The 288,358-nt window shown below is 37.6% G+C and overlaps 1 protein-coding gene and 1 long non-coding RNA gene across 3 annotated transcripts; both read left to right on the forward strand.

Moving 5' to 3' along the window:
- The first annotated feature begins 15,417 nt into the window (after nt 1-15,417).
- On the forward strand, nt 15,418-180,824 carry SEMA3A (semaphorin 3A). Its single transcript, XM_059471669.1, has 17 exons — nt 15,418-15,706; nt 63,277-63,434; nt 66,060-66,122; nt 82,555-82,674; nt 113,571-113,664; nt 120,423-120,542; nt 143,145-143,287; nt 144,413-144,527; nt 144,625-144,694; nt 145,746-145,890; nt 151,285-151,504; nt 156,565-156,656; nt 159,374-159,415; nt 164,914-165,071; nt 169,163-169,230; nt 174,864-175,006; nt 176,522-180,824. The coding sequence occupies exons 1-17, from the start codon at nt 15,595-15,597 to the stop codon at nt 176,975-176,977; spliced, it is 2,319 nt and encodes a 772-aa protein (XP_059327652.1). The 5' UTR covers nt 15,418-15,594; the 3' UTR covers nt 176,978-180,824.
- Nucleotides 180,825-255,502: 74,678 nt separating this feature from the next.
- On the forward strand, nt 255,503-276,475 carry LOC132073593 (uncharacterized). 2 transcript variants are annotated; one of them, XR_009418508.1, is made up of 7 exons: nt 255,503-255,647; nt 263,479-263,663; nt 264,142-264,231; nt 264,931-265,030; nt 270,515-270,556; nt 273,291-273,561; nt 274,102-276,475. It is a non-coding gene; the product is annotated as an uncharacterized LOC132073593 (long non-coding RNA). The 2 variants fall into 2 exon arrangements; XR_009418509.1 differs by lacking the exons at nt 264,142-264,231; nt 264,931-265,030.
- Nucleotides 276,476-288,358: the final 11,883 nt, after the last annotated feature.

A 288,358-nucleotide genomic window follows, 5' to 3' on the forward strand; every position in this document is an offset into this window, starting at 1 on the left:
TCAGAGCCATCTCCACATACAAATGAACAGAGTATCCATATGTTTTTCAAAGTAAAACTGTTAGACAGCTTTTACTTAAGCAATCAGCTTTCCCTGATATACATTATTAATTACTACTTTTCCTTGCATTAAGGTGATACATAGAAATGCCACTTGACAGTAGCATTCTTTTTTTGTTACATTTCATAGATCACAGCAAATACTTCACACAGCATTTTTCTCTGCTGCTAAAAGATATTACAAAGAATATATCATATGCATTCTAAACACAGATAACTAAAGGCTGAAACTCATACAAAACTCTTTAAAAATAGTGATTAAATTCTTATTAGTACTTAAAGAACTTCATTGTGAAACAGCCCAGGTTCCAATGGGTGTTGGAAGAAGACAGAGATTGCTCTTTATTGTGGATTTTTAAACTATCTGCCTCCCCAGAGCTGAAGGCTGTTTATTTCTGGCCAGTAGAAAAACAGAGCAGAAACAGAGAAGCTGTGGCAACAGTAGAGAGAATCTAGACGTGATTTTCTTTTCTCCGAACTGATTCTTCATGCTCCTGAGATATTGGGGAAACACTTATACTTTTGAATAATAGGTGAAATGGAGTGTGTGAAATGTTCTTCCTAAAAGAAAAATTCAGTGAACCTAGGGTAGTTTTTGAAAGGAAATTTATTACTCACTGAAGAATAACATCCTTTTAAGTACATAGTAAGAAGCATCAGAAATACGGATAGCAATGTAAACACTAAATCTTGTCCTGTTCACTAAGTGTGCTGTGGATACAGCATAAGATAGTGTTTAAGCTTGTGCAGTTTTTGTTTCTCCTTTGAGAATCAGTGTTATACAGATTTTTTTGTAGTGAATTGTTGTCACAGTAAAAGCAGAGTAAAGCCCTTTAAATTATAAACTCCATCTGCCTTGGCCACACTCTTTAGCTGACTGATGATCTGTAACTCAAACTATTGGCTGTTCTGAGGTGAAGTTTGTGTTACTCTTTATCAGTACATTAACCTGTCTTGTTCCAGACACTGCTGATATTCTGTTTTACATGTGTATAACAAAGGCTGCCTTCTGGAATGAGAGGCGTCCCAACATAAATTGCTGAAATTAAATGGCAGCATGTCCACTAACTCCCAACTGCTGTGAAGGAGGAAAAACCCTCCTTTTCTCTCTAAGACAATTTCCTTGGTTCCTGAAATCAGCTTTTATCTGATGCTAACTGTGGTAGTAAAAATCTCAAGCCAGAAGTGCATAACAGCCAACTCTTCCGCTTGTGTACAAGATAAGTATGCCATTAACTATGTCTCCTAAAGTTATTTATCTCATACAAGCGAATGAGTTCAAAGCCTTCCATTTACTGTTACATGATCGTAGATATCTGCTGTCAGGTCTTCACTGGCTAAAGCTGGGCTCTTGACAGGGACAGAAGCAGAGTATGGCCCACAAATATAGATATTTTTGCAAAAAAATATGGCAGCTGGTAAAATATGTATGCACAATTTTTCTCTTTTTCTCCTTTACTCTCTAGGTGTATACAAAGCACATTATCAGCAGCAGCCCTCTCCTTGACAGGTATGTGCTCGACATTGCGCTTTCCTCCATCAACTTGAGAGTTCTCAGAGACACAAGATGGACCAATGTATACAATATTCACATTGGTTTGAGTTTATAGCATCTCATGGGAGAATTTCTTCATCTCTGTTTTTCCCATCATCTGTCTCTTTCAGACTTTTTTCTCTTGGAGAATGTACAGGATATAGTACAAGTATCAGCTCAATGCCAGTACGAACCACAACATTCTCCAGAAAGAGCTTCAATTTCTTTTCCCACCACTTGGTCTCTGAACTTACAATGCCAGGTTTTGAGGATTTTTATCAATTCCTTTCTGCATCATCTTCCCTTCTGCTTCTGATGAGATTTCCAACTAGACTCCTGAGTGATGGGTAAATTGCTTCTGCACTGTGCTGCATTGACAAGAGCAAGGCTTCAGCAGTGCATAGTTACTGTGCAGTGGAGGCAAAAGTAGAACCAGAGGTGTTTTTTGCATTGGTGGCAGAGGTACGATCTCACACATTTTTACCATGAACTAAGCACAGGCTGTGTTCACATAATCAGATGTTGCATAACAACTCACAGTCACACAACACTGTACCTCAGCCCTACAGCCTAAGTCTCAAAACATGCAACCTGCTGAGTAGCCTTAAGATGTTCCACATGGCAGAAAAATCCCCTATATATAACTGTCCATGTACTAAGCTATCTGTTCTGCTCCCCAGGCTGTTTCCATACACCCAGAGCTGTTCCTAGGCAGGTCATATTAATCCCATTAAAGCTTGGTGTTCAAGGGAGCTTGCTACGCCCCACTTAGGGTGAAAAAATACTCCTAATGGCCTTGAATGTAACTCTGTGCCCTAAATCTTTCCATGTCTTGCTTCAACCTGAAATTAGCTTGAATAGGCCTTTGGTGCTATAGCTTGCATGAATGATAAAATCATAGAATGGTTTGGGTTGGGAGGGACCTAAAAGATCATCTAGTCCCAACCCACCAGCTGTGGGCAGGGACCCCTTCCACCAGGTTGCTCAAAGCACTATCCAACCTTACCTTGAAGGGATCTGAAAAACTCTGAGGGCAACAGGTTCCAGTGCCTGACCACTGCCATTGTAAAGAATTTCTTTCTAATATCCAACCTAAATCTACCCTCTTTCAGTTTGAAGCCATTCCCCCTTGTCCTATCACGACATCCTGTGACAAAGTCCCTCTCCAGGTCCCTGGCAGCCCCTTCAGGTACCAGAAGGCTGCAATAATTTCTCCCTGGAGCCTTCACTTTTCCAGACTGAACAATCCCGATTCTCCCAGCCTTTCCACATAGGAGGGGTGCTCCATCACCCTAATCATCTTTACGGCCTTCCTCTGTACCTGCTCCAACAAATCTGTGTCCTTCTTGTGCTGAAAACTCCAGTGCTGGATGTAGAACTACAGGTGGGGTCTCACAAACCCCACACAAGGAAACTTATGAATGCAAAGGAAAGGTTTCCACAGAAGGTACCAAAATTCCATAGAGAAATGTGTTCATTTTAATTTCAGATATTGAAAAGAAGACCCTTCCTTATTTATCTGCTTTCATACAGAGACCCCATAGGACAGAATTTTAAACAGCTTAATTCCCCAAATTTAAACCCACAATTAATGCTTTCCAAGAGATTTCCAGAAATGGTAGCTAACTTTATTTGGCTCCAAATGTAACATTCTATGAAAAACAGTTTTTAGGACACCCGTTACTGCAAATTCAAAATCTTTTAATTGGGTTCAGATGGAGGCACTCAGAATTAATACATACTTTTGAAGATGATGGTACATATTGCACAAGAGCAGATGTGTCAAGGGGGCCTATGTAATACATTTCTCAACTGCCAGCAAGAGGATGTTAATGATGTGATAGTCAGCAACTACATTGTTTTAATGTAGCTGCTCAGGGATTTTTACCTGTAACGTGGTAGGTACAACCATTATAATGCTAAGCAAGAAAAATACTTGAAATAACAGTAACAGTAACAATAATAGTGTCACTTTAGGTATCTTTATTCCAAATGTTAGAAAAAAATAAGATCTTTTCTAGATCATACACACATAAAAGACCTAGAATGGTTTATAACGCAAATCAGCACAAGATAAAATTGAGGTCAAATGTGTGAGGAAGAAATAGCGTGCACAGAAACTTGCAAACTATTTCCTCGTTTCCAGACTTGAAAATGGCAGAGAAGAACATGTGGCAATTACAGAACCACTTTTATTGCTTTAAAGCAACACAGTTTAATTGGTTTGATATAAACATAGGAGCATATCTCAACTATGAGCAAAGCAGTGCACTCAATCATGTTACTTTTAATGGAAATAGTCTTGGAAATAGATTGCGTAAGGAACATTTGTCATAATGGCTGGTCTAGCAAATCATGCAAGCACAACTAGATAAATAAGGTAATGTGTCCTGCCACTTGTAACTTAATCCTCCAGTATATTTCATTAGAAGGATCTTAATTTTCATCTGAATGTCTCCGCCTTAATGAGAATGAGACTAGAGTTTGGCTGGAGCTCAGATCAATTTTATGCAATAACAACAGTAACCATCTCAAACTTCACCTTTCCAGTAATTGAACTATATAATATGCTAAAAAAAGAAAAGGGGGAAAACACACAAACAAGTGAACAACTTAATCTCTATCCTAAACTGTACTTTGAAACCTTCATTTCAGGAATCTGGAAAACACAATCAGTGGAGAAATACAGCTTTTGAGGCAGTGGCTGTTTCAGATACAAAATGCTGGAAGAGATTAGTGAAATAGCTTTTGCATTTTTCACGCTGATTCCACTGGAGATGTGCTGAAAGCCATAAAGATATACTTCTTTCTCCAACTCATTTATTTCACATATACAATAATTTGCGGTCAATAAATCTAGGATGGATTTGCATGGTGAGGCATTGGTGTGGCAAACAGAACGGATAATAACTTTATCCATAATGTGGTTGCGGTATTTTTATAATCAGTTTCGTAATGTGATATTACTGGAGAGTATCATCAACCAGTATTCAATATGAAACAAAGTTTTCCAAAGCAACACATGCTATGTACTAATTCATGTCATCAGAGATCCATCTTCTGCTCTGTGAGACTCATGTTGTGTGCACATGGCTTTCATGGAGATGACAGCACAGGGAAATTTACTTTAACAATTCTATAACTGGGCACTCCAGATGGATCATTTTACCATAGCAGGACATCTTACCAAGAAGAAAATAACTCCTTCACAGGCCAGAGTTCTCTTGATTTTGCAAGATAAAACTTATGGAAGAGTGGAAATTTCTGAGATTTTTAATGAGAAATAACAAGTTTAAAATAACAATCACACTAGAAACTATTAACAGAGTATTAGTTTACTCCTTTCATGTGTTCATTTGTGTGTTCATTTGTACCTTCAGTGTCTTACAAAAATCAGAATATTTAAATGAAGGAAGTAATTTCCTTAGAAATATCTGTTACAGAGGAAAACATCGAAATCCAATCCTTTAATCAAACTAGAGTTTAATATTTGTTAAAAATAATTTACAGTTCAAATCTTGGTATAATGGCTTACTTACGCATGGAAGTTTGAGATTCTAGAAATCTTGGCCCTGCATCTAGCTGAGTTAGTCAGTAGGGTTAAGTTTAAGCAGTCTTCAGTTTTCAAGTGCTATCAGTTATCAAAAAGACAAGGTTTAGCTTATGCAGCATCTGATAACCTGCTTCCCTAGATATCTATTTTTCCCAGAGGTCCTTCCTTGAAGTTTCAAGTGTGCTAGAGAAGAAAACTTGGCTCTCCCTGATTCTGGATTGTGCTGTCTGTCCTACTCTTTACAAAATTTCAACACACACAGGCACAGATCCAGCAAACCATGTGCATAATTTGAAACCCATGAATAACTCCAGTTAAAGCTGCCAAAGATGGTAGGATGAACAGAGAAACCACTGAATTTCAGAGCAAAAATACAGGATGAAACTGTATCCTCAAACGTAAGACTGCAAAACTTTAGAAGGGTACTCACTCAGCACTTGTCAAGAAGGATGTTGCTTTTCAAGTTATTCACATAAATCACTATGGTATCCAAAATTCATTGAACAATTCATGAGAAATATATTTGCATTTGATTTTCCTTTCCTTAAGCTTCTGTTTGTTGCAAATTTTAACTCCTGTGGGAGACTGGACTGAACTGTATATGTAATGTTTTTGTCTTCATCAGAATCATTAGACCTTTATCACCAAGCATTGGGCAGAAAGTGGAAATATTTTTAAAGGTCAAATCATAAAACTGTGAAGTCTGCAGGAATTTATCTCTAGGGAGTTATACCAAGTGTACCACTCCCTTGTATGAAAACTTAATTGATGTCACTTGCTTGAAATTATTATCTCCTGAGACAAAATTTGATATGACGTTATGTAAGATAGCAGAGTAAAAGGCATTTTTTGGATCAGATTTTAAGCCCAGCTTGTAAAATCACAATTGGTCATTGTAAAAATGATTATTATATCACAACCAAGAGGATTATGATGTCAGGTGGGGAATAAGTGCAGAAGCAGATAAATTCTTAGGGAACAACAGTGATTCTGTTTTAAAACACTGTCTTCAGAAAAAAACAAAATGACCAGAAGAAAAGAAGTAGAGGGAAATAAACTGAACAGAAGAGTGCTTGTTTCCAAATAGGATATTTCATAAGTTTTCCATAAGGTGACAGCTGCTTTTTCAAGCACCACATTCTGCTCTCTGTTACATCAGTGTGAATCCAGAGGAACTGCATTTGAATTCTTTTGCCAGGGACTGACATCAGGGCAACTGACAGTAAAATTTGGCTTTAATACATTTTCTCAGAAATAGGACCCATTTATTCCCTTCAAAATACAGAAGGAAGAATTAGCACACATCATATGATGTCATGTATCATTCAACACTTTGGAAGAAAAATGGGAAGCAAGATTCATTTGAAGTAGGGAGCGCTGGTTTTGTCCTGTTGTCCATTCAAATTTCACAATTTATTGTGAAAGCCCCTACTGCTGAAGTACAAAATAGACCTTTTGGGCACAAGGCAGCTCTCCTAAGAGTCATGTCTGCCACCACAATAAAACCTTTAAGGACACTAATTCTAAGTACACTGTTCCCTGTTAGCCACATCACAGAAGCAGTTTCAAGGCTCTTGATCAGCAGCTAAAAGGGTGAGTTTAGAACAAAACTGTCATTGGCAAACATAAGTCTGTCGGGGAACATTGCTGCAAATGGGTAAAGACTGAGTTTCTGCACACATCACATTTCATGTAAAGTAACCTTCCTGGAGTGACAGCGTTTTCTTTAACTTTATTCTGTGGTGAAGGGGGAGAAGAGCAGAGTGAGGTTTCAGTCATTAAAAGCAAATGACAAGTAGCTTCAGAGTCTAAGAACTCACACACCAACCTGCTGCCTTCATTTGTATTCAACAGATGCCTCAATGTTTTTCCCCCTCACTGCCTAGTCTGTGCTGATCAGTATAAACAATGGAATTTTTGTCTTTATGAGCATATTTTTGTTCTCTTTCACTTGAAGGTGGAGACAAACATTAAAAAAAAAAAGAAGAAAAGCAATCTTCATAGACATATTTATAATTTAAAAAATTGATAGGCAAAACTTTAAGAAAGAATTAAGATATTTAAGAATTTGGCTGAGAGATTAAGGAAATGAGTACATGATGTTATAAGATTTAAACAAAAAAAGAAAACAGCAAAAAAAGAAAACCTGAGAGAGAGAGAGATTAATCTTTGAGATATTGTAAAGAGTCCAGGGGAAATGAAAATGGCTGATTATGCTAATTATGGTCTACTACTAATATGGAACATGTATTGTCTTTATGTGTGTATATATATAGATACATATATCACATATATATATAGATACATATATATATACACAATACACACACACACACACACATATATATATATATAATGTACATATATACATAGTGTGCCTATATGAGTCCAGCCTTTTCCCATTACTATTTTGGTACAATATATTATATCTTTTAATTAAACTACTTTGCATGAACAGATAAGCTGGCTTATTAGTATAAATTTTTTTTCCTTCCTAGTCTGATCACAAGTCACTAAGGCGTTGCTAAGTAGGTAATTCTGGTCCAGAATTAAGAATTTCCAGTGTTTTAGGAAATATTTACTGGCAGTTCCAGCATCTTTGCCTTTCCTTCTCCTCAGTTAAAGGGAGGAGGGCAGGCTCTGAGAGAGAAGGTGTTACCAGTGTCAGCAGAGCTCCATTATCATACCATCTCCAGCAAGGTGTCAGGCTGGCTTGGTGCAGCATTCCTCCCCACATCTGGCCATATGTTCCCCTTCCTTTGCCACTTTTACACCTCTACCACCATGGTTAGTCCCCACTCACAGGGTGAGATGCTCCAGGGAGTTCTGAGCAGCTTCTTATCCTGCCTGCAGAGAAAAGAGGGAAGGGGGACTGCAATTGCTCAGACCTGGGTTTGACTACACCTTCTCCAAGAATACAATGGTGTAAAAATTGTCATTGTAGAGTCAGGGATGTTTGCTTTAATACCTGATGCTCTTTGTGGTTATTCTCTCTGTGTGCACATACAATCGTCACAGTATCAAAGTATTTCTAGAATTTCTGAGAAACAGAAACCAAGCTGGGTTTTCAGCTATTTTCCTAGAAAATTGCTCTAATGGTAAATGTATGTGCATGTGTCCAACCTACATTTGGATTTCCACAAACAAGATTTATGTGACTGACTGGTTCAGCTCCATCCTAACTTTGTTTTGGATTTCAACACTTCAGGAGAGAGAAGAAATCTTTCTTTCCAATGTCTATATTCACCTGCCTAAAATATAATGAAATCTGATGTCAGAAAAGCAAATAGAAAAAGAATGTAGTGTAAAGATTTTCTGAAATAGTTACAAATGCAATCTAGAGGAGGGATAAAGCTCCCCTGCCCTGCTGAAATCCCTCTTCACTGGGGATTCAGAGAGGGAAAGAGAGAGTTAGTTAATGCTTTCTTAGAGCTTGTTTTTCTTTGAATTCCCCTCTCTCCTCTTCTAGCACACATTTGTACATATTGCTGACTCTAAAAGCATTCCCAGAGGTCAAATTATTGAAAGCTCAACCAAGTTTTTCTAAGCTATCACAGTTTACTTACCATTCCCAGTTTCCACAGGTTATCTGAGCAGTGATTAAATACCTATCAGTTTTTGGAATCAGCAGCCATAAACTGACTCTTTAGCCCTTATGTTTGTGTGATATTGTTTAATCTTCCAAAGACAATTTGCACCCACAGGCTCTATGCAAGAGAATAGAGCAAATTTTCTATGAAAAAAGCACCCTCAATAAAAAGTTTTCCAGTCTAGAAAATCAAACAGGAAACATATTTGAAGACGGCAGTGGGTGGTTACATTTTTGTTGGGTTTGAATCTTTGTCATATACTAATGAACCAGTCAGCACAAGAAGAAAAAAGCATAGAAGAAAGGTCCAGAAAAGAATTATGATCTTAGCAGATGCTGCATACGGTTGCAGTTTGTGGTTTCCTGCGATTCACCTGGACTATTTAAAAACCTGTGATGAATGGGTGGCACAAAAGATAGTGTTGTGTCATTCAAGCCTTTCACAGTTGGCACTAAATGTAAGTGAGCAAAATTACAGAGGGCCAAAAGGTTGGCCATGATGGACCCCAGATACAATAGAATGGGGATTTTCTGTACATGGAGTGATAAGGAGGGACTTTTAGGGTTGACAGTAATGACTTGCATACTATGACAAATGAAGAGGGAAGGATGTGGCTGTTGGTATGGTACACAAGAAATGCGGGATCAATTTCTTGTCATGTCAATGTCTCAGTGTGTGGCTTTGAGGAAATCCCTCAGGATCAGACCTTGAAAGGTACACAGGGGCCTAAAGATGCAAATCAGAACAGAAGACAACTTTCAAAGACAAGCAGAAAATCCTGACCTTATTTATGTCTTATTTTTCTGATCATAGCAGTTTGTTGGGTTTTGCGTCGGAAAATATTTTATGTATTGTCAGTTGTTCCAATTTGGGAAGAGAAGTGAGCGATAAAAGCCAAAACTGGACTTGAAGGCCAAAATAGCTGAATGTGTAATGCATTTGTGTGTAATACACCTTGCAAGTTGTAGCCACTAGTAGAGAAAAGGAGAGAACTGGTTTCCAATCTGACTTTTCAGAGACCCAACAACCACTAAATCTGTTGGGATAGAGAAACAAATGATTCTGCAGCTGGTCATTTGGGAGGAGACCTTCCGGCTTGATTAGACTTCCCCCACAAGCTGCAGTTTCTTTGGTTTTTCCCTTCGCTTTTTCCTTCCCCTTGATTTTTCTTAAATTGGCTTTTTTTCTGATGAATTAGAACATCAAATATTTCTTTGCATTTCCCTCATCTCCTGTAAAAAAAACATATGTCCAGTATTTCCTCAGTGAAGGCCCAACAGCCAATAAACATAAGCAATTAGAGGGACAGAAGTCTCTGTGCTTGGAAGTTAAAAGACTTGGAAGTTTTGTTCAATTTGCATGAGTACCCTGGAGTTAATCCATTGAAAACAGAAGCTACTGACCCATATCAGGAATTGGGGAAAACAAACTTTTTGTAACTCTTATTAAAGTCTGGCACTGAGCTTTAAGGTGGGTTTCTTACCATGGCTCTGGATATCACAGGTGCTGTACATCTGTGTCTGAGATGAACATCAGGCAGCAGAGGCCAAGGGAATAGAAAAGATTTGTTTAGGTTTGAAGAGCAATCTGAAAATGTTGCTGTTCAGACAGGCATATAACCTGTCTACAGAACAGGATGCAAAGAAAATTTTTGAAGAATTTAATGAGGTGTTTAATAGACCTGAATGCATTGTGAATAAAACACATCATACTGATACAGATCCCGTTATGCTGCCAAAAGTACTAGCATCACACAGAGTACAGTCTCATTAGTCCTGAGAAATGAAGGAAAAGTTGATTGTGACAAGATGGTAAGATGCAGTGTTATTGAGAGAATGCAGACACTGACTGGTGTGGTCAGCAACCCAATCACATCCAGTAATACGAAATGCTATGGATTTATATAGATTGAGGAGATTTGAATAAGGCTACCAAATGCAACACTGCCCAAGGGAAAGCTGGGAAAAGACCTGTCTAGACTTCCAAATGTAAGAATATTTCCAGATCTAAATGTAAGCCTCTGATTTTGGCAACTCCAAGTTTCACAAAATTTTAAACTCTACACCTGCACATCTCTTTTTGCCGATGCATTTTTCACTAACTTGGCTCTGTGATTTCTTCAGAACTCAAAAAGTGCCACTCAACAGAATTTTAAGTCCCCTAAAAAACAGGTGGAAACAGATACTTATAACCACTCAAGCTAATGTGATAATCATCAACACTGTAAAAATAATAGCTGATATCCAGTTTAGCAGGTCTGGTTATCAGAAGCATTTTTCTTCCCTGTATAGGCCTTTTATAGGTTTCCTCCTTTTTTGTTTTTTTTTCTTCCATGAGAGAAAGAGAACAACTGTGTCAGCATTAAGCTTCATGTCAAATAGATTCCAGGTTTAGATTCCTGTCTCACACAGGCAAAGGACTTGAACTTCAGAGTTAGAGCTTCATGACATATTTCCTTCAGGAGAGAGGCCAACATCCAAAGCTCCTCTGCATTGTTGTTTTTCCACAGCACCACCTGATTATTCTTTTCACTCCATTAGCAGGTGCACGCACTGAAAATGTGTGAAAAACAACCCCTTTCATATGCCCAGAAGGATAATTTCTAAACATTCTTGTTCACCATGTTTCCAGTATGTTCCCACAATAGTTTGTAGCATCCCACATGACAGAGTGGCAGCCTGTGATGACATAAGGGTAAAATGTGGTAGATGATGTCTGGATATCCTTACAGGAGATTTTGCTTCTGAAGTCATGAGGTTGTGACACTGCATTCTGAGTCTTTCACACATCAAATGAAAAAATGCACTTAAGATTGTTTTCTAGACTAAGACTCCTTTTGGACCAATAATGATTCAGTTATTTGAAAGCACTTTCAGAGAATCATTATATGTACAGCTGAAGAATTTCAAAGGGACCCTTTGCAGAACTGTAAACATTCTGCTTATCAAGCAATTCACCTGCTCTAGACAAAAATAGCAGGGAGTGTATCTGAGAAGATTTCACATTTCCTGCATGACTGTGCTCTCTAAGGAAGTTTTTAGCAATCAGATGCAGAATGAAAAGTTTTGATTTTTTTCTCTGATTTTAGCCAGAAATTGCACACTCAGTCCAAGAAATCTTTGTCTCAAAGATTGCTGGATTAGTACCAAGTGTCAAAACCAGATTCTGGTAATTCCTGCGCAGTTTTGAGAAGCACCTGATCACATCCATACAAACAAGTAATGACTCATCCAAAATACAGGAAACAATCCTGAAAACAGAAGTACATTTCTAAAGCACACTAACGACTTTCTTAGAGCAGTTAAGCTTTCAAGAGCTTCTAAGCATAAAAATCACAGCAAGCAGCAAGGTTTGAAGTAATCATGAGTCAAATAACACTATTTCTGAGTAATGAGAAGCACCAAACGATGCCAAATTGTAAGTGATTGTTAGAGTAATTCTGCATGGATGGTCAGCAGTAAAAGCCCAGAACCGTCCAAGTATAACTTTTTGTGAGATCTATCAATGTGAAGTTGCTGCACATATTGGAAGGTGGCATAAAAAAACCTCCAAATCATAATGCAACACAGCATGAGAGCAGAAATGTTAAACAGAGCTCACAAGGCCCTATGTGGGATTTAAACATAAAACACTATATAGAATGTCTTATAAATACCATTACAGAAAATAAAATCTGCAACAAATATGGAAAAACATGCAGAAGAACTGTTATTCCTTTTGAACTTGCTTCCCAATAATAGAAAAATTCATTAAGCTAATAAGGGTGGTCTTCATTTCCTCAGGGGCTAAGGGTATTTATCTGAATAACTGAGAAAGTTTGGATTTTACTTTTTTGCCTCGCTCTAAATTCAGCAGCGAGATCTCTTTAAAAAGACCAAAGAAAAAAGGTGAATAGATTGTTATTTGAGAGTGAGTTGTTGCCCACCCTAAATTCCCAGAGTTGACGTTTCTGGCACTGGCTGTGAGAGCGCTGGCCAAGTCATTCCTTCCAAGCAGAGCCCAGTTTTGCCTTGGCAGAAGCACCATATGGCAATGGGTGCCTGTGAGATATAAAGCCTCCTCAAGCACCACTGAAGTGCTGCCATTGCCCCTGTCCTTATAAGGGGGTGTAGCATATGCTCTCCTGACTGGCTGATTAGCACTACTTAGAGCTAAATAGCAGAAGGATCAGGGTTTACCCTTCTCTGTGTCTTTGGACCGTAGTATCCCACAGAGGAAGGCAAAAAGTGAGTGGTCTCTCACGTGAAGGATGTAAAAAGTCTCTGTCATCCCTCCTTAAATAATGCTGTATTATATTTCTCACATGCAATCTTGGATAAGCAAGTGTTCATTGTATCCAATCCATATGTTTTCTAGGAAAAAATATATATTGACTAGAAACATGGTTTGTTTATTTGATTGATGTAAAATAGTCTGGAGTGTTACACTTTCATTCTACATGAGAAAGATAGGTTTTTAGCTTTGTGTTATCTTCTTATAAGAATAAAAAGAAGTAGCAGTGCCTTCTTTATGCAACTAGAAGTAAATTGAGTGTAACAACATCATTGTAAAATGATGTGCTTTATAAAGCCCTGAATATGGTGCATCTTTTGTGTCTTGTTTCTAATTGTTTGCTCAATACAAAAGGATAATTCATTAGGCCAATTCTCCAAATAATCTCAAAGTGACACGAATTCCTTTGCAGAGTGAATGTCTGTAGCAAGTAATCCATGGAAAACAGACAGGCGTCTCTTGTCATTTTGGAGCTCTAATCCACTGCCTGGAGCATGAAAATGCTCAGGATAACAAGTGTGGGAATGACCAAAATCAACATTATTTTTTTGTTTTCTTTTCTTAACAATGCTGCTGATCAATAGAATTGCTGAATCTGGCAGATACAATGCCACAGGATTAATGAATTAAGCTCAGGAAGCAGAAGAATTAGTTAAAAAGGAGAGGGGAAAAGCCCCTTCTTTTCCACTGGTGTGTGAATATCAAGCAATGAAAGCAGCAATGACAGAATTTTAGCCCTTGTTTTACCATAGTACCAAGCCTTGTTCTGCACAAGCCTTTACATTTTAATTAGAACTATACTGACACCCGCTTTTTCAACTATGAACTTCACTTCTAAACTGGAAACTATTTCCTAAATGCTGGTTTAGCAGCTAGGTCTGAACACAGAAGAGAGATGCTGTGCTTGTGTGATTCAGCATGTAATGTGGTCACCATCAGTGGGACTGGATTACTGGTTTTTAAACCACAGTAAATAGTGGTAAAAGGAAGGAAGAGACTCCCACTGAAATGCCATTGACTCTGTCACCATAAAGCACTCCCATGCTCTGGAAAACCATAGAATGAAATACAGAGGGGTCATCACACTTTGATGATGCCAATGTTTTACAAAGGTCGATTGCCAGTGTTTCTGTCAATACTGCATTAGGAATGTAAAACAGGGTACATATCTGTGTAAGAAATTACATCCTAAATACACATTGCATTGATATTCAGCACAGCATGGAGATTTTAATAAACCACCACTGACTAGAAGGGAGTTTGCTCAGATATGTGGGAGGGGAGAGCTTGAGTTTGCTTATATGTTTGTATTTACACCTCCTTAAAGACCTCTGGGAATTTTGTGTGTCCTCCTGCCTAAACAAACAAACAAAAAATCTTTATCTAGTTTAATTGCACAAAAATATATTACAATAATCACACAATCCTAGAGATTGGAAGGTTTGGAACATTTTCAACTTGTAAGAACACTTTAGAGAATACTCCTGTGTAATTTATGAGCCCCTGCAGACCTGTCCATGTCTTGAACTGATTGTTGAAGTGGGCTTTACCAGGAATTTCTTTCCTTGAATCGGACGGAGTAGCGCTGGGAGGGAGGGAGGTTAGAGCAACCTTCCCTAACAAGGCTTTAAAAGCTTCAGTGGTAAAGTTCTGCTGATGGGAGATTTTGTTACTTGTTTTTAACTGGGAACAACCCGAAGAGGATTACGCTATGGGCAGGAGCTGTTATTTAAGTGGGTGGCAACGTCGTGGGCTGTGTTGTGCTGTTGTTGTTTTTAAAGTGGGACGTGCATCTTTTGATCAGAACTGCAAAACGGCTTAAAAAAACCCCAAAACCCCGAACAAACAACCAACCAAACAAACCCCAAATAACCCAAACCGAGCAAAACCCAAACCGAACAACCTGGACAATGACATGAAACAGCTGGTGAAATGTCTAGCTCCGTGCCTTCCCCAAGCGCGGCGGAGCGGAGGTTTCTGTTCTCTCATCTCTGCCGCGATGTGTTCCTTTTTTTTTTTTTTTTTTTTTTTTTTTTTTTCTCCCCTATTATTTTTTACGCTCCTTGCATGTGCTGTGACAGCCGGGGAAGCGCGGGGGGGTCGCGCTGCCGGCGCTCGCATCCATTGTCAGGCGCTCCGGGAGCGCGGGCAGCGCGGGGCCGCCCCCGCCGCCGGGACCCGCCCGCCCTGCGCGGGGAGCGCAGCGCAGCGGGCCCGCCCCGGCCCGGCCCGGCCCGGCCCGGCCCGGCCCCTGCCCCCGGCCCGCGCCGCCGCCGCCGCCCGCAGCATGCCGCCCCCCCGCCGCACGCCGCTCGGGGGCTGCCTCCCTTTCCGGCCCGCGGCGTGTGCGTGAGAGGGGCTCCAAGTTGCCCCGGCGGCGGCGGCGGCGGAGGAGAAGAAGCAGAAGGAGAGCGGGGGGCCGGGGCGGCGGCGGCGGCGGCGGGGCGCGGCGGGCGCGGAGCGGAGCCCACCCCCATCACCTGTTACCTCCGCTCCCCAGGTTGCCTGAAGTTCCCCGGCGGCGCCCGGCAGGACGGGGAGCGCCACGGCTGCGGCTGGCGGGGACCCTCCGGTGGCTGCTGCAGCATGGGCTGGCTCAGGGGGATTGCCTTGCTTTCCTTGGGAGTATTACTAGCGGGAAGAGTCAACTGCCAGCATGTGAAGAATAATGTGCCGAGGCTCAAATTGTCGTATAAAGGTAAGTCTGTTGTTCTCTCTCGTTCTCGGTTTTCCTCCGAACCTCTTTTTCTCCTTGCCCCGTCGCTCCCTCCCTCCTCACCTTCCTCACTGCTCTTCCCTTATCTTCCAAAGGGGAAACTGACATTAGAAGAAATTCCTGAAAACATTTTCTTAAAAAGCCTCTCCGTGCTGCGGTCGGTACCAGGCAGTTTAAACCCAGACAAAGAAGAGTTAGTTGCGATTGCAGACGAGGACTCCGGATCGTGCTGATCCCTGTTAGAGCATTTTTTCAGTCTTGTGCTATTTCACCGGACTTTACTCTTCAAAACGATGAGTCGCGTTTGGCCACCCAGCTCACCTCCCCCGTGCTGAGCGTGCAGTGCAGCCACAATTTCAGATCTGCTTTAAACATCATGGAATGGATAAAGATTTATATATATTTGTTTTATTTTATATTTTAGGCATGAAGTGGTTAATTTTCAAGTCATGAATATTCAGTTTGTACAAATCTGACAATCAGATGCCTAACATAAGCAGTAGATGGTGGGTTTGCCAAGAAACTATAAACTGAAAGGAACAGATCAGTCCAGAAAAGGAGGAGAGGACTGCTAGGCACCAGAAAATGCTGCCTATGGATGTTTAATGCAGTGCGATTTATTTGAACCAGGGTTGTTTTCGGTGTAGTCTGATGTGTGTCATTAGAGATCACAGGGAAGGTGTAACTGAAGAAAGAGAGCTGTGAGATTACGTTTGTGTTTGAAATTGTGTAATGCCACTCACACTGCAGTTGTCAGTAATTAACTTTTGTATAATAGTGCCAGTACTAAAGGAGAACAGTCAAGTAGACAGGCTCTTCTCTTTATCAGCATAGTTCCACTCCAAGTACATTTTCAGAACAATTCATTAAATCTGGAGAATGTACAACTGGGAAAGAAGTTTAAAATGTAAGAGCTGTGGAGTATTTTTTTTAAACGGAGAGCTGTACACCTAGGTACATACACATCTCTCTGAAGAGCTGCCTCCTCATAATTCTTAGATTATTGATGGCTGAGAGAAGGAGCTGCAGCTCCGGTTCTGAAAGGAGAGAGGGAAAATGACACATTGCTCCTACAGAGGGAAAAAGAGAACGTGTGTGTGCATGCCTGGTCATAGATGTCAATCTCAGTTTACAGCATAGTGTCAGTACATCTCTTGCCAGTAGAAATACGTTTTACTTCTTTTTTCATCTTTCTCGTGCTGCAAATGAGAGGGGGGAAGATCCTCTCTGATACAGGGCAGGCGTCATTTCACACTCCAGATGAAATAAAGAATTAAGCACCTGCAAAACTTGGATGCTTTTGTGTGAAATAAATGCATGTGCCGGGTTTTGTTAAAGAACACATATGTGCATATTTATGTGTACTTAAACTTGAAAATATATGAATGAAAAGAACAGTTTAAGGGGTTCAGAGTCTGTTAATGAGAAAAAAAATTATGTTTAACACAAAATTGGCTTTTTTGAGTCATGGAGTCTAAAGAAAGCTTCTACAGTAACTACATGTCATGTCAGAAAACTCATTAAAAAACTCTTAATTGCTTCCAAACTTCTGTAGTCATGTTGAAACTCAGATGAGTACACAGAAGCATACATGCTGTAAAAATATCCTGTAAAGGGGTTTAATGGCTAATTATTTATTTTTGGGGTTTTTTTTTCACCTTTTAAAGTTTATCTATGGCTCAAGTCTGCTACCCCTGCTCATATTGGCTAAATGCACAGAAACTAATTTTAAAGAGATGCCAAATGTGACTGATAGTGGATTTCTCTCTTTCTTGTCTCTTTTTTCTCTTAGTTTTTTTTTTCCACCCCGCTGATGCTGTATCAATGGACACTTTAAAAAATATTTTGCTACTTGCCGATTGGTTGTTTTCCAGTTCTGCTCTTGTGGGGATAAAGATTCTCATTTTCATTTTTTAAAATATCAGATATCAATTTTTGCTGTATGGTCAGTCATATATGAACAAAACAGGAAACTGAGTGGAACATCAAAACTCTTTCATACTTGGTGGGTCATTGCGCAACAAGAATGTGTTCAAATGGCAAGCAACCCTGTTTCCTATCTAGTGAAGACAGCAAATGTGTACTTAATCCAAGGCAAGTTGAAGTCTGAAGACTTACAGGAATTCACACTGTAGCCTTTGAGTCACATATTTGACTTCAAACGTGTAACTCTGAAAATCAGATGGGGCTGCTTGCATGCTCAGTGTTAAGCACTGGTGTAAGTGCTTGGCCAGGTCAATAGGAGAGTGCTGCTGCACTGATCCCCAGGTATGGGGATATCATTATTACTCAGGGAAGACTAAGCCTTGTCAGCTGGTGCTTTTCCAGAGCAATTTTGCTTCCAGCACAGTGCTCAGTGCACGGATCAGTGTTAACACCTTGCGTAGGAACATCCTTGAGCGCTGTGGGTATTGAAAATACGTCTTTTAGGCACTGACAGAATAGCTCACATGCTAATACTTATCTCTCTGGATATACTTCACCACCATGTGACTAGGTGATACCAAGTGATTCATCTCTATTTAAACTGCTTGCAAGTAGAAAAAGAAGCTACTCACTTACTTACCCATTCCTCATCTCCATGAAGAGATGTGGTTGAGAAAAATAAACTTATGATATTGAAAAAAAACCCCCAAACATGCAGGGTGAAAAGACCGACACAGGCGACTTCACTTTTCTGTGACCGTCATTGTGCTTTCTTTTAAGATGTATGCTTCTTGTTTGGCTGAACAAATACCTTGGAGCTAATTGTTGGTGCTTTATTTCAAAAGAAAATCAAGGATGTATTTTAACTTCTTCATTGTCTCGACTAATTAGATGTCAAACATGGTTAAAAAGCTCAGGCATTTGCTTTAAAAGTTAGCAAAATGAGTCATGAAGGGTTAAATCCCTGCCAACCTTGATTTCCTATGGTCACTTGCTTTCAAAGGCCCGGTATTAGCTCTGCCATTTCCCGGGTTGCTGGACAGAAGTTTTGGTGAACTCCTGTTCTTACTTCCTCTTAACTTCTTATCACCCAGTCTTGCAGAAGATTAGAAGCATCGTACGGGCATGGTTTGGATGGGAAATGATACAGAAAGTGTTTAAGTGCATATGTTAAGGCCACATCTGTGATCTGAACAGATTCTTTCTGTTTATTGTGAAACAGAGTGCTGGGTGCTTGGTTTATATCACCTGGATTCTGCTGCCATATGAAAGAAAGGAAATTTGAGGAGAGCAGTAGGGAAATCCTTGTCCACCTGAAATGTGAGGTGAAGCTCCTGTTCAGTAGCTTCTGGGTTTTGCCCTGTACTTTATAAAGTTTCCAAGCATTTTCATCTTTGTACATGGATTGGAAAGGTTTTGCTCAGATGATACTCATCTCCTTATTTCAGTTGAAAGGAATTAATATGATTAAAAGCCTGATCTAAAGTTCATTGAAGTCACTGTATGCTGGATCATAGCCTAAATGTGGTAAAACCAGCCATAAAACTGAAAGCTCAGTTGAGTTCTTCAACCACTCACCTCCTCTTCTTGTGTCCTTCAAAGACTTTGTGTCCTTATTGTAGAGTAAAAAGAAATGTTATTGTTGATGTATCAAAAGAAAAAGAATCTTCCCTTAAAGAGTGCAGGGGGCTTTGTTCTTGCCTTTTTTTTTTTTTTTTTTTTGGTGTGTTTTTTCTAATATCATTGACTTCAATTCTGTTGTTGGTTTTGAGTCTCTATATTGTGTCACCAGGTCACAGATTCTGTTCAGGAAACTCCTATTGAGCTCAGAGTTCTCAGAAAGATGGTGATCAAGTTGAGTGTGCAAAGTTTAAAACAATAAATATAACCTTAACTCCAGATGGATTTCTTGTATCATTTATTGTTTTGTATTTTCTTTTGCTGTCCTCTGCATGGGGAGGTAACAGCACATAACAGAGATGGAACCAGCTAAAGTACCCTTTAAATATAAACAAATAAGCCCAATGAAAGTTTCCATTAACAATTCCTTGATTTCCAGATTTTTTTCATAAAGCAACCCTGATTTTTTGCCTCCACATGAGTAAATCTTGTCAACCCAACTTTCTCAAATCCATCTGTCACGTCTTATTTGTCTATTGAAAATTACTAAATGCCGTAAGTATGTTTTGCAAGAGTACATGTGTGGTTCTCCTTTGTTATTGTTGCTCAATTGGATACATATTACTTCAGAAAAAGTAAGTAGAAAAGCATTGCGCACAGATTTAGCTCTATTACTCTCTGGCTTCAATTCAAGCCATATTAAAAGTAAGTGTCTTGTTTAAAGTTGCAGTGATAGTGACAACTACTCCATCCTTGATGTGCAGTTGATTTACAATTTTATAGCATGGATTTTTATCCAGATGAAATCCTGGCCATAGTGAAAGCAATGGCAAAACTTCTGTCTGTTTCAATCTGTCCCACGTGGGGTGATGAGGGAGGAATGGCACCACACTGAATTACCTGTATGTAACTAATGTAAATATGATACCTGGCCTGTAGTTTGTTCACCCAGTCTGGTTGTAGCTGATGACCTGCCAGTGGGTTTGATTGTGGTTTTTCCTTTCCTTCAAACTTTATAACTCACAATTCAATACCTCTGCAAATATTGGGAAAGCAGGACAAAGTGGGAGAAGGAAATGGGGAGAGAAATACTGGCAAGGGAGCCTGTTTCTCTTGAGCTGGGACCAGTATTGGAGTTGGTCTCAGATTTCAAGGTGTCTGCTTAGAAACCTTTGCTTAAACTATCTTGTAAGAGTACTGTCTGAGGGAAAAGCCTCTCTGACATGCCTAAAAGTGAGAGAAAAGCCCTGATTTAGGAAGAAGACTGTGAAGGAAAGTAAATTAGGGACATCTGCATCTCTACCTTCCACCATTTGTGACAAACTTTCTGCACAGCTCCAGTGCTCTCAGACCTCACAGTTCAGTCAGTGCAGGAGGCTGCAAAGGTACCAGAGGCATCCACAGCCACGTCAGCTTTTTTTATTTGCCCCAAAATAATGAGTCTTTCAGGGAAGATCTGTACATTGATCTTTCTACCAACTGGTTGATTGGGGTTTTTCCAAGACCTGGGAGCTCTCAGGGAGATGGTAGGACTACCCTGCCTGGCTCTGACAGCTCACAGGCTGACAGGAGGGGAAAGCTGATGAAGGAAGTGCCTAAGCTCAGATCTTGCCTATATAGGGAAATTTTCAGCTAGCTAATTAGGGCCTGAGACTGGCAGTGTAATTGGAACAAGGAGGGTGAAAACCTAGCCCAGCATTCTCATTTTGCATTTCCAACTTTCCCATTTAATTCCAGTGGAAAAAGTGGTTTCTGAATTACAGAGCCTCACTTTTCTGAGAAGCTGGAGTTCTCTGTAATTATTTTTACTGTATGGTTTGCAAATGACTGAATTATTCATGGAAGGTGCTGCATTGACAGCCATGGAAACTCTACTCTTGCTGCAGACAAGGTGTACAGCATTTACTTCTATTGTTGGTAACAGCACCTTTAAAACTCTGACCTAGTGGGGAATTTAAATATCCGTAGTTACCCTGAGCTCAGTGAATCTTCTGATATGTGAAATCTGCCTTTAAAATTTACTTCTGTGCTTGAAGCTTTTGATCAGGACTGAGGTACTTACCTATTTGCTTAGGGTTTATTCAGGTGTATACTTATCCCATAACATTTAGCAAAACAGTATTTAAAATGAGAAAGCCGCTCATAGCAGGTTGTTACAATGTAAATGGGTTATTTTTTATAATCTCTCCTGCAGGCAACTCTGTATGCACAGAAAGCATTTCCATGGAGTTCCCACCTGAAAAGAAACCATGAAATGATTTGTATTTTTAACTCGTGCTTTTTTCTTGGAAGTGTTTTTCAGTTTTAATTTAATGCATTGCTATACTCTGATCCTTTTAATATGGTTTTGGTTTTGCTTAATCACTGATTGTGCATATGGCCTGTAATGCCCACAGCTGCTGCTAGAGAATCTTCTTTATTTACTTCCTCTGGCCCACAGACTTTTCCCTCATGTGCATACCTGGAACACTGCAATGGAAGCATCTGCAATACAAAGTTGTTCCAGTATTTTCAACATTTTCTTCATCAGCTGGAGCCTGACTTGACCCCAGTTCAATCTGAAGCAAAATCACATCTTCACCTGAGGCAGTGCCTGAGTGGCTGAGAAGCAAACAAATCCTTCTAAGCAGTGTCAGTGGTTGTGACATTTTCCAGTTGTTTGACAACTAAAAAGGGTAAAATTATTTTCAGGCTCCCACACACTTACTTTTAAGCAAATGTGTGGGGTGGACCCTGGGAGCTCTATGTCAAACTTTTAATGGAGGTACTGTAACCTGTTATGGTGCCCTTGTTAACTAAGGTTATGTGTAAAAATTGTTGCTGCTGTTGTGCTGGTGGGCGATTCAGCAAATTCCTTCCCTTGCAGGATTAAAGCTCCCTTCAGAAATGTCTGCAAGTTCACGGTCCTCCCACATGCGGCCTTCTATAGGTTAGCTGCTCTCTTCCAGGAACAGCTGTGAATAGTGAGAATAACTGTGGGGATAGTACTTTTACTTGAACTTTTCCTATTTTTTCCAAGTGGGATAGCATCTGAATATACAAGAGAGAAGAGGATGGCCACAGCTGTTGAGAGCATCAGAAATCTTAAGAGTCTTGTAACCTTTCTCCCGCGCCACAGGAGGTTCTCTGTGGTGTCTTTCTCTTTCTTTGTCGCTGACACAGTCAGCCACTTCAGGCTCTTTTCACTCTCAGGGGAAGGAGAGGTTCCTCCAGAGAGCTAATCTTGGACTGCACAGACTGAATGAGACTTTAAGGGTGCTCATCACTTGTCATTGACAGTAACAGGAATTGCGCTTCCTGTTCATTTATTTAGTTTCTTTCTCTCTGGGAATGTATCAAAAGAAGGTACTGATTAACTGCTATGGAAGAACTTAAGCTGTATTCTGATCCAAATCTTCCTAATTTAAGAAGCTGTTTTTGCCTAAATGAGTATTTAAAGCAGTGTAAAAATTGAGCTGATTAAATATACATAAGAACTCAGTATCTGTGATCTTGAGGTCACCTGTGACTCTGTCTAAATTTGCACCAAACTTGCGGTGTAGAAAGAAATAAACAGCACCGCTACATTTTTCACATTCTTAAAACAATTACCTAATTTACTTCTCCTGTTTCCCATGTCTCACCTCCTTAATAAGCTCATCCCAAATCCAGTGACACATGCTGGAAGTGACTGTCTGGGGCTACAGAGCTTTACTAATTTAATGGCTTAATCATTTAGAGCTTTCAATAAGCTGTCCCCTGGCTAGCTCCATTACCATCTGAATGTTTCTGTGCTTTAAAGAGAAAAACATATTCAAGATTCAATTTCATAGAGCATGGTTTGCGAATAAAAATCCGTGTGTATATGTGCAATTCAAAGGACAGGTGCCTTGACCCCCGAGTCTACATTTTTTCAGCTGAACAATTTCAGTAGTGAGAGTGGGATGAAACCTAATTTATTGATTTCTAAAAATTGTGAATAGATTTAAAGTTTGGGGGATTCTTTTCTCCCTTTGGGGATTGCAGATCCCCCTTAACTAGACATATCTACAGCAATCTGTGAAATGTGTGAGCACTACTCTACTTTGTGTCACATCTAGTTTTCATCCTTTGCTGTTTGATAGCCAAACACAGTAAAGTCAGAAGTTTTTGCCATTCTTCTAATGTTTTAAAGTTGTTTGACATTTATTGGGCTGCCTGCTTATCTCTCCAGCTGGATGTTGCAGAAACTTTAGAAGCGAGCAGTCAAATAAAATTCTCATCTCTTATAAATATTTTCATGCAAAGTTGGATCTTACAGGGAGCAATCTGAGGAATGAAGTAGTTATTTGCTTTCATCTGACTTGTGGAAGGAGGAAAAAGAAAGCTCTCCTTTACTCCTCACTCTAATGAAGCAAAGCTCATGTTGGTTCTGACGGCCCCTCTTGGCTCCTTTTGAAATTCCAGCCTTGTATGAGAAAAGGACACAAAAAAGCTCTGTGAGATAATTTAAAGGATTTGGAGCTGCCTTTCAAGGGGGATGGGTTGGTGGCCTTTTCTAGAGGAATCGCGCGATAAATACAGCTCACAAACATCCAAAAGAGCTGCAGAGAGTGCAGGGCACAGCTTTCATCTCCAGCTGATGCTGGAATGGCAATAACTCTACTTTGCTAGACACAGGTCCCATGTGTGGCCAAGGCACGGAATGAGGTCCCTTAAGATGAAGTGATGATTTTAGGGTGTTAATATTTCAATTTTTTCATGGATTTCCTAGTGCAACTTCATTACTTTTGCATGAATGTGTAGTCTGAAATAGTTCTGACTCCTAGGGAAGCTCTTTTTCTCAAAGCACAAAAAGGTCATATCAATAATGATTAGTGTTGCTCTGTAGTATCTGTAGGTCAGCTCTGTCTCTCCTCCACCACAAGAGGTCCTTTCCAAGATCTCCATCCTGCTAGGCCCATGTGGTAAATGTAGCTCCTGTTGAGTGATAGAAGGGACAGCAGAAATGATGTCTGGGGATCTGGGAAAAAAAACTTAATCTTCAAGATTGCGTTTTTCCCCATATTCACTTCTACTACAGCAGATGAATGACTCTATCAAAACTCCTTGCTCTGATGGCCTTGTGGACAACAACATAAATGTAGAGGTACCTGCAAATTGCAGAGTTAGGAAATCTCTTCATTCTGAATTTCTGCTCCTCCAAGAAGTGTCGAGAGTCCACCCAACAAGATCAAGTGTATGTTCAGTTGTTCAGGAAGGTGTGATTTCATTTTCAAAGAGCTCCAGTTGTCACTTCTCCGCAAGGTCAGGAGCATCAGCAAAACAGTACTCCAGAGTGTTGGCTGTTGGGTTATCAGTATGGTAAACCTCAGTCTGTATTTTTGTTCCAAATGTGTATCCCTAGTTGTTTGTTCTCTAGCCGTAAAAACTGACCTGCAACAAGTTGGCGAGATTTCTTCTTAAATTAAAAGATTCAGGAATTTGTTAAAATTGAAGGAAATTTTTAATAGCTCATTCTAAAGGAGTTTGATGAAGTAAAGTATTGACAACAATATTATATGTTGATAATTTTGCTTTTCTCTGCAGCTCGTAGTATTGAGACCCAAAATTACATACATTTCTAATTCTAATTGTTCAGACTTTTTTTTCTCATCTGTAATGGGAAACTACCGGATATTCTACATCCTTTTCTTGCATCATTTTACAAATTTGTGTGTTTCATCATTCTTTAAACCTGAATTGTGACTCACTTCTTTACTGGGCAATAGTCATAAATCAGGAAAGTTTTTATTTAATCTCACCTACATCACCTACAAATGGAGGTTAGGCATTAACAGAAACCCAGCACCACAGCTGATGATACACAGAAACTCTGTACTGTAAAGAGAATCAAAGAAAATAACATAAATGTGAAATCCTATTAATTCCTTGGCTATTCTCTGTCAGCTTCTTCACCTGTAAAGTGGTATTACGTGATTTCCTGAGAAATTGCTGGAGGTCAGAGATTTGCCATGCTTATTCAGAGCTGTATCCTGCTCTCAGAATAATCCCATTAATGTGTGTATTCAAAGTTGAGTCAGAACTTATTTTTGATCAACATAGAAAGGCCTTACAGGTACTTTAAAGTGATTATAATAGCAATATTCACAGCTGTGTGTACCTATGACATGAATCACATCCCTATTATCCAGGAAGCATGTCCAATTCAATTCTATTTGGATATTCCAGACAATTTTAGACAAGAGCCCTTCAAAATGTTTTTTGGAGTTTCCACCTCTATTTCAAGCTAAACACACTGTGAAGGTGATTACAGAAGGCTCTGCAGAAGAGCCTTTGTGTTCAGTCTTTGCAGTATTGTCTTCCAATGGTGTGTGTGTGTGCTTGTGAGAGTCTGGCCAATTTCTCTAAGTTTAAGCTAGGGTTTTTTGTTTTTGTTTTTATCATGGCTGATAGTCATATTTTAAAATTAAGAGGGAATAAAAAGTGAAGTTTGTTTGTTTGTTTATTTTTTTCTTGTGAGTATCAGAAAAAAAAAAAAAGGGGCGATTTCTCCCTTTCTGCTCAGTCTGAACATACCTTACCAAGCCATTGGTGCTAAACATTTCCCGGCTCCTTCAAGTGTTTCCTTCCCAAGAGATTCTGGACAAAAACTTTCTCTTTCTTTGGGCACACATCCTTTTTTATGACTTCCCATACCCCAAATATTCCCCAGCCTTCTCCAGGATGAGGGCAACCTTTCCTAGACACTTGGGGAAGTATTCAGTAGTAATCAGTTGAGTCAGTTATAATTGCCTATCATTTGTGACTCACTCACTGGAAAACTGTTGCTTGACAGCCCTGGTTCAGACCTAATAATGAGGATGAAGTGCTGTAATAAATTCGTATGTAGAATTTTGCATCTCAGATAGATTCACATCCTCATTCCTTAAGTAAATAAGAAAGCACCTGTTCGCTTTGTCAGCCTGGCCTATGAAAATAGAATTTGTGTTTCATATATTCCACATACCTTAAATGCAGCATTTAAATCTTATCTTCAGTGAATTATCTCAAGGAATGTTTTTCTTTGCTTTTATACTTCCTCGTGCCACTTACATGATGTAATTGTTGTTTTGAATAGCATTCTTTTTCTGTAATAAGCTAACCATTTTCATGCCATTAATTAAGAAACACAGGGAAAATACAAGTTTTTGTGGATTTTGATGTTCTTTTGAACTTCAGACACAATTTGGTAGTTTAACATGCTAAATCATAGTGTCTTGCTTGACCACATGCCACATGGTTTTCTTACAGTTTTGCAGGTGCTAGAAGAGCCAAGTTCAGTTCTTGAGGCTGGCTCCAGCTGACAGCAATGAAAAGGTCCTGTTTACTGGTGTCAAAATACTTTTTCATATGTTTTCAGAGAGACAAATGTCAAGTACCATGTGTATTGTTATTCTATATTAGAAATTCTAAGCAGTTATGAACTATTCTGGTGTAAACCAAATGTAACATCATAACTGTGACTGCAGTGCTGCACATTTGGACCCTGATGCTGCTAATTGACATTTTACCAAAGGGAAAGAGACATGTCTGAGAAATGCATCTTGTAGCTTTTTAATACAATTTCCATAGCTGAGACCATAAACAGCCCCTTAAGGTTGTTTCTCATAACTGCCACTCTCTTAAATTTTTTTTTTCTGCCAGTATGTAGGAATATGATAAATACTGAATTTTGTTTCACTGTAGGTTCACCCCCATTACTGTGCATAGAAACTATTTTACCTTATGCCAGACATATGGAAGTGATCAATGCATGTAAATTGTATGAGGAGAGGTGAAATACAGCTTTCTAGACAAGGAAATGTGTACTTGTTTGTGGTTATAAGATACTGAGAGCTCACCAGAAAAGACTTTAAGTCTTAAGTCAAGTTTTCCTTTAAAAGTAGAAATTGGTGAAAGTGAAGAATAGTGATGATTTTTGATAATCACCATGAAAGCACAGCTTTGTCCTGAGCTGAACTGCCCAGGCAGATCTCAGGGTTTAAGAGGCAATTGCTTGCATGTGCAGGGCCAGGCCATGGAGCTCCTCCTGAAATGCAGAGGTAAATTGTTCTGGGACCCACTGTGCTCAGTAGTACAAGTCAAGTTTCTTCAAACACAGGGTTTAACTGGCAGGGCCAGTTTAAATGTCTGCTTTTCATTTTCCTCCTCTGGTGTCATGGTGCCCACAGTGCAGTGACTTGAGCCTATTCTAAAAATCAGGTTTCGAGGGGCTGAGTTATTTTTTGGAGGAAAAACCAAGAGCTTACTTCAGTTATGCTTTTCAAATATGTTTTAAACTTACTGTCCGTCAGATGGTGACTAGGAAATCAATACTTATTTTATGGCTAATAGGCATACACCGTGCTCCCCAAATTTTCCATTCCTATAAAGTTGGATTTCTTTTTTTTTTTTAATATTCAGTATTGCAGAATAAGAAACTAATCTAGAGTCTGGCAGGCCTTTATTCTAAGGCATTGTCATAGCTTTTATTCTGAGTTGAAAAATGGACAGATCATTGGGCTTCATAAATGTGTGTAGGAGCTGTCAAAGTTCTCATTTGCATGTGAATGGTCAGCTGAGGTAGGAAGGGGGATATGTAAATAATTCTCTAGCTAGCTCCTGGCAAAGATCATTGCATTTCAAAGTGCTGTGAAAAGCAGCACCATAAAACTTTAACCTATTCACTGGCATGGAAACTCCCACACCTTAAATTGATCTACTCCAATAATGACCACTTGGGGAAAAATGAATCTTAAAAAGCAATATCAGGTCTCCAAGTACTATACATTTTTTGCTTCTTTTGATATTTCATAAAAGATAAGCTAAAAATGCCACTCTTCCTTCTCCCCCAATGAAGGGGGGGAAAATGGGGAAAAAAGCACAAGATCTAAGCAGTAAGCAGATGGAGACCTTCATTGGAAATCTGGCAGATAAGTGTGATAGGAGTGAAAGAAATGTAAAAGATTTGAGTATTATTCTGTATTATGTCAGTATCTGACCCAGGAGCCACCCAAGAAAATCATTACTTTAACCTTCCTTACAAACTGCCCAGCATTTCACTATTCTGTTCTGCTGCCATACTTCAGTACATGCTCAGCTAGATAAAGCTGAATGTTGTAGTTTAAAACCAAGTGTGTTCTTCAAAATACACAGTTCTTCGTGTCTCCAAAAAGGTGAAAAAGTAAAAGCAAACAGTAGAAAAATGAGGAACACAGAGTAAAACAAAATCTTAATAGGCTCGGAGTCAGGCAGTTTTCTACATATTTTATTGTGCCTCATATCTGTTTAGATAGAATTGGCATGTGTATATATGGAGAGACAATGATTTACTAAGCCCTTTATGCCTGAAACAGCTTCAGAGCCTGTGATTAGGCAGGTACAAGGACTAGAAAATGTTTCCAAAGTAAAGTTCACCTCCAAAATTGATAGGGGTTATGTACCTACCCCTTGATAATAGGATAACTTGGGACTGTTGCTGTAGTTTGCCAGTGTAATTTCCCTGATACTGTTTTGTAGTCTCCATCTACTTGCCTTAAAATACCATGATGTATTTCATTCAACCTCCATATTTCAGAAAATAATTAATGTCACCTCTGTAATCATTTACAGCACACTCTTTCTTTCTCACAAAGCTTCTGTGAACTTATTTGGTCTGTTTACACTGTTCCAAAAAACTTACAAAGTTAAATGCAAGTTAATTCACTAGATTTACAAAAGGCTGTTATTCAAAGGCTCTGGGATTTGTTCTATTACATAATATTCCTGTAATGAAATGTGATTTGTCTTGGTATTTGCCAGGAGATTAAAAACAAAACCAAAAAGGACTGATCTAACAAATTCCTACTCACATGAGTAGTCCTTTTGATTTCAATGTACCTGGCACTTGTGGTGTGAAGTGCCCTTTTGAGAGGCTATGCAAGTTATTCTTCACTTGGAAAATAATCAACCAATGAATCCAAGCAATTGTAGGGATCACTTGAAATTTTTCAGCTCTGCCCATTTAATGGGAAGAAATGATGCAAAAACTGTTCAAAATGTAGTTCTACTCAAATGAAAGTTTTAATTCAGTAATAATCTGTCTTAATCTGTTTTATCCCATGTTTCTGCTGTGCTCCACTAGAGGAGCATTCCCTGCCTTGCTGTGGTTGATTGTATCCTCATGTCCAGTGGGACAAAACATCAGTTAAAGTCACTATGAAAGACACTTAGATAGTCTGGTAGATATTTGAGTGGGAATATGAAATGTGATCTGATTTTTTGAACGGCCAGGCAATTTTACACTGAGTTTTTGAGGAAAGGAATGTCATATCTTATCCAAGCCCTGTCCCATTTTTCCTGTTAACAGGTCGTTCCATGAAACCCTCTGTGCAAAGCCCATCTGTGTGGCTGTATGTGGAGCACACATCGGGCAGTTCTGCTGATGAATTCAAGCACAGTGACTTTTGATAAAGTAATACCACAGCATTGGAATGTGGTTTCCACAATGCAGCAGTTCTGTCTCAATAACCATTCCCAATCCATCAAAAAAGGGCACAGCATTGTGGAAGCTTTTATCCTTTGCTGGAGTATTACTTATTTATTGTACCTGTGGCTCCAGGCACTTTGAGCGAAAGTTGCCCTGACTGCTTCTCACATGAGCTCCTTGGAGAGGGCCCAGGAGATCTCCCCACAGCAGGAGACTCCAGAGCTGCTTTCCTGCCTCTCCACAGAGCTGCTAAGGCCAGCAACTGAGCAAGGAATCCCTGCTCCTTTTCAAACATCAGTCTGACAAAGTGGGACGGCGAGCACGGGGCCGTGTGCTCCCTCGCCCCAGACATCTTGTCAGTGGGCTCTCAGTGCTCTTTGCAAAACAGCAAGAGCAATCTCAGATTGCAGCCACTCAGATGTAGCCACTTGTGCAGACACTTCTATTACCCTGAAATTTATTGTGGTCTGTGCCACATGTTAAAGAAACGCAGAAAGTCTCAAATGCAGCAGAGGGTGGTGAGGCAATAAAATTTTTTAACTTTTTATGATAACTATACATTTAAAGAAGGAAGCAAAAATAATGTTTTTTATTAAAAATAGGAGGGGAAACCATTTGTGGCATAGAATCCAATAGGAAACACATTTACAAAACTTTTGGTTATGGTGAAGTTCTTCAGTAGATTGTAAGGGGCATCAGTTTAATTAATGAGAGCTGTTACTTAAATTATGTTAGCAATCAGTGAACAGCCCACAGAGTAGCTTGTGAGTAAGTCTGTGATGCTTGGAACAGAGGCATCCTAATGCTTCTGTAATGCTGGCCACAGGTGATGTTGGAAGGCAGAAATTGCATTGTTTATTGCCATACATGCAAGAGATTCATATATAGGAAAGGCCATGTGCTCTAAGGGAACTCCTGATCCTGTTCAAGTGATAACTGAAGGACATGTGACCACCAGACATCTGCACAAAACTGTCAGCCCAGTGGGGCGATGGAGTGCATCACCAGGCTACGTTGAGTGTAAATGCAACATGAGAAACTCCTTCCTTCTCCTGTTCTGTCCTGCTGAGACCAGAAGCTCTCTCCCACCTCACTCCTCTTGCAAAGGGATTTTTGGATCTGGCAAGGCTCAGCCTGTCCCTCTCTGATGCCAAGCAGAGGGAAGAAACATTCCAAATTCTGAGCTGTGGAAATATCCTTAGGTGCACGCATGCATTTACATACATGATGTATACAAATATGAAGCTGTTTACACACCCCTCCTTGGCCCAGATCCACAGACAGTGCAAAATTACACCACACCCGGCTGCAAGTTATTTTTAGCTCCTCCTCAATGTAAATGTCTAGCTCATAATTAAGTTTCAAAATAATGAATGATGTGTTTTGTGTTTCAGTGGGTACAAACGTTTGCATTGCATAGTGAATGATTTAAGCATGAAAGGTCTTGCATTCCTAAATCTGTTACAGAATGTGGGTGGGAGGTGGATCTTTGCTCATACCAGGAAACAAAGACTGAATGAATATTTGTCATGATGTTTCATCGAGGCACTGTTAATGTTAGCTGGAGATACCCTGTGGCAAGACTGACAGCTTGCTTACTCTGAAGTTTTCTGAAAACCGGGGCATTTTAGTATTTGTAAGGGGTATTAGCAGTGTTGATACTGTAGCCACCCAGCCATGAGCCTTGTGCAGTAGTCAGTTAAGCCAGAAATTAAGGAGATCAAATGCCACTAAACCACCTCCCTGAAAAATCCCCCAAAAATCAAATCAAAGATCAAACAAAAAAAAAAACAAAAAACCAAACCTAAATCCAAAAAACAGCAGCAAAAAACCTAAACCTGACTAAAATCCCCCCAGCTGAAAACCCAGCACAATTTTGACATAAGGGCTGGAAGGATTTATGTCTCATCTTGTCCTCATGTGCTTTCCTTAATCTTTGGTGGCTGATCTTCAGTATTAGGGTGGCTTCCTCATGAGGCTGCCTTTTGGTCTGGCTGGATTGCCCTGTTCTGATGTTCCCATCTCCAAGATCAACGTGGACATTTTGCCATAAGTTCATGTACTCAGTCCTGCACCTAGAGACAAGGTGATCCCCGTGTACACCTGCTAAAGAGCAGTTGCAAGACCAAAGAAAGAAAGAAAAAAAAGAAAAAATCAAGAAAGAAAAGGAAAGAAGGGAAGAAAGAATAGTAAGAAGAATTAAAGAGTTGTTTTATTTGTTTTCTTCAGTAGTGTCCTTATGTCTTATCTGGAATTGTAATGGAATGTTATCCTTACGTGCGTTGAAAAAAAAACAGTACAAAACAAAACCCACAACAACAACGAAAACCCCAAGGAGACCTATTTCTAATAAAAACATTACTCATACTAGGATCATAGCCCTGACCTTACATTTATTGGCATAAATGTGAGCTTAGAAAGCTGTGTGGATGTTTGCCATATGCAAATCCATCCATCCATAAATCAGCATACAGACTGGAGACTGCACAGCTGAAGTGACTGTAATGGTAAATGAAACCTTTCACCAGCAGGTCAAATGCAGTTCAGCATCTGCGGTAAATGGAAAAGCACTGTCATGCAGGAATTGATCCGTGGCGTGTGTAAAACGAGTGACTGACCAGCTCACACTGCTTACCACCACAACTGGCTCCCCAGGTCAGAGCTGGCAGATAAGTTGGAGCTGCAATGGCAAAGCAGTGAAGCAGCCTGGCAGAGAATTTGCCTTGTGGGACTGTCTGGTGGTGTATTACAAGGATTAGGCAGGCGTTTTTCATCAGCATGAATTGTCAATGAAAAAGGAAGTTTCCGTTTAATCCAAATTTTCCACCAGTTCTATCCAAATGAAAACATTACTTTGGACTGTGGTGCTGATCTAAGGCACATAATATAATATTCATCTGACATTAACCTCTGTGTGTTCAGGGTAGCAGCAGGGTTTGCAAAGGCTTTGTGTAGTTTTCCTGCTTTCTTGCCCATTCTTTTCTGCACAGTTAACTCACATTAAAATCTTTGAGAGGCCCAGAGATCAGCATAAGGATTTTATGATAGCAGGATAGCAAAAGCCATATAGCTTTTCTCAAATCCTGGGCAAGAGGTCCCAGTCAGGGATGAGGCAGGTTTATAATTTGTTTATGGTGGAGTTCACTGTCAGAGGGTGACAGGACACACCCAGGAGCATTTCCAGGCCTCTTGATTCTGGGATATGACTTGGCCACGGCTGAACTGTGGAGTGTGTTTTTCCTCCTTACAGTCTAAGGAAGTTGGACACCCTGACCAGAAAAAACATAGATAAAATGATAAAAACCAAGAGTCACACATTCCCGGATTTATTTTTTTTTCCTGAGTTGTCACTCTGGGAAGTTCAGTATTTTGACTGTTTGACTTAATTTGAAAACAGATGTTGGAATATTGTAATTTCCCTTGAGACAAAAAAAAAAAAAATCCTTACTTTTCTCAGCTTTCCTTATTTCTGCTATGAAACCGTGTTGTCACAGAGAAACAGTGTTTCATAGCGCTCCTGTGTGAGTTGTGAAGCTCCAAACCAGCTTGACACATTCAGCTACGTGTTAATGTCAAAACATAGTTCTCAACATTTATTGCAGCTAAAACAGCATTAAAAATTTATGTCTGATTCTTTGATATAATTCAATACATTATTTTAAAAATGAGTATTGTTACTGGTTATAGTTTGCTCAACAGAACATTTGCTATACTTTTAAAGAATAAATCTTTTAAAACATTAATAATTTGAGTATGTGTTTGTCTTCATGTTTCAAGGATGTTAATAATGCTGGGAAGATTGGTCTTGTGGCTAATGTGTGAATGGATAGATGTTCTTCAGTTCCAGGATCTTACTCAAACATTTTAAGTGATGTCAGACCATATCCTTGTGCCTCAGCTTCTAATCTGTACAGGCTTTTTGTACATTGTTTTATTTTCAGTGACATTGTACGTGTTTGAAGGCAAGGACTATGCTTTTGCACAATGAAATTCTATCTGGACTTTCAGAACAAGTAGTACAACTGATAAATAGCAGAATATTTAGTTCAAGGCTCAAACAAACATCTGAGCACTAAGAAAATGACTCTTGCTTTCTGGTGTAAAAAAATTAAAAAAAAAAATTTTAAATTTTTGAAAATTCCCTAACGGTATAATCAGATTATTTCCACAAGTCCAAGCATAACTAAAGTTGCTAAATTCTTTAGCAACTTCAGTTCGTTTCTTTCCTGATACCTTTCTGACTGCATTGTTTTTGCCACTGAGAAGTGAATGTCTTTAGGAACCTATTCCTTTTAGGGGGAGGGAAAACATTTGTTTTTAGTTAAAAAGGTTACTTTACTCCTATCTTAAAGATTCTTTAAGTGATAATGCCACTACATATAAAATGCAAAAGCTGAAAATTTTTCCCTTACATGTTATGCAATTCTCTGGATATAAAGGCTGAAGGCTGGAAAATTATTCAAGTTTGTTACACACATACTTCATTCCAATATGAAGAATATGCCTGTCTTACATTTCTGGTGAGGAGAAGCAGTTCCCATTTCATTTTGATTGGTGCTGAAACTCTTTCTTTGTGCATTTTCTTTCTTCTTCCCTTTTTTTTTTTTTTTTTTTTTTTAATTTTAGTCTGTGGTTTTAGGTGTAGTTTGTCATATCAGTTGACTGGAACACTATAGATTATCAGGGGACTTCCAGGTGTCACACAAGAAGAATAACTGTTTTCCAAAACAAGCTGTGCAGTCCTCTAGGTTCTGGCATTGATGAATACGTGAGTGTTACTAGGCATAGAAAACAGTTCTGAAAAGGTAATCCCATGTTGAATTTGAATGTTAAGGAAACCATCTACTCATTCTGAGGGGCTTAACCTTTCTTCAGGAGGTAAGTCTGGAACAATGGTCCTTATTTACAAAAGGTTTCCTGTATTTCCCATAAGGAATACAAAACCAGAATTTCTCCCGTGCTAGAGTTGCTCCTTCCTTGCTTTAAGTACGCATTGCCATTGTTGATTCATTCAAATACAGATTATTGCAGTAATAATTAGTGACAAGTTACGTGTTATTTTGAAATAACACACATTATGGTTCACATCATGTCTTCAGAGACCCGAGCAATGTGTTGTTTCCCGTTGACAAATGCTAGAAAGTGTTTGCACTTATGAATAAAATATTCTCCATGCATTTTGACTTTCAAGTGTGCTTTGTGCAAGAGCATTAGGATGGGGCCTCATCACAGGCATCCTAAACCTCTGTCACCTCCTGCCTGGATTACTGCTCTCCCTTCTGTGACACTTGTTGCAAGCTTTTGGAAAAGCATCAGTGGACTTTGATCAGTCCTTTGAGCTGGTTGTGCCTCTGCCTTTGTCCATTTGAGGTTCTGGATGGGGTTCAAGTCCTTGGTATTGTTCTTTGGAGGTGCAATTTGAACCCTATTGAATTCAGTAAGAATTTTCCTACTGATTTCAGTGCCTTGCAAACCAGCCCACAGTCTTTAGTTATAGTTATTGTTCCAACATGCCTTCTCTTTCTGACCTCAACCCCAAGACCTTGCCTTACCTGCAGGGACAGCCCAAGGTGTGACACTATGTGCTTGCCTGGGCTTTCTGACAAACTCTTTCAGGTGATACATCAGCAGCCATGCAAGCTGGAAAGTGCTTTAACACACAGCAGTGATGCAAGTGCCAATTTTTGCACGTTCGCTTGCCAGCTAAATGCAGCCCTTGCTTTGGTCCCCTGAAACTGAGCTATTACGCGTGTGTGACAGCTGAAATTAAGAATGGTAACATAAAGCAGTGCAGGACCTGGTGTTACACAAGCTACCTCAGGCCTGGAGTGAAATGTGTTGTGTGACTGGGTCTTTCATTAGCCTGCTCAGGATGCTGCAGGTCTGCTGGGGCAGATCAACACTCACGCCAAGCGTGGCCAGTGGAGCCTTTTCCATTGGACTGCTGGTGGATTTGTTCTCACACAAGAAATATCCAGGACTGTATTTTGTACAAAATGCAGAAAAAAATGTGAATCGAATCATCAGCATATCTTTTCCAGTTCCAGTGCAATTTACCTCCTACATAATGTTTCGAATATAGAACGTATTTGAAGAGGAAAATCTCACATGGATTAATGTTTGTTGGTTGCCAAGGCAATAGTTTGGAGACCTCTCTAGCACAAAACAGATAATATTACAAGCAGAGGTAGATTAGTGTGAGGAGAAAATTTATTGATGTTAGGGAAGACAATAAACGTGTGTCTGTTATACCTTTTAGCGATCATATTAATTTTGCTTTGGTCAGTTTTCCCCTCACTGACATACTTCTGTGCTTTTACTTGAATGTCAGGAGAAATTAAATCTCCCCATGAAGGCTGGAAGCCACTGTGCGATGGAAAACAATGTTTCTGTGTGGAAAACCTGACAGTCCATTTAACAAGTCAGCCCTAAGGTAGGCTGGGAGCTGAGAGCTGTTGAAATAATGGTTGTGCCAAGGTCACACTGTGACTCCTTGGGAGCCATGGGGAAAGGACACAACCACATCAGTCCTCAGTTATTCAAGTCTTGAACAGGCAAGCACTAAAAAAGCCAAACTGAACTCAATCAAAACTAAAACAAAAACACCATTATCAATCTATTTTAATTATGAGGAATAAAATGTAAGGCGCTTTAGCAGATGCTACAGAGATTGAAAGCTGACAAGAAGCAGTTTATATATAAAGATGGAAAAGAAACTCTGAGAATTTCTGTATTTATTTATTGTTAGCAAATTGTGTCTTTAAATTCTCTTCTGTAATCATAAAAGAGCATCAGTATATTGAACTTTTCCAAACCAAACATGACCAGGGACCTAAGCAAAAGAAGCCATCAAGACAGCTTTCACTCTGAATCATTGCAAGTCTAGCAAGAGATTACAAGGATGTTTCTGACAGGAATGGGAGCTGTATTTGCACAGTTCTGTTCCAAAATACATCTGTACATCTGTACTAACTCTTCCTCCCTTTTTTATAGTCTCCCTGCCATCATTATCCAATCCACTCTACAGAAGGTGTAAAGTAACCATGTTCCTTTAGAGCTGAACATCCCTGACTCCTTGCCATCTATTGCTTGGATTTGTCTCTGCCATTGTACCTCTGCAGCTCTCTTTGCAGCTCTTCTAAGCAAAGTCAGGACAAAGTGATAATGAATTTTCAGATTCTTTGATTGACTGATTTCAAATTATATTCAGTTTTATCTATGCCCTTTGATATTTCTAAAGCAGCTCAGAACCTCAGTTTTTCAAAGGTAGCTTGTCAGTAGAAGTGTTGGATGTTTAACACCTTTGAAAGTACTGTCTTTTGAAAGACAAACCATATCAAAATAATATTGTTCATTCATCCTTTAAAAGTTATGTGTTCTTCTCATCTCTGCCCCACACTATACATTTTTAAAATCATGTCCAAAGTTCACTTTTAATCAGATGTCCCAGTAGTCTCTGTGCCTTCTAGTGTATATATGCATGTGTATATTATGATATATAGATATTGTAATATAAGATAAAAATATTGCAAGTACATTATAATGTCTCCTGGGTACTAGAGAGAGATAGAAACAAAAAAAAAGGAATAAAATAGAAAAAAATAATCTTGAGCCTTTTACCAGAAATCCAAGCCAAACTTTTCAGACTTTGGAATGTATTATCTAATGTTTGGTTTGGTTTTTTTATTTTCTGTAGTATTTTCTTTTACTTGCTGTAGTGGTTTTCACTGACCTGAAGAAGTAGGCCATAGCAGTTTTCTGATATTTTTCACTCCACTGGATCAGAGGGCTGCTAATCTCTCTTGCCATGAGATTCTATTTGCATCTCAAGTAAGAATTTTCTGTCTTGTCATCTTAATTATTTACCTGAGAGACTTATATACCTGAGAGACTTTCAGGTGATATCATCTCACTGCCTTCATCAGAGAGATCTGGCAAGGTGCTAATGTTGTCTAGCATTTTCCAAGGACGATGCACAGACAGGGTCTAACACATTCTGATATGTAATTGTCAGAGAACGCACATATGAGATGCTTTCTGACTCAAGAACTGAAGGTTTTACAAATTTTATTCCATACAGAGGTTTCTTAATTGTTCATGGCTGTGGTCCCCTACTCCTCAAATGTAATTAAGTTGCACCAGCAGGTTTTTGTTTTCTCCTGCTGCTTCTGCCCCAGATGAATTTGGCACATTTTTCCCTGGAATGTGGGGGGCTGTTTCTGTTTCTTTTGTGGATTTGGCCCAAGGTCATATTTGGTCAATCAGGAGACAGTGGCACCAGGCAGGTACTGAAGTTAGAAGTGTTTGCACTGCATCACCCCGATGTCCTGTCCTTAATCAGGATATTTTTGTTAGAGGAGCTTCCCAGCATGAATATCTGTTATGGATTATGACTGTTTGGTTTTTTGCTGGATAATAAGATGTGTATGAAGGTCACAAGGATTCCAGACAGGGCTCCCAGAAGAAAACTGCATATTATAGTGGTCTGGGAAAGCAGTTTGAGTCAGGATCCACTCAAGTCACTGTTAAGATCCTGTGTATGCAGTGAACATTATATTTTATTGCATGAGGGGTAGAAAATTACCCTAGATGTTAGTCTGTCATGCTTGGTAGGAAATGTATATAGGCATGTTACAATATTGCCTGTGATCACAGAACTCCCAGGAAATGTGTGGCGTTATGCCAGCTGCATTCAGTGCAGCTGCAAAATGTACTCGGGGATCAACCACGAGGTTACCAAGATGGCTCATGCGCTTGTCAGGATGTTTTTGACTACAAAATGCTCGAGAATAAGGAACTCCTACTATTCTTTCTGTGAACAGGTGTACTAAGCCCAGAGTTTTGGAAATTATTCCAGTTATCTGCTGGTGTCTGATGAAGTGGGTGTTGATTAGTGATCAGGGCTAGCAATGCATATGGACTGACATTGATCACCCCATCCCTGTGGGGCATGGGATAAGGGAAAGCAGCAAAAAGCAAAATAGGGCCCATTGATCTGTATAAGATACAAAGGCCTAAAATATTCCTATGGATGCGAATATAATAGGTCTTGAAATAAAATAATTTTTAGACAGTAAAAATGGGTAGTGTAAACCTTAGGAATATGGCCCTATATTGTAAAAATTCAGAATAAAGGGAAACCAGATATTGGATTCCCCATCTCTCTATTAAAAGCAAGTGCAAAAGGAGTGTATGTGCTTTACAGTATGAGTTTTCCATAGAGGTTAAAGCAGCACACTCCAAAGTAGAGTCCAAGGCTTCAGAGCAGTTTTCAGGAAGAGGAGCTGAGTCTCAAACCATGATTTGTACCTTCAAAACCAAATTAAACTTCATGTTTCAAAAGTTAAGTGGAGCTAGTGTTATGAGTTCCTCTTCGAGCCATGTCTGGATGCTAAAGGGTAAAAAGTATTGATATTTTTAATAATAAATAATAATGATAAACATTACAGAGGATTTGTCTACACTAACTTAACTAAAATTCTCTTGAGACACCTACACTGATATTAGACTCTGTTTACCACATAGTGCTGTTCTTTGAAGGGACACTAAGTTAAAGAAAGAGGAGGACATTGTGAAGCCAAAGAATTTACAATATCTGAAAAATTAAGCCTCTCTACCACAATCGATAAAGTACCAAAGTACCTGTGATGTAAATGCTGATCAGATAACATTAAAAAATGGAAACATTAATGAAGAGTTAAACTGTGAACTCCTGAAAAGTTATATATCTCTTTACCAGGGCAAAGTTTGACATTATGGTTTTCTTCTGAAAATAGGGGTACCTTGCACAGTGTTCACATGAACATGCTACACTTTTTTCTTAAATGCATTGATTTTTAACAGTAAGTTTGATGTTTCCAAAGCTAAAAGATATAAACAAAGCAAAATTTTGAGACAAAAGAGAACTTTAAAAAAAAATTGGAAGGACTGGAAAATGATGTTAAGGTTTCAGCCACACACACGTATAGACCTTCAAATCTGCAGTAGGGAATAAGGACTCTTAAAAAAGAAAAGTATAAGGGTTTTGATTGATTTTACAATACTCTACATTTTAGAATATTACTACTAGGACGTCTGGCTTGTGGGTGAAGACTGTGAAAAGAGCACCTTTTCACTTTTTGCATCTTTTTTACATTGCCTTGGATTTCTGTTTTGAATTCATGTTGGAATTTGTATTGAAAATAAAAGCTCTAAAAAATAGAGCATAAACCAAAATAATCAGATATGAACTTCAACAATATGAACCTCTTATACTGGGTGTAAGAGCCTATTTGACGGGATTTCTGTTCATCGTGCTTTATAATTCAGTGTGATATTGTATTCCATCACCAGCAGCCTAATTTATTTCTTTCACCATCTGCTCTTTTTTTTTTATTCTTCCTTGCCAAAAATTCAATAGCACTCAATGAGCAAAGCGAAACTATTCTGTATTTCAACTAAACTGGTTTTATGCTGTTGTTATTCAGAATATATTGGCCTATTTCTTACACTGGTTTGTTTAGCTAACCAAGCCTTTTGTTTTCTAAACCTGCAAAATGTGAAACAGTAAATACTGTGTGAGCTATTAGTGCCAGCACTTCTGCAGCCGTTACTTTATGAGACAAATATCAGGCCAGTTGGTTTTTTAAATACAGGCAATAGCTGAAGCTTAATAAGTGTGACTGTCCTTGCCACAGCTCTGTCCAGCCCATCCCTGGCACAGAGCAGCCACTTGCACAAACACAGACCAGCAGTCAAAGCACTCTCCATGCCAAGCCTTGTTAATCTATCAATATCTCAAAATGTCCTTGTGTGTTCCCTGAGCAGCCAAAATAATTATGTGAGTTTTGTGAGCTCCTAGAGCTACAACTGTGCTCTCATTAACACCTTCTGTTCCTGTGGAGATAGAGAGATGTGCGAGTCTTCAGAATACAAAGTTTTAGATCAGACCACTCTGCTCAGTACAGGACTAAATGAAAACTAAAATCAATAACACAGAAACTTCATTGGAGGTTTGAAATAGAGCAGTGGTAAGGACCACATCAAGGTGGTGTCCATCCATCTGTGGTAGGCTTACATGCCACATATTGCAAAGAAATGATGGAAAATGAGTTTAGAAACCTTGCTTTGGGGCTTCCAAACTGCAGCTGCTGTTCTGATCTAAATTGGAATATATTGGACCTAGGTCATTTACTATAGTGCCACAAAGCACTATAGTATTTAGGCTGAGTTGGACATTAAATTGTATAATCTTAATCTTGTTGCTTCTTTCACATAACATGATGCCATTAAATTTCACATCATGATATCTTTAAGTTGGTACTTCCAGCTGACTTGTTCTTACTGACATGCAAATGATAGAGTATATGATCAGTCAAAAAATGCCATGGCAGAACTCTCATAGTTCTTCCCAGATAGGACTCATGCTCTTTTTTGTAAGAAACAATGCTAATAAAATATGTTTTACTAGGGAAAATAGGGCTAGCTGCACAGAATTCCTTTCCACAGGCACTTATAATTTAATACAATTTTTTTTTCTCCTAAATACTATTATTGTGATGCCAGGAATTATGTTGGATTTTGGGTTCATATCCCAACTGTACAATTCAGGATATGCTTCAGACCTGTTTATTCAAATAATTTTATTCAGACTGTGGCTAACATAAACAGAGAAGCAATTTAAGGAAACTTGACGCAGGTTATTCTGAAAGTCTAGTAGACATAATGATTAATATTTCCAGGAAGGCTGATGATTAGACAAAATAATGATATAGAAAGGAGCTTAGAGAAAAAAAAAAAAAAGCAGAAAAAAAGATGGAAAAGTACTCTTACTGAAAATTATTGGTAACCTAAACCATCTGAAAAAATAGTGTTTGCAGTAGAAGCCCTTAAAGTTATAACAGAAGTGAAAATAATACAATTATTAAATTAAGGATAATTGAGAGATAAAATAATGTGATTGATAAGTGGCTGTTGTTTTTCCTCTCTGATTTCAAACAGAGCACAAGATTAATTTAGGATTCATCAAACACATGTGATGAAAGACAAAGAACTAGTAGGAAAAATACATCGTGCCTTACACAGTCATCATTATAAGATGTAGCTCTTTGTCAGCTACCAATTTATCAGCACTGAGAGTGCTTGCCTGCTGCACCTAACAACATCCTCATGCCAACAGTGCTGTTTTCTCTTGAAGTCTCATTTATCTTCCTACACAGGTCATTAAAGTTTGAACCTGCTTGCTTGAAGTTGTGTCTATGGTTGCCACTTTCTCTGTATCCACCCCCACAGTGTTCTTGTGCTCCCGAGATATCTTTATTTCAACAACAGCAGCAGCAGCAAAATTACTGGCATTTTCACTGACAGAAACCTGGGAAAAGCTTTTGCGTTCGTTTTATCTCAGTTTGTAATTTTAACTAGTTGCAATAGTTTTCTCTGAACTACAAGATCTCAGTTTTAGGGGGCTTGATCAACCTTAGAGTTTCTTCTCTCAGCTGCATAACACATGGTACACATACACTGCTGCTGTCTTGGGTGTTTTACCTTGTTTTGCCCCACTGATTCTGCTTTAGGTGCCTGTGTGCCCTGACAGAAAAACCTAATTCATCATTGTGATTGTTCCTCCCTACTCAAGGAAAGAAGTTTGTCATGTAGGCTGCTGTAGAAGTGGTGAGATATATATTAAAAAAAAAAAATAAAATGAATGCCTATATGAAAACAACAGTAGCTGTGAAAAAGAGAATGGAAGCAAGAGTTTGCTTTACTCAGTGGGCAGGTGTATCATTAAAAAATCAGAGTAATTTAGGTTGGAAAGGGCTCCCGAAAGTCCTTGGGTTTAACATCCAGCCCCAAGCAAGGCTGACTAAATCAGGTTGTTCAGGGCTCTCTCCAGGCAATTTTTGAGTATCCTCAAGTTGGAAATTCCAGAGCTTCTCTAGCCCTCTGTGCCAATGGTTGACAATCTTTATGCTCAAGATGCTTAAGCTGCTTTCTAACCAGAATTTGCTGTGCTGACTCTTTTCACTGGGCACTTTAGGGAGAGTCTGTGTCAGCCTTTTCTGTAGCCTCCCATTCTGGAGTTCAAGCCAGCAATAAGATGTTGCCATAGTAGACAACCAGTGTGTGTGTATTTAGGGATCACTACAGCAATATACTCCAGCAGAAAATAATTGTAAAGATTACAGGAGATCAGCTAGTACAGAAAGTGCCAGCCCAGTTTCTGACTGGGGAAGGATAATTATGCATGTTCTGTACTGAAATGGTGACTCCTGGATGACATACAAACTAAATTCCTTGACTTTAGAGCAGACAGCATTTAATTCTAATATAATTCTATATTATTATTATCTTTAATAAAAATGTAACTGGATTCCTGTAAAACTTAGGTATTTGAACATTTTCCTAGTCCTCCTTTGTTTTGATAGACACAGTGTGTATTTTGATTCCATGCTTTTTTTCCTAGTATTGTGCTACCAGAGTTGTTTGGCACATGTCTGTTCCAAATGACTGGCTACCGGTATTCCATCTCTGGATCACATATACTGTATATATGAGATCTGATTATTCTGGCACTGCTGAGACAGCATCTGGCTTCTGGGTAACATCACCTCTTCCTGAACATGAATTGGATGGAGTGAAACCAACAGTCCCTCAGTTCCTTCATGCTGTCATAGCTCATTTTGACTTTCTGTGTGCAGTGTAACTTTTGATACCAATACCTGCTTACCAGGGTGGACAGTAGAGTTATTGTAACTTGTGTGTCTGGTGTGGAGGAGCTTAATTCTTATAGTTTTCTCTTTTACTGCACTGCTTAGTTAGGTGAAATGGAAATAAATCTTATTAATAGTAGAGACAGGTTTGTTTCTCGTTCTGGCTCAGAGTTCTGGAGATGCTGAAGGAAGACAGCTGGTGTAGACATACACTCCATGAAGTCAAGGAATTGAGGAAGAACATCTGTAGGAGATACAAGAATATTTGATTTCAACAAGGCAGACATAGCAGTGTCATCTACTCTTCATAGCCAAATGACTTAAGAAAAATTTGAGAGCATTACTATATGTTATGCCCTTTGGAACAGTATGTAGGAGTAATTCAGAGGAATCTGAATAGGCAAACTGAGTGCTCTGCTCTCCTCCACATGAATGCTTTTTAATTACAGGTTACTGTAAGAGGCAAAAATGCACAGCAAAATCTAGCTTCTGTGGCACATGTCTTTAAATGTGGTAAAGAGGAGCTCAGGTGTGCCTTATTAGGGCTCTAAAAATACTACATACTCAAAGCATTCCAAGATTTCTTGGCTTTATGAGACCACAGTTGGCACACATCACATGGAGTCAGGCTTTATTTCCTCCTGCCTTCATGCTTTGTTCAGGAACCCAGCTAGGAGTGTTCGTCTCTCCTGGAACCACAGTACAATTTTTTTTTTTGTAAAAAAGCTTTTACTCTCTTGCAGTTTGCTTTTCATACCATGTATTCATTGAGATTTCCTTTTTAGTATGTAAAATGATCACTTGAAGAGCTATGGAGATTCCTAGTTTCTGCTGTGATCCTAATGATCATGTTACCCTATGCTCTATTCTATTTCCCAACAAAAAATTAGAGGTTTTGATTTTTATGGGGTCATCTACTTCACATTTTTTGCCACAATCACAGAACTTACATACTTACATTTCTATGGGGAAATCAAACAGCAAAATTTTATTTCTTTTGTTAATTAGTTTAAAAGAATAATCTTCAGATTGTTGATACAAATCAAGTTGACGGAATACAGGTGAAGTACAGGTTGATTATGTCTATTCTAGCCAGGGCTGGAGCTGTGAGAGCTCAGATTTTGAGAAGCTGCTGTCTCAGAAATTTTCATGGGAACTATATGGGAATCAGTCCTTTTTACCTAGTATTGTGCCTTATCAGATCCTGCAGGCTTTTAATAATTTCATTATGAGCTAGATTTCCATCATGAGGGTTTGCTCATCACCAGAACTACCATCCATGGAAAATGACAGTAGAAACAATTATTAACCTTGAATCAATCTGTTCCTTCAAAACACATCTCTCTAACTGTTGCTATGAGCCCTGCTTGCACTGCTGCAGAATCTATCTGGAGTCTGAACTGTCAGAGGAATTTAAGACTGGTTGAGCCTGCTCTTCTCTGTGTACCTCTCTGTGTGTGGGAGTCAGGAGAGGGTGAGATCATTCCGTGCTCAGCAGAGCCCCAACAGAGACTCCTGACTTACGGGCTCTGAACTGACATTCGTGGGTCTAACACACAGCCCAGAGTGAAACACCCTCTGCTCAGCTGTTCTTTGCTAAGTGACTCTTCTTTTGGTATCTCTAGGGTAACTGGAATCTTTGTGCTTCTTATCTTCCAGCACATCGAATGTATCAGGTGATAGTTAAGTCAGAACAATAAGAGATGAGCTGCTGTGTCAGCATGTGGGCTGCAAGTGGAACAAAAGAGTTTTCTTAAATTCAGTATGTTCTGAAAATACAAAGTAAGTGGCAGTGTTCAGCCATGCAGTAACAGGCCATAAAACGGAAAGGGAGTTAAACTCTTAACACTGCAGTTCTTTTGTCTTTCTGTATCAACATTCCCTTGTTTTTTAAATAGCCACAACAAATTACACTCTGAACTCTGTAAGTACCTTCACTATTTCTTCCAGACTATTCTTCTGCAAAATAGACTGTGAAACCATGTTTGTTAAGTCTCTTTGTGTTCTTTATGGCTGTGGTACATATGCTGTCCAGCAGCTGGAGTGAGATTTGGGGAATGCTGAAGTCAAATGGACACAAATTTTTTCAGTGTGTTCAGACTGTTACTTAATCACCATTAAGGTGATATTTACCTGTGTCCCTTTTATTTGCTATTTACCACATTGTCTCATGAAAATTTTTCACAGGGATTGTTAATGTGGTAATGTAATAAGCAAACAGCACTGATACATAAAGGACTATTTTGTAGAAAGTATCAATCCAGAGGAACTATTGCCTATTCATGTTTGCGTGATTTAAAAATGCTTTTACTTAAAAGAGATTGTGTTGTGAATTTATGAGGGTGCAACAAATGAAAATGTGATAAGTAGATGAAGATCTACATAGCTATATTGCCATCTATTATGCTATTTAAGAATCTGGCCACAATTGCATCTGAATTCCTGTATTTGACCTGCATAAACTGCAATGCATTTTACATTTCAGTCCTGTCTTTTAGGGAAAGCTCATTTGCTCAATGAAGGAGAATCTGTAGTGTTTATACTCTACTGTACCCCCAGCTGCTTTACAAAGACCACTGTGTGCTCTGTCTCCTGTTGCCCATTTTGCTTCCTGCTCCTATTTACTGTAATGGAATTCTTACCCTCAGGAATCAGGAAAATTCAGCTTTAAGAGAGATTAATAAGTTCTGGAGGATTTCTTTGTTTGTTTTAATAACAGGAGGAACTTGCCAATAATGTCCTGTGGTGGTTTTTGGTTTGTTTGTTTGTTTGTTTGTTTAGTTAGCTCCGAATTTATCACAGCTAAATCAATATATTTCATGCATAGGGAAAAAAATATGATTGGAAGGTTCTATTTCAACCTCCTGCTCAAAGCAAGGCTATATTCAAAATTAGACTGGGGGTTTTGTGTCTGATTGGGTCAAGTTTTGATGATATCCAAGGGTGAAGACTGTAAACTCTCTGGTTATTGTTGCAGTTGAGAGTTTTTTCTGTATATCTCATTCAGTATTTCCCTGACTCAACTTGTGCATGTTACCTCTTGCTCTGTGACTATGCCCAACAGGTAATCAAAGACAACACTTAGATCACCCCTTAGCCATCTCTTTTTCTCCACAGACATTACTCACTCAGGCTCACCAAGTTCCAATCTTGTGGTGCTGTGTCAGCCTGAAATGCCACTTGGTTTCTGTGGTTCAGCATGGTTCAGTTCAGCACAACTTCAGGATTTTTTGCTTCATGTCATGGAGATAACCCACAATTAGGATAGTACAAGAAAGGTTTAAAACATTTATTTCCATCTTGAAAGTCTTCTACACTGCCCAAATAAGTGACTGAGAATGAGACTTGGGTCCTGTTTAATAGATTGTGGTTTAGATTCTTGCATGAAGGGTAATGCACAGTGTAATTAGTATTATTAACTGTGAAAATACAAATGTTTACTAAACTGGCATCTAACACACCTGGACTATAAATTATGCTTTCTTTCTCTCACACAAAATTCTCATCTTCATATCTACACTTAATGGGTAGTTCGGTGAATCAGACTCTGGAGTGGAAAGATTGGACACAATTAGAGTATTAACTTTAGATAATAATTGCCAGCATAGTTAAATGTTGGTTTATTTAAATATAGCCACCAAATTATAATGGGCTCTAATGCATGGGAGTGAATTGTAGTCTTGTTATGTTCAGTGAATACTTAGCTATATCCTTTATGTAAACATCCTACTCACAGTAATCCAGTAAGGACATAAGGTAGAGTCTGTTTATTTTAAGAGGTAAACCACTCAGGATTATACAGGAATTAGGATGTGCATGCATATATGGAGGTTTCAGATGTGAGGAAACTACAGGTTGTCCATTTCACTCTGCTTTTACTCCATGGTAAAATGTGGAGTGTGCTCCCCTAATTATTGTACAGTCTGTATTCCTGATTTGCAGAAACATTTTAGTATGTAAAATCTAAATCAGGATTTAAATTCTGAATTCAGAAGAAAGGTGTGTTAAGTAAGTTTTAAGGCTAGAAGTCATATGTTTCCTCATAGTAAATGCCTTATTATTTGAGCACTAATTAACTGCCTGGTATTTCCTGTGATAAATTGATAGTTTTGGTTTCTCAAAGTGTGTAACACTCTGGATTGAAAGTTTGCATGGTGAGTGTCTTGCTTCTTTCTATTTGGAAATTTTCGGCCAGCACATTCACTTTTGGATGTGAATCTGTGACAGAGCCTGGACTACTCGCAAATCTGAATTCCAGAGAGGAAGCCTTTCTCTCCTCACACAACTGGACAATTCAGCAGCCCATTTCATATGCAGAAGTATCTTGCAGCTTTTAATTCCCCCTTTTTTTTTTTCCCTGTTATTTTTATGGCACTTTGGCATCTCTTGAGCAGAATGAGGCTGGGTAAAGCAGCAAGGTGAGATCTGTGTGTAACACCCCTATTCATTTATTGCAGATTCTGGTCTGTGAGATGAGTGAGACAGGGAACAAACAGATTCCTGCTATTCTCAAAGATTGGGGGTTGATGAGTCAGATCAAATGCCTGTTAGTTAGTTTATGGTACTTTTGTTTTCTCTCTTCTTGTGCCTGCGTAAATTAGGAATTGGAACTGCTTCTTTTTAATTGAATCATGTTTCTGACACAGATTTTTCTCTTAGTATCAGTGTAAAGCAATTTTAAATTATTAAAGCAATGTAATTTATCAAAGCAATGTAAAGGTAAGCAATGTAAATTATTAAAGCAATTTAATAATTCCCCATTCCAGATCAGCATTTGAAAGGTGTGTAGTCATTAGGAGAAATAATGAAAAGCTCAAAAAGAAAGATAAATTTGATGTTTCTCATTCATTCTGCACATTGAACAAAGTGAAGAAAACATGCATTTGGATCTGTCATGTTAATAAATGAATACCTACAGTTAAAATACTGCATTACAGCTTAATGCTGAGGTCTCTTTTGCAGAATAAAATGGTAGTTGATTAATTTATGTTCTTAAATATAGGCAGACTGATCTGTTTGTGGAGATCCTCAGGGGCACCTCACAACTTCCACTGACCTACATTAACACTTATTTTCGGCAAACTGCTTCATGACAACTGGGCCTAAAACTAAAACTTGGGCTGAGATCAGGCATCCAGGTGAGGTGTAGTGCACACTTTCTGAAACAGAGTTCTCACATAGCATGGCAGACAGTGGGACATGCAAGGGACATGCATGAACCAACACCAAATCCCAGTTCCTAAAGCCCACTCCAGCTCAGATGAGTTGGACTAAGGCAAAATAGAAAATTCCCACTGCTGCTATTTTCCCCACAGACATCATTGTAAAGCATTTCAGCTTGAACATTTAATCACAAAATAAGGAATGTATTTGGAGCTCTGTGCGTAAGAGTGTTACCTAGTGACATCCATTGGGACCCTGTGTTTTAGCTTAAAGTACATACTTTAAAAAAAATGTTTCTGAGGTTATAAGGGTAAATGTTTTGGAGGAGGTTCCTGAAAACATAGGTCCTGTAGGAATCATACCCTTAATCCATTGGCTTGATGCACTTTTCAGCACAATCAGTAAAATCCCACTGCCTTTGCTTGGCTTTGGATTAGACCTCAAGGGTCACCAACTGGTTGAACTAAGCAGTGCAGCAGATGCGAGCTTCCTCAACTTGCAGACCTTTCTACCAGATTCCTGTTCAGACTTGTTAGCATCTGAATCTCAGGAGTGCTCTCTGGAATATACATCTGCAGAAACCAGCAAATGTGTAAATTATTCTCTTAAATCTCAAAGTTTTACTTCTAAAAAGGGCAAAAGTAACTTTCCTTTTAAGGAACTCAGTACTATGTTTGCTTACACGTCCAAGCTTAAAGACCTCCTCTTTTGTGGGGTGTTTATGCGCTCCTTGTGCAGCTGTCATACAACAGCTTAATTAAGCAATTCTGCACTGAAACTGCAGTCAGACACTCTGGCCAGGGTATGTTTCCTCTGCCCACCACGGAGAGTTGGCTGTTGTAATTTCATTTGTTCAAATTAATGTGTTAACTCCCTCTGAGGAGGTAAGTAGTGTGTCACAGCTGGAGGCAGGACCTCTGCTCACGAATCCTTTTAGTTCGTAGCAGGATTCAGGCATGCAAATGTTGACATTTTGAAATTGTTTCCCCAGAAGGTCAAATTAGTGTAACTGGCTACAAAAAGAAAACACATCTACCCTGACGCCGTTCATAATTAGACTAGCTAGAAACAAACCCAAGTGTTTGCCATTATACTCAAAGCTGTGCAAGCTGCTACTGGAATTACATTTGTTTATGGGAAAAAATAAAACAAAGACTTTATTTTGAATATCTATTCGGCATTACAGGAAACAAATGGTATAGATGAGTTTTGAAAACTTTGTAAAAAGTAGTGTATTTGTTGTGCACTGATTGGTAATGCACTGTTTTCAAGACTGTGAGATATCCATTCCTGAAGGTTTTCAAATATATATGAGTCAGTAGGAAAGCTCTTCATCATCAGGACAAGGAGTCATTTTCCCAGCTATCTTGGAAGTATGAATGTGGTCTGCAAAACAATGTCATGATGCTGCCTTGTAATGTATTTGTTGGGTATTACTTAGTCTTCAAATATTATAAACATGTAGGAACTATATTATGACATTAGTTTATTCCAAATTTAATCAAAATCTTGCTAGACAATAAGAAGTTTTAGACATGTTTAGTAGATTTCACTTAAAGTGTTTAACTTATATCCACATCTGCTGTAAATTAATTTGGGTGTACTAAAAGCAATAAGGCAATAGTTATATCAGTTTCTAGTCTGCTGAAATGTGGCTTTAGACCTTATTTGGAACCACCCAGTGCTGCTTTAATTTGGAAACACTGAATCAGTGTCCTGTTCAATTTTAGGTGAATTGTAACTTCAATTTTTTTTTTAATTTACCCCCCTCCCCAAATCTCTGGAGTGTACCATTAACCACAATGTGTTAGTGTATGAGCATCAAGGAAAAATGTGAGTTCTCCTTTAACTTTCAGCGGGGATTTTGTGTGAATGTTCCTCATCTGTCAACAGTGACTCATGGTATCTTGGATCAATGTGGGCATTTGGAAGCCTGTGTGGCAGTTGACCTACACATACACTTCAATATTGCACCCAAAGGAACGTTCTTTTGGAGGGAAATTAGTAGAGTAACCAGTGGAGCTGACGAGAATGAATAATATCATTGGGTCTGGAAGGGGAACTGGAAAGTGCCCTGCCTTTTCCCCCACAGCATTCCAAGTTTTAATGCGCCCTTTACACGAACCAAACTTACACTGAGGCTACACAACGTGTGTAAGAAATTCATTAAATTCACGTTGTGCTGGCATGGCAGTATGGTGCCAGTGGACAGTGTTTCCTAAATCCAGGTGAAAAATGGCCCTGCTTCAAAACACAAAAAGTGCAAATAAATGCAGAGTGTGGAAAAATAAACTAGGTTAAAATTCGCAGTACATTTTGCAAAAATGGTTACGTTTTGGTATTTCTCATTTTACATAGTAAAGATAAGAAGGCAAACTCTGCTTTCCATTTCAGTGTGCCTGGACCGTTTCACTGATACCTTCAGTCTACAGATCAGTCTCTAAAGACTTCTGTTCTGACAGGGACACAAAGTAAATGATACCAATGTGAGCTCTGATTTCTCTCTTGCTAAGAAAAGTGCAGTTTTTGTGGCTTGAGGAAAAATGGTATAATGATTCTCATTTATATTCCACTGGAGCTTCAGAAATAAAAACTTCCATTATTTTTCTTTCCTGATGGTAACACTAAGGATAATGATGCTATTGTGTTGATGCAAGAAGAGCTACCATTTATTTAGAATGATGAGACATCTAGGATCAGTGGTGTAGACTAGATCACCTTTCTGCTAGTCCAAGGAGAGTGGAAAAGAATAAAACCTCTGCAAAAAGATGGATATTTAGCACGGTAGGCAGCCACACCAGGGTTTTCCTCCTCTCCTCCCAAGTTAATTTCATTGAACATAATATTGCTTGGTTTTCGTTACTTTTGGAACAGTATTTTCACTTTTTCCGTTCTAATTTGTGTGCTTGTCACCTCCCTCATACTGACATTTGCTGGGGAGGTGGGAGGAGATGTGGCTGGACACGTTGCAGTTGGGCCCTGTCAGCTGGGAGCACCCACCAGGAGCCTGCTGCGAGCCAGTTCAGGTGGGACTGGATGAGTGCTCTTGGAGCCAAAACATCGTAAAGTTACTTCCAGTTGTCTTTGGATCCCCTTCTGAGGCTGCTCTAAATAGGGGCTGCTATACCAGGTGATTTGTTGCTCAAACAAATCCGACTGTATTTACACTGACAAGTCTTTGAGCAAGTGAACCTGTGCTCTGAGGTCAGGCCCTGTGAAGTTGTACCCAAACCCCATCGTGCATTAAGCCCAGCCAGACAGGAGGTGCTACCTGACTGCTGCTCATAATCCTCTCACTTCTCCTCTTCCACCTCTACTGGAAATTGCTGAGGGCTCTTTCTGAAGTTCACTTAAAAGATCCAATATGGACAAGCTATTTCAAAAAAGGTATTTAGAAGGAATTAGGGGTTGAAATGCTGTTAGAGAAACTGAATTCAATCATTGTGACATTATGCTCTTTGCAGATACTTCCACTCACCCAAAGGGTTTGAGGAGGGGAGGAGGAGTGGGGAGGAGGAAGGGTGAGGGAGGTTCCATGGCCAGCTGAGAAAGGATTTGCAGCCGTCGTTTTGCTGAATTAGATTTCGAGTTTTGCATCTTCACTTTCCTTGTCAAGACTCAGGTCACGGCTGCATTTTTATCCACACACGATTAGGAGGGAAATGTGTTGTCTCCAAACACAGCCAAAGCAAATACACAGTATGGTGTTTCCATAACCAGGGTGCTCCATGGTAGAAGATAACAGGGTTAGCTCAGTTAGAGAGTGAGAGTTCCCCAGAATACTCTCTGAGTTTTCTGCAATTTGAATTTCTGGAACTTGGTGAGCTAGAGGCTGTGTCTCTAAATTTAATAGCCTCTTAAAGTTTTCTTTTTCTTGATTTTGCCACTTTATCCTTTGAAACTATAACCAATTTTACCATTTACAATGGCCCATGTCAAGAATTTCTACAGCTTAACTTTGTGTTGTGTGAAGTGTATTTAGACAAATTTTGGGTGATTTAAAAACTATTTAAAGCTCTTCACACTGTAGTTTCTTGGTGTTGTCAGAATTACACTTGCAAGTTTGCTTCTGTGTAGTGAAATTGTAGGTAGAATTTCATTCCTTCCAGCCCCTTTAGAGTATGCCCAGAATCCAAAAAATTAATGTAGAAATTGTAAGGTTTACTTTCCATTTTGAATGTTAAGCATTTGAATGTTTAGCAGTTAATTATAAATTTCTTGTTTCTTATTTGAGCATGTAACAATTATAAAAATAGTAAAAGTAGATCTAGTTTGTTTTGTGTAACTCGAAAGACATTACAATTTTGATTGACAGAGCAGTATCAGGCATGAGAAAATTCACTTTGATTTGAGAAATGAGGGGTTAGCTGCTGAATGATTAATTATGTTTATGACATTTGGATGCAAGTGAAAAACTGGAAATTGCTTTTTGATGCGCAGAAGGTTGTAGGTGCAACTGGAAATATTTGATAAATAATGGTTACTAATTTGTTCTAATGAACAATAAATATATTACACACATTGCAGAATCACTGCAATCGGAGTCTTTAATCCATTATATAAATCCATTGGTTTTCATTAGGATAAATTAAGAGCAAAATTAGGCATTATCACTTTATTTTGGCATGAAGTCTGTGCAAGGAGTGTCAGGGGTTAGAAGTCCCTGCTGTATTTTGCTGCAATTAAAGTGCACAGTGGAGCTGTGTGTATCTGAATGTGAGCTACACAGACTGCTTAACTGCAGTCATTGCTTTCAGCCCCTTGCTGAAACTAATCCAAAACCTCACTTACAGATTAGAATAAACGAGAGCTAGCAGAAGAGAGAAGGATGTAAATCCAAGCATGAATTTTACTCATCCATTCTATTAATGTTAAAAGACAATTCCTTAAAGTGCTGGATATGTAATCAAAGTCAAGGGTAGATCCATTCTGGAAAAACAAAATTTTAACAGAAGGAGTGTTGATAGCTATGTCTGAAATTAAGAATATGAGGTCACTGATATGTACCCATATATGAAAACCTGGACACAGTCCATCTAAGACAGCTGCTACATAAATTATAATGATTATAATGATTTACCTACTAGCAGGACTAACCCAAAGCCCTTTTTGCATCTTATTAATCAGAGGACTTTGAAGAGTCATTACACAGATAGAGGCAAGAGTTTCACACATGATTTTCAAGCATAAAAAGACCTTTTGTGAAGCAGGTCAGATGCATTTTCCATCGTAAATCTGCTGAAAACACAAGTGTTACTTATTCTATTTTGTAGCTTTGCACATGCAACTAAATTTCTAGGGAAACTTCCTAACGCTATTGTGCATATTAAATAAATTCACCTTAGTAAATATTTTGTGCAAGTTTATATTGTCAGTTTGGTAATAAAAATAAAATACATCAGATAAGGACTTTATAGAGACATAGAATGGTTTATGTTGAAAAAGACCTTGTAGATCATCTAGTTCCAAGAGTATGGGACACCTTGCTGTGAGCAGGAGCACCTTGCACCAGACCAGATTGCTCAAAGCCCCATCCAGTGTGGCCTTGACCAGTTTCAGGGATGGGTCATCCACATCTTCTCTGTGCAACCTGTGTCTTACCACCTTCATAGCAAAGAATTCCTTGCTCCTATCAAATCTAAACCTGCCTGCCATCAGTTTAGAGCTCATTTAATTTCAGATGAAATCTGTCTCTGTTGGATTTCCTCCGTCCCAGTGTCTGAAGCTGCAGAGACACTCTCCCTTGCAGCCTGTTAAGCCAGTGAAAGCACTGACACTCTCACTCACTGATGGCTCACCCTCTGCAGGTCACCCTCATTCCTACACTGTCTCAACTTTGACATCTAAATCCTTTACAGACCTACCCCACTAGTCTTTCCAAGAGTCAATGGTGGCTTGCTTGTCAAACAGCAAAGTCACACTTGAAAATAGAGCCACCAATCTTTTAAAAAATTTCCTCTGATATCCCTATGAAACTTAGCAGCTCATATTTGCTCATTCTTCTAAATGAGCTAACTTATTTTTGAAGTACATTGATTTGGTACCTGAAAGCAGGATTTATTTAAAGTTAAAAAATACTTTAATATTTTTGTCCTGGGAAAGAAATACACTTGCATGAGGAAGGGTTTTATCATAACTGCAACTAAAGTACACATATGGACATTGTTGTTACTTTTGACTCCTAATAGTCCATGGTGTAAAAATCACAAAGACACTGATTGGGTTTTTGACTTCCAGGTTCAGTTGTTAGGAGGTTCCCTTTTCAGAAGGGAATTTTCAAACACACCATTGTATTTAAATATTTTTTTTATGTAATAGTCCCCAAACATCATGACAGGTTCTGGCATTATTCAGACAGTTTTATATCTGAGATTTTACTCAGAAATAATGATTTCTGGAAGATGAAATGACTTTAATAATAATAATAAATAAACCTAAAACTTCTCAAATTGTACTTGTACAAAAGTCATCATGTAGACATTTTGTCCTCGCATTGTGTATCTCTGACTTTCATTGTCATGATTATGAAAATTAAAGTCATGTATTTTGAGCTAACTTTAAAGTAGCTTGCCTGAGAAAACACCCTAATAATTTAACATGTAGCTTCATCCAGTGACAATTAAATGAAGAGCAAAATCAATTAATCTTTGCTATCTTCTTAGCCAGTGTTGTTGTCCACTGTGAGTACGTGAGTTTCAGGGTAACTCAGGTGCACTTGTACTGCAGCATGGTCAATGTCTGCAGCAACTAGCTGTGCCTATAGAGAGCAGCAGCTCTTTTCTTGCCTTGCTTTTGTTCTGGCATATAAAGTTCATAAATTCTTGCTTTATTTAGTAACAGTCAGTAAGAATTGTGCTCCATGCTACACTTGGACCCAACGTGTGGCTCGAGCGTGCAGAGGATGGGGTGTGAGTCTTCCCACCTCATTCCTGCTTGGAACAACTGTGTGTGTGTTAGTCCCTGCAAAGGTGTTTGTGCCTCTGTGCTATGATATTTAATGAGACAAGGCCAGTGCTGTTTATAGATAAGGTGTAATCACTCCTTGAAGTTACAGCTACCCACAGTTTTACTTAATTGATAACCAGTACCGGTTCTGCTCGCTGGAGACTAACTTCACAGAGGTATCATAGAGAGAGCTGAAAATTGATTAACTTCTAACTAGATCTGATAACTGAGTTATTTAATGAATAGGATTTAGCTGGCTGTTTACCTGTGCTAGCTCAGATGGTGCAATTTCAGGTCATGCAGTGCCACATTGGGCTAAGCAAACTCAGAGGGCTGAGTTAATATGCCTGCAGTGTTTTTAGTATTTGAGTTAGAATGTTTAGAAACTTTGCATTAGATGATTATTTTGCTGTATTATTGCCACATTTTAAAGAACCTTGATAGTTGTAGATCTCCTTAAGATCTGGGTATTCATTAGTATGATGCATCACTTCCATTATTTCTCCTGAGCAGTTCTTATACCAGCACAAATGGGAGGCAGCAAAGATGTTACCTACTCAAATCTCAAGACAGATGAATTTTCCCTTAGACAGACAATGTCTTAGTAAAACCAGATTATGGTCTCCTTTTGCCATCATATATTCCTGCCTGATGCATCACATACACATTAAAAAATGCTGTAGGTAGTATGGGTAACATAAGTCTGTGATTATGTGACAATGTTGGGCTTAAATACTTGTGAAGTTCATGGTTAAGTGTGTGCCATAACCTTTCTCACAAAGACAATTCATAATATGTGATATTATAATAATTTTACAAATGTATGAGATCAAGCTTTACAAGTCTTTGTTTAGCTCAAAGGTTAATATTTCTCATGTTTTATAAGGAAATAGCTGAGCCATAGGGATAATCTGGATTCACTTTCAGAGACCAAAAGGACAAATAATACAAATAATAAAGGGAAAACAGGTTGGTTTTAAAAATCCAAATGTTTTATGTCTTTGAAATATCATGTGACCTTTTCAATTACTCAGACCAAAAACACTTTAAGGGCTGTCATGTAGCTAAATAGTGCTGACATTAATGAGCTAAAATCTTCTCCCAGTTTTACAGTATAAAAAACATATGCATCAGTATTTTGAAGCCAAAGGATTCCATGCTTATACTGGTGCAACTGAAACAAAACATGGGTGTAACATTCCTTCTTCCAGGTATCTGGTTTTAATCAAACTATACTTCTGGCCCTCAAGTTTTCTTTGCTGCAGTGAAAGGTGGGCAGGAGTGTTTCATTTAAAATCCTTGGTTTACATCACGATTGCACAAAAAACTGTATATATTGTCCTAGCTACCTCTAATTGATAAGCTGTAATAATTCCCTGAACTGTGTTTCTGAACTACGTGTTCTCTCAGAAGCAGAAGTTTTGCTCAAAAACAAATATGGTACTGTTTTCTTCTCCTTTTAGTAGAGTTCAGTGAAACCAGGTGATTGGCAACTGTTATGATAAGGTAGATGAAGAGGATGAAAGCTGGGACTTATTGAACAGCTGTGAGGGGCTCTGTTCCAATTGTATTTTGATTACTGATAAGATAACCCCTCCCTTTTCTCCCAGTGATTTATCTCATTCAAATTACAATAACACTGAATTGCCATCAACAACAAACGCTGTGTAGTTTCAAGTTTCTGTGACTCTAGTGTAGCAAAAACCCAAAGGTGCTGATTACAAGTTTTCATGTTACATTTCTAAAAATGGATAAATCACTTACTGCACTATGTGATCTCATGCACTTCATAAGCCTGTTTTTGTTTCATTTGAGATAAAACTGGTCACTTTCTGGTATTTCCAAGCAGCATAATTCTAAAATTATCTGAAAGCATAAGTTGTTGGGGGGTTTTTTTGGAAGGGAGGGTGTTGATAATTTGGATGTCTCTATTCTTCTGCTCCTAATATGAAATCAAAGACTTTCTAGTAAAAATAGTTTGGAAATACTGGAACAGTTTGAATAGAAGTAAAAGACATATAATCTGACCAGTTAAACTAAAAGATGTCACAAATCAAAAGTTTCTGCAATTATTTTTCCCCCCTCAGGTGAAATGCTAAAAGAAAAAAAAAGGGTAAATTAGTTTTCCTTGTTTTGTTTTATAGAAGTTTGAATTGTACCACAAACTGTTAGCAAGTTATTTTTTAATTAAGGTGGGTGACTGAACCATTCTCCTCTCCACTAAGGGCTAGATCCTAAGGTCCCAGTGATGTCTGATGAGTTCATGAAAGAAAATAGTTGTGGTATAAAGTAGTCAAATCCTGGGTGGGGGGAAAGGAGTTATCATTCTCCAGGCTATTGGCCATTTTACTAAGCATTAGACCTGGCATGGGGTCAAGCTCACCTGATTTCAGACTGGTGTTTTCCACTATATATGGAAATACTCCACTGAAGTGTCACTGTGTGACAGCCATTGTCTCATCCAGGCGGGGACTGGGCTCCCAACAAGTTCTGTGCATTTTCCATGCTTTTCCACTGCTGGTTTTGCCACATAGCTCTGCTGGCTCATGCCTTGCAGGAAGCTCTCTTGATTTCCTGCCAGTCCCTGCCTTTTCCATAACTGCTTGACTGGGGCAGAAGTCACCATCTGCACTCACGGCAATGAAATGGGGAAGCTGCAGGAGAGCTTGGAAGTTAACATACCCACTTCTTTCCTTGTATGTATCTAAGAATTCAGCAAATAATTACTCAAAGAGCAATGACTAATTTACACCTGGGATTATTTAGAGAGATACACATGCTGATATACAGAACAGGCACAATATGCATCTGTGTAAGCAAGAAATGCATGTGCAAACGTGTGGCCACCTGATCCTCTGCAGCCAAAGTAGAAGCCTGGCGAGAGAAGAAGGAAATGTTCCAGCATGACGTTGTGGGAGGCACTGCTCACAGTTCAGCAAAATCCCTGTTTGATGGCATAATGGCCTTGACTCATCTTTTACCTGCTGCTGGGAGATCTCCAGCAAGATCTTATCGCTGCTGGCAGAGGAATGCAGGCTGGGAGTTCTGTGCAACCAGCAGCCCACTCGTTGGCTTGGGGAGCGTGTTGTGACGAGCAGCACTCCCTGCAGAGTCACCAGGAATAGGACAGGACCAGATCTGAGTCCTGCTGAGGAGACTAGGAAACCGTCCCTCTGGTTTTCAGAGAAATTGATGTGCCCTTTTCACCCTTATCAGCAAAAACAGTCTTGGCTGGTGTGTGTCGTTGTGAAGTCTGTAACAGGGATGTAGGCCAAAGCCCACAAATTTTCTAAGTTGTTACACAGACAAACTCCCTCTTGCTAAAAAGATTAAAGATAGTTTGCCTCCTAGTAGATAAGTGAAAAATAACATCGTTTTCTTTTGTTGTGTTCTCCTCCTGACAAACTCCGCTGAGGGAACACAGACATAAAACAAGGTTTACAGTGGAATACCAACCATGGATAAACCAAACTTCAGGATCTGCATGACTGTATTCATCTCAGCTATAGCTGGGGTTTTCTGGCTTCTTCTTTAATGAAGAAGTGTGATAAAAATAAACCAAATCTACATTTCTTGTGCATGCATATCTCCATGGATTTCACAGCAGGAATTTGGCCCTCTGTGTGTATATATACTATTAAGTTACAATTCCATTAGCAAATTAAATAACCACGTATTAAAAGGAAGGCAAGAGTTAGGGACTGGTTTTCTTCTGTAAATTTGCCAACTCTCTCTGGCAAAGTGAATGTTCTGACACGAGTCAGACTGGATCAACAGACACATCAGTTAATAGAAAAAAGACCATGCAGAGTCTACAGAAAAGCACTTTGAAAGAGGTCAAATACTTCAAGCCTGACACTGGCTGGGAAAGGAGACTAAGATGGAGAAAGTAAGTCAGGAATGGGAATTAAAGCCAGTTGAAGTGGTTATTTGGGGCATCTAGCCCACAAACCCTGAGAAATTTAATCTCCATCTGGTTTCAGTGATCATCACATTCATTATAATATGATTATTTTTTAAGGTATGGTGCATTTGAAATTGTTTGTTTTGGTCACCTGCAACACTTAATAAATGTGGGAATGAAGCACCAATAACAAAAGCAATGAAATCTCTTTTACCTTCAAAATACCATGCCCCACTTCAAATCTGCCTCATACAGCATTTCACAGACAATGCTAGTTGTAGTGTGCAGGGGTTAGCTGTATAGGGCTCATTCATTCCTGTTCAAAGTACAGGTGTGACTACAGCTGAGGATGTGTCAAAAGGAAATGAGAAAATTATCTCAGGGCAATTACTGAAGAAATTCTCTGGGAAATTACTGAAGAAACGGTGGAGTAATGTTACATCTGTGCAATAAAAATAACTGCACAGATGATACAGGATGTAAAAAAGGAAAAAAAAAAGACTATGAGTGGGCAGCCATTACCTGTCTGCACAGAACATGGCTAGGCCAACATTTAATAAGAAGAAAAAAAAAGGGAAAATATTTAGGCTGTGCTAGTAGACAGTATTAATTTAATTGATTAATTTAATGCATTTATCATTTCCTCTTGTCATTACAATGCGATCTTTGTTGTAAATCTTGGGTTTATGTTATCGCTGATCATCCACTAACCTTGCCAGCATGAGTGATGGACTCTTAGTAGAATTGATGGATGCCAGTGCCCTTTTGGGATTGAGCCGTGTCTTGCTCCTTCTCTCAGCAATAGACACTCATTGCATACTGAAGACACTGGATAGTAAACACTTTAATGAATTTGAGGAGGTGGAATACTTAATTTGTATTGATTGTGCAAATGCCATTGCTTTGCTCTTCAACACCCTTTTCCAGGGTGGCCTGTAAAGCCAATTCATCACTGAATGAGTACATATCAGTTAGAATCAACAGCAAAGGAAGTGCAAAAATTATTTAGGATTTCTCTTCCTACTTTTGATGTAGCTCAAACTTACCTAAATAAGTAGTGATTGAGAATCATCAACACACAAAGGACATTTTTCTCCTCAGCCTATATTTTCAACCTGATCCCTGACAGGGAGAAACCTGATGTCATGTGATTTAAAATTCACTGCTTGGAGCATGTCTAGGCCTAATTTTTTGGGCAACAGACCCTAGAAATCCAGTTGTCATCTGCAAAAGTCAGTAATGTTACAGTATGACACATAATGAATTAAAACGTAGAAGAAATATCCCATTCTTAGAGAAGGAAATGGAATTTAGCTTTTAGTTTGACTTTAAATTGCATGTTCATAAAAAACCCAGCAGCGTTTGGGTTGCATGCTCTGAAAGTCGCAGAAAATTAAAAGAAAAAAAACCCCTTTTATATATTTCTCTGCACAGCCACACCTGGTCCTTTTAAGTTTTACTGTAGAGACTTATGAACACTGAAGATGATGATGTAATTTACTCTTGGCCATAATAAACCTTAGACTCCAATGCTATGATCTCACATTTTTCATGAATATTAGAAAGAAAAAAACCCACCATCAATCACCATCTGTACATGTGAATATTTAGAACTCGACATTAGCAAAATCATATCAGGCTTCTTTTAAGCCAAGTAGCTGTGTGCCTAACTGATCTCATTTTCATTTTTATCAGTTTTACCTTTGTGTAACATCGGCTTCAGCAGACACTTGTCTTTACGCTGCAGTCACAAAGGGCAGAATCATACGTATATGAGTTCAAACCAACAAAGATGAAAAAATTACAAAGGTTTTTGACAGCTGTATTATAAGAAAAATGATCAGATACAGATGACAGCAGAGCATTTCTAGCCAAGAGAGAGTTTTAAGACAAGTTAAGCAATCAATCATCTACATCACTCACTATTCAGCAAGTCGACATTCAACATCTGAATCAGTCATTACAGAGTAAAGAGAATTAGTAAAGTCTCTTACAAAATGCAAATAAGTGAACTGGAGGACAATAGAGTCAAATTCTAGAACTTGGCAGGAAGCCATAAGAATTATTTTGACAAGACTGCTTGAGGTAATTTGATTGTTACATTTAAAGGAAAAATAATTTTTAAAAAGTGAGCTTCAGTCTTGAGCGGTACAATTTGTGATATAAATGTATAGTTATATTTAGTGAGAAAAAGTGTAGAATAAGGAACAAAATATGGTGTCTGCTCTGATGCTTTGCTACACTGCTACATGAATTAACTATTGGTGGTGGTGAGAGCTTTTCCAAATAAATGCAAAGCATATTAAAGCTAAAAGCTATCTTAAATGGTATGCAACTAACAGTGTTGGTCTTCCTTCAGAATGTTGCCTACTAATGTTTTTGCAGAGTTTCAACCTGCTTCAAAATCCACCTGGTATAAGGGAACATCAAAAATAGATTTAACATCTGCAGAGCTACAAAGCTGCAGGTGTGAAATTCTGTAAAATCATAAGTATCACTATTACCTAGGTCCAGAAAATCCCCACCTAACATCTTCCTTGTTCATACAAAAGAATGAGTTAAAAAGAAAGAAAATGAGTTGAAAATTAGACAGAAACTTTTAACAGCAGTTTCTCCTTGATTTCAGTCAGTATATGGGATTACTCACTTGTCAGTTGGAATAATTGGGGAAAATGGGAGTGATCTTACTGAAAAGCCATAGAAGGTTTCTGCACTGTCAGGTGAATCCTGGACATGCAGGCATTTGGGATGTGGTCTCAGAGGAGTTACATACATCCTTGCCTTTCACATGTGGCAGAATTGATGCAGACATTACATACCTGAAACTCAGGCCATGCCCTCAGGCCATCAGCCCTAGTGATGCTGATGTGTTCACTCCTTTCTCATCTGTCTTTATGGCTCCATCAGTGGAGCTGCTCCTGCTCCTAAGGCTGGATGTTTGCCTTCTTCATTCACAAGGTCACGGCTAGAACCATGTAGGATTTGTCATCTCCAGGAAACTTTTTTATTGATGACTTACTGGTGGAGACATGCCTTAAAATGATAGAGATGGTTTGGTTTTGGTCCCGATATGAATATAAATAGGCATAAAGAAAGTGAGTTCTCATTAATATTTATACTATTATGGTCCATAACTTATGGTAAAAGCGTTTTTCAGAAAAATGCATATGACTTTGTAAGTGTTTGAATAGCTAAGATGATTCTGTGGATCCTTGTGCTTAAAAAAATCCTGTCTATGGCAACTGCAAATCTCTGTGAGGAATATCAGAACTAGAAAATTACTCTTGAGTTTAAAGAGAAGCAAGGGTACTTTCTCTAGTTAAATTCTTGTTCCAAGCAAGGAAACAACATGCCACCTGTGTGAGAAAGCTCAGAAGATAATACATTTAAGAAAAGGTGCTACATGTTATTTTATCTCATCAGTTAGCCATTCTTACCACTTTTCTCATAACTTACAGATCTTTATAAAATGTTTTTTGCTGCTGGAAATAGATTTTGTGTTTAAATGTGGTTATCGGTCAGTTATCCCCAAGTTTATCCTTGCAAATCTCATTGATTGAACTAAATTGAACTTTGTCCAACAGTTGATGAGCTACATGGATAGAATGTTGCCACCTAAAAGCTCATACAGGTTTTTAATTGATTTCACTGTTGTTTCAACCTCTTTGTAGAGCTCAATCTCACAAGCAGTTTGGGTGCTTGAAATAAAAACACATTCAGGGGCCCAGATAAATAATGTTTTCACTTGTTTCTACACCATGAGCACAAATTCCTAAAATTATATCTGTACAAGTCAAAATAAAAGTTTCTATTTTCTTTGACCGTATTAACAACAGAAGTATTAACCTTTATCTTACAGAAATGTTGGAATCCAACAATGTAATCAATTTCAATGGACTAGCTAATAGCTCCAGTTACCACACTTTCCTCTTGGACGAGGAACGCGGCCGGCTGTACGTTGGAGCAAAGGATCACATATTTTCTTTCAACCTGGTTAACATCAAGGAGTACCAAAAGGTACATTCATTCATGTTCTGTACAATGTAAATATGTGCTTTGAATGTTAAAGACTCTTTATTGCTCAGCCTATGTTGTGCGCTGTTGGAATTATATAGGAAGTGTTTGGATGTCAGGAGTACTGTTACGACAAAAATATTTGCTGACTCTATGAAAAGAAATTTATAGTGAGCCTGTGACCTTTGACTATATAATCTACAATATTTTTTTTAATAAGACTACAAAAAAAGAAGTCAATGATAAGTGAATAATCCAGCTATTTCCCAAACATGGCAACTGCTAAAAAAGCCAAGCATCTGTTATGACAGCTTAAACAGAAAGACCATACTGCTCTGTATTTGTCTGCAGATAAAAGAATCTTTTTGGGAGTCCAAGTGTTGATTTTTCTTCCTTAACTCAGCACTTGTAGGCACTCTGCTGCTTTTGAACCAAAACAGTTCCAGTATTAGTAAAAGAACAACAAGTCCATAAAATATTGCCATTCTTGATGGAGATTGTAATTTCCCAGTGAAAGTTGGTGACTAATTAAAAGCTGACAAGCAGTTTAGTGTCATTCTTCTGCTGGAATCCAAATAAATAATTAAGTTTTCCTTTTTTTGAGTAAGACAAAATGTCAAGAAGGTAAACAATGAGATGGAGGTTTGATTTGTTCTATTAAGTATTTCGATGGCACATTTTAAAATCCAGAGAGTACCCTTTTATGAGAGATATATTGCCTCAATACCCAGGGATTATTTTTTTTTCTTAGTGTTCCTGACCTTTTGGCCGTTTGACTATTAGCTTCCTAAGATGATAGCAATAAATACCTTGTGTTTTCTGTTCAGAGGGAAGACAGGCTATTCATTTGTATTCTCTAAGGATAAGAGGATAAAAGGAAAACTGAGTATTTTCTTTTCTATTCTCTTTAGAGCAGCTATAAAGGAAACTAGCTATTTATTTGAATTCTCTGAGGGGTCAATAGCTTAATGTGCAAAACATCTGGAACAATTAAAGGAAAGAAGGTGTTTCCATTGCAGACAACAGCTCTGTAGAATGGGAGTGATTGTATTTTACGTACTTACATATTCAGATACTTTTAGAACACTGTTTGACTTTGTATACAAATAATAAGAGATTAAATAAAGAACTGCTGTCAGTAACATGGAATTGTATTTTAGCAGCAGACTTAGAGAATTTAGATTTAAGAGTAGGCAAAAAGCTTTAAGAGTTTGGGGATCTGTTTATTATAGATAGGAGAGTCATTTAAGACACTTCAATCAAAATTAGAATGCAGCCAGTGGTACACTTGAGCTCCAACTTCATCAGTTATTGCTTCTGCCGCCTAAGAAAACTCCTCAAGTTTCTGTCTAAATGCTGATGGCAACATCAAAACTCAAAAAGCCAAATTTCTCAATGTACTAAAACCAGTTTGACTTAGCTGTCTTTTAAACCAAATTAGAGGAAAAGATTTTACTGTGAGACTAAGGAGAAAGAACATCTGTCTTGAAATATACTGGTTTGAAAAATACTCAGATTTTTGCCCAAAACTTGAACTAAGCTTGAACTGGTCCTTTTGGGATATCTGAGAAGTTTGGTTAATGTTTTTCAACCTAGTAAATTTAAATTTTCACATATCTGCACATTTTAAGCTGAGAATAGCAACAGGAAGTAGTGGGAATCCTCTGAGAGAGAATGTGCTCATAAAATTTTCAACCTGATTTTATAGACTTACGGTGTTTGATTGCTGTTTGGATTCCATTAAGAAAATTTTGAATTTAAAAAATGTTGCAAACTATATTTCCAAATATCATCTGCAACATCCCTTACCCCTTCAGTCACTAACATTCCATCTTTTTTTTTTTTAATATTTTACCCTTTGCTTTGTATTAACAAACTATATTGAACACCAAGACTGTAATCCAGACTTAAAGCCATTCATATTGCATTATCTGAGGCTCCCAAATGAATAGCCTGGCATTTTATGGGAAGATCATGTTTTATTCTATATGTAATTCCTAAAAGCTTTTCAAAGAAACATGAATAATTGACTGTGAGGGTCTCTGGATTTTCTCTGTATGAGGTGAGATCCATTTTCTGCTAAGCAAACACTACAGAAAACCTAGATTTAGGATTAGTTGCTTTAGGGTGGCTCTATAGAAACAGCATAAACATTTCTATTTTGATGGTGCAATATTTGTCAAATACCATGACTAGTTTTTTATTATTTAATTAACTGAACCAGCAAAAGAGTTCACTATTAGATACACTCTAATAGAAGAGGCACACACTTTATTTCTGATGCTGGGACTCTAACGTGAGATTGTATTTCCATTATATGAGATTTAAAAGATTGAAAGAACACTCAGTCAATGGAGAGTCAACTCCCTTATCATTAGGACTGGAGATACACAGCTGAAATTCACAATGCAGACTTCAAGACTGTTTTTACTATGACACCTATTATTCCTGCTTTTGCTCCCAGTATTTCATTCCTTTGTTGTCAAATTTTAGGAAAGAAAAGGAAATAAGGAAAAGAATGGGGGGGGAGATAAATTGGGTAAAGGGACTTCGAAAGCATTTGGCCTCCAATTTGTGAATGCTGAAGCATGAAATAACACAATGTGATTTTTTGTTTTGTGTCTTTAGATTGTTTGGCCTGTATCACATTCCCGAAGGGATGAGTGCAAGTGGGCTGGAAAAGATATTGTGGTAAGTACAAATCTTTTTTAGGGTTTTTTTTTCCCTTTTATAAAACATTGTAAATATTTTATCATGTCCTACTGTGTTAATTCTTAAAGTATTTTTCCTACTCTGGAAGGTCACACATCTGATCATAACTTCACTCTTGAGTTTTCTCAGTTCTCTTATATAGAAGGGTTTTTAAGAATGGTTATTACATTACCAAGGGTTTCAATTTATACATGGAAATCATACAGATAAAATAAAATTTATATACCAAAGAAGAAAAAAATCAGTAGGAAAGAAGAAATATCAGAATGAGAAATATCAGCCTTTGCATACTCATCTCCTGATGAGAAGGTACATAATGTTTTGACCCATTTTTGCCCTGCTCCAGGTCCCAGTCCTCAGGGAGTTCCAAGAAGTTCTTTCTCTTTGTAGCATCTCTCTGGAGCCAGTGGGTTCCCCAGAGCCCTTTCCTGCATGGAGTTCATGGCAATATTGAGGTCAAGGTGGTGTAAACATTCTGCATCAGTTTTGGTGCTTCGGGAAAGTCAGGAAAGACCCTGCTACACCAGGCATCATTTTCTGAACATTTTCCCTCATTCCTGTGTACATCCTATTCCCTGTATTTATGAGGTAAGAGAGACATAGCCAGCAGCCCCCAAATAGCAATCATTCCACACTGACAGTAGCTGTCTTCTTTATACAGCAGTTTGGGAAATAGGGCTGAAGAAAAGGGGAAAATCAGATAAAAAATACATGCATGCAATAAGCCAAACAAATACTTGCATAGCAAAGCCAAGTGGGAAATCATCGTGGTTGCCAAGGTATAAGTGAGAGTGGAACTTGGCCCCTTGTGTATGTGCTATTGGCCTGATTTTCAGAGATGATTCTGTAAAATATTCATAATGCCAACCATATGCCTCTGGAGAGCTCCATTTGAATAATTTCCTAGGTCATAATAAAAATAGTCTCATCAGTCTTTACCTGGGCCATAGAGGACAGTTGTCTTCAGAAAATGCCATCTGGGAGCAGTGGAGGTAGATTGGGTAAAAAGTAAGAAATATGGGCTAAGCTAAATGTGTGATGGGGCAGCTGAAATGCCAGATACCCAGGCTATCTCATTACATAGAAATAATGCATTTAAAGTAATCCATGCTCATGTCCACAAATGATTTTCAGAAGTACTTTGCAAGGTGAAGCCTAGAATAGCTAATATTCAAGGTTAAAAAAGGGGGCTAGTGTTAAATATATGAGCAAATTAACTAACCTTCCTGCTTCATCTCATGTGAAGTATTATAAAATTGCATTAAGTAGATTTTTTTCATGACTGGAGTAAAAACCTAGAAAACTATAAGAGATTCACTACCTAGCATGAAAGTATATTAGTTTTTTTAAATAATTATTCTTAGAAACTCACCATAGTAAGAAAGAGTATGTTTTATACATTTGACTAAGCTGATTCTAATTCAGCTTAGTTGTTTAAAATTGTAAAGTAAACTTGGAGTAAGCTGAGAGGTGCCCATCTGACTGTGGTGAGCTTGAGAAGACTGCTTATACTGTAACTTTTATTCACCTTGGTTCTTTTTCTTCCTATCATGCAAGGACAGCTACACCTGCTGATCATGAGTAGGTGAAGCCCACACCACTGTGCAGTGCAGTGTGTGACCCTGGCAGTAGATCCTGTAAGGTTGGATCCTGTAAGGTTGTTTGGGGTGGTTTTGCTTTTTTTGGGGGGGGTGTTGTTTTTGGTTTTTTGTAATTTTAGGGTTCTCTACAGGAGTAGGTGAGAAATAAAATAAACATGTAGAAGGCTATAAAGAGGGAATACATATCTTGATGTGATCAGAACATTTCTTTAAATATTTACAGCTACCATGCCAAAAAACAGTGCATTACAAGCAACATATTTAATGCAACATCTTTAATTAGAGATAATTTAAAAAATCTTACTTTTCCTCTCTTATTAATTCTTAAAGCCATTGTCATTACCTTGGGAGTGTGAAACATAAGGGCCATAAAAATAACTCAACAAACTCTCATTAGAGGGAACAGGAGAAAAAGAGGACAAATAAAGCAACTTATAAACCAGGCTCGATATAATACTGCTTTCAGCATGTACCACTTCTAAGATATCATATACTCCTCACTTGTGGTAGTTCAAAACTTTCTACATGACAGCCTATACTTCTGCATGGAGGTCTTTTTTTTTTAAAAAAAAAAAAAAAAACTCTCCTTTTAATTATTGATCTCCAGGGTAAGCCAGTGCTGCAAATGCAACCCCCACTAATGGGCCAGGTGCGCTGCAGCAGCTGCAGCACCAGCACAGCCCCAGCCCTGCCCCGCTGCTGACCTCAGCCATGACCTCTGAGGTTTCCCCTCATGGTTAGAAGAGGTAATTCAGTGCTGTGTTCGCTCCCTCAGAGGGAGTCCTGCTCCTGGTGCTGTCAGTCCCAGCACAGCAGGGTCTGGCTCAGGATGCTCCACGCGGGATTTGAGGGGAGCAGCCAACGGGGCCCATTCCTGCTCTCCTGCTGCCCCTCTGTTGCTTCAACAGTCATTTTAATTTCTGCTTTCAAAGGGCTTAGAATATGTTAATTATTTAAGCTTTACTCACTGGTTAGGTAGATAAAATTTTTAAAATGTGCTTTGGATTTTTTTCCATATGAGTAAGCTGAGGAGAGTTGCTGAAAAACTCCCTCCCCACCTCCCCCCCAAGCTATGCAATACTTATTAAAGCAGGACTTCTCTGAAAAAGGTTAACTGCTAAAATATAGATTTTTTCCAATAAAATTGTAATTACTGACCCGTGTAACTACTTAGTATTACAATATATTTCCTTTTCCTCAGTATAGAGTATCACAAGCACCAAAGTAACATTGTTCATAAAAAATTAAAGGCTATAAATAATAAATAGGATATTTGCTTACGTAATTCAACTAAATGAGTAATTCTGTGAGGATTTCTTGCTATTCTGGACTTCAGTGTCTTATTTGATCTATTCTGGTTTCTGTTAGCCCTGTGAATATTTCTCATGGTTCCTGGTCAGACCTTGGTAATGATCAAAGAAGACAAAGTCTCCACAGAATAATTCTCAGCTTTTGTATTAAACTTACAGAACAGTCATGCTGCTAGTAATATTCCTCACTGGTGAGCCTCAATATTTCATTTAAAAATATGATAGTCACCTACAAATACACATGGCAATCTCTGCATTAAATGTGGGATAAATAACAGGTAACTAACAGCAAAAGAAAAAAGAAGTGGCTACAATTCTATTTTGACAATCCTGGGATATCATAAACCAGCAAAGCAGAGCTTGGTGGTTTACAAAAGTTATCAGAAACACTAATTAGTTTTGCAGGCTGGCTTAGGGCAAGGATAAGTTCCTGACTGGAAACCTCATTTAGTCCTTAAACTGTTAATTTGTCATTGCTTTGAAAGTTTTGGCTGCTTTGGCTGTTTAGTCAATAAATCTCTGCATTAGATTTGCACTGTAGCAGTAGTTCACAAATTACACAATCAGAGTAATTCCTATTAAAGGGTACAATAGGTTTCTATTACCTGAAAGCTTAAAAAATGTGTTTCTGAAGGGCACCTCAAGATGTTACTTTCAAGTGCAATTTGACTATCCAGTTTATATAGCCGCTTTTAAAGATTCCAGGTCAAATTAAATTGTTGAAACCGTCCCTTCTGGCCTTGACATGCATAAATGTATAAAATTTCAGCAGGTGCTTTAACAAAGTCACATAGGACAAGCTGCACAATGACAGACACACACTTTGCACACTGTGAGGTATCAGCTTCTCCCTGGATGTTTCTGGTGAGAAATGCACATTGATGTACACACAGATACAAAGAGTGCCAAGAACTTTTCCTTGGTACCAGCAAGTTTCTACATCTGCTCTGTCACATGAACACAGAGTTACTCCATCCAGGTCCAGACAGAGTTACACTGCTGTGTGCACAGCTGAAGTGTACCAGCACATTTGCATGTGGGTAAGCACTGACTGGATTATAATAATAAAAGGAGATAGGCATCTACCTGGGCTGTTTAATTGGAATTAAATTTTACCTAGTTATTATCTCTCACCTGATTCCAACTGTGCTTAACTTTTTTATACTTAATAGTTCTCTTGACAGCAGTTTGGAATCACTTTAGATCAGCATCCTATTTCCAGTGACAGAGCAGTCAGGCTCTTTACACATACTTTATGACATAGCTATATTCTGTGCATGCTTCTTTGCATTAAAATGTAGCTAGCACTTATTATTAAATTTATTGTCCATACAAATAGAATCACATGACTGCAATTTAATGCACCATCTCATTTGTTACAGTAATATTTAAAGCCAAAATGTTCATATGTGATCTTATTTTATGGTTTCTTTAAAGTTTTTCATCCCCTTCCTAAAATATAGGAAGATCAATTGTCTGATTAAACTTTAGGTTTATGGATCCATCAGTGTGCAATGATTTTATTTGGAAAGAAAAAAACCCAAAAGAACCCAGAAAGTAAAAAGTGACTCAACAAGTGTCCCTCAGCCATATCTGGTGATATTTTGGAAAAACATAGTTGGCTATAATTGAACGCGAGTCCCTTTAACTCATTTTATTACTGTTGTTGCCTTAGGGAAAATAGAAGAACATAAAGGCAGAAAGTAAAAGTAATTCTTTTCATCTGTTATTATAAACAAAGATCTGAAGAGGGAGTCTGAAAATTAAATATACAATGCTGGCTGGATCTAGAAAGCATGTTTCTAAATTCGTCTGACAGGCACAGTTTTTCCAGTCAAATTACCTCTGGCCCTTTGGGTGTGCCAAAGAGAAGTTCATTCCTTTCTGTCAGGGTTCTTCCTTTGGAGGACATCTACAGCCAAATTTCCAGCTTTTCTCCCACCAACCTTCATTGCCATCCCTTTTTCCTTTCTGGCTTCCTGTCTCCATCACAGCAGTAAAATTCTTTACCAAAGCTAAAGACCCAGGATGCCCTTCCAGCCTGGGGAAAAGAGAAAGGTGAATGTCCCCTGGGAAGAGGGGGAAAATGAGTAAAAATCCTAAACAACTGGTCTCAAATGAGTTTGGGGACAGAATTTATTCTCAGTACAACCTACTACAAGAAGAAAAGTGTTTTTTGTGACACGTGTAAGATAAATATGCTGGATCATATTCCTTCTTACTCTCAACTGTTCCAGTTAGGATGCTGGGGTTTTCAGCTTGAGGGCTGCTCACCCCTTCTTGTGGACACAAGGTTCTCTAATGTGGACACAATTTCCTACCAAATAGTTCCTTGCCATTTGGGAGAGGAGAGAGTGAGACATTTGTAAGCAGTGTGCAGCTGTAATACTGCTGCTTTGGAAAACAGCTGACTACAGACAAAAGAGAAAGATGGGGGGAGAAAACCCCTCTAAACCTACAACCACTTTACTCAGAGGTGAACTGGGTTGGTGAAAAAGGAGTTAAAGGCATTGGAATCTTTCAAAGTCCTGTGGAGCTCTTGAACAGACCTGTACCCCCCAGGAACTTCTGGTTGTGCCAGCTCCAGTTCTTGGGTGGACCCCCACAACACAGCAGCATAAAGCCTCGTTTATGGCTTATTTCAGATGTTGGTCCTGCAGCTTGTGTTCATTAGGCATTTGCATATATTTCTTTCTATGAACTGACCAAGGAAAATCAGTTACTGTAAGGTAATAACTTGCGTCCTTGTACAGAGGAAGAATTAGGTTGGCAGTTGTTCATATTTTCATATTTTACCCATTTATGTATCATGGGAAGTCATTTAAGTCTTTCAGTATGGGGAAAAATCGATATAGATCAAGGAGAAAGCTAATTTTCCAATTTTGGGTTCATTTTTCTGTTATAGGTGTGACTATAGAAATTTGCTTCTGAAGGAAATTTAATATTCGGCAGATTTAATTCAGTCTTGAAGAAATGTTTTCTTTGTTACTTTTGAAATAGCGTTAGAAGAGGGAAAGTAAAGAGAAATTAAGGAAAAAATCTTCCCAAAGTTATGGGGTTTAATTTTCTATCAGTATGTGTTCCTCATGAGCCCTCATTTGGCCTTGGCAAAGTCTGAGAATTATTTATGGCTGAGTTTCCAGCTATTGCTATTTCAAAATGTTGTTGGGTAATTCCATGTTATGATTTACTGCACCCCAAGATGGACAGAGTAGATTTACTCTTCATACATTTCTTTCCAGAAAAACACATTAACTGGATGACTGGTAGAAATTATAGATATGTTCTGTCCCTATTTTGTTTCAGGGCTTCAGTCTGAAGCTCATGAAGTTAAAGAAAAGCCTTTTCTTTGGTGCCGGTCACTATTTTTTCTTAAATTTGCCTCATGTCTCTTTTCTTTTTGACTATCTATTGTTTCAATAAAAGTTAATTTTAAAATTAAGGATAGGTTTGCTCTGAAAAAACACATATCACAGTTCCTCTATACTCAGGATGTGGTCACTATAGTACTATTAATTTAGGCCACAACTAATTTTTTTCTGTAGTTCTCTTGCTTACATATATCAAAAATAGTTCTACTAAATTTCTCCCTGCTGCACACAAGTTAAAGTATTGTCTTTTTCTTTTGTAGTAACTCAGAGAACTAAAGGGAAAGTTCTTAAAATAACCTAGAAAATAACATGCTATTTTTTTCTTCTTTTTTTTCTTGTTTTGTTTGTTTATTCTTCTTCTGACTGAATGGAGGAATCTCTGTTGTTTTAAATTATCAAATCATCTCATATTCCTTTAGGTAATTCCCTTTTAACATTTTCCAAAAACTTTAGGTTACTATACATGCATCATAAATATATATATAGACAGAGAAAAAAAAAATCCAACCAACAAAAAGATAACAAAATACCCAGCAAAGCCATTCGACAAATTCACATTTCAGCAATTTCACTTGGGTGCCAAGTTTTTACTGAGTGGGAATTTTAAGCTTCTGTCACTTAAGGTTTCTCTGGTTCAGCATCAGTCTGTGGTGTCAAAGCAGTTTAATATCCCCACAGAAATTTCCCTCAGTAAGACATGTGAAACCTCCTGGAGTAGCTTACACAGAGTATTTATTTACAGTCACACACACTGCTAAGCAGCTGCCCCTTGGAGATGCCACAGCCTTTCGCTGCATTTCAACACTTCATGGCTTCACCTTCACTTTCAGCACACAGGTTTGGAGTGTGCTTATCTGAGGTGGCTGTGAGTGGAAGTCATTAGAGGATATGTCTATACTCTGCTTAAAAAAAAAAAGAAAAATGAAAATACAAGCTGACTGATCTGGAGCCTCACTACCCTACGTGCCTGTAACAGGCTTGGCAACCTGTTTGTCTGAAATACTCCACCCAATTAGCAGGTGTTGATCCAATTCGGAAAGGGGGGGTGTAATCTGATTTCTGCAGGAGACAGGTGATTACTCCACCCAGATGGAAGAGATAGAGGAGAGAGACTCCTTAGATCTAGGCTGTGGTTGCGACTTAAATTGCTGCTGGGCTTGGTGAGACTGCCTGAGCTGAAACCCAACATTAATGTTCATTTCTTTGCTAATAAAGCTGTGCTCGTATTGTGGGGTAAGTTTACTCTATGGAACAAAAGAGATTTTTAAAAGTTATGGTCAGAAAAGAACTGGCTTCTGCTTGACCTCAAGGCTTCCCAATATTTTGATTTATTTCTAAAATACTCTTCTGTTTCTTAAATACATTTATTTTGTTCTGTAGGAAGTTCATACTGCTGAAAAATATAATGATTCAAAATAAGGGAAGCTTGCTAGAACTTATGGAAAGGTTTCATGTACAACAGTCATTGTGTGCCTGCAAAACCCAAAAACCCACTTATTTGCTGGACTGCATCCACAGAAGACTTTGGTTTGTCTTGTTAACTGTGCATTAACCAGATGTAAAAAATATGACAGTCATTAAATCAGGTATTTTGTGCTGAAGCCTTTTCTTGGCATCCCACTAGCTGTTCACAGGTCTGGAAAATTTAGCATATGCATCTTCTGAACAAAAATTTCAGGGTTTGATCCATGCCTTGTAGTTTGAACATACTGAATGCAGAAAAAGTTGTAAAAATTTTACTTCCAAAGATCACTGGATCAAATGGTTAGTGCTAATGACAAAGGTTTAGAGGTCTGATGTGCCAAGGGAGGCATCTACAAAGCATGGCTTCTAATGACTTCTTTTAATGGCTCCTGGATTAAGATTGTTTTCAGGATGGACCCTAGGGAATATGCCACCCAGCTCAGCCACCTCCATGCTTGGCTTTGCTGGTAAACCCTGGGCCAAATGACCAAATACCAGTGGTGACCCAGATTTCCAGGTGGGAAAGGCAGGGAGACATTTTGTGTTTGCCCTCACTAACACAAAGGCACAACCAGAGAAGCTTTCCATCTGCTGTGCAAGTGTGCTGACAGTACAACTGTTTGCTAATATGGCTTGCAGTTTTGTGGCTTGAAAGGAATCAGGATATATCTGCCTTAATTTTTTTTTTTTTTTTTTTTTTGGCTGGCTTTTTTTAATCATCTGCTTTCTTCGCTTCTCTTTTCTTGCCTTGATGCTTTAATGGTTTAAATTCATGCAGACATCCTGCAACTTGAGTAAATTATACACTTTAAATATTCTCAAGAACTCCTGTCATATCAAAAAAATCAGACAGATAACAGGCATAGCTTACTTGGAAAGATAACTGGGAGCACAGTATATATCTGTACACAGTATACATCTGAACTATGCAATCAAAAATGTCTTATCAGCCCTCATCAGTCTGAAGTTTCTCAGGGCATATCTTGTCAGCCAGAGGAAAATTTAGGCATGAAACTAATCAATGGTTCCTGTGCAATGCTGGCAGTGGTTGCCATGCCTAAGAGTGGAGTCATTTATGATAATCTTCAGAGGAGTCAGATCCCCCAAATCACAATACCATATAAAGTCCTGTAGATCACAGCCCTGCACAAGGGCCACTGAATCCAGGGATCTGTCAGCTTTGAAAAATTAGGTATAATCTTAGTTTGTATTGGATTTGTGTGTGTGTGTGATGAAATGGACACTGCTTGTAAGGCTTTAAAAAATGGGGGATGTAACCAGGCAGAAGTAAGTTAATAGAGAGCCCTTTCTGTAACACAGACCTCAATACTTCAGCTGCTCAACGTGCTTCACTCAGCACTGCAGACCAGCTTTTTCAGGGGGTAGGACTATAAAACATTGATCCTGCTAATTGCCAGGAGCAATAATGACAAAAAGGGGACGTAGATGATGGTATTGGTCCCAGCTGCAAGGGGTGCGCAGTCACAAATCACAGTTTGCAAACGTTTTCCTGCCAGCCATCCTCCCCCACTCTAAAACCATGCACCTGCCTCTGCAGGTTCAGCTGGAGGGTTATCTCATGGAGTGCAGGTGCCAGGCAGGATTTCCCCACCCATCAGGGCCTGCACCCAGATCCCAGTACTTGGGACTTTCCTGTTCCTGCCAGCATTACCACAATAGCTGTGCAGCACTGTTGCCAACCAGCTTACTCCAATAAAATAAAATTTTAAAAGACCATTTCCTTTTAACAGGACTCCAGTAATTTGCTTTGTTCACTGCTTATTCTGGGTCTGTTTGAGCCAACTGTGCACTTGGACCAGTATTTTTCCAAATGTTACTGTAATAAAAAGAGGGACACAGCAATCAATTTAAAATAATGGTCCTGCATTTTAGAAAATCTTGCACCCAAACTAGAGGAGCTGTGAAAGCACACATGAGGCAGAGTGAAGAGGCCTCCTCACCCATATTTACTGACATGTTGAAGTCTTTCCTGGGTCTAGCTGAGAATCCATCATCTGTGTACATGGCAATCACACGTATATTTATTGCACTAACACTTCAGAAATATTTTCCTTGAAACAATGCTGCTCCATGCTGAAAAAGATATCTGCCAGTACTGACTGAAGTGATGGCAGTCAGCAGTAGCCCACCAGCAAAAGAGAGAAGTTAAAAAGCTCCCTGATAAGTCCAGAACATCTTTCAGCAGTGTGATAAATTTGAATGACAGCAGTAATATTGGGGATTACTTATTCTCCATGGATATCCCTGACCTCATCACTTGAAAATTCAACTAATGGGACAGAAGAAGGAAGAAAAAAGTAAACATAATAATTAACCTCATGCATGGGACTTTATATGAAAGCTGTCCATCCATTTTGATTTAAGACAAAACATGTATTTATTTTGCTTGTCCAGCTGTTAGATGATAGTTCTAAATCCTCTTGCCCATCCAGTTCAGACAAAATCTTATAATATTTTAATCACTTGGCTATGTGAGAAGACTGATATAAAGGAAGAATGTAATACTGGGTTTGATGCTTATCTGGATTAAATCAGCAGAAAACTGTTGAAGCTAATGATGCTGTAAAGGATCATTTAGCCTACTACTTATTGCCCTGCATAATCTGGCCATTTGCATTTGCTGCAATATCTGAGAAGCAGTATGGACATCACTATTGGTTTAAAAAAAATGAAGCCACTTTCGTAAAATAAGGAGAAAAATCTGGATATTAGTTAGTCACAGGGACTTATCTTTCAACTTAAAAAGATGTCATTAAAAACTCTTTGCTGCATTAGTAATCCAGATCGAAGGACGTAACTTCCAGGCTTCTGGAGAAGAGATAATTACTGGAAACTCATAAAACCCACCTAAATTCTGTTTTAATTTTCATATGCGGAGCAGATGTTTTGACAGATGGATGGACTTTATTTTTGTAACTGTCCGGGAAAAGTCTGCATAACACAGCCTAATCAGTGTTACATATCTTTACTGTTTGTTTTTCAATCTTTCTGCATTTGGCTCTTATTCTTTTGGTTGCAGACATTTTCTGTGTAATTTATTTTTTCAGGCTAATCTCTCTCTGCATAAGCCCTTCTATCAACTCGATATATAAATATCAGAAAACTCTTAAAAAATAAATCTGTATGTTTGGTTTGTAAGTCAGATACATTGATCTTCATATAGTGGGTGCCTTTCTGGAAAACCTAACTAACACTTTATCTCCTCTTCGAGACAGGCCCTCTGCCCTTCTAGCTGCTATAGAATTTGGAATTAAAATTTTGAGTTTCCATACCTGTCCAGGCACACTGGACCTCTTTGACTTTAATTCACACTTTGAATATAATTGACAATCTAATAATTTCTTAACTTGTTTTACAAGTAAGACTTTAGCACAGGAGAATTTGCAGCTGAGGTAGCGCTGTGGCTGCATTACCATAGTATGGTGCAGATTCTTTTAGCCACTTTAATTTCAATAAATCATCAGCGTGGGACTGAGGATCTGAACCCCACAACTTCCTCAGTCTAGTCTAGAGGAAGTGTAAAAAGGTTTATGGTGCCTGAAATTAAATCCTTTTTCTCACTCAGGAACGCCCAGTGGATTTTTGGGGCACGCTCTCTCAGGTGGCCAAACGTACCTGTAACTCCCAGAGGCAAGGTAGAATGGTTTCAGTTGGATACCCTGGTGCATTTATGCACCAAACTAACCCCAGGAAACCTGTGGGAGCTGCTTGGGCTTTGGTGAAGGTTATGGTACTTATTCCTTCAAACAAAGAAGCAAACTGGGTTGTGCCTGAGGTTTGGGGTGCCTGCTTCAGCTACTGCACATGTCACCATTTCTTTGGCCATCTGTTGTAGGCTGTTGGCCATCATGCCATCACAACTGTTTGCAGACACAGATCCAGCAGATCCAGTCATATACATGAAATAGTAACTATTAAAGAATTTCTCTGTGTCAGAAAAGAGAAGAAGACTTTGCAGGCTGTGCTAGAAGGTCTCAGATGTGATTTAGGGATTTAGTTTCTTGGATTTTAAGATAGCAGCACTTCTGTACAAGGCCAAAGGCAGAACCTACAGCTCTTGTGGAAACCTTAGAGCATTTATTGAAACATAAAGGAAGATTTATCCTCTCCAGGGGTAGGCAGATAAATGAATGGGTATTTTTGAGGACTGCAGTAACTCCCACATGATGTACCTAATTTTCCCTTTGAATATCTACTTCAAACATTCTATGCCATATGCAAGCACTCATGCTTTCTGCTGTATTTATGTATATATAAACTCAACCTTTAGGGCATAAACCAGTGTTTAGCTTCATATAGACAAGAAAGGTTTCCTAGTATTAAGCTACTGACTATAATGAACAAGATTATTAGAAGCAAGAATTTTTAATGAGTCACTGTGATAATCCCAGTGCTCCTCTTCTTTAACGTTTATTTTCATAACTCATCCAAGTAATACTTTCCTGCCTAAAGAGAACTTATCAAACCTTGCATTAATTTGTATCCACATTATTAGGCTAAAAGTATTTAAACTCCTACAACACCCTGCTCTTGGGTTTGAAAAAAAAACTTATTTCCACATGGAAAAGAATATTTAAAATCTGCTTTTCTTTCTTCATCTGCTTTACTTGACAAAGAACAATATCCAAAGGGTATAGATATGTCCAGAATATATTCCCTTTGAACAGCATCCCTTTCTTGGGGAAAATAAAAATGGATACAGAAGCACTGGGTGGCTGGATTCACACATGGCACAGTGTTGAACTTCCCTGAGAAATTTTCCTCTCAACTTCTGCCTCTGGGTTACCTCCTCTTCCTCTGGTGGATTACTTCTTCTGGGTTACTTCCTCTTCCTTTCTCCTGCCTGCTGTATTTTGTATTTTCTCCTGCCTGCTGTATTTTGTGAGACACTGCCTGCCTTTCGTCGCCTTTGTCTCCCTCGCAGTGCCTTGGACTCTGCATTCCTGCCGTGCAATGCCTGGCCCTGCTGGCACAGACCTCCCCTCCATCAATCCAGAGCTCTCCTGGGGGTCTGGCAGGGGGAGACGCCGGTGCCAAGTGGGGCAAGCGCAGCTGGAGACACCCAAGGCATCCCGGGCTCCAGCCAAGGGGGCTGGGGAGCTGCTTTGTGGTGGGGCTGATGTAGCCACCAGTGTGGGGACCAGCAGAGCTGCCTGCCAGGCTTCACAAGCAATGGGGCCTGAATGCCACTGAATTTGTCCTGTGAGAGCAGGAATGGGGAAGCACAATGGGAATGGGAACGGGAGTCGGTCACCCAAGTCTCACATGGAGGCAGACCCAAACTGCATTCGGTGCACACGCACTTTCCCTGATCCCTTCTTTGTCATACCCATGTGCTGAGATTTAGAGTCTCTGCAGGTCATTCAAAACTGTTAAAGTTGGTTTATTACAGGTCTGTGGGAAGCTTTTTTGTCCCAGAGTCACATAAACCAGGAAAACCGAATAGTCACCAAAGCAAACTCTTGCTAAGTTCAGAATATCAAAGGAGCAGATATGACATTTCCACACATAATGGTGTACCTGTGCAGCTGTGCTTGAGCACAGTTGGACAAAGGAAGGAGCCTGAGATGGAAATCAATGTGCCTCTTGCTATTGTTCCAGGGAGAATAGCACCGTCTCCCAGGCAGGGCAGAAACTTCACTTTGAACTTCCTGAGTTGACAAGGGCTTAAATCAGAGCTGTAACTTTACTTTGATGTCATTTATTGTAGTTTAATACCCCTCTTTATTTATTTTTTTACTACCATGTAAAATATATAAAGAAACCTAATCTGGTAGAGAGGTGTATGAGAATTTACTGAATAGACCTTAATGGTTCCTTTATGCAGCTATAAAACAGAGGGGAGCTACAAGAGCAGTCTGAACTCAACTAGGAACTTTAAATTTTATATGAATTTATTCGTCATAGTCAAAGATTTATTGCTGTAGGTATTTGCCTTTCCCATTGTTTAACTGGATTGTGTATTTCTCAGATACCTAAGGTAGAAAACACACTGTACAGGGAATTGGGAGAGCTTGAAAAGAAGGATGAATAAGCTAAATCTGCTTTTGGAAATGCATTGTAAATTTGAAGTCACTTGACTGATATTTACTCATTCACACTACAATCAGTCCTGAATATTGGATGTTCAAACATGGCTATGATAGGGTTAATCCACCTTCTCCCACAGGCTGATCTGGAATAATTCCGTGAAGGTGGTGATAGAACTTTTCTCAATTTCATCTGCAGCAATCAAAGAAGACTGCTGCCCCTAATCCAAGTAGGGTTTTTCCATCCCACCTTTACAGCATTAGCCATCTAATACCTTCTTGCTGTGTGTTACAGACAAGCTGAACAGCCTCAGTGAGGGTGGTGTTAACAGCACCAAGGCTGTGTGTTCAGTCCCCCTGTGGGCCATTCACTGAGGAGCTGGACCTGGTGATCCCTGTGGGTCCCTTCCAACTCAGAATATTCTCTGATTATGTGATTCTGAGTGCATATACACTCGCAGGTGCTGTGTTGCTGTAAATCAGAGTAATTCCTCTGAAATCAGCACAATTTATTCACACTGGCTCTTGGTCCAGCCCATCTACTCACAGCATTTTGTCTGTGGCCACCAGCCTCGAACACTTCATGTTCTTCAGGTAGGTAGTTTTAACAGCTTTAGTAAAGGATAATAGTGCACCATAAAGACATTTTTAAAATTATGATACATTAAACCTGATGAGGAAAAGCACTGTTTTAGAGAAACAGTGTTGGTTTTATATCAAGCCAGATACAACTTTTAAGTGAGAAATTTCTGATTTATTTAATAATGCACACACATCATTACTCAGCTTTAAATTATATGGAGTCAAAGTCGGATGCTCCATCTGAAACACAGAATGCCAGAATTCAAGAAAGGATCTATTTCAACTTTGTTAATGTTAAATGAATTTGGGGTATTTGTCCATTTTACTCTTGTAGGCATTGAATTTTTAATACACTTTCATGGGTTATCCATATTTCTTTCACTTAAAACAGCAAAGAATAACAGCATTAATAAAAATATATAAACATATCTTTTTATGATTTATGCCCAGTATTTGCTTAGTACTCTACCATATGACAGTGGAAAGCAGTCTGTGGATAAACATAAATATAATAAATGTATGCTCATGCTTATACTTGTGTGTGGAAAGAATAAGAATGGTCCAGAAATTCTGTGTGTTTTCATTAAGAAAGGTCAGAATGAAAAGAATTAAGAGTAACATCGATCTCTGTTTCTTTCAATTTCCTGTTGGATTACCTTAACTATCTCTATGTTTTCCCTTCCATCTCTGTTGAAAAGATAACAGCAGTAAGTCAGGGCTGCAGTAAGATCCTGGATGCTTTTCTCTGGGTGCTCTTTTTAATACATGGCCATTATCTGTTATGCAAATATACAATAAAATTGTAAGAGCCGTGTCATTCCAGCACAGCCCTTTGTGTGAGGCAGGGAATCAGTGTTTCATCTGTGTAAGTTCATTGCTTCTCCCTGTGCAGGCCTAGGGCATTCCTCAAACTGCACATGCATTTTCCTGGCAGAGCCTTTATTTTGTGTTTGGGAGTACCTGGTTTAATTAGCCAGTGAGCTACAGAGAGGGAGGATGCCAGCCAAGGAGATTTCTGTGGGTGCAGTAGCTCAGGTGGTGCTTCCGTGGGCTCTTGTCTGCTTGGACAGGTAGAGTTGAGCAGTGTATCAAAACTCATCAAGTACACAGAGAAAAATATTCCTTATCTTCAACACAGACTTTACTGGAAATACTTAATTCCGTTGTTCTCATTTTCCTTCTGTATGAAGTCCATTTTTTTCAGTTGTGTCAGCAGACTGACTTGAAGGCATTGACATATTTCTTTTCTATATCAGACCAGATTGAGATAAAAATATTAAACAAATGGGAAAATTTGTCATCTTGACTATCCATTTTAATAACATTAGGCATTAATAATGACAGTTTTGTTAACAGGTAACAGATAATGTTTGTACTAGGGACTTTTAGTGATGCTATTAAGCTCTTATTTGCTGAGAACTAAAATAACTCATGATGGATAATTTACTTAGGAATAAAGTAGAAAGTCCAGGTCTTGCAAAGCTTGTATTCTAGGGGTTGTAATGTATTCATATGTGTAAGACTGGCCCATAGAAACAGGCAGTGGGAGTGAGGCAGCATTCATACGATTGTTAAAAATGCTATATCAATGACTTGGTTTTCATCAGCTCCTTCCATCTGGCCCATTTTTCTTCTAATTGTTACTTAATTGAATACAAGCAAACAGTTGGTCCATTTTTCTTCATTATTTCATTCTGACACATTTCTATAAATGGGTTTTGTCTTGAAAACACAGCAATAGAATAAATTACAAAGATGAAGCATGTCTGAAACAAAAACTAAGATTTTTTTTCTGTAATCTTTTTTTTGGGGTTGGATGCTTTATTAAATAGCAACCAAAGATATTTAAATGAGAAATTAAATCAGGCTATTTATTAAATGCTTAGCAGTAAACAATCTTATGAACAGCATGAAATGATCACACTTTACAAATCTGTTCATTCAGCCACGTCTATCTCTAACACAGAAGAGCTCCCATTAGTCAGAATCACTGAATTAACTCTATGAATATTTTTTTCTCATTTTCTTTGCAGAGAGAATGTGCTAATTTCATCAAGGTGCTCAAGGCTTACAACCAAACCCACCTGTATGCTTGTGGAACAGGGGCTTTTCATCCAGTCTGCACCTATATTGAAGTTGGAAGCCATCCTGAGGTAAACTGTTATAAAACAATATTTTTCTTTTTGCTCTTTTTAATCTTTGTTGGTGTTTAGCCATGATCTCTTCCTGCCAAAATGCATTCCCACTAGTTTCTGTGGCTTGGGAAGCAGATCTGGTAAGACCTGCTCCTGAATCAGGTGCTGACGTGCTGATTGATAAATCACAGCAGTATCTCTCACTTTTCTGCCCTGCACAGCATCTCGTCCCCTAGGGGATTAAATAAGTATAAGTAAGCCCATTCTACCTGGCCCATGAAGTTAAAAAGCACTAGTTTTTTTGTAATTGAGACAAATACCAGATATAAGAGGGGTAGTTCAGCCACTGGGTTTATTCTGGGCCCAACACTGGTTTTAGTTTCCTCCCAGTCACTACAGTCTGACACCACCTCAGCTTTCTCCCAGCTGAGAATTAAAAAAGTGTCACACCTTCATAAATCCCCCTTCTGAGGTTTGTCCTGACACACTGGCAGTTTTTCATATGTCACCTAGTTTTGTTTTCCTTAGTTTTTCGTGAAAAATAAATCACTCTCTTTTCGCCCATTTCTTTAATCTCTTCCTGATTTTTGCTTAGTATTGCAGAATTCTTGCAGTAGCTCTTGTACCATTTTCTCAGTGATCATCATAAATAGATAAGTGGGATCTTTCCTGGTAAAAAGCAGATTCACTCAAAGGAAGCCATGGGACTAGACTGGTTTTCATGGCTGAAGATTTGACTGGAATGTCTCTGTGCTGCCCTTCAATACTTTTTCTCTCTAGCTCAGCCTCTCTTTTATTTTTCTGTTGATTATGTAATATAAATTAGTCTCCTGTACTGTGTTTCTGTCTGGCTTACAAGAGTATTGCTCAATGGACTGTTTCAGTTTAGCAGTCAGACTCCTGATGTGCTTTCAGCATTTATGGATGTGTTTTACCAGTGAATCCATAATTGTGTTACTTGTAGCTTCTGTGATCTTCAAAAAACCAGCTCTTTCAAGTTACCTTATGCCTTTGCAATTCAGGTTTGCAGATTTCCTTGGAAATAAAGACATCATTGTTGAATGAATGATGACTATTTCTTCTCACAGATAAATTAACAGAGCCTTTGAGTGTTGACTTCATAGTCTGGGAACTATTTTTCCCCATGAAAATGTCTTTTGATATTTGAAACATAAATCTTTAAAATGTCCTAAGAACAAGGTTTTGAAGGGATAAGGGAGCTGCTGAGCAGAAAGGGTTTTGTTCATATTCTTTAATGCTTTATTACAGTGCATTCTTGGCAATTAGTAATTGTCTCTTGACCACACACAGTATGTCATTGCTTACTGCATTAAACAGATTCTCTGCTTCCTGAGATCCATTTGGGAATTGGTAGACATATTAATTAACTCTAGTTCCGTAAGATGTGTGTCAATCAATCCTTGGCTATCTGCCAGGGGAATCTATCTGCACAGAGATAGCTCCTATGAGGTCATTTACTTCTACATTTGGCTGGTTTATTGCTGTACCATAAAACTAACACACACTTTATCAAGGATTTCTAGAAAGGATGATCGGAGATGAGAGGCCAGATCTAACCTTGGTTTAACATTCTGGGTTTTTAAAGTCTTGAATCAGTGATGTGTTTGGCCCTAAAGTGAAAGAGGAGTCTTGTTTTAGCTTCTTTTTAGCAGTCCCTAATTACAAACAAAATGTGATTTTTTTTTTTTTTTGAGGAGGGGTTGTTTTTTTTCTTTTAAATTTTTGGTTTTTTTTTTTTTTTTCATTTATGCAGTAAGTTTGTAAGTCTCCTTTAGCCTGATTATTCTCATGACCCTTATTTTCTTATTCGCAAATGAGGGAAATCAGGATTGTGTTTATCTGAATTGCCTTGAACACTATTGGCTTTTGTTTTCTTTCTCATACTTCAAATACGAGTGAAATCATCTTCACCTGTCTTTGCAGTGGCACAAGTTTCTGTGTCCTCTGAATAGCTGTGCAGGAGGGTTTAGTGCTGTCTCAGGTCAGGTCTGCCCATGCAGAGAGAAGGTGAGGCAGGCAGGATGCAGTGTACCCATCTCTTCTTGGGCTTTGACAAATCTAACAGTCAGCCTGGGTTCTGTCCCTTGAAAGGCTGAAAATCACATTAATAAATTAATTTATTAGATCTGCAGTGAAAAGTAATCTGTCCTTTCTCTCAGCTAGAGCCTGCTCCTTCCTCTCCCATACTACCTAGCCAGGAATTTCAAATGTGCTTCTTCTGTGGGAGGTGAGGAAGAGGAGGGTGCTTGATTGACAGCAGCTATTAGAGACACCATGAATGAGGGGGATACAATCTTAACCCCTGCACCCCTGCACGCTGCATCTGTGAGAGCCAGATGGTTTATGTTCTCATGTCAGGCAGCAGCACTGGACGTGTCAAAGGGCCATTGCTTCCGTATCACGTAGAGTTTGTACCTCCCCAGCATACTAAAGAAGGTAATAGTATAAGCAGAGACAAGCAGTTGATTATGAGTTAAAAATTGCCATCTAAAATACTTCCTGAAGATTTCTTGTCTGCCACAACACTTGTGGAAAATTAACTGATTTCACCATCTGCTTATTTATTTTTCAAGCACTTAAAAAGGTAAATGTGAACTGATTAGGGAAATAGTCAGGGAATGTACCTACTCTCTAGTATGACTGCTTGTTTATCTGAGCTCTGAATGTAACCCACCTGCCTGAATCCAAAGAAGAGAAAATCAGTGTGTGTGCCAAACTGGAGAGGGTGGAGAAGTGAAATTTAAAGAAAAGAGTGGCATGTGATAGAGGAGATTCTGGAAGCAATTGGAGTAGGCTGCAGGAAGCTGGAACATGGTACAATTTTTATGACTGGGGAAAGGAAATAAATTACTTTGTGTGACAGTCATAAAGTAATGGGAATATGAATTGTTATATCTGATGAATATGTCTTTGATATGAAGCAGTGTATCACAGCCCCATTCCATACCTGAAGAAAATAATTTCTGGTGATGGAACTAGACAGGTTTAATTGAGTCTGATGAAGTACAGTATCAGAAGTAATAATAAAAAGCTAAAAGGATATGAACGGCATGCTGTGCATCTGATTAAAAATGATGTGCACAAATGTATACAACCTAATATGTTGTGAATTACACCGCAGTCTAAGGAGTAAAGCAGACTAATCTTCGCTTAAATCCATTCCAGATGTGTAAGCTGAATAACCACAGTATTTAGAGGGAAGAATAAAGTTAATGTTTCAATAGGCTTTAAGCACGTAAGCCATGAGGAAGCAGGAAAGAACATATTGAGAGAGAACATAGTGTGTGGATATGCAGAAAATACCTGAGGGCAGCCAAATGTAAAGCTTGATATCATCCATTTTATGTGCAAGAGTCTAGGGGAGATGACCTAACACAGATACCTACACAAACTTCAGGGATCTGGGCTTGGGCAATATGTGGCATTCTGTCCTTACAATGCAATATAATACAAGAAACCAATTACCAGACAAAGCAAGAAAGTGATTAGTAAAGCTGTGTTTTGCACCCACTGACTTCTGAGGAAACAGGGCTGGATGTGTAGGAGTGTTGTACTTAACAGTTGCAAAATTAAACAAGTCGGATCTGTGCTGGAAAGGAACAAATCCAACTGCAGGGAGACACAGAGGTGCCTTAAACCCCCTAGAAAATCACCACAGGATGCAGAATGCACCTGCCCATGCGTGCCTGAGCAGGGGGAAGGAGCCCTGCTCCCTTTCCCCGGGGCTCCCTTTGGGGCAGTTTGAGTGAACCAGCAGGGAACAGTCCTGTTTCAGTAAGAACAGGATTTTCCATTTACTTAACCCTTACACACAGGTGGAGGTGTACAGAATGCCCTATAGTACCTTTTTTTTTTTTTTTTTTAAATGCTCAGACAGGCATTGCAAGAGCTTTACAAAATTGTTTGCCAGATCCTCAGCAGGAATACATTAGGGTTTCTTCAGCAGAGGTAAATCACTAAGTGCTGTCTGAAGAACTAAACCAGCTTCTTTTATTGTCTCCTAATTCCAAATTTCTTGTCATTGTCCAACAGATTAAAACTCATTTTTAACTGCATGAACTTAAAAGATCTGGGATTACTTTACTTGCAGGTTATTTCTCAATCAATAAAGAAGGTTTAAATTCAGTTTAGATTTATGATGTACATAAAACATTAAGTTATTGCATATGAAGTTATAGAATGCTACCACCTGTAACATATTTGCTTTTTCCGGACTCTGTGTATTTTAAAAATCTTTGGTTCAGCTCATAAAATTTTGCTGAAATATACTTTCCACTCTTTTTTATCCCTTCTTTTCTTCATATTAGAAAGAGGTCCAGAGTGCATTTCCTAAGTAATGGACATCTTGTTCTGACACATTAATGCGTCTATCAGTTTGTCTCTCTGGATATATTGTATATATTTATAGCCATGGAAGAGCATTTTTTTCCTGAAATAATGACTTTGAAGAAACACGCTAGCTGAAGGATCAATGCTGCTGCTGGTACTAAACATGGTGTGTTTATCTAATGCAAAAAATCAGGGTGAAACATTGATTTCAGTAGTAGTAGATGTGGCATAAATTAGCCAATTTCATTGAGGACAGCAGACCTGTGTCAGTTTATGTCAGTCAAGATTCTGAGCTGTGGTTTTTAAGTGAAACATTACAGCAAATGGTTTTTTAAGTTAAAAATCACCTGAGGCTAGTTTTCTTTCCATCTAGTTAACTGTACCTTTATATGGTATTTATATGCTTATATAGAGAAAGTATGAAGGAAAAGGATACTGTTAAAGGATTATTTTCATTTGAGTTTGAACTGTTATGTGTGGCACACTCGTTCTAGGCATCACAATAATTACAGAGAAATACCATTAAAAGATGATCTGCTTTACAGACTGCAATAGTCTTCTTTAGTTCACAGGTGCCTTAACCTTTCAAACTTCCAGATATCCTGTTACTATAGTACAGGAAAACAAAACTGAAGAGACAGAAGGCACAGTCTTAGAGCACTTCTTTCCATTGCATGAGTAATTTTACCACGGAGAAAAAGAAAACATCTCTTAGATCTTTAAAGGCTGATGTACTTCACCTTGTGTCATAAAAAGCTGAGAAGTGATTTCTGCCATACAGGGAAATCCCAGAACATTTTGCTTGTGCTGATGTTCTTGTCTGTGGAAGATGGCAGGTAACAGGGTAATCAGTGCTAGGCACACATCTGTCCAGGCACCTCACAGGATCAGTGGCCAAAATCACAAAACAAAGGGGCTGGATTCCTCTGGAATCTGTAAACCATCACTCCTGCTGCTCCTCATGACATCGATTTCCAGTCCCTTAGACTACCCTCTGTGAAAGTGCTTCACACAAAATCAGGCTCTTCACACATGTGCAGTTTACCTCCACTTGTTAAAAAAGAATAAATCTTGTCATAGCTATCTCCATCCTAGCACATTTTAACTATATAGTTTTATATACAGTTATATGTAGCTATGTATAGCGTATTATTCTTTTTCCAAGCCATAATTCATTATGTCATTGTTTGGGAAGGGATGTGATATGATGACTTTTCAATGACCAAATTTAACATTTCCAACAGGAGTAGAGGGAAAGGGCAGAGAACATGACAGTCCTTTCTCATATGAAAATCTAAGGTCTAAAAAACATTTCAGGATGTGTTGCCAGAAGCTCTCCATGTTTTTAAGCACCATCATGAAGTACACATTTCTCACAGGCTGAGTGCTACGTCCCAGAATGGCACCTCTTGTTACGTTATCATGTGATAAAGTTTCAGAAGTAGAAGGTCACCATAAAGAAGTAACCTGATTCCCATTTAAAAGTCTTTTTGAAAAACTCCATAAACCCCTTTGTAAACAAATATTAATCAGGTTCATGGTTAAATGCTATTATTTATGAAGGCCTGTCTTTGAATACACTGCAGATCTCCTTTGACTTCAGCTGTATTTTGAACTCTTGCTTTGCTAAAAAAGAAGTTAAACCAGGAAAACTCAGATTTTTCAAAACTTCATCCTGTCATCCCCAAGCAAAATATATTTCCAATAAACATTTATTTCCAGAGCAGACCCTTTAAAGTAGGACTGTTAGGCTTTATGCGATAATTTAGCTGTCGGAATAGTTTAATTTATGAAGTAAACTTCTCTCAACTGAATAGCACACGTGGCAGCAATGGCTGACATCTTTCCTACCCTGCACTGTTGGGAAAGTCTACACAGCTGCAGTGGATATTTCATCCTCAGCAAGGTGGAACACTAAAACCAAAAATTTTGAATTTTTTTTTCCCCCTCAGGTACCTTGTTTGTCAAGATAAGGATCTATTTTTTAATAAAAATGATAATGCATACTAAACTGTTAATGTAAAAAACACAACGAAAGTATGATAAATTAAATATGTAGCCACTGTTTTTTATCCTGGTATATTCAATTAAGGAGGATGTGCCTTTTTGACAGCTGAATGCTTGACAACTAGCTGATCCATTTGATCTCCCATTTTCCTATTTAAAAGTGTATTTGTAAGAATGGGGATATTCCAAATCATAAGTATGCAAAGGATGTGGCTATGTATCTTAAAATTCAGATGCGGTACAAATACCATTTTTGGAAGTAAAGTATTTAGCAAAGGGGTCATGCTTTAATCACTGACAGGAAATACGAACATTGTAGGTTTTCAGCTGTCATTTAATGCATCCAGTCCTGCCCTTGCGTATTCATAATTACATCTAAGTAATTTGGAATATATTTATGTCTAAAGTGACAAAGTCAGTAATTATGTCTGCGACTCACTCTGAGATTTACAGGTTGAACATTTTCATGCAGGATATGAAATCAAGTTTTAAACTAACACAAGTGGGAACAGTGTGGTGGCTATTTTTATTTCTTCACCTTTATTCCTCAGACTATATGGCTGAGGGTAAAATGGAAGCATGGTTCTTTAGTGAGTCATACTGAGGAGAGGTATAAGATATGATGAAAAACAGGACAAAGACATGGAATTTACAACAGCAAGGGCCATTTGTTGCACAGCAGAAACCACTAATGAAACTCTAATCACTATTCAAGTCTGATCATTTCAGCTATTCAGCAACTAGCTTTGTTTAGGACTTGATAAATATGTCCAAATTGGTATGGCAGACCTCCCAGTTTATTCTTAAGAAACCGAGCCAAGCCAAACCAAACTGAAAAAAGAACTCCAGAACAATATTATTTTAATATTACTTTATACAGATTTTTAAGGAAAATGTAAGTGGAAGTCACTGTGCAGGTGATGTTCCAGCATTCTAGAGTTTGTTTTTAATTGAAACAAGTAAAATTCTGAGATGAGGGAGAAATAGTAAGGATATGGTCTAGAGACAGTGTTGGTGTTTCTGTGGATCTGGTCTGATCTCTACAGGTATGCAGTGGCACAAAAGGAAGCTTGGAGCTGGCAAGATACTGCATCTTGTCCTGCACTGTTGGAAAAAAAACAAGTCTAACAAAGAAATTGATAACATATAACGTTTTTTTAGGTTTTCCCAATACAGAAAGGGTCCGGTGTGAGTAATAGTGTCAAATTTGAACCCCCAACTGCCTAATGAGAGGAATCTCTGCAGCAGAAAGCTTCCAGTGGGATAACTGAGGAGACCATTGTTCTCTCCCTGTCCATGGCTCTCGTCCTTGGTGGCGGAGCAGTGCTGGTTGATTGCAGTGGAGAGCTGTACACAGCGTGCCACAGCTGAATGGCTTCCATGAATAAGAAACCAAAGCCAGTCCACATATTCATTAGGTTCAAAGACATAAGTCTCAGAACTGTGGGAAAACCGTTGTTTATGTTGCTGCAGGGGAGAAAAAAAGCCTGAGATAGAGGGAGACCTCCATGGAAGTAAATTTGCGGAGGGGAGCGTGCACATGTGCACACGCAGAACCACTGGGTGGACTTTCACTGATACCACATGTGATGTCTTGTTGTGTGAGTCCATGTCCTAAAACCACGGGTAACTTTGGATATGCTCAGATAATGAGTGATTCAACTTAAAGACCCTCTTAGGATCTGGGTTTAATTTACTCTTTTAAATTATGGGGTGCTTTTTTCTAGAATTATTTGTCTTCAGTGGAGTTCCCTGTGACTTACACTGGGGTAGCTGAAACTGAGGTGCTCTTTTCATAGTCACAGGGGAAAAATGCTTTAATTTCTAGCATTGTTAGAGGGATTACTCAGAACTTGGTGACTACTTTAAGGAAATTAATTTTAGCGATGACTACTAGAGGAGGGGAAAATACACCCACTGTTTGCATTTGGATGTTCATTATTTCTCCTATCACTTAAAGGATGCTATGATGAATTATTTGTTCCCATAATGTAAATATTTCTACTTACACATGGTTACCTTACTTTACCATGAGATGATACAGTTTTCCTAATTAATTACAGACATAGATTGTACTTTTAAGAGGTATGGCAATCATATTAGGATGTCGATCCAATTTTCTGGGTGGGAATATTATGTTGGCTCATCAACAGAGCCTATAATGTTTCTAGTAACACAGAAGTTCAGCATTTGGGTCTTGTTAGAGTAACAATTGAAAACATTAACCCAACTTCACAGTCAAGCAACATATGCAAAATTTCATCCACACACCTCCTGAAACAAAAGACAAGTATGGTCAAATCCTTTGATCTCTTGACCAATATGGGGGAGAAAAAAATAAAATAACAAACCACCATCTGTTGGGAAACCAATGTAATAAAAACAGTTGAAAGCCAGCTTACAGTATAGACTGACTTAATTGAGGAAATGACTTATAAATATAATTATTTCTTGCTTTAGAGGCACAGAAGGAAACAAAACTGAAAGAAGGAGTTACCGAGCTCAGGTTTGGATAGATGAGCACCAAAGCAGCATTATTCATTGTGGGATTCACATCACAAGGCTCCAGTTGACGGGGGCTGACCTTATGAAGAAGAATCATAAATGTGATTTCTGCCACTGAAGGAAGTGACTGCATTATGTTTGTGGCTCAGTACCAGCATCTTGTCAAATAATCTGTAAACAGCCAAGGTCACAATGCAGCAGGTTGTAGCTGTGGGTGATGCTCCACATACAGACCACAGTGCTGTGAAATGCTGAACAGCAAACTAGCCAGTTATATTAAATACTCAGACATGAGAATCTAATGAAGGCCTTATTGGTGAAGTAATTTCACTGGTCTTTGCCCAAAATTTTCTGACAGCTGGCATGCTGTGGAGTGCCTTTCAGGCATTTTTTTAAAGTCTGTGGGATATATTTAACTCTCAGAGACATGTGAGTCTGAAAGCACTGCCTTTTCCCATGCTTTCAGACCAACCTAATATTCATAGTTTCTGGATGTTACATTATATGAGTTAAATATTATCATTATATGAGTACACTGGCAAGGTGACTGCAGTTAGGCCCAGGAAGGGCCCAGGGAGGCTGAGAATGGCCATGGCTCAGCCTGCTCAGCAGTGGTGGAGAGGTTCATGCCTGATCTCCTCAAAACCTGTTTCTGATGTTGCTTCTGACCGCAAGACTCTTGATTCAGAATTCCCAAAAAACAGAGAATTTCCCCAAATGAAAAATGAGAACACTCATGGATTTTTTCCAACAGCTTTCAAACAGATTCAGGAAAGAAAAAGTCACTTTATACAATGGCAGGCCTCCTTGGTGTGCTTTCAAGTCCCTTTGACTTCTCTTTCTTTCACCAGCAGTTGGCATGACAGAAGTGGCTTTTCCACAATGATGAAATCTTACCTCTTTTTTAATAAAAAGCAAAGCAAGTACAGGTGAAGCTGCTATTTCTCTGAGTAAACAGCAGGACACAAGTATTTCCAGCAGTTGCCTGGTGGAACAGGAAATAATTGCTCTTCTCCTGCTATCTCGACCATCCTCACTTTTATTTACAGACTCATGCTGATATTAAAAAAGCTTTCATAATACTTTCCAGATGCTTCCTTATCTTTAAAAGATTCTAAAACTGAGTCTCTTCTCTTCTACTCTGTTATACAAGGACTGTCTTAAATTTGTTGCCATCTAAATTAATTTAAATAATAACACTACTCCATAGTTCAGTAAGAAAACACTACTTATTTGGCTAGTAGTTAGTACTTTCCTTCCTAAGGAAAAAAATTACTGAATCATGTGAGAAAGTGAATAAGAATTAATCCCATATATGCCAGACACAGAGAGAAGATGGCTGGAAGAAAAAGGATCTCTGCAAAACAAGAGAAGATATAATTTACCCATGGTACACTTTGTAACTTTGCTAAATACCCTTACAAAGTATAAAGAATATGTTTCTTTGCCAGTATACACACAACCTTTCATCTTTTTTGCATTGTATGTTTTACTGGCATATGATCACACAAATAAACTAACAGTCAGTTATGTCAAGATCTCGAAAGTCTTACAAGAGAAAAAAATTCTTCATCCTACTTTAAACAATGCTCTTGTGAGTACAGACACCACGTACAGGGATGTGTGCTTGATTGCTGCAATGCTACCTCAGAGCAGGAAGAAAATGCAGTTTAAGGAACAGGTCATGGCTTTGAGAGACACTGTGTTTTGTGCAGGAAAGGAACATGGGACTGTGCACAGATTTATCTAAAAATAACAGATACAAAAGGAGTGTATAGATATAAATAATTATCTCCCTTTTACATTAGTCCATATATCTTCTGCCGTGAAGAGTTAATCAATTTACTGCTGAAATGCTGTGGGAGATCAAGAGTAGTTGTGAAACAGGCAGTATTTTAAATATTTGTGCCTGTCCCATATGCCTACAGCTTGTGATGCTGGAAATCAGACTAAGTGATTGCAGCAACTCTTTCTGTTCTCAAAAATCTAAGAATAAACCCACTGGAAGTCACTTAGAAAAATAATTGTTTACTCTTCCATTCATGCTGAATTCCTGCTTACATATCTTGTAACAACTTGTTTTCTGTTTATGGCCCTTGGTAAGTCTGGAAATGTGCTGGCTTCTCTTGGAGCATGAACCATATAGAATCTCTGCATCTTCACTCAAACCCTGTTCCTGTGAGGGAAGGGTTCTGTGCCCTTCTGTTCCTCCCTTCACCTCTCCCTCGTTCATGTAAGAGAAATAATGTAATGAGTATGACCTGACTCAGATGAAAGACATGCCTCTGGCTCGTTCATGCCTCTGTGGACTCGCAGTAAATTAGTTTATTTCCTAAGTAACTCATTTCGTTGGAAAAGGGTGAGTAACTTTGCAACATTTCTCAGGAACTCAAGGAAACACTAGTTAATGCCTGCTTTTTCTTTCTCTTCAGCTTCTGTGTAACTTGCTGTAGACAATTCACATATGGTTATTTTTATTTTTTTCCCAGAAAAAAGCTTTATTTGTAAAAATATTTTTTTCTGTAGCTCAGTGAGTCAGAAAATGTGAGAAACATTTGGATGAAAAAAACAGTCACCGTTGGAAAATTTAGCTAAAAAGAAGTATTGTGCAGAATAAATAAATGTTATCATGATGAATTCACGCCTGTTAGAATTGGTGATGAGTTGCTATGTCATCTAATCTATTTTAATTTGTGTACATTTGCAGTCATCTACAAAGTCTGGACTGTCTTCTCACCTGTAGTGATATAAATCACAACTAGTGATTCTTGCAGTGCAGCATTAATTTGCATCTTAATTATTTCAGTTTCAAATATTGCACTGCTACTCGTGGTTGTACACATTGTCCATCCCTAAGCAATTTCCCATTTTGAGCCCAAATCAGCTAGGTCCAGAAGAACTGTCTGTATGATTCTATATAGTTTAGTTAAGAAATGCTTCCTGATTTTTGAAAATCTATGGATTCCTCCAAGTTGCAACATGCTCACACTCAGATATATTAATAAATGTTTGCAAGTACACAATCAGATGAGAACACAATACTCTCCATTAATGAAATATGATCCATAATGAATCTTGCATGGGAGTGCTAATAACTACCTTTGGGTTAAAGTGCTCAGATGTCACAGTATAACAAAATCTGTCTTAGATGTGTATCGTTATGGCAAGTAATTAAAGGTTACTTAGCTGTTAAATGGTTACCTTGGAGGAATCCTTCACTAACATGGCTTCAAGCATGCCTTCACAGTGAAATTAATTAAGTAAATTAAACATCAGCCTTGTAGTAATTATTATATATGCAGAATATCAGGCATATAAATGTATAATATTATTGGTCAGAGGACTTTAAGATGTATCCATTTGCTGTTAAGCATAAAACAGTTTTGGTTGTTCTTACATGTAGAATAAAGCTGGTGCATGTTAAAAAGAACAGTGACTGATGAAGAGAAATGGAATGTCAGAATTATCACAGTGATGTTCCATGTGCTGCATAAGTGAAAGCTCAAGTAGCAGCATTCTGATTAGAGAAGTATTAAAATTCACTTGGTCTTTTTCACACCTCTGCTGCTACGTGGAGTTAAAACCTGGTACCAAATGACTTGAGTTTTGCTAACAGCTCACTCTGACTCATCACAAGGATGCTTTCAGGGATTACTAAGTTGCTGCCTTCTTCTGTGTTTAATATAAACCACACCAGAAAAGTTGAGCAAGCAGTTTGATGTGGATATAAACATTTTTTGTCACCTCTTAAAGTGGAAATATGACATGGACCACATCAGTGACAGATTTTGACTTAAAAAATAGTTTCTTAGTATTATGTAAACTGGCAGTGATGAATACAAATAAAGTACATTCTGTTTTTTATTCTTTGTTTAAAGAGAAACAATCCTCTAGATAAATAGATCCTTCATCTGAGACCTTTTCATATGTAAGCAGGAAGATGTAAAGTTCAGATCTCTGCTGTCCTCCTGAAACGTTGGCTTTGCTCCAGGCAAGGACATTATTAACATACCTTAAGTTTACTCTTTAAATGTTTTGCCCAAGTATGTCTTCTGATGAAACAGAAAAGAAATAAAAAAAGAAATATGTGTTGTGCTACAGAGAACTTTACTCACGACAGCACATAAAGCATTAGCAGCAGGAAAGGAAACATGAAAAAATTGTGATAGAAATCTGGGGATTTTTTTCATGTTCTGATATTTTTGGGGGTTTTTTTTTATGGCAGTGAGATAATTCACAGTGGTGGCACCTTCTTATCGGTGATATGGAAAACTGCTGCACGTTTTTGTGGAGGATGACAACAGTGTTAGGGGTTCTTCTCCAGTTCTCAGGCTTCTGCCCAGGGCAAGTCCCTTGGCCTTAATTGGTTTTGCTCTCTGCAATTTAGATTTCTTAAAAGTTGAAGCGTCAGTCATTGTCATGTGAAAATGGTCTTGTGTCCCCGGGCCAAAAAGAGTCCCCAGAGAAGATAACTAGAGGCGGTGGAACTGTTTGTCCTCCAGATAATCTTTAGATGCCCCTCTGCACACTTATGGGCCAAGCCTACACAAAGTTATCATATGTAGGAGTGAAAAGAAGGTCTTAACACTCAGATTCTCATAGAATTGGTCAGTTCTCTGTGCTGTAGCTTCTCAGATAATACAGAGTTTTACCTCTAAGGGACAGTAAAATATGCTGATTGATTCAGCCTGGTTCCAAAGTTGGAGACAGCTTTTGAAGGAGGATTAGAAAACAAGCTGTGTAAGAGAGGAGGGGAATTAGAAAACAAACATTGTAAGAGAGGAAGATTATCTTCCAGTGAGTTCTTTTGCTTTGGGAGGTTTTTTGTTGTTTTAGTTTTTTTTTCTTTAATTACAAACCAGTAAGTGTGTAATCAGAAAAACAAATGGCATTGATTACTTTTTCAAAGCAGTGGCTCTGATCATTTCATCTATACTTCCAGCTTGTTTGAAATATGGAACCAGCATAAAAGCTGAAAGCATTTGCCATTTGTATAAATCAAGATTACTCTGTGTAGCCAGTGTTTATTTACAAGCTTGCAAAGGATTTCATAAGGGATATTTGTGCACCTACAATACAAACCATGTGTCAAACGGCAGAAAACTGCAGAGCAATAGCACTGGGTTTTTTCCCTTTTACTTAATCCAAGTTTCATTTTTTGTTTGGCTAAGCATCAATGGTCATGAAGGTGATATATCAACAATAGTCATGGTGGCATATTTAATTTAATTGTAGCTGGTTGAGGTTCTTAACTTCATTTACTCTGAATAACAATTTATTTTATTCTGTTTTAACAAACCTTTCTGTTTAAGCATTTCATCATCTTTTATTATAAGAAACAGGGATCTCATTTCAGTATTTAAGTGTGGGAGTAATGAAAAAGTAAGTCTTCATCAACTTACTGTTGCTGTACCAAGGGTCAAGAACAAATCCCTTGAAGTGATTCGAATATAGTCTAGACCATTAATTTTTATTCCTAACTAAAAATCTGTGAAATTTACACTGAATTTGGAATATGAAAAGATTTGGCATCATTCATCATAAAATGGTTCGGGTTGGATGGGGTCTTAAATATCATCTGGTTCCAACCCCCATGCCATGGCACCTTCCATTGGACCAAGATTCCCATTCAACCTGGCCTGGAAAGGAAATTAACATTTAATTGCTATTTAACATAGAAAAAGGCCACATTATTCCAACAGGTATAGTATAATAGTCAATGATTCAGACTCAAGTACAAGATTTAGGTATTCTCTTGAAGACTGGTGGGGATAAACAGAAAATCAATGGGTAAAGTTGACTTCATTTAACCTCCCTCAAGAAAGGAAACTAAAAAATGAGAGTTTGGACAACGAAGTGGAAGCTTTGATAGTGAAAGAGCTTTGTACATGACTTCAGCCTTGTCCATAAGGAAACTTGTGAACGTCTCACGGAATTCAGTGTAAATCCCTGCACAGGCATTCTCATTTCAGTTAAAGTAGCATTTCAGATCTGGTCTTAGCTGCCTGAAAGTAAGCTGAAAATAAGCTGCTCTTAAACTGCGCTCACTGTGGCACAGAGTGCATGTGTTTACTGGAATCTCATTACATTCAAACATAGGGATACAAGTCTGCAGATTAGTGCTTGCCCTGAAAAGGCTGTTTAGCCTTTCAAAGGATTTTGCAGGAAAGCAAGCTGGAATACAAGCCCTTTCTGCTTGTCATTTGTAGGTTTGTGGATTTGGCTTTTATTTCTTTGTGCAAATGTGTTTTCATACAGACAGTGAAAAGCCATGACCCTCTGTAAAAAGGATTACCTCGAAGGGAGATAGTAAGACTACAGTGTAAAGGATGGTTAATGCAGAAATGCTAAATCTTGCTGTACAGACTATAGCACAATAAATTTTTTAACTCAAGGTACTTTCCTGACATTGTAAAAACAGTCACATATCAGAATCACAAAATAAAAGTCTACAAGAGAGGGCTAAAAGAAAATAAAGGAAAATATCTGCTATTTTTTTGGTAAAAAGATTATACAGAATCCCTTAAAAATGTGTTTTCTTTTTACTGACATTGTAGCAAGTAGTTTAGATAACATTTAGTGACTTAGATATTATTTTTACAATCAGTGTATTTCATGGGGTATTAAAGATAATAAATAAGAAAATACTTTAAAACAGATAATAGAAGAACATAAAGAAAGCTGAATGTTTCAGTTGCTTACAAAAAGCCTGGCATTTTACTTATATGGAGCAATGACCCACTGCCACATGACCCATTTGAATAAGAGAAATCAAATCCCAATGCAGAATTATTTCTTTGGTGGAAAAGTTCCCAAAAAGAAGATGGGTGTTTTTTAAACTTATACCTAGAATTTTTTCCTTTTTTTGTTTGTCTGAGTAGTAAGCAGTATGGTCAGAAAAAAATCCAGAATAAACCCTTCTAAAATTTCATGAAGAGATAAAAGCAAAATACTTTGGGGCTAACTAGGATTCAATTGCTCCAAGACTTAAACTGGAGCAGTAGTTAAATAACTGGGGTGAGTCCCCAAAGCTTCCCAACCTTCTTTTTTGTCTTTTGGCACTGCTGCTTCTAAATCACTTGGTCTCCTACAGGCTCTCAAAACTAAAGTAAATTTCCAAAAAAAGGGTGTGATAAACTGCAAGAGCAGCTGCAGCTGCACCCAAAGTCTCTTCCTAAAAAGCAGAAATTATGTTGTAGTAGAAGCCAGTTTGTTGAACAGAGGGAAAAAAAAAGGTTGGATTTGAAGGTTTGTGCTTAATGTAAGGAGGATTCTAAATGGAGTAGCCATCTGGGAAGAGGTGAGATGAGATTTAACAAAAAGCATTAATAACTGCCACTCACATTGCATAGGTGAATGAATGAAACTGAATTTAATTGCAATAGCTAAAATATCAGATTATTTCATTAAAAAGAGATTGCAATATCTTTTTCAAGATATTTAGGTGAACAATTGGAAACCATGAATATGAAAGCTGCATATTTGCTTTTAAAGTTGCCTTTAAAGCTGAATCTCTGATGCACTGTCATCACTGGCTACTTTTTGTTTTCTGTGGAGCTAGCATTAGGCTTTATGTGCCAATGTCAAATGAGAGCACTAATTACCTCTGCATTTGTGTCCAGGAAGGTGCTTTTATATAAAGCAGTATCAAGAGCTCATTCAGAAGGAAATTTGAGTGAATTATTTCAATGTTTTCAGGGAGATTGCTCACATATGTGAAGTAAAACTGATACTGACAATTTTCAGCATTATATGCTTCAAAAGAACAGTTTAGTTTTGAGTTTTATAGGCTCTCCATGGGCAGCATCACAGGCAGGACACAGCAAAAGGAGAGGGATTTGGGGTTGCCTTAGGTGCCAGAGAACACAGGTCATGAAATGGAGGGAAAAAGACAGTGAGAAAGATGAATAGATGGCAGCAGGGAAGTATGTTGGAGGATTGAAGGTTGTTTCAGATTTTGTTCTTTCCTTATGCTAAGGCAATTTATTCCCTACAGACTTAGATTACATCTTATTTCACAGGGTAGAAGTCATTTTACCTGATTTAATTCACCTGAAACACACTCAGTTCATCCAGCCTTATCCTTAGGCAATGTGGAGAATTCTGCATCTTCAGAAATAGCGCTTATCCCTCTCATCTACCATAGCACCTGAGATCTTAATGAAATTAAAATAATAAAATAAAATGAGTCAGGCACTCAGAAGCAGTGCATTTCAGAAAAGTTCCTGAATATTGATTTATATTTCTCTGAACCACAAAGAATAAAATTATACATATTGAATCCAAGATGGGAACTCAGGAAGCAGTATGAAATTTCAGTTACAATTTAATTGTGCAATACTTGAGGCAAATTGTTGTCCATCTTAAAACAATCCACACCAGCCACCTGAAAACAACATGGACTTAGGTATTCTGTCAAACTTAGGTTTTAAGGTTCACACTCTTGACATGTAAATTTAAAAATAGAAGCCTTTGGAGTTCTTCCATAAACATTTTCACCAAAGACAGTTGATCAAATCCTCATGCTGAATATTGTATAAATAGCTGAAAACTAATGTGATGGTAAGGTAGACAGCAGTCTAAAGGTGGGAATGTAGCAGAAAGAAGAAAGCATATGGCCATTGTAAGCAAGCCTGGTCTGTTTTACATCCTGTTACTGTTCCTTCATTTTCTGGTTGCAACTTGCAGTTATTAATTTTCTACCAGTAATCTTTACTTTAGCTGCTCTGTAAGCGAGTATTCTCATCATAGTGCAATTTGCAATAAATGAGTTTTTAACTTCTTATATTGGTTAAGAAGATTAAAAGTGAAGAATTTAAAACCTGTGACCAAAATTTGATGAGACGACTTAAAATGAATGACGTGTGAGATAGAAAGAGGCTTCTGAATACCAACAGACAAAATCCAGACAGCAGGAAAATAAGGTTAAAACATTCTATCTGAAGCCATTCCACAAAAAAAAAAAGAGAGGAAATGTGTGACATATGGTATCGAGTGAGGCACTTGAAGTTGAGTCTAAAAATGTTGAAAAAGACAGCTGTTAGTTTGCATGATTAAAAAGGGGAAAGGAAGGATATAATGATACATCAAGAAGTAAGGAAGTTATGAAACCAGAGGTGGACTTGTTGGATGTTTGTTTGCTTTTCTTATCCAGTGGTTTCTAATGTTTTTATTAAATTTATCTTCAAATTCACCCTCCACCTCTATCTTCCGTTCTGTTTCTCCCAGTGACATCAGTGCTGGCTATTAACACAAAAACTGGGTGGATCCTTGAACCCTGAAACCAAATCAAAGAACAGTTTAGGGAAAGAGATAATTACATATCAGCTCTTCTTCCCTACAATATGTTTCAATAGATTAGATTATTTTAATAAGCATTGGAAGTGATGGTAATATTTAGAATGATATTGTCACATGAATCTCCACTGGCTGCATATGAATCATAGAAGTCAGTGAAAAAAACCCCAATTTTGTCTCTATGAAATATTGTTGTATTCATTTTCTGATCTTTATTCTAAGCTAAATTATTTATTTATTTTAAATATTTGTTTATATGATAGATTGGTTAATTAGGTTGCCTTAGAGCAGGAAATCTGTGAGAGGGATTTTTTGCTTCCGCAGCTACTTTTTGTAAAACTCCAGTGAATAGAGAACAAGTGGCAATTTGCATATGGCAATTTGTCCATGCATGGGGAACCCAACAGAGATATTCCTTGGGAATCACAGGGAGACTAAAGGCTAGCTGTGCACAAAAGCTGATGCACTCTGCCCATCACAAGTGATCCTTACCAATTTTACTTGGCACACTGTGCACAGCTTTGCATGTGCTGAGTAAGCTCCGTCGCCGTTCGCTTGACTGCGGTTTGAGGCAGGACTTTATACTTTTGTTTATGGCACTGGGCAAGGCTCAGGAACTAGAACATTAGCTTTTTGCTTTGGCATAGATTTCCTGGCTAAATTACCTAATTTCTCTCTGCCTCATTTCATAAGAACAGTCCAATCTGTTCAGACCAAAGGCTCATTTAGCCCAGGACCTTGGTTCTCACCGGGTCCCATAATGGGTGTCAGAGGAGGAGAATGAGCGGCGAGCAGGCAGCAGTGATATCGTCTCCCAGGCTCCAGCACTGCTTGTTCAGGGATTTCCTGAACCAGGGGTGGAATCTCTGTCTTTAATGCTTTTCAATGACTCGGTTTTGATAAATTAGTACTGGCATTTCTTGAGCTCATATATCTTTTAAGTATCCACAGCATCTCAAGCCCTACAAATTGCAACATGGGAGGAACATCCCTTTATTTTATTTTAAACCTTCTGCCTGCCAGTTTCTCATTTTGGAAAAAAAAAAACAAAAAACCAAAACTGAGAATACTCTTCTTTTCTTCTTATTTCCTTCAATGGGTATGTTTTCTGAGTTAGAAGACTGTAAAAGCATGGCACTCCTTCATTTTCAGTACTGCATGAAGTTAAAGAGGCATAAAGACACTGTTGGTTTTGTTCTTTATTTCATTCCTAAAAACTCTGTACGTGAAATTTGCTTTTTCTGACTGTTACCAGGCATTGACATAAGTCATTAAAAAAGAAAAAAAAAATCACAACTTTAAGGCCTTGAATTTGATCTATTAAATATGAACTGCCCTAGTGTTGCTAGAATTGCTTTCTGTGAAAAGATACAGAAGGAAACCATGAACACAGCTTTGCATAAAGTGCACAAGTTGTTCTGATCTATTTTAGCTGAATAGAAACACTGAAACATTAGAGGACAGTGCCCTGGACTAAATGGCTTTTGGGGAAGAAGATGCTTGGTTATTGATATGTGAATAAAATGCCAGTCTTGTGATTTAACTTCTCTGCTACCACTAACACCTCCTGAAACAGGAAGACAGCTGGCCTATTATATTTCAAATTCCATTTGTGTTAATTTTAATGCCTTCATACAAAAGGAGGGGAAAGGGGAAAGATGCACTTTATTCCCACGTGTTTTCTGTGCATCTCTAATTGAACAGTGTGGCCCCAGTGAGACTTGTCTTACAAGGGATCTCCTCCACCTTCCAGGTTTTTGGTCACTTTTCCTACAAGGCCGTATCTCTGAGTTCTTCCCCTTCAATGGACTTACATTTCAGGAACCAATTATGGTTGACAAAGTTTCAAAAACTGTCTCCTATTTCTCAGGGGCCTGTAATCAGTGTTCAAATCTGAGGTAAACAAAGTTTTGTCCCTAAAGAGAAGATAAGCTTAGCAGAGTTCAGAAGGTGCCTCAAACAGCACAAAGACCTTCTCCTTTAGAAATGTTTAAATGTTTCCATCCAAGGTGATAGAAAACTGAGCAGCATTATCTTGCAGATGGTCTGAGAAGATTTTATTAAATAAATACCAAGGCATGTGTTTCTTGCCTACCAATTAGGTTCAAAATCTCCAGATCCAGGGCTAAGTTAAAGCAAGGAAACAGTCTTGTTGTGAAATAAGACAAGAAGCAATCCAGTCATTCAAAAGTTATACCAATGTTGTGGATATACAGAAAACATATGGATCATTGTGATTGTTGTTCTTCTAGATAATCTCTAAAGTTCACTTTGCTCTTTAGTTCTGTTGGCTTTCACTGGGGTTGCACAAGTGTTGCCGAGGAGAGAACCCAGATCATTGTCTAAAGGTGCCTTTGCTCATGAATAACAAATTAAAAGGGTAATTTGGCACAGCAGGTGAGACGATTAATATTTCAGATCTTATTATTTTTGTTTATGGATATATGTGTTTGTGTGTAATTATACGTTTCAAGGATGAAGAGCTAAATGCAGTTAAACATTTCCCATTTATCTAAATAAATGCAAATTAAACTTGCATTGTAGAACAAATAATTGGTATGGATTAAGAACACATATGATTATTTTTCTCAGTATTTATTACCATTACGTTAATGATGACAAAAAGCAGAAGGGTGGTGGTGTTACAGATGCAGGTTTAGGAATCATGTATTCATCAGTTCAAACCTTTTAAATTGATGGCAATGGAGAACAACTGTTTTAATTCATATTCATTTGGAAGGATTTGCCATGACCTCGAGTTAACATGTAAACATGGCAAGGGACATGAGAAAGATTCCTCTGGTGTTCACTGAACTTGAAGGGAACGTTGCTGTGACTTCAGTGGGCTCCATGCTGAACTCTGAGAGCAGGGCCAGAGAAGACACCCATGAAAGTCTCAGGGATCACAGCACACCTGGGATGGCACCAGTCTGTGGTGTTTAGTGCTGTGGTGCTTACCCCCGTGCAGAGCACAGGTCCTGCATAACTCAGTTCATGACCACGACCGCTCCTCACCATGTCTGTGATCTGGTGGGGAGGGGGTGAAAAATGAAGGAATCAGAATGCCAGCTTTCTTTGTCAAAAAAACCCAAAAAACCAACCAGCCCCAAAACCCCCAGTTCATGTGTTTGTCAGTTTGTTTTAACCAACAAAGTCACCTGTATTATGCTGTAGTAAACCATACTAAACTGTACTGTACTGTACTACACCATAGTATATAATGTGCCAGGATTTGGAGCCAAAGTTCTGTTAAATGAAAGGCTGCATTTCTTCTTCAAAAATACAAATATCAGTAATTGGTTTTCCTGGTTGGATGCTGATTAGCCCTGCTGACACTGTGCAGTCCTATTTATGAACATACATATACATATACATATACATATACATATACATATACATATACATATACATACCAGCTGAGTGTGTCAAATATTCTTGCCAGTGTCACTGACTCTCTCCCCTTCTGGGGACTCCTGGGTGCTAGAAAAGCAGGAAAGATAGTGAATAAAGAAGTGAATTTTAATGTACTTTTTTCAGTCACCCTGAATCAAAACCACTTAAATCCATCTGTTACTGTGTCAGTGAAGTTTTTGTTGCACTGGGAAAAGAATATCAAACATTCTTCACTTTTTTAATAAACCCTCCACAACCAGTATGAGAAATGCATTGCTCTTAGACACAGTGCCATGAGGAATAATTGCAACTTGTCACAGAGAGAGGTTATAATTATGTCTGCTGTTAGTATTGTGCTCCATGTGCACAATAGAAGTTACCTTTTCAAATGCATTGTTCTCTAATGCAATACCAGTTATTAAAATTTGACGATATTATTACTTGCTAATGAAGGAAAATGAAATGAGGCTGCAGAAAGTCTGGGTGCTGTAAGACTGAAAGCACGTGGAGGGAACAAAGAGGAAAGAGAAGTGCTTATTGCAGAGATTTCAGATCTAAGCTTTGCCTCAGGAAAAGCAAAATTGCCCAAAGGGTCAGAATTTCAGCTCCTGTATTTCAGACTTTGTTTATATCTTTTAAAAAATTTGAATATGTGTCAAACACTGGTCTAGTTCTGACACTGCATAGGCACTTCTGCATGAAATGCTGCAAATCAATTGCAGTATATTAGAGACAAAACAAAGCTTAACAGTTGTTGCAGTAGTTGCTGTGATGTACTTCTCTGCCCCTTTGTTAGTGGCACAAATTCTCTGAAAGTATGCTCATAAGGTCTTATTTTAGGGAGAAGGAATTAATTGTATTCTTCCAGCCTTGCTCCTTATTCTGTCACTCATTTACAGTCAGATTTTTGAAGACTTTAATTCAGGTCATGTGTTCATATTAGAGACTTCTTCCTGGGAATTAAAAGGCAGATAGGATAAAAAGCAGTGCAGACACATGCCTTCCTTTTCAGAAGTGACTAACAGCTCCAAGTATCAGAATTTTAAATTGCCCAAGAAAGTATTTGCTGAAAATCAGAGCCCTTGAGCAAGTTTTAAATTGGGTGCCCAACTTGTGAGTGTGCAAAATCACTTGGGAAATTAGAAAATCTTGGCCATATGCTTATATGTTAACACCACTTGACTAACTCCTTTCTCTATGTTGCTTCCCTAATTTGCAGTTGGTTTTGTGTTGTAAATAAGATATCCTTGACTGAGGCCTGAAAGTTCCCCAGGAAAACTGGAGAACCCTTCTCTTGTTAAACAGCACCCTAATTACAGAAGCAATTTTACAAACAATCCCCTGGGGGAAACATTTTTGTTCTCATCAGGAAGGCTCTTGAATAAAATAACACCTTTGCTAACTTCATTTATTTACAACAGGACACAAGACTGAGGCTGGGTTAGATTTATTGCCATTACATCACTGATGCTCAGTAATTCATAAAACATTGGGTCTAGGAGTCAGCACTGCTGTTATTTCCTCTGATGCCTGACCTCACCACAGTCTAATAACATACAGGAAATCCAGAAGACAAAGGAGGAAAGAAGTGGTCTTGAATGCTAAAAATAACCACAGAAAACTTGTACAATCATGTAATAGAGTACGGCCCAATAATTTATTTAACATAATAGTAGAATCTGCTAAAGCAATTAGAATCTGTTCCAAATGTTTCTAACGGAAAATATGCTAGGGGTAAGAATAAGCACACTTAAAGAATGGATACTTTTAGGTTATGTAGTTCAATTACGTGGACTGGTTTTAGGTTTGTATATCTTATTTCTTACATATGCAGGCCACTTAACAACCTGACTGGAACAGACAGTCATTGTGTGGTGGTTGTATTTCCAGAGGTCATCCTATATGAGCCAGACAGTCATCTTAGGTGATGTATTACACTTGACAACCCAGAAAGTTGCAATACAAAGGCATTCTAATTCTCAGTGTCCTCTGAGAATTATTCAATATCCTTGATGGTATCTAGTGTCTGATATGCCATTGGGATGACATTTTTGGTGTCTTTACTAATCAGTCAAGGTTAACATCTCATTCATGTTAACTGTGTGTTTGGTTTGTTTTGAGTTGTTTTCTTTTTTTTCATCACTCTATACTTGCAGGAATTTCTAAAGCAATAAATAGTATAATGGCACTACAATGAAACTCATCTCTGCTCATTTATTTGCTGTAGAATTACAACACATAATCCAAACTAGGCAGAGATTTAAAATTGGTGCAAATAGATAAACGACATCATCAGGGAAGAACAAAACCAAACCCAAAAAGCTGTTGCATGAAAGTCAGGTAAATCTGGAGAATTTAGTTTGTGAAATATTGCAAAAGCAAGTTCACAAACACACGTATCCTTTTTGAACAGCTGCTCGGTTTGACTGTGCCTGCCCTCCCTTTTATTTACATATGTTGCACAGTGATTTGAAAGTGGCTATTATTCCTATAAATACCAATATTAGTATGCAGACCGGTGTGCTCAGGTGTGAACAAGTCTTCACCATTTGACATTGACACTTGGTTTCTCTCCCAATCGGAAGCAGAAGCACTTACTGATCATGAGCTAGGAATAATGAATAGATTGAACCAGCTGTTCCTGAACAGCCCAGTTGGCTGTTTTCCCTTTCATTAAATTCATTGGATTATAATTGGATAGATAGATAGATAGATAGATAGATAGATAGATAGATAGATTGATAACATTCCCCTTTTTGCAAAGGTTTTGGTAAATTAATAAATACTTATAGATTTAATATCAGAAGAAAGCCAAGTAGTGTGGGGTGTTTGATAATTGACTGAAAGATACTTATTGAGAGGGTGAATTGTCCAAATTCAGTCTAGGGAGTCAGGTTTTCAAAACTTGTGCTTTCCAGAATTGTCAATAGACAATTTTAAGCAATAGGCATTTTAAGGCATCTTCTGAAGATCAGAAGCTAGGAAAACTTTCCAGTAGAAGTGATGTATAGGTACAAAAGCAGAAAGAGAAATCTGTTTTTCTTTCATTAATCTACAGAAATGACGCATGGAGCTGGTCATCATCACAACAGTTCTTTTGTTTTGATTTCAAAAGTAAGATTTTCAGGCACCAAAATGCCAGTAAATATCTACAAGTATAGAGGAAAAAATATCTCTTGAATCTGAAGAAGAGAACACAGATTAATCTTGGAGTGATGAGGGAACTGAGCAAACCGCCTGTGGGAGGCATGGAGAGGTGGGCAGATCTTCATAGCTCTTGATCAGTTTTGCAAGTAAATACTCCTCAACAAAGTTCTTTCTCTGTGCCCCTTAGCACAGCACAGCACAGCCATCCCAGAAAGTTTCAGTTCCAGGTCCTACACAAGCTGGAGTCCTTTCTCTGGGAACACCATTTCACTAAAGATCTGTCAGTGAGAGTGATTTCCCACAGGATTTTAAAACTGATTTTCATAATTCAATCCCGTTAAGCCTCAGGTTGGAACAGCAAAATGTAATAAAGGTGTTGCAGAGCCCAGTGTCCTCCAGATGTTGCAGGTAAAACCGTATAATACATGAAGCCTTAAGACTAAAAGTCAGAAGCCCACTGTGTGCATTTTTTTCTTTTTTCTTTTTTCTTTATTCTTTATTCTTTATTCTTTATTCTTTATTCTTTATTCTTTATTCTTTATTCTTTATTCTTTATTATTTTTTCTTTTTTTTTCTTCCAATAATTAATGATTTAAAGCAGTTGCATTATTATTTCAATCACTTTTCACCTATTTCCCTAATGGTTACCACTTGCCTCAACATTTACATTTGTTTTAATATTTGTATTTTTTGCATAATTTCTCACATTATATTTATTTGCACTTGCACTTTTTTAAAAATAAAGCATTCCAGGGGGATACATTTAATAAAAGTTTCTCATTAAAAGTTCTGTAACAGCATGATTCCCAAACCTGAAACCAAAGTCCTCATATTTAACAGTTTTCATGACTCAATAGATTAAGTGTGAAATAGGAAATATAATAACAATAACAACATAGCCATATCCTTCACAGTTGTTTCACTTAAAATTATTCTTGAAAAGTAACATAATTCATAAATAAATCAATTCTCACAGAGTGAAATCTGCTCAAAAGGCTCTCTCTGAAATAGCCTTGATGTAGTTATTTAATGTGTGCACTGAAAGTTGTACGGGCAAGGGGTGAATCAAAAATTCACTGGTATTAATATATTGGAAGGCAGGAGAAAAAAAAAAAAAAAAGGGGCGGAAAAAAAACCCAAAGAGCAAAATCATCAAATTTCTGTTTTGTAAAAGTCTCCAAGGTGTCTCTAATCAGCTGCCTCTGCAGTGTTCATTTCAGAAACATTCTTAGCTCAGACCTAACTTCATATGAAGGTTCCTCTGTGGTCAGTGACGAGGTCCTGCCCTTGGGAGCTGCAGTTCTGAGCTGCTCTGACTCCTCCTTCAGGGGGACCTGAAGCCTTCTGCTGTGACCAGGGCAGCAAATTCAGCCACCTCAACTGATCCTCTGCATAGAGGGGAGAAATACAAACCTTAACAAGTCTGAAAGTTTTTCCCTTGAGTGGGAAGTGGAGCTTTGCCTTTTGAACTTTACAATACTGAACAATGCAGAGAACAAAATATTTCCATGCCATCAACTTCTTGCTCAGTTAAGAGACATTGCCACTGGCTTTAAAGTCCTCCAATGCACAATGGATGCATTGTTATGCTCCAGGCACTCTGGAAATCATTTGGAGATATTTTTTTCTGAGGTTTTGGGTCAGGGATGTTACTTTTGGGGTTTGTCTTTTTTTTTTTTTCTTGATCAGTTTGTTTTACTAAATACTTCATCAAAGCACAACAGAGTCTGTGTAAATAGCAAGGAGGCATGCCAACATCAAAAATTCTCACAGTTATGGCTAACTCCACCTTTTTTGTTAAACAAAGATTGTGATAGTTCCTAAGGCTCTTGGCACATTGCATGTTTCTGGACCATTCTTTGTTCAGCAGCTTCTTGTGGAAATCAGTTAGCTCTGAAAGATACCCTGGAGATGTGCTCCTTTCTATTTATGGTTTGGGGGTTAGCAGAGTAAGGATATGAGTTCATTCCATTGCACTAGAATGCCTGGGGAGCTTCACTGCTGTCGTTCCATGCCTGATAATTTACACCAGTACTGACTCCATAGTAGCTGTACACAGTCCATCAGCAAAGTCTCTTCAGATCATTTGCTTTCACTGTGTTTATTCATTATTGACCAGCAGTGGTTTTGCTGCATTAAGCTCAGCAGTCCTGGGATGATTTCTGTGACAATTGCCAGAAAAGTTACAGGAAAAAAATCTCACTGAAATTCAGCAGTCAGTGCTGTCCAGACTTAGGATGGTAGGTTAGTGCTTCCTCACTGACCACATGTTCACCTGCAAGGCACTAGTACTAAACTGGGAAATAAAATCTGTATTTACCAATAACAGCTAATTTACGTTTTCCAGACAGTACTGGATGGTCTAGGTACAGGCAGACATACAAGAAAAAATGTTTAAGAGGTTATCATACTGAGCATAAATAAATAAATAATTTAATTAATTAATTTAAAAAAAAATATATATGATATATGTATCTAGCTATATACCATATATATATACACCATATATGTGTGTGTGTATATATATATAGGTATATATACCATATATATAGGTATATATATCATATACAAATAGGTGCATATATATGCCTATATATATGTACCTATATATATAGGTGTATATATATACCTATTTATATATGTATAAATAGGTATAGAGTTGTTATATTTATGTATATATAGCATATATATGCATAAACATATACATACATACATACATACATATATATATATATATATATACACAATGTTTTATTGGCTCACTGGCTGACTGACGCTATTCAATACCAATATGTGAAATGTCTAGTCAGATAGCAAGGTCTTGTCACCACTCAGTGTCATGATCTGACACATTGTTTCAGGATTTCAGCTGTTTGGAAGTGAGTCTCTGGAGCCTGGAAGTGGCAGATCGTTGGGAATCACAACAGTTTTTTCCTTCATTTCCAGGACTTAACTGTAGTTCTTTTTGGCTAAATCTTGCCATCTATCATACTGTCTGTTTCAGGAAAACATATGTTTTAAGGAGCCAGAAGCATTATCTCCTTCCATGCAAAGCATTTACTAGGTGAAACAATTCGTGTCATATCATGAGCCAGCAAGTCACTTGTTGTCTTTATGGGTTTGTGGAATTTCAAGACCTAAACAATCTCATTTTTGGTGGTTTTACTATGGATTATAAAGAAGCATCAATGAGATATAAACTTAGTGTTTAATAACCCATAAAACATGCCATAGCAAGGTTTTAACTACAAGGATCTATAAAAAAGGTTTGAAGTACATTGCAATATCCTTTTGGGATGCCAATGCAACTAATGAAAGGGTCTAGACAATAAATTGGGCTAATGGCTGAGTTACAAAGGCCTTTCTTTGAATTTTTTTTTTTCTCTTTCTTCTTTTTGCATTTCTTGAAACCTTTTCTCCCACCTGGCAATCGTGCTTTGTCATGAATTCCTGTCCTTGATTCTGTAATAGCCCTCATAAAGCTTTGCGAGATTGAGCATTTGTTTAATACAGAGGAGGTTTTGCTGTCTGTGGCTCAGGCATTTGCTGACTCACTGCAGTACCATTCTTTGTATTCAATTAACTGCAAAACCCAAGAAGCACCAAAATTACAATTAACTGATCAGAATTTTTCTGAAAACACTGTGTATTCTTTCCATCTGACAGCTCTTGTCTGTACTGTATAAAAGAGGGCCTACACACTCACATAGTCCAAAGACCCCCTAAATCTCTGAGCAGAGCCTTGTTCTTTGCTATCTCCAGGCAGACTGATGAAATTTGGGTGGAAATGTGACCAGTGTGATCAAGTATCTATCACAAGTCATATTGCTTCCTAGTCTTTTAAAATGGCAGGTGGTATGTAGAAGAGTTTATTCCTCTGTTGCCTGTATGTTCTGTGGGTTTGTAGATAGAGGTGGATTGATTTCTGCACCCAAAAAGCTGTTGGGGCAAGTTGCCCTATTTCTGACAGGTTGGACTTCATACAGCATGTTTATCAGACCTGCCTGGGGTCTCAGACTAACCATGATACATTTATTTGGCACTTAACAGCGATGTATTTATTGTCATTGTTACTCACCCATAAATTTGGAAACTTACAGTTTGTGTCTGTTCATTGCTCTTTAACTGAAATGTGAAAACACTGTGGGATTTCCCTTTCAGGCCTCTTATTTCAAATGTTTTATTCCACAAACACTAAGAGAAGGGTAGATCATCTCTGATTTAGGTTGACCTGGGTCTCCACTTGTTCTTGCCTTCTGCACACCAATATCAGTAGAGTCACAGTGACATAAACCAGAAGAATACAGTCAAAAATCAGATCCTTCCTACACCAAATCACTTTCCACATCTGTTTCCTATTTGTCTTATAATGACACATGGGATTGTTTTGAGAATATATTCTGCTTTAACTGTCATGCCACTGACTCTGTGGCCTTATCAGATATTAATTGGTATTCAGGTTGAGCAATTGCCATCTACTAAGGAGAAATGCCAAGAAAATGTAGATTGATAATAACATTTTTCAATAATAGCTTGTAGCATTAGTGGCATCTTCTATTATTGCAGTTGAGGTTTAGCATTCTCATCAATTTACTACTTTTATTTATTGTGCAAGATCTAGATATGGACCCAACAGTAGAATTCCAGAAATGCTTTTCTATTTGATTATTTATTCATCTCTGGTTAGAAGGAGCAAAACAGAAAACTGGAGAGAAGCAAGGAATGTGTCTGGATTATTAAGAACCAGAAAGAAAGACAACAGCAGAGAGAGAAATGTTAATACTCTGTCAGATACTACAGATACAGGATGACTGTATAAACATAATCAGGGAGGCTGCATGTACAAGAACATGCCTTAGGAGATTTTCTGGGAACAAACTTCACTCAGCTGTGTCCAACCTTTTTATCTTACAGTGCAGTAAGCCATACAGGGCTGTCCTCCTAACTGTTCATTCTCCCTTCACCTTTTTCTTCAGTGAATGGAAGGAAATGTGAGTTCCATCTCACGTGCTTTTGAAAATATGTAATAAATACACATAAATACATGCTTGTGTGATGTAATTGAACAAGCCTGTAATAAAATCTGTAGGCTGTGGCTTACAGAATCATGGACACAGTGGGTTTAAAATAACACAGTTTGGAAGTGTGTTTGGTCCTTGTAAGGATGAGCAATATGGGGAAGGCAGGGAGCCAAGGAGGATGCTGCTTCCAAGGTGGACGTTGATCTCTTCTCTTTGGGGCTCCTTGACTTAATTAGATATCTGCAAATTAACCACAATGCAGGTGGGAAATGGAAATCCCAGGTTTTGCTGAGCTCTTCACAAGTCTTCTGTGAATGTTGAAAACTTCTGTGCACAAAGCATCTATTCTTCTGGTTTTATCCTCAGTGCAAAATGTAAGATAAACATACTATTCAAATTGATTGGCAGACTTGGTTCCCCAGTTAAAATTAATTAAATGTACTGAAAAGCCCATTGCTTTGGATTTATTTACCTCATTTGACTTGGTGTTGACTGAGGCCCTTTTTAATCTTGGTTTATATTCCCCTATGATTTGCCCTCAGCCTATATATTTTAAAAGTGTCATCTCAAGGCATTGAGGAGCAGTAGTAGTAGTAGTAGTAGTAGTAGTAGTAGTAGTAGTAATGATGATAATAATAATAGTAGTAGTAATAATAATAGATTTCCTGATGCAATTGAAATTGAATTTGAGGATATACTCAGGCTAGGAAAAGCAGAATTTCACACCATGTTGTGTACTAATCTACAGTGGTAGCACATTTCAGAAAATAACAGTCAGTAAAAAATAGATTTTATCTTTTTTTTAGATAAAAGTTTCAAATTCCTGCTTCTTCAGTTACTGTTACTCAGTTGTGTTCTCAGTGAAAGCAAAAATAATTCAATAAACCCATGAAAATTAATATGAAAATAAATTATATGTGAAGTGCAACAGAAGAGACGCAAGCTGTTTATGTGTATTTTTGCCTTTGACCAGCATTCAGCACATACTGATTAGGAGATGGACACTTTTACCAGATCCTCACCCAGTGCAATTTGACTTCCCTGAAGCCACAAACCCCACTGGGACTCACATACACTGCACTCTTCTTGAACACAGTTCAAATTACTTCTTAGTTTTCTTTAATGAAATAATGTTGCTTTTACCTTCTTTTTAAATTTTTTAAAATTTTAATTTTTTTTTTTTTTATTTCACAGGACAACATTTTTAGAATGGAAGAGTCACATTTTGAAAATGGGCGGGGGAAAAGCCCTTATGATCCCAAACTGCTGACAGCTTCACTTTTAGTAGGTAGGTGCCACATAACAAGTTCAATGAGATGTACATTCACTGTAAATAATTTACCAGTTTTCTGCCTTTTTTTTTTCTCCTTGCAGCACCTACAATAGGCATTTGTTTTATGCAATTTATTTCCAAGTTAAAGCAATTCTGGTTTACTTTTAATACAGTTGACCCAAATGTCCTGAGGTGTAAGCCAAGATTCAGGTGCCACAAGAGCTGCTTTATACCTTCATTCTGCTAAGTGTTTTTCCTTCTCACATCTTGGTGGAGGCATTTTAATCACCCAGTTTACAGGCTGGCCACACTGGTGGTCACACCAGCACAGCTGAGAGCTCAGTGAGAGCAGGAATAAATAATTCCTTACATCAGTTTTTCTGCCAAGGAATGTCTGTCACCCAGCTTTACCTTGCATGGAAGCTGGAGATCAATGAACAGCCCCTGGTCCAGACCCTAAGGTGATGTTTCAGCTGAAGAGATTCTGTCTGACATTATATAAAGTTAAATTCCTGGCCAGATCAAAAAGAAATAAATTAACTGTTTCTGAATTGGTAATACTTCATTTCATGGAATATGTAAATACGGAGCAACTGGACTGTGTCAATCTAATTGAACTAATGCAATTGATTTAATTTATCTAATTGATTTAACTTATCTAATTAAATTAAATATATTAATTGCTTTACTTCACCTTCGCAAAAAAGGCAAAGGGATGTTTTATGAGACTAAATTAGGAGGAAACAGATTCTTCTTTCCCTACACCTCTGCCTAGGTGTAGCCACCTTATCTTTACCATCTTTACATGTAACTTTCTGGCAATTTATTACAACTTCAAATCCAACAATAGTTTGAGAAAATTAGAGATTCTCATATTTTAGAAGTCTTCAGGAAATGACGCATAATGAGATACATTGGTTTATTCAGGCCTTTGTCCATATTGTTAGCCTAGGGCCTTGCTTACCGTCTGCCCTTATTCTATTTACTTTGCATTTAAAAATTAAGCTATTCAAAAGAGACAGCAACAAAAATTTAGTCCTAAGTGTGCCTCATTTCCTGATCTTAAAAGCCCATAATGATCCCAGGTGATGAGCTAACCTGGGGACACATGCTTTTTAACAGGAAAAACAGGAAAGACATCCACATCTTGCTCCAACTTGTACCCTGTACAAACAGAAAGGAAAAAAGTGTGTGTAAAAGGCCAGTGTATAAATTGGTGCCTGGAGCAACTTGAATTTGTGACAGAGCTACTCTCAAGTGAATAGCTTTACTATTTACTTTAATATACACTAAAGAAGAGAATAATGACAAGCCGGTATTACATGGTATAACTGGTATGCAACTGCACAAAGTCAACAGCATCTAGCTTTTCACATTCCTTTTTTTTTCTTTCTCTCAGTCTGTCACAAATGTGATTATCTTACTTCCCTTGGCTTAGATTTCATCTCTTTAATACATCTTTGCTTTCTTGAGCCCACTTCCTTACACTATAATTTTCACTCCATGTATATTTCCTTCTAATAAAGAATAGACTGAGCATGATCATTTGTTTTCGATCAGGCTTCAGTTAGAGCCACTGGGTGTAAAAACACAATAGAAAATGGTGCAAATTGAGCATTCAAAGCCAATGAAAAATTTCTGCTTCAGTCACACAAAACTCAGTGAGAAGCTGAAATTAGCATTCCTGCATCCTGAACATGAGCAGCCTTCTTTCTCTGCCTCCTTATAGTTGCCTCACAGCCACACTGCATTAGTGGTTATGATGTTGCATTTACTGCAGCCCTTTTCTGCTGAGTGTGTATTGCAGATGGTGTATGCCAAATTCACCATTGGTTCTTTGCCTAAAAATAACTCCTCTTTGCCAAAACCACCTTGTTTTTTATGGTAAAATGATGACCCAAGGCAAAATAACTTCCACCCCCAAAACAGTTGAGAAACAGGGGATGGACTGGGCAAGCAATGGCTGGAGATGGAGAGGTTTGGTCCAGCTGCTGTCCAAAGCAGGGAGCACAGGAGGGAAGCAGTGAGTGAGGGCAAGCAGGCCAGAGGAGCCTCTTAAACACAAAAATGTCACAACAGGGACGTGGATACACTGCTGCTTCTCTTCTCCGGGCTGAGCTGAAATTCAACTACTCCCACCCCTTCAGAATATTTGTCCTCTTTAGTGAACATGGTTTATCTAAGATTTAAGAGGGCAGCTATGTAAAAGAATTCCCCAGCATTCATTAAAATGCAGTGTTATAATTCGTAATTGTAAGTAACTATCAGGAAAGTTAAAAAGTGGCTGAGAAGAGTAATTTAGATGGTTGCTGAGAGGAGGGAAACATTATCTCTCTTCTTCATCAGAAACACTAAACAGACGTTTTGCAAAGTGTGGAACGACAATATGTTTTTGACACCATAACTAGAAAGTAAATTTTAGGTAAGTGAAATGCAGGAATTTGGGCAAAACGTAAATGTTAATTTGCAAAAAAGTAACTTCAGGTCTTAAATAGCCGTTAGTACCCAGGAGGCCTGTATTTCAGCTGAAACAAACTCTTACCAGTGTAAAGAGAATCTTCAGTTTTCCCTCTCTCCTAAAAAAATCAATAGCATTTGAAAAAAAAAAACAAAAAAACCACACTAAAGCAAAACGAAAATAAACAGTTCATCATTATTAAATTGTTCCAATATTTTTCCAGTATACATTCCTTGTTCCATCCACCTGCAGACATTTTTCATTATTTTTTTAACAGTTGTTCATTAAAGTTGGTTATTGCTGCCCTACTCTAAAGTAAAAGCCAGCTGGGAGCATGATACAAGTGGTTCCTAGTAATGTAAGACTGTGTGCAGCCATTCCCATCTCTGTGCTGCTAACTACACACTCTCCATTTGAGTGGGCTAATGCATGAAATGTGGAGACCCAGAAATCCCTGGGCACCACTCACGAGTATTCCAGTGTGGGAGGAAAATGAGAAGCAGCATGGTTTCCAAGGAATATAATCACAGGAGAAAATATCACTGAATGTGTTAGACTAAAGGAATTCTATTGGGACAGTTGAAAAAAAAATAACAAACCTTCAGAGAAGGAGGCGGCATTGTCCCAACAACTGTTTGTTTAGGGAAATGACCATTTGGGTTTTTCAAAAGCTTTGGTAATCCAGAATCCTCAAAACTTTTTATGCTCCTGTACCTCACTGATTTTTTTTTCTTTTCTTTTACCATTCACAATTCCTTTTAGATTTTATTTATTCTTTCATTTTTAAAAATCAGTTTAGGTGCCTTAATGCTCCCAAATGTGTATTAATATGATCTGAAAGACAGTGGCCTTTCACTAGTTAAGAACTTTAGTACTCTATTTCTTAGAAATTAGCTAGTAAGTACATATGAGGTTCAAGATTTTAAAATTACTGTAATTTCTGGGAAATTTTAGTTATTGATTTTAAAAGAAGTGAAGTCAAACCACCTCTATGTCTGAAAATCTTAACTGAATAAACCTTTTAACCAAGGATAGATTTCATTTGTGAACCCTTTCACCATTGAGAGCAATGGTGACATTCAGGGCTTGGCTTTGCCTACATTCCTCATTCATTCAACTTCCTTACTACTTTGAAAAGAAAGTTTACAGTTTTTTACTCTCCACAAATTACTTTCTTTCAGAATGCCATCTTACTTAAAAGCTGAATAGAAGCAATTTATCAAATAGATAAAATTTATCAAATAGATGCACTTTGCATAGTTTTCAACATCTTTGTATCTCATGACCTTGGGGAGTTATTCAGAGTTCTGTGCTGTTTGTGTAAAAGTTTCCTCCCCTCCAAAAATCAGAATTACTATGGACTTTAATTGTTGCCTCTTTATTCAGTAAAGTCAATATATGTATCTCTGTTTGCATTTGTGTGTCATCATGCTACTCCTTTACAATAGGTGGTTTTGGTCCAAAAGATATTTTTTACTTATGCAAACAACTGAAGGCCATCCTTTAGTTCTGGACAGTGCTGACAGTTCCTTTGTGCTGCTGGGCTGGAAATACAAATTGACTAATTTTTTCTTTTTTTTTTCTCCTTTATTCTTTCCCTTCGATAAATGTTTGTCAGTTTTCAAACTATTAATTTCCACTTTCTTCTTAAAGTTTATAAAACTTCTTTTTAAACTGCTGACAGTAGAAGTAACACAGTGAAGATTATCTGTGACATTAAAGAATCATTTTCCAGACTAGCAATGAGTGAATTTCAGTCCAAAAGAAAGTATGCACAGGGAAATAAAGATGAATGTACTTCTATCTAGACAGGAGGCAGAATCCTCATATAGCTTTTGCATAGCACTAACTTAAAGGATGTGCACATCTGGGACATGACTTGAGGCTCACCCTGAATTTTGCAAAAATTATCTAAAGCCTTACAAAAATAAATAGTATTCCTTGGTATTTCTGTCTGGAAGAAGTCAAAATCCCCTTTTTGCATGACTACAGCAGATCAGTTCAAACTGCAGGCACTGGTTTGGGTACACTGAAACTTGTGGGGGCTGTAGTAGGGATGATAGAAAGGTCAGACAGTTTTCTACAGACCCTTCCTCATTTTAAACATGCTGAAGCCAGTTATTGGCAAAACTTTTATCCTGTCACCATTGAAGAAAAAGTATCAGCCACAAGAGCCTTGTAGTGTCCTCTTGGGTTGAGCTGAGTCCAGCCTGGAAAATATGTTAATTTCCAGTGGTTTTTATATATCAAGTTAGAAACCGAGGTGTCAAAACAACCTTACAATTCTAAATATTTCAAATGTATAATTTTCATTCATTTTCAAATTGCGTTTGGTTAAATTTTAGCAATATAGTATTAAATATATTTTCTTGACTGATTGACCTTTAGATCTGTTGATAACTAAGAAGAAAAATAGCCCTTGTTGGTTTTTCCTTTCCCCTTTGATTTCTATTGATTTATCAGAACTCTCTGGGGATTGAAAGACAAGAAAATGAAGATAAGGTTAAAGAAAGGTTAAGCATAGCATCAAAGCCCTTTTCACAGGCAAAAAGGTTTTATGATCTTTAAAATCTCAGCTGCATACTCTGTACATAATAATAACTATAATTAAGTGATTGTCTCCCCTTCAAAAAAAAAGTTGAAAATGACACAGAAGAATGGTAAATCGTTAATTAATGATATGCTGTTCTGTTTCCCTTCTGATTACACCTCCTGCTGGGCATGACTGGTCTATTTGCCTCTAATCTCTGCTGTGAATTCATTCAATTCCACGCCTTTCCGCTATCATGTTTTCACCCCTCCTGACTTTCACAGCTACCATATGGCTGCAGAGCCACTCCAGTTCACTTGGTGATTTCATGGTGTCAGTGTTCAGGGAAAAAGATGACAGTGATATGCAGTAGGCATGCTTGGATCTGGTTGTCCTGCCATGGAAATGCCTAAAATTGCCATGAAAATGATAAAAATGTTCCTAAAAGGGTGTTTTAAAATGAGGATATGGTAGAGTTCATGATGACCATGAAAAATGTATTACCTTAGCTAAAGAAAGAGTTATTTTATCCTCAAACTTGTCTTTTTCACAAGGGACCCGTGTAATATGGGTAGTTTTAAAGTAGTAGCTGGAAGGAATAATGCTCTTTAATTCCATTTTACCAGCACAGGGTAGGTTATCTCATTTCACATACAGATGTAGAACACAGTCCTAAAAAAATGCATTTTTAGCATTTTTGATTCGGAGTGATTTCATGGACAAGCTGTAAATTAATGTCAGAAAGATATGTGCTGTACTTTGATCCCTGGTTCTTTTCTGTGGCTCTCGTTACAATGTCATTATTATTATTATTACACTCTCCTCCAGCTGGCAGGTATTTAACTTGACCTGCTCCTGAATTTAGTCAGTCTCTCTCTCCGTACTCCCTCTGTCTCCTCTGTGGCTGAGGAGGGACACACTGGGATGGGTTCCATCTCCAGCCAGGCTGTGTATGTGCCATTTATGGGCTGGAGTATCACAGGTCAATTTTTAGTTCAGTTGTTCACTGTGAATTGTGTGGGGGTCAGGGTAGCAGGGAATGACCTCGTTTATTTTCTCCCTTAGCTGTTGCCCTTTGCCAGTACCAGTTACAAAGGTGGCCAAAGCAGAAAGGCATGTTCTGTATTTCCTGTAAAATATACTGTTTTTCTGAGGACCTGCTCAGAAAAAAGGGTAAAAAAACAAACTATAATAAAATGGCAACAACAACAACAACAAAAACAAACAAACATCAAAAACGACAAATCCAAAAGCAAAAACCCAAAACAAAACAAAAAAGGCCCTTAAACAAACCAAAGTAAAAACCACATAATTTCTACAGGAAAAATTGGAGGGACCTAAGGACTTTCTGAACCAAAAGTGGCTGAGCTGGACTCTTCAGTTTCCAGAGTCACATAAACCCTGTAGGTTGGAAGGCCTCCAAACCAAACTCCTGTGCTAAACAGGGCAATTTCACAGTTAGGTGGGTTTTCTGAGGCTGCACACTCCTGCCTGCCAGGGTAGGTGCACTGGCTGTCGCTGTTCCAGCCTAAGAATCCAAACACATTTTTGCAAAGCACACCAGCAGTCTGCAGATACAGCTCATTTCCAAGAGGTTACAATTAAGCTCTGCAGTGAGGAATTGGGTCTAATCTCTATTTTCAATGACAATACGTTGCATATGGCTTGCTGTTTTGTAATTTACTCATTATCCCTATTAGTGAAATACGAACATATGACAGCTTTCTCTGACTTGCCATGACTGGAAAATTGGGGAATATTGCTTACAGTTATGTCCTCCTGCAGATGGAGAACTGTACTCTGGCACAGCAGCAGACTTCATGGGCAGGGACTTTGCCATTTTCCGAACTCTGGGGCATCACCATCCCATCAGGACAGAGCAGCACGACTCCCGGTGGCTAAATGGTATGTAAAATGCACATTTCTCTGCTTACAGTCATCCAGCCATTAAAGGCTAGCACACAGCTCTGTTCCAGCAACATCTGTGACATATACACTCCTCTTTTATTTGGGGCAGAATTCTGCCTTAAACCAGTTAAACTAATCAAAAGTGATTTATAAAGAAGCATTTTTTGGTTTAATTACGCTGAGATTTGTGGAGTGTGATTAAATTTAAAACATACACAGACAGTATGAGCAGCATAGTCATGCAAGTTGGACAGAAGCTCAGGGCCTGAGGCATCAGCCACACATGAGCACCAAGTAGCTCCAGAGCCTTGGGCAGGATTGTGCTTTGTACAGGGTTTAATTTTGGCTGGATTGAAGGGGACGCTGGCCACATCCAGCTGAAAGTCACCCAGCAGAACTTGATGAGCAAGCCAGAGTTGTCAGGAGTTTGGAAAATAAAAAAGGGTCCTGGGGATTCCAAGTGGTTTGGTTTCCAAATATCCAACAGTTTAGCAAGGCACAATTTCTTGCATTATTGTATGGATATTAGCAATCAAGCCTGTGGTTGTTTATTTGCATGTCTGAGGCAGGGAAGATAGTTTCAGAGGAAATTTGATTTTGCCTTCATGTACCAATATACTTTAGAATGCATCTGAGTACTCTATCCAAGTTCTACTGAAGTCAAATTTACAATAGCTCAAATGGAATTACACTTGGCTTTGGCTATACAAGGATATGAGCATTTTCAAAATGAGAATTCATTGTCTGAAAAAGCTGACATTTGAATTAAGTAATACTTACTGTAGTTGCTGAGTTAATTTAAATTTTAATTTTTTAAGTGTTAACTAGCTCTACTTTGGCTGTACATACTGCTTGCACCTGCACTCCTGTTTTTGAATTCACAAATTATTTTATTCTTAGACATTTTTTGCTCCTAGCCATATTATTTATGTCTCTGGTGAGGTTCAGGCTTTCTTATGTGGTTTTACAATGTAGTGCAAACTGTTCACACAAATTTTAATGTGTAAGAGCAGAGTATGTTTTAAAACACAGTTTGTTATTAGCTAGTCAAGACCTTCTAATATCAAACTGGATATCACATCAGCTGTATATACAATCCATAACAACATCAGCCCCTGACTCATAATTAAAACCACAAGATGCTCTTGCAAGTTGGATTAACTCTATATATAACACACATTGGATGCACATATGACATAAGTGTCTATCTGACAAGTATGGATATGTATTTTAATATTGCGAGTTTATGAATCTGATGCATATCCTCTTAAATTTAGTTTTGCTGCAATTCATGTGGACAGCTATCTGTCTGGAGAACTGATTCAGGTCTACAGCATTTCAGCTCTACAATCTGTGTTATCCAGTAACACAAAAATTGTATTCGTTGGGTTATTTTATTATGACAGTAAACAAGATTTCTGGTCTTCAGGAAACAGTAAAGTACAAGGGTTATAGGCATAACCATCTATCTTGATACCTGGTAGAGCAATAATGTGTTAAAGATGACCAACATCAACTTCAGTTATGAGAGTCATGATGACACTTTAAACCCAGTCATGCAAGCAAAATCTGCTTTTGTGCAGTAGATTTGCACAATGACAGCTGAGTCAGGAGGATTTATGCAGTGGGAAAATGCAGCCATTGTCCACAGGCCCTGTACTTCCCTGCTGAAATCGTGTCATTCCGTTGTGGATTCGGTTATCAGTCTTTCAGCGCTCCATGTGAGAACGGCTTTTCCCAAATTAGCACTGAGGTTACATCTGACAGGGCAGAAACCACAACTGCTCTGTGCTCAAGGTGGGGAGCTGATGAACCTCAAGCTTTCTTGAATTTAAGTATTTTACAAAATGAGCATAACAGTAGAAAGAGCATTTTTTGTATCCCAGGGTGAAGGTGATTTCCAACTCTGAAATAAAATTCTTGCACTATATTCCTGTATGGAAAGTTTCAAACTTAATTTAAAACAAGATAAGAATCAAATTGAAACCTTTAGAAATTATTCTTATAACTGTCCATAATTTAATAGAGAACGATCCTTAAGTACATTTTTGAAATCTCTCTCTCTGCTGCAACTTAATACATTTACCTTCCTAATATGGAAAGATTGGCCTAAAATCTGCACTACAACATTCCTATTAGAGGCTCTGAGGCTTTACTGTTAATTTCCCAGTGATAAGATCCTGGCAGCCTTTCCACACAGCTCTCCTAATTTCAGCATCTCGCATGGAAATCCAAAAGTGATAATAGTTCAGGTTTGAAACTCTGCAGGCATGCCAGTCCTTTGATAATTGCTTGTAATTTGTCATTTTTCTTTTTAAAATATAATTATAAAAGAAGCTCTGTGTTTGCATGTTGTTGAAGTGGATATGCTTTTAATGAAACAAGCTCTCATTGAAGATTGAGGTGTTCACTCCTTTCTTAAAGATCTATACAAACTATTTTTGAACCTTAAGTTTGCAGACCTTTACAAGTTTTTTAGCAAATACATGGCTTTCTGTGTAGTGGTGGGTTTTCTTTCCTAGTTGTTTTTTACAGTGTGCTTAGCCTCAGGTAAAAAAAGCAGTATTCTAAGGGGCATATACTGAAAGCTGCAAGAGTTCTGATCAAACTCAGAGACAAATTCTCATCTCTGGAGAGTTTAATAGTTAGGTGATGAGATATCCAGTTCTAAGTCCTTACTAGTGTTTACTTCAGGCAGAGCAGGAGCTAAATTGCTTTTTCCATACTGAGGCTAAGGTCAGAGCTGACAGGCTGCAGAAAACACAGCTGATTGGTACCAAAAATGGAGAGGAGGAGACAGTTGCACGTGAAGGGCTTGTGAACTTTTCCCAGAAATTGTCTTGCCCTGAACTGGCATAAAAGTAGAACAACATTACACAGAGTGATTAAGTTTTTGGGATTTAAGAAGGAACACAGAGTTACTACAGACATCACACAGTCACATTTTGGAGATGCTCAACCTTCTTACAGAAATAGTATGTTTTGGGGAAGAGAACTGTGCCCAGCCTAAGGGAAGGTGCTGACCAGCAGCTCTTAAAGACTTCTTAAGTCTCTTAGAGATATTAAATACTCACAGGCTTCTAAAGCTTTCATTTTGTATAAATAATTAAACAGTCACCAAGCCAAATAAAACAAGGGAGACTGATTCTATAGCCATGTAGTCAGGGCATTCATCTAGAAGCTAGGGAACCATACATCAGTCACTGTAGCAATGTATATTTAATTATTGATACAGAGTTGGCCAGATGTGACAAGGAAGCATTTGCAAAAACACAGTAAAAAAAGCTGGTGCTCAGGGAAGTCATCTTGGACAAGAAAAGCTGCAGTTCAGTGCCCCAGACTGAATCATGTGCTTTGTTATAAGCCATGTTTATGCACGCTTGAACATTACTGGCTCCTCTGGTACGTGCATGGAGTTTTCTCTGCACAAAAGAAACTGGCAATCTTACTCAGTCCCAGTGAGGGTCAAGAATTGTTTTGAACTCTCAGAGAAAAAAAAATTTGAAGTTGAAAAAAATTTTTTGTTCAACTTTACTATAAGGAACTATGGCCTTGATGTCACACATAAACCTTACAAAGTCTTGCCTATTGGCAAGTACACGATTCCCTTTAAATGTGCCATTGCCTCTCATAGTTCAGAGGCATAAAGTTACTTTGAAGAAGCATGGATCGTGTCCTGCTTCCATGAACTGCTGCAGAAGTTAAGAAAAAAGATGAGTAGAGTGCTGTGCAGGTGGGAGCAGCTTTCCCTGGTGCCAGGGAGTTCCCTGCTGCAGAGATGCTGTGCACCATCCCCACGCCTTCCTGCAAGGGCTCAGGGCATGGCTGCAGGCAAAAAGGCAGAACTGGCAGTGCAGTCTACCAGAGCAAATGCTGAGCAATGCAAAGGCAGTGCACACAAGGCAGTTTTCAAGCTGAAGATTAGAGGAGTGGAAGGAGAGAGCTTAAAGCCGCTCTCATCTTCTCTGACTTGAGCACAGGGGATCTGGCCTTAAATTGTGAACATTTTGTAAAATGAATAGCCATAAACATTTATTTTAAAAGCAAAGCAGGATTGGGCTGGGCAAAATCTGAAAGGAAATGAAATCACAAAAGCTGCATTAGGATAGTATTATGAATCAGGTTTGCACCCCAGAAACACTGGCCTCACTCACCCTCTTTACTAGACCAGGGGTTAAGAGAGATTGTCAGTCTGGATTTCCAGACTTGGCTTGGAATTTCCTTGCTTTTTATGGGTTTAAACCACTCTATGATATTATTTTAGCATACTTTCCATGGCTTAATTTTTAAAGTGGAATAGTAACTGTGCTTAGTTCCCTGAGGTTATTGTCCTTGGTAATCTTTACTTTACAGTTACATAAACAGCTGAGAGTTATAGAGGCTGAGCGACTGTTCAATAAAAAAGAAAATGCCTTCTTAAATTTAACAGGGTCCAAGGCAGGAAACATAGGTTTGATACTCTCCTGGCATTCAAACAGACCTGTAGACATCACTTTGTGTAGTTTCCACTTCAGACACTTTGTTGAATGTCCCAGCATTGGCATTACACGCATGATCTTGAGTATGTATGTATTGCACAGTAGACTAATGTCTGCAACAGAAAGAAAAGATTGAAGATATTTTACAGGATTTTTACTTCTCTAATAAAATGCATTAAATGCATCAAAATGTTAGAAATTAATTACTCTTGCTGAGACTTGGGTGTGTACATGTTCTGATCTCTGAACCTATAATTAGTCTTTGGTCAACCACACCAAACCCTTTTCCTAGTTGTACATAACCACTGATGGCCCTTCTGCTGTGCCACTCCCTTGTTCCTAAATGCCTTTCCTGCTTCCCTGTTTCCAGCTCACCTCATGCACATTCTCAATCCAGATATACAGCATGCAAAATACAGGTATCAGCTGTGGGAAGGGGCCACAGAACCCAGCTATCCTGGTACCTGGGGTTGTTTCATAAAATACATCTAAGGTATTATTGGAGGAAGGAGGTCAGTGATGCTACAAATACAGTAAATCTCCATCAAGAGAAGAGCTGTTTAAACAAAGGACATTACAGAAACAAACAAACAAACAAAAAACCCCATGAAATCAAAAACAAAACTGTGAACTGCGAACTGCATATGAATTTATTTAGTCTTCAGATTAGAAGTCTTGAAATATGATGGGAATGAAATTAGAAAAAGCTGTCCAATAGAAGTAGTCAGTGAGGCAGCCTAGCTGGTTTTCAGAGGAACTCAGGTAACATTTTATGTGTTATTATATAGCACACTTGCCTGGCATCCCAAGAGACTACAGTGAGTAGACTGAGAAGCCTCTTCCAGGTCTGCATTACCCATGAATTTACAAGGACATATTTAAACAACCTTATGAGTGAAAACACTGAGGGAATTTTTTTTGTGTCTTTTTTTTTTTTTTTTTGTTGTCCTTTTGCTGTTAATTTTCCTGTGAAGGGATCTCTTGCATTTAAAATAGGCATTTCTATATTTGAGCAGGTGATACGTCCTGTCATGCAGGCTGCAGTGTGGACTGAGTTCCACACTTTCCCTCCACGGCTTGCAGAAGAAGCATGAGCAGCTCCGACCCTTGTGGCACAAAACATGTCCAGATATGCAAGCCGCATTTCTCACTCAATAAGTCCTCCCACCCCCCCATTCCCACTATCTCCATTGCTAAGAATAGTAATAAATAATTTCACAGTGATAAATTCCATGTGTGACAAATGCTAATGTCACCGAACACAGTGCTAGGAAGTGCTCAGAAACTATGGTGACGGTGGCATAATACTGTGAACAGAATGGCACACAAACTCAATTTACAAGGTTTGTTTTTTTTTTTTTCTCCTTAAGTCTGTAGATCCATATTTGAGAGATTGAGTATGAATTTTAATTTGTTTTTCTCATTGCAATCTAACAAGCTTTATCTATATACATATTTTGTTACTACCAATTCTTTTTTTCTTGGAAGAAATGAATAATTTTTGAAATCAGAAAATAAAGGGCTCTTTCTTATTGCTATTACTAGATATTTATCCTGTCCCTAATCTGAAATAGTTACAGGTCAGGAAGCCAAAGGCCCTGCTGAACACTTGACCAGAAGATTCTCATGTATTTGAACCAATTGATTCAGTTGAACCTGTCTTAAAACTATTCCCTGTATCTTTAAACAAAATAAGAGAAGCATTTGGTTCAGAAATCAAAGACCAAGTAGCAATTAGAATGTGCTTAACAGTTTCTGTGGATGTGAGAAAGGTCATGAAGATGGTAGGTGAAGACAAGCAGAAATAATAAAATCTTCCCATCAAGTGGCCTAAATGAAATTATTTGAAATCATTCTAGGAAAGAGATCTTCTTTCTCATTCTCTATCCCTCCCATGCCCCCTATAATTTGGTAATTTTCTTCATTAAATATCAGTGCTGTGGATGATATTTTGTTTTGTTTAGGTTGAAAAGATGGTAAAAGTAGCCAAAGGACAAGTTTTGAGGTTGGAGTGGAAAAAGCGGATAGGAAAGATGAAGCAGCAGAGAACATTCTCCTAGTCTGACTGTACATTCTGAAGCCTTCCTGACGCTATAGAGAATATGGCCTGGAGCAGGAAGACTTGCATCAGTTGGTCTGAACAATAGCCACAGTGTGCTCCAGGAACTTGGATACAAGTTAGTCCAGGAACCTGACTTAGGACATGTGTATTTTACATGGTTAACCATGGGCTCATTTATGGGTTTTAACTTGGTCAGCCTTACTATCCACACCAAAAAAATGTAATAGCTGGGAGTGCAGATTAGAAGCCATGCTTTGCTGCAATTCATTCATTCTGTGACTCTCTTTATAGTGCATATAAGATCAAAAATAGTGGGAGAGCTTAGAGTTCTTTGTTCACTGTTTCCACTGGAGACCAGAGAAGTTTCTCTGCTGCATAAAATACAATTTTAGGAAAGAAGTCCATAGTTCTCAAAACAATTAGTGTGGGATATGACCCCAGTCCCAACCAGATCACTGCAGCATAGTCTTTCTAAAAAGAGACTTGCCAGTGATGGACAGTTTGAGATCTGCACTCGCTCTTGTGCACTGAGTTGGTCTACTGGTGATGTGCCTTAAAATTGCTAAATTTTAAGGTTTTGATTTCAATTGTGAATTGAAAGGTCAACATATCAACATATATCAGTTTAACAACCCAGTAAATCCTGATGAGTCTTGTGCTGGGGTGAAATCTGAGAGTGCAGCCATTCCCATCACCTTCTCTGGAAGGCAGTTGGATGAAAGAGCCAGAACAAGCTCTGGGGAGATTCTGGATGTGGATAAATCAATGTACCTCTGTACTGGGTAAAACTGGTGATCTCATTGAGGTGTTCAGATTCAAATTTGATGGTGCAGGTGAGTTGATATCTATCGTCATCCTTTAGAAAAATAAATCCAAGTTCTCTCTGCTTCTTTCAGCAGCAGGACCTGGTGTGTAAAATTTCATCTGCATGAGCACACTCCAGGAACACATTTAGTTGGAGGAGTAGGGCTCTGTGCCCTTCTCACAATGATAAAAAACACCTCAAATTTTCCAATTATCAATTGTCCCAGTGATATTCTATCTCCTCTAATGAGTGTTTTTTCTTTCCTTTTTTTTTTTCTTGTGCTAAGGATGGAATATTATTTCTATGGATTTATTTCAGTGGATAACATAGAGATGGCAGTGGATGGCTTTGTAGAGTCTGTCCACTTAAGGTGACAAATTTAGAATATTATTCCAGCAGTGGCAATAACCTCTACTAGAAAGCTTTGTGTACTACTTTTAGTTAATGTATAATTAAAAAGATAATTTCTATCTATCTGTCTATCTATCTATCTGTTACCCACATGCATCACTTCATAGGAGGACTCTCCCTTTTCCCTGGAGATAAATCTCAGTAGGAAAAAAAGAGTCATTTGTCCAGAAAAGGTATAGTGTTCAACTTCTAAGTTTGCATTTTTCTTTGCTTTTGGTACAGAACCCACTTTAAATTACACAACAGCAGTTTCTTTGTAATTATCATTTTTGCAGAGATCCAAATCAGCTTAAGCAAAAGCAAAGTTCAGATTAGGTGGCCAGATTCCAAAGACAAAGCCTCTGTGTTACAGACCTTGCAAATTCAAGTAGGTTTCCCATGATCTCTGTGAGAGCTCATCACAGCTCTGGTGCTTGAAAACCAGTGACTTTTAACTACCAAACTGTGCCTCCTTTCTTGTTCACAAAAGTCACTAACCAGTTTTTTCAGACAAGTTAAGCAGAAATCTGTTTGTAGGAGTCACGCAGCAGAATACTAATTGATTTAAACAAAGGAGGAGTGGGTCTGTTACAGCCCCCTTTATTGGGATATGACATACATCCGAATTTTCCTTTTGCATTCTTGTGTTGTTTTGTGCTTTTTTCCTTCTGCTCTAGCCATCAATTTAATGAGTGTTGACCCTGTCAATACCAATTTCCTCTTCTCAGGCCACCACGTTCAGAGTTTGGTGGGCATTCAATAGAGATTTACTGTTGACTGGGTAATTTGAGTTCATGTGTGTGGTGAAAAATTAGTGAGGAGAATTACCCCGAAAAGTGGATGCCATGACAATGCATGTCACCATGGTGTGACCAGCTCTGCTGACATAGGTTTCAAAAGCTCTCCCCCTGTGAAAATGGGGCCTGTTTGCAAATTAATTAGTTTCTGGCAGCAGCTTGATTGTTGACCCAAAGTTTGTAGAGTGGAAAAACAATCAGATTAGTGTGTTCAATATAAAGGCCCAGCGCGGCGCTCGAGTGCAGTTTGCCAAACTGTTGAAGCCGTGAATAGACTGAAACAAATTCTTCTTTGAGAAGCCAAGGCAAAGGTTAAGTGTGATGTGACTGGAGCACGCTGGCCATGGGGCGGTGGGGAGAGAATCAAAGGTTTCAGCCACACAAAAATGGAGAGTGCTGAGCGAGTTGCATTGAATTTAATGAAATTCACAGCTTCAGACGCAGAAGTGTTTGGCAATGTTTTAGTCTGTGTTAAAGGGAGAAATAAGATGGCTTTGTTTTAAGAAGTTTTCTTTGTACATCCATGTGGGACACCAGGGACTGAGCCTCTAAAGGGTATTAGAGAGACTTCCTGAGCCTGCACGCAATTTCTAAGCACCTGCAGACTGAGGTTTGTACCAGTACCTCCCACTCCCCACCACACACCAACTCCCTTTATCTCCAATGATTCAGTCCAAGCTTCCCATTCATCACCTCCAACATTTGGACAGGGTTTTGCTTTTAAGTAGTTCTCATGCATGGGCTCATGGACAAGTATGTTAGAAATCCATGCTTATGAAAAAATGACTGGTTAAACCTTGTTATCGAGGTAGTGAGTCAAAAGATAGATACTAAAAGGTACAACAGACCAGATCTGTAGCTGACAATACATGACAATTACCTCTATGCAGCCAAGATCTGATTTCTGATCTCATTATTGTGCTCATCTCATTTCATTATCACTCTTCATTCCTTCAATGGCTATTTTTTTACATATGCTTTTTTTTTTTACATATCATCATCCATTTTTGTCATTCAGCGTTGCTATCACCCTTGTAGTATTTTCTTTATATCAAACAATTCCTATGCATATTTAAAACTACTGTTTTCCCACTATGACAAATAGAGAGAAAGAAAATACCAGCTACTGGGAAGGAGCCCATGTTCATGGGCAGTTGAGGTGTCTTCTTTGGGAGCAAAGTCTTAGTCCTGTTGGCCTGGATCAGAATGCCTGGCAGACCCAAAGGAATGGGCCTTGGGAAAATATGAAGGGCTGCACACAGCCCACCACATAGCCCCCACCCCATCAATTAACTGAGATGCCCAGCAGAGTTAATGATGTGAGGACATGGCCCCCTGGTCTGTTCCCACCTCTTTTCCCCATTCCATAGAATTCCAGCTCTTAGCCTGCGACCTGCGCAAACTCTGCGGTTTGTTCTCGGTAATGGGGCTGAACCTGCCCCCTTCCCAGCAACATTCCTGAACCGTGAATTGCTTGTCCCAAAAGGCATTTAGTGCTGCTTGCAATTAACACAACTGATTGCTCAAAGCCATCACCTGAGGTGGCATGGAGCCAGCTGGAGGCGTAATTGGCTCCTTAGCTGGAGAAACATCCACTTCAGAGGGGAGTCTGTGACGATGGAATTATTAGTTCAGAGGAAGCCAGGTATCTGAATACCTGTTCTATGCATTAAAGCCTCCACCAGCACTAGGCACAGATGAATTATCACAGACTCAAAGCCTCCCTTTCTCTGTCTCCGGAACTTCCCCTTCCCTTTGTTCCTGAAATCATGCACATTTCAGCCTGAATATTTGTAGGGCTGAGTAATTGCTTTTGTTCTTTGGGTTATTTAATTACAAATCTCAGTAGATGACAGGTTTCTCTGCTCTAAAGGAAGACATCACATTTGCAGAGTTACAGAATCCCAACACAAATGTGTGTGGCAAATCAGTGACTGCAGATTTATTCATGCCCTCTGGGACCTGCACTGCCTTTTCAGCTTAGCATGCAATATGATTTAAATTACAGCTTGTGCAGAGCTGTGCCTTGGGATTACACTCCATGTTTCCAACTGTTTATAGTTCAGTGAGCTTTAACCTCTGTGATTCTGAAAATTAAATAATGTCACGGCTGATATCAAACTGATGGCTGGTACTAGAATGCTAAACACTGTGTAGTATTAAAAGCCTATTTTTACAACAAAGTGGAAACGTCAGTGTATTTAAAACATTGATATCACATTCAGGTAGTTCAAGAACACAATTCAAAAGTTACACTAGCATAGAATGGCAAAGCTAATATTAAACTCTATTATCAAGGATAGTGTTTCAACTCCTGTGTTTAACAGACGTGTGGCTGTGGACTTTACTAGAGCAGGACTGAGCCTGACACAGAGCTTTGTGATGACACAAAGACTTGTAAGATCAATAAATGTAGATAGACCATCTGTTGTGGTTAAATTCACATTTGTTAATTCCTTGTAGAAGTTTCATTATTTCTGAAGTACTGTGATACATCAAGTGTTACGTCTTGAAGACGTTTTTGTGCTGTAACTGTAGACATCTTAATATTTCTGTAGGCTTTGAAGAGGAGCAGAGGAAACACCTAATTAGAAAGTTCTGTATTTAATATGACATATAATTTCCCTTCAGATTACATTCCATTATTTGCAAGGGTTTAATTGATACAAAAACATTGAGATTTTTTTCTGAGATATAGTTCTGCAAACCCATGTTTCCAGGATAGAAACTGTTCCAGTCCCACTTGAGCCACTTCACCCTGTTCCTCCCCAGGCTCTGTCAAGGCAACACTGCGAAACAAAAGGGTGAAACTGATGTCACCAACAGCATCATTTGGGCCACAGAGCCTCATTCATGACTGTAGTGTAAGGAAGGGGGAGCAGGAAGAGAAAAGGACAAATGGCAGAGACAAATGGACACTTACTTTTCACTTGTAAAGGCAGCATGTTGGACTAAATAACAGAAAATAAAGAAGAATTCACACAATTTCAATTATCAGATATGATATATAGATCACAGACACAAAAAAATTTTGACAAGTGGTTCCTCATTTGATGCCTTTGAATTTTGACAGTGGAATAGATCCTGCACCTCCCATTTTGCTGCACTGCCAAAGTGATGCTTTTTGTTCCCGTTGACCTTTAGAATGCCCTATACTACTTATTTCAGGCTTCAATGTCCAGCTCTTAGTTATCAAAGTGGTTTCAGAAATATCCCATCCCTTGCTATTGCATTGAATTCCATGGGCTTGTGTAAATTTATCTGTTTTAAAGGGTGGCTGTTAAGTTTGATTTTTAAACATGTAGCTAAGTGCTTTTACATGCAATACAGTAAAAAAAAAAAAAAAGAAAAGATAAAGTGTATAGTAACATCTAAGAAATCAAAGTATGAAGGTGATGACCGGCTAATAGCTGATAGTCAGAAGCAGTGAATGCCATAGATGATATGCTGGTGTACAGATAACGTACAGTGTTATAACATTTCTTTTGAGAATCTCTATATCAGTCTCAAATGTTGTCCAAAAAACTGTTGAGAGTGACCCACCAAAACTGAGGCTGATAAGCCTTTTTTTGCTCTATTTCCCTCTGTTCTGAGATCACTGTATCACTGTGTCTATAGGCTGAATGTTTTTGTTAGTAAGGTGAGTTGCCTTGTGGTATTAGCAGGGAAAATTAACTCTTTCAAAGGCAAGGGTTAAACTGTAAATCTTTGAGACCACCATTTATTGTACAGCCTCCAGCAGAATTTGTTGTTCCAGAGCACTTAGAGTTGCCACAAACACCCTGAGTAAATGAGTACAAAATAGTTCCCTTTCTGATTTACCTTTTAAAGTGATAAGCTGGCCTGTGTTTTCGTCCTAGCTTATGGAACATAACATTTTTAACATATCTTTATATATATAAATTTAATTTCCTTTTGGCAGGCTTTAAAGATTTCTGTTCAGATAGGTACAGCAAGATTTTTAGGAAGATTTTGTTAGAGAATTTGGTATAAACAGAAACAAGATAACATTTCAGAAACAGCTTTTGTACAGATGATCATTCAGAAAAAAATCAGAAGAAAGGTTACTTTGAAGACTGGATTACATATTTTTCCCATTCACTGCACAGGTTTTATGAAATAGTTGCAAGCATTCAGTGATAATACATTGTATCTGTTAATCTTGCCGCATATCTGAGAATTGGTGTTTATTGATTTTTTTACTGCTCTTTGGGCAAAATCCAATATCCTTGTAAATCAGAAGTGTTCTATTGATGTCAGTGAGATTATTCATATTTCCTGAGCTCTAGAATAACATTTTTCACCCTGTAAAACTTGGTAGTCATGGGGCACAGCTCTCTTCAGCTACCCACTCCTCCAGTCTTTGTGTCCTGTTCTCCTGTTTCTCTAAAGCAACTTCCAGTAAGGGCAGAAAAAGCTCCATGGGAGAAGGTACAAAACCTTTCTATGTGGTATTTTATGTGGATCATCAGCTTTTTCACAAGATGGTGTAAATGGGTTGTCATTATCAATACTCAGTTCTGTTCCATGTTTGACATACTGTCAGCTTTAATATTTTGTGCCAGCCCTGTTGATAGCATTCTTTTAAAAAAAAATCCATTTCCCATTTATTATAGGGCCCATACTTTTTACTGCTTTACTTTTTTTTTATTACTTTTTAAATACTTCTGTTAAACTTTTTGCCAATTCCTCTCACTGTGATTTATGTATCACAAGCACAGTCCCCCCTCATTGCTTTTAAAAACACAAAAATTTTGAGTCTGAGACAATAAAATTTTCATTCTTAAAAGTCACAGAAATTGCATCAAATATTTTTAAGTGATGTCAGTGAATAATAATAAAAATTAAAATAGTGAAAATAAAAACCAGATTGCTTGTACAGAATTAAAGTATAAGCCAATGAAAAGCTGTTTGAGAACAAAACTTTCTGACAGGGCAGGTACTGTTGCAAAACTTTTCTATCTGAAGCAACTTCACAGTTTTCATCTCACCTGTGCTATCAAATACTTTTTTTTTCTTTTTTAATGAACAGAAGTAAGTTTCACACCAACAGTAAATGAGTACATTATTTCAGTTGTGCAAAACCCTGTTAATACCTTATGCTGACTGAAGCTAGATTAAGTTGGAAACACATAGTGCTCACGTGGCCGCTGAAAGAGGTTGTCATAACTGATGCTGTCACACTGAATACCTCAGGTTGTGCTGAGGGATTTTTCTTCCACTTACAGATGCCCTATTGCATTTTGTGTTGCTGTGCTACACGGACACATGAACTAAAACCAGTCATTCATCCAGACCTTTCCTCAGTTTTTGCTGCCATCCCTCATTAATCCCACTTTAATGGATTTTGTGTCAAGTTGCTTTACACTAGCTGTAAAATTTCATTAAGCCAACGAAATGTTTCTTGTAGTTTGACAAAATTACCTCAGTTCTTTAGCCAAATCTAAAGGATTTAACAAAGAATTTAAATTACAGGAGACTGGAAAGGTTAGGAGATTGCTGCAGGAGTTCTCCACTGGATGACTCCGTGGGAAGTGGCGTGGGCTGATGATCATTTCCAAATGAAGGAGCATCCCTCACGGAGTGTTGAGACTATGGTAGAGGCCTGTCCAGTTTTTGATGTGACATCAGGGAGATCTTTTTACAGCTACACAACCCCTTCCACACATTTCAAATTGAACGTGGCAGTACAAAATTTGGAGTTTTTCTTCCTGTTTTCATGATAGATGATTTTTGATGCAAAAGACATATTTTTTCACTTTTTAGGGAGAAAAAAGTAATATTTCTGTGGGCAAAGGGTTCTGGAGACAGGGTTGTACGCTGCATGGAGCTAGCAGAGAAATATTAGGAATTTAGCTTTCAGGAGACAGAGGCTGAAGATGTGCTTGTCAAGTCAGTGCTGTTCAGCTTTGCCAGTCGTACTGCTGAAGGCTGTCCCATTTTCCCTGCACTGGAATATGTTTGCCATGATAATCCCCAGCTATTCCTCACACTCAGCCAGGTATTTGCCTCCTGCAAAGTGCTGTGTCAGGAGTTTGGCTATAGCACATTCCCTCAGCCTTCCGCACGCCTTCTTGTGCCCTTAATTTCCAGGTGGCAAAGAGGAAGAATATTCCACCAAGACATAAACACACATCTCTCAGCATTCAGAAAGGCCTGAGAAAATCTCATTAATGGAGAGGAACAGGTTTTGGTTTCTGACTTCTAGGATCAGCTGCCATAAACTGCTTCAGCATCTCCGGGGACTTGTGCTCCACCTGTGAATCTTCAGAGCTTACAAAAGGCAGGCCTTCAGCATGGCTCTGTATGCCAAAAGTCTGTAACACCCCAAATCAGAAACATCTTTTGTCTTCAGTGCCTCCACGCTCCACTTCCTCCCCTAACACATCACGTCTCAGCATAAAGACTCTGGTATTTAGTTCTTGTCACTCATCCAGAGCTCTAAAGATGTAGGTTACACAGCTAAGGCACAGGCTTTCTAGTGTTTTTATTTCCAAACATCAATGTCAAAAGCTTCAGATAAATGACTGAGAGAGGAAGAAGCAGGCTCTTAGCTGGAACTCTCATTACCTTTAAGAAACAGAGAAAATTGAGATTAAAGTATTCCTAAATGCAGACAGTGCGCTGCAAGCCTCACTTTCTGTTCTGTGACGGACACTAGTTTTCTCAGTTGCCCAATTACTCTCTCTGAGGGACAAGTAAGTAAGTTTAAAATTAATTGTGTTGATAGATATACAACAACCATGAAACACTGTCAGAAATGGAAAAGAGGTGTTAATTTTGCTTGTTGTTCTGTAAGGAGATAATAATCACCTCTCTTAAATTAAATAGGGTGGATAGATCCATAAGCATTGTTTTGTGAGAAATCCAATTTATCTTGAGCATTAAGCTATAATTTTACTGAACTTTTATATTCACTTTTCTTCACCATATAATTAGTCTTTAACAAGGAATCAAAACTATTGTTGTCTCATTAGAACAAAGGCTCCAGAAACTGATAATTGCATCAGAGATCAACATTTTCTCCCTTCTGTTTCCTGTGGGAGCCAAAATGTTACTCCCAAGATATGTTCATGCTGAATTATGCCTCTAAGGCTGAGGAGATGAGGGATCTTGGGGTGGTGGCATTGTCTTGGCAGGTACACAGGGCTCATTTACAATTCTCCAGAGGTGCTGAGCACCCAAACTGGGGTTGTGCTCCCCTTACCCTGCATCACTGCCAGCCCCCGGTCCCAGCCTGGCCCTGCCAAGCTTTCCCTTCTGCTGGCTGCCCCCAGCATGGAGCATGAATGCTTTAGGATGTTACCACACACCTTCCCTTTCTTGCTTTTTGCCTCAAATATAGATCAGTAATTCCTTTAAAAAAACCAACCATTTAAATTCAATTTTATTGTCTCTCATAATGATAATGGTGCATGGATGACACTTATGGTCAAGCCACTGTAAAAGCCACAAGGGCTAGACTCCTGTTGCTGTATGTGTAAGTGTACCTTTGAGATGCAGAAGAATTTACACGTGTAAAAATATGGTGTGTCTTTTTTTAATTCATGTCTTTTGAGTGTTACAGTGCTGCTGCACCCATGTATTGAAATGACAGAAGAGTGATATGTTGTTGCTACTTTTAATACCTTTCATCCTTGAAAGTCTGTAATCCCTTTGTGTCACACAAGTCACCACTGAAACATAGCAGTTGGAATCTGCAGAGGAAGGGTTTGTTGGTTTGAGATTTTTTTTTAATTATGAAAAGAGTTTGCAATAAAATATTTTTTTAAAGTACACTATTGAAATGAAAAGAAACTTTAGTTAAACCTTACACTTATTAGTGTGTTTTATAATCTGTCACACAAAAATTGCCTTTACTAATCCTTGAAAATTTGATAAAAAATAGGATATCACTTCTAAGAAGGAGAAACTAGCTGACATAACTAATGCACTACTCTAAGATCATCTTGACTCAAAGATAAGGCATTTGATGATTATCATCAGCCTTTAAAACTCTTTCTGAGGGGAATTTCCATTGCAAAATCAGTGAGGGACCATAGGGCTTTTTACCTTGTAATAGCTGCTGACAGCTTGATCATGCATGGCCTGAATGCCACACATCCTCCTGACTTTGTAAACAGCGTCTTTAAATGACATCTCTACTCTGTGGTCTGTCCTTTCTGTGTTAGCATCTGACAATAAGTTACCACAAAACCCTCATATTAGCTCCATAATAGCCACAAGTTATCCCTTGTGCAAACAGCGTTCCAGCTTTGAGGATGTGGTCTGATGTGGCCATCCGTGTTATTGAGGAGCTTCACTGGAAGCAGTGAATCCATGAGAGCTCTGCTGCATTTTCCTGAGTCCACAGCAGCAAGGGGAATGTGAAAGTTGAGGAATTTAAATGAAGGGACTTTGAGAGAACACCACTAAAAGCTTTGTTGTTTTGTAAACTGCATTCGAGTGTGTAAAACCACAAACCATCTTAGCTCTCTCATCACCACATATTAACAGCTTTGTCCTCTGGTGACCTTGCTGAGGCAGAAGCTCTGCTCTGCACATTTGTGACTGGAGCTGCAGCTCTCTTCTCTGTGGGTAGTGGGGCTTCACAGTGAGAGCAAGTCCAGATTTTGTGAGGACAGTGTTTGGTTCTCTGTGCTGGCTCCCAGCGGACGGGTGCTGTACGTGGTTATGAAGCCTGGAGTAGCTGTCTATTTTTGTTGTTGTTAAATTTTTAATTTCATCTTCTCTAGCCTTCCTCTCCTCAGGGTCCCAGTCACCCTCTAGTACTTTTCATTAAATTACAGCAATTGCAGTTTTACTGAGCATAAAATTTCCCTAGTTTCCTAGAATTTTCTTGCAGTGAACTGATAAATTAGTAATTTTGACCATAAATATACAATAATCCAGTTCAAACTCTTTACAAAGCATTTCCTAAGACAACTGCCCTTTGGTTCTTGTCAAGTGATGAAGAGATGACCCCAGCTTCTGTTCCTTCAGCTTACTCAATCTTGACAGCTAAAGGTAATTTCTGTGCCTTCAAGTTTATAGATCTTCATTAAAATGCTAATACAATTCACTTAGAAAGCCAATCTCTGACTTTTATTGTTTCCTGCTCTTGGGTGCGTGAGTGTATTTGTGCGGTTATTGTTGCTAAAGAGTAACATTTGTTAAAGAACCGGTGCAGATCGATTTACCTTCGCTTTCCCTCAACCTGAAACGCTGAGACAGGCAAAACATGTTTCCATTACTTAAATAAGCAAACAATGGCAAATAAATCATAAAGGCAGCTGGACCAAGGTGTCGTTTTCATAAAGAGCCAGATTTCTCAGGAAGGACAGTTTAATGGGCTGCTGCCAGAGAAATGTCTGCTGAGCTGGTAATTGCAGGAGGGCACACAAAGGTGTCATATGGGATCTGAGGGGCAGCACCACAGCCAAAACAACTGGAAAAAGGAGACTGAAAAAGGTGTGGACTTTAATAATTTGCTTCTTAAAGGCTGATTGTTTTAAATAAAAATCTAAGTTTTTATTTTTAGCTTGTTCACTTTGGCTGCAAGATCAGAGAAGTGTTTTTAGCTGTAATTTTTATTTTGATCGTGTTTGTGCTGTGGCTTTGTTTCTCCTTTGATCATGCTAAAACACGTTTCAGAAATGTTTGTTTGATGTATGCTGTTTTTTAAAGCAGTCTTCTACATTGTCTGCCTGTGTTTTTTAAAAGCAATGAATCATTGCAAAATATTTGCTGTCAAATTATTTCTTAAATCCATTTTCCCAAAACAAGCTTTCTGGACTTCGAACCAATGGGAGATTACTTTCAAACAAGAATGTGTTGAACTGTTGCTACAGCATTTCTGAGGGCTATGTGGATTGGAGGCAGTTTTAGGGTTACAGAATACTCCATAATTCATACTCAGAAATTTGAAGTCATTCCGTCTACCCCCAGTAGCTGCAGTGCTATTTTTACACCAGTAACACTTTTACAATTGTTACTGGTGGGTTTGGATCAAAGTCCTATTTCCCATTCAGTAAAACTTGCTTGAAGTTCATTCCAGCATTTCTTTCGTGGCTGTGTTGTGTTGTATGTATGAAATAGGTCAACCCTGAGTGAATTATTTTAAACTTCCCATGGGGACCCCTTGATACCAAACCTGTTTAAATTTGCAGGGCAGGGCAGGGCAGTCTCGATACTTGAACGTACACATTCATGGATGACATTCTTTCTTCTGCTGCATGGGTGAGCAATTAGGAGAGCCAAGGAGAAGTCCCTTATTCCCTCATCTGTGGATATCTCCCTTCCAGCCCTCAAAGAGGAGCAGTAAATAAGTGCTGTGCAGTCCGTGGAGAGGGCTGTGTTGCGTGACTGCTGGCCATCTGGCTGATTGATTCATCAAGACCCTCAGCAGCCAGCAGTGAGCATGGTCTGAAGCCCTGGGGTTGAATGCAAGTGTGCATCAAGCCTCAGGCAAGTCAGACAGCCCCTGTGCTAGTGGAACAATAAAGAACACACTACAGATCACTGGTTCTTAGCTTTATAACCCATGAAATTATCAAGCACTTTTCTCTCCCTCTCCCCACACATGGTATCATGATGTTGTTTCTGTAACCACTACATTCATTCTAAACAGAAATTAATCTATTTCTATATGCAACAAAGCACATGTGGCCTTCTTCATTTATTTGGTTCACTGCGTAGACATAAATCTGTTAGATGGAGGAGGGGGAAAAACTCAAGCACCACCAGGTAACAAGAGCAGGGGCCCTCTAACACGAAGAACCACTCTTTTATTGACTAAAACATATTGATTTAACTAGATGGAAAAACAATCCAAGGTGTGCTCAGTAAGAAATGCTGTTCAAGAAAAGCTGTTCCATGATGTACAATGGATGTGTTTCTAATACAAGGTTGTGTGACTACTTCATTTGCAGGGATGTAATTAGGATTATTAATCACTCATTGAAAATCTGAATCCATCTCAGATGAGCACTGTAAGAAGTGTATGCAAAGCATACTCCAACATGCTCTAGCTGTGGCATTAGTTTTATCTGCCTGCCTCACAACCCTCTTCTCTGCTGGCACTCTGACAGAATCATTTAAAATACATATTTTCAATTTATTCAGCTATTTTTCTATCATTGTTGTGTCAGTCCTGCTTTAATACTAAACTGTCTTACTATTTCTGGTTCACTTACAAAATTATGAGAGGGAAAGAAAAGAATAATAATATGCTAACCGAGGGCAAGTTTACATAACCAGTGCTATATCAGCAATATTTTTGCCTCAAAATGGGGCTCCCCACAGAATCTTCATAGGCCAATGTAAAGTTAGATTTTTGACACCTGATAATATAGTGATTTATTTTAGAACTTGATCTCTTGTGATTTACAAAACCCATTGTGCTAGAAACAAATCATTCAGCCATTTGGGAATGTGTTTAGGTTTTGGTTGAATATTTTTTTTTACCCTTTTTCTTTAAGCCCTTAAGGATGTAAAAACAACATATTCAGAAAAGAGGTTCTCCAGAGCCAGTAGCCAAGAACAGTGTCTTCTAATGGGTATCCTCTTTCTCTGATGAATCCTTCCCCAGACTGCAGTGAAGAAATTTTCAAGCTTTAACCCTTGTTTCTTGAAATTCAAGTTGCATGCAAAGCCCTAGTATATCACATAAAAAGTAGTTAAGATATTTTTTATCTTGTGTCAGTGTAACTTGAAGGCTATTAAATGCACACTAGAAAGAAAGGAAGGACATTTAATAGCTTGCATTACTGGGGTTTGGGGTGGAGAGCTTAAGATCTCAGATTTTTCATGTCCTCAGATGTCTAAAAATGTTTGTTTTAAGAGACAATAGGTGGTAGACACAGTTTCACAAAGATCTGATGTGTGGCCTGTGTTGTTCAACACATTCATAAATAACCTGAAAAAGAGGTTGAATGAGAAGTTGGCTTTTTTTCACATGAACCTAAGTTATTCCACAGAGTGAGACAGAGGAAGACTGTGAAGGATCACAAAAGGATCTTAAGGCAACTGGGTAGCTAAGCAATCAAATGACAAATTAAATTATTTTTGATGAATATGTAGTGATAAACCATGGGGAAAACCATGAGGAGAGCATGTCTATCTTCACATATAAAAGAATGGGCTATGGACAGAGCACCACCAATGAAGAGTGAGGTTCTGAGGTTATGGCATGTAAATTCCATGACAATTTCAGATTACTGTTTAGGAGCTGTCTAATCCATATTAACTGCTAGAAATTATTAGGAAAAAAAAGGAAAAAAGAAAAACTGAGAATTCAGCAAAGGGAATTGCTCCAGCCCTTGTTAAAGAGCATAGTTAATCCACATCTTGATCACTGAGCATTTTTCCAATACAGGAATTGAGAGGAACCAAATGAAGTTATTAAAATCAATGTTCAAAACAAAAATCAGAAGTAAATTTTAGTTCATTACATTATTTAGGTGAGGAACAATGTCCAAAAGGACGTGCTGAATTCTGGAAATGTTCATGGGTTCAAGAAGAAACTAGACAGATAACTGGATTGAAAGTCTATTGAGAGTTAACTAAGGACACAGAAGCAGCAAGTCTCAGGGAATCAGCTACATTGAAAACAGCTGAAGGAAAGGACTTGCTTGTTGGAGAATATTATTTGTAATCATCATATTCTTTCTTGTCTCAAATAATTACTTCTGGAGAATCTTGGAGGTTGTGTATTGATCTAAGTAAACTTTGATCTGAGCCAGTAGGGTCATCCTTCTGTACTTGCATATAAATATATACATGTATGCACCTACACACACAAAAAAATGAGAATATATACATATATACACACAGAGTACGTGATAATGCACACACGTACACACAAAATTATGCTGTATATACTCATATAATATAAACATCTAAACTTCTAAACTTCTGTGTGCATAACTTGTCGATGTGTCTTAAAAACACTGCCATCCTTAATAAGGCAATGGGTAGCACAGGCCAGCTAGTGCAAACTGGCAAAACATAGCAAAGTTCATTATTTCCATGACTATCTGGCAATAAAGATGTTAATACAGACACTAAAATAGCTTACAATTTCACATAGGAACAGGACTCTGAGTAGTTAAATATAGTTCTTCTACAGTTAATTATCCCAGCAGGATGTAGAATGGTTATGAAACAGATTGGTAAATCTGTTGGATATGCCTTCTTTTTCCAAATATAGTGAAAGATACCAGCTGAATTATCTCTGTAAAATACAGTGATGAGCCAGATGCACCACTGGTATGAATTTATTGATGTGAATTCTATAAAATTCTCTCTCCCAAAACTCCTTTATAGTATTTTTATGTAACCCATCAATATGTCCACATTATATGTATTTTTGCTAATTGATGTATCTTTTTTGGCACCAAATAAAGTTTTCACTCTAATAGTTAAGAAATAAAGTTAATGTATGTAAAAAAAAAAAACTTTACAAAAATGGCAAGACAAAGTATTTCAACAACTTGAGTAGAAATTCTACAATATATTTATTTTTTAAAAAGAAGACAAAAATTTGGGAATTTGGGGTATCATGGGAAGGTAGTATCAACCAAAATGTGGTTTTCAACTTAAATTTTTTTAACAGTAATGCACTAACAATTTATTAGGTGTAAATTTTTTTTAACTGCTAAGGTGACAACTTTACATTTGTCTCCATAATTCTTTCATTTTAATTTTGACTTATAGAGAAAGATTAACTGAAGTCCAGACATCCAAAGAAGAAGAAAAATGTCAGTAATAAATACACGGAATTATGAAACCATGCTGTAATGTTATACAAACATTTGTAAAGAGATTTCATGAACATTTAATTGCTCCAATAATAAAGTTAAGATTTGTTCATTAAATACCTGTAGCAAACACCTCTCTGTATTAAAGATAAGAGGAATGTAAATATCTGTCACACATTAGCAGGTGATGATGTTCCTAATATAGAAATACTTGCCATGGGATGCAATGACTGGGTCTTGGAAAGAAAAATGACAATTTATTTATGTTAGGAAGATAAACTACCCAGTTCATGCAGTAGTAATGTGCTCAATGGCATTGTCTTCTCAGATCCCAGATTTGTCAGTGCTCACCTGATACCAGAGAGCGACAATCCAGAAGATGACAAGATCTACTTCTTCTTCCGCGAAAATGCAATTGATGGAGAGCACACTGGAAAAGCCACTCACGCCAGGATAGGGCAGATCTGCAAGGTCAGATGATGGATTCTTGGTGTAATGCTGAATGCACTTGCAAGCAATTTTAGAAATTGTGTTTTCTCATCTGTTAACTGTTCAGTATTAACATTGGAATTAACTCTTGGATCATCCCAAGACATAAATAGCGTGGGGATGACATAGAGAAATCAATACCATTCAATTCTTTTTGGGGGGAAACTTCACAAACTATGATGTTTGGTTTAAAAATCGTAGATATCTTCTGAGGCTTAGAAAGTGTCTGCAAAAGAAGGTCTTTTTACAGGAAATGTGATACTTCCAAGTAGGCCAAAAACATTTGAAGAATTTGCTTTTTAAATGTTAATACCTTTCCATTCCCACATAAAACAGAGGCAAAGGAAGGGACAGCAAAATGATTGTTTAAGGTTAGCTGTAGAAATGGGCAGCCATTCCAAAGACCCTTACTGACTGCAAGATGAATCATTTGTCCACACCGATAAACGTCCAGATGGTTTTCTGACAGACTTCCAAAAAAATTTCAACATTAAAAATGTTGTAGTTTTGGCAGCTGTGGTTTTTACAGTAAAATTTTCTGTTAATCCATAAGCACAACTTCAGTTTACCTCCTTGAATTCAGAGGTTCCTACTTTTAAACCAATTACCCCACAAGCATGAAGTCCTCAGGATCCTTTGTTTCTACATTTTGTGGCTGTACAGCTGATCCCACTGTTCTGGCATTTTTGTCTACTTTGTTCCATTGCAAGTTTCATTTCTACTTTGTTGCTACCCAGTTAAGCATAATAAACACCCTCAGCTTTTCCAGGACATGGCAGACCAGGAGCTTTGGAGCAAGATATTCTGCCAATTTCTTTTTTCCCAGTGTTGATTATGTACAAAATTGTACAAAGTTATATAAAGAGATTTGAGGGTTTCTGTTTTTAAATTATGGACTAGTATGAAATATGACACAATCAATGTAAAATAAAAATAATTCACATTTTGTGTCTTTTCAACATAATGTTGCTTTTGTATGTAGAGGGTGAATTCTTCTCTCTTGTTTTCTCTAAATGTCATCTTATTTTCTATATTTTATCTCTACTCTGTTGATACTTGAAGGAAAGACTGTTGCTAAATATTAATGCAAAACACTTCTTTTATTAGAATGACTTTGGTGGACACAGGAGCCTTGTGAACAAATGGACAACTTTCCTCAAAGCACGTCTGATTTGTTCTGTGCCAGGACCCAATGGCATTGACACACACTTTGATGAACTACGTAAGTGGCAGAAATGGCTGGGAAATAGAATTGTCTTCAGGTATTACCTGCATGAATTTAACCTGATTTTCTTTTCTTTTTCTTGTTACCATTACAGAGGATGTGTTCCTAATGAACTCAAAAGACCCTAAAAATCCAATAGTCTATGGAGTGTTTACAACTTCCAGGTACAGAGCATATCATTTTCTTGCATGGAAACTTGGGTGGCTGCTGGTTTTAGAGAGGTCTCTTTGTTAAAAGTGTTTTTAAAAACCACAAAATTTTCTTAACCTTTGAACTGAGAAGTCAGTGTCAGTAAGAAGTAGTGAATTAGGTTTCTTTCTTATGAGCAGTGTACATCATCACCCTGAAGCTAGCAAACACAAAGACTATCAGTTTCTCAGGCTGCTCTTGCCATTGAATTGGCTTTTTATAGCAGGGATCAGCATTTGTAGCCCTTTACACACAGATTTGGAAAATTAATGCAAGCATAAATAAACTTGTTTGGGGGCAGTGTAAAATAGGAAATCTGTGGAGTGAGAAATTGGCTAGACAAGCAGATTTTAATAAAAAATATTGCTGAAATCTGGAAAGTCTAATGATCTTTCAAAGGTTCTGTTATTGAATCACATATAACTGTGACTTGAATGTTTTTGTTACACTGTGCTTTCACCAAGAACAAAATATACTTGTAGCTTTGGCCTGAGGAAGGTTTGCTGTACTGGTTGTATTGCCACATTTATCTGTGAAGGAAACAAGTTTTAGTTTCTAAATAAAAATAATGTTTCTAGTGATACCAGGCATAGAAAAGGGAGATTTACAAGTCCTTACTGTCTTCTGTAAAAAATGTCAGGGTAAGAAACAACACTGAAGTTTTTACTTGTGCTGCCCAAATGATGGAAGAGACTGCTAAAAAAATAGAAAAATGTAGAGTGTAGGAAAAAATTGAATTGTTCTCTAGGGAAAGCCTCACTGAAATTTACTCAAATCTGGGCTTTGGCCTTCTGGGGACAAGATGTTTTAAAGAGTGAAATAGCAGCCATCTGCTAAGGAAAATGTCTGGGAGATCATATCAGTTTTGCTGAACTTTGAAAGGAGTGAGTGAGGATTGCTCTGAGAGCGTGTCAGAGGTTTGATAATCATCACATGCAATAAATTAGAAAGCATCAAGCTGCTATTCCCACAGCTCTAGCGCTTGATTAAAGAAACTGATTTGATTCCTTCTCCCCTCATTTTCAGCAATATCTTCAAGGGATCAGCAGTGTGCATGTACAGCATGACTGATGTCAGGAGGGTGTTCCTGGGTCCCTATGCCCACCGAGACGGCCCCAACTACCAGTGGGTTCCCTACCAAGGGCGAGTGCCCTACCCACGGCCAGGAACTGTGAGTACTCACTGGGGAAACTGAGGAAAATATTTCACACATGACATGGTCCTTGAGCTGAGATCCAGGAAAGAAACTGACACAAATAACGAAATAGATAGAGTGGCGGAAGGGAAAGCTAACAGTTCCTCCAGGTCCAGAATGTACTGATCTTTTTGTAACATATGAAACTGCAGTAACAACTTTGCTTGGATTTTAATTTTGGCATTCGTATTAACAACTTCAAAAGAAGTTTTGGTAATGGCTGGAGAATTTTATTGAAAGTCAAGTGTTTCATAAATTATATTGCATTATCCTTTCCTTGGAATTAGGGTTTTTCCCCAAATATTGGCTGACTGAGCCATTCTTCATAAAAATGAATGGAAAACAGAGGATTTGCCTATTAGGAACTTTCAGTCCACATTAAATCTAGGACAGTAAAACAGATATTTCTGCAACAGATGATAGAGTGACTACAATAGTTTCTAACTTCCACTGGAATTTTTTTAAAATATCTGGTTTTACCAGATTCTCTGTTTCAGGTTTATAAATTACTAAAATATCCATCCATATAAGGCATCCATATTTCAACTGATATCATCACATTCTAGAAATATTTAACTGCCTCTGAAATTTCCAGTAGTCTAAGAAGATGGGACATTTATGAAACAAGCATTAATTGTATTCATTGGGCTTGCTCCTCAGCTTGTGTAAATCAGCTTGGCACATTTATGTTGAGAACTGTCATTGCAGAAGATTACATATATATGTACACATGGATACATAAAAATGCATATGTGTAAATAATATATATGTCTAAAACATTCTTCTCAAAGTCTTCTTAAATATAAGGCACAAAAGAAAACAGGAATAACTTTGCTTCTTTAGTTCATCATATTTTCTACTTTTCTCTGGTATGTTTGAAATTGTCCTTTCAAATCTGATCTTTCAACTGATATATATGCTCAGCTAATGAAAATTACTTCCTAAGTAAAAGAAAACAGTGGCTCCCTGACAGCTGGATTCCTCAGCACTCCTCACTCCTTCACTGCAAGTAAAGGAATTTCCAATTTTTTCCAGACTTAAAATACAAGCTCTGCAGCATAAAAGAGGTTTCATTTCTCATCTGATGGTGAAGCTTTTTTTCCGAATTATTACAGTTAATTCTGCTATGTCAGGGAGTTGGGTTTTTTTCTGAAGTTCTATTGTGTTACAAATCTAGAAAATGTGAATGAGTAGATATTTTTGGTATTTCTTGTACAGCTGTTCTCACCTTTTCAGTTTAACAGACTTAATGTTCATTATTCTGTTCCTTTGTACTCCTCTTTGACTGCAGTTTCAATTAACCTTTCTGAACAAAACCAGATACTAGATATTATGTAGAACTATGGACAATGAAGAATGTTGCATGTTTCTATTACAGAAATAGACTGAGATAAAGAACTGACTGCTGCACACAGACTCTGTTGCATTCATTCCTATGCAGAGATGAGATGCAGCTCTGTTGAGATTCTAAATACACAACTCAAATATTTGCTCTTGAGACTGGCAGCTCTGTGTCCTGAGACAGTTCTGGCCTCAGTTCTGCCTGGGAGTTACTCCTCAGCTTCTCTGAGGGTCTTGGTCTGAGTTGTACATGACACAAGGATATCAACTTCCCCAGAATAAGCAGAAAAACAAGGGCCAGAACCCAGCCCTTAAGTGGCAAATTGAGCTAAGACACCAGAGCCTTTGTCAAAGTAAGGAAATGTAGTTTGGTTACAAATACTTTGTTTCTGGCTACTCTATCAGAATGGAGTTTACTGTTTTTATTAAGATTTGCAAAGTGCAAAATGTTCGGATTCCACCATAAGCTGTTTTCTTGCCTAAAATCAAATGTAATCCCAAATTTTAAGGTCTGCTTAGCCCCACAGATGTAGTGCAGGAGGCCATGCCACTGTAAGTGTTGTTAGAGGGCAGCAGTTTGTCCTAGCACAATGCCAGGACTATAATCCTGGGCTCTGCCACTTTAAAAAAAGAGGCAAGCCCTCACAGTTGCTAAAATCATTCTGTTGTATTGATAGGATAAAACTGAATTGTAAAATGAGGTGCATTTCTGGCTGGAAAGAAGCTTTTTTGTTTATAAAGTGATGAAGTTGTGTGTGTTTTCAATGATTTGAAGATCTGTTGAAAATAAAGAAGAAAAATATTTTTGAAGTTCCTCAGATGTCAGACCTTTGGACTCCTTTTCCAAGAAATGAAGAAAGGGATGGGAGGAAAAAAACTGGTGTTAGAGTAATTGATTTCCAGATTGCACTGCAGTTAAACAGTGCTGAATTATCTCAGGAATTTAATAGGTGAGGTGCCAGTAAACTTCTTGAGCATCTGGTGATTTGCCCAGTATGAGTAAAAGAAAAGGAAAATAAATGGTTTTTGAAAAATCAGAAAGCTTGGTAAACAATTCTGCATCAGCTTCACATGCAACAAAGAAATTGCCAGAATTTTTCCTGTAGGATCTACAGGACTTGAGTTTCTTTTCTTTTCTTTTCTTTTCTTTTCTTTTCTTTTCTTTTCTTTTCTTTTCTTTTCTTTTCTTTTCTTTTCTTTTCTTTTCTTTTCTTTTCTTTTCTTTTCTTTTCTTTTCTTTTCTTTTTTCTTTTCTTTCCTTTTTTTTTTTCTTTTTTCTTTTCTTTTCTTTTCTTTTCTTTTCTTTTCTTTTCTTTTCTTTTCTTTTCTTTTCTTTTCTTTTCTTTTCTTTTCTTTTCTTTTCTTTTCTTTTCTTTTCTTTTCTCTGAGAGAGGAGGTAGGACTTCTTTGTATACCTCATCTTAACTCAGGTAGCTCATGCTGAATTCCAATCTGACTTTCTGTGAATTCAGCTACAGAGCTCAGGTTTTCTCTGCTTCATGGTACCAAGAGTTATGACCAAAGACCTTTTTCTTCCTACCAAAATGTAGATAATGATTTGTTCTGTTGGATTCCTTACTAGGCCTAGTCCTGGTAATGCACTTGAAACTTCACATGTAAAGACACAGGGTTACAGTAATTTTTTTATTCTCAGAAAAGCAGGGGATCCAAGGAGTAATAGGGGTCTCAGAATTGAGAGTCTTATTCAAACACAGAGAATTATGACTCTAATTCTAGTTTTATGAATTTTCTGTGCAAAGTATATCTTGGTCCATAGAATGATAGAATATCCTGAGCTGGAAGGGAACCACAAGGGTCACTGAATCCAACTCCTGGCTCTGAACAGAGCAACCCCAGGAGTTACACCCTGTGCCTGGGAGCATTGTCCAAATGCTTCCTGAGCTCTGGCACTCTTGGTGCTGTGACCATTTCCCTGGGGAGATTGTTTCGTATTGCTGCAAGTAAAATCCTTTCTTAGAAAATGAGCCAGAAAGTAAATATTCAAGCAGTTGAAACACAGCTGAAATTCATTTGCCTGCAATTGAAATGAAAGTTCATTTAGTATTTTTTTTTCAGTGTTTGCCCAGCTGCAATTAACAATACTTAGTTCTTGTGTAGTGAATTTTATGCATAGAGTACTTTACAGCTATTATCTAATTAATTGTTATCTAATTAATCCAAGTAATTCGCATTGAACTGTAGCTGGAATATTAATCGAGATGCAAAGCAAACTTAAATTTTAAGTGTAGCATTTGAAACACTATTTTTGAGACAGAGAATGGTTTGGCCAATAATCATGAAAAGTCCGTCTGATTTTCTCTTCATAATATTTTTGTACAAAAGAGCAGCAACATATAATAATAAGAAAAAGGTTAAAAAATCTAGAAAAACGAAAATAGATAGCTAATTTGATTTCTGCTTTGTCTGCTCCACATGCCTTAATCAAATATTCTTCTTCTCTCCTCTCTTACCTTCTGTACAAACTGAATTTGCTTACTAACAAATATGGAATTTGCTTACTAACAAATATGCCCACAAGGGACAATTTACACTTTATATGTCCATGCTGGAAGTGTCCCTTTGCTGAGTACAGCAACTACTCTTTTTAGACATTGATTTTTAAATTTCATTTCTGTTGAATTATTAATAATTTGGATCAAGGTGATAGCAAAGACAATTGATTTTTTTCTGTTGAGCATCCTGCAAGGTCTGGATTCTTGCTTAATAAGATCTTGTCCACTAGGTTTTTAATTTAATTGGAAGGTATTTTATACCTGGATATAAAGGGCAAATTATCTTGGGCATTTTACCACCAGTTGTTTATATTTGAAGGTCAAATACTGGAAAATAATTAATTTCAGCTGCGATTCAGTGTTTTATATGTCTTCAAGAGTTATCTGAACAGATCTGCAGTTGGGGTCACCAAGATCTTTGACAAGTATCTTTGGCCTTTGGTCATTGTGGCTCGTTTCCTGCACCCATTGAACAGTGCTAATATACTGCTAATGCTTATGACAATGTTACAGGTAACTGTTCATGAAATACTTACCAGTTCTACAGTAGAGATGAGGGCAGATGGTGGTGATCAGGCACAGAGAGAGTGTCCTGATGGGGATATGTAATAGGTGAAAGCAGAGGAAGACTTTTGTGTCTACCAAGACCGTGGTCTTACCTCTCCTTTCCTTACCCGCCTCTGGTTTCTGCTTGGAGTGGCAGAATATAAGCTAAATGTGAAAAGAAGAGCCCTGTGGTTCTCACAGATGAGAGGCAAAACTGTCTGGCCCACCCCTGGGTATATACAGGGGAAATTTTTTCTTGTCTTACATCGTGGGACCAGATTCACCCCAATGGGACACACCAGCTGTGCAGGACAGTGAGGAGTTACTGCAGTTCCTTAATGAGATCGTCTCACCTAAGAGTTCATGTGGACAGCATGATGAGTAACACTCACAGAAGGTTTTCTTTCGAGTCAGAGGGGAGAAAAAAAAAGATTTGTGTCTTTTAAGACATGACTCACTAGATTTGACTTAGCGTAACAGGATCCACATTATCAGGACTACATGGAGGACACAGAGTTGTTGAGACAAGCAGAGGTTTGAAAAGTCAGTAGAAAAGGGCATTGTCCCAGGATTTAAGCATTTGGTTCCCCACCTAGCAATTTGGACTTCCAGTCAACTACTTTGAAACAAGGACGATGGCATAATTAATTAATTTTGTGTTGTATACGTAACCAAATTGAATTGCTTGCCTTGTATTAAATGATTTAGATATTTCAGGATTTTTTCCTTCTGACAAATAAAGACTAATACTAATCACAACTGGACTTAAAAGCCTTTTGCACTGAAAAAGAATAAGTAAAGTGATCTATGAGGATCATTTGCATTCTATTAACCATATTGGTTTAAATAGCAAATAAATTAAAAAATTGAGACTATGAGTGACAGAATTAACTTTTGCTGCCTGTCACAAAACACTTGTAGATGGGATGATAAATAATAAAATGTAAAACATTTCCTTTTTTTCCCCTAGTGTCCCAGCAAGACATTTGGAGGTTTTGATTCCACCAAGGACCTTCCTGATGAAGTTATCACATTTGCCAGAAGCCATCCTGCCATGTACAACCCAGTATTCCCCATCAACAACCGTCCCATCATGATCAAAACAGACGTGGATTACCAGTTCACACAGATCGTGGTGGATCGGGTGGATGCAGAAGATGGCCAGTATGACGTGATGTTCATTGGCACAGGTGAGAGGTCTTGAATCTACACTGCAATGCTCCTCCAGGATTGATGGAAACCTAAGGCAGATAAAAATTCATGCTCTGAAAGACAAAACATTGACTGAATTGTGTAAACATGTGAAAATTTGGGGCAGGACCCAAAACTGTGCATGTGGGGAGGTCTTTGTTGCAAACATCCAGTGTTACAGGTTCAGGCCATAGCCTGCACAGCTTAATTCTTTAGGAGCTTTGCCATCTGGATTAAGATCAAACCACCCTCTTTCCAACTACTGCTATTAGGGATTTTTATTAGAAATGTCTTGCCTTATTAATTATAATTTAGTATTAAAATGAAGGGGTTGAGGTACCCATTTTGAAGTGCAGCATAAAAAGTATTAACGTGAATGAGGCAAATATCCAGGTATGGTAAAAGTCTTTTGTGCCTTTCAAGTATTTCAAGTATTGCCTTAAGATGCTCAGCCCTTCAGCCAAGAGGCTGCTTCATTTTACTTAAGATGAAGATATCTGGCACAAATGGAGTGTTTTCAGAAGAGCTGGTATTCAAATAGAAAGATGATATCCTTTCCATAGCATTTGCAGAATCATACAGCTTGGGCATCTTAGAGAAGTGTAAATATGCACTCAGAAAAGACATTTTTTTGAGAAAGGTAATATTGAGAAAGAGTGTCAAGAAATTAGCTGATAGGCATTTTCTTAAATTCAGTGGTTTCAAAACTCTGCTGAGTAACAATTGGATCTCGTGGATCTGTTTCTTCATCTGTGAAAGTTTTACATTAGTTGGCTGATGCTTCAGTTATGTTGAATAAAAGTATTTTAAACTTCTAATGAACAAAATTACTAGTAATTAGACATTGGCATTGTGAAGCCAAACCAAATCAAACCCCACTGCTTCTTTTCAATGTTGGACCAAAAAAATACCTCTGTGTCCGTCTTATAACAGTCCAACTTTTTACATACTTTAATACAGTTCTGGTACTCTAAACCTGGGTTCAAATTTCCAAAGCAATTGTAAGATCTTAAATATAAGATCTCTTTCATGTTGATGCCTGAAATGTATTATGAGTAAACTGAGAGCTGGTGAAGTTTTGTGTACCAAACACAGTGCAAGAATAACAATTTAGAACATTTTACTGCAGAAAACACAGCTCTGCAGGAAGGTTTAAAACACTTGAAAGCTGTAAACTGAGTTATTAGATACCAGTGCTACAGTATGTTCTTGCATAAAACATTGACAAGTATTTTCATACGATTTTACACTACATATATATTTTCCATCACACATTAGAGACTTGAATGTCATCCACAATTCACAGTGTTTGGTGCCTTTCAACAAGTCCTCTATGACCTGATTTGGCCCACAAAAAACAAATTAGTCACATATATGGTATGATGCTGAACAAACATAAGGAACTTATTTAAGTATATTTCTTGAGAAAAAGAGGTGGCATTTAACTCTCCAAATCTTGGCCTGTGGGCTAAGAAAGATGCATTGGTTTCTGCAAGGGAAAGCAAAAAGTCTTTCCAGAGATTCACTGTACTTTCCTCAAGACTGCTGTTAGAGTAAGATCAAAAGTAAGACAGATGTTCCTGTCTGTTTCAGGCAGTGCAGGAAGATTTGCTTGAAACTGAGCTACAGCTTCTAGGTAGTTATTATTGCATACACTGATTATTTAGCTATTATGTTTAGAAGTTCTTAGGTAAATCAGTCAGGCAAGATTTCCCTCTAAAAGAACCTAAATGATAATTTTTACCTTTGAGTTTAGGGTTTTCCTAAACCACTAATATTCAGATGTGTGGTAAATGCTCAGGATTCCACCCAATGCTGGTGATAGCCCTGCCCACAAACTATAAGAAAAGTGTTGCAATTGCCAAAAGATATTTCAGCACTAAAATCCTGTCTTTCTAAGTGCAGAGTGTCTTTATGTTTTGAAATACTACTTTTGCCCATAGAAACCATTTTTTTTCCAGCAGGAGGTCACAGCCTCATGGGACAAGAGCAGGCATTGCAACACCCATGCCTGGAGCTGGAGCACAGAAGCTGCTTCATGTTCCTCTGAGCTCACTGTCCTTGTTGTGGTTTTCAGAATCAAGAAAAGGTTTCTTCCACGTGGGGAGAAAGGCAAAGAGGCAGCACTGAGCCCTGCCTGCCTGAGCCAGCTGCTCAGAGTCAGAGGAATCACAGATACACAATCAGCATGTTTTACTTCTTCCCAAGCAAAGAACTAACTGGGAAGCAGATTAGGGACTCTAGTCGCAGTCCATTTTCCCACTTAGTGATCTGAAACTACGACAAAGCCAGAATTATGCTCCCGGGGGTATGACTGGGTTTTTCTGTGCAGGTCTGTCCCATCAGATTAGATAATATTTCTCTGTATTTTCCCATTGCTGTTAGAGCAATCTACATTATTCCCATGTGCTGCTGAACTGCACTATGTTGAAGAAATACTTTTTTTTTTCCTTTTCATTGAATAACTGATGATAATTGAACACAACATAATTAATAGCCATCCAGTGTGGTCACATTTTCCGTTCCTGTGGGGGAAATCTTGAGCTGAGCAGTTTCTTTCCCACTCTGATTGTACCAGTGTGTTTCACAATGAAAATAAAATACTATCAGTGTGCTTGAAAGTAATCAGAAAAACAGGATTTCATGCATATCCTGATGGTCTGATGTTTGGCATCCTTTGGCACAGTTAAAGTACCTCTGTCAGTAAAGCAAATTAATAACAGTAATCTTATCTTACTAAGCAGAGCCTATTGATCCTAAAGGAGACGCCTGATTCTGTTTGTGTGAAATTGTTTGAAATACTACTCTGTAAAACTTGATGTAGGAGCCAGATAAAGCTCCACTTTGGTACCTGTGGCCTGACCAGAGTCTCCACAGTGATTAACTCAGTGTATCTTTGACCTCAGAGGCTTTCTTGAGATCAGGCAACTGTAATTGTTGGAGGAGCCACTTAAAAGTCTGACCTTTTGTTGAAACAACATTATGGGAAACTTGTGTCTGCTCAATGCCCACTCAGTCTGTTTTATGAAAAATCTCCCTTGATTTCTAGGATATGGCATTTAATGGTTTGTGACTGAGGGCAGTCCTAGGCCAGCACAGAATAGAGTTGTGACACTTTGCTATATTTATTATGTCAGAGTTCCCTGTTCTTCACCCATAAAATGTATTTTCCTCAAAACCACAGTCATCATATTATCAGGATAATTAAGGAAATTAGCTCATCAATTAAATTACAAATATAGCTACTGTTAGATTTTCTGTTATTCTGAATTACTCTGTAATAGAAATGCGGATTTTTTCTTATTAATTTAAAGTTTATATTGCATTTGTTCTGAAACATTCTCAATATTTCTTGTTCTAAATATAGTCAATCAGTTGCAGTGATCATAATGAAAACCAATCCAAACTCACTTATCTAGTATATTTTAGTAGCTTAATTTAAACATGTAGATGCCTGAATAAAAAGAAAGATGTGCTTTGCTTTGTTGTTGCTTTAAGAAATAACTACCGCTTTGTGTTTTTAAAAAAATATATTAATTTGTGGCTAATGAAAGAAAACAGTGATGTACATATTCCAAGGGAAAAGAAATTGCATCTTTCTAAAATTCAAAAAATATGTATCTAGAAATCAACATCTGCTTAAAGGGAAACAGATGGAAAAAATGAAAAATCTCAGTTCTACAGGATATTCCAAGTTTTCTAGAATACTTAAATACAAAACCATGTAAAGAAGTTAAGTACCAGTATTTTCTTTTTGATTCAATACCTTTTAAGTCAGTTGCCCTATAAAAATATTTCTAACGCATGTGATTTCTTTGTCTCAGTTTTATGTGCATTTTCGATATAGGAGTTGTCATATTTTTATTCAGAAATTTCAGCTAACACCCACAAACTATGTATATATTTATAAAATTTATATATATATATATATATATATATATATATATATATATATGTATATATATGCTTTTGTGTAATTGATGGTTAAATTCTTGTTTTAAGAATGTCAACCTTTACAGTTATTTGAGAATTTTATCCACTTAAAATGCCTTGTGTTTTCCTAAACCATTAAAGCTGTAGGATGTGCAACATGAAGAGTCCTTGGGGACATAGTTATTCTACCTGTGATACATTTACATGGCACTACACTTGGCTGGTTAAAAAGAAAAGTCGCATACAGATTGTTTCCATTTCAGAGAGTCTGCAGTGATGTGTGCCAGCCCAGAAATGGTTCTTTGTGTTTTTGTTGTTTCCTGGAAATTGTGCTCGTAGAAACAAAGAAATAAATTACAGATGCAGAAGCTGAATAACAGAGATGGTCTTCAGTCTCAACCATGTTCACAAAGCCAAAGGCTGTGGCTCTGGAATTTCCAGTGCTGGCCTTGTTCATTTTAAAGCTTGTTGCAAAACTCAAAAAATGCAATTTGATATATTACCAAAATGCTGGACAACACCTATTTCTAAACCAAAGGCACAAATTCTATGCTTTTCACCCCTCAGTGAAGAACCAGCATCTTACACACAGAGAAATAGAGATGCCTTAAGGGGCTTATACATCTTAGGTACTTTGTTTGACACAGGGAAGATCGCAGGTACTTAAGAGACCCAACAGCTTCATCTGTCTAAGAATGTTTGTCCAGATGGTTTTATAGCCATACTGCAGCATCTTCACATGCATTTTAAGAAAGAAAAACATCATATTCAAAATGGACTATAAAATACACCTGGGTAAATTTAGAGCATTTCCTTCCCCAGTCATGAATCTGTCATTTTATACTGTCACCTAAAGTATTTCAGTCCTGTCTATTCCTTAATAACTATAATAGTATGTATTTTCTTGATTGCATTTTGATAATTCAAATACTTAAATGTTCTACTGAAATTCGTTGTTTTCTGAGGTTATTTTAAATAGCAGTTCTTTTGAATGAGCGCTGAGAGAAATGTAGCTTCATAGTCTTTATATGTGAAATAATTATATGCTACAAGAAATTCTGGCTGCTACAAAGCAGAAGTATTCATCTTAAGCACCTGAAAATACTTTTTTTTTTCCCTTTTCAAGATATTGGAACAGTTCTTAAAGTGGTTTCAATTCCTAAGGAGACTTGGCACGAATTAGAGGAAGTCTTGCTGGAAGAAATGACAGTCTTTAGGGTAAGTGCAGCTAAATTTCAAGTGTCAGGTTGTAGATTTCTCTGTGGACAGCTGCAAACTCAACTTCTTGCAGTCTAGCCAAGGAATAGCCTGGCATACCCCTCTAATTAGCTTGTCATTTAGAGACCCTGACACCAGTCAAAATAAACCTTGAAACTTTCAGTGTGAGCTGGAGGTTAATGATAAAAGAAATGGCATTCTGGGCTCTTGTTCAGTGGTTTCAAAAGTAAATTAGTATTTCTGAATCTTAGAGCTGTTGCATGCTGGAGTTAAATATCTACCTGTGTGGATCTGGGGACAGTGCCTGTCTGTTTTCTCCCAAAGTGATATGCAATATACAAATTTATAAATGCATCAATTCTCAAAACTATTCAGACTATCAGCATATTGTAACAAGGAAGATTCTTTTGGTAAAACAGTGATCTGCGCAGATTTCATATGCTTAATAATCTGAGGAACAAAGTGTTTATATTTTCAAAGGTCACTTTGGGGTCTCATTTTCTTGGTCTGACACAAGGCACCATAAACACCCCCTAACTCTAATACTTTTTGGTGAAATCAATCTCCTCCATTTTTCCCGTTTGAGCCACCTAAAAAATACAGCATCCCATAGGCAGCCCTGCAAGGCAGGGCTGAGCAAACCTTTCAAACACTTCCCGGACAGAACCCAGGGATGTCTCGTGTTTTGTACACAACAAGGAATCATTTACATTCCCCGAGTTATTCTGTCAGTGCCGTTTTATGGCACCCCTTCCCATCTCCAGGCAGCTGGGGGTTATCCCTGGCTGGGAGCACGGGGTTGGTGTGACAGTGTGAAGATGCTGCTGGCACGCTCCAGGAGCTTCTTGTGCTGACAGGGACCATGTCCTGGCCCAGCCACCACATCCTCATCAAACTCTGTTGCCATCCCTTCACCTTCTTTTTCTGAGCAGAGACAATCTTGTCTCTGTCAGCCATCTAGCTGAACAGAGCTTCTTGAGGGCATTCCTGATGTTACTGGTACCAGTCTTGCTCAGAAACCTCTGTTCTGAGTGCAAGATACCTCTGAAAAATATGTGTCCCTGTTCTTGCAATCCATGGGGTTTTTTGAGGACAGAAATGTAGGGTGTTCTTTTCTTTCTTCCTTAACATAGAAACTATAAGAAGGAATTTAGACAATTTATTTTTCCTTGTTATGCATGCAAAATACATTACATGAACACAGGGTAATTTGGAAATTGTTTGTAATATATGAATCTTTTCCATGAAACAGGTAGAAGTGCCAAGCTAAAGGAGATCAGAAAAATATAGAAGTGAAAGAAGGAAAATAAATGGAATTCATTTTACTTCAGAAAGGTTTTGCAGAAATAGAATAGTTAATGGCAAATTCAAATTTTAAATTTTACTTTACATGTGTATTTTTTCATTGCATGAAGGTATTTGGATGTTCTGATTTACTTGAAAGCTCAATTATCTCTTTACACATGTATTTAAGCCTTAAAGAGGGCATTAATGTATTTCAGTGGAATTAGCAGAATTTGTGTGTATAAGATATGAATCTTTCAATAGGGAATTTCCAACAGATTTTACAAGTCCCTCATCCAAATGTAAGTTTACTTTAGTTGTAAAGAGTATATGTGCATCATGAGCAATGCATTTTGATGTTAAGCTGCAATGTGCTGAGTACAATGCTTTTCATTTAAAATTCCACAGAGCTGAAAGTCTTTCATATCTGTTACATTGATAAAAAATGCCTCTTTAAACCCCATTTGTGCAATATTTCTCTGAACAGCTGAGCAAACAAACTAATGAGTTCAATTTTCATTCAAATGTTACATTTAATTGATGATTTCTAATACCAGCTCTATTAACCCCTCTGTAAGGGTGAGTCCATGCTTACCATCCACTGACCCATATCAAATTCTCTTAGGATAAGCAAGTTGAAAACTATACAAGTGTAAAAGCTTAATAAACACTTTATTAATGTACACAACCAAAAGTATGATGATCAAAAGTATGATCAATAGCAAATTTCTAGATGGAATAAAGTTCATGCAAAATTGAGTCGCACACTGTCTAATTATGCCACTTTTAAAATTAAAATCCATCCAAGAACCTGGACCTAGAAATTGTAACAGTTGATTAAATGATGGATATTCCAGAATGCTAAGAACCTCTTGCTCATTTTGGTTGCATGTTCTGAAAATGCATGTAACTTCTTTATAAGTGAATAGTGTGGAGCAGTTAAAAAGATTATACTTGGGATTAAAACTTGTTCTTATGAATAAAATTTCACAGGAATGGGCTTTTCACCTCAATATACTTAAAATGAGTTGCTTCTTTCAGTGTTATTACCTTTAATAGATAGTATCTATGAATTTTCATACAGCCATTATTATTTTCATATTACTTGGGAAGTTCTTGAAATGCAATTTTAGTATTAAGCGTTGATACAAAATTCAAGATGTGGAACTGGTGACAAAGTGATCACAATTAAATTCTCTTCATAATGGAAAATAAAATACCTACAATCAACATAGCAATCAAAGATGCACCCAGATATGTACATGCATTCTAATTCCTTTACAGCTAGAAATTATTCCACTGCAAATGACAACAAGGACTATTACTAGGGAGTTTCTAGTTTAATTTCAGGGGGTTTACCTTATGCAAATAGTGTTGTAACAGAATTTTTATGTTTATAGCTCATTTTAAATTTTAACTCCGTTTTTCCCTAGGAGCCCACGGTTATTTCAGCAATGAAGATTTCCACAAAGCAGGTAATATGTGCACAAATGTTAAATACCTTTCAAATATTTATTGGTCTCTGTCGTCTAGAGACAGTAACTTGGCAGTCAGCAGAGACATATTAATTGCAGCAGCAGCATCCCATCTCTTTACATAAACAGCAGTAGTTTCTCAGGAAAATGTGACATGCAGTGGGGAAAGGAAAAGTCTAGTTTGTGTTACTGACTGGTAAGGTGGAAACTAAATGCAAACTAACCAGCTGTCTGGTGGATCTCTAGAAAAAAAATAAAATTAAAAGTCCACATTATAGAATGCTCCCATGACAGAGAGACTCAAAAGGAGTGGCCAAACTTGATGCCTTTCTTTAATGGGACTAGTAGTCACTGTGGAATAATCTGGTACAAAATGCAGATGGTGGAAGCAAAGGATGGGAATGAGACATCCTCCTGTCTTTCTGTGCTACGTCCATTCCACTGTGTCATTCAGCTTTAACAAAAGATCAACAGATCTGATGCAGTCTTAATTTCCAAGGCCTTCTGGTTCAGTGATGTGGTTAAGAGAAGGGTTTCACACTCTAAAATTTATATTTCCTACTTTCTGTTGAGTACACTAATAGCAAGCTGCTTATAGAGAAAACATGTACTATAAAACGAGACCATAACTAAAATGAACGGAACTTCTTGATGGATAGAGGTAAAGTTTTGTCTGCCTTACAGTAAAGGTGTTTCCTGCATTTCTAAGCAAATTTGTGAAGCAGTTGATAAATTATGTGGGTGTGCAAAGAACATTGGTTTGCAGTCCAGGAATGAAGTGAGTATTAGGGGCCTATCTTCCAGTTTTGCCTGGAATTAGGTGGATGGATCCCAGCCACTGTCATTTCCTGTCTCAGGAGTCTGAGACATAAAATGTAGTGTCAAATTTAACTTTTTTTTTTTTTTCTTTTTCATTTATGTGCTCTTTTGGAAGCTAATTTGGTAAATATAGGGAACTTCTTTTTGTTCATGTCACTGTCAGGAAAGAGGAGATTTGGTATTACTTTCAGGACTAGGTGCACTAAAAATTGTGCACGTTATAAGTGAAATTTAGTTAATTCTACCTCACTCTATACATTATTAAACAGAAGTCAAATTCATTCTGTAATGGACAGAGGCGAATATTATATTTGAAATGCTGTATATTTAACTCTGAATTCACTGTCTTTAGGAAAGTTGTCTAAAAGCATTCATGTATTTGACAGAAAATGTTTGGGGGGGACACTGTTCTAACAGTTTACCACCTCAATCAGCAAAAATGGCAGGACAAAGAGAAAGATACTATTGAATACTGGGATATTTAAAAACAGACCTGTCAAGTTGTATATATGTCCACATCATACCAAAATGCTCTGATTTGGATTATTTTTATAAGTACATTCCATTAAAGCAGCCAGTTATATTTGAAAATGGACCGTGCATTTTCATACAGCTTTTCCTCCGAAGCATCTTTAGTTATTCAGTAGAGATTACAATTTTCCCTGAGTTTTCTGAAAACAAATTTACACTGCTAAAATTGTCTGAAGCTAAAAAAGAGCATAAACCACAAGTTATTCAGGCAGAGTAAAACTCATGAAAAATCAACCAGCCTCAGGCTAAAAATGACAGAATCATGATACACTATGACAAGCTTTTGGCAGTATGCATGAAATAAGTATATGGCAACATGTTTCCATTTTACATTTATGATTTAAAAATACTGTAGTTCTATAACTCAAACACTTTACTCATTGTGTTCTGATAAGCAGGGTGGTTTTCATGTAAACAGCACGATAATTCTATGCATTGTGGAAAGCCAGAGCATGAAATGTAAATAGTAAAACCAGCATGTTCTATTGAATGCCTTAAAAATAATCACTTCATTTTGTTTCTTCACTAACAAATCTTTCATCCAATTATAAAAACATGGTACAGGGAGTTTCTCCTTATTTCTGAATGTTTTACTACTCTGGTTGTTCAAAGCTACCTCTTTTGCCATCATGCCAATATGTTACGTTACAAATTACTCTTCCTAAAGACCAAGATCTACAAATTCTTCAGGACCAGAACTTAGCTTAGGTTTTAAATTATATTAAGCTCTAAAGCTCCTGTCTCTCTCTGAGTCTGCATTTAGCCCTTGAGCAAGAGTGGCTTATGAGTAAATTTAGCTTTTATGTGCAAGACTAAGCCTTAATACATTCTTTTTCCACTCTGCTGTCTTTAACTCACAGAAATTGTGTCTATATTTTCTCACTGAAGCTACACATTCCCCCTGATTGTGTTCAGAGCCCTAGGCTTGTGTAACCTTATCACTTAAACAGTTTATGCTTTGTTAGCAATAGACAAAAACCTTCAGAGCATCCTTGAGCCACTGCAACACCCTGCAGCTGCCTCAGCTCACAGCTCCCTGGGACACATGGTACCTCTTGGCTTAGAGCCTGCCAGGTGAACCTCCATAATTTTTCCCTTACAAACATGGAAGCAGGCCAAAACGTCCAGCCTGGGCTTCAGTCAAAGGTGACTTTTTGCAGAACAACCTCTCGCCTTTTTCTCAGGGTCAGCTTTGTGATGCTCCTTCAGAAGCTGTTGGGTTTCTGGTGGCATGGGAAAAGGACAAGAAGATCCTTGGCTGAAAAAGTCCTTGTCTGGTTAATCGCTACAAAGAGCTTTGTTTCTCTTGTATAAGATTTTCAAGCAAAAGCAAGGCAGACACCTTCAGAAATATCTACTTTTATAGTTTATTTCACCAAGTACTGAATTTTATTCAGACAGCAACATTTCTGTCCATATGACAGTGAGCCTATAGAAAGGACCAGCTCAAAATGAATATATCACTTAAACAGTGTCCTGAACTGTTCTGCATTACTTCTCAAGACATTAAATTAATCAAATGGTACTTGAATCTCATGCTCCCTAAAGTTCCTTTAAAGATTCTGCTGAAGTTCTTCCTCTTATGCATTATATTTTCCACATTCTGTTATCCCTTTTTCTGACTTTGTCTGGGGAAAGGCTGCTTTTTTGGGCAGCACTGTGGGGCCAACAGAAACCACTGGATTGCTTAAAATATTAGTCTCCTCAGTTTTTCTTGAGTTCTGATACTTGTGTGAGAATTTTTAGAGGACAACTTTTTTTCTTTTTTGACTGTCTGGTTTGATCTGATAATCTCATTCATTAAATTAACAATGTCTTGGAAAAGGTGGCTGAAAAAGCAGTTTGACTGTGGTATGGCAAAGTAAGGTCAGACCATTGATGCAAATAATTCTATTTCTATTTTCTGAATTTCATACTGCCTGGATTTTTTTATATTGTTAGTGTCCAGAATAATGATCACCAGCTGGAGTCTAAAACCATGATCAGAAGAGCAGCAAACGAGGCAGCAGCCTTAAGGCTGTGCAGCACCTGAAACATATGCTGCAGCTCACTGGCTGAACTATGAACTTATCTACAAGGAATATAGTTTTTAAGTAACCCTGTTTTGGCCTCATTTTTTTTTTTCTTGGGTTCCTGGTCATTCTTCAATTCTAAAGACATTTATTAGAAATCAGGGAGGGGATTTTTGCAAAATAAAATTGGTTACAGAGGTACATAGGAAACCATTACACCATTCTTTATTTTCCCATGTGCATTCTCCGGGTTGATTTTTATATTAGTTGCACCACACGTTCCTACATGCTTATACAGATATTAATGCCCCAATTACACAGGACTCAGATCAATACCATCTGGACATTTAAGATACTTAACTGAAGCTCTAATTTGACCTGTGCTGGCTCCATAATCAGTAAAGAGAAGAGGCTTCCCTTGAGAAGCACTTAGGTCACCTAAGATTTGAATTGCTGCTCTTTTTACTGCAGGATGTAGCCCTAAGGTGGGTATTTGATTAAGTCCTCTCAGTTAGAGAGAAGCAGCTCATCAAGTCTGTTGTGTGTCCCCTCTTCTCAAGGCTACAACACTGACTGGGACGGGTTTGTACAGTTCAGGCTTTGTGCAAAGCCCTGTGTGATCAGAGATTTTTGCCTGGAGAATGTGGGTTTACAACCCGGCTATGAAACTATAATAGATGGAAGCAGCTGCTTAGAAAGGGTTTAGTTTTCAATCTGCCAGTGAATTTTCCTTTGGGGGCTTTCCTTGTCATATGTTCCTTGAGAAAATACCGGTGTTTATATAAATGCACGGGATGTTTCTGTTACAATTAATATGGCTGTATAAACTGCCAAGCTGCTGTCTCTGAAAGAAGTTAACACAACACCTCTTATGAATGTTTTTGGTGTTGTTATCTCCTGTTATCTGGTCCTCATTATGTCTAGTTGGTAGGTGACCACTGCCATCTTCCATCCCTGCATTCCCTGAAAATGGTGCCTCTGGGACATTGCAATGCAGGAGATGAAGAATTTTGATAACATTTCTTGAAATCCTATTTTTTCACACCACTTTTATGTTTTCAAAGAAAGAAAAGTGAAAAAAAAATGTATTTTCTTCATGGGACTGCTTGGAGTAGGACCTTGAAGACAGCTATTCATTGGTCTGCTGTGGGTGCTGAGTGTCAAGGTCTGATAGCAAAATGTCAGTGTTTCCAAAGCAGAAGGATTATACCCTTGAATCTTTGGGTATCTATTTATTTAGTGTTCCCCTAGTTTTGCATCCCACTAATACTTGCTTTCTTTGTGAAATTTCCTAATCTGAAATATCTCGCTGGACTTTCACATGGGATCAGAAGTTCAGTTTACTCATATCCCTCTGGGGCCAGCTTCCCTAGTGGACCACATGAATTTGATATCAGAGAGGAAATTGAGAGAGACAAGATATTCTATTGTGATGCCATGCAAGGCTGTATTTCATTTTACATGCATGTTTTTTTTATTTACTTCTGCATTTGAACTGCATCTTCTACTCAACACTGGTTTTTATCCAAAACCAAACAAAACAAAACCTCTCCCCTCATTAAAGATATGTTCCAGTTAAGTCATGACTTATAGAAAAGAATACAAAACACTGGAATTACCAGGCATGCAAAGAAGTGCATGCATAGCACCACTTCCAAACTGAAATATCATAGCATCAGTCTGAAATAATTTACTTCGGGTTCCCCCCTCACATGCATAAACTGAAGTAATGCTAGGAAATGTATTGTCTTTTTGGTGTTGGTTTTCTTTTTGTTCAAATTCAAATGCATGTTCTCTGTTATGTTCTGTCACTGACTTTGGGTGTTTTCCCAGTGTGAGGATCTGAATACAAAAGGAAAAAATTGAAGAGTACTTTAATTTTCTTTCTGTTTAGGGAACCCAACAAGGGCTTCATGAAAAAATGAAGTTTTTCCTATTTGATTTTTTTTTTTTACCCTGGGGACAATTCTGTTCTCATTCCTTTCGCATACATCAGGATCATGATCCTTTATTGTATTTGAAATGATCCTAACAGAGTATTATAATAACATTTTTATGCTTTCCTAAAAAACGAAAATTGTAATTTGTGACATTTTTTGAACTGGGTTTTTTTTTTTTTTTTAATTTTTACAACAGCAACAGCTCTACATTGGCTCAGCCACTGGAGTTTCACAGCTTCCTTTGCACCGCTGTGATGTGTATGGAAAAGCTTGTGCTGAGTGTTGCCTTGCAAGGGACCCTTACTGTGCCTGGGATGGCTCCTCCTGCTCACGTTACTTCCCCACTGCCAAGAGGTAGGGACAGTTCTGCATGTCTGCATGGTTTGATATTTGTTTTAACTGATGGTCTCCATATGACCAGAGGGCTTTGGAGATTTTTTAGGGGATGGTTAACTGGAGCCCTTTCTCTTCCAAAGAAAACATCATTGTGGGAGCTACATGCAATATGAAGTCTTGGTTGATTTAAAGTGACCACTGCTACTTCTTGGGCTGGCTTAAAAAGCTCCTGTAAGAAAACATTCAGGCAAGAGTTGTCTCTGAAATTAGCTCCTAACTTTATATTCATTGGTAAACAGCAAAAAGAAAAAAAAATCATTTTCTCTAACATGGGGAGGGCACTCAAAATAAAAACAAAAAATCACTACTTGCCAAAGGAAGTTATCCTACATTTTCATGAATTCTGAGTCAAGAACAATACTTCTAAAATATTTGGACACTGATAGAAACTCGTCTTTTTTAGTGGTATATTACATTATTGTTATTATTCAAAAGTATAACTTGTATGTGCTGATGTGTGTCCAGGTGTTGCTGGATCAGACCAACCACTGTTCCACAGTCCCTCTGCACTAAAGGATTCAGAGATGCTAAAGGCTTTGCAATGCAAACATCGGTGGAAAGCTGACTCCCCAAATCAAAAATAAGAGTTTTATTAAAAACTTAAAAGTCTAGTTGCCTGATCTAAAGGTTTAGAGTACTAATTTCTTTGCTTCCTCTTGTCTTTGAAACGCTTTCTCTAACAGTATACAGCTAGTTACTGAAGAGCTCCTGGCTGTTGAAGTAGAAATTAGGAATAACTGAACTGGTAAACATTTGCAAATAGAAGCAGACACTGGTGTAGTTTAAGATTCCCTTGATAAACTGAGTAAAATAATAAAAAAGTGCTCACATTAAATTGAGTATGCCAGACATCTTGCACGTATGAAGAAACAAAGGATACAAGGATTTATATACATAAGAGTTTATATACATGAAATTAATTGTAGCAAATACTTAGTTGAGAGTGTCAGAATGCCAAATTCCAGGTTTTGGTCGGTTCTTGAGGGAGATGAAATGTGCTAAAGGGTGAGAAATTGTCACAGACGTTTCAGATGGAAGGAATTAAAATTTTGAGGTTTGCATTACAGTGTATCCTAAACAAATACTGATGACAAAAGCTGCTCATCAGGTTCTATTTTTGCACCAGGAAACAAAGTTAATAGGAGAAAAGCTTTTTATGAAATTCTTTAGAAAATAAAGGACCCATCCCAAGAGAAGAGCCAGTCAATTTTTCTCAGCTACATGGGCTAAATTCTTTTTTTTTTGCTGGTAGCATGGCAGTTTCTCTGGAAGAGGAAGGAAAGGAGAGGGAACAGTGAGGTTTCCAAGGACAGTCTGAAAGATTGATTTGTTCTGAAAAGTTCTTTAGTATTAGAAATCAATATGATTGAGTATTTTCTCTGAGCCCAAGGTGACAGTAAGATCAGGAGTCACTAAATCACTGTTTTCTGCTACTCTCCATCCCTGGACTTCATCTTTTCTCATCATTCTGAGCACAAATTCCTACTCCCAGCCAATCTCAAGATCCATAGAGCACATCATTCCTCTGCTTACACTGGTGGAAGAAATAGGGTCCTTGTCCTTATTGTTCCTTTGTTCCTTATCTCTCCAGCTTACTGCTGCAGATGGAGCTCACCTTGCCATCAGGGGTAAAGTGACTGGGACCTCTTACAAGGATTTAGGTGTGGGGGTTACTGGGGCCAAACTGGGTTGCACAGCTACAGGAAAAACTTGGGGTGCAGAATTTACTGTTCTGGAGGCCACTGTGACAGGAAAAGTTAGTGCTGGGAAGCTGGGATCTGACAAATGTGTAGGAAAAAGCTGCTGTCTCTGCCACTTGCCCTCAGTTCTTCCTTGGCAGCAGCAGCAGAGTAGAAGTCTGTGTTACTGGGAGAGAGGATCCTCTGTTCACCTGGTACCTGCAGCACCCATTGCCTCAAGCCAGCTTGGAGTGCATTGATGACAAAATCAGCATTGCTGGAAACAGTTTACATGTCAACATTTTCCTAATAATAAATTCTTGTCATTTTAGGCTCCAGAAATATTGGGAAAATGGATTCCTGAGGCAATTGTACAGATGTTTTATTCATAGTTGGGTTTAGGGTTTGCGTTTTGTTTGTTTCTTTTTTTCTACTTCTTTTTTTTTTTTTTTGGAGATTTTATAAGCCATGATTTTATTTGCTTTTCTTTCTTTGTGCATTTTACAAGTCTAAATGACAGTTCAGAGCTCCTGTAGTGTGACCACTTCACTTTACCCTGTGCAGATGTGTTCTGGTTCATATTTCATAAATCATTGTGTTGATACAATGGCGATATGTGCAACATTTTCCTGAAATCCCAACTAAACATTTCATTCAAACTCCATTGACAGTAATATGAGTCTTTCCACAGTTTTCCTTTTTACAAATTGCATCTATAAATATACTGGTTTAAAATTTAGGAAGGGGTAGCAAAATTTTATGGCTCCTTATATCTTGGGTGTGATTTTGTCATTGGTAATGAGTAATACGAAGATATTGGAAATTATGATTAATACATTTTTTAATCATATATCATTCAGCAGAAGATTCCTTCTTACTAAAGTGTTCTAAGATGTCCTAACTCATAATTCTAAAGAAGTTTTTATTCAGAAAAATATATTAAAATGTTTATCTAACTTTTTTTTTCTAAAAAGGAAAGCTTTTGCTGTACTTCAGGAAAATAGTTTCAGGTTTAACGTTTCGGTAGCTTTCAGTGGAAAAGAGTATGGTTAAAATCTTTCGGGAAAGAAGGCTCAGCTGTGCAGTTGTGCCTCTGTGAGAACCCTTGGTGTGAGCTGCTGCTGGGCTGTTAGTGAGAGCCTGCAAAGAGGGCTGGTGTGGAGAAGAGACGTGGTCTCTGCTGCAGAACAATGGCTTTTAAAAATGTGGGCTGCTGTCACAAGGGAGGGACCAACAAGGCTTTTTACAAGGCTACTTGACTTTTGCATATCCGTTGCTGGATAACCATAATCTGAAATCACAGCATTGTTCAGCAGCCTAATCCTCTTTGTTCTCCTCTAATTTTGCAAGCCCTCAGGCTTTCTCCGATTCCTAAAGTAAAGTAGTCACACTTGAAACACATCTTTGTTTGCCTGGTTCTTTTTCTCTTTCTTTTTCATATGAAGCGCTTTTCTTTGGCTCAGTTGAATTTTGTGTCACAGCTATTTAAACAAAACTAGGAGCAGACAAAGACAGAAAAACACATGCAAAACAAAACTGTATTAAAAAGCTCTCTTCAATGAAATACTACATTTTTTTTAGCACAGATCAACATGTTTTTCAAAAGAGCCAGTAGAATTCAAACTGGGAGAAGAATATACTGAGTTAAAAAGACATTCAATCAAAGGTAGAATTCAGACTCAAGCTACAAAAGAATATAAAAAAAAAATAAATGACATTTCAACATCTTTCTTTTGAAGTTTTTATTTTGTTTTTCCTGAAGACAATTGAGAACAGTTTTGTAAAAGGTTTTATGAGAAATGTTTCAGTGAAACCCATGGTAGCTGAAATGATCTATGTTTTTTAATTTAAATTTTGTAGAAAATACAGCACTTTACCATTCTTTGAAAGGCACCCATCTTAACATTTCATCTATGTAAAAGTTGCTGCAATACTGAAAGTATTCTGAACTTGCACAAATGAGTATTTTGATGCATGTTAAACCCTATGGTTTATATTTTAACGCTTCAGCAGTCCCTCTATCTGTGAATCAAGTAATGAATTTATCTATCACCAGTATTGCCCACACAGTTAAAATCAACTTCATATTTTATTTTATTTGGTATTTATTTAATACTAATAATTAGCATTGAACATTATTTATTTATTTAGTATCTTAGTGCAAGAGGTATTTACCAGTGTCTGAAGACTTCGCCTGTAAGTGTAAAGCCTGAGTCTACAAAATGATAATGATAATATAGTAGTAACAATATTATTTCCTTCCTAGTGTTGTTTAGGTGCACTTGTGGCCTCTGTAATTATAGAAATGCTCCATTTGGTGCTGTTGAGCACTGGGAAGGGCACTGACAGATTTCAATGTGATCTTTGCAGGCGCACCAGACGACAAGACATCAGAAACGGGGACCCGCTCACCCACTGCTCAGACCTGCAGCATCACAGTGAGTTATGGGCACCACTCAAGTGCATTTGTATGTAACCTACAGACTCTGCACAGGGTAGGACAGGAAGCATGTGAATGATTTGTTGGTGACAATTGTCTGGAACATCTGCAAAAGATGAATATAATATATCATTATCCCAATTTAGATAGCTTACAATGGCCTGGATCAGACGCTGAAGTCTTTTTTGGGTTTGGTTTTTTGGTTTTTTGGGGTTTTTTTTGTTTTCCTCAAATAAACAGTTTAAGCATTTTAATTTTCCTGCTTCTCTTCCCTGATAATACCATGCCATCACATTAGGCATATTATATCAGAAAAGAATTGTATTTTCTTCATGACATCAAGAAATATGTCCATGTTGCTGTACATAGTTTGCATAAGATGACAATAAAAAAATCAAATTACAAACCAAATGTGTTTGTAACCACCTTGGCAAAATATGGAGTGACCTTTATTGTAAGTGTCACACTGAAAGCTCTGAAGATCAGGATGTTCTTGCAGCAGGCATATACCCATGTGCTTTCAGCATGGGTTTTCTTAGATGTATTTTGGTTTGCTTTTTTTGTCAGCTGTTTCATTTTCACAGTGTATTGATCAGTTTCCTTTTCTGACTTGTTTGACTGACAAACTTCTCACAGTTACTGATTTGTTGCCAAACTTTTCAGAAGACCTTCACTCAGAAAATTAAAAATGTCCATTTTGCTGTAAGGGAAGGGAATGCTTAGGCAATGCTTCCCTCTGCTGGAAAAAAGTGATTCCTCATGATTGTGGCACATCTACAGGAACTTTTCACACAGAATATTCTGAGTTTGAAGGGACCCATTGAGTCCAGCTCTTAACTGAATGGCCCATACAGAGATCCTCATGCCCTAAACCATGATGTTAGTAGCACCATGCTCTAACCAACTGACCTAATCTCAGGGTTAAACCACTGGGAAAACAAGGAGGTGACTGAAAGTGGAGATACCTCAAAATCCTCATGTCCTTCCAGTCCATGTAATAGCAAAAATTATAAATAGTCCTAAATATTACTTTTATGTTAACGATAATTCACTACCAATAGTAATTTTCTCAATCTTTTGAAACTCAGAGCTGACATTATTATGGCTTTTCTTTTTACTTTTGATTGTCAGACTCAGGCCAAGTTACTCAGAGGGAAAAAGGAGTTTTAAAAGTGCATGAATAGACTCTGATCAGTATGTAGTTGTCACATTTTGAGAACTCATGAATGTACAACTAGTTTAGATTTGAGCTAGTCAATTGTGACTAGTAGAAAGGTCACAAATTTCCCATTGCATAATATCAGGTAATACTTACACAGTGAAGATAAGACCATCCTTATATTGGGATTGAGATTTTCAATTCCAGAATAGGAAAGTTTCACCAGGCACTAAACATTGATTTCAATACCGGCAGAAGCATTTCTTAGCTTTACATTTTTATTCTCTGAGTAAAACTGTGAGCTGGTCTACTACCACAGGTCTGTTCATTTTAATGTTCTGTAGAAGTCATGAGCCTTTGCTAGCTGTGCTTTATACAACTGTAGGTTTTTTCTTTATTTTCACAGATGCAAAAAGCATTTCAAAACACTTCATGTTTATGTCCTCCCATATTTGGTAAACATATTTGTCTGAAAAAGGTACTTTCTGTCCAAAGAGAAGAGAGTATTCCAGTTTCACAGCAGTACAGAAATGCAGTTTTTTCCCTGATACAGTCATGAGAGCTCCAGGTCTGGACAAAGTTATATGGTACACCTGATCAAAATGAGTTTTAGTACAGCTTTGCCAAAATGAGCAGAGCAAATATGAAACAAGATAAGACAGCATTAGAAGGATCAGTACATTACAGAAAATAGTGAGGGAATGCAGTTCTGGATCCTAGACATGAAGGATACACAGTCATAATACTTAAAGAATGGTTTAGATTGGTTTGAAAAGAAATTTTCTCTAAATCACTTGAGTTGTAACATCTATATTTACTTGTCATTTACTATGTTCATACATAGTACAGATGACTTCATGGCCTATAAATTTCCTATGCCAACTTATGCTGAGTTTTTTCCTTATTTGTGACCAATAGTTCCCTGTACAACAGATGAAGAATTGGTTTTGTCTATAACCAAAAAAAGCTTAAGATTAATTTCTTTTACTACTTGTCTACAGATGCATTTAGGAAGTGCCAATTGATTCTCCATGTGAACCAACAAAACCATGAAAAAAGAATATTGTCTTAATGTATATCTTTTAAGGACATTGCAGAAACCAACTTTGCAATCTGTCTGAAGCAATAATATTTTTAATAAAGTTTATGTAGTGTTTTCAGCTGCTCTTCGGTGCAAATGTATAAGTATAAAATGACTGCACAGCAATATTAGAGAGAGCTGAGGAGCCTTCACTGTACAACTGCCCAGACATTATTGTTTAAATCTAAAAGTGTGGTCACCCTTGTGGCAGCTAAACGAGAATGTTACATAAAGTGTAACATACTAGAGCTATCAAGAAATAATAAAGTTTGGGGTTTTCTGAAGAAGAACTTGTTAAAGGAGAGGTGGGTTTTTTTTTTTAACATGATTCATCCCAGAGGAAGTTCAAAGAATCACTCTGAATTAAACTGTATTGTGAGATTCATTCATCTGCAGAGCAATCTTGGTACAAGTACTTAGCCTTTCATACCTCTTCAGTTATGTCACAAATTATGTACTTAAAGGATATTTATCAGGGTAGTAAACTGATACTGCTGTTGGGTTCATTTTGGGAATTACTGCTTTCAGGCAGGATTTTGGGCTGAATTTCATTACCAACTTCTATAATTTTCTAATTCCTCCAGCTGCTTTTCTGAACTTCTCAGACTTTCATTCTTCCATCCAGTCTCTTCATCTTCTCAGTCCCAAAGCTTCACTCTGATCCTGTGATTGCTTACTTATTGCATCATTGCTTACTTTCTTGCACTCCATGTGCTCAATATTTTGTGAACTTCACAGACATTTCTGGACCTGCCTTCTGCTCCTTCAAATCATGGAAATGGAAATTGAAGGCTCTCTAAAAGGCTTCCTCTCTCATTGTGTGTCTGTCACTCATATTGTGTTTTCTGTAGCTGTGAAAAAATGTAAAGAGGACTTCACCCACTTTTCATGGTGTTCTCTAACACACTAGAATATCATAGACCAGATCCAAGGAAACAGAAATTTAAAATGGTGCCAGAGTGCACATTTTCTAATAAAACTCATTACTAGATTCTCAGATACTAAGAAAGTTTTCCAGCATAAACTTCTCTACATACTTAAAAATATTCTGCTGCTCCTGGGCCACAGGACTTTTACAAAAGAAATACCTGGTTCTGTACTTTTTACCAATATTTATGATTTAGAAAACTGCCTGCCCTGGATCTAATGAGAACAGTGTAACATGTGCTCTGCCCCTGTGTAATTCACTTAACTAAGCCATGTTCAGGAAAATATAATGAAGTGGAGCTGCAAGCCCCCTAATGAGTAATCTGCTGGTTAAATCATCCTTTTAGGTTGCTGAAGATGAGGACCCACAGTTCACTTAGGCTTAGAAATTTGGCTTGACATTCCTACTCCCAATGCAAATATCCAAACTATGGGATTGCTGTTGTTGGAGATGGGAGCCTGGGAATTGAGGAACTGAGACAGAGCGTGCATCCTAGGGTGGAATCTCTGTGTTTCCATTCTTTATTATGGAAGCCTGTAAATCACTGTTTCCCAGAAACACATCACTGGAGCAGTAACATATGTGTCCCAGGCTATAAAAGGGAATATTTTCTACTGTCTTATGCTGAAGGCCTGTATGTGCTGTCTGTTGTGGATCCCAGTTCAGATATCAAACAGCTTTTCTCTGCATGAGGATATCTGGCTGCCTGTTCAATCATGTGAATTTTGTTCCTTAAGTAGAGCATCTGGCTTGAAACAGAGGAGTTCAGTACATCAGCCATTCACAGTGTTAAATCTGGACCCATCAGTTACCATTTCCAATCTTTATCTTATCACTTCTAACTTTATTCAGTCAATATTTTCACATACTTCAGTTCTTCTGTTTCAATAAATTCACCTGTGCTCCATCCACCTCACCACCTTGTCTATATTCTATTACAGCTGTTTTACCTTTCTTTTGCTCCTTTGTTTCTAATTCACGCCTTCACTGCTCCCTATCTTCCTGACCCACAGCTGTACTGACATTCTTCACAGGAATATGGTTTATGAGAGATGTCATAAAAGTTTTTTCACTCAGTTTTTAATAGAACACCCCATTCACTTGGTTAAAAGGTCCACAATCCAGCAGAGAAGGGCAAGCAAACCCATTTCCTATTTGTTTAGTGTTAATAGGCCATCTGATGTTTTATGAGAACTGGGCAAGCACCATTCTGCTCCACATCCCTTTTGCCATCCTCTCCCAGGCTGAAAGTCATTATTGAAAGTCACATGTGATTCTGTATCAGCATAAGTCAGGAGCTCAATTTTACTTTTACCTTTGTCACGGCCATCTAACAAACAGCCTGTGTTTGCTAAACAACATGGTCAGTAGAACAAAGGCAGAGTTGGGAGCTAACAAAACTTGACAAAGGATTTCTCTTTAAATAGGGTTTTAAATAGACATAATTTTCCTGTTAAAGCATATCAAAACAGTGCTAAAAATGTGAAAAACTTTTCAAACATGAAAAATGGAAAGAAAGACAAAGAATGGCAAAGACTCGGGATACCCCATGAGATCAACACAGTGTTCAACAGCCTACCCACCCCTTCCTCCTCATCTACTCTTCAGGATTACTGTTCTGTTGTCACTTAAGTCCATACCAGCATTTCAAAGAGCTAAGGTGGAGAGTTGAAACATGATGCCTGAAAGCCTCTGTGGTATTGGAGAAGAATCAAATACCATATAAGTCCTATAGCTATGTGATATTTCCCGCAAGTTGATTAATATCTTGAAACATTGTTGTTACAAAAGGAAGTAATTTATTTAACTTTCTTTTTCCCCTCCCATAATGTCTGGTTTATTAACCTCCTTACATTTCCATAAATTATATCAGTATGAGAGGAAATGATTAATTGAAGATCGTTTCCTCAAAAACATTATTCCTGATCATTAACAGTTTCAGCAAACTGCAGTGCCATATAATCTAAAAACATTATTCTACTTTTAAATAGCCTCATGTTTTATTACTTTGCTCTAAAGTATTATGACCATAGAGCCCAGGAGGCATCATTACAAACATTCTGCAACTACACCCTGAGTTTTCTCGTTGCATACAGTTTGCTATTAAAAATTCCAGTCATGTCCTAGATGTTTTCCTTGATGAATAATAATGAGGCTTACAAAAAATTTCACTATTAAATTCATTAACTTCACATATTGAGATGTTAACAGCTGGTAGGATTTAAAATACAATTAAAAAAAACCAAACAAAACAATAAACTAAAAACATACCATGGGTCCTTACAAAGATAGAGGTGTTGATGGAGATTTTTCAAACAGTATACTAATATGGGGAATTTTTTTTTTAAGTTTTTATCTTTAAACACTTTAAAGAAGTCCAAATTCTAAAAAAAAATTACATAGCAATTAAGGGTTATTAAGTTTCATGGGATTTTTTTTTCTTTTTTTTTTCATGCTTTGCAGATAACCCAAGTGGTCAGGTCCTGGAGGAGAAGATTATCTATGGAGTAGAGAACAGCAGCACTTTCCTTGAGTGCAGCCCGAAATCTCAGCGTGCTGTAATCTACTGGCAATTCCAGAAGCAAAACGATGATCGCAAAGAAGAGGTACAGTAGAAAAAGAAAAACAAAGAGATGCAACTAATTTTCTCTGTAAAGGCAGACTTCAGTCTGAGTCCTTCCCAGAATAATTTTAGTTGAGCAGAATTTTTCTGTAATATATGATTTTCATTGTTCTTCAGCATATTCTCACTCTTATTACCATAAAATCCTCTAAGGTCCTTAATAGGTTTTACAGATTGTTACAGCAGAAAGCATTCATATCCTCCCCTTGCTCAGACTCCCTGCAAAACACACTGGTTTGCATCAGAGATCCCAGAAAAAAAGCTAGAATTCCATCTAACTGTCACCTGAAACATCACACAAAGATTATCCCAATTTAAATATCACAAGGCCTTAAAATTGCCTTTGAAAAAAAGCTTAACTGCTTTCCCCTGATCATATTGTTTGACTGAAGCACACACTGGCAGGAGCATCCCATGTGCTGCATGCTCTGAGACTTCACTGCAGATAACAGAGTCTGAATGAAGAACTGAGAACTGTAGTGGACACAAGAGTATGGAAACTTTTCTTTTCACCAAAAGCAGTATTCAGAGAGGCTGAAACACTTATTTCCCTGTTTGTATTACACTAAGCTGATACTTTTTCTCCTTTTCTTGTCACTGGCATTCTTATATTATTAATCATCCAAGTGTTCAAGTTGTATCAAGCCAGGTCACAAACATCTTAGGAGAACAGTCTACTCTGGTAGGTACTGAGGTCAAGCTAGGGAACAAAAACTGTTTTGTTGCCTTGAAGTATTTGTAAGTATACATACATATATTTAAAGCATGTTCAGAATCATTACATTAGCTGCTTTAAATATTTTTGTTTTGTTGGAATAAGTAGTAAATTATTAAGAATTTATACTTGGTGAGAGAACAGCAAACAGGTCTGTGCCTTTTCTGTCTACAGCAACATGTGCATTCAGAGAATGAAGTTCCATTGTAGATATGAATTAATTCAGGAAAAAAACCCCCTGTATTTTAAACTGTTGCTTTTTGAATAGTAAAATTTTTAGATTTGATCCTTAGTTGCTTGTTTGTAAATTTTCCACTTAGGCAGAACCCACTACTATGCATGAGGGTTTTTGTAATAAGGAACAACAGGAAGACAAAGAACCTTTCCTGCAAATGGACCTAGATTTGACTAACAGATAACAGATACTAACCTCAGTAATACAGCCAAATGAATCCATGTTTACTCCGCTGATTACAGGCTCAGATCTTCTGTAATCTTTCCAGCAACTCCATCTGACATTGTTGAAACAGATCTTTGTTCATCAGCAGTAGTTACTAAGGAGTAAATTCCTATTTCCCCAAACTCTTGGCATTATATCAGTTTTTTCAAAATATTTGAGCCTTTCATGGTAACAGATGACTGGCAAAGGGTTTTCCATTTTTGTGGGTTTGGGCATTCTTGGCCAGTTAAAAGGAGCAGTAATAAAGAAGTAGCATGGTTAGAGGATAATGTAGCACATGCGTGAAAAATAACCATTGAAATGACCACTTTTTCCCAATACAGATAAAAGTGGGTGACCACATGATCCGGACAGAACAGGGCCTGTTGCTACGCAGCCTTCACCGGAGGGACTCTGGTGTTTATTTCTGCCATGCTGTGGAGCACGGCTTCATGCAGACCCTGCTCAAGGTGACCCTCGAGGTCATCGACAACGACCACCTGGAAGAGCTGCTCCACAAAGAAGAGGATGGTGACGGCTCCAAGATCAAGGATGCCACCAACAGCATGACCCCCAGCCAGAAGATCTGGTACAGAGACTTCATGCAGCTGATCAACCACCCCAATCTCAACTCCATGGATGAGTTCTGTGAGCAGGTTTGGAAAAGAGACCGCAAACAGCGCCGGCAGCGGCCTGCCAACGCGCAGGTGAACACAAATAAGTGGAAGCACCTACAAGAGAATAAAAAAGGTAGAAACAGGAGGACCCATGAATTTGAGAGGGCACCACGTAGTGTCTGAGCTACATTACCTCTAGGAACCTCATCCAAGTAGAAACTTGTATAGACAGATAACTGGAAAAAAATGCAATATTCATGAACCTTTTCATGGCATTATGTGGATGTTTACAAGAGTGGAAAGTTCAAACAATTTCCACTAGGTTTAAAAAAATCCATTTCTAATTTTCCTTGCAAGTCCTTCCTCTCTGCTCTGATTCTAAGACCAGAAAGACCAGAGTTTCAAGGATGATAACTCACCTGGACCTAGGTTACTGCTCAAAAACTTCTGCAAGTATTCAGCAGGCAAGTTTTGCTTTCTCTTTTGATGGAGATATAAAGAAAATAGTGTATTTCATGCTGTCATCTTACAGGAAAGAAAAACAAGCCCCACCTTTCATCATCAGCACTACCACTTCTAGACTTATATAAAACTGCATGAACTCATTAAGCTGATGAATGTCGAAACACGTGATTGGACACAAGGATTTTGTTCTTGTTTTGTCTACCAGTTCTCCTGTTTATATGTGCTAGAAGAGGAAAAGCAACACTGAATGAGATTGATTGTGGGAATCTGAACAACATAAGCCATCCATCATCTGGAAGAAAAAAATGTGGAGTACACTGGCCTACTACTGATGACTTCTTTCAGCTTTGATCTAAAGATGTATTTTATTAAAAGTATAATTTAAATGTACCATGAAAAAATATGCAGCAAACATTAGCTCCTTTCTAAAATAGATTAGACTTTTTGTCTTAGAAATATTGTACTTTCTAATTATTGGTTTAGAGGAAAAAAGACAACTTCCAATTATGACTGCTTTACTCTTTTGTTTGGGAAAACTTCCAGGGGAGCTGGTCACACTGCAGTTAGCCTCCTCCCCTGTCAATAATCTATATGACATGTAACTTCAAAGCAATTTTAAACTAAGCTATTTTAACATGAAAGTCACTGTATAGCATGGAAGTATTCTGCATTCTGTTTTTCTAAGTATGGTATTTGAAATTATTCAACTTGTTAATACCTTGCTATAGACTGAACCAATGAAGAGGAGAGCATTGATTTTCAGTTGTATATTTTTTTTAATTAAAAAAAAACAAATAGCATTAAAATACCCTCTGCTAATTACACTCTTGCTTTCTTGGTTCATATTTGTGAATGCTAATATTTAAATACTGATGCTCATAGACTGTCATATACCCATGAGCAAAGCTCACATTCAGTTTAAGGAGTTGTGTTCCCAGCTCTGTGGTAGAGATTTGTCCACACTACTGACTCTCAGTGCTCTGTTCTTTCTGTGGGCCAGATCACCAAAATGCACAGAAACAGCACTAGGCCACCTAAATAACAACCCCAAAGCCAGGTCCCCATTTTAAGACCTGAGGGAGAATTTTACCTGTGGGTGAAATCTGCTGAAGTAGTAAATAGGTGACGTTCAGCTTAAAGACTAGTTTATGCTAACAGAAAATTTGGTCCTGCACTTCTGTATTATTCTATATACAGAAGAGCAACAGAGTAAAACAGACAATGTACTTGCATCATGAGTGTCAGTTTAGGGTTATAAGTAGTGGATTGATTCACCTCAGCACAGATGTGCCTTTGGTCCCCAGTTCTATGGTGTCCAGTTCTTTTGAGATCATCTTTCTCCAGCCTCCCATATTTTATCTTGGTAGAGTCTGTAAATGACATAATTTCAAGTAATGTCATTGTGGGGAAAATTACTAGAACAAAATCCTTAGCTTGCTAAAGGAGCTTTTATATAAAAGTGTGTCTGCACTGATGACTGATCTGTTTTGTTGTTATTCACTCTGTGGTATTTAATTTATCAATTTATTGCTACACTATCAACCAGCCTTATCAGATAGAATATAACACAACTGCTGTGACAGCATCTCTCGCAATGTGCCCCAGCCTCCTTGCCACTCACTAACTCAAGTATCCTTCTGCTTAGTGAAGCCTTGGCTTCTTGCCTATTGGATTAGAAATTGGATTTTCACTAACAGCTGAGTTACTTCAGTCCCCTTTGAATTCTTTGGAGGGGATGAACTTGCAGGATTCTTTTGTCATTTAATTCTTCGGGAAAAAAGTCATTGAATAGGCTAGGACAAGGCTGTAGGGCCATGATTTAAGAAAGCACTTGGGAATTTGTTTTTAAAGCAGCTTTAAGTCTCTCTTATGCTTAACCTGACTCTTGTGAACTTCAGTATGCTGGTAAATTCCCATTATTGCATGATGTGCTGAACATGGATGAATTAAAACATATGTTCGACTATGTACTTTTCTGTACAGAAGTATTCATTTTTCAGCTCAGTTTATGGTTAATTTCTGAGCACTGTTGTCAGATGAATTATTTAATTTTAATCACAGAACATTCTTTAGCCTTTTGTGAAGGGCTGTTTTCTACTATCTAGTTACTACAATACTCTTTCTTACAAAAGGAAACAGTTTTAAAATAAACCTCAGAGAATTCAGTGGGAAAATTTCAGATTGATTTCAATAGACCCCAAATCACTTTGATTCCTTTTTTACAGATTCATGGAATTGCTATGTAACTTTTTTTTCTTCCATGTTCAGAGCAACTGGTTCTATAGAAACTCCTCAAAAAAAAAAAAGAAACAAAACCATCCTCTTTTACAATGCCTGAAGAGTAAACATATTAAATAAAATCAGAATTCCAAGATATGTTTTTCTATACTGAGAAAGATAATCTGTGGGAACAAAATTACGGAAGTTGCAGCATTTTTACCCTGACCTGGCAGTCTCATTGAACAATTGATATGATCATATCTTACAAACTTCAGCCCAGTCCTCACTGACATGAGTAGTCTTGTTTAAGTTTTTGTATTTGTTTATATAAAGAAGAGGGCAAAAGATCAAGCCAACAGTGGAAATTTTTGATTTTTTAGGTTCATGTTATGGTCAAGTTAAAGCAACATTTAATACTGATGTGAACTTCTTTTCAAAAAGCCTAGGCCTTAATGAATTAATGTATAGAAAGATGCCCTGCAGCTTCAGTAAGATTCATATCCCCATTTATATCATTATTGTTAAAAGCAACATAAAGTTTGAAAATAAAGATTAAAATGGTATTTCTGTAAATGGCCAATAAAACCCCTTAAACCTCTAGTTACAGACTTTAGAAGTAAGTAAAAAGTTGTGTTTAAGCTGGAGAGAAATAAAGGATTTCATTTATAACCAGAAAGATCTATTTTCATTGTTTTAAGGTATCCATCTGCAAGGAACAAAAATATATTTAATCTTATTCTTATACTCTTTGCACTTGCACAGATCACTGAAATGGGAATTCGTTCTATGGCTCCTAAAAACTGTATGGTTATGTTAAACTATAATATCAAACTGAGAAAACATGCATCTTTGCAAAACAAAGTTAAATCTTCATGACCCAATAAAGTCACTATGTAAAAAAAATTAAATTAAATGCATGTGAATGCGCATTTACTGTTCCTTTTTATGTATTATTTAGTGAATATCAATGGTATGTGTTTAATAGTTCAGTTTTTGCTACCTACACATTAGTCAAAAGAGATGTAAATATTTTTGACTAGGTAAGGAGGTACAGTGTAAAGTACTGTTATCTAGAGGTACTCCATTTCGGTGTGTTCAGCAAAATACTAAAATGCAAGATTTTGCCACACAGGTGATAAGGTGGTTTATTTGCTATACCAGTGTCTGAGTTGTGTGCTTGTTCTTTAAACACATTCCTCACTGGGTAGTAAATAATTCCACTTCTGTATTTATCACTTCAATTCAGATGGGAACTAGAAAACTGGAGAGAAAGTGTAATGAAACTGCTGCTGTAAATTATTTCTTTTAGCATGTATTCAGTTGTTAAATAAACATTTCTTCCAAATATTTGAAGTTCAGTGTCTTGACTGTTTACACGGAAATGTGCCCTGTAACCTTCATGAGCATATGGAGTGCATTGTTGCCAATATAATGCTATCAATGTGTATGAGTTCTGTTTATTAGGCCAGAAGGATTGCTATTAGTATTAGTGGCATTTTTTGTTTCTTTTTTTGAAGGCTACAAACTAATAAGCCTGAAATGAAAGGCATGAACTTATCTTCAGCCTATCTTTTGGCACAGCTGCTGAGCTTGTGCAGATAAAGCCACACATATACACACACCCCCACTCTCCACTCTGCCCATGAACCAAACTGTAAATCAGCCTGGAAGCCGTGTGAATATGAGCAAGTTGCTGTACTTGATGAAATTTCACTCTGTGCAATGCTAATGGCTCAGGACAGCTATGCTGCTTCCCTTTGGAAACTTGCACAGACAGCAAGTGGAATAAATCAGGTTCTGTCTGTTACCAACGTACTCTTGTATCCTTAGGTAAACTTAGCAGCTGTTTGGAAGTGCTTAGGGGCTCCATCTAAAAGTAATATGCTGTTGCACTAAGCATTGTGCAAACAGCTAATAAGACAAATGGCTGTTCTGGAAAGCATGAAGTTTAAATACACTAGACAAGGAGTGGAGGAAGGAAAGTATCATTATTTCTATTTGGCACATACAAAACTGAAGAATCAACCAGTAGTACTGAGCTGTCACTAATCCATTCAGCCTCACCATGCTCCTTCCTGTAGAGCAAGGATACATAGAGGAGTCTAGTTCAAAAGGATGCTGTAAGGGAATTTTATGGCTACTGCTGTTTTCTGAAATTGCAAATAAGCCTTCAGCAGCAGCCAAGCGACTCAGTGGGTCACAAAAGATGCTGCAAATACAAAAAGGACAAAATTAATATCACGAGCCATGAATCTGCTAATTGGAAAAGCAATAACATTGTATTTCTGTGACCAGTGCATAGCTTAGAAATTCAAAGGAAGAGCCTTGTTTCTGGATGCAGCCACACTGTGTCCTTTGCTAGAATTCCCTGCAGAGCACAGCTGAGTGTCCTCTGTTACTACTCTATACATTGCCAGGACCTACATACAATACCCAGCGGCCACCTTCAATGACAATGAGTGGGAAGAAAGAAGAAATATTTAAGATATAATGCATATATGTTCTTATATATAAATGCACAGATATGTAGATATACATTTAAACAGCCAGCTTTCACTGAGATGAAATCCTCTTTTCTCTTAAGGATTTGAGGCTCTAGATGTAATTCTAGTACATCTCTAAATATGCTTGGTGGCTTTGACTGTAAATTGTTATAAATGTTTCCTCTGTGAAGACTGAAATACACTATTCTCTTTCCTTACAGGTCACATTCACTGAGCTCCCCATCAAACATCAATTTAATGGCAAAGTTATGGTGGTTTATTTCCAAAGCATAAAACAAAGGGACTATTATCCCTAGAATGCTCAGTAACAGGATACAAGCAGATCAGAGTAATAGTGATTCAGCCAGCTTCTTTGCTCCCCATAAATACTTGCATGAAAGGCTGGAGCAGCTTCATAGAAAACCTAGAAACTGTGGAGAAGAGGCCTTATTCGAGACTTTTTTGTCCTGGAATTTATAAAAGATTGACATTTTAGAGAACTTCAGGATAATCCAAGCTAAATCCCAAAGCTCTAGTGAAGCAGTATCCAAACTGTAAAAGTTTCACTTAGCTTAAGAAAACCAACTACCATTTCTCTCTTAGCAATTTTTCACCCCTCAGGAAATGGGCTTCTGCTTATCTCAATATTAACCTGAATAAGTAATTTTATGGTTTCTACAGGCCTTGTTGAAGGTTACACTCTTCAACACACCTGAGGAACCCCATTTCTGACAACCAGCCAACCTTGAGCTGCTTCTCTTGTGACATGTGTTAATACTAGGCCTAAAAACATCCTGTTCTCATGCACAGGTACAAAATCAGGCCTTGGTGGGCAGCAAAAACATGTCTTCATTGAGCTATGAGGTACCATGTGAGAAGATTCCTGTCAGGAAAATTCAAGGGATGGAAAGTTTCTGGTCTGGGGGCAGTAAGGGGTCTCTGAGGACATGCCAGCCAGAGCCTGACCTCTATATCCAGGACAGGGCAGGCAAGGGGACAGAAGCGGCAGCTCCAGTCTTGGCCTCAGGCACATCTCCCGAGCATCAGCCCCCAGGTGGATCTGGCTTGACACGGCCTGTGGCGTCAAGTGTTTTTAAAAGCATTTATGTTGGTTCTGTTGTAAAGTTTTTTATCCTTTGTATAAGTTTAAGAAATGGTTTGATCCTTGGTTTCCCCCATGTAATCCCCTCAGAATGGTTTCTCCCCAAGTTATTTGCCACCTATTTTTCCCGTCAGTGGCTTGTCCCTCAAAATGATTGCTTCTTTGTTCCTCCCCCTATGCCCTTATTAGTTTCTTTCCTCCCTCATGGTGCTGCCCACTTCCCCTGTCTGTCATTGTAACCACTCCCCCTTAATTCCGAGAATTTTCTGTATCAATCTTCCCTAACTTGAGATATGATTTGCCTCTAGAGCTTCTTCCCTCCCCTATGTGATCCTTATAGGCTCAGCTGTGTCTCTCACTCCTCCCCTGACCTTTGCCTATTGGTTACTTTATGTCTCCTCCTATCATTCCCACTCTCATTATCAGTGCCTCCCCAAAGCTCTCTCCCTTGATACTTGTCCTTGGTTTTGTCTGGGAATAAAGTTTCATTGGTATGTACACGGACGTCTGCTCTCTCCTTCCTTCGCCTCGGGACTTCGTAGCCACACTCTTGCCTGTGCCACCCACGCCACAGACAGCACCGTTACCCACAGGTTCCCTGAGGAGAGCCCGGGGTGGCTGATCTTGTGGTCCTCTCTGGTCACAAAGGGGACAGCTAGCCAGCATTTATCCAGCTCCTGCGGCCGCAGAGCGAGCTTGTTGTAGAGCTTGTTATACAATGGCCCATGGGCTGGGCTGTGTGGGTTTGGAGATGGAATCCTGCAGCCTCTCTGGGGCAGGCACTGAGTGTCTGAGGCTGTGGGCAGGGTGGGATGAGCTCTGGAGTGGGCTGGGGCATTAGGGCTCCTGAGTTCAGTCAGGTGTACCTGGTGCTTGCAGCTAAGGAGACTCAAACACCCTTCCTGAATTGCTTTAATCACCTGAGGTCACTTGTCTGCCACATTCAGAGTCAGTTGTCTGCTTTCTGAAAGTCTACAGTAAATCAACAGTACTGTAACAGCACAATTTGCTTCCAATTGGATTGGATCGGGTTAGTTGATGTTGAAATAAAAAGGTAAATTTACACCAGACAGTTACTAAGAATTAATGTACACAGGATTATAACACTTTTTCTTTAATCAGAGACAATGAAGGTCTGGCCTTCTCCCCATGTGCGGGCCTGCCAGGTCTGCCTGTGCACAGCCACGTTCCACGGAGCTGTGTCTGAGGCACCTGGGACGGGTTTTGAAAGGATAAATCTGATTTCATGAACAGGCCCAGTAGTTTTTCAGGCCATTCCACCTTACAGTAAATTAAATCTGGTCCTGTGTCCCGGGAAAAAAAGTTTTCATTTTTCAACATGGGGTACCCCTGCAACCTGTATTACTTTTATGCTTTATCCTAATACATTGTATTAATTTCTCTGTGAGTTTCATGGTCGTGTTTTCTTCTAAGCAGGTTAACATGAATTATGATTGTTTATGCAGAGGCAAATGGAGATGCATGTTTCTGCATGGAAAAAGGATAAAGAGACTATGGTAATTCTATTAGATCTGCTACATCAAGTAAATATCAAATATGACTTGAACTTCTCATTTCTTCATTTCTTGCTATAGCTGCAGGCAGGAGAGGAAAAGGGCAGTCAAAAGAAATAAAGACATTTCAGCTATGTTCTGCAGTCATGATTTCCTTAAGCCCTTAAGTTTCATATGTCACTTTTTTTCTGCCCTTGTAGCACTGCATAGAGAGCATGCATTCCTACAAACTGCTTTTGCTGAACAATACCACGCTGAATAGCTCCATAAATCAGAACAAAGAGACTGTGCCAGTTCCTCTGAAGGAGGCTTAACTTACCTCTTCTGTTTGTTATTTTTATTATTATAGCAAGACTGCTGCTTCTGTTTCTGCAAGGGTTTTGTCAGCACTTTTATTCTAAAGCTCTATTGTTAGGGCTTTATAAATTTGTCTACAAGTTAAAGATTTTAAGTATCAGCTTTTAATCAACAAATAATTTTACAGTTCCTTGCTGTAAATTGCTAGACAATTATCAAAATTCCATTTTGAAAACAAGCTAAAAAATATTACAACTTTAGCCATGTCAGGTAGTTGTTTTAGTGACTGCACTACAAAAAATTATGAGTGGTATAAAGCTTAGTAAGTATAATGAACAGCTGCTCACCTGGCTGGATTTTGTGTTGTTTTCGAAACATCTGTGTACTTATCAGAAGTCCTGAATGAGACAGCAGCTTAAGCACATTCTTCTCTAATTATTTGTGTCTTAATCACATGTGGCTGTTCCTAAGGTGTGTCCTGGACTCGAATGTTTTCTTGCTTCATGCCTGTCTCTTCATTTAAGCTGAATTTAGTTGCTGTTCTATGTGAAGATAATGTGGACCCAGTTCTTTCCCCAGTTGAATAGATGTCTGATGTCCAGTAGAGATGAATAAGACTGATTGTGCTGTTTTGCATTCTAGACAGTTTAGGAGAAATTATGGTTTTTGCGCTGTAGTATTTGAAATTTAAAGGCTGGAACTGATCTGGATCTGTTAGAACCCTGTGGAATTTTTCACTGTATTTCTCTTTAGTAATGAAAGATATGCACATACCACTCTTATAAACATGCCAATGCTTCTAGAAATCAGCAAGTTGTATTTTTTGTCTTTAATGCTAACCAGTATACTTAGCTAGACCCTCACCCAAATAAATAAAGCTGTGTGCTCCACCACCATTTCTGTTGACTGGAATCCATCAAACAGTCAGGGTACTGAAAGGTATGAATTCAGTCCTTGTGCTATTCACTATGGCTCAAAATGTTACTTATGAAAGCTTAACAGTTCGATGCCAGTGTAAAGCAATTGAATATAACAGGGCTTCAAGCTATGATAAATGTCTCACATCTGTATCTGTGATCTTCACAAGCTGGAGGGGGAGAAATGGCTGAATGTAGGAAAATTAAACTACTTGTAGTTAAGTTCACAGTTGCATGTCAAAACAGCAGACAAAATGCAGCTGAGAAAATCATCTTTGGACACAGGATGGATCACAGGCATGCTTGGCATATAATGTTTGTCTCCTAGAAATTCTCCTGTTTGGCATCTACTCTGCTTGCACAATATGTTGGCAGTTGTACATACTGTTGCCTGACAGAGAAGTATTTCTGCAAATATTTGGATCTATTGTTAACACTAAATCCTTTTTTTTAGCTCTTGGATTTGGAAGAAGCTGAAACCTTAAGTAGAGCTCCAGGGATATTTCCAGGTCATCACAAATTACAGTTTGCTTGTAATCTCTGTGTAAATCATGAAAAATCTTTCTAGAACCATTAAAGGGTTAGAGGTGGTCTATGGATGGAAATGAAAAATACCACAACACAATATATGGATTTTTTTAATGAGAAAATATTTAAAAACCATCATTTTAGTGTAATAGGGAATAAGAACACAAAATGCAGTTTCCCTTTTAAGTCTCACTGTCTTCTATATTTTATTTTATTTTATTTTTAAAGCTAGAAACATTTTTTTATATTTCATTGTTTTATATTTATATTCACAAGTATAAATGTTGCTTCTATTACAAGCATTGAACATTTTTGTGTTCCTTGCAAGCCAGTAAAAATAAATGCCACTAGGAAAAGAAATGCTTACCAAGTCTGTAAAATAGAATGTATAACTGTTAAACCTTGACTCTTACACTAGTTTGGGTCAATTAGATTTATATTGTAGAACCAGCGCATATACCACAGAGGTAATGTGATCTGTTGAGGAATACTCACTCTTTTTCTCCAGGCAAGGCAGTGTACTACTATTTCCTCCCTTCAACTGACTTCCCAAAGTGGAAGTTAATTTGTTAGTGCCAAGGAATTGCATTCTTAATCCTTTATTCCAATGATTCCTACCAGGCAGCTGATCCTGAATGAAGCCTGCAATATTTTACCTCTGTCACTCCTTCAAGCCAGGAATTTACCCCACCACCAGAGATCTCCATAAGAATTTATCCAAATCATCAAAACAGTATCAGAATTACAATGCTAAAAGAATTAAAAATATGAAATATTTCCAAAATAAATACAAGAAGCAGTTAGAATTACTGGTAACCTCTTTAGACCCAGTTTTCTATTAGAAGGTTAAAGGGATACATGCTCATGCACAGGGCTCTTCCAGTTCATTCAAGTATTATAGGCATAAGGAACTGCTAAAACCCAGGAAAAGTTCTTGGAAGCTACTGAAATCTGCTTCCATCATAGCTCTTGGAAATTGCACCATTGTCTTCAATGGAACAGGATCAATCCAGGATTTGCATTTCCTACCATGAGTCACTAAAAGCAATGGCTTGAGGCATTCAAAGTCAGGTTCTGTATGGAAACCTGTTTTGGTAGTGACTTAAAAGAAGGAGGTGCAGAAACAGTGTTTCTATGAAATTAAATGAAGCTGCATTTTATTTTAGAAAACGAACTTGCTACGGATAAGACATACTTTAGTCCTGATTTTGCATTTGAATTTTAGGTACAATGGCAAGAAACGTTAATTTGAACACCCTATTTGATTCGCATGAAAGTTTACGTTTTTTTTTACTCACTCTGGGTTGTATGGCAGTCTGTGGTCGCTCAGAAAGGTGACTGACAACACTTTCAACACCATACAATCACCCTCCAGATCTCTTGCAGAAGATCTTGATATTTGAAATAGACTTGGAGAAGAAAACTGAAGAGAACTGTCAGTTTCTCATATAAACACCTCCAGGGAGTATAAGCTTCTAATATTACCAAGAAGGATATTTTCACATCATAAAAAGAGCTCAGACTGAATTTTAAGCCAACTGTTTCAAGTCTGGATTTTTTTCTTGCAGCATCTTCTCGGGAATGATGCGTTATAAGAATGGATTAATATAAAAAGTACAATACCTGTCTTAAATAATTGATGTGTGTCACTCAGTTCCATGTTTCAGAAGAGAAGTACAAGTTGCCTCAGAGAAAAACTGTTCTTCAAGGGTAGTAAGGAGATAAGCTACTCACAGGAGTACTTTGTTCCTGGTGTTCATCATAAGGATACCTTATGATCGAAGTTTTCAAGGACAGTTTTCTCTTTCTGGAGGAATGTGGAAATGTAGGTTGTTTGGATCTGTTCAGGGCTGTTCATTCAGTTAGAGTTATATATAATCATGTTAGAGCTTTGAGAAGCTGAAATAAATCTGCAACACATTAATTAGCTTGTGGGTCATTATGAAGGTAATGTAAACCAATGTTTCCTCATGCTGGACTGCATATCTTTTTGGATAACATGGTAAATTTCTGTATTATTTTTATGAAGTATGTGTGTCTTTGTTTATCTCTTTCATCAGATAAATGGTGGTTTAGGCTAAAAATGTCTTCACTGAGTGGATTGTCAAGATTCAGAACAGGCTTCAAAGGGAAGTGCTTGGAGTTGTTAAATCCCTGGAGTTATTTAAAAAGATTTGTAGATGTGGTGATTAGGGAGGTGGTTTAGTGGTGGACTTGGCAGGATTTGGTTTGCAGTTGGACTTTACAAAAAGACATTTTTCAGCCTCAATTACTCCACAGTTCTATAAATTCTAAGTTGCAAAGCTTCGTTATTAGGACCCAAGAATTCCTTCTTAACTCTTCATAAAATAAGAGCATAATGAACAGTGATCTTGCCCAACAACCTGTCTGAAACACTGGTAGAAAGTCAATTGGGACATATGACTATAACAAAAAAAAATCACAAACAAATACAATGATAATTCCTCAGAATAATCTCCTACTTTTCAAATGTTTGATATCTGATAAATTCATATAATGCCCTCTTGTTACTTTTACTTGGACAGTGCTTGAGTAATCCATCTGCAGTCATTCTCTGCTTCCTTTAAATAATTATATTAAAAGATTCACCTAGGCTTTGTTTTCTACCCCTAATTTCATACGAAGTTTCTAATTTTCTGACTTCTAATTTCTTATGAAGTTTGCTAATTGCATTCTCTCTGATATTCTCAATGTATTTCTGCTAAGGTTAAATGCTGATTTGGTTCTTGTTTCAGCATTAATAATTTTTTCTGTAGTTCAACAACTGTTCTGCTTTAAATTGAATAATGTGATTCTTAAAAATAAGATCCCAAAGTACACACTATGTCTCCACATTGAGAAGTATTTTGCAGGTAAATATATAAACATAACTGTCAGATATTGAGAGACAACAGATACTTAAAACTCCTGTGTAGCATTCAGTGCTATTTTTTATTTACTGGTATATTGCAAGATTGTAAAAAGACTTATAAATTACAATATTTAATTTATACAATACACAAGTAAGAAGATGACCTATGCCAAAAAGGTAATTAAAGCCTAAATCAAGAAAGAGCAGGTCAATAGAATAGTCAGTCAGCTGGGAAGAACCACCAGACAATACTGAGATTCTATTTAATCTAATAATTGCTTTATCACAACAGCTAACAAGCTATTGCTGAGCACTGTGTTATGAAATGCCAAAGACATTTCCACTGAAGACTGTGAGAAAACCAATTGCACAGCTGAAACTCTGTAGAACAATGCAAAAAAATGGGATTATACTTCTTCTATCATTATCCATTTTATTTTTATAAGCATGATGGGAAACCAATTATGATGACAACTGTGATAAGTCTTCTTTAAAAATTATACTGATTACATCTTGTTTCTCATTATCCATATGAGGAATAACTAGAAAGAAAAATAAACCTGATCCTACATGCACAGTGCAGCCTAGTGTCTTCCTAATTCATTCTAACAGCTGTTTAAAAACAACTGAATTCAGTGAATAATCAAATTAAAACTATATAAGTAGCCACTTTGTTTCTAGAGGTATGATTCAAATCAATAAAAATTAGGATTATTTTATGTTGTTTATGATATGCATTGCTCTTATCTAACTTTCAAAATGCCCTCATGGATTCACTGTTTCGGGTATGAGCTTGTGTGTTTTCCATGAGGGGGGTGAAGGTTGCAGAGGATGTCAGTGTATATATGTGAACATTTAGCACATTGCCCACAGTCAGAATTTGGGATTGGAATGCAATAACAGATGACTGAAAGAGGAAAGACATCTGTATATATTTGAAACCACAGTGATTATTTATCTTGGCGTTTGTTCATAACTAGTAGATTAAAAGTACCTCTTCCATAAATAGTCAAATAATTATTGTAAACTAAATTGAAGAATTATTTATTAGATCCTTATCAAACATTAGTTTTTTGCATTTATTATTGAGACAGCCAAAATGACTTCAATATTTTCTTAAAAATCATTTCTGTTTTTCTTAACTTCTTTTATGAATGGTTTTTCATTTCATGGGCTTCTTTTAATATTACAAGAAATGGCACAGGTTTTGTAGGGAAAGAGTAATCAACTGGAAAATTCCTTTTTAAAAAAATTGAATTTCTCCTAAAAATCTTCTTAGTAAGTATTATTTTCCTCAAACTGTTTGGGGCTTAGAGCTATCAAATCTTGACAAAGCTAGCATCAATTTTTATGAATTATAAGCAATTAGAGCAAATTTTTCAGACATATAATGAGGATAGGACTTGACCTATAAAGGCACTTAGATGTCTTATTTTTTCATGCTTTTGGTAAGAGATTTCTTTCTTCCTTGTGTCACATGTAGGAAGTAGTGCTCTCACTGCTCTCCAGCTGAGAACTCAGGCCAAGGGTAACCCAAGTGGATGGGTAACAGTGCCTGAGTGCCTCAACCAGAAAATGAACCTGGCTTTTCCAAGCCTGAAACCACAAAAGTGTTTGTTCTTCTTTAGTAAATGGGTTTGCAATATATATTTCCACATGCTTTGTGTTTGCACTACCCCAGAATCATTCACAAAATAACCTAATCATCTACAAAATTACCTAAATTCCTTACCACAATTTTTGTTTGATATGAAACTAACTACTTTTTTTTGTGTGTGTGTATAATATAGCCTTTCAAATTTTTTTTTTCATATTCTCACTCGTTTTATAACATATCTTGTTTCATAGCAAAAATTATATGTGGTATGAGTTCAAGCCAGCTCTGTTTAAACTACTCAGTGTCTTTCAAACATATGAAATATATTTGATCAACTATCTGGGAAATATGATTTTTCCATATGGCTTAGTTTTCACATAAGGGAGTTTAGTGTTTCTTTGGCGAACATAATATGTTCAGACACTTATAATAGGTAAAGAGTTGCAAACCAGAAAGTGGGAGAAGCAGGTGTCCAGCTGGATTTTCACATAGGAGGGTCATGAAGGTCACCAATAGTGATGAGGTCTCAGAGATTCACAAATCTGCATAAAACTATTCCTTCCTTTCCCAATACACTAATTTCCTACTACTCCTGATAATCCAGTGACTCAGGAAGTAAGGCCTGTTTTTTTTCCCTTTTGTTTGTCAGAAGCAGACTGAATGACAACAATTTTCTGAATTACTATTTATTAGGGTAGAACAAGAGCGTTTGCTAAGGTCACCACCCAGAAGAATATTCATTCATTGATGTATCAATATTTGTCTTCCTGCTGTCAGACTAGAGTCTCCAGAGAACAAAAACATAGTGGTAGTAAAATTTACAGCCAGGTATGACTTTCCCCACTGCCCTAAAATGGGAACACGAACAATTTGATACCCTTGTCTGGCAGAGAAGCGAGTGATGTCAGCCCATTATAAAGGGAATACTTGATGGTCACTTCCTTCTGCTTTCCATTTCCCACAAAGGGATGACTTTCCTCCACATGAGTTGCTTGATCTTTGTCAGTTGTATTTTATTCTCTTTTGCCTTTTTTCTGTTTATATGATTCCGCTTTTCTTATGATCCAAAAGAATGTTTTTCTTGGTGTTTTTTTCCACCTGTTCTCTTCATATATAACCCTTCCACCCAGGATGTCCTCAGCTACCTTCATCTGAAGATTGTTCCCACAAAAGAGAATGCAACCACTGAAGGGAATTGTCTGAGGAAGAAGAACCTGGAACAAATAATATAGCCTTCTTTGATAATTTTATTATTGTTATTTCTCATTCTCAGTGCAGCAGACTTAGAACAACTTGTGAAGATTAATGAATTCTAAAGGTACTATGTTAATTGAGCATTGTAATAGCACTACTTTTTGATTTCATAGAGGTAATATATGAAGAACACTATACAGATGCACAGAACTTTTCAGATAGCCTCAGTTAGCAGCCTCAGTTTTCAGATAGCCTCACTTCACAGGCTTTGATGTATTCAGATTCAACCTTTGGTAAATCTGCATCTGGTTTTTCATGGTAAAAGTTGGCTAAAAGGAGGAACAGCGAATATCCTTTCTCACATATAATAAGAGAGCCCACATCCCCCTAGAAGTAATGCCCTTTGAAAGGAAGATGAGAGCTAACTCACATCTCACATCAGTTGAGGGATTTGAGGAATGATGGACAGGGACACTGCTGGAGAAGAGGGAGCAGATCCAGGACATAAGAATCAGAAAGATAGCGCTCTATCTTGTTCATAGGATTTGCCTCTTCTATGTCATTGAGAAGTTCTGCTGTCAAGCAGTTCTAAATAGCCACAAATGAAAATACAGCATCAGGTGGAGGAATACATTCAACCTCAAACCAGAGAAGAGCTGAGGTGGGACAGATGGGCCACCAGACCCCTGTAAGGGAGAAAGCTGCCCTAATGAGGGTCTTGGCTTTGTGTTGGCAGGACCCAAGCAAGATGTGCAAGAAGATACTTTCTGTTTCAAATGTTTATTCGCTTCCACATTTTGTTACAGGATAAGGATAGTAACAGCCTTTACCTTCTGATAACAATAAATTAGGTAAATTAGTTCACTTAGCTGGACATTGTAAGCAATCTCAAATTCTACCACTTAAAGAGTGCAGGTGCGTACCTTTGCCAAAAACAGTGGCATAGAAAAGACATCTTGTAGTCTTGGCACTGGTTTGTTTAAGTTTGGAAGAAAGAATAATTGAAAAATTAAAGAAATAGAAGACCAGAAAAAGTAAAAGAAGAAAAAATATTTTTAAAATAAGCTCTTGGAATGTGACTCAGAAATCTTACAAGAAACACTAATTTTTTTCAGTGTTAAATGTGGTGTTGTTTCTAATTATTTAACTCTTATTCGGTTGTGGAAACAAAGGCTTTGAACATTCTTTGTAGATTATAATTATATTTGAAGACAAAAAAGGAAAAAAGGGAAGGGAAGGGAAGGGAAGGGAAGGGAAGGGAAGGGAAGGGAAGGGAAGGGAAGGGAAGGGAAGGGAAGGGAAGGGAAGGAAAGGAAAGGAAAGGAAAGGAAAGGAAAGGAAAGGAAAGGAAAGGAAAGGAAAGGAAAGGAAAGGAAAGGAAAGGAAAGGAAAGGAAAGGAAAGGAAAGGAAAGGAAAGGAAAGGAAAGGAAAGGAAAGGAAAGGAAAGGAAAGGAAAGGAAAGGAAAGGAAAGGAAAGGAAAGGAAAGGAAAGGAGGATAGAAAGAGAAAAAGGAAAAAAGTAAGAAAACATCTGTAGTGTCATTGATTATTCACCCCACTCAAGAGAAATGATGGCCTGAGGTCTGATCTTGAACTGGTGACTGCTCCAGCAGTCCAGATTGAGAGGCCTGGCCTATTTTAAAAAAAGAAAACTAAAGGCTGAATCTTGATGCAAGTGGTTAGTTGCTTTCAGAGATCCCAGGCCCTACAGAGCTGGCTCAAAATTTGAATAAGTAGCATTTTCCGAAATGGAAATTTTTATATTCTGGATAGTCATTGTATTGTAAATACATTTTATTATGTGGTAAGACAAACAAGACCAAAGGTCATAACTACAACTAATAAAGTCTATTTTATACATATTTGGTTTCTCAGTTATGTGTCCTTTATAGTCCCCATCAGTGCCCTGAAGGAGTATGCTATTTACTGATGACTTAAAGAGCATTTTCACTATTTTTTAAAAGAATGTTGTTGAAAAAGTTATCCCTTGTCACTGCCAAACCTCCTTTAGTTTGGCTCAGCTGATGTTTACAGTAATCTAGGATATTAAGGGTGGAAAGAGATTTTCTTTTTTTTTTTATTTCCGTAAGAATTTATCACCTATCATTTATAAATAGAAGGTTTACTATGAGGCAATGGCACAAAATATCTGATGAGATGTTTTTAGCCTTAGGCAGAGTGCAGGGTGGATGATAGATTTGCCTCTTCACATGAAGTCTATCAGCAAAGTCACTGAGGGCAGGGACCTCGTTCACCAGGCACGAGAGGCACGAGCCTAAACCAGTGACAGTGGCTCAGATTTCCTTTAGCACTTCTTGTGCATTGTACTTTGTGGTGTGCTTGGAAAGAAGCTGGTATGTTCTTTGGATATATCTCAGTGAATGGTTGTTGCTTGTCTGGGGTTGTATTTCAGATGTGGTGACTGCTCTTTAAAAAGGGTATTTTTGCACTCAGTAATGCAGAGTTAGGCTCCAGGGTGGCTTGTGTTCAGATTGCATTGATAAAGTGAGAAAGGATTGTTTGCTCTCAGTCTCAGCTGTGCTGAAGTGCTGTAGTAACTTGTGGAGGATTTTAAATTCATCTGATTGTGTTTTCTGCTGCGGCTCCCTCCGGAGGAGCAGAAGCGATAGCTGCATATTCTGCAGGCAAATCCAAAGCTCTCCAGAGGCAGCCACCTGGCCAGTTTTGAACATGTTACATCTGCAGCACAGTATAATACTTTACCATGTGCAAAACAAATGCACTGGAACAGAAAATCAGTAAGTATCACAGAAATATGCAGTATGATTTGGGTAGAAACATTTAGATCTTGACATCTTCATACAATACGTGAAAAAGGAAATAGTCTTCACACTGTGGCTTTAGACATCTAATTTAAGGGACTAAATGATACCCTAGGCACTCTTCTCTACTCAGCAGAGGTCTGGGTCACCAGTTCACTGCCTCAAGCACCTCATCTGCATAGTTCAGCTGAAATGGTGTGAATTCTTTACATTGTCCCAGGCCCTCGCTCCATATGAGAACTATGAGGTACAGATACTGAATGTTTTTAAAATTGCTGTGTCTCTTTCCCAGTAACAGACATTTCATTTCACAGGCCTAATGAGGGAAGAACATGCTTGTGGAGCACACACACTTCATTTTGTGAAATTTTTATTTTTTTAAGAATGTTCCTTCTATGGAAGGGGGTTGCCATAAAGTATGCATAAAATGGAGCAAGTATTTTCCTGGAAACCTGTATGTCAGTTCATTCTTTGATGCAGATTCTCTTCCACTTGGAACAGCAGACTGATGTTTTTGGAGCAAGGCTTTTTCAGAGGTTCATGAATAACCAGGAACAGTTTTGCTTGGGATTTTTCATGAGCTTGCAGCATGTACTGGCCTTGATATGTGGGTATCAGCTCTGGAATTACCACCAGTACTAAAACATCTAATGAATTTCCATTACATGACACACACAGACAAAGGAGGGTGAAGAGCTCATTCACAAGCAGATTACTTGTTCCTTCAGTGGGAAATGCATGGGGAGACAGGGCAGCAGTCTCCTTACTAATCCTCACTGATTAAGCAGTGTCCTTGCTCTGTTGGGAAAAACTTGTATTAAGTTCTAAATAGCAATGTGAGGCCACACAGGAGCAGGCAGAAACCTTTGCTGACCATGGGTTTGCTCTAGTAGTTCAGAGAGATGAGAAGATTTAGGAACAGGCTCTACTTCCTTGGGGCTGAAATGCCAAACACCAAAAGGTCAGCAGACAGCAGCATGGTAAATCACAGAGTGATAATATTGCTGCTTACAGGGTGACAGACACAACAGGGAAAGCTGTTGTGCCAGCTGGAAGAAGGAGGTCATGAAGGAGGGATATCTTGGCCTTTGGCAGGGGAAAGAAGCTTGAGAGGGGTAACTGAATACATACACCACGTGTCCAAGGCAGTAGAGGTGAAATTTCTTCAGCTGTAATCTTACCAACATGCTGAGAATTGCACCAAGATAACATTTATTATGCCTGGATGCTGCAAAGATTTGCATTTGTAGTGTGTTAATCTGCCTGCTCTGACCTACCCTTTGCCTCCATTTATTCATCTGGAGAAAGTCATCTCACAGAAGCATGAACAGATCTAACTACTGTAAAAGCAGTAGATTATTGTTGTTTCAAAACATATCTTTCTAGTACAAAGATTCAATATCAAACTTAGTACATTGATGTCAGCAGGTTTGTGGGAATGACAACAATAGGATACGTGGCATCTTGGCAAAACTCCCCAGCTGTTGCAAGGAGAATATGGAATTGTACAGGGAACCTTTGGTCAGCTTTTTCCAAGATGTCTGGAGAACTTATTCCCACCTGGGGGAACTTGGTCCTACCAACTAATTTGGAGCACAGGAAAAAGGAAATTGCACACTGGCGGGGTTTACGGTAGACAATGGAGCAATCTCCTTATTGCTTAAACATTCAAGCTGGATACTTTTGACTCTACCTCTCTTTTGTTGTGGCACCCCCTTCCTCCCCCAAAAAGGCTGAATAAACATGAAAGATCAGCGGAGGTATGACATTTTACGCAACAAAGTGTGGCTTTATAGGGCTTTGTTACATCTTGAACAGATTAAGTGCACCTGCATGTGAAGAGTCTCCGTGCCTCTGAACAATCAGGCAAAGGCACCTCGGTTTCTAAGGGCACAGGCCAGGGACACACTTGGGTTGCAGGTTTGTGACACAGCTTGCTCAGCTCCTAATTTCTAAGGAGCAAGGCTGCCATCCAGTGGCTCTTCTCTAGCACAAAACTGAATTTAACAGCAACAGGTTTGGAGAAAATGCCATGTTTTCTTTATTTAAATGGGGATCTGTGAATCTCCAAATTTCTCTTTTGTTTTAATCTTTAACACAGATAGCACACCAGCAGCAAACTACATGGAGACAAGAAAGGCTATGAACTTACTTTAAACCATCACTAGCTTTTTTTCTTGTTGACTTAGATTTTAAATTTATAACTTGATAATCTTTCTGCCTACATGAAACAGTAGATAAGATTATTTAAAATATTTTTTTAATGCCTCCCTGGGAAATAATAGTGTTCCATTAGTGTATGCATAACATTTTAAAATGGAAGACATATTTATGCATAATTCAAAACTGATAAGAGTACTTTCATTCTTCAACAGGCTTTGAATCAGGTCCTCTTCGAATAGAAAGGAAATTCGAAGTTATGCAATATGGAGGAAAATAATCATGCATATTAAATATATTCATCTCTGCGGACTGACAGATCTACAGGTAGCATTAGAAGGAAATTTCCTGAACTTTATCCCCTTGCAGATCCACTCAAACATAAATGTTTTTATCCACTGAAAAGCTGAGGCTCAGGCTGTTGGATAAGGCAGAAGGATAATCTGCTCCTGAGGCAAATCATATAAATTCCCTTTGCCTCCATTTCCCCCTGTCTAAAACAGGGATAATGCTTGTCTAGCTTCCAGGCAAGATGTGAGATTCAATACACTGTGAATTACAAAGGATTTCCAGCTCCTCAGAAACAAGAGAGCATTTGTGTACTTCTTAATACTGTTTATACAAGACAAAAATCTATCAAAGGCTTGAAGGAGGCTGCATTGCCCAGCTTCTTCCACTCTGCTTCTCCCCAGCTAATTCTTCTTTGCAGACCCCCTGTCTCCCAGGGCACCAGTGAAGATGGGGGTCTGTCCTTTTTGAGTGTTATTATTAACTTCAAGTGCTCTTGTTTCAATAAACTCAACTAACAAGGATGAATCAATCTGTTTAGTTTAACCAAAGGAAAGCAAAGACGTTTTCATCACAGATTGGGGGCTCTTCATTGGGAGACAGCATTCAGCTAATGAAGAGCTCTCGACCACAAAATAATAGAAACATTCAGTACCAAGATGAAACAGGATAAATTCAGATGCAAACAAGGGCATGAATGCCAGCAGTAAGAATGCTCAAGAGCCAAGCTAGAAGGCGTTGTGGTACATTCAGAGTCAGGACAGATGTTTAAACCAAATGTAGATTTTTGTTTTCCTGGAAATCATTCATTTGGAACATGAATTTACTGGTAGAAATCAGATAACTCTTTTACCCCACAGATCAAATCAGACTATCACAAGGCTTTCTCTGTTAATATATGTTAATATATGGGGGCAGTTTCTAAAAATTGATTCACTGATAAAAATACTCAGAAATAGAAGAAATTATTACAGTTGATGAAAAGAAAGAGGAAAAACATTTGAAATAAGTTTAAAAATGGAAATACAGTATAAGGAACAGCTGCTGACTCTTACTAGGAATTAGTAGAATGTTCACAAATGTGTCATATGGGAAATGTCAAAATATTTCAATCAGTCCTGTATTTAGTAACGCAATTAGGAATGCAGGACTTTTATAGGGGGGGAAAAAAGTTACACTGAAGTTTTTTACTTTTATATTTCCTATAGAGACTACAGGTCATTTTGGTGTATTCTTTTCCTTCATACAAAGATGGAACATTAAAACTTTCAACATTTTTTGTTTATGATGAGCAAAGCTCCCCTCCCATTTCCTCCATCTTTTGTCCCAACCCTTCAGATGGAAGAATCTGATTAGAAAGTTAAAATTCCATAGCTGAAATGAGTGAAGTTTTTGATTTCAGCATATTCTGAGAACAGCATTTTTTCTGGGTTTTGGTAATTTTGAGTGAATTAACCTTTTTCTCTTTGGACATGTAAAAATCATTAGTCAGTTGCCATCCACTTTCTGTTCCCAGCACAATCTAAATTAGAACCTCCCCTATGATGAACACAACTGTCTTAGTCTACTCAAGGTAGGTTCCATTAATTCAAGATAGATTATTTTTGAAAACTTTAGTCTATTTTTATTCAAATCCTATCTAAATCCTTAATTATTTGATTTGGGTTTTTTGTTGTTGTTGTTGTTTTCTTTAGTTTTGTTTTTAATGCATCACACTTATTAAATATAAGCAAAGAAAAGAAAGCATTTTACCTCTCGTTGGTCAAAATCCAGTTCATTTTACTTAGTGTGGTAATCCTATTAATGAACTTGAGGTCATTTAAATAGAGGTCTTCTAAAAGACCCTCATTTGTAGGAAAATTTAACCTAGAAGAATGAAGAAGCTCTATCTTTCTCATCCAAAATTTACTTCTCAAGAATTACTTTACATTTGCTATACACTCATAAATTAAAATCCATTTCATACATCAGAGATTAAGTATCTATGTAAGTTGTTAAATACCAATAGTGCTCTGATTTTGAAACATTACTTCTATCCTTAAATATATAATTCTCTCTAATAACATGCTCTTATGCTTATTTCATTGGTCAAGCTACAATCATGAACAAGTTATTTGAAGTAATTGAATTTAACTGCAAAAATTATAATGCTTTTTCATATAATTTCACAGGCATTTGCTGTCTATATTAATAGGAAAAATTTAAAATAGGATTATTTTGAAGAGCAAGGAAACAAACAAAAAGTCCAAACCAAACCAAAAAATCTGCAACCAATCCTGACCTCTGCACTGTAAGGAAGGTCCAAATGGCCTTCCTTACACAAAGACCAAGATTGCAATAAAGATCTCATTTTCCTTCTAACATTTTATGAATTGTGAAACATTATTCTATCTGTCTGCTCCATCTGGGCTCTGGAAACAAGAATGTGCACCTGAGTAAGGACAGCAGACCCTGGTTTAATGGTGTGCAGTTTTAGCAGTCTCATGGAAATCTTTCAGATCTGTGCAATGAGAAAAACTTGGCAGATGCAGCCGCACTTAGATAACTTTTATTTTGCACTGTTTTTTCCTTATTAAACCTTGACTTGTGCTTGTGATACAGAATAGTCTTAGCTGGAGCTTATTGCAGTGGGCAAGAACCCCCTCTGGTGGTAATCCATAGCCCAGACAAACCTTGGCTTGGTTTTCCTTTTTTTTTCTCATTAAACTTCATCTATTTAGCACCTGGGGACCTTTGGCTGATTTGAGGTACCAAAGTACCACATCTGAGTCTAAACCCTTAAAACATCCTCTGCCTCTGTGGTGAGGATCCTCTGTGGTGCCTCAGGCTGTCTCATGCACAGGGCACAGCACAGCGTTCATGAGCTCTCATCCCCCCTCCTGACCAGGGTCCTGAAGCAAGGGGTGCCCTTTGATCTACCCTCCTAGACCTGGGAATTATATATATTTACATGTATAAAAGGTCCAGTGGCTTTTTATGATCAGAAGAAGCCTTTTAAGATTTTCCTGTACCTTTTGCAACCTAGAACTATGCCTTTTTCTCTGCTATATGATGTGATGGTGTTCACAGGGGTTCCTGGATGAGGGAAGAGATGAGGATCTGACTCCATGTTTCAGAAGGCTTGATTTATTATTTTATTATATATATAACATTAAAAATATACTAAAAGAATAGAAGAAAAGGTTTCATCAGAAGGCCAGGTAAGCTAAGAATAGAGTAGGAGGGAATGATAACAAAGGTTTGTGGCTCGGTTCTCTGTCCGAGCCAGCTGGGCTGTGATTGGCCGTTAATTAGAAACAACCAACATGGACCAATCCCAGATGCACCTGTTGCATTCCACAGCAGCAGATAATCAATGTTTACATTTTGTTCCTGAGGCCTCTCAGCTTCTCAGGAGGAAAAATCCTAAGGAAAGGATTTTCTATAAACGATGTCTGCGACAATATGATCCACTATGGGTTTGCTGTCCCATAACATGACCTATTGTGTGACAGTTTGCACACTAGAAAATGTTTAAGACCTCTTAGATCTTGGTCACAGACTCAAAAAAAACTACAAGTGTTGAAGCTGACAAGACCTGCAGGAAAGTGAAGATGTCAAATACTAGATCTGAAAGGCCATTTTATTCCGGCATAAATCTCCATGTCAAGCTGACATTTTCCTGAGAGGTTAACTGGTAAGACGATTCCTAGAAGAGATTATGACCTGTGGAAATCCATAAAATCAGAAGGTTTTGGGAAAGCTGCAAAAGGCAGGACTCAAAGACAGCAGAACTGTGATTACAGCTAAGCAGTAGCCATGAGATAGGTCAGCAGAAGAATTATGAAAAAAGTAGAAAAGTAAGGACAAATAGAACAATGGTCTGTGTATTAACGCCAGTCTAGATAACACCCTAAGCTGCAGAAATGTATATCTAGTGAGATATTAGGAAGTTCTGGGCTTAATAATGGAGCTCTGTGCATTGTGTTTTAAGGCTTACAAGCAGGTATTGCATTCTAAATAAGGAAGCATTGTGTCGCAGACATTTCTCCACAGAAATCCTTTCTTTTGGATTTCTGTGTCTTCGGGAGGCCAGAGGCCTCCGAAGACAAGGTAAACAATTATTATCAGCTGCTGGGGAATGCAACAGGGGCACCTATTTTGATTGGTGATTGGTTCATGTTTTATGTTTATAATTAAGAGCCAATCACCAGTGCAAGCCAGGGGACTGAGTCCTCAGCCACAGCTTTGTTGTGAATTCTTTTCTATCTCTTCCTAGCTAGCCTAGCTGCTCTGCAAAACCTCTCTCCTTATTCCTTTTAGTATAACTATAATGTATTATATCTTATATTAATAAATTCAGCCTTCTGATTCAAGAAACAAGATTCACCGTCTCTCTCTCACCAGCTGCGCCCACTCAGGTGCGGGAATAGCATTGTTTTAAGAAAATGTACATATGTTTATAGTGGTTGGATGGAACTACTGTCAATGTGCTTTTGCTTTGTGTGATAGGTAAAAAAATTTATAAAGTAAGTTATAACATTAAGTTCTTGGTCTGATGCTGGGGATGTGAGCTGATGGCATCTTCCCATTGTCATAACCATGTAATGAGAGCGATGCTGAAAAATAAAACATCTCAAGGCGCGTTCCTAACAGTCCCATCCTGTTTGTGATTTGTACACAGCCCCCAGCCAACAATATGACCTATGAGGTAAAGAGCATAGACACCTGAGAGAATGCTCCTCTCCTATTGGATTTCCAGGGGTTTGGGTGCTTAATTTTGGTGGTTCTCTAGTGTCAAATGTCATCTGTAGGTACGCATACGGCCCTTGACACTGTGATGACCAGAATACCCAGGTGACGTGGAAGGAAATTCCACACATCAAAAAAAGTTCATAGAAAAAAACCCACATGGAGTAGCCCATGTGAAACCATCCAAATGTGTTTGAAATGTAAAGCTATTCCAATACATGTAAGGGACAATAAAAGAACTATTTATCTTTGAGTAAAAAGAGCAGCTGTGAAAATATCAGCTTTTCTCAACAGGGGCTTCTTCCAGGTGAACTCAAATATTATCCATAAGCATATCAGAGCTGAACATTTATTTTTTTGAGATTTACCAAGTAATTCCTGTGGTTATTATTTATTATTTTTAGACCTACTTGAGTTTTTAGATTTTTTTTTTCCTTAAAGGCTGACAAATTTCAACCTCTGTTAAACTGAAAAAGGAAAGCTCGTGTATGGGGTTTGTCTGTTTGAATTTGTTTTAATATTATGCAGAATATCTTAAGAAGAAATTCTATAAAAGCATCATTGCACCATTTCTTTGAGTTTTGCTAAAATCCTCTTTAGTGCAATCAAGATGTGAATGTATGAAAAAGACAACTTGTATAAAAATTACTTTCTGTCCAAGTATCTCCCTTTTAATAAAAGCTTATTTTCATGGAACAGGAGGTTTGAGCAATTGTACCCAGTTGTGATATTTATTTTACAGTATCACTTAGAGATTCTGGCTGAAAACTGAACTGTACTTAAAACACACATCACTTTACAGTAAATGGTCATGCTTAAAAATAAAAACAAAAAAACCAAAACCAAAAAAACCTCTATAATCCAAGAGAGAAAAATCCCTGGCTGTCTGAATAGCCATGATGTATAATGCAGAGGAGAGATGGCAATCTTTCACAAACTGGGTTTCAGAAAAGGTCCAGTCTGACTTTTCAGAACCTTTGAGCACATACAATCCTCACAGATATGAAGTAAAAAAATGCATGATTTTTTTCAAAATTAGGACATAGGGGATTTGTCCAGTTCTTTTCAAACAGCAGGAATGAGTAGAAAGATCAATCAGTACTCTATATCCAGTCAAGTACTGTAAATAAAATTTAAAAAAATCACTACCCTCTGAAGATAATGATTTGTCTTACACTTTGGCCTGATCCTGCTTTGTGTTCTGAGTAGTTGTTGCTCCTTTTTGGTTTGTGTACTTGAGTTTACAATTTTTATTACCACACAGTGCCACATTAACTTTCCCTAATACTGTAGGTTACTTATTCTGTTCTATTCAGAAATACCGCATTGACACCAGATTTTGGCTCAGTGGCCTAAAGAGTTTTACTTTTCTCTTTCCCAGTTTTCTAACCACACTGTGAAGAAGAGATGGGATGTAACTGAATGCCACCTGGCTTTTGAATGTCTCCAAAGCTTTTATCTGTTCATCCAGATGGCTCAGTTTGCATTGACAGTTTTTGTGGCCACTTCAATTAGCTTAAGCTGCTTCATGGTGCATCCAATTATCTCAGTATGCATTTAAAAAGAACCTTGAATTCAAGAGCATATTTTAAATGCAGGAAGGAAAAAAAAATCTCACAAAAAAAAAAAAAAAAGCAAAAACCACAATTGTCCCCAAAATGTTTAAATATGTGGTGATAAATTTCCAGTCCTGTAGGCTACATAATGTTAGATGACTTTGTAATATATTATATTGTATTGTATTGTATTGTATTCTATTCTATTCTATTCTATTCTAAAAACTTACTGTGGTACAGAAAAGATAATTCATTTTTTTCTAACTTGTTTTTTCACCTTTATTTTAGATTGTAGCACATTCAGCATTCTGAAAAACAGTATTTCATATAGGCCATTGTTATGTATATAAGTACCCATATGGGGTGAATTTTACTTTTTTGGAGGTTACTGTAAAAGGATTAATTTGAGATCATTTTTTTAGTAATATAGAGGAGAAAATTGTTACACTGTGGTGAAATATATTTGCTTCCTAAATTTCAAGGAAAACACTCTGGAATTTTTAAATTATATTTTGAAAATTAACCAAATCCCAAATGTTTAATGAAAGATACTGTGCATGTAGTAGGAAAACAGTCCTCTTCATTAGAAAATAAAATAAAAAAGACTTTGGGTCAGATTGATCAGGAATACATTTTAATTTTTAATATGACCAACAAAATGTTTTGGTGTGTCCCATGTAGTCAGTTTGTCATCAGCCTGGCAATGCCTCATTTACATTTGCCAGCATTGACTGATATGGCACTTGTTATACTTTATCAACCTTATACCATGTCAAATCTGCTGCAAATGTGTCACTGATCTGTATCACAAGTCCATCATATCCTAGAGAGTTCAGATTTACCAAATATTCTAATTAGCCAGTTTTGTGAGCTAGGTAGAGATTTCTCCTGCAGCTCTGATCTATCACCATATAGAGATTCCTGCTCAAAATTTTAGCTTACCACACAAATTGCAAGAGGTGAAATGTTGCAGTGTGACTTCAGTGAATCATCCCACGATCTCTGTTTCATTGTCTTATTTCCACTACATTTCTCCATTAAACTTACCTTAGTTGTGGAGGTGCTACTCGAAGGTTTTAATGAAGATGTACAGCTGCTTTTGTGTTCATAAGCAATTGGAAAAGTAGAATGGAGAAGTGTAAAAGGAGCAGGGAGAAGAGGTAATATAGTCAAATTACTTCAACTTCATTCTGGTTTAAGAATAAAAAAAAATGCCAGGAAGACACAACTTAAGTGGAAGGGAATAGTCTGATTTGTAATTTGATTGAGCTGAAACTGTGTTCCACTGCCTTAAAGTATTTGTTTTTGTGGGTTTGTTTGGTTTTTATCAACCATGACTGTGCCTGGATTTTACCCACATAAAATGAAAGATGTTATAATAATGAACAGAAATTCCTTAAAAAATTACAGTGGGCAAAAAGTATACCTTACATTCATAAGAGTAAGGAGCAAATAGCATGACTGGTATTTTTCTCCTCTGCTGTCCCAAAGTACATTTCACATGCCTCCAGTAATACTGTCATGTTTTAGTTTGTGATTTATTTGACAAAGCTCCCTGACCAACAGTTTCCACTAGAAGGTGTCATCTCCTCAGTCATGTCTGTGTGACTGTTGGTGTGCATGTAAATCATTATTGAGATCTACTAAGATATTTTATTTCTACAGCTTCTGGCACAGAAATCAGATAAACACATTGAGAGAATGATTATTTTTCAGGAAAAGCCTAATGTGACTGGAATTAGCTTAACTAATATAATTTCATTATTTAACCAGAGGTTTCTTTTAATGATGTGATTTCCTTTTAGGTCTCAATTTTTAAAGCCCTGCATAATTCATTAAAGAAGAATAAAACAGAGAGTGCCCAAGGGTCAGAGAGACAGTGAAGGGACTTGAGGGGAAGATGTATGAGGAGTGTCTGTGGTCACTTGGTCTGTTTAGCCTGGAAGAGACTGAGAGAGGAATTCACTGGCCTGAAAATCTTTGTGAGAGGAATTCACTGTGGCCTGAACATCTTTGTGAGGGGCAGAAGAGGGGTAGAGATTGATCTCATCTCTGGTGAGCAGTGACAGGACCCAAGGAAATGGCCAGAAGCTGAGTCAGGGGAGTTTTAGGTTGGATACCAAGATAAATTCTTCACCCAGAGGATGGCTGAGCATTGGAATGGGCTCCCCAGGGAAGTGGTCACAGCACCAGCCTGACAGAGTTCAAGGAGCATTTGGGCAATACTCACAGGCATGTTAAAGCAGCGTGCTACATTTAATTAAAAAACATATCCCTAGTTAACAGATCAGACAGCAAAACCTGTTCCCATAGATTTACAGATAAAAGTGTGACCGCTTTAATGCCTTTTTAATGTGTAAGCACACAACAAAAACAAAACAATGGAATTTGATAATGAAAATTAGCTAAGCAAAGTTACTGGATGTTTTGTTGCCATAGGCTAAGAACACAATTACACTGGTTCATTGCATGCTCAGAAACTTGTTGAGCAGTGGGAATTTGAACATGTGTCTGAGCCTTCTGTGCAATTATTTTATATCTCACATTGCTGATTGATTCTGACTAAGCAGTTTTCCTTTCTGTTATTTGCCATGTGCAGCAGTACGTGCTCATTCTTCTGTTTTCTGTGTTGCATTCTTTATTCCTCAGACTTCTTTTCATCTTTCAAGGTCCACACTGTCCCTTCTTAAAATTCCTGGGTTTTAACAGTGTATTCGCCCAGCAACAGACAAAAGAAGTCCAGCTCTTACATAGCCAAATTGGAAAGGATCCCAGAATAAAGAAAGCATTAAAAAAAGCAGAAAAAAAAGTCACCATATGGATGCCATTGGTGCAGAAGGAGAATAGCCAAGTGCACTGCAGAAATTCCCACTTGGAAGATAGAAGGAAGCAGAGTTTGTTTAGCTCGCACTGCTGCCAGTCCAGAGGACAATCATGACCTGTAAAGCAAACCCAGGAGGTGGAAGGATTGTCTCATAAAGGGAAACAAAGATATTGTAAATTCAGTTTTCATTGTGACCAAATGTACATGAAGAATGAATTAAAAATTTGGAGAATCCCTCTCAGTGCTACCATATGCGAAAGTACAAATCAACCCAAGACCCAGCTAACTCAAGGTTATGAGGCACCTCTAGTGACAGAATTCTTCAATCTGTAGAGCCAACAGCTGGTACAAAGGCAAAAATCACATCAATTTGGACTGGAAGACAGACCTATATATTTAAAAAACAATTAACCATCATTAACTACCATCTGAGTAGCCATCATTAATCGTATTTTAATAATACTGGTACATTTGCATCTCTGTGGGGATCATATTGAGATCATATAGGTTCCATATTGAATTTCCTAGTGAAGTATGTAATGATCTCTAAAAAATCACAGTAAATTGCATGTTTGAGATATAACATTAGGTCTGGAAGAGGATGCAGGAATGAATGAGGTATGAATCCATGAAGATGACAGATGCTGTACTCTGTGAGTGGGGAAAGAGCCTGAACTTTCATTTAAAAAATCGTGAAAGAAAATCATCCAGAGAAAAAAAGAGAAATCAGAACAGTCTGTGAAGCTGACAGTCACAGAAGGAAAACTTAATCTTTGTCTACAGTTTAGCTGGGAGATTATTTTACAGTAGAATTGACTTATTATCAAATCTCTCTTCTGTACTGAGTCAAAGTTCATTGTGGTCTCAGAAGATGGTGGAAGATAAAATTTTGGTCCTTTCAAAATGCATTGTCACTTTTGAATTTAAGGATGTCTGTTTCTGTCACAGTATTCTTGTTGAGTAACCTATGTTTTTTGAAAATTTGCTGAGAAAAAGATTCAAATGAATGTTTTAAAGTTGAATATGTGTTACATTAATTGGGGATACACATACATATCCTACCCTTTTTTTTCACAGCTTCAAAACTGGCTTCTGATATTAAGTAGCACCTCAAAGTTTGCTGCTGATCTAATACTAGAGCATGATCTTCAAAAAATATCTCACCCTTTTTTGATGAAGATCAAATAAATTTCTCACTTTCTCAGTCACCAAAGAAGTGGAAGTGGTTTGTGTAAGTACAAAAATACTGCAGATCATAAAATAGTAGCAAAAAAAAAATCTTTATAAGATTTTAATGATCAAAACTAAATGCAATCTGGTAAAAAATCCTTAATATGGATTCTAGCATTGATGACTGCATTCTGTTTTTTCATTAATTATCAGACTACAAAGGTCATCAGTTGCACTTCCCTGCAGTGAAAAATAGCCACAGAGAAATGTTAGGTCCAAAATTACTCACAAGCATGTGCACATTGTCCCATTTGCCTCACAGTACCCAATAATCCCCAAATCACCCCTGCTGAGCAAGGACAAGTCTGAAACCACATATGTGTTGTCCCAAGGATCAGGCATTAAATGAAAACGGAATACTTTAAAATTCTGTTTGATTAGAGCATATAGACAATCTATTTCAGTCTTTGGAAGTGAAAGACTTCAGCTTTGAGGAATTTTCTCAAAATTTGGGCAGGTATCATTTACATTCTTGTATACATTTAGCTGCAGGTAAACAAATCAGCTAAAGCAAGAAACATAAGTAATCACTCAGTATTATATTGCTTGACATGAGATGCATATACCTGTATATGGACAGGTAAAATAGCATGATAATTTAGATTGTATTAATTCTGTCAAATGCAGAACAGTGTTAAACATGCTTTATATTTAGTTTGTATTTATGCTGTTTCAATACAAGATAGCAGTTAGGATGTGTCTTTGCTAGACTCTGTGCTAACCAGAGCCTTTATAATGAAGTTGGGACATTTTAATAGGTTACACAAATAGTGACTACTATACATCCTGTCTGCAACTGTTGTTAGTGAGCTGTATAAAATTGTAATTTAACCCTCTTTTCCTGAACTTTGTTACTCCATTTAACTTCATCCTTGCCACAGTTTCAAGTAAATCAAGTATAGCAAAATCAATTCCATACCAACTATGTAAAAATCAGTTTCTGAAATGTTTTTAACTTGAAAATTAATTTCTGTTATTCTAGAAATAATGACTTCCTTGTCTGGAGATATGCTTAAATCTTAAAACTTGAGTAGTTCTAAGTCTTTCTGAGGTTGTGTAGGGAAATTTACTGTGGCTGCTTTAGCATTCTGAATTAAATAAATGCCAATCATTATTTGAGGAAGTTTATTTTACCCACTTCCTTTCTGTCAGCTGGAAGTCAAGAAACCCAACAGTTCTTTGAAAGATGAGATTTAGAAGCTGTTGCAGTTTAAATGGTTCTGGGTTCATGTTCTTTTATTATTTCAGTCAAGAATGGTAATAATTAAACATCCATAATAAATCTGTAACAATTGTGCTATCAGAAACACAGTCAAAATTTCAATTGAAAATGTTATTCCTTTGTATAATGTAAACTGTAATGATTGCAAAACTATTTTTTAAAAATTTAATATGTTTCTAAACATGTCTATAATTGTAATACACAGCATGCTGCCACATGTCTATTTTTATCAGACTAGTAAGCAGGCTTAATTTAAATTTTTTTGTCAAAACTGGAGTTCTGATAACTGTTTCCCTTTTTGATTCAAATAACTTATTTCAAAATATGGGATAAAGTAAAAAAAAAAACAAAACAAACAAAAAACAAAAACAAAACCCAAACAAACAAACAAACAAAAGCAACAAAAAACCCCAAAAAAACCCCAAATGCTTTCAATATTTTGAAATAATTTCTGATTTTGTGAAAAACTTTTTCCTGTTTAATGACAAAGTGGAGATATTAAATCTCTAACCAAATTTAAATGTACATTCAAACATATTAAGACAAAATTCAGTATCTGTAATTGTAACTCAGTGCACATGGATCACTTATCAAAGTGTTACAAGGGTTTATTTGTCTTTCTTAATTCCATCCATCAGGTGTTTTTTGTAATTTAAAAAGTTACTAAGTACAAAAGTAGAAGAAATTACATCCTGGGCAAAGTTTCTGCTTCTTTATGGAGAATGGAGGGGGTCTTTGACCTCTTGCAGCTGTACTTGTAAAAGGTAGTGAAACAGAAGGGAATTTTTCACTATCTGATATCAGAGTTAAACATGATTTGGCTGTGATAGCTCCTGCTTCCAGGGCTGTACAGAAAACTGCTGCCCACTGTTACCCACCCTCTAGCCCTGTATAACCACAGGTGGGGACAGATTTTCAGAACTTTCCCAAATGGGAAAGTCTCTCTGTACTCAGGAAACAAGGGATGATGAGCATCCTACCTTCTGCCTTTATCCTGCCTTCCACGGAAAGGAAGTTTTTTGCCTGGATTCAGAGTACCCAGAACCAGGTCTGTGGCTCAGGAAGACAAACAAGCCCTAATCATAAGATCAGTGTCCAAACCAGACTGTGACTTTCTGAGGGATGTTTTTGTCTTTTCTGATAATGCTGCCACAGTCTCTCACACAGAATATTTAATGTTAATCACCCACCTTGAAAAAAGAAAAAGCAAGGATAAAGAGATCAAAAAAGATCAAAACAGGCTACAGTTGGTACAGTTCTGCCAGAGAAACATGTCTAAGACATTTGGACACAAAGAAGTAACATATTAAACTTTATTTTAGCTCCGAGAGAAAAATCAAATAAAAAATCGTGACTGCAGAAAAAAATCCTGAGTAGAACTAAAGCAGTGATATTACTTTTATAAGCTAACATTTCAAGTTCAGTGAACGAAAAATTCAGTGCATTGTTCATCATGTTTGTATTATTTCTTGGAATCATGCAACAGGTTTACAGAGACACTGAAAAAAACCCCAAAAACCTGATGTGGAGCAAGGTTCACAGCTTCTTACCAAGTGGTGTAGCTGAACAACCATCCAAAACAACCCCTATTACATTGGCTGAAGCCAGGTCTCTGATGAGACACAGGAGTAAAGATTTAGGTTCCACAAAGAGCACTGTCACAGCCCATAGAATCCTCTGGTGTGCTGAAGAAATGGAGATAAGGACAGTGTAAAGGCTTTATTCATTTCCAAAAAACATAACACCTCTGGTATTATCAAAATGAATTACTTGAGAAATTATATTCCATTAATAAATTTGGTACAAGCAATAAATCCAGTGGCCATCCACCTTCCAGTTTATAATGTTAAGAATTCTGGGAATTCTAGTAGAATCTCCTGAGGGTGTCAGAAGAACAAATCTAGTTACCATGAGATTTCTTTCTTACACTCTTACCCTTTATTTCTGCTTAACACCAATACATACACAGACAAAAGGATTTTTCATTAATTTTGCAAAACATTTAAAATGAATATTTGAATTCTAAGCAGCTGGATTACCCAGAAGTCATATCTATGTCTTTGTTAATGTCTTTTCCACATCTCAGAGATGCCAGTACACTGCCTACAATTCAGCAGCCAGTTGCCCACAGTCCAGCAGACTGTGACCCAGAAGTGCAGTCTTAACAAATGTCTGCTAGGAGAAAGTACTAAATTAATCATTGCAATCCTTTCCTTAGGGGTTTGAAGGCTTAGGAAAAAAAAAAAAAAAAAAAAAAAAAAAAAAAAAAAAAAAAGAAGGTGAAAAGAAGGTGGTCTGTTTTGATGCTTCTTTTTTCCTGTTGCTTTTAAAAGTAATATTTTTCTTTGAATAAAAACATCCTATGGTCTGTGGTAAGAATAAAGATACATTCTTAGAATAAATCTTTCTGGCTTGACAGTCTCTGCTTATAGAAATAAAGTACAGCATTTAACGATGCACACATCCACCTCTTTCTCGTGACACTTATAAACCTTTGATCTATTAGTTCATGCATTAATGCAACAAAAGATAATAGTTTCTAGATATGTGCAGCTTAACTTTCTCTTTTATTATTCATAAAATTTCGTTTTCCTTCCACCCAGCCAGTCTGTTTTCTTGGTTATGAGGGACTCCTGCAGTGCTGTAAATACGTTAACACAAAAATATGTCATTGCATGATTAATATATTGTAGTTAAGTGAAAACATTTTATATGATCTATGATTTTTGCAGTTCAATTGCTGCTTCATATGAAATGGAACCTAAGCACTGAAGGCATAAGGCAGAGGAATGATAGACCATTTCCCTTCAGAATTCTATATTTAAAATTCTGATGGAAGTTGCTGCTCACAGGTTTGCATTTATCTGTTTCTGAAAAAGAGGAAAAAGGAGCAAATTTGAATGTACCTATTCATCAAAGACTTTGAGATCTCTGTCCTGAGTGATAATAATCAGAAACATATGTAGGATCAACATAAAGAGCAATTTGTAACCAAGTTTTCAATAAAAAAAGGTAACTCAGAAGATCAACTTTCATGATTCATGCCACTGTATGTGCAGAAGTCCCTTAAGTAGTCATCCTCAGTATAGTATATCCTGAAAATACCATTTTTTTGCAAGTAAAATAATCCCATTTTTTTTCTTCCCCGTCTTTCTTCTTCAGCAGTTCTAGACAAGGCAGTATCAGATTTTGTAAATTTCCTGCGTTCTTCTTTTCTCTTTGCTGGGCTGATTTATTACCGGAGATAGTTAGCTCAGGGAATGCCATTTTTGCTCTGTTTCTCGGCTGTTTAGGCTGTTTAGGTTTTCTGCTGTTTTAGGTGTGCTGGAATTCTCAAGGATGTCCTTGGGAATGGCCTTGGAGAGCCGACGCTTCAAAGAACGAGGAGAGACTTCTGATCTTGTCTCGGTCTCGGTGTTTATTAATTGTTTATCTAAAAGATTTTCTTTCAGCCCGACAGAGGTCTGCACAGCAAGTCAGCCATGGGCACACTGCGAGCCCCCTGGGCGGTCACTTATCTTTATACCCTAAGTTACGTGTACAATATTTATCATTTCTCCCCAATACCTTCTACTCTTATTAACCGGTGCACTTTTAGTAATGACCAATCCCAAAGTGCCACCACCACCACAGAAGATGGAGGCCACGAAGAAGAAGAAGGAGGACAGGACACGCCCCAATTCCTCCATCTTACTTCTTTAGACCCCCCTGTACCAAAATCCTAAACCCTGTGTTTTACACTTTAACTAACTTATCCCTTCACCATTCACCCAGTGAATTCCTCCCAGTCCTCATACAGGTCTCATCTCCTGTGTAGGATCAAAATTCTGCCACCAGACACTTCCGGCAACATTCCAGGATTCCCGAGCCCCCCAAGGGTGGTCTCGGCCTCTCTGCACCTCCATCCTGAGGTGCTGAGATCCCACAAGATTTTCCCAGTTACTGTAAGAAAATCACTTAATAAATAAATAGTGGGCAAGTATTATTAAAACTTTCTCACAGAGAGTGCAAAGTATATAACAACTTATAATTGAACTTTTCCAGGTCTCTTCTTCTATGTGCCTGTACCTCTCTTGGCTGTCCATAGTATGGAGCACCAAAGTGCTGTAAATGCCTTGCAATCAAGTATCTCAAGTGAATTAAAATGTGAATAATTTTGTCTTTGTCATTTGTACTGTTTCTTTCTGCTCCTTGCCTCTAATGCAATTTTGTGACATAGTGGAAATTTCTAGGGACAGCTAAACAGACTGGTTTGTGTGTCTGATGTCCTGCATTTGGTTCTCTCACTCTCCTGTAATGCCAAACAGCAGCAGGCATTGAGTTATTTCTTTGTGTTCATGCTTGCCAGGAGTTTTTCTGAGGATACAGTGTATTTCAAGAACACTTCTGGATATTCAGAAAGTCTTTTAAAAATTATTTATGACTGTCTTATGATGGAAGCCAAACAGGAATGCAAATCCTGTCTTCTAAAAGGATGGAGTAATCATAGTCACCAGAGGTTTGGATCACCCAGGTTTCTTGTTGAAAGAGAACCAGGCGACTGACCAAAACTGTCTCAAAAGCCACTTTGGTAAGAGGTGACTTACTCAAACTGCATTAATTGGTGGTGAAAGTCAGGGCTGTGAGGCCCTGTAAGAACAGATGACAATTAGGGTGATGCAGGGGAAGTGCAGAGAGGTCAGAGCTCCCATAAAATACTGCAGCATTGGCTTCTTGAATAAAAATTGTACATTACAATCTTCTCAAATCCCTGGGTAAACATCATCTCACTGCCTGGAGCTACTGCCCTGAGTCCTGAGCTCGGGAACCTGCCACTGCTGAGGCACAGAACCACAGCCCAGAGGAGCATACATTACTGGAGGCAGATTGTCCAGCTGGTTAAGCTTTGTATGTCTGCAGAGATTCCTCCTTCTTGGCCAGCCTGTAAATGACAGCATTTCCTGCTGAGAGCCTGTGTTTGGGTATGTACAAGGTATGAGGGCATCATTTGCTGTGATAGTGGTGCTGTGATTTTGTTTTTCATGGAGGTACATGGGGAGTGGCTGGGTAGCACAATGTGTACTGAAGTTATCACTTGGTCCAGCCAGACACTGTTTTGGAGCATCAGGCAGCTGCACAACACATGCTGTAGCCTGAGCAATCCAGCCCAGTGGGAAAGTGAGCATTTTCTGACTGGTTTATCCAGTCCAGAAAGAAAAAAAGGTCATATTTACCTCATATTGTCAGCCATTTGAAGATAAGCAGCAATCACAGGATTTTCTTAATTAGGACAATGATATTTTTTTCTGCTATCATTATATCTTCTCTTTTTTTGTTTGTCTAGAATTGTTGGAAGGCTTTTCTTTGTGCAGCTGGATTTTTTGTTGCTGTTTTGGTTTTCTTTCCCAGTTCAATCTAACTGGAAAATCATTCTCTCAAGGTTGTCTCTAAGCAACGCTCATCAGAGGAACAAGTTTGCATCCCTGAGTCAAAGCACATAATGAAACACACCTTTCTCTTGAGGGCACAGTGCAAAAAGAAAAAAAAAATCACCTTTTATACTCTACTATTTGTTTCGTTCAGATTCTGTCTGTCTTAGAGAGACAACCCTGATCTAATTGCCTGTTAATAAAAAAGTTTAAAAAAATAAGATCCAAACAAACAGGAAAAAAAGTAAAAAATAATAAAATCACACTTTAGGTGTAGTTTGAGTGAGTCATGTGGAAGAACAGTCACACTGCCCTGGCAGCCATCACTTTGCAGTCCTATGCACCGTCTTTAAACAGAGAAATCCAAGCCATGAGCAGAGCAGCAGTGAACATCTCTTTGCAGATGTTCTTCACAAGTACATAGGTAAAGTGCACTGCTATATCCATGCATAACTACAATTTCATTCATATGTAATATATAGCCCATATATAACATTTATTATACATCTCCTGTGTTCATTAGAATTGGTTCTGTAAAATTTGTGCAAGTGATTGTGACAGGGTCAACAATGTTTTTCAGTTCAGCTATAATAGAACCCATAAGTTTAGCAAAGGCTGAAGACTTTTTTAATAAAAAAGCATTTAAAAGTGCTTTTGATGCAGTTAATGTTCCCTTTCATTACTTTTCTTTCCTGTTTCCTGATATTGATTTACATCTTCAGTGACCCTCATTGGGTACAAGTCAGCTATTCTTTGCTGCAGCTGTCCCTTTACAGGAACTGTGTGTTGCACATCACAGATTAATCACTTTCCCAAGTTATCTATACACTGCAACTTAATGTCATATCAGGCAGAGGAGCATACATAGGAAATAGACTTAAGGACTCAAAAAAGTCTTTGGCTTGCACATAGATGTATGGTTGATTTATATGATTCTTTATTTCAGATAGGGTGATTTTTCTGCTTGCAATCCCTTTCTTCATAAGGTAGCTCAGCTTGGTAGCTCAGGAAGCTCAGGCTGTTTGCACTGAAAAGGGCATAAGATGTTCTAACAAATCTTAAGAGTCACAGCAGGCAATGGTGAACTTCAGCTCTTTTAGCATTTGGCTTTGATTGAGGTAGGAATCAAACAGCTTGGGTAGGCAACTGAACCAGTCTGACATCCTGAGTTAGTGATTTGAAGTTTGGAGTCTCCATTTTCAAGTTTTCTCCAAATATTTTTATCCTTTTGCTGTGTTCCTGGCAGAAAGTTGCAGAAGAACAAGCTCTATTCATGCAAATTACAAGGAATCTGTGGTTTCTTTGCTAAAAATATTATTGAGGCCAAAATATTACATGATTTTAAACAAGACTAGACATTTATATACAAAGCAGAAAAAAAATCAGTGATCCTTCTAAAAATTAGCCCATGTATTCTGCAACATACAAAAAAATTATACAAAAAAGGTGAATCATAATGAATGGCATAAATGATTGCTTTATAAAAAGTGATCAGTAAGAGTGGCCCAAGGTGCCATTAGGAAATACCAGTATGTTATACTGTAAATATAACAACATTTATACTACTGCAACACTTCTTTTTTTTCTTTTCTTTTCTCTGAAGTTGATTTGAAGGTTGTTGGATTATTTTTCCACCAACATTCATGTGTGAGTAACACTAATTAATGGAGAAGGTGAGTGGAAGAGTGAAGTTAAAGGGACACTTCAACTTCCCAAGGCCATGGCAGATCTATAATGAAAAATTGAAATGAACTTTGCTCAGGGAAGTTTCCTGAAGGCTTTACCTCAGGAAAACTTCAACTAAGAAACAATTTAGGAAAAAGTATACACGTAAGTGAACAGATACTGTTTAAATTGTTTAACCTCCTTCAACTGAAAAAAAATCAAAACAGAAACCCCTCAGAATATATTCAGTTCTATCAAATTAGTCCCTTGCTTTCTTTGGGCACAACATAAGCATGAGTTCTTTCTGCACTGTATTAAATACTTTTTCCTTATTTATGCTTCTAATATGGTATGTTGTGTAAAAATCCAAATAGTATATGGCAACAGAAACAAAACTTCAGAGAAACATAATGAAACCATCACTACGAAGAGCCCAAAACTGGATTATTAAAAGAACTTTCTAAAATTGTCAGGTGATGCAGAAAGGAATGACCTGGGAATTTTAGAATAAGCTTTGTCCTGCTCTATCAAGTCAGCAAAGGAACCAATTCTGTTATAGTGTAAGGTTAGAACTCTGTATTTTGATGATGTTTCAGACCTAGGCTATCACTGTGTCCTGTGTTGAGAGCTCATTGTGAGATTGTTTCTTTCCCCATTGTTCCCCTGCAGGGAATGCAGGGCCAGTTGATCTGCAGACAATCCCCTGTGTGCAGCAGCTCTGTGCAGAGGTGCAAAGAGAAAAGTGGCCCCAGAGCCTCTCTTCTCTTTCTTCTCCTTGAGGCACCACCAAAGTCTCCATACCCATCCCTTTATGGTGGCATACAGACACTTTGCATCATTTACTGAGGAGAAAGCCTATGGTTATGATAAATACACCCTTTTTTTTTTTTTTTTTTGTCTAGAAAATGGGCTTGAACTGGAAACTGTTCGTAGATACTGCAGAAATGAAGGCTGGAGACAGCTGGGTGCAGAAATGGCAGATTAAAGTGTCCATGCACAGTATTCATTTCCCTGCTAGTAATTTCCTTCCTGTTTTCTATCTTCTCATTTTTTGATTGTCCACTATGAAATTTCTGGTTGATTTAAACAAGTAATTGGGTTAATTTAAATAAACAAAAATCCAGGATGAATATCCAGAAAAACTCCTGAGAGCAAACCAAGAAATCAGCAAAGTCTCCCAAGGGAAGCTGTTGGAACTCTGTTACTTGGGACTCTTAAATTAAAAGGTACTCTGGGGAACAGTTTTAGGAGATGGGCTTAATAACTTATTGGGACTTTCCTATCATTAAGCCTGGAGCAGCAGTCATTATCATCCAGAGCAGGAGCATGGTTCATTAAAGTTTATAACAAAAGCTGAAGTACCTACCTATGTGACGTGAATGTTGATGAAACAGAAAACACCAGGAGACACTGAGGGAGCCCCAGCTCTCCTTCAAAGAGTGGGAGAAGAAAGGTGCAAGATGAATTTTTGTTCCTTTTGCTGGCCCATGTTGTTCTTGTGCACGTCACAAGACTGACCCGAGGGTTTGGGCAGTCACATTCCATTCCCCTTTGTGGGCACACAGGGCTGCATGCCCATATTGCTATATTTTCATGCTCCTAAAAAAGGTAACATATTTTATATCAGTCATTTACAGCCAGCTCATCAGGCTGTAAGACACACTGCAAAATTATGCGAAAGAAAACAGGGAAAAAGAAAGAGCAGATATGAAACCAGCTTGGTAAGTGAAAGTTCCAGAGCAGACATTTATGTTTTCAAAGTTATGAGTCAAATTTCTTTTCCTCTGCTGTACTATCCCCTCTTCAGATTTAGGCTTTCTCATCAAAGGCAGCTGATGCTGGGGTGATTAACAACATCTGATATCAGCTGACAAAAGGTGGCAGGGTCCACTTCCAAGACAGAAGTCCCTTGTTTTGTCTACTTTAAAGAGCTCTAAGGTATTTCTGGACTAAGGCAGGTGGATAAGGATTTGGCTTAACATTAGAACAATACAACTGTCACAGCTTTTGTAGACCTCATAAATCAGTTAAGTATAGGTTCACAAAGATATGTAAGAGCCTCACTTGTATAATTTCAGACAGACTTAACTGTCTGATACCTTGAAGGATCAAATATTAATTTCTTTGTGCCTAATTCTATATGCAGAATGGGAATAGCAGTGCTTCTCACCTCACAGGATATGAATACATCAAGATTTAAGACATTTCAGCCCTGTGTCAATAAACCTGTATAGTCCCTAAACTAGCTCAGTTGTGCAGTACATGCTGACAGTAACACACCAAAGTCTCTGGCCCACTGACTCTAATTGTGCATTGCAAATTGTGATAACAGACTCATTTACTCAAAGAGAATTTTACTTAGACACTGTCATGTTCTTACCATGCTACAGAAATATTAGGCAAGACTTAAAGAAGATTTAAAGCAGAAAATACTAAATTTTGAATGACTAATATAGAATTAAAAAAATAATAATATCTTAATGTAATGAGTTAGTCAACCCTGAATCCTGCACTAATTATAGCTACCTGCCACTATAAATTCTTCAGTGTCCAGGTACCATGCATAAGGTACATAATATCTATTTTGATTTGATTACAGTTTAATTTTCTACCTTAATTATATCAGGCAGAGCTAATCTGACAGTTAGAAAGCTCTATGCCTAGTAATTTTATGTAGGGGATTTAATTAAGCCTTAGGAATGGTGTTTTACTTAGCTACATAAGACTTAGTGGAGTTGGAAATTCATAAATTGACTCGTGCCAGAAGCTGTGTGACATTTGTGTTGTTATCAGGAAAGAAGGGCATGGTGCTTGTTTTGGAACAAATCCTCACTGAAAGGCAAAGTAACACAAAAATATGTGCAGTGCTGATTCAATACCTGTGCCTAGAAAGAACCAGCAACAAAAAAATCTTTCCTGACTTGGGGGGACTTATGGCAATGATGAGACAAGAGAACAAGAGGAGGCAGATTTGGCATGTGAGTGCTCAATTGCTAACATGCCAATTGGCACTCAGAGAGACAAAGTCCAGACACAATTTAGGGTCTAGCTTGCATTAGGGCATTTAGAACAAGCAGTATGGAAAAACTTGCTGTGCTGGTTTTGGCTGAAGAGAACTCATCCCTGGCCACATGGATGTGATCTGAGCTGCTCCATTTGCTCAGGGAGCCCAAGAACAGATCTTGGCCTGTTTTCCTCACAAGCATGAATGTATCTTCTGGATGTGCTCGCTGCCTCCTGTCTCCCCTTCACTGAGCCTGGGGAAGAGGTGATGACAGTAAGAGCATGTTGCTAAGTGAACCTGGCTCTTGTTTTGGCAAGAGAGAGGTGAAAACTGGCAGCAGTGGCAGCCCTGACTTCATTGCCCTTATCCTTTCTGGTAGACCAGGGTGCCTTTTCTGTCAACAGCACACTGCAGACTTACAGACTCCCCTCCCTGCTACAGATCCTCAAATTGTGTCCAAAAGACCTTGCTATTGCACCTCAGGTAGTCTCTCCTTGTTTTCCCAAAATTGCTTCAGTTTTGCAGCAGCTGTTTCCAGATCTCCCAAGCGCCCAATGCAAGTGCATTCATTCTCCATCACTCCACTACAGAGCTCTTCACCAAGGAGCAGGACACCTGGAAGACATTAGTCAATCATTTTTAATGTCTTTGGCTCCAGAGAGCTGGAAGAACTGGTAGTTCTGGTTTGTTTTGAATTCAGTAAACAGGTTCTTGCACAGGTTTGCTAGAGGCTTACAAAAACCCAACAGTTCAACAGTTGTGCCTCAGGCTACAGTGCAATACAGCAAGTACAGCAGCTATTAAACTTATCAGTGCACCTGTCTGCTGTTACCAGGTGTATTTTTCAAGTGAAACTTAACAATAAAATGTTTGGAGGCTACTCATTAAACTCACAGCAACAGCTCTGACCTGACCACAAAAGCCACATTTTTGCTCCAGAGGTTGGATTCTACATCCGGTAATGAAAAAGGAGATATTTTTGAATTTATTATCCAAGTATTCTCCTGCTTAGGAAACATCCTTCTGTGGACATCTACAAAGATCTGTTTGAAAACACTCTCTGAAATTGTGAAAATGAAATGCATTCAGAAGAACTTCAGATTTTCTGGACTGACACAGGGACAAACTCTGCAGCCACATCAATTTCAGCTGCTACCATGCTAAACATCATAGCTGAAGTCTAGTATTTGGAGTAGAGATTTATAAGATCCAAGTATGTAGGAAGAAAATTAGAGATTAAGTAGGTAAGATGTTATTTTTCACTAGATGCTAAGAAAACACTGTTTCTAGTGTGTCATCATTCAGAAGAAAAAAATAAATCTTGACTGAAATATCAGAAAAGAGCTCAGGGGAAATGTTTGAAGAGCCTTTTCCTTGATGACCTAGCCAAATTACCTTTGAGGAATAACATTTTTAAAATTAAAATTACCCTGTAGTTTCATTGGTTTACATTACTCCTAATTTCCTTTCCTAAACATGGCATGTAAATCTGATGGGATGAGATGTCGCATTCACTATCCTTACACGTAAGGGGAGATACACAAACAAATTGCAAAGTGATTCATACTTCTATTTGTGAAAGATAAAACGAATAATATAATAATGTATTATATTTCATTGTGATTCTTACAAAATGTAACTTCCAGGAATGATGTCACTTTTTTAGCCTGGAGTTCTTGGCTGACCTGGTAATGCCATTTCTGGAAATCTAAAATTAGAGTAAAACATGTAAGACTACAAACAATTCAGCAGTGTTCGATAGTTGTGTGATAAAGTAGATAGATCATGCATAATTCCAGTCTATTTCCTGCCAAATGTTAAGTCATGTTGATGTTAGGTACGATACAGCAATGGATTTTTAACTCATTGCTTCAGAGGATTATTTCTGCACTTTGTACAAATTGTGTGTGTGCCTTTGTGGGAAACATAATTCTTGTGAAACGTGTGGTAACCATCACACCAGGCATTATTAGTGAATCCTGCCCCATCCAAAAGGTTCTGAGCAAAGTCATACTCTGAAAACAAGAAAAATTGTTTAGAAATGTAGTTCTGTGGTATGTTTCATGTTTGTACTGTCTTTAGCATGAACAATTACAAGTGCATCGAGCAGAAATTAAAAGTAACAGTAATGTTGGAACAGCAAGGTATCTGTGTGACTGTCACTGGCAGTGACCACTGCAAGAAGTTTTTGTTAATGCTATGGAAAAAGCAACACTGTGGGTAATATTTCATAATCTGGCTATGAAGAAATGTTATTCCTGGTTTCCATTAGTTTACTGAAACTTAAAAGATGGTGCTCCACTTCTTCATTTACTTGGCTTTCATGTTATCTCTTCTAAATAAATAAATAAGTATTTGTATAATATGTTTTGAATTTATGAGTTGGATTTGTTCCAGCACAACTTAGAAAGAAAAATGCAAATGCTAAGATTTTGGAGAGGTATCTGAGAGGTATTCTGCTGTAGCTTGAGGCCTTTTTTTTATTAGAAAATGTTTTTGTTCCTATTTGAATACTTTTTTTTTTTATTCTTCCTATTTGCTTTGCAAGTTCCATATTATTCTGTTATACAGAAAGAACAACTTTAAAAAAATTGCTATTGTTATTTTTATTCAAAATAACTTTATGAGAAATTCTTAGCATGAGGACAATCTTACCTATACTGCAATAAGGTTGGTGCATGTCTGGAATCCTGAGCTTCTTCACTTGTAAAAGGCCTCTTTCTTCCAACAGGACTCTTTCTTGTAGAAATACCATCTGATACATATCAAGCAAAGAAGACTGAAAAAAACCATTCATTTATCAATACTGACCATCAGATCCAGCTGTAAGAATAGGCCAAAAAAAGCTATTTGCCTAAAAAGAGACATCTGAGAGCCGTGAAACACCCCTACATCTGCTGAAGAGCTGGAGTGACAGGGTTATCAGGTAACCATCAGGTGGAGATGCATTCAGCTTCTACACTGAGATTCAGCCTCCACATGATGACAAGGCTGAGCTGTTTCTGTCCAGATATGATTTAATGCTGTTACTGCAATAAAAGATTTGTGCTATTAAAAGCTTGGCTGAAGAGCAGAGTGGCACATAGCAATGTGCAGGTGCAGATGCAGCTTCAGGCTGCAGAGCTATACCAGGTGGGGTGAGAGGCAGAAATGTTCTGTGGTGTTTTCAGTGTTACAGGGCAATTCAGGGAGTGTGCAGGAACACAAGTCAGCCAGGAAAGGGTTACTGTCTACCTGCCTGGTGTATGACTCATGTCTGGAGCTAAAGCTGGCCTCTTGCTCTGGGATATGAGATACAAGAGAAAAATTGTCTGGAAAACTGTTGCATCATTTTTTTAGAGCAATAAATTGTTTTCTGGGAGTAGGGTCTGAACCAGTGCCAGGTGTGGTACTGATACTTTCCTGAGTGTCCTACACCCAGCAGAGCCAGCATAAGCAGAAATGACTGCGGGTTCAGGAAAGGCAGACAGGTGGAGTGCAAGAGGACAGTCAGAATGAGTATTTTCTATGCAGAGAACAGATTTATACATGGCAATGGCAGAAACATCTTCATGATGTTTGAACTCCAACCATAAACAAATGGGGAAGTTTGATCATATTTGTTCATATGAATATTTCATAATCTCCAATAACCTGAATAGTTATTGTTTGCAGAGTAAATCTCAGCCCCTTCAGCACATACATGCTCCCAAAACCTTTGAAGATTTCAGCAGAAGTGACCATGTCTGTTTTCAATAAGGGTCAAGGGAGCAGATGTGTGCATCAAAATGCCTTCAGAGACATCAGCCTTAAACCTTAATATCATTGCATCTTGCTTGCTGCTCAGACTTCCTTTCCTTATAATGTTCAGAAAGCTTCAGAAACTTACCATTAAAATGTTCCCAACTTGATCTAATCTTTGCAGGAGACATTTCCTTTTTATTATGCTTCAATTATCTTTTGCACAAGCGGCATGATCTCGCCTGCCTTTCTCTGTCCTGTCCTTGTCTCAACCACCTAAGTAAAATGAGTTGCTCAGCCCCTCAGAAATCCTGCCTAGGTGCCTGGCACCTGTAGCCACTCTGTTAGTGACTAGATCTTGTAGGATATGGGGAGAATGAGCCACTATGGGTTTTGCTGGGCTAATTGTCTCTGCATCATCAGCATCCTAACACCAGATGTTATCCCTGCAGAAATCTGCTGATACTTGAACCATAATGACTTTTTGATCAAGTACCCACTGTAGCCACCTTCTCAAGGGAGTTCACCAGGCTAACAAACACATCTTGTAAATCCGTGTGGTTCTTATACCATCAGCTGGATTGGTCCAGTTGATGCTACTATTTTATTACTAGGACTAATATTTACAAGTATTTTGGGAGCATTAATATAGAGAGTTAAGTTTTCAGAAAGTACTAAAAGTTACTTCGCAGCAGAAATTACCAAAAATTTTGAAATTTTTTAATACAAAAAACAGGATGGAAGAAACTGCTTCCAAAAGATGAGGTGTCACAGCAGCGAGAAGTGAAAGTAAATTAAGTTATTGCCTTCGTCAGGCCAACAAAAAGAGGATCGTAGCAGATCTCCCAAGAGATTTGGTTGATATTAGTGGAGGCAGCCTCTCTTGTGTGGATACAGTTAGCTGAAGGGGGAGCCTTGGAATGGCCCAACACAGACAGATCAACATTGTATCACCAAGTGCTAACTACATATGGATTTAATCTGCCACCAAACCTAACCTGCATCTGCATCAGTTGTCAATGTCATTCACCACATCAATTCAGAGTTCAGTGAAGCAAGTTTCTCACATAAACTAAACCTTCTCCTCTCTTCCTTTTATTTTTTTTTATTTTCCTCTTCCTGCTTCAATGATTTTACTATGCCCCAGGTTTCAACACCTCAGTCTGAGATATCACCTCCTGTGATATCTCGGGTTTAATAGAATTTTGCCTTTAAAATATAACTACAAAGGTATTAGGTTTAGCTCACCAGGGTTGTCTGATCTATGTGATTGCAGCTTTGCAAGCGTCCAGTTAGCCAAAAGCAGTGCTAAATGAGGAGCATTGTTGGCTTTTTATTGATCCAGAAAGTTCTGCCTTAAAAAAAAAAGGAGAAACACACTCTCACATTCAAACTTGTATAGATACATATTCTATAATCATTACAGGTTCAAAAATGGGACAGGAAGTAGGGAAAACACTATTTATTTATTTATTTTATATGAGGAGATTGACTGGTTTGGTTGGAGGAAAGAACATGACCTGAAGATTTCCACTGAAAAGAACCAAATCCAAAAGCCTTTTATTAAAAAAAAAAAAAAAAAAAAAAGTTTGAAAACCTTCATTTAATTTTTTATTGAATGAGTTATATTTATACTTTGTTATATGCAGGAACTCAAGTTTCAGACTGCCAAGAGCACAGGATGGGATCATGTGGTTATTGGCTGGTCTGGCCTCCAGTACAACAAAGTGGTTATTGATGCTTTTACTTTTGAAATGTTTCAGTGTATCCACACCAACCAACACTGGTTTGTGTAAATGCTCAGTCTGCCCACACACGCCACTCAAGAAATTCCAGACACTGCTGCTCCCTTTCTACACTGTGCTTGGTGTTACTCAGGATATTGCATTTTTAACAGCTTTTTAAGGAATAAAATTCTATTGTGTTCTGTTTCTCTTAAGTATTGTGTTTGTAAAGAATTCTAAAGAGTCTAAACAAAAGTTGTAATAATTTCAAAAGGCATCCAATGCAGAAGAACATATTCTTATCAATTTTTTTGCTGAATTTGACAACTTCTTAGATATTTTATTTATGATTTTGGAGATGGCAGTTCATCTCTCTTCTTTGCTGCAGAACTATTTGTATTATCTTTGGCACGTCAGTTAGGTATGGTGAAAAATGGATATACAACTATAAATATAAACTGAAAGAATGTAAAGAAATAAAAGTGAACTGAGATTAATTATATAAAACATAGTAATATTGTCACAAACATAATATTGTAGCCATTAAGAACATATGCCATGTCATAGTGAAGGCTATGTCATAAGACAAAATAAAGATTAGCACTGAGAAGCTATTTGAGTACTAATCTCTAAAAAATTTTTGGTAATCAAATGAGTTGCATCTTTCAGGGTTAACTGCATCAAACCCAACTGAGTTCTTAAGAAAGCTGCACTGTAGTTGATAAATTGAATTGCTGTCTTTGCTACCTGTTGAAACAGCTATTGAAGGACAGGCACTGTGAGCCCACACTGAGCAAAGGGATTGATCCAGCTGAGCTGTATTTCTGTTCAATGCAGCTTTTTAAATGATCGAGAAGCTCTGTTGCAACAGACAACATACTGCAAAGCCCACCCATTGAAATAATAATTCCTGGACTAAGCACTGCCAGAGAGGTTGAATGAGTGTGAAATATTGGCATCTCCTGTATCTGGACTCCAAGGATAAGACTCATCTCTCCAAATGCAGACAACTGGAGTTGTTCTGCTGAGCTGCTTTCTGGCTAATGAAAGACACAGGTGCTACCATCTCATGCTATAATAATTTTCTATGACTTCTAGATCCTTTTCTCTCGGCTGTCTTTGACGGGTAATGCCAAGCTCAGATAGAAAAACCTACATTCTAGATACTTAGAGTGGAAATAATGAAATCCCATGTTATCCTTGCTTAGAGATCAGGAAAGGACAGCTGGAACCCACTGCAAATAAGTTTGTAACCACCCTTCACAGAGCTGAAAAAAATCAGTTTGTGCACTTGTGCTAAAGAGGTCTCCTGTATAAGACTCTCAGATGCTTTAACTGATACTCTTGGGATAGTGTAAGTGGCAGAAATGTTGCTGGAGAATAACAGCCCAAAAGTGTCCCTAGAAATGCTGCTTGCTGCCTCTTGTGTGTCTCATTTCAACATTGCGTGACAAGTCAGTGCTGCAGCTCTTGTAGCATCTTTTTTATCTGAAGCTATCATAATACTTTGTGACAATGGATTCAGTTCTTGGGCACTGAGAACACCTCTTCCTATTTTATCTGAAGCATCATGGACTTGGAATCACTGCTGTCCTGAAGGAAACCCTACAGGGCAGCTGGAGGGGGGCCATGCAGCCTCTCCTGCATGTCTTAGTCCAACAGCAAGTGTCTGCAGGCTCCAGAAGGACTGCCAAGCAAACTAACTCACTCCATGCAGTCTGACAAGCATCAGAGAGGTGCAAGGACTTCCTTCACTGTGCCAGGAGGCTTCCTTCCAGGCTTTATCCAGATCTTTGCCCAAATGCAGACATGTCAGCTGATCTAAAAAGCAAAATTCATTACTCTGAGCTTTTTTTTTTTTTTTTTTGACCAAAAGAGGTTCAACAGTTTAATATTCTTTAAATCTTTGCTAGACTTCAGGGTCTTAATTTTGTCTGAAAGGAGTTTTTTCAGATGGCAGTTCACTGTAATAAAGAACTGAAGACATAAGCAAGTGGGAACAGGCAGGGAGAAGAGTATTTTCAAGAAGTGTGGGTTGAATTGAAGGGCAAGATAGGAGTAAATTTTTACTCACTAATCACTCAGCAAAACTCTCTGCAATTCTTTCACATTTATTTTCAGCCAGATAGGAAAATCAGCAGTGGTTGTGGCAACAAAATATCTCAGAAGGATCTCTCATTGAAAAATGTATTGCAGCTTAATCCTGATCTCACTGGAGTCAGTGTCAGACTGCTACAGGACTGCAGGGTAGCATATCCATCCTGATAGGATGGGTTTGTTATGCAGATAGCCATGCCATTAACATGTTCAAAACATAACTTCTCCTTGTAAAGGGAAATTCTACTGAAGGAAATGTGGCTGTCTTCTGTTCATTTAAAACAATAAAAGGTTTTCCTTCATCTGTCTCCAGTGACTTACTTCATCTGTGTGAATTTTCAGTCCTTTATAGATGTGTGAAGAGAGAATTTTGGTTTATCTTAAATTAATTGTTATCCTTTAAGGCTTTAAAATACCTTTGAAAATCTGTACCAAAGTAGAAACAGAAGAAGAGCTCTGATTGAATAATTCTGATTCTTGAAACAAGCACCAACAAGGAAATCCTGATTTCAAAGACAAACCTGTCCAACAACATTTTCCTGATAAGGAACTAAGTTTTTCATGTTCTTATTGAATTTCAGTTGAGTTCCTTTTGGCTGCACTCAGTAAGTTTTGGACCTGTGTTTGTATTTAAATAATGTGTTGAATGCCTCTTGGTTACTTCTGTAGGCATTAAAGGAATGCAAATAACGAAGAATAATGATTATTATTTGCTCTTCCCTGGAAAGGTTCAGGAAGACAATTTTGTTGAAAAGAGCTGTAAATAAGACTCTAAGAATAACAGCCAGAATCCAGAGTATGCCTGGGGACTGTGTCATAGGAGTAACATTTTCCACAAACTCATCAGTGAGGTTCTAGTAGCTGTTTTCTGTTTAGGAGAACACTGCTCCTCTGTCTTCCAAAATTATTTCTGCTTTCACTAAGCCTGAAATTTTGCTCCCTTTTTTAATTATCAGACTGAAACTGTACTTTATTTCCTCCATTATAAGACACTGTTATTTAGAATCGGAACTGGATCACCATTTTCTGTAAAATAAATCCCACTTATAAAGTTCTATGCATGTATGTAACAGATAAATTATTTCTTGACCCCAGGGGTGAAAAGTTTTCCAGAGCCTCAATGTAGCATGCAAATCAGAATCAGTTCCTGAAAAACAAAGATACTATCTACAGCTACCTAAATCACTTTGTTCTGTATATTAAGCCAATCAAGAACATACAGGCTGATCTTGATCTAAATTTGGTTTCCAGCCCTGGCTGGCTTCAGTGCAGTTGTAGGGAGAGACGCTGTGTTGCTGTGAAAGGTATTTCTTTCTCCCTCATCTGAATTGTAGAAATATTTGGTGACCCACAGTGTGACCATTTACTGTTTTAAAAGTTGATTCTATTCTTAAATTGCTATAATAGCTCCAAAGCTGCATGAGTGTGGGATCTCAGCGCCTCAGAACTGATGTGCCGAGTCACCGAGACCACCCTTGGGGGGCTCGGAGGTCCTGGAATGTTGCCAGAAGTGTCTGGTGGCTGGACTTTGATCCTGCACAGGAGACGACACCTGTATGAGGATGGGAGGATGTCACTGGGGTAAATGGTGAAGGGATAAGTTAATTAGAGTGTGAAACACAGGGTTTAGGATTTCTGTACAGGGGGGTCTAGAGAAGTAAGATGGAGGAATTGGGGCGTGTCCTGTCCTTCTTCTTCTTCTTCTTCTTAGCCTCCATCTTCTGTTGTGATGTTGGCACTTTGGGATTGGTTATTACTAAAGGTGCACTGGTCAATAAGGGTGAAAGGTATTGGGGAAAATAGGTAAATATTGTATACATAGTTTTGAGTATAAAGATAAGTGACCGCCCCGGGGGCTCTCAGTGTGCTCATGGCTGGCTGCTGAGCAGACCTCTGTCGGGCCGAGAGAAAATTTTGTAGATAAGAAACTAATAAACACTGAAGACCGAGAAAAAACCTGAAGACTCTTTTCGTCCTTTGGAGCGCGGGCTGCCCAAGGCCACCCCAAGCCTTCCAGGCCATAAAACAGCCGAGAAAGAGACACATGAGGGCTTCCTGAAAAAGGAAATTATCTATCTAGTCAGATTGCAGTTGGAAATGTAGTCTCAACATTTTGTAGAGGGTGCTGCATGTTTTGGAGGGAAAATGGAAATGAATTCTGGAGATGAAACTATTTTAAACTACTATAGGCAGTTTTGGTCTCCACAAATATTACTGTCAACACATAAAAACCAATGAATTTGTTCTGTACATAAATTCATAGAAGAGCTTCAGAGCAAATGATAAAGGAAGTAAACATCCTTCTCCCTTATACACTATCTTTCAGCAGTCTTTTGAATTCACAAAGAACTCTAACAACTCTTTCAAGTCTTCTGTCACAAAAGCTTCTCTAAAGTGCCTGAAAATGTCTTCTCTCTCTTATTTCATAACTCTATGGATAAATTTAGTGGATAGAATAGTAGTTTTATTTTACTGGATTTTAGACATTTGTTTTGAGACCCAACAGAAATACACTTCTTTTATACATTATAATCTTTAAGTACTTTTTCTCCCCAATTATTGGCAGTAAATTTAAGATGTTCCTCTAAAGCAGTATTAAAGAAATATTCTTTTTATCAGTTCTGGCTGCTACTTTCTTTGTCAAGTGAAGAGACATTTCATTGGAACATCTTAATTACAATCTACAGATAGCCTGGACAGAAAATTGTGACACAAAAATGTGAAAGCCTGATCTGATTTCTACCAAAAAAAGCGTAAGCCACATCTGATATCTGCCAAAACCTTTGGGCTACTGTGTTAAAGCCTGTAATAAATATGAAAGTCTCTTAACTGTTATGCTTCATTCTTACTAACATTAGTTGAGCCCCCATTTGCTGAGCATGCTGTGCAGTATATTGAAATGAAGAAGATCCATACTGACATCACAGGATTAAGTCTCACTGATGTGCAATCAGTTATTTTCAATGCAAGTATAGCAACTAGCAATCTTATCAGAAAAGATATTACATTCCACAACATATTTTTTGGTGTCTGAAAACATTAAGCAGGTAACTTCTTTATAAAGTATCTGGAACTGCAATTCCTATACTTAATGGTACAGTATTTTTTAAATTACATAATAAAATTTTACAGAAAATAAACACATAAGTTGTGTTTATAATTAAAGTATTGAGAAGAATTAAGTCAGACCAGACAATCACTAAAAAATTAACACATTGCTAAGACAATGTTCTTATGTTAGTTTTTTGCCAAATTCTTCTGGGGAAATTCCTAGCTTGCAACTTTCTTCCTCATTTTAGCTTGTCAAGATGAATTTCAGAGATGCAAATGAGCATAATTTGAAGTGAAATTTCTTTTGCAATACAAAGTTACTCCCCTTATCAATGTGAGTCTGAAAATTAGTCATATCAGGAATATTTGCTCAAATGTATAAATACTTCATAAGTCCACCATTAAAATGAATAGATCCATAGCAATTAAAAACTACTTTTGCAAAGTACCATGGACTCCTTTATGTAAATAATGTGAAGCTCTGTTTCAAACGACTTTCAAATAATATTTATCCATGTCCCATCCTGCTGAAATCCGGCAAAATCCCTATGTTCTCAACAAGTCCTTTGGTCCTGGGTGTACTGATTAAGGTTGTAATCATATTTGCTTCTAAAGACATAGTTACAATATTAAATTTAATATTAATTTAATATTAAATATTAAATTATTAATTAAATTAATAATTAATTTAATAAATATTAAATTACTGCTACTTTCTTAGCTACCAGGAATTGCTGAGTAACTCAAAGGCATGAATCAAGTGATGATAATGTACTTTACTATGGTGCTGTGTCACAGAGATACAGCCATGCTGCTTTTGGGGCATGACCTGGACAAAGTCCTTGAATTAACATCCATTGCAAAGCAATTTTTGTCTGCCTTGTGAAATAAATAGCAATAGTAATAATAATAATAATAATAATAATAATAATAATAATAATAATAATAATAATAATAATAATAATAATAATAATAATAATAATAATAATTATTATTATTATTATTATTATTATTATTATTATTATTATTATTATTATTATTATTATTAAAATAATAATAATTGGATAGGACACAGGAGGAACATAAGAAAGGAAAAATCCATTTCACAATAAGATGCAACTAAAACTTCAAAGACAGATATGTGATTTGATACTCCTAAAATAACACTATATTTTTATTGTTTGTTGATTTTTATTAACCAATATGTTTCATTTGCTCCCATAAATCTTCCATGAAGATTTTGCAACCTAAAGGTCTTTAAGTCCTGCAGATCTGGTCAAACTGGGCCTAAGCTGTTTCACATTGGGATTAATCCTGCCATTTCAGAATTACACACACAGATATTGTTACCCAAGACTGACATCCCATGATCTCTTCTTAGACAAAGAAGTGGAGATCTCCAGGAAGGATTAAAATTTTATCCTTATATAAGATAAAATTAGCCAGATATCTTGGCCTCTTTATTTGCGTTTTTCTGTCTCTTCCACTTTCCAGTCCTAAATCAAATTCTTGTCTCCACAGATCCAGCTTGGAAACAGGCTCTGGCACTTCTAGGGTGCCTTTTATCTGATCTGTGTTACATGTCTTCTTCAGAGTGAGATGAACCATGCCCTACAAATATCTACTTCTCTCCATTGACTATAAACAGGATTTAAATGACTCCTGTAGGCAGCTCCTTTTGGCCAGATGATTGCCATAGCACACATAGCTGGAGGCAGAGTTAGATAATTGCAGAATAATGAACATCCCCAGTGGTTTACACATCCCCTCTGGGGCTGTATATAACCTCACATTTATTGAAGCTGTTCTCATATACACCAGCAGCCAAGCTGGCACTGGGATCAAGGGAGAGCAGAGATACCTTCAATCAAATCTCATATTTCTATTTTTGGCCAGTCCTGAGAGCAGGTCACACTCATTGAGTCCATGCTTTATGAGATATACATCGGAACTCAGGATAAACTTTATGCAAACCCACATTTTATCACAGGATAAATTCGTGTGGTGTGCCAGACCCAAGTTTGATGGCATTCCAGTTTTTAGAACCCAAGGATGATTTTGTGCAAGTTTGGCCAAGTTTTAGATAAAGCCTAGACAGTAGAGACATAAAATACAAGTTTGTGGTGTTTTGTGAGGTGGGGGGAAATTTTAGGGGAAATCAGACCGTCTTTTCACAAAATTGCTTGTGAAAACTATCAAAGAGCAGTCTAGCCATTGCATACTTATTTTCATAATTTGCTAACACTAAGCTTTTAAGGAAGCTTGAGACAATGTAATGACTTACTATTTTTTGGGTTTTTTGATTTCCCATCCCTCATTAACTCCATCTGTAGTTCTTCAAGCAGCATAAAAGAGAGTAGAGTGATCTTCATATTAGGCAGATAGAAAACAGAAGGCATTAGAATGTTTCCTAAGGATAGCAAACAGGCCCTGGAAAAATCAGAATTGCAAAACCTGTTTTTTTAAGCTCTAGGCCAGGCTTCTTTACATGAAACAGCACCCCTTACACTGGAACTAATATAAAGTGTGTGTACATGCATTCAAGCATGTCTAAGTCTTCAGGATGTTGACATGACAGCATTTAAATTTCCAGACTAAATTATATTCCATTTCCATTGCATGGTGTCATAAAAGCTGGTAGAGAATATGTTTTCAGGCAATGAATTGCTTTCAGTGACACAGCAACTGAATATATTCCTGAAAAAATTGTATAGGTTATGAGGCTGAGCAGATCCCAGTGCTGCTAATTGCCCTGAGTTGTTGCTGAATTGTTCTAATCAGTGCTCAATATATTGCATGGCAAAATTTGATGCTCTAGGCTACATCCTGTATGATTTTTTCTTCATATCACAGGTGTAGGCATAGATACAAAATAATATACTGTTGTGACTTGACTCCTCTCTCAAGCTGGCAGTATTCAAAAGCAGAGAGTCAATGAAACCCCAGATAAAATTAAGTGTTTAGAAATGAGTAGTTAATGAAAAATAAATAAGGGGGAAACTGAGAGTATACTGTTTTAGACAGGTAGAAAAATGATTCCTCTTTGAAGAATGAAATTATTGAAGTAAGAAGTACAGGATATGAATCATACAGTACAGTTGCAATAAACACAGAAAATCACCCAGTAAAGGAGCAGAACTTAAATAAACTATGTGTATTTAGGGGGCTCCAAAGCTTCAGACTTAACAGCTCAAGAGCTTTGTACTTCACTTTTAGAGACTGCTGAACTCGTTAAAGGGGTTTGGAAAAACATCTTTAAGGAGCCTTTAAAAAATGAGAGCTTGCATATGCCAAGCATTACTCCATGGAGACTTGGCAAGGCCAGGACGGGCTCTGCAGAGAGGCCACCTTGCCCTGGGGACAGCGTGTGCTGTCCCCAGGCTGCACAAAGTCCCTGCACTGTCAGGGGCAGCTGCACCATCCTGGTGGAAGAGCAGTGGGAACTGGGTTGGGCTGCGGCTGTAAAATTCATTTCTGCTCTGGCTTTGTCTTGCGTGAGATGCTGTAAAGCCATGAGATGCTTTCTGCATTTCACGTGAGTGATGTCCTGTAGCAGCTCAAGGGAGATGAACAGAGCATCTCCCTGTCCACATATGACATTGATGTTGCAAGGCAGTAATTTCAAAGTCATTCTAAGGTAATACAACTACACCATCTTTAGATTAGGCTGACGCACTCCAGGTTTAATTTGAGACTGGAGACAAGTGCCTTGAATATCTTTAACTGTACAGTCTGTGCAGCTAAAGCTTGACCGGGACACTCTTGGCTGTCCCAGAGCACAGCTAGAGTGCAAACCAAGACATGGGCAGAGGAGGAACGAAGAGTTTGCACTTGAATGTGAGCTCTACACTAGGATCTAAGCTAAAAATCATAATGCAGATCTATTCTTACCTCTTCTTTAACACTCTTAGATTTATAGAAGTGTTATATTATAAAAGTGTTGATATTTTGAAAATATCAAAATTGCAAATTTCTTATACTGAAGCTTTAGATACACTTTTCATGAGGGTTGAAATGTGATTATTTTATGGAATTAAAAACATATAAACCCCCTATTTTATATCTTGTTATTGTAGAAAACATATTTTATTTCTAAGCCAGAGAGCTTTAGACAGATATAAAGTAAGCTAATGTGTAACCCCTCCTTTTCTCCCTCCACAATGTCCTTAACAGCCTGTTCATTCCCTTTCCCACTTTCTCTAACATTGTCTCCGGTATATTGTCCACAAAAGCTACATCCCCTTTCTCCACTGGGGTTCCTCAGCCATTTCTGCTGTCAGATCTGATGTCTCCAGCTGCTTCACCCAGCTGTGTTGCACACAGGCACCCATGGAAAGGGCACATAATGGAATCAGTGTTTTCCCTGCCAGTTTCTCCACTCTATCCTTCCTCTTTCCCATCCTTTTTGATTTATGTTGATCTCCTACATTACTAGGCTTAAGATTGTGTCATTTGCAGTATCCCTGACCTCAGGCACTCGAAAGAAATGTGTTGGCTCTTGAATAATAATGAGCTTGGGTTTAGAAATATGCATTTGCATGATCATGTTTACATATTTTATTTTCCCTCTTCAATTTTACATGAGACTTTACAGTTAACATTTTAACCATGAGGGCTAAGGTGAGGTGATTTTTACATGAAGGCTGAGATTTTTATGTAAAAATATGACTCCAGGAGCTGAAGTTTAGAGAAAGCATCAGATATTCCAAAATCCATGATTAAATTAAAATGCAGTATTTATTTTTGTTGAGGAGACATCTGTTTGCATACTGAGATTTTACTCTATCATTATTTATCCTCCAGGATCCTACAACTCAGTTCCTTTTTTGTCTGAGTGCTTTGTCTACTGATCAAGAGATGATAGATTCATAAAAGCTGACCCACTGATGAAGTTCTTCACTCTTTGAGGATGAAGTAGAAATGCCAGAACTATGACCCTTTCAAAGTTATTCCGTATTTTGGCAATGGGGCATAAAAGGAGGAGCTCAGTGCAAGTTAGCAATTTTTTGGCTGATTTTGTTACCACAGCTAAAAAAAAGGGTCTGCAGAGAGTGAAAAGAAGCTTCCTAGATAATACTGATTTTTTTTTCTCTGAAAACCTGTGATGTAGAACTATGAGAGGAGACAGTGTTGGACCTGGACCTCAGACATGATAAAAAATTTTTGCTGCATCCAGAGAGAGTGCACATAAATGGGAACACAAATAGCTCACATGCCTGTAGTACTATTCTATATAGAGGATTTAATACTGGAAGTCTGGTGTTGTGGTGCTAGCAGGAATTCAAATTTGATTTATGGCCTTCCTTTTTAGTAGTGCAAGGGAAGGAATCTAACACAGTGAGTTCTTGAAGGTGTCTAACTAAAAAGAACAGCCTGGTAAATGTAGCTATAAGAAAATATATTTTTTAATTTCCTCCACCCATCTAAATGATAATCATAAATTTTGTAAATTTAAATTTGGACTTTTCCTTCTACATTGTCAAACTAATCCCATGTATTTCAAATACTTATGATTAAAACAAGAAATAATACTCTCAATAATTTTAGTGGCAATATGCTATGCATAACATCAAATACATCCAGCTTATAATTTTTTAGGTACAAATAAATAAATATTAGAGGTCAAATCCAAATAGACAGATTTCAATTCTTGGTCAGAAAAAATTAATATACCAGGTATATTTAATCAATATACCAGGTTTAATGTGATTTAAAATATTCCAAGTACTGTAAAATACATATAAGACGTATTTAGGACCTTGTTACTTTTGCTGCATTATGCAGTGAAGGTTAGTGTGAAAAATCAATGTGGTGCATAGCTATAGAGTAAATTCTTCCAAATAAAGACCAAGTTGTACCATCAGTGAAAGTCCTTACATTCACCCCTCCTGTCAAGTTATGCAAAGAAAACATCTGCTTGAGCACTCTGGATGCATCTCTGGCATGAGAACCTATACATTATCCCACATGATGAACAGTGAAGTGATTCACAGCAGCAGAAGGAACATCATTATGTAATTTCAAAGAAGAATGGGAAACTGATGTTTTAAATGATGATATGACAAAATGATTAAGCTGAGTGGAGCTAAGTTACATCCAATATCTGGCAGTGGAATGCAATTTCAATTCAACAGCAGCAGTGCTCTTGTGCTCTTGTGAGTACTTGAAAAAGATAAAGATCAAAAGTGCTGGGTTAGGCTATGGCAATCTTGTAGATAAAATTCCAAATCTGGATGAGCAGCTTCCAGTTGCTCTTAGCTTTTTGGCCTCTTTTCATTCCATCCAAAATACATCTGCAAAGGTTTTCTATGTTGCTCTTTCCTGGTTTCCTTTCATATTAAGTTCAGGCTTCTCTTCCTCACTTTAAAACACTTCACAGGTCCACCCCTGTTTGCACCACTGCCCTCCTCACCTCTTCCTCTCCCTGCAGCCTGCCAGCTCTCCTTTTCTGACTGCCCTCTTTGTCTTCCAAACCCACTGAACATTTTACACCTTTATTACTATGCCACCCTGTAGCTCTGGAACAGCCTGCTGATTATTCCAGGCCAAACAGCTCCTCTGCTGCCTTTAAAACCTTCTTTGAAAATCCCTCACACTTATGTTTTGGTATGTCAGGGACAGAGTTCTTCCCTTGATTTGATGTACAGAGGGATAACTTCCATGTATAATTCCTGGCAGCCTGCAACCACAGTGGGGAGGAGATAACAAGCCAGAGTTCATGAATGAAGGTGTACAGGGTCTCAGTATTCAGCAAAATGCCACGGCCCAGGAGTGAAGGCAATTTAAACAAGTGGAATTAAAACAAGATAAAGGGTGTAGGGACATGCTCACAATATTTGTTTCCCTCTTAATTTTATTTAATTTAAACCATAGCTTGCTTGGAAGCCAGCATAAAGAACTCCAACGTGACATAAACCAGCTGCTATCAATTAATAAATTACTCTCTCAGAGCACTTTCCATCAGCACATGTGAGAACATTATACAGGAATGTTCCTACTTTGAAGAAGGGGAGATTGAAGCACAGGGATGTGAGATCCATTTCCATGGACACATCAGTCTGTAGCAGAGAAACAGAAGTAAATCCAGGTCCTGTGAATTCCAGCTTTTGAGGCTATCCACTACAGTACGTGGCCAACTGCTTGGTGTATCCTACTTCCTAGCAAAGATTTTTAACTGTGGTAGGTGACAAGAGAACAAAATTCAGTGGTCAGACCATGAGGCCAGTTGTCCTATCAGATTAGGAGATGTTTAGGAACTGGGCCATAAGGTTCAGAATAGTCCTCTAAAGTAAAGCACACAAAATATTTTTTTCTTTGCCCCAATCCCCCCCACTAATCGAATTCATATTTTTATAACATCTGGGTAACTGAATCCTCTAAATGGGTTATTTCCTCTAAGAATGAAATGGAAGTCATAAACATTTCCTCATAAAATGTTAGAAACAAAAATCTATCTCTTCATGGATGAAAAGTCATTATCCCCAGTTAGTGGATCCTGCCCATTGCTTTCTAGTTTGGATGTCTAGGTTCAGTAGGAAAAATGGTTTTGATTTGGACACTATTGGAGCTATTAGGAGAAAAATATATTTGGAACATGAGAAAATCAGATAATGCATTTATTTGCATTCGTTTACGAATTCCTGTAAAATGGGCAGAAATCTGAGATGAAAGCACCCATTTTACACAGCTATAAATAAACTGGAAATGCCACCCTGCTGACAGAAAGAACTCATGGGGCTCTTTATTTTTGGTTTTCTACTGAAGAAAAGCTCTTGCCTTTCACATATGCTTTACAATGAAACTGTGTTCAGGCTAGATAGTGTTATAAGGTCAATATATATATATATATATTTGGAAAATAAAAATTGTGGAAGACATATGAACAATTTCCTTTGTTTAATACAGCGGGGTTTTTGGATATCCTAGGAGAATGCATTGGTGGTTTGATTCTGAGAATGAATAAAAACATGACCTTTTGAGAACCAGAGGTTAATCTAACACAACAGCATCCAGAGGAGAAGTTATAACTACTCAGAAGCCCCACAGAATAGCCTGAGGTAATAACTGGCAAACAGTGAAGAGAATGGACCAAGTAGGATAAAAACATTTTATTTTGGATAAAAAATATATTTCAGGCTGGTATGTAACCTTGAATTAAGTAGAGGTTACATACACTGTCAGGAAGTTGCATATAGGATCTGTGCTTAGGTCCCTTGGGTTCTCAGGCAGTCAGGAGGAAAAAGCAGCCATTCTGTCACTTTCAGGCTTTTTATTAGATTTTAAGATGCACATAAATAGTTCAGTCTACCAAGATGGTTTTATTTTTACAGTAAAGACACGGCTGTTGAATTTTTGCTGTTGAAAGTTAGCTTTTAGAATATGCAGTTCATGCCATAATTAACACAGAGAAGTGAGCAAAGTCCCTGTAAAAACTGAAGAAGCTGAAGTGTAATTGAAGCAGGTAAATCCATATCCATCTAAGGAAGGGTGGCCAACAAGTCAGGGAAGGTGTTTCTGCCTCTCCACTCTCATGAGATCCCACCTGGTACTCTGTGTCCAGCTCTGGGGCCTGCAATAAAATAAAGATTGTGGACAGGCTTGAGTGGATCCAGAGGAGGCCACAAAGATGTTCACAGGGCTTATGAGAAAAGGCTGAGAGAGTTTAGCTCATTCAGAAGGAGAAGAGAAGGCTCTGGAGAGACATTGAAGCACCTTCTAAGTACTTAAAGGGAGCCTGCAAGGGAGATGGAGAGGGCCTTTGTACAACGGCATGTAGTGATGGGAGTGAATGACTTTAAACTGCAGGAGGGTGGATTAGGATGAAAATCTTTGCTGTGAGGGCGGAGAAACACCAGAACAGGCTGGGCAGAGAAACTGTGGGTGTCCTGTCCCTGCAAGTGCTCAAGTGCAGTTAGGCTGGGCTTTGAGCAGCCTGGTCCAGTGGAAGATGCCCCCACTCTGCTGGGTTGACCCTGGCTCGATGGCAGGTGCCCAGCTGAGCCACTGACAGTGCCTTGGCCATGGTGGCTCTGTCTTGGGCTGGCATGGGCTCTGTTGGACACAGAGGTGTTGGAGATGCTTTTAGCTGCTTCTCACAAAAGCTAACCCTGTAGAATCCTCTCCACTACCAAAACCCTGCCATGCAAACCCAATGCACCTGCCTGCCCATGGCAGAGAGTTTGAAACAAGATGATCTTTAAGGTCTCTTCCAGCCACACCATTCTATGATTCTAGGAAATCCAGCAGATTATATTTTTGACTAATTTTAATTGATTATCTTTGAAATAATATTTAACAATATTAAAATGTTGTCATTCTGAAACATAATAACACCAAATTTGGTATGTTGATATTACCAGCTAATAATCTTAATGATCACAAACTGTCAGCCTGAACTCATGGCAAGTAATACTAATAATTAGTAATTATTATTGTAATAAGCAATATTAATAATTTCATCTATAACTTTATCATATTTCTAAAAATTTGAATCCTTTTTCTGAGTTTAATTTTAATGGTTTTAGGTTTCTTCCAGACTATCTTTTTTATGAAGCCCATAGCACTGCTTTAAAACATTTATCAGTCTGTCACATTGTGTTAAAATTGGTCATTATTTTGCAGGCTATTTAGAGGGCATACAGGCAGATACATAGAACTCACTCTTCAGTTTCCTTAGAATTCAGCCTAAAACCAGGATCTGGAGTTCCTTACTTTCTCTTTTATTCCAAAATTAATGACCTATCTATGGAAAATGCTTGAGTAGATAGCAACCAACATTATATCAGAAATGTGATGCTTGGGGGAAAAGGGTAAGAAATATTTCTGAAGAAATTGAATGTCTAATTTAAAAGAAAGTCCCCATTTGCATCTACAGTTAATGAAAAATAAAATCTATCAGTACTGTCAAGCTAATTGTCTGGGATTTAATGTACCTTTCATGTTTTTAATTGTATAGATAATTTTCTCTGTAAGATCTCTTTTGTTGTCTTCTCCTGGAACTCCTGGGATAATATTAATTTTGGCTTTCATTAGGCTGTGTAGCTTCAATGCAGATTATTATGCTTTTTCTTCAGTTATATAAACAAATCATCTACATTAACACTGTACAAAATAAAAATATCAGCAAAAATCTTTTTGGTTTGGTAAATTAAATAGCAGAATGCAGTTCAAGACAGTCTTGCTAGGTTAAATGATTTCCTATGCTACCTTAAACAAACTACTTCCATTTTATCCTCTCTAACATGGCGATAATGAAAAGGATTTCTCTGTGAAGAGAATTAGGATTTACAGATGAAGTGCAATAAGAAAAATATAATGCATGTTTATGAACTTATTTATTCAAGTGAATAGGGTTAATATACATTATTATATAATTTCATAGAAATTCATGGAAGGTATTATGAATACAAGTTGGTCACTGCCGCCAAGACCATCGGTACAGACATATCCAGACTCAGCAAGCTGGTGGAAAAAATAAAGTATCAAATATGTGAAAAGTGCTGCATTGCAAAGTTTTGCGAATATTAAAATGCTTTGATCCTTCCAGCAAGTTGCATATGAATTTAATAATCCAATACTATTGCTCTTTAAATATATATTCCATTAAAACTGCAAAAATACACAGGTTGTCTGAGAGGGATGGTCTTAGATTATTTATACTGATAAATTGGAATAAATCTCAGCTGTGTCTGAATGTAAGATGGAAGGCTAATCCTTCTGCCATATGGTTTGGAATATCTATTACCCTTACAGTCTCAGAGGTTGATCTGAAGTGATCATTATGGTTGTGTATCACAGAGTATCCCCCATGGCTCATTAATTAGCTGAGAGGTTTGAGACACAACTGAATTGTTATTAAAACAAAATAGCTGAGAATTGCTCAAGTAATAGCAAAAAGAGAAATCTGGAAGGAATTGGTAATGGATCTTATTAAGATCTTGAGACCCACTAGAAAGATTCTTATTCTCTGCTGGAAAAACAAGTGGGAGCAATTGTTCACAATTTGGCAAACAGTCATTAATTATACTGAAAAGCAGGCAATATGGGGTAGACTTTTAGTTTTATGTTGCTTTTGAAATGATAGGTGAAGGAAAATGTAAAAAAACCCCTAACTTTAAGAATTGGAATTTATTTCAATATGTGGGAAATTCTTTGTGCCTAGGATAAACTTGACAGCAGAGAATGTTGGGGTCTCTGCTGACTTACAAACAGACTTACAGGAGAGAGAGAATACAAAAAGATTTTTTGAATGTTAGTTTCTGGACAGGTGACTGTTAGAGGATTTTATATCTTTATCATTAAGCACTCTCCACTTACAAATCTTATTATTTTACACAAACACAAAAGCAATTCCTTCATAAGCTACAAACCTGTCTTGAACAACTGTGAATTGATATTATTCCATGGAGTATCAAATGCCACAGACATTGCTCATAGTACAAAAATTATTTTACCTTGATTCTATTTAGGAACAGAAATTAATTTCCACTCCAGATTGGAATTTTCCTTATATTTGACTTCAAAGTTTCCATTGGAACACTCCCACCCCACCCCCTCTACACTCTAATAAAGAATAATAAATAATTATATGTAGGACCAGCAATCTTTGAAACTGCCTTGGAAAGTAGCATTTAGTTTTAATGACACTTTAATATGTTTCCAAAGATGAAGAAGATAAGAAATCCTGTTAATTAAGAAAGCTGGAGCTGCAGGATAAATGCAGGCTTTTTAGTGAGGTATTCCAAATAGGGCTTCTTGCAAGCCTGCAAATTAAGGTATTCACTTATCTGTGAAAGTAAACATTATCCTAAACACTTGTAACATTAGGTGCAAAAAAGTCTTCTAAACATAGTAGAAAAAAGCAAACCATTGACCAGAAGGCAACTTGAAGTAGGAATTCTTAAAACACACTGACAAAACATTCCATACATTTCAAGGATTATAAGTGGAATTTATTTGGTACACATAGAGAAAAATCTACAGCTGAGGCACAAAAGATATGCTTTTCCCACTTAAAGGACACTGATACATTCATGGCTAATGTTTCCTTTAAATCATCAATTTAAATCTTGCTTTTCATTTTTATGCTCTTTGACGGTAAGTGTCCTGATTATTTTATAGTCATATTGATAATGATGGCAGTTTTATACTACCTTCGTATAATGATCCAGGGAACATTGAAACTAGTGGCTAAGTCCAGTATGTGCCATGAATATTATCACCTATTGCATTTTAATGAGGAATATTTCTAGTGTTCTATTTCTATTCAGACAATTTTGAGAAAAGCAAAGGGATATGAGGGTCCTCGTAGTCTTTTCATTGGCCCCACAGATAACAGTGTATTTCAGATTTGATTGTGGGATATGGGAGACTCTCTGTGGCTGCACATCTTCTTTTCCTAATCAGATTAGGGATAGTCTTGTCTGCATTTTTAAAATGTTGAAATAGGAGAAGATCTCATAGTGGAAGTTTTTATCTTCCAACCACCATATCCACATGAGATGCAGCTAATCTCTGTAGTGACAATTAATTTGAACAGATATTTCTTTAAAAATATCAAGCCAGATTTAGAAAATTTTCTTGATGGCCAACTTAACTTTTACATATTTAGAAATGATGCAGCTAACCATTAGCTACCCATTTACTTTATTAGTTATGTAAACATTTTTTTCAAGTATTTTATTAAAAAATATTTGTTTTCTAGCAGAGAAGCAAACCAGAAAAAAAACAAACAAGGAGAAATAGACAGAAAGAAATGATGTGACTCTCACAAGTTTAAATGAATGACCAAATCAGGATCCACACAAATATGTTTAACTCTCAGATAAACTGACATGTGATTTGTTTCATGGTCTCTTGTTAACCAATATCCAGTACCTTCATAGGGCTACAGTTTGACCCCAGATTATAGTTGTAACTTTATACTGGAACAGCAAAAAGGCCAGGAGATGGGAAGCAGGAGTTGGCAACCTGATTGCATCCTGCTCAACACTAATAGCTGTAGAGTTACTCATGCCAATTAAGCCCAGGCTTTTGAGACATCTAAATTGGGAGCCAAGTGTCTCAAAGCTGTTTCTATGGTCACTGGAGAGACGCAAACCCTTCCCATGGCAATATAAGCTGAGTTTCTGGGAGGTCATTAAAGCCACCTCTTACCTGCTCTACCTTCAGGGTGCCTGGTTCTGTTCCCTGGACCTGGTAAGATGTTAATTTGGCTCCTGCAGGTGGGAGACTCAATCCTGCCCGCAGTGCCCACAGCACCTGTGTGCTGAGCTCTGCAGAGGGAGCACAGAGAGGACAGGGAGCTGCAGCCTCCCACAGTGCTTAGGGAGAGCACGTTCTGTCCACCCTGCTCAGCTCACACAAACTGCCAACACAGGATAATGTCAACGTGATGTATCTCCATCCAGGGAAGAAAATCTTCCCACTTCACTGATTTCCAGTAGATTTTCCTGTTTTACTGATTTCCAAATTTCTTGAAGAACAGTGATGCTTGTTCTTGGAACAGGAATTGTACCTTCCTTTTCACCCAATAAATTATGATGACAATAAGCAATAATTTCCAGATTGTATTTGATTTTAATAATCATGTGTTCTAGAAACATAATAAATTCAAATATATGTTCTTCTCAAATGAAGATGTGTCTGCTGCTTCTTAGCTCTTTAGTCTGCTACAAGAAGTTATTTAAGCCGGAGTTTTTAGACAACCCGGTTGCAAGTGCATCACCTGTCAAGAGTCTGGAAGTAAATTTTTGACAAATTGGATTAGTTTTATATGAAAAAAGGTGAATTTTAAAAGGCTTTACAATTCAATATTTAATTTTGTAAATGTTTGCATAATGTAACAGGAAAATATTATTTGGACTGATCAGCTTCCAGCCTGTAGAATTTTGATAAATTTCTACCTTAAAAGTTCATCAGTTTAATGGAAATTAGTACAACTATTTGGAAGATGGATAAAAATGATGGAATAATAGAAAAGACCAAGTTTGTTTTGAAATGAAGGTGCCAATAGAGTCAGCTAGATCTGATACTTCATTCTAGAAGGAATGGACACACTGGCCTGATTCTCTGAACACAGGAAGATTTGAAGAGGCAATAATTCCAGTGCTCGTGTTCCTTTGCCTCTCTTGAAAGACTCACTGCCTCTCTTGGTTTTACAAGTGGTACTTAAAGGATGGGTCCCTGTTGGACTTGTGATCTTAATTTAGTCTTGGAACTTTACTGGAAGTCAAGAAAATGAAAAGATCCTAAAATATTTATGTCAGTATTAACTGTAATGAGCCAAATTTGTCATTGCAAATGTATGGAAACTGTCACAGTCTGACCTGTGACCATTTTATATTATATGTAAAGATATTATTTTGATTGAAGCTGAGGTAAGAGACTGTTTAGTACAGAATAAATTACATTTCAGGGAAAAATAACTTCTTGTATAATACAAGAGTCAGGAAATGTGAATTTGCAATTCAACAATAAATTTAATTTTAAATCTCTTAGTTGTCAATAACTGGAAAGAAACATCTAATGCCACCAAACTCTTTTTAAATCTTTGAACTATACTCTTAATTGGATCTTTGTTAACCTTGACTTGTACAAACCAAAAGGTGTGCCTTGTAGCATCACACAGAGGAATTTTACTCTTTATGCAGACTGGGGCAAGCCAAATGTGCCCCCATGTAATTATTAGTTATGCAAATAGGTACCAACTTGATCCAAGGAGCAAACATTTCCAATGTTTGCACAACAAATAAACATCTGGTCTCCAAACTGGCTGAAGTCAGTTGAAAAACATCCCCTTTTAACTATTTATCATTTTCTCCCAAATCCCTTGCAAATTTTGGTTCATTACCCTCACAAAATACTCAGCTGAGCCAACAGCTGCTGCAAGCTGAAGTGTGTGTGTGTCACCATGATATTTTCTGAAAAAATCCTCTTTGCCCAGGATTTTCTCCTGGGAAGCTGAGAAGCCTCAGAGAGGAATGAAAACAATAATTATCTGATTGCTGCTCCTGTGTTTGCTGCTTTGGAACGTGGCTTGGACATTGTTTACCAACAGGTGAATGTTTGATTGGTTCCATGTGAATTGCTTTAATTTAATGACCAATCATGGTCCAGCTGTGAGCTCTGGCTCACAGGAGGAGCCTCTGAGGAGTCACGGTTTTTTCTTTATCATTCTTGTTAAGCTTTCTGATGTATCCTTTCTCTTTCTTTGGTATAGTTTTAGTAGAGCATTTTTGGAATGGAGTGGAATGGAAAGGAATGGAATAGAATAGAATGGCATAGAATAGAATAGAATAGAATAGAATAGAATAGAATAGAATAGAATAGAACAGAATAGAATAGAATAGAATAGAATAGAATAGAATAGAATAGAATAGAATAGAATAGAATAGAATAGAAATAAGCCTTCTGAGAAGATGGAGTTGATTTCTCATCTCTCACCTCATCCTGGGGACCTCACAAGCACCACGTGTGCGTACTTTAAAGGCACAAAAGTATACACAGTGCTGGTGGCACTGGACAAGAGTGTTTCTCTAGTGATAAAGGGGGTAGGGAAGATTGCAGCACTGGTGGCAGAGAAGACCAGAGCCCCCAGTTATCAGGAGCACTGACATCCTTGGCTCTGAAGGCTGAGTTGCTGAATCCTGGCGTTGTCGCGGCAGGCTTGGCGCGGTGCGTGCTGTCAGGGATGAGAGGTGCAGGCATATGGTGAGCGCTCAAAGAGCTGGTGCTCAAGGGTATGGGAAGCAGCTCTGCAGAACTGGTAGCAGATGTTCCTTCAGGATTCATTCATGTGTATTTCGGTCCTGTGGAAAAGCCCACAGCTTTAGTGACAGCTACTGCCATTGGAGCTGCGCAGGTTCCGTAAACTCTGCCCCACCTGTAGAGCTCTGTGTGCAATCCAGCCATTTCCTCCACATCTCAAGATAGTCCTGGTCTTTTTGCTTAATTAGACTGCCACAGAAAAAGGTCATAAAGCTGATTTAATTCTCTAACTATCTAAAATTATTTGTCTCTTAATAAAAGAGTTGGCTTCTATAGTTAAAATTGTCCATTCATCTCTTTATTTCTGTAAAAACTCAAATTAGGGACAAGGGTCTGTAGAAAGAGATTGGGAAGTTTAGAGAATGTTGCTGGGCTTTAGGGTAAAATACCTCCAGTTAGAAGATGATCCTATGAGGAAGAAATTATTATAAACATCCAGTGTTAGTGTCTCAACTATTTCACAAATGCAGGTGTAAACAATTCTGTTCCATTCACTTTGGACTTCTATTGTGATATATTTAATCTCTTTTACACATTTTTGCACTCCTTTACACTTGTCTAAGCAAACAGATTTTATTTTAAGGACAGAAATTATTCTATATAATCTATGATGTTTTCTTGATTCAGTTTCTTTACAGCCCTTTTCCACTGTTGTCTGTCTTGAAAATTCTCTTCTAAATAGACCAACATACTTGAAAATAAGCTAATGGTAATAGAGACTGAAACAGCATGAAGCCATCTATGTTCAGTACTGTGTTCAGCTCTGTGGCAAACTTTGGGGAGAAAGCATTAATAGATATGTTAGACTCCAACCGTAACAAAAATATTTGTTACCAAAGCAATTTGAGATATTTTCTCTCATGGCAGCATGATGTTAATGGATTGGAAATTTCAGTCTTTTCAGAATCTGTGCTTAAAATGAAAGCTTTTACAAAAAAATGAAAAAGCAGCACTACATATAGTTTGGTATAAATGGTATTTTTTAATATATTAATGTAATATCTAAGCAACAGCATTTTCATCTTCAAAATTTGGCAAGAAAATGGGTAATACTGATTGTTGTTTACCTTCTCTTTCAATAGGAAAACAGAAAAATGTAAAACATTCTGGAAGGGAAAAATGGAACAAATAAATAAACATGGGTGTTGCCTATTCAATAGCATGATGAAGAATATAAGGAACTTCTTGCCACAACTTGCTGGTGGTAAATTCTGCATTAATACAGAAAATAGCTAAAGAATTTCCTGGAAAGAAAAACCCTCAGGGACATCATTTTAACCTCAAGAAGACCCAGAATCAAACTATTGGAAGCATTACAGGGTTGTAAAATTCTATTTTTACTCTTTTATATTTAGGCATTGACATACAGACTTTATAAGGGGCTGACTTGTTCAGATGAAATACATCCTTTATACACTTATACTATATTATATACCTGTTCCTCAAACACCAGAAGATTATTTTAAAACTTCTTTGAAAACATATGTATTTAAATATAATAATTATCAAAACTTTTAGAAAATATTTTCCTGGAAATTTTAGATGTTGGACCTGGCTTCCCTCTATGAAAGGTTAAAAAATATTTTAAAAAGTCATAATGAAAAACTAGAAAACTGATTGTCCCTCTGCAAAGCTTGCAAAAGCTATAATTTCACTTGAAACCATATCAACATCTTGCAAATACAGGCATAAAACTGAAGTGCAATGGAAAGATGGTTTTAGAGAAAAATCTGTTCAATATTTCATACTTCTCTTTTTGCGTATGTTACGCCTATTGTGCTGTATTCTCCATTGTGATTCTCTGAAGTTCTGATTTAAATCAAGAAGTGCAGTGCATTCGTATTTCAGGCACAACTTTGGCTTTCATTAGTTGAGATTTGGTTGGGATTCCCTTGGCCCTGCTTTGTGAGGCCAGCTTTACTGCCCCAGTGTGAGCAGCTATGAAGTGTAAGGAGTGTCATTACAACTGCTGAGAAGTAATTGAGAAATAGTCACAGTCCCTGAGATTCGCTGTAATTTGCATTTTTTTTTTCTGACAAGGTTTTCTATTCCCTCAGTAAAAGTCATTGTTTGCAGGGCTTTACTTTAGGAAATTTTCACTATTCATGGAAATTACCAGAATAAAACCTGGAACTGCAATGATCCAAGTTCATTATAACCTCACAACCACATTTCTTGTTTTTTCCACTCCTAGATCTTTTCAGTAATGTAGTATTATATATGTCTAGATACCTGAAGAGAATTATTGTTTACTATTTGTATCACTGATTTTTGGGTTGTGTTTTTCCTTGGTGGTTATTAAAATCCATTTCCATTTATTTCTTCCATTCCATCAGCCTGCTACAAGCTGCTCTCTGTGTTATTGACACACACCTTGCAGCCAGAGGGCCCCCTGTACACAAGTTAGGCAACAAGGATTTCTCTAATTCCCCTTCCCTTTCCATCCCCATCTGCATCCTGCATTACTGAGATTCCCTCCATGGAAACAGCTTGGAGTCAGCACCAGACCTAGCACAGAATTTCCATAGCATTTAAATATGAACTTTCAGCTGTTGAAACACACCCTTTTGAAAACTGACCTAATAAGAGCCAGGACCTTTCATCCCTGAATTTTCCATGAATTTTCACTATGTCACTTGTGTGCTCTGGGTAGAGGACTTGGCTGGTTAGTCAGTGTACAGAGGAATTCAAATGGTGAATTTCTTACCCTGCAGCCTACCCAGGTCTTTGTAGCAGCAGTGAGAATGTTTTTATCCTGGGATGGACCACACAGGATGCACAACAAAATTTCCTGTTATGTAACACTGTTTCTTCTTTCAGGAGGAAGCCAAAGACTAAATGAAACTCCATTTTAAATGCTTATTAATAAACCACTCCTTTGTGAATTATTTACTCATGGGCCAGAACTTTGTAGCTCCACAGTTTATGATTATTCCAGAAGGAACCTGAAAGGAGTGCAGCAGTGTCATTTATATAATGAGAAGTAGGAAAAGAAAGGAAATTCAATAATTAGTTTAGTATAAACTCTCTGCAGTATAAATAATGAATTAAAACATCTAATATTTTTCAGCCAGTTACTTTCTTTACTCTGCTTTGGTATTTGTAGGCATAATTAATTCCTCTGGGATCAGGTAGGCACATCTGGGACCCTACAAACATTAATGAATGCATCCACAAACACACCTTCAAGTTTAGACATGGGTGCCATGGCACAAAACAAAGGCAATTTATATAGACTTGGGAAATCTGTGGCAAAGCTGAAAACAAAAGGAGTATCTAACACTTTTTAAATTTTTCTCTGCTTTGCAGCCATGGGGGATCAATGTCAATGATAAGAAACTTAAGCAAAGCTGTTTAAACAGCTTATATACCATTGGTATTTTCATCAGAAGTTTTCACAATGTTGTGTTGAATGAGCATTTAATTTAGTGTGGCCACCAATTATGCACTGCATGGTCTGAGGGCTCCTTATGTCATGTAAGCACCACAGCCTGCCCCAGCCCACAGCTCCTACCACTGCAGGTGTGGGCAGCATTCCCAAAAACCAGAGCTCATCCCAGGAATGGTGTCAGCCAGTCTGGGCCTCATGGAGTTGTTTATTCCTCTCTGTGAAGTCAAGAAGGATGAAGATGTGTCCTCAAGAGCACATTAGGAATTCCTTATGTGCAATACAAAGTCAGCACAGACAGGTCTGTATTCCTTCTTTCCCAGCGAAAGAAAAATGCCTAAAGGAAAGATGAAGAGAGGGTGGCTGAGCAGATCTTGGTGATCTCCAAGTTTGACAGGAGAAATGCAGGCAGAGAGACCTCTTCTCTTCCACCTTAATTACCTCCACTGAGGAGTTTAGCTTCCATGTCTTCATTTGTCATACAATGGCTTCTATCGATTGCAGTCACACTGACTGCCAGTGATAAATTAAAAAAAAAAGGTGAACCTCAAATATAATTACCTCAACAGCTGTGCAGTGTACTTGAAAAACATTATTCTTTATATTACGTAAACAGAAAATGTGATTTCAAATTTCTTATAAAAAAGATTTTGCTGTCTTGAAGTTGAAATAGTTTAGGAAGTACAAACTCAGCAAGTATATTGCTTGACTTACTGATTTAATCATCACAATTTGGATATCCAATTCACATGTTACAAATAATATCTTCATCAGTATGTCTTTTGTACCTACTTTTTCCTGAAGGCGCTGGTATTATTAGCTGATACATTTCTGGAAATAAGTTTTCCTTTATATCTGACCTTGATTCTAATAAAAGAAAAGATATATAGTTAGGTTCCAGGTGCTTTTTAGTCTTGAATATTGCTTAATAAGGTAGTTTGGTTTAATAAAAAAAAAACAATACAAACTTATTCTGATTTCCTATTATAAACCTTGGTGCAAACATAAAACAAAAGCAAAAGAGCACAGGATTCTGTGCTCAGCACTTATTCTGATTTGCTGGTGTGCTGTGAAGATAATGTAGGCTGATCTCTTATGGATTTGAGTTCTTTATGACCCAAACCTTCCTCCAGCAGTAACCATGGCAGGACACAGGCAACAATTGGAATAGATTTAACATGTGCTGGTGATAATCCTGAGTACACATGCTCTTTGTTGCCATGCTGGCAGGCCAGCCATCTGTCTGAGTGCAATATATAGTTCTGTCTGATCTAGGAGCCTTATCTGTCTCAATTTGATCTGTCTTTCCCACAATGGGACTGCCAATTCAAATCTCTTTCTGAGAGGCAGATGACTGTTTTCACAAAACTTGCAGGAATTTAATTTTTTTTTAGACTTTCTGCTTTCAAATTTGTTTGAAATGTTCAAAGGTGATTAGGAAGAGAACACAGGGAGAGAAATTAACAGATGGATAGGGAGGCAGCCAATTCAAATGCACATACCTTTTTTCCTGGGGAAATAGCAACACTACAGAAATGGCAACAGAATTGTCAGTTTTTTAAAAGATAAGAGAAAAAACCAAACTTGTTCATTTCATATCCTGCAGGGCATTTCAAAGGAGATGATGATCAAGGCAGATACCACTTTTTACAACTAGTTTCATAGACAATAGGCTATGTCATCACCTACACTGATCAACATACATATAGAAAAGTTTTCATGAAATGAATAGGACTAGCCCTTTTTATTTTAAATGTCTAAGGTATTTTAGTCTAAAGGCTGTAGTCATCTTAATAAGGGTAATCATTTATTAAGGGTAATCAATAATAAAGGTAATTTCCAGATACTCAGGAAATAAGGGCAGTTTATAGAATACAAAGTAAAAATCCTCATGCAGTGAAATTGTTTCCACTGAATAAGAGTTCAAAATTCCTGTATGTTAGGAATTTAACACTAGTATCAACATAACATCATGTTTGCCAAATAGATTTGTGGTGAGAGGGAGGTAAATCATCCCTCCCTAGTTTCCAGGGATCAAAATACATGACTACTTTGGTCTGTGTTGGGTACACCCTGGATAACAAAGTTTTGATCCATAGAGATTCCTTAGAAAGAAAACCTGGCTGAATGTAGTGTTCTTCATCCTGCAGGTCCCCACACACCTATGAAGATGGTTATTGGAACACAGTAGTTGCATACAAGCAGAGAAGTTCTGCACATTTTTTCTTTATGAAAAGCCCTAGGGAAACTCTAGAGTTGGAAACATTTGAAGGGATTTTTTTTCCCCCTACAGAAGGTAGTTTCCTGGTCTTACATACTGAAAACAAGCTCTGAACAGTCTCTGTGACCTGAGGCAAGTACCCTTGAGTTCCTCAGCTTGCACTGTCTGCATCAACATGCAGGTGGGCATGGAAAAAAGGCTCCTAAATCCCACTGGTGACTTACTCATCTTAAATTTAAGGTGACTACAGCCTTTAGACTAAAATACCTTAGATATTTAAAATAAAGAAGTGCTAGTCCAACTCACTTCATGAAAAATTTACTATACATACATTGATCAGTATAGCTGATGCACATAGCCTATTGTCTATGAAACTAGTTGGAAAAAGTGGCTTTTTATTTTCTACTCCTTTTGTTTTTTGGTTGTTTCATTTTACTTACACTTTAATGACAAATAATCAATTACCTTGAAGGTATCCAAGAATGAGGCATCCAACAACTCTCTGGGAAAGTTCTTTGTGTCTCAACACGTTCACTGTAAAAAAAATTCTTCCTTATTTCTGACTTAAATTTACTCTCTTTTGGTTTAAACCATTACCCCTTGTCCTATAGCTACAGGGTCTACTAAAGTGTCTGTCCCTGGGTATCTTCAAGGTAAAATTGGACAAATCTCTGATCTATCTGGAAATGTCCCTGCTTAATGCAAGAGAGTTGGACTGGATGACCTCTAAATCTTCCTTCCAACCCAACCCATTCTACCATTCCCAATGATTCTTCTAAAAGGCTCTCAAATTAATTTGGAGCATTACATAGCATTATGTATTCTTTCTTGGCATAAATCAGGACAGTCCAGTTTATTGTGATTTATGCCTTCTGAAGATTGCTAGTAAATGTTGATGCTAGACATGCTAGTTCTGATGACTCACTGAGACAGCTGCTACTTAACAAGATTTTTTTTCTAGGGAGAAAAGGAAAAGCAAGTACTGAAAGATTTTCAAGTCTAAAAACCCCAAACTACTTAAGATCTGTCGCACCTAGAGAAAGTGGAAAACTGTAAGTTATTTGTAGTAATCCTAAGGACAAACCCATGGTGAGGAAGGCAGAAAATTTGACTCTCAGAAATGAGAAGATTTTATGTTAAAGCATACTGGAAAGATTGTTGCTCAAATGCCTTAAAACAGTTATTTTTTTGTGAATAAATCTGTTTTCAAAGGTCCCAGTTTCCCTGTGCTGTTCTGAATTACATGGGATTGCTGAAATACAGTAAAAGTATCCAGGAGATCAGGAAACTTGTTGTTTATGATCATTTGCAAAGCTGATGAGGTTTTGGGTTTCTTTAGTCACTATGAGTATCTGTGCAGCACAAGAGGAAAGAGCTCATTAGGAGTGTCCCTGCTATGGATATTTCCTTAACAAAGGTGAATAACAACAGGCTGCTTCTCAGTAACAATTTTTAATTTAAAATTAACATAATCAAATATTATTCATTAGACCACTCTTTCAGAATTCCTGTCAAGTAGAGACCCAGCAAACACTCAGGGTCTGTGCATTGTCAGTAGCTGGCATCTACTTTAAAGAATTCTTTAAAGAATTCATGCAATGTAGTACAGAGGAAGCTTTAAAATTTCCAGGATTTTCTCTCTTACAGCTTTCCAAACTCTGGATTTCCAGCCCAACAGATGGTATCATATATGAAACTGAAACACAAAGACACATATAATAATCTTTGGCTTAAATAAATTAGCACTTCTAATCAGTTCAATAAAAATTCTGTGTCCCCATCATGGAAAAAAGGTTTTCCAAGAATATTGGAAAATTCTTGTAACAAATGCCAATGGCTTTAAAAGTTCAAATCATTAACTGGACTTGAAAATAAACAAGAACAAACTCAATCTCTTTCAACTGCATTAGGGATGAGGATTTTTATTTGTATTTGGTTTCTTAATAAAGCATCTCTGTCGGCAGTTTTGTATTGCCTTTGTATTTTAATGTAACTGAAATGAAATTAACCCTTCCAGCTGTGGGGAGCAAAGGCTGGTGGGATAACAACATACATCCTCTTCCTCAGCCATTACAGGTGGTAACTAATTCTTCCTGTTGCATGAAGAAAGATTCTTCTCCTACTGGACAACTTAGGGTGAATTTTTTAGTGCCTTTCTCATCAGTACAAATTGACTGTTTTGGATAGAGATGCTGATTCCTTTCACACTTCTGGATCTGGATGCTCACTCACAGTCTTCATGGGGAATGCTATGCAAAATCTTGGTGTCTTTTTTTATAATCATCATTGGCAATTCAAGGTTCTAAACTTAACATTAGCCAGGGATGTATTTAAAGTATTTAAGGTATCCTTCTAAATACATTAGAGACTAATTTTGCAGAGTGGTGTTTTGAAATACCACTTGAGGTTTTTTTTTTTTTTCATGAAATAACATAAATCTAAATATCAGTGTGGTTCTCAGTCCAAATTTTATTTCTCCTTTAAATGTGCTGGGGTTTTCCCTGTAACGATATTTTGGATTTTTTGGGTTTTCCCCCATAGATCAGAGAAACACCTAAGAATCATATTATAGTTTCTTGGAATAGAAGACTTCTACATATTTAATGTAAGGAAGCAAGCCCAGCATCATTTATTTAACTATTTTTAATCTCAGAAAGTATTTTCTGCTGCATTTTTTCAGCTTCATAGAAATAATTCCCACCTATCATTAGTCTCTTACAGAAAGACAAATGATGCTACAACTGTTAAAACCTTTTAAAGAGCTCAGCTCTCATCAGAGGTCAATCAGAAGTCAGACTGGACATTTTTTAAACAATTGAATAGGAAAATATTCCATTATAGATGTTAGGATGAGATGTGACAAATGTCACAGAAGTTAAAGGTTAGGGACTAATCCACTGAGAAATCATTCATGGATCATATTTAAATTTCTTCAGACACAGAAAAAATGCTTCTCACAGGGTCTCTGCTCCCTTACCAGAGCTGCAGCTGCAGATGAGAGCAGAATTCCCTTAATATCTGTGCTACAATTTAAATTTCTGAACTTGGCTTTTCCTTTAAAATAGGAGGAAGACCTTTTTGATTAATTAACAACAATCTCTTCCAAATTATGTTAATTTAGTAAGACCGATAATTTTTTAAAATTCATTCACTCTTTCAAAATTAAAAGCAATTCCATTAAAGCATAGATCTAAGAATGTTAGTGTGGTGAACAAATTCTAGTCTGAAAAGGCTATTTGCTTTTTTGTAAACATATCTGCATTTAATAAAACTTCTTCAAAGAATGTATCTTGACAGAAAATGCTAAAACTTATATATGAGTCTTTTCCTAAATATAAGCTGCCAGAAAATCAAATTAAACAGTTGACAAAAATGTAATGAATCTAAGTTCTGTTGTGTTTGGGGGTAAAAAATAGTATTTCTTTATATGCAAAAGATGCTGATTAAAAATAGCAGCATGCCACAAATTTGAGGGCTAAGCCATGCCCTTAAATATCTCTGTACTACTGACATGGAAGTTTTAGTGGGAAGAATATCATTGCACAAATTGGATTATGGCCAATACACAATTAATCCATTGTGACATGTTGTTACAGTGATTTTGAGTAAAAATACTGAGATTCAATGGATAAATGTAGATTTTTTTAATTGTAGATTTATGATCTAATCACCATTGTTCTCTTTATAGACAGTAGACCAATGCAAACACATAATTTGATCATAAAATATGAAATAATATTTAGTAAATTCAAGATATTTATCCAAAATTAACCAGTTTTAGTAGAAATGATGGAGAGTTTCAGTTGCCTTTCTATAGCCTAATTAGAAAGGGAAAGAGATGTTTCCTTTCCTCCTACAACCTATGCAAATCTGACCTATAAAAGACACTCAGACAAAAGACTGTGGAGAACTGGAGGATTTAACTTTTAGTGAATATCACAAAGAGACTGGAAATTGTTTGGCTTGATCTGTATAAAAGAGAAAATATAACTATTGATTATTACAGCTGTATCCAGATATATGCATATTAAAATAAAAACATTAAAGTACACAAAATATATTCTGAAGAATACCCCTGAATATACATTTGGGAAGATAAAGAAAACACATTGTTTGTACCTTGGTATTGACCTAATCTTTTGGGAATTTGGAAATTTTCTGAATATATTGCAGAGAAAAGTGTTAAGGTTATCTGCTGGAAAGACAAATAAATGGAACAAAATGCTTATGCAATAGCAGCTCTGAGTATTTAATTTGGAAAGAAAGGGGAAGAGCATATTTTCCCTTTGGGGAAGTAACTATACTAATATTTATGGCTGTTTGAAACCATGCAGCTGGTTTTTTTGTTGCCTTTAAGCTGTATTGTTACAGAAGAGCTAAGGACTGTGTGATTCCTCATCTGTTTTCATCTTGAGTCCCAAAATGTGTCACAGCAGTGTTGGTAGTTGTTCTGATTTTCAAAATACTGTCATACTTCATATTAAGTTCACTGGGTAAAATATCTTTTGAATACTCATTTATGACAGTTTACAGACCTTGTTCCTACAATCACATAATCAAAGGCTGGAAAAGGCCTTTGAGGGTCATCCAGTCAGCCCCAGCAGTCTCAGCAGGACTAATTTTAACTCCATAGCTCAAGGTGCCATGAGGATGTGCTCCCTGCCCTCTCTTTCCACAGATGCAGAGCAGATCTCTGAGCTGCTGCTCAGGTACCACGAGCTCAAGCCCCCAACCCTCTATGGCCTGGCCCTGGGCTCGCCCAAGTGAAAGCACAAAGAAAATGAGTGGAAGACTAACTTAACTGCTTTCCGTGATTCTCAGAGGTAAACTGGCTGGGGAAGATTGTTGGGATTCATAAAGTTAGAAGGTTTTGAACAAATAGTTAAAAGTGGCTCTTGAGAGAAGTTTTGTGAACATTGCTAATACAGCGAAAAGTTTTCTAAGCAGTAGAGCAGACGTGACAAATAGCACAATAGACCTCTGCAGAACTGGACTTATAGATTGCAACAAGGTTATTTAATGTATATCTTTAGAAGGTTTGCATGAATGGATCTCTGTGCTTTGTCTCTCATAAACGAGCCATTGTATTAGCTGCCATTACGTGTGTTTCATATGATTAGATAGAATTCTTGTCAATATGTTTTGCTCTATGTGTGATTAGCTGAAATCTAGATTGAAATAGTTTTATGCTATGCTGTAATGTAACAACCCCTTAGCATTTCCTTTAGATCAGAGAGCTGTTAACATCTTGTCTCCATTGTCCTAACGATGTGCTGAGACTGATGTGCTGAATAAATAGCCCACGACACGAGTTCGGATTTGCCCTGTCTCCGTTAGTTTGTAAATATCAGCCAGCAGCAAAAGATTTCTTCATCACACAGATTTTAATTTCAACATACTAACTCTTTTTCCCTTGGGGATTTCAGTGCTTCCATGAGAAGGGAAGCAAGAACAAGCAGTTAAATGCCTGTGGGGGTGAGATTTCTGCCTGGTACTCTGAACCAAACTATGTGTCCCCACATTATCTTCCTTGTGAGCCCATGTATTTCTCGTACTTTTTGCCACTCTTTTGGGCCAAGATTGTTTAATTCTGCCTCAGCAGCACCCAGTAGAACAAAGCCATGCCCTGGCAGTGCTGATTTTGGTGTTGTGGCACTGTTTCCCTCCTGCTCTGCCCTTGTTGCAGGCATTAGAGGTAGAATTTAGTAATGCTCCAGAAATGTGTCCTCTCAGCCACGGTGTCTCCCAGAGCTCTCCTGGCCTCCATGCCGCACATTCCAAGTGCCTTAATATACTCCCCACTCTCAGTATACAATTAATAAAAGTCTACAATTCCTGCTATGAGCAATTACTGAATCTCTCTGCTCAAAATATGCTCTGTTCAGCTGGAGTACCCCACTCAGAGTTTATTAAGACTTGGCTCTGTTATCATCTGTTTCCCAGCCAGGAACTATGAGAGTTATGACACAGGAGGAAAACTGAAAAACAGAACTGACATTGATTTCCATGTGTGCAGGATCTTGCTCCAAAGACTAGTAACATAGCAACAAGGGCTGGATTTTTTTCTTCTTTTTTTCCTTATTTGTATAGCCCTATTTATCTTTTTTAAGACTAGGTTTTAGGTTGTATGCTTTCTTCAGGGTATTGTGCTTATATTCAAAATAGGGGATGAATTTACAATACTTTGTTCACTGCACTGACTTCCAAATGTATTTTGCTTATGATAGTTAAATCCTGATGTAGCATGTGGTTTTGATGGAGTTTCTGCTTTTATTCACTAATGCTGTTGGTCTGACCAGGTCATCACATGTGACTTCATCTGATATCAAACAGCATGGTTTAATTGGTTTATTTTACATCCAAACCTCAACATCTCCATTTCACTCTTTACAGCACTCTTGTAATAACTTTCTTCAGTAACACCAATCAAGAGCAAGTTGACTTTTAGAAATTCATTTTATTTCCATTTTCTGCTTCCCTTTTCATGTCAATACATTATTATCCTCTCCTAACCTTAGCAGTGGAGCAGAGCTTTCAAGTTAAGCAGGAGCATGAAGCCATATAACATGACAATAGCAAAGTCTCAGCCAAATGTTTTGCTATCCCAATCCCTGGACACCCATGTACTAAGGGTAAGCATCAGGTCTCATTAAACAGTGCATGAGCCTACTACAAAGGGGAATTTTTGTGCAGCTCCATCCTCAAGAGGCTGAACAGTCAGAAATTATAAAGAAGCATAAGGTGGTTTAACATTTACCCTTTAGACAATTTGGCAGATACCTGTTTCAGATTAGAATTCAAAACTACAAAATCGCTCAAAGATTTCCTCTCTTCCTCTGAGAGGAAAAAGTGAAGATCATATCCTTGACAAGATAAGATTTTATTCTTATATGGAGTATTTAGAGAACCTTGTGATACTGAAGGTGAAACCTTTATAAAATGGGAAAATTCTACCATGCATAGTATTTTTATCACCCAAATTTGCTAACATCCCCAAGCAGCTTTTGCTGTGAAAAAGAGACAGGATGAATCAGAGCAAAAACAGTTACAAATTGACCTAGTTATTTGCAGCAATTTCAGAATGTGCTTGTGAGAAAAATCAAGCTCCTGAAAGGAAAGGTCCCTAACTATAAGTCCCCTATCAAACCATAATCAGATGAAATACTCCCTAGTTAGAAAATTTAGTGCTTTTTCCTCAGACACATAATGCAACTGTTTCAGAACAAAATATTTCAGCAGAAGCTCAAGCTATCAATCATGGTCTTTTCATCAACTCACACCCTTTCACCAGAGCCAGCCTGAATATCTACATCTCCCTCTCAGCCAAGCTTCCAGCAGGCTTTTATGAGGTCCAGGTGATCTTCAAGGTATTATTTAATATATATAATTTCTGTCTTACATGTACAATCAGGAGGAAGCTGGTTAGTTGCAGATGGACTGGTTTAAATTTTAAGAACTTCAACAACTACTTTCATTTATAGTACCTAATGCCAGATTTCAGCTAAATGCCTGAGCTCTGATAATTTGTTTGATCTCCAGATGTGCCCACACTGACAAACTGCTAATTTCACATTTTCTAACTAATGATCTCCCAAATTTGGGAGGGAACTAAAAACCCCTATAGTTTTCAGTTGGCTTAATTATACCATGGTGACAAGAATCAGGAGAACAAAAGAAAAAACAGACCACAGATTCAATATTACTGAATTTAAATTGTCAAAGAAAACATGCTCAACAGCAGAAACTGTTCGCATAATTCTCTCTCTGCACCCAAGCACAAATATGAAAGAGAAGGCTTTGTGGTGTAATTATCAATGAACCACTTTGAAAAGAAAAACAGAACTTATTAGAATTTGCAGGTAACAAATTTCTTGCTGAGCCCAAGCAGAAAGTCTGTGCTAGGTCTGCTTTGGACCACATATTTTACAGGTGGCATGTGTTATTTTGAAGCAACAAGCAAATAGTAAAACTGATGAAACATGAATACCTTGCGTCTTTTAAAGTTTTTGGGTTTGGTTTGTTGTTTTGTTTTTTTGGGTTTTTTCCCAGAAATTGAGTTATTGCACCCAGTGATAATGCTGCTTGATATAAATTAACAATTATATTTAAAAGGTTCTCCTGTATTTTAATTCCTGGGAAACTGCAATATAAAGACCAATGAACAAGAATACACTGATAAATTCAAACAGACATTTCAGCATTTTAAATAATTTATTGAAAAAGAAAAGAACAGATAAATACACAGGTGGCTGGCTTTTAATGTGAGCCTCTCAATGATTTACTAAGAACATCTGGCAGATGGTGTATATGTATTCTATTCAGTACTCAGGTAATTCCATAAAGGAATTATCCTGAAGGAATGAGCAAGCTGCTTCAGAGTAGGAATGATGTATACAGTGCAAAGCCCATGCCAGTGCTGATAGAGAGATTGAGTTTCTCTCAAGGATTCTTGAGAACAAATGGACTTTTTTTCTTTCTTTGTCATGCCAAAGATCAGTCATATTTTTGCCCTCAGTCAGAGGGTGAAAAATACAGATAAAGGATTCAGTGAAGATTTTGTGCAGACATAAACTGTATAACTACCTATGAACCCATGAATGAAAAGATTTTTATGAGCTAGGAAAACTTCAATAATCTGTTGCAGCTTCAGCAAGGTATCTTTAGTATGCATATTTATATTCAGCAAGGTATCTTTAGTTGCATATTTACTTTGCATATGTGGTTCCACTTCCTTTGGCTGAATTTACACAAAACTCATGAATGAATTTAACCTATGAGAGAAGTCAAATAAAATTGTGATGTTAAGTACACATGGCTGAGGACAGTTCTTCTCAAAATAACTTGTGCATAATTATATGAGTTTAATAGAGAAGAACTGAGCCTTTGGTGCAGTCACATGTCACCGAAGTCAGTCTCACCCTGAAACACATGATCCTGCAGTGGATTCAAGCTGTCACATACCTGTATCTCCAAACAGGCCAACCTATTATTAAGTCTGGGGACAAGTGCTCCTCGAAAGGCAGTTGCTTGATGGAGGAATTAGGGAAACAAGCCTGTCCAGTGGAATGGCAGGCACTACAGCAAAGCACTTAAATACCTCTGTAGCTTAAAGCAAACAGTGCAGCCCCCTGACTTCCAAGGGAAGGGACAGCTCTTGGAGGAGACCCCTGTTTCACCACTTTGATACCCCTGGAAAAAATAGCCAAATCTAATTTTTCAGCCTTTAAAAGAGAATTAGAGAATTAGACTATTTTTAATATTTTTTTTTCCTTCACTGATATTCCTACTTGGTAGTTTATTTGGACTGGGTAGCCCATTACAAATCTAAGAACATAATTATTCAACTAATTCATTTGCTGTATTTGTGGAATTAATGAGTAGCATTTCTTTGCTAACATTACTGTGCTGAAATAGTCAAAGGATACCACAGCAAATAATGTAGTTGTACTTATAATAACTGAAATATCCCTGATTAATGCCATCAGAATCAATATTTAATTGCTTCAATATTTTCCATTGTTTTTTTTCTAAGCAAAATAACTTACCTTGTCATCACTTGGCCTGGATGTGACATGGAAACTAATATCCCATTGTACCAAATATATCAATGTGCCACTATTCTTTGTTAAAACCATGAATTAAATTAAAGAGTGATTTTCTTGATGACTTGTAAGGGTGGACTGAGTTTCCCTCCTCCTATGTTTTCCTCCCTCCTATGTTTCTTTTGCCAAAAAAGGTTTGTTTTTATCATTATGTCAAGTAGAACTCATTTGTTACAGGCTCGGAACCTGAAACCTTCATAAGAGAAGGTGAAGAATGTAAATAACTCTCAGGATCCAGACCACTGAGCTCCTCTGTGAATCTGCCTTTTTTGTGTTGCATTAAAGTGTTGAAATACTTCTGAATACTTTGAAAATAGCAGAGAAAACAAGCAAGCAATAAATTTATCCACCCACCCACAAGATTCTTCTTCTCTCCTCTCTGAAAAAAAAAAAAATACAAAATCCTGTCCAAATCTTCCAAACAATAAAAAGAAACTCCAAACAATAGAAAGAAACTATGAAGGTGGAAGGTTGAAAAAAAATCCCAAATGGAAGCTGTGTTTAGTGTATCTTTTGTCAGTTAAGCCTACAGCTATTTACTTGATTAAAAGGAAGCAGAGCTACAATGCTTACCTCAATGCTTATCTTCCTATCTTGTAATAAGTGTTCTCAGGAAGATATTCCAAGAAAAAATCATTCACAGCTAACTGTGGATAAAAGGGTGATATAAATAGGACATAGTGATGGTGCTTCTGCACTGTAAGATTCCACCTATTCTAATCTGTTTTCCCTTGGTATCCACCTGCCCTATAGTCTTGAGTTCTTTTGAATTTTTTTAACACATTTAGAAAGAAAAAAAAAAAAAAGAAGAAATCTCAGGTATTATAGCCAGGATTGTGGAACAAAGGGGAAAACAGGTTTTCAGTGTGCAAATCAACACTGACAAAAACCACTGCTTCCTTGTACAAACAAACCAGAGCAATTAAAAAGAAAGTTGAAACTCTGTATGAAGCCTGAAGAGACACTTTTGTCTGCGGCAAGTGTAACATTTTAAATTTTTCTTTAACATTCTTGGTAAGAAAGTCTTCAATAAAGTAGGCCTCTCTGCCTCTCAAAGTGAAGTTAAATAAATAAAAAGCTATTTAATGGTAGCTCTTAATGCATGTTGACATAGTAGGTAATGGCTGATTCAACATTAAAAAGCTAATGAAAATCAATGTAAGGATGATGCATGATCTGGAAAATACACCTTTAGCTTTCTACTGTATAACTTTTTATCATGAAGTCTTGAGAAATTCTTATCTGTCAATAAATCAGAAAAAAAAAGATTAATGAGGTGGTTTTGACTTTAACACTTTGTTGCTGCTCTTTAATCTCAGGCTAGGCTTTAAGTCATCAAAGCACTTAATCAAAGCCCTCACTGTAAGCATAACAGTGCTAAGCAGATGTTTCAAAGTAAGTCAGTTTGCCATCGTGCTTTGTCAGACTGGAGATGGATTATCAGGTAGCACGAAGTGGCACATCACCGTCCTGCAGCCAGCGTGAGACACCTGTGCCTTTGCTGCTGTGGGGGCAAACAGCCCTGCAGCCAGCAAAAGTGCCCATGCATGGTGTGGTGTCCCTCTCAAAAGGGGCAGGGAGCACTGAAGAGTCAAAATGTTTGCGATCAAAAGGAAAGATGAAAGTCAGAGGTTCCACAAAAGCTTACGAAGTTTGATTGGTAACGGTATCATCGAGCCCCTGATCTCCTGGCATAAGCACAAAGAAGCAGGTTTGGGATAAAGGGAAGAGAAAGAGCTGGATTAAAGAGGGGGGAGAAAAAGAAAGGAAGAAAGGAAGGGAGATTCCTCCTCCTGGCTCCAGTTTTGGTTCTTCTGGGCTTTATGGGTGAACATTTCTATAGATAAGTTTTCCCTGCCCTGGAGATAGGCTTCTTGCTTTTTTGCCAATTAATTATCATGCACACTCCATTTTTAATCCTTTCTGGAAATGTGTTTGAGAGCTTGGAGGGCCTTGGGTCGTCTTGTTCCTCCCCTACATCCCACATCCATTTCTCAATCTCATTTGTGCCCTTGTGCTGGACAGTGATGTGCTTATTTCCAGGAGCATTTGTCAAGAACCATTGTCAAGTCCCAGGAAAATGCTGCCCTAGCTCTGTGTGGTTCCCAGCTCATGTGGCATTATGTTATTTCTCACAATGAGTTATTACCAGAAAAACCTTATTTGTTCCTACCAGCAATCCTTGGTTGGCTCCCTAGCCATGTTTGAGATGGACACATGAGATGGACACCTCATTTTCTAGGCTTCCACAGATGCAGAGATAACCAACACTTTCTGCTTCAGTCAAGGTCTTCCTTACATATTCACCTTCCTCTTCATCTAAGTGATATCTACCTAGATAACCAGCAGGCTGACCCAACTCTCGGCACCTTCCTTTGGGCCTCTCTACCTTGCAGCCAAATATATAATTGTAAGACATAAAGAAATATTGGACTGATATAGACCACGTAGCAATAGCCATGACCTTGTAAGCAGCACAAAATGTCAAGATAATTTCATGGTTGGAAAAATACTGCCAGTCTAAGGGCACTGTGTTTCACATCCTCCGTGTATGATAAAATCAGAAATAATTTTACATATCCATGCATATCAGTACACATTCATGCTACAGAACAGACACAGCCTGAGTAAATCCTAAAGAAAAGGATTAGAGAACAAACTGCTCCCTGGAAGATGACAAATATGAGCTGCAGTAATGAAAATCATAGCTTAAGTAAACCCAAGCTGTTGTGGACACAACCCAGCATCCTCTCTGTACAAATGGCCTGTGCCAAAGTCAGTAGGGAGCTTGCCTTTACAAATATGGAAAGATCATGTCAATTCCTTCCAATAATAGTCATTAGTCTTTAAAAATATGTAAGGAGTAATAAAAAAGCAAACAGTGTTTGAAAGCTAGTATTACTCTTACCCCCAGTGTAGGAAATCTGAATGCTCTCTGTTTCCTCAAATAATAAAATTCATCACTTTTTTCACTTCATAAAATAATTAAATCACTTAGTAAACTTTCATATTTGCTTTCTTTAATTCTTGTTTCTAACCTGAAAATCTACAGGTCCTTTGTTCCAACAGCCCCACAACATTCCTTCACATATTCTTCCAGTACTGTGGATCCAGGCACAACAGCTTTGTGTTAGTTCAGGAGACAGCAAGACAGATCCACGAATGTGTCTGCCAGCGTGTCAGGGTGCAGGTCCTGACCAGATTGTCACAGATGAAGCTGGAAGCATAACACATAAGGTAATCCCATCCCTCCAGGCCCTGAATCTCTCTGTTTCCACCCTTTAAGGAAGAATGCTCTCATTTTCCACCCTTAAAGGAAGAATGTTCCCTCATGCTCATTAAAAGGACTCAGTTTTCTTTTGTTAATATATACCTCAATTATACAGAGTACTTCAGATATCTGAAGGTTTCCTAAAAGAGTAATTCTGTTTAACTTTCCAGTGCTTTCACATTCCTGCCCATAAAATAGTTTGGTCTAAATCCTGTGCTGTTTCAAGTCATTGCCAAAATTTACAAGTACATTTACAGCTGGGGCTTCAACCTATTTTTATAATTGATAATTGTTTCATGGAAGACTATTTAACAGAAATTCTGTAAAAAGAATTTCTTTAACCTGAGCACTATACATTTGGAAGATGATTTCAATAAAAGGTCTTTAAAGAAGCAGAAAATTTTATAATCAAAAATTGCATGACCTGTTTGTTTTTTTTCTTAGTAAGCTGACCATGGTTTGTTCTTGAAATCAGTGAGATTTGCCCCAGGTGTCTTCTAGATTTTTCTTGATCCTGACACAAAGCAATTCACAGTGAGTGGCACATGAACCCAGTATTTTCTGTTTCCTTCTTTTGTTGTAGGAAGCAAACAATTCAAGGGAGTGAAAGATCTCAGGATTAAATTTTACTCTAGTAATATTTTGTTTAGCTTACATACTTACTGTATTAAACTACCTCACTCTAAGTTCTTTATTTTCAGAGGAGCCAGTAAGTGTGGCTCTCATCACACTTATGCTTTCACTTGTGCTATTTCCAGATTTCCAGATTATGTGGTTATTGTCTGAGAAGTTTTTGAAAAATATTTGGCTTGCTATATTTAATGCAATAAATGTTTTGATATAGTAGTGGACTTAAAATAATGACCGTGTTTCTAGAGCTATTATGGAATATAGTGAAAATGGAGATGTTAAAGTAAAGAGAACTGCATTAAGTAAAACAAAATATGAAGGAGAATAAGCTTTACTATTGGCTGAGTACCTAAGAATGGAATTTTCCTTATACATTTTATTGTGAATCTGTTCCTCAATTAGTTTCTGCTTTAAGTCACTCTTGAACTGTCACTAGAAGAATAAAAAAGTTTCCTTTATGTGCAGACTATACATAATTCTTTGCCAATGTAGAATTACTGTAGGGGGTTTTCATTTAGGTGATTGTTTGCTATGGCAGTGTTTCCCTTTCTGACAATTTTCCACTGCTTCTTGAATGTATCTTCTTTTTGACAACTGCCCCAGCTTAGGTCCAAAGTGAAAAGATGCTCAAAGTCTGAAGCTTAGAAGAGAAAATAGGACCTGGATTTTGTTAGAATTCATTTGCTTGTTCCATGGTAGGTAGGTAAGTAAGTTGTGGTTATGCAGTTTGCTGTTGGACTAAATTAAAAATTATCATTTTCCAATTTTCAAGATTCCCTTTTTAGATGTTAATAAATATTTTTAAACTCCATAAACTCAAATATTGCTCATTAAATGTAATACCTTTCTTTCTTGTTGAACAAGAACAATTCATTATTTTGAAAAGTTATGTTCAAAGATATTTTGGAGAACTCTTTTGTGTAGCTATAATTAAGAAATTAATAATTAGTAGTGTTTTTTGCCTTTCAGTTTTTTTGTGAGTTGAAATTTTGAAAATGCAGATGTTGCATTCCCATATGGGTTTTTCTTTCACCAAAATCAAGAAATTCATGATGGGTCCCACTACAAATGTAGCTTGGCCTCAAATATATGTTTCATACATTATTGGGTATCTTATTAAATTTCTATGCTTATACAAAGTAAAAGCTGTATATCAAGGAGAATTTATTGTAATTTCAGCTCAATATTTTCAATCTTAATGTTTGGTTGTTAGATTTTTGCAATTCATTTTCCAGTAACTTTCAATATATTGAATCTGAAAACATTCAAGAAGATGTTCTAAATTCATATCAGAATTCACATCTTTTATATTCTAAGCTTTAAGGAGATGAAGAATACTCTGTCTTGGAAAATACACGGCCAGAAGAAGCTGGTGGACTCATCCTTCTCCAGGCTGTGTGTTGTGGGTTACAACCCTCTGGAAGTTGCTAACTTGAGTGACCCACTGTCAGACAGCATAAGTTTCAAATCTTTTTGGGTAACTGAACATTTAATTTGCCTGGATGTGAGGCTGAACCCAGTTCAACATAAACTTAGGAAATGAGACCACAGCTTGCATGCATCCAGCACTTTATCAACCCTAATTTGGTAAGAAACTTTGGAGCTGTCTAATGTCTATGATTAGGGATTTTCCCACTTCTCTGCTGGAAGTGTCATAAGACAGCAAATGTGTTATCATCTTCAGGTACAATTTTGCAACCCTGATTTCAGCCTTAGGAATTTGATAAAAATAAGAAATCAGAGTTATTCAGTGTTTCTAGGAGCAGTTTCTGAGGAAGCCAAGGAGTATAATCGAGGACATGAAGAAAGTAACATGTCAGAGCACTTGTATCAGGTTGGTGGGAATGGGCAACAGTTGACAGACTGTCACAGCAACATAACATGAAAAAAAAAAATAAAGTGAAAGTTAAAATGTTAGTTTATTTTTTCCATTCATTTTTTTTTTATTTTCAGCATCCTCTCTCCTTTCAGTAATCTCTTTGGATCACTGCAACACAAAGCACTTTTCTGATGGTAGAAACACTAACTCCTGATACCACTCTAAAATCTGTTTAATATTAAAATTTTACATCCTTTTTAAGACCCATGCAAGATAAATTGTCTTGTTCTGGTAGAGGATGTGTGATATTGTTGCTGAGAGGATTTTCATGCACTTCCTCTAATTATATTTTGTGGGTGGAGAGGGAGAGTGGCACGTGTCAAAATAAAACAGGACCAGCAATTCTGACTGTGGGTGTGCTAATGGATCACCATTTCAAGACCCAAGGAATTAGAAATTCTTTATTTTAAAATATTAGGGGCTCCTGAATCCATGAACAATGAAGGTGAGGTTGTTGTGATTCCATGTTCAAGGTCTACCAAGACTGAGCAGGAATGAATGTCCTTGGTGGGTTTCTCACCAAAGACAAAGCTCCCAACCTGATTCTTGAAAATCCTCAAGGAAGTGATTCTTGGTGTCCTCTTCCCTCTGATCCACTGAGCATTCTCAGCCTTGCATTGTTCCTCTGAATGATGCTGGGCTCCTGTGCTTAGAGTTATTCGTTTTTAATCCTATAATCTAACACACATTATGAAAGCATTTTTCTATCCCATTTGATGGGTAATTGAATTTACAAAGTAATAATTAGCCTTCATGGTCAAGAGCAGAATATAAATGCAGATTTCTTCACAGATATTTTGAGGTCTTGCTTTATAGGGTTGTATGAGCTGTTCCTGTTGTGTGTGACCTTTATAATCAAAATTACATTGCTCTTGTCCATTCTAATATTTTTATTTCTATGCTTCCACTTATGAATAGTAGGGTTTATTTAATCCTACTTACACATAATCACGCTGCAATATGTTTATATTAGAGATTTTTTTTCCTTCAGATTTGACATCAGAGAGAAATAATGAAGATGTATGGTTTGATTCATAATTTCTGATTTATCCTTTGATCAACCCCAATGTTCTAAGGAGAAAATCCTTACTTTTGTGCTTGGGTAATGAAATTTTTTGCCAACAGATTATTCATCTGTCACTACAAGATCTGTTGACTAACTTGAGTGAAAATGTTGAATGACATAAAAATAATACCTGGACAAAATAACTTTATTTAATAGTCTGTTAGGATGGCAGATTAAAAAGTGGAGGTTTAACATGTTCCTGATAGTCTGTTAAGAAATATGTTTCAACTTTTAGAACTACTCTGACTATTCTTACAAGCTGAATATTTCATGTCACGTTAATTTTCTGCTGTGTCACTGCTAATAGCATCTGGTTTTGAGTTTGGGATGATGAAATACATCATGCTGGGACTCTCATCTACCTTTGTTAAGAGATTCATATCAATTGAGAGAGGCAGGGAAAGAGATTTATTTTGTATTGACCATAGGACAGAAGTTTAGTATAAGAATTTGAACACGGAGTTAAGTTTTGATATTCTTCATGAATATCAAGATATTCATTCATTAAGAATACAGACCTTTTTCAAGGATTATAATAATTCTGACTCATGAGTTTTATTTAAAAAAAGATAAGTTTTGGTCTTATTTGAGTACTGCAGAATAGTTATGTGAATTTGGTTTTGGAGAATTCTCCTTCTGGTCCAAGACAAGATGGAATTTGGTAGCAAGGTAAATGGGAACTTACTGACCCTAGAGCCTTGTTTTGAAGTGCAGCCAAGCCTTCAAATAAAAAACCATACAGCCTGCATGAATGAAATATCTCTTTTTCACCCTTACAATGAAGCTTTGTAAACTGCTATGAAGCCAGTATGACTGAAGTACATGGCAGAGGTCTTTATTTCACTTTGTGTAAGAATGAAGAACATAATACATTGTTTAGAGGAGGATAGAGCTTTTAAATTTTTTTAATTTAGAAATAATGGGTAATTATATGCTATTTTAAAGAAATATTATTTTTTATTGTGCAACATTTTGTCTATGTATATCATAAATGAGTCATTTAAAAATGTTTATGATTTCAGTGCACTTAGGGCCAGAACATGAATTATAAACCAAGCATCATCTCATAAGCTTGAAAAACAGAAAATATTGTGGAAGCCCAAAGCCATCTGGGGAGTATGTAGGAACTTCATTATACAAATTCCTTTTGTCCTTAATACAAATAAGAAGACTCAGTGGTTCTCATTTGTCTCATTTGTAATTGGATGCCTTTTTTCTCCCAATAAAGAGGCCAAAGTGACAAATCTGGTAAGGCCTGCTAAAATGAGAATTTCCCAATAAAGGGGATTCTACATCAATGCAATGTAGTGTGCCCTAATAAAGATCAGCCACAGAGACAGAGGAGAAGCTAAAAAATAATATCAACTATAAATATTGGTCTAAAATGTGATTTAAAGAATACCAGTAATAATTTCTGAGTAAGATAGTAGTTAATTAAGAATATAGGGAGAATGGGAATGTCCTAAGAGCAAAAGAAGAAACATCAATTTTTTATTGCGATGTTAGAAGAAGTGAAGGAATTTCTGAAGCAAATAAATGTATAAAACAAAAGAGAGATAGCAAACAACTACCAATGGAAATGGATTGTGAGGCTACAGACAAGTTAGAAGAGCCGGTAAATGTAGAAAACAAAATTAAGTTATACTCACACAAAGCATCAAAGAATATGCCAATATATAAGCAAGAAATAACCTTGGAGAAAAGACTGATGAAGGAGATAAAATCTGAATCCACATGATTTTCAAATATACTACAGTAGATGGACAGATTTGAAATGAACCAAGATGAAGCTTCTGAGCTTAAGACTCTCATTGCCTCTGAGAAGACTGAGATTAGTTTATATCTGAGTGATGCAGAAATGCCCTTGCTCAAATTGACACTTAACATTCTCAAAACCTTAAATCCAGTGATCTGAAATTTGGAAAAAGATGAATTATTGTGCAGGTGCCTTCAGTGGAATTTTTTAAGCTAGAGAAAATATTTACTTTTCCATTCTTCCTTATTTTCTTTAATATTCCCCCTGGAAAGCTGGCACGAACAACTTTCCTAATTACCTTTGTTGGCCAAATTCTTGAAAGAAAGAGGCTTACCCAGACTTCATTAGAGAGCTGCAGAGAGGTGCGTAGAAATATAGATACTGCTAGTTGAATAGTTCCAGCAAAAGCTGTAAAAATTGAATGAAGAACCAAAATTACACAGGGTTTAAAAGAAAAAGAATATTGGGACCCACCCAATAGTTAGAATGTTTTCCCTGTGGAGAAAACAGAGATTTGGAGAGCATAAGTTTTTAATGTTTCTGTATGTTTTCTCCCATTCTCAGTGACAAACATCAGGGAAATTATGAATAAAAAAAAATTTAATTAATTAATTAATTTAATTAAATTAAAGTATTAACATTTCCTGTGGTGATCTTTTGTAGCCAACATTTCCTCATGAAATGGCGACAGCAAACAAAACACTTGGGAAAACACAGATATGAGAATTACTGTTACAGAGAGAATTTTGGTTGAATGAGAAATTTAAGTCAAGAACAACTGTTCAAAAGTACACAATTTTGAGCTTTAGATTTATAAGCTTTTAGTACTTTGATTATTTCTATTTAGCAGACTATGAATGAGATCTAAACTCAGTCAAAGGTAAGTGCTTCCTGAATCAATGACTGTCACAAACTAGAGCTACTGACTCTTCATATCCTGTATACTCATGGTGAACCTGGGTCTAAGCATGTTAAAAATATTTTAATTAAAGTGCCTCACCTCATATTTATGAAAGAATTTGGATTTTTTTTTCATCAGCATTATGTTTGAGCCCTGTATCTGCAAAACTGTGACATGGGACTCATCTCCTGTCCTTCCAGCAAAGAAGGAGAAGCACTCAACCAATGAGAAGCAGTAAATGGAAACACATTGATAATAGAATAAGATAATGGTTGTTTCAGCACTGTATGTTTATTGAATATGTGTCTATGTTAAAACAAGATTGTTAAAAAAGCCTCAGACAATTAAGGAATTAGGAAGGTTAAGTTTACTTGTATAAAGATAAATAAACATCTTGTGGTGATATACTCCTCTGACTGAAGCAAATTAACCATATATTTAAAGACTACATCATATTTCACTTGAAAAAGAATGTCTCCTATTTCCTAATTTTTAGAGTGTATTTAAAGAGTGTTTCAGGTGCCTAGTATGAGACTGATTAAAATAAGAACTCTGTTACATTATCATTTTCTCATCCCCTAACAGGTGTGAACTGTAGATTCATTGTTCAGACGTTGACCAGCACAGGTAAACACTTATTAGCTATCTCTTATCACAGGTTGTTATTCTTTATGTGGGTGAGATGAATGAATACTCATACATTTTGCCACTGGGCTTCACTGCAAAACATTGTGGAGCCAAATACTGAGTTCAAACCTTTCTCCTCGTTTCCTCTCCAACTTTCTTATCTCTTTCAAGATTCAAGTGGCACCTTTCAGATCTTGCTAATTCCACTTCATCTTCTCCCAGTTTTAATTCTGACTGTAGAGCCCCCTGTCTCTTTCTGTTTCAGTCAAATTTCCCCTCTATGAAGGTTTGGTGGCTTTGTTGCCTCAGCTGTTTCTGCACCGAACACAAAGGTCATATTCCAGTTTCTTTCGTACCATTTCAAATGCTTAAGGCAAGATCTTCTCAAAGATAGGGTAGAAGAAAAGAATTTAAGTAGTCACATAGTGTTATTTTCAGACTTATTCTTGTTTGTTATGTGTTTTCTTTTCATTTCAATAATTTGAACATTTTTGTGTGACTGAAACCTTCAGAGGAAAGATGTGACCTATGGCAGACATGCAATTTTACTCTAAAATGCCAGCTTTGGCAGAACTGAAATTAACTAAATGCAATGATGGAAATTACTGGGTGCTCTTGTTAGCAAGATGTGAAAACAAAAGTAGGTGAACCACACTTGTACTTTGCAAGTACACTTCCTGAAGTAGCTGTGAAACAAATTTGTTCTCAGGTCATCCAGCCCTTCTTTGGTTCTGAAATTGCTCTGACAGGTTTCCAACATCCATGTTTTCTTTCACCTCACTTCCCAAAACACTCTAGTCTTGCAGCCAGGACTCTCTGGCCACACATAAGTTGAGATTTACTGCTCTGCTGTGGGATTTTGATGCCAAGGCCAGGAAGGTGTTTTTCCACCAAGAATAACACAAAGTATGGGAGAAACTTCCTGTATGATCTTACTGCTTTTGCCATTTTGGACCAGCATAAGAGGCCACTGCAAAATGGTTCTCCTCTTGAATTGTCATTTTTCCTGATGGCATTTTCCTTTGACAAACTTCAATCTGAAAAAATTTTTCTATTCTAGATGTTATATTACCACACTGTAAGGAAAATACATTTACCCTTCCAATGTGCTCTTGATACACTTCAGAAGTAATTAAGAAAGTTGTAAAACTTGAATTTTTTATTGTAAAATGTAAAATTGGTATGCTTTTAAAAATATTCAGAGTACAAATAGGTTTCTGTCACAAAAATTGTTACAGCTCTATTTCCATATGCCAAACATATAACAGAGTAGCATTATCTGCTATGCAGAGAAATGGCCTGAAAATTTTACATAGTTTCTATCCTGCCTTTGGTTTGCTAGACAATTTTAGGGAAGAAATTTTCTATTTCTGCCTTTAAATTTCCAATGTTTAAGTAGTTAGAGATTAAAAAAAAATTTGATAATATTGATAATGGTCAAGCTGTAAGATTCAACTGCTGTAGATGTTATATCCCATGTTTAGTGTGTGATTTATCACATGATAATATTTGAAAATGGAAATATCTTTCGCTGGCAACTTCTTTTATTAATATAGAAGAACTGAACTGTAGCCGAACTTCCTTTATTAATATAGAAGAAGTTTCAAAACAAAAGAGACCCCTTGGGTCCTGATGAGTTTACAATCACCAGATGAATAGACTCTCCTATTATGAGAGTCCTTTGGCCTGATGAATTTACAATCATTTGAGACAAAAAGAGAAGAGAAAGAAGGTGTATTATCTCTTTTCAAGAAGTAGAGTTATGGGCTCAGGCACACGGACAAGTTCCCACAGAGATAACAAGCTACTGAAGAGCAACCAACTTGCTTTAACTGTCCCTTTGTGTTCCCTTGGTTTGTGGCAAATGTGAAGTAATTCAAATAATCCTCATCCTCTTTCATCACATATTTCGTTGAGGACCAAAGAGATGTAAATCACTTCACACTTGTCACAGGCTAAGAGACTGAAGATAAATGCTGCTGCAGTTCAGCTATATTGGGTAACTCATTATGGCACTGTGACTTTCCACGTGTCTCTGACTCGGGACCTAGGCTGACTCTCTGTGTCAAACACTGAACCTACACTTTCTGAGCCTCACTGCCATGTCTAGACTAAAGACAAAGTGAATACTGCTTTTCTGGGTTGTCATTTCCAATCATGAGGACAAGAGTAACTCAGGAAAGCCTGGCCCTAAAGTATTAGTGGCCTGGCAAAGTGAAAAATAAATAAAATTTATTGAAAAGAGTTAGATTTTCAATCATCATTCATTGATTAAAAATCTTGCATATTCTGATGAGCAAATAACATTTGGAATATTTGTTCAGTGAAAATAAATTTGAAACTGGAGGTTAGCCAGTTCTCCATCCCCATTCTTTATTAACATGATGTTATTCCAAACAGCAATCCCTTAGTTGATGAGGTTATGATTGTATTTAATAATGAACCTTGAGACAAAAGAAAAATTCTAGCAATGCATTTGCAGCAGCTTCTGAGTTTCAATACTGTCACTGTGATTTTTAAATAATTTCTCCCACATGCCTTCTGTTTCTTTTTTATTGATTTGAGGGGAATAAAGGGTTTTGAACTGTGATTGTTTTTGTAGGTTTTGTTTGTTTTTTTTTATTTCTGTCACAAAATTTCAGAATAGAGTTTGACATTGGGAATAGAAAATGGAAATATTAGTGCTTGTTCAGAAAACCTGCATAATCAGCTACAGTTTTTCTTCTTCCAACAGATTGCCAATTATTTGGGCTCAGGAGAAAGAGGTCATCAGCTGTTAAGTTCTGCAGTGTTTTGATGGTGTTATCATAGAAACACAGACTGGTTTGGGTTGGAAGGGACCTTAAAGATCACCTTGTTCCAACACCCCTGCCATTGGCAGGGACACCTTCTGCTAGACCTGGTTGTTCAAAGCCCATCCAACCTGGCCTTTAACACTTCCATCTATGGGACATCCAACACTTCTCTGGGCAGTACATACATAACTTTTGTATTTCAGGAAACAGGTGAGTTTTAAGAAGTAAAAAAAACCCTGACTTTGCTGAAAGCAAGTGTATAATTATTACTTCCATACAAAAATATAGAAGTGTAAAATCCATAAGGTGCATGAGTCCTGAACAAATCTGCGGTCCATATTCTGCTGAAATAAGCTCTGTAATTATGTGCATCAGCAGTAACAGCTCCTCACGAGGAATAAATAGTCACGCAGACAGATCACTGACTACAGAAGGTTTATTGTGAAGTCTATTCACCACATTATCTAATTTAAGCTCAACTTGGTGCCTGGAAATAACTCCATTTAACTGTCTGGAAGGAGATTTGCATTTGTTAATGTTCAAGGGAGAATATCTTTTTTTGGATGGATACAATGATTTATTTCAGAACTTGATTGGTTGAGCTTCTGAACATTCTAGACTTACTTAAGGCCCTTTCCTCTCTTTCCCAAACTTTATCCTCCAAACCTCAGTCTTTCATGCATTTTAGTCTTTATGATGGGTGAGATGTGTTTCATATTTTTTCTTGGTCATGTATTTTTCTCTTTCAAGATTAGGTGAGATGGAATCACATGGCAGAAAAGACAGAAAGTTTCGGAGACTTCAGAGGATGGCAGGCAAAATCTTTTAAATGCGGGACTGAGGGAATGCAGCTCAGTGATGATGAAGGTGCTGTGAAACTCATGGACTGATCAGCCAAGGTTTAGATGAAACAAATGGAAAACTCCCCAGGGATTATGTGGCATGAAAGTTTACTGCATTTCAAAGACCGTTGAGTTAATTGCAACATGATATGAAAGCAAAGTTCTACTTGCAAGGGCACATGGGGATAGGGGAAGTTGGTGCAAAAATATTTTTCACCTTTCCTGTACTCCTTGGATAAAGATAGTTCTCAATTATTCCTCTGGATAAAAAGGAATCCTAGTTTTCTTTCTCATGAAAATGTAACTTTTATGGACTTAAAAACCATGTAGTCTTCTTCAGGGAGCTAATTATAAAGGAAAGGCCTAGATAATTCTGTTTATAGCACAAGTTAAGTTGGTTTCTCCTCATTACTTTTCCAAGAAAAGCCACCTGAAGTCTGTGCACTTTGACTTTTCTCTTTCTTTTTCTTTCTGTATTTGTCTGTGCATACATATACATATACATATACATATACATATACATATACATATACATACACAAGAAGAGCAATTATATATTTATATGCATGCATATATACACCCATATATATATATATATCTAAATACAATTGAAGAGGGAGATATATATTCTTGAGTAAATCTATTACCTCAATAAACAGAGGGAAGACTCATTTTACTTAATTTTATCTGCAAAATATTATTTAAAAACGCATTTCATGGCTAAAGGCATATCATACTGATTTGGCATGAACAAAGTCAGTTAATTGATCCCAATTGCTATGAATAGAATTTCTCTCCCACCATTTCACTTTTGCTTTTGGAGGTACTTTCTGAAGTTAAAATGGCACATGTGGGGTAGACCTGTATGAGCAAATGAGTTCTGTTAGCACAGTCATTAGGTTTAAATTTATGTGAACAGGAGACCAGGAGCATTCTACTAGCCCCAGTGGATTCCTTCAGTTTAGATTCTCAATTTGTGTAAGTTATGACAACAGTCTAATTAGTGGTTTGGACGTACAGTTTTCCACTTGGCAGATAGACTACAATAGCTCTTTCAGAAATTCTACTCATTATGTCTTATTAGTATCAGGCAAGACAATATAAGTCTCATTTCACAAGGGATTTATAAGAACTCCTACTGGGAAGTGGTCCTTTTCCAAATGACCCCTATTTATTTTTTCTGTGTGTCAGCTGGGTATTTCTGGAATAGTGTTTTTAACATCAAATATAGTATATAACAGAAAATGTCTGTGTCTGAGAAAGTAGATAACATTTCTCAAGCTAAAACTGCTATGGGGGATAAATAGTGCTAATATTAGTATATTTCCAAATTACTGTATCAAAATGAAAATGATTTAATATACATGTCCTACTCATACTGCAAAATTCTAAGTGTCCTTAAATGTAAATCTCATTCACTCATGGAGCTGAACATCTTGCTTCTGGATAGGAATTTTACTTTTAGGTTTAAAGACTGCTCTTTGTTCCATTCAAATAAGTTTCAATTATTTTTTCTTTAACTGCAAATTCATTACCCACCAAAACTTTTTACTTCTGATCTGTTTTTAGAGAAGCAGCCTTTGATTTTTTAATTGTCCTAGAATTGCCTTTATTAATTCTGATTAGCTTTTGTAGGACTACAAAAAGGGTAATTAAAAGGATAAAGTATGAACATTCCTAAGATAATTCTGTGCAATATAATGAAAAAAAGAAATTGGAAAGTACTACTAATTCTGCTTCTGGTAGAGTTTGAGTAGGAACAGTTGTACAGAAGCAGAAGTTTCCCATCCTATGGAAATATTCAGCTCCTTCCAAACCAGGGCCAGAGGGTGACTCAGCATGGAGCTGTGTTAGGAATTTGTGCCATGACTTGGTAGATTTGGGGTACAAGCAGCTGGATCTGGGATGAGCTGTACAAAGAATAGTTTCAGTATAAGATATGGTGTCGCAGACACCTTTTCATGAAAAATCCTTTCCTTAGGATTTTTCCTTCTGAGAAGCTGAGAGGCCTCAACAAAATGTTTCATATTTCTTCATTGATTATCTGCTGCTGTGGAATGCAACAGGTGCATCTGTGATTGGCCCATGTTGGTTTGTTTGTAATTAACGGCCAATCACAGTCAGCTGGCTCGGACAGAGAGCTGAGCCACAAGCCTTTGTTATCATTCTTTCTGATTCTGTTCTTAGCTTAGCTGGCCTTCTGGTGAAACCTTTTCTTCTATTCTTTTAGTATAGTTTTAATGTAATATATATCATAAAATAATAAATCAAGCCTTCTGAAATATGGAGTCAGATCCTTCGTCTCTTCCCTCATCCAAGACCCCTGTGAACACCATCACAGTACAGCAATTGTTCTACAATAGATTTTGCAATTTATGGGGGTTTTGCTGCAGTAGTTGGTTGAATATGAACAGCATCAAGTATGTTGCATATGTTGGCATGTCACTGAAGTAATTTGTGTGAGTTAGAAAGGAATGGGCTGTTGTGGTTCACATCATGTTGATAGGAAAATGCACGTGGTTTAGCAAGCCAAATCTTCATGGACAATAAGTACATTTCAAATCATGCAATTGTCCAAACTTCCTGTGTAGTGACAAATCCTACAGGAACTATTTGATATTTGTTTTTAGGAACAAATATGGTGCCTATTGTACTGTAAAGGATTATGTATGTCTTGATTGTCATTCCCATTTTAGTGTCAGCAAAACAATACTTTTGTCTGTATGAAAACAGAAAGGTTAAGGTGCTTTTGCTCACATCTGCATTGGCCAATAACTCATGCTGTATTTGAAGAAGAGGCCAGTTTTCAGTCTTTGATCTCTGCAAGCTGAATAAGAAATTTGCAAAGCCAAAAAATATAAAAGAAAAAAAAGGTGTGAGTTCTTCTGTTAAAACTAGATACAGTGGAGTCAGTAACAATGAAAAATAAATGCATGAACACAATTTGGGTTGCATACCACAAAGTTTATTTGCAATAAAACCTTTAAATGTACTTATGGTAAAGCACATGTGAGAAGGTGGATTTTCCTGCTGCCCTGAAGAAGAGATGAAAGCAAAGCCTGTAAAATCAACAGAGTGATCATTTTACCTGAACAGAGGTGATATAAACAAAAGGTCTCATTGCCTCATGGATTTCTTTTACCCTCAAGTTGTTGTTAGATTATTTGTTCAATTTGATGAGTGTATTGTGGTACTTTCTACTACTTCTGTATGGCACTTAGTATTCATAACCCACCTGATTTTGTAGGAAAAGCTGCAAGGTGTGGAACAGCAATGGCTTCTGCTGAGAATCAGTGGAATTGTCATAGGATATGTTCCAAATACAACTCATTTTTTTAGATGAAGAAATCTTTTTTGAAGATGCGCTTTCAATTGCAATTTAGTTGAAATGGAAGTGTTCCTGTACAGCTCAAAAAATTTTACTAAATCATTTTCATTAAAAAACTGTGCTCCTTGGCACACTGCATGTTGTTAAGGAAGTTTATTTTCTGATAGATGAGGAAAATACTTTATGCATCTCCTGTAACTGCATGCATTGATTTTAGCCAGGTCTTGGATAATCAACATAAAAACATTTGGGAGGCGGGGGGGAGGTTGAAGCACCTCTCTTATGAAGAAAAGCTGATAAAGTTGAGGATGTTCAGCCTGCAGAAGTGGAGGCTGCAGGGCCATCTTAGAACAGCCTTCCAATACGTAAAAGAAGTTTAGAAGCATAACACAGTGTACTACAGTGACAGCACAAGGAGTCATGGTTTTAAACTGAAAGAGAGTAGATTTAGATTGAACAGAAGGAGGAAGCTCTTCCCTGTGGGGGTGGTGAGGCACTGGCACAAGTTGCCCAGAGAAGCTCTGGATGCCCCATCCCTGGAAGTGTTCAAGGCCAGGTCAGAAAGGGTCAGGTATAGTGGAAGGGGTCCCTGTGTGAGGAGGAGGAGTGTGCGGATGTGGAACTCAATGATCTTTTAGACCCCTTTCAACCCGAACCACACCAAGATTCTATGTTTCTATGACCTCACTGCAACATTTCTATGGATGTATGGTTCAAACTCAGTTTGCTGGAGTAGTTGTAAAGAAAGCCTTAATGAATATCTCAGCATCTTTCTAGTCTCGTATTGTATTAACAATACAGCATTGCAAACCTTTCTTGGCTTTTATTTCACTAGCAAGACTTTACAGTAATGCTTCAGGACAGAAGGAGGCCACTGCAGTTGTTCCCAGTAAAACCACATCACTGATGTTTTCAGGGCTTCAAAGTGCTTGTCTTACACTTTGTTGAATCATCACAGCTCTGGTTTGTGGTGCCATCTCAGTTGATCCATTCTCCATGTTAATCACCCCTTTGTATTCTGCTCATTGCCATTGTGCTTTATCTTCTCATTTGACCTTGTGTCTCTCAGCCTTAAAGCTTCTAAAATTCTGTGTAAGTTTACCACATTTCTTGATTGTCTCTTTTCTCTTGAATGCTCCCAGTACATAGGGAAGCACGAAAAAGGGTTACACTCCTGCATGCTGTGTATTAAAGCCTGACAACTGCGCATGAACTTGGGATGGATGGCAATGAAAATCCAGGTTTCAGATTCTCTGCCTTGAGTTACTTGACAATGCCGAGATAGAACTGCCATTCTACATGTCTCTGCTCAGGCAAGGAACTTTACATCTTCCCCTTGGGTACAAAAAAAAACACATATAAAGGTTCAGAGACCAAATTCATACCTCATTGCAGTCTATAGCTTCCTCATGAGGGGGTGAGGAGGGGCAGGCACTGATCTCTCTGGTGACCAGTGAGATGACCCACATGAATGGCATGAAGCTGAGTCAAGGGAGTTTTAATTTGGATATTAGCAAAAGGATCTTCACTTGGGGGGTCACTGCGTGCTGGGACTGGCTCCCCAGAGAAGTGGTCACAGCACCAAGAGCTCAAGAAGAATTTGGACAATGTTCTCAGACACACTGTGTGATTCTTGGCATGTTCTGTGCCAGGCTGGGGGTTGGACTTGATGACCCTGATGGGACCCTTCCAACTCAGGATATTCTATCATTCTATGATCCAACTGCCTGCCCCATGTCAGGCTCCTGTCCCCATTGTGTTCCTGTAAATACTGAGGAGAGGAGTAACTGGGGAATTGTCTGTTCTCACATAGGCAAAGCACCAATGGCCAAGGGTTCTGCTGCACCTTGCCCCTCCATAAGGCCCTGGCTCCCAGGCTTTGTCTCCCAGATGCTCCCAGCTCTGTTGAGTTCACAACTCCTGCAGAAGCAGTGTCTCTGAGAGAGGCAGCAGATACAAGTCATAAATATTTTTATCCTGGAAAGTATTTTCTGCATTCATTTCCTGTTCACTTTTCATAAACATTTCATGTCTACCATTCACTAAATATTAATAGCATAGCTATTATTCAAACTTCTGTTTTGTTTCTGCATTTATTTTTAGAATAAATACTTTGGGCTGTGTCTACAAACATACTTTCCCAAAATAATTTTTTTTCAAAGACTCCTTGAATCTTTTCATTCTAGTTTTCAGTATCTTACTTATCTGTTCTGTTATTTTAAAATATGAATAATGCCTAAGAGTCACCCTTCTATTTCAGTAGTCTTTAAAATATTTTTCCCTAACTGTATCTTTAGACATTTGTGGTTCAGAAATGAACTTCCAGCTCTGTAGACTAGCTCTTACTTTGGGTAGTTGATAAACATTTGGCACCAGGAAAATTAATGGAGTTCAGTGGAATACAAAATTCACTCAAATATGAATTGCTTGCTATCCATGTGGATTCTTCTCTTCATTCAACTCTTTCTACTTGTAGTCATGATCTGAAAAAAACACTTCATGAGGAGACAAAGAAGTACAGAACACATAGTTTAGTACTATGTATATTATATATACTGTATATTTTTATAATATATACTGTGTATTTAATATACTATATAATATATACTGTATATTTTTCATAATTTGAGTATTACCCTGCTGAGTTAAAATACCTGTTTGCTTTTTCCCTTGTTTGTAAGCTGCAAGTTGCAGAATCTTCCCCCAGTTGTGACCTAATTAGTGAATCACAGTGAGAGGGTTTTGCCACCTTCTGTTTCTTGTTCCTGATTAGTAGCTTCTTTATCTCCCAGAGTTTTATGTGGTTTGCATAGGCTTTTTAACAGTTTTCAGATGATCTTTTGATCATGCAGTTCCAGAAATGTTCTTTTTTCATGTCTAAATTCAGTTTGGATTCTAAAATATCTTGTCAGTGGCTTCAGAGGCCACAATGAGCATGATTAGATGGTACTTGCTATACATGTCTAGATGGCATTTACCTCTAAATTGCAGGGACAACCAAGCTGTGCCTCTGGGGCTGTCCCTCCCTGTGCTCTGAGCCAGCTCACAGCCGTGCAAAATCCAGCAGGACAAAAAGCAGGATGCAGGAGCTCAGACTGGGGAGAATGTAACTACACTCCTGTGTCTCCCCTTTGACTGTGTGTGTGAGCAGGCTTCTCTAAAAGGCAATTTGAGCAGCTCCTTCATGACCCTGGCTCCTGTCCTGCCCCCCTGCCCAGCAAGCCTGTGATGTGATATGCCAACATCACTGACAGTTAACTTGGCAACGCAGGATGATAATTCCCATATAAAAACATAGATGCCCCTCCAATTCCCCAGGAAAATAGCTCTTAACAGTGACCTGTACAACATATTCACACTTCACTTTGGAGACTTTGACTCCAATGCATTTGGCCATCCCTAAGATGCTGGTTAACTCCCAGACAATGTCCACTCATTCTCCAGAAGCTTAATTGCAAACTGTGCGCTATTTCTTGACAAGTAGCAAGTCTCTTAGTCAGCTCTGACAAAGCAGTAAATTGTGGCTTCCTTGCTTAAGGCTTTAAGTGTGTCCAAGGATGACTTTCCCTGGTTTGTATCACATTCAGACAATCAGTGTTAGCAGTAGTTAACTATGTGTCAGCTTTGAGGAGTGTGATTTGTGCCTTTCTTATGACATTCATTACACCTCTTACATTATATTCAATCTGACTGTAGCTACTGATCTCTCTTCTAACTGAGATGAGTTGTTAAAAAATTAGTGTCTCTCTGTATGTCCCCATACTGTACTCTGGAGCAAAAATTTACCAGTAGGTGAGTCTGAGTGTTACTCAGTGAAAATGAAAAGATCTTCCACTCAACAGTAGCTGTGACAGGGAATTGCAGTCTTCCTTCCCAATTTTTTTTTTTTACAGGTTAGGAGGATTGAGTTGGGTTTGATTCATCCCAAAATCTCTTTGTTAGCCATTTACTCCTATTCTCAGAGGAACCGTTTTGCACAGTAACTCAACAGAGCATTTGGTGTTCACACTTTCAAAAACAAAACTACTGTATAGCTTGAACATGATACTCATTGCTGGTCTTTTATCTGAGCCTGTTTCCACAGCATGCATCTCTGCTCTTGCATAATGCAACTTTTCCCATCAACTTGTGGGCAGCTGAGGAGTCAGAGCTAAATAAAGGTCAGATAATTGCTATTATATATAATGTGGCAATTATAGATGTGAATGGCAATTCAATAGTGCCCTTGCATTTTCTGTGCTGTATAGGACTGTGAAAGCTGAATCTGGGAAAAGCTGTGCAGTGTTCACAACTAACAAGAAAGTCTTGAATTCAAACTTGGTGATTTATGTGGGTGCAAGTGGATGCCTCTGAGAAGGATGAAATAATTTGGTCTAATGGCAGCACAGTCTGATTTGGAGCATTTTAAGACTCAGATTTGAAACCACACAAATGCAAAGCAACATATGTTTCACAAGTAGATTAATAAAGTAAATTAAGGCTTAGCCAAAGATCTATATAAAATCCCAGGAATATTAATAGACATATTCTATAAGTATTACTTGAATTATATACTGAAACCACTGTTGAAAAATTAAAAGGAGACCTGTAGAGCTTTAAACTACTCTTAAAACATAACATCCTGTTACTGGATGTTTTACAGACAAATTATTGGACTCAATAGAGGGTAAATTCTTTTGCTTGTGTTATACAGGTCAGGTTTGATGATCGAATGGTCCCCTCTGGACTAAAAGGCCATGAATCTGCTCCTTTTCTGCAATGTTCACATAAAAGGTCAGATTTCCAAGACTGGAATATTTCACTGGAGGACCAGAAGCTTTGTAAGATGTCTTTAAAATAATGAAAGGGGTAGAAAAGACATAAAATAAGGACAAGAGAAGGAATACAAAATAAACTAAACCAAGGAATTTCTGTTCTCAACCTACAAATGGGAATGAAATGTTAAATATCAGAGCATCCCATGTGCTTCCTGAAGTACTGATGTGTCAGTGGACAACTATATCACACAGCTTAAGCTGCTCTGCTTATGGAAGACAATCTCATAATAATCATAATCTCTCACCTAACTAGATGCTGAAATTTTTCTCAAAGAGGAAAACTATTTTGTGATGTAAATGTGTACATGTCACCCCATGTAAATACATAAGCATAATTAAAGAGTTACAGTGACAGATACCCAGATCCAAAATAGCAACTAATTACATAATGATATTAGCACAGTCCAGTATTAGCATCCACCCTCCCATACTGTCCCCAGACTGAAATAAATACTGAACAACGTTTTCATTTTTGGAGTTCATGCTCTAATCTCAGTAGGAATTTCAAAGTTCAGAGGGAGTCTCAATGAGGATCACTCTAAATAAATGGCATACATGCTCTTGAGGCACCCTCTTCAACTTGGTAACTTATTTCATAAAAAGATATTATATGTTAAAAATAAATTTCTACAATTTTAACTTTAAACACTTATTTGGTGAGACTAAGGAAAAAACCACACTCAAATGTAAACAGTACAAGCCTATATCTTCTAAGCAATTAATAATTTATGTTTCTCATAGATGACTTATCAAATACCAACAGAAACCAGCATTCATTTTCCTACATTTTGATGAGCTCAGCAACATTGCACCATTGACTCCTTTACAATGAAGGATTTCTCAACTGTAATAAAAAGGGATATATTAAAATAGTACACATGTTACTTATTAATTCACTCCATCAGTATGATCTGTATTTTGTGCCCCATTAACCTCCACCACCAGGCAAGGGTTTAACTTCTAATTTATTCAACTGCTTTCCTATCAGCCAACTATCTGTGATGGCAGATAAGGCAAAAGTAGTAAGACATGATATTTGGAAGAAAAAATGCTGAGCTGGAGAGCACAGTGAGAGGTGTTTCATTTAGCTGACAGTCTTGCATATAACAATTCTTATCCAAAGACCCAAGAGCACTCAAATTTTATAGCCAATATGTTAGGTCTCTGTGTCCATTAATGAAATTCAGCTATGGCTGAAGAAAAAAATCCAAAATCCTTTGTGAATGTGCAACAAGATGACACAGAAGGTAGGAGTATAATAAGGAATCTTCATATCAGTGTAAAAAATATAGGAGCAATTAGTCAAGTGAAATTTCATCAAGATCCAAAATAATAATGGCTCTGTGCCACTTGAATATAGCTTTATTAAATTTGCATCTTACTCAAAGGATAATATCTCTCAGAATTTCTGTAATAATACAATATTGTGCTTCTCTTTAATATAACATAACATAACATAACATAACATAACATAACATAACATAACATAACATAACATCATAGCATAACATAACATAACATAACATAACATAACATAGCATAGCATAGCATAGCATAGCATAACATAACATAACATAACATAACATGACATATTTTGTATTCTTATACATAATTATAATTATTAGTAACTAATTGCTGCAGAAAAAATCCCTGATGCTTGGGTCAGAGTTTTCCTTGCAGTGCAATGATTTGTGATTTTTTTGAAGGGTTAAATGATTTCATTTCTAAACAGTAAAAGATAGAATTTCTGTGAACTGCTTTTCCTGCTAAAGCAGTCCAAAACAATGCTGTCAATCTTCCTGTTTTCAAGGTACCTGAGCTAAATCCATTTCAGGTTTTATTATACAGAGTTTCAAAAATAAGATGAAGAATGGAACTCTTATTCCATTTAAATGGAATTATTTTTTTAGAAGTAGCTGTGATAACATCATAAAATTTCTTGCTGGGTTCCTTTCTGTAAAAACACAAAGCAGGTTTTATACAACTTCTCTTCCTTTACATGCAACCTCCCCCCCTCCCTCTCCTTCACACACCCATATTTAGGAAAGGGAAATTCTTGACAGCAAGCCCTCAGTGGCAATGACCATCTGGCTTTGTGCTCACTGGTAGGTGCTAATTGGCAGTGGTGAAAAGAGTGGTAATAAACGCTCAGCCCAGTGTAGCCAGCCCTGTTTGACACTGAAAAAGAAATTTCTTTGAACTTTACAGAATTTTTAACAAATAGAGCTTTTTTTGGGTCATAAATGCTTAGTTTTTTACCAATATTAGGAACACACTGGCCTGACTCTCTGAGCAGTTTTATAGCAAAGGAAGAAGAATTTAAGTCGTGGTATAATTGCAGCCATTAACATAGACTTTCTTTTAATAACTGCTGCCCCAAGGGAGCAGTTTTGGTGTTTGTTTGCCCACAAGCAGAGTTATGTTTCAGAGAACAGAGTCTTGGGTGTACCCTACACCTTCACAGGATGCCCCAGTTTCATGGGAAGTGTCTCGAATGTCAAGGTTTAAGAGTAATATAGGAAAGTGAAAATCACAATGCTACTTCCTGCATGTGTTTTATATATGAACTGCACAATGTATCCACTCAATAGCACATTTCTTTCCCCAGATTTGAAATTTGTACTGCTGCATCCATAAAGCCTACTCAGGGTAGGGAGCAACTGGCAGAGTCTCATTCACTGGGTATGGTTCCGACTTAATAGATACATTTTTTTTTTGCTTTCTCATAAAATATAAAGGTGCAATGTCGGTTGAAGGAAAGGTTCTAATTTGCAAGTGGGTAAAGTTTGAATATTATTTATTTGAATTTCAGAAACTACTTTACTTGATTTTATTCAAAAAGTCACAAGTATCATGAAATATGTGGATTTTGTCTAACTTGCAAGCTAATCTGACCCTTTTTAGCATGAGTCCTACAAAATTAATTTTAAATTCCTCCAAAAATTATCTTCAATAAGAGTAGTATTTGTGCAGAAAATTCATAGCATGACTTTCTGGAAAAATATCAAAACTCTATTTATTTATATTTTATTTATTTATAGAATAGTTATTACTGCTGAATACTTAAGCAAATAAAAATATTTTAGAATTTAAAAAGAAATAGTGACTTCTTTTGAGAGCTGATTGTATGTGATTCTTAAGTGATCCTTGTTGCTTATGACTGTTCAGCAGACACCATGGATTTCAAGTTAGAAGTCTAACTTTCACATGTAAAAACAGAGGTGAGACAAAATTTATCTTTAGTTTCTATTTCCAGCAATGATGCTACTCCTCTGCCCTTAGTAAATCCTTTCCTGACTTATGCTTATCTTTCTCTATGTAAGTTCAAGCCACAAATAAGATAATAGATGTAAATTTGAAATGTGACCTTTTTCTTCATTCAGTTCTTTTGAAAATTTCAGTAATTACATGGAGAGTATTTCATATTTGCAGAACATGTTGAGAAGAACTACATCTTGGCTGCTAATTCCAGTTGCTACTGTTATCAAGAAAAGAGCATATATCCTTGATTTCTTATGCCATTATGGATCTGATCCATAGAATTGTCAGCTAAACCTTGGTTCTAGAAGACTAAGAGAAAGAAAATCAATTGCTAGCTTTATATATTTGCAAAGTGACACTTGCTAGTTGAGTTGTCAGAATCTTATGTTTCTCCAGTTGGAAGGTTTATAAAAGCTACTTCATCCATATTAAACTCTAAAGTGAAATAGATTTGTGTGGGAGAGAACTTAATCTCAGTTTAACATCAGTACAGCACCCCAAAGGATCATAGTTCATGCCTAATTGAGCTTCTGCAGCACAGTCACGATCACTTACATGAGGAGATAAAAAAGATGCCCTAACTTCAAAAGAGAAAATACTTTACTCTGTTCTGCTCTCTTTCCCTCTTGCTTCTCTCTCCACCCCATTCCACCCCTTTTAGAGCAATAAATGCACACTGCATTTTGCACATTCCCACAGCAGATAAACATAGACAAATTTTCCTAGAGATGACCTTGTTTGTCAATTCTTGAAAAAATTAAAACTATCTCTGGCCATAGTTTTATAATAAAAATGATCAGGTTTCTTGCAATTCCCATTTAACTCTTCCTATAGAAAAGCCTCAGTTCTGGCAATTGGGAAAAGCAGTACAACACAGATTATTTGGATGGCCACCACTATGGCTCCCGCTCTGTAGCTGTGTGCGTGGCTTTCTGCAACTTTTAATGTGAAAATCAGCCACTTCTATTCAGCCCATAACACCCTCTTGTATTCTATAAATCAGCAAAAGATGAGGATCAATACTCCAATTTCAAGAAGCCTATATTAGGAATAGTAGCTGACCAAGAACAAAAAAGGTTATTGTGGGAACTTTAGTGGTTTTTCTTTCCTTTTTGCACAGATCAAAAGGAATATATTGCAATAAAATGAAGCACATATTATGCACTAACAAGATATGGTATAATGCTTTCGATGGCATTAATGGACACAGTGTGCTCACACTGTCTCTATCAGAAGTCCTGCCTTTTTTCACAGCACAATAATGCCTCTTGACCTCCTCACCTGTTCCCAGTTCCCTGCAGAAATGTGATTGTACCTGAAGCTGTCAAATGGAAATGATGGCTGTACACTGGAGGTAAGAAATGTTTTACAAATCCACTTATTCCAGAGTAGAAAAGTTGATGTTACATGTTTTGCCCAAGAGACCTTGCACTGGGTATCTGAAATGACTTGCTGGGTCTCTCTGAAATACAAGAAGAAAACACACTTGTTATTTCTCCTCATGTCCTGTCTCGTCTTGGAAAGAATGAATGTGTTGAATCAACCCAATTGTTAGAGAATGAATTAAGAAGTTCAATCAGATAGCTTTTAAGGTAGGAACAATGAGGGATTAACACTGACAAACAGGAATCAGCGCCCAAAACCAAGAAGAGAGTCCAGATAAAGTCACACATTTTTGTCCGATGCAATGCAAAAAACGCTTCTTTCCAAGATACTACATTTAATTTTCTTTGTAAATAGTTTTACAAAGAATAAATGAAAGGGTGTTATTATACAATATTTATGGATCTTGGCTATCTATTTACTTTCATTTCCTTTTTGTCATTGAAAGATTATACCAGAACACAGTTTATATCTTCATGCACCAAGAATTTTAGCAAGTTACTAGCTTGTTTATTAGTGAAGAACACAACTTGAGCTAACCCAGAAAGTAAATCTGTCTTAATGCTAAGCTGGTACTCTTAGAACAAACTTTGAGTTTCTTAAATACTGAGTAAAATATTATCAGTTATTTAATAGCACAAGTCAAGTAACCTTAACCTTGACTGCAATTGCCACACTCCTATGTCAACACTTTAATAACTTCTTCGGCTCTAGTTTGTGGTGTCATACAAAGATTTTACCTAATGCTTTTAGTAGAGAATTTAAATGGGACAAATCCAAGACATCTAAATAAAAGAAGAAGGTGGCTGTGTGGCCCTGAATAGAGTCTTGCTGTAATGCTTTCCTCGGGAAACCTTCCTTCATGTCGGAAGCAATCAAACTGATGCTGAACAGGACATTGGGGAGCCTTCCACAGAGAGTGGCTGTGCACCGGTTTGATGGGACTGAGAGCAAATAGCAAGTGTCACAAAGGTTTTTATTCCCAGATTTTAAGGGAGCTTTTAGAAAGAAGAGAGCAGCATAGCTGCCTGAGAAAGGAAATAAGGAAAATCTGAAACACCCATGTACTTACAAGCGGAAAAATCTGCTGTCTTTCAACTGCCACAACACTGGTAACTTTGTGATTGATATTCAGCAAGCACAGTCCTAAAAATAAATCACTGCACATTTTGAATACTGTCTGTTTGGTTACACATCCTTGTACAGTCTTCTGGTTTTTAAGTCCCGATAATGAATCTCTGTTCTGATTTTACAATTAAAATGGGATTCAAAGCTTTAAAGTCATTAGGATTAACATCAATAAAAACAATTAAGATCCATATTGTGAATAAAATGAAAATCTAAACAAAAAGAACTTGTCTGGATTAGAGATGTGC

Source organism: Ammospiza nelsoni, chromosome 5 (assembly GCF_027579445.1).
Source record: "Ammospiza nelsoni isolate bAmmNel1 chromosome 5, bAmmNel1.pri, whole genome shotgun sequence".
In the NCBI taxonomy this organism is placed as follows: Eukaryota; Metazoa; Chordata; class Aves; order Passeriformes; family Passerellidae; genus Ammospiza; species Ammospiza nelsoni.

Excerpts from the sequence above, each read along its gene's own strand:
- SEMA3A (XM_059471669.1), top strand. The coding sequence starts at position 15,595 with ATGGGCTGGCTCAGGGGGATTGCCTTGCTTTCCTTGGGAGTATTACTA. Across the intron at positions 120,543-143,144 it reads CGACTCCCGGTGGCTAAATG|ATCCCAGATTTGTCAGTGCT; the intron begins GTATGTAAAATG and ends TTGTCTTCTCAG. Across the intron at positions 175,007-176,521 it reads ACGATGATCGCAAAGAAGAG|ATAAAAGTGGGTGACCACAT; the intron begins GTACAGTAGAAA and ends TTCCCAATACAG.